This window comes from Hemitrygon akajei, chromosome 7, assembly GCF_048418815.1.
Source record: "Hemitrygon akajei chromosome 7, sHemAka1.3, whole genome shotgun sequence".
NCBI classification, from domain to species: domain Eukaryota; kingdom Metazoa; phylum Chordata; class Chondrichthyes; order Myliobatiformes; family Dasyatidae; genus Hemitrygon; species Hemitrygon akajei.
Window position 1 is genome coordinate 160,233,102 of NC_133130.1, and position 288,358 is coordinate 160,521,459.

At 41.1% G+C, this 288,358-nt stretch overlaps 5 protein-coding genes across 15 annotated transcripts; 1 reads left to right on the forward strand and 4 right to left on the reverse strand.

Annotated features, from left to right (window-relative positions):
- Positions 1-2,078: 2,078 nt before the first annotated feature.
- On the reverse strand, positions 2,079-68,989 carry ptpa (protein phosphatase 2 phosphatase activator). Of its 2 annotated transcripts, none has more exons than XM_073052348.1 (10): positions 68,908-68,989; positions 47,966-48,075; positions 46,566-46,652; positions 43,985-44,110; positions 41,743-41,860; positions 36,673-36,772; positions 35,504-35,628; positions 33,114-33,214; positions 13,133-13,240; positions 2,079-7,024 (listed from the first exon to the last, which is right to left on the reverse strand). In XM_073052348.1, the coding sequence occupies exons 1-10, from the start codon at positions 68,927-68,929 to the stop codon at positions 6,950-6,952; spliced, it is 972 nt and encodes a 323-aa protein (XP_072908449.1). In that variant the 5' UTR covers positions 68,930-68,989; the 3' UTR covers positions 2,079-6,949. The 2 variants fall into 2 exon arrangements, with proteins under 2 accessions (XP_072908449.1, XP_072908450.1); XM_073052349.1 differs by lacking the exon at positions 68,908-68,989 and adding an exon at positions 56,921-56,941.
- crata (carnitine O-acetyltransferase a) lies at positions 56,941-120,693 on the forward strand. Of its 4 annotated transcripts, none has more exons than XM_073052340.1 (15): positions 69,445-69,559; positions 79,465-79,637; positions 81,850-82,128; positions 82,792-82,910; positions 89,283-89,336; positions 90,515-90,677; positions 91,951-92,125; positions 93,366-93,544; positions 97,335-97,435; positions 99,905-100,024; positions 105,856-105,978; positions 110,518-110,653; positions 113,186-113,248; positions 113,681-113,818; positions 117,252-120,693. In XM_073052340.1, the coding sequence occupies exons 2-15, from the start codon at positions 79,614-79,616 to the stop codon at positions 117,465-117,467; spliced, it is 1,890 nt and encodes a 629-aa protein (XP_072908441.1). In that variant the 5' UTR covers positions 69,445-69,559; positions 79,465-79,613; the 3' UTR covers positions 117,468-120,693. The 4 variants fall into 4 exon arrangements, with proteins under 4 accessions (XP_072908443.1, XP_072908440.1, XP_072908441.1 ...); XM_073052341.1 differs by having other exon boundaries at positions 69,470-69,559; positions 79,535-79,637; XM_073052342.1 differs by lacking the exons at positions 69,445-69,559; positions 79,465-79,637 and adding an exon at positions 56,941-57,009.
- A 443-nt stretch (positions 120,694-121,136) lies between these two features.
- dolpp1 (dolichyldiphosphatase 1) lies at positions 121,137-152,184 on the reverse strand. Its single transcript, XM_073052350.1, has 8 exons — positions 152,080-152,184; positions 141,702-141,802; positions 140,415-140,499; positions 137,335-137,434; positions 134,621-134,719; positions 132,508-132,636; positions 130,341-130,430; positions 121,137-128,060 (listed from the first exon to the last, which is right to left on the reverse strand). Exons 1-8 carry the CDS (start codon positions 152,162-152,164, stop codon positions 128,024-128,026), a joined length of 726 nt encoding a protein of 241 aa, XP_072908451.1. The 5' UTR covers positions 152,165-152,184; the 3' UTR covers positions 121,137-128,023.
- Positions 152,185-153,636: 1,452 nt separating this feature from the next.
- miga2 (mitoguardin 2) lies at positions 153,637-208,544 on the reverse strand. Of its 4 annotated transcripts, none has more exons than XM_073052343.1 (18): positions 208,521-208,544; positions 197,083-197,186; positions 193,934-194,059; positions 191,294-191,332; positions 185,104-185,293; positions 183,713-183,801; positions 183,132-183,249; positions 181,720-181,853; positions 176,834-176,948; positions 176,596-176,702; positions 171,861-171,973; positions 170,983-171,055; positions 169,264-169,350; positions 167,508-167,606; positions 162,196-162,330; positions 161,155-161,208; positions 160,885-161,001; positions 153,637-159,644 (listed from the first exon to the last, which is right to left on the reverse strand). In XM_073052343.1, the coding sequence occupies exons 3-18, from the start codon at positions 194,027-194,029 to the stop codon at positions 159,438-159,440; spliced, it is 1,773 nt and encodes a 590-aa protein (XP_072908444.1). In that variant the 5' UTR covers positions 194,030-194,059; positions 197,083-197,186; positions 208,521-208,544; the 3' UTR covers positions 153,637-159,437. The 4 variants fall into 4 exon arrangements, with proteins under 4 accessions (XP_072908444.1, XP_072908445.1, XP_072908447.1 ...); XM_073052344.1 differs by having other exon boundaries at positions 208,525-208,536; XM_073052346.1 differs by lacking the exon at positions 191,294-191,332 and having other exon boundaries at positions 185,104-185,272.
- Positions 208,545-238,751: 30,207 nt separating this feature from the next.
- gfi1b (growth factor independent 1B transcription repressor) lies at positions 238,752-282,110 on the reverse strand. Of its 4 annotated transcripts, none has more exons than XM_073050235.1 (7): positions 282,004-282,110; positions 262,807-262,934; positions 249,862-250,023; positions 247,367-247,632; positions 245,510-245,647; positions 244,208-244,373; positions 238,752-238,947 (listed from the first exon to the last, which is right to left on the reverse strand). In XM_073050235.1, exons 1-7 carry the CDS (start codon positions 282,063-282,065, stop codon positions 238,766-238,768), a joined length of 1,104 nt encoding a protein of 367 aa, XP_072906336.1. In that variant the 5' UTR covers positions 282,066-282,110; the 3' UTR covers positions 238,752-238,765. The 4 variants fall into 4 exon arrangements, with proteins under 4 accessions (XP_072906336.1, XP_072906334.1, XP_072906337.1 ...); XM_073050233.1 differs by having other exon boundaries at positions 245,510-245,650; XM_073050236.1 differs by lacking the exon at positions 282,004-282,110 and adding an exon at positions 278,236-278,306 and having other exon boundaries at positions 245,510-245,650.
- Between the last annotated feature and the right edge of the window lie 6,248 nt (positions 282,111-288,358).

Here is a 288,358-nt window from a genome sequence, read left to right on the forward strand (position 1 = left end):
TACCCTGGCTACCTTATAAATATCAAGAGCACTGTCTCATCATTTCTAATCATTAAGCATGCTTCTTCCTTCCTCTGAACTAAATATTCCACTTCTCTTGCTTCCTTCATCCTACCATCCTTTCCATGCCTCAAAGGGACAAACATCTTGCCACTTCTGGTGGCTGCAATCCTTGTCTGGATTAAATCTGATCCAATAGAACCTGGAACTTGCTCCCTTTTTGGTGGATTTTTCCTGCCATTGGGGTAGAGGGGACATCCACTGGAATGGTGATGGAGGTATCTGGCTTATTGTTTGAAAAGTATGATTCTGTGAATGTGACTAAGTTTGTCAGACTATGCAAATCTATTCTGATTTCGACATATTCCTAGATGATAGCAAGAATTACTTTTCAAGATTGACTAAAGCTTGGTCTGCAATTGTGCCAGTGTTGATGCTGGGTGGCTGAATCCGCTTTGATCTTAGTTTAGTAATTAGTAATTGGATAAGAACTTCAGAGGGCAATTTAATATCAACCACGTTGGTTTATGTCAGGAGTTGTGCCCGACAACTGCAGATTTCCTCTAAAAGGGCATTAAGGCATCGGGGGTTTTGTAAAAAGTCCCCCACATATTTTTATGTGCTCATTACTGACACTATAGCATATTGGATCAAACATGAGCAAGAAGTGTCATCACCAGAAGTGGTGAATTTGTGGAATGTAGATGCAGAAGTCTGAATCTGCTTGAATCCATTCTACCATATTTCTAAGATATGGGAAGTAAATAAGAGAATAGGGCATGAAGGTATGGCGAGTGGTTAAGAGTTTGGAATTATACTGTGTGGGATGCTGAAGGATATGGGGTATGCTCCAGGAGGGTGGAATATTAAAGAGTTTGGAGATGATTAGAAGAGTAGGATTAGGTTTGGTTGCTCAATGGATTGACTCTGTGAAGGAACATTTTAAGAATCTATCCTACAAAACTAGATTGAGTGCTAGGGTTGTAAATATCACTCCAAACAGTATTTTTTTTTGTGATCTCCAGTAATATTTCAGTTGATTAGTCTGACACCAGCCAAGGATGATGCCGCACTGCATCTTCATCCAGTGGGAGTTGGGTGATCCTGTTAAAGATGAAGAGAATGTTGCAACAGAGTGTACTCCTGGCTGGGGAGAATGAAATCAGTCAGACTCTCTGCTCCAAACCACTAATCAGCCTCCACATATCTCACACGCTGACGAGTGGGGATGTATTGGGTGACAGCTGAGTCAGTTGCCTTAGCAGAGATGGGGAACACAGGAAATGATGTATTTTTTTCCTTTATAACTTGGTATTGAGATTCTGATGTCAGCAATGAGGCTGAGAATGGTGCTGGGACGTTGTATCAGTGTACTTTTGCTTATTCTGTCATGGGTTTTGAGTGACACTGGCAACGATGGCATTTATTGCCCATTCCAATTTCTCTTGGGGAAGCTTTTGGGTAAACCTTTGTTTTGGAATTACCATATTGTAGAGTCGCCAAATTTTATCTCAGACTATGAAGTATTTCCAAGTTAAAATGATGTATGTTTGAAAAGTAATTTGCAGGCATTTGAATTTCTGTGTGCCTACTGCCCTTGATTAGTGGCAAAGAACATGAATTTCTCAGATGGTAAGTGGGGTGCTAGTCATAAGGTCTACTTTCTCCCATTTTGGAAGTTCCAGCACTTGGTTAGGAAGGAATGTATTTAAGTAATAAAAACAAAAAATGTTGTAAAGTATTTCTGTTTTTTATTCTCATTTGTAGTAAGTGAACTGTCAACCAGGACTTTCCAAGTCAGCCTATTTTCATAGGTGTTGCAAGTTGTGTGTATCCAATTGTACAAGTAGTGTGTGGTATTTCAGTGTTTATGTGAGGGTTTTTCAGTGTCGGGGCAGAACATAATGGTACCCAATGGGAATGAGTAAACTGGAGTTATAATAAAGGTATGCAGAGTAGCAATGTTACAAGGGGATTTATTAGTATGTATTAGTTGGATTGTAAGATATATCAAGTGTTGCAGTGTGTGTGAGAAACTTGTGTGTACAGTGAGTGGTGTATATCAGACAATTCACAACTTACTTTAAAAAGCTTTGAATTTAATTATCATTACAAGATAGTTAATACTTTGTGGACTGACTGCTGTTCCAAGGACATAGTACCAATTTTCATGTCAATAAACTATCTAATAATATCAGAATTTCTTGTCAATAAACTGTCTAATAATATCATAATTTAGTGTCAATAAACTATCTAATAATATCATAATTGAATCCAATCCTGCATTTATTTAAAACACTGATTTCAGTTAGAACACCTGGATACTGAAATGTAAGAGAGGCCGGTTTAATTTTAACTATGGCCAACCCAACCCTTATTAGATCTGTGGGGCAGATACTCACTGCTTTAAATTTTAACTGAGTCATTTAATGGATTTTTATATGAAATTGCTACTAAACTCTGATATTAATAAGCTACAAGTGTCTCAACTGAAAACCCTCACACACCACAGATGCTGTTTATCCTTTGAAATCTTTTGGTTGTGAACCTGTGGTGGGTTCTGTGATCCAGCACTCTCTAGTGGTACGTCATGTAAATGACATCTGCATTAAGTTCCTCTAATGACTATGGTAAAATGCTATTTTTAGAAACTTTACAAAGCCAGTATTGAAAACCAAATATCAACTTTACTGCATAATATTTTGTAGCAATATTGTCATTGTAAAAGAAGTCACCATAATTGGAATCACAAACAAGGGAAAATCTTCAGATGCTGGAAATCCAAGCAATACACAAAACGCTGGAGGAACTTAGCAGGCCAGGCAGCATCTATGGAAAAAAAATGTACAATCAACGTTTTGGACCGAGACCCTTCATCAGAACACGAGGACTCCTGATGAAGGATCTTGACCAAAAACATTGACTGTTTACTCTTTTCCAAAAATGCTGCCTGGCCTGCTGAGTTCCTCCAGCATTTTGTGTGTGTAACCAGAATTGGAGCATTCAGTTCAAGCAAATTTTGCAGCATTCAACAAGACCTGGATACTCGGCATCTAAACCAGGCTTAATAAAAGCTGCTTATACTAAGGGTTACCTGAAAAATACAATAGAAATTTGTTGGGCAAAGTATCAAATGATACAGAAGCAAGAAGTAAGATATATATGCTGTAATATAATTGAATGCACCCACAAGTGAATAACAATGTCCCTATATTCTATATACTTTCATTCTTCTGAAGGCACTGGATTACACCCAGTATTGGTTTCACAGGCTCCAGTTGCCCATACTAATAACCTTTCTTCGGGAAGGAGCCAAAAATATCACAGTAGATTCTATGACTATCTACACCAGATGTAACTACTGGCATAATGGATGGGGATAGGTTGGAAATGCTGGTTATAGTAGGATCTCTCCTAATTTCCACACTTCCTCTCTCATTTCTTTCCCAGGCCTCCAAGAAAACCAGTGTATTACCACCTGCTTTCCTAGGTAGAGATCCACAGTTGCAAGAAAATGTTTATGAACCCTTTGCAATTACCTGGTTTTCTGTATCAATTACTCATAAAATGTGGTCTGACAGTCGTATAAGTAACAATAATAGACAAACACTATCTGCCTAAACTAATAACACAAACAATTGTACTTTTCATGTCTTTATTGAATGCATTGTTTAATCATTCACAGTCCAGACTGGAAGAAGTATGTGAACCCTTTTATTTAATAACTGGTAGAACTTCCTTTAGCAGCAAGAATCTCCACCAACTTGCACAACAGCAAGGGGGAATCTTAGACCATTGCTCCTTTTTTAAAAAAAACTGTTTCAGTTCATCAATATTTCTGGGATACCTTGCATGAACAGCCTTCTTCTGACTTGGCCATTCCAAAACACAGTTTCTTCTTTTTAAACCATACTGTTCAATTTTACATTTTGGATCACTGTCATGTTGCATCATCCAACTTCTATTAAGCTTCAGGTGAAGGACCGCTACTCTGACACTCTTTTGCAAAATGTCGATACAATTTTGAATTAATTGTTCTCTTAACGATTGCAAGCTGTCCACAGGTCCTGAGGCAGCAAAGTAGCCCCAAACCATGATGCTCCTTCCACCATGCTTCACAGTTGGGATGAGGTTTTGGTGTTGTGCAATGTCTTTTTCCATCCAAACATAGCAACGTGCATTTCTGCTAAAAGTTCAACACTTGTCTCTTCTGGCCAGAGAACATATTCCCAGGAGCATTGTGGAACATCCAGGTGGTCTTCTGCAAACTTGAGACGTGCAGCAATTTTGTTTTTGAGAACAGTGGTTTCCTCTGTTGTGTCCTTCCATGAACATCATTCTTGTTCAGTGTTTTTCTTATAGTGGACACATGAACAGATGCTCTTGTGAACTTTGCAGAATGCCCACTCCTATGGAGAGTAGCAACAGTACTGACTTTCCTCCATTTGTAAACAATTTCTCTTACTGTGGATTGATGAACACTCGGGTCTTTAGAAATGCTTTTGTAGCCTTTCCAGTTTCATGCATCTCTACATTTCTTCTTATCTGAAAGTTGATTTGATGGAGGCATAGAGCACATAAACAGATCTTTCAGAAGAGCAGGTTCTGTCAGTAACCTGACTTTGTGTGTCTTTTTTTAATATATAGACCAGGACACCTCTACAACCCACACCTCTAATCTCATATCATTGATTGGAACACCTGACTCCAAAGAGCTTTAGGAGAAGGCGTTACCACAGAGGTTCACATACTTTTTTTGAACCTAGACTGATTGTTTAAATGGTGTATTCAGTATTGATGAGAAGTACAACTGTGTGCATTATTAGTCCAGGCAGATTGCATTTGTTTATTATTGTTACTGATAATGTGGTCTGATCATCTGAGTAATTAATGCAGAAAACAAGGTAAATGCAAAGGGTTCACAACCAAGTAAGATCCCTTCAAAAGAGATATAATAGTCAGATAATCCATATCAGACCATAAGACAAAGGGGCAGAAGTTGGCCATTCAGCCCATCGAGTCTGCTCTGCCATTTTATGAGCTGATTCATTCTCCCATTTAGTCTCATGCCCTGGCTACTCAGATACCTATCAATCTCTGCCTTAAATACACCCAATGACTTGACCTCCACTGCCGCCCATGGCAACAAATTCCACAGATTCACTACCCTTTGACTAAAAAAATTTCTTCGTATCTCTGTTCTGAATGGGCGCTCTTCAATCCTTAAGTCATGCCCTCTCATACTAGACTCCCCCACCATGGGAAACAACTTTGCAACATCCACTCTGTCCATGCCTTTCAACATTCGAAATGTTTCTATGAGGTCCCCCCTCATTCTTCTAAACTCCAAGGAGTGCAGTCCAAGAGCGGTCAAACGTTCCTCATATGTTAACCTTCTCATTCCCGAAATCATTCTAGTGAATCTTCTCTGAATCCTCTCCAACGTCAGCACATCCTTTCTTAAATAAGGAGCCCAAAACTGCACACAATACTCCAAGTGAGGTCTTACCAGTGCCTTATAGAGCCTCAACATCACATAGTAGAATTTGAACCAACCCTGTCCCAGCTTATCTACTAATGAAGCTCATGGTGTTTATATCAGGCTGATATCACTCTTAGGTGGATCTCTTGGTTAAGCCTCAGTCTTCCTGTTGGTCACTTGTAGAAACATGCACTTGGCTGCAGTCAATGACAGAATCATATACCACGTGTGATGATCTTTTGACCTAATGCGCATTTGAAAAGCAGTTAGCCCTACTCTTCATAGGGGTGGGGGGCACCTTAGTTAGGTATTGGGTCTAGTCATTTTTTTTCTACCTAGTGGGATCAAAGCTAGTTGTGCTGGTTGTTTGCCCTCAGCTTGACTGAGGTGAGCTATATGTATGAGCCAGGTTATGAACCCAGAAGACCCTCCTGCCCATAAGCCAATAAAACTAGCAAAGTTTTGTTAATGGCTAACTTTAATCATTGCATTGCCTAGAGTATAAAAACAAAATTCAACAAACCGTTGTCCCTTTAATATTTATTTTTTCATTATATGTAACATTGTCATTGGAGTGTATTTTACTGAGGGATTAAGTCTCAATGATGAAACACTCCAAGCGTTGCCCTCTGAATACTCGTAAATACACACAAACACACAAAAGGGCTGAGAATATCAACATCCTTTAAATACTGTATTGCCTAATACTTTTCTAATGAGATTTATATTTACTCTTTATATATGAATGGAAGGCTGTGGATATATTCAACCAAATTAGTCACTGTTAAATTTAGTTATTCTATTACCAGCAATTGTTTCCTTACTGACACTAGCCAAGAAAGTTTAGTGGGTGCTGAGGAACAGAGGAGGGTGGCAAGATGCTTCCTTTCTCAAATAACTCATTTACATTGAAAAAGAACCACTGGAGTAGACAGTGAACTATGTTACAAGCAGCATTAAGTATACTGCAGGATAGGGTGGAGGGCAAACTGAGAACTACCTTGGATCAAGTCAGTATCCTATGAGGCATGTAATTTTTGAGAAATAAAAAATCCACCCATTGCTTTTAAGTGGCATAAAATTCTTTTCCAATCAAAAGGCACATTTTTACATTTTTAATTCTATTCCATTTTTAAGCATTCCTGTAGTTGCTTCCCCCTCACTTTAGCACCACCAATACCAGACTGGCTTGAATTGTCACACTTGAGGTGCAGATTGATGATTGTGCTGGATGTAGAGAAGATTCAGATCAGCAAACTCTAGTGATCAACAGCTGAGCCACTTGATGTCCATTTGCACCCGTTAAAAATCCACACCACTTCACTCCATGTCTGAGCTTAACACAAAATCAAAGAAGTTGTACTAAAGGAAAAAAAGTCATGTTTTTTTTGGTGGAAGTTCTTTTTGTTGCAGCTGGTTCAAAAGTCCCAGACTGCCTCCGATTGCTCTTGCCTATTTTGCTTCGGTTCATGATCCCACTGCATTGATGGTCAGCAAGCTGCCAAATTTGAAGTGCTGGATGACCGGGAATTTTTCGAGGCACTAAAAAAGAAAGATGTATTAGAAGAACATAAGGAAAAACTCACTCACATTACTGGATAAGCTACAAGAGCTGTCTGTACTCCATCCCAACCACTTTCTTAGAACAATTTTTTTTAAAAAAACTTATACTCCCTCAGTCCCACTACCACCATTAGGGACTTTGCCTTCAGCTGAACAGAACCAATTCCAGAAATGATCTATTTTAAATTCTCCATATGCTTGACAATAGTAATAAAAACTTTAAATCCAAACATTGGTCACCTTTCCAATTATCATCATCTGTGGCTTATTGCTAATTTTCTTGCCCAATTATGGCATCTAAAATATCGATAATTTGTACTTTAAAACTGCTACACAAATGCAATAATCTGTTGTTGTTCCAGCTATCCTTTAACATCTTTACATCAACTTCTTTAAGCAGAATACTGTAGATGTTGGACAGTTAATAAACACAGAACAGTGGAAATATTTAGCAAGCCAGGCTACATCTGTGGGGATAGAAACAGTTACTATTTCAGTTCAATGATGTTTCATTGCTGCATCACCTTCAACTTCAATTCAATTCAAGTTTAATTATCATTCAACAATTCATGAATACAGCCAAATGAGACAGCGTTACTCCATGGTCAAGGTCGAAAACACAGAACCAACGGTCACACACAGCAAAGCACATATAAGGAAGATACAGCTACTCAATAAGAGTCCAAACTCAAGCCTTCCAACACTGCCGAAATCTGCAGATGGTCAAAACAGAGCTTGTCTTCTGCTGAGAACTCCAACAGTCCTTTCAGTATGCTGGAAGAGAAGTTGTCTTGTGTTGTTATCAGGTCAGAGGTGTTGGAAACTGCAAAGAGTAATCCAATGAATATGGATGCTAGCTTGGTGGAAGGCAAAGGTAAGGAATCCCTACCTTTGTTCTGAGTCAGAGATAAGTGGGTGAGAGCAAAAGTGTGAGAAATAGAACTGAATGCTCTAAGGACACCATCAACAATGATTGAGAGGAAAGCACGGTTGAGGAAAAAGACAATATCTAAAGGGGCAGTGTGAAAATTGGCATTATCAGAACTAATCCTATAGAATCCAACTAACTGGTAGAATGGAATGAAGGAAGCAGAATGGGAACAATATAATCAAGGCAAAGCAACTGTGGAGGCCCCCAGGGGCTTATACTAGATACTGGTTACTCTAACTATCCACCAAGACAAAAGGCAGAGGCGGACTATTTTAAAATGAGAACAGCATGGAAGCTGCTAACAGAGGTGATGAAACTTAAGAGAATAAGTAGAAGGACGGTTATTGTCATGCACCAGAAGGGAAAAGACCTGAGTAGGACAAATGCGTTATGTCCCAGAAGGAAACAAATAATGGCTTGGATCTGTACGGTGGCTATAGGTGAACCTTTGATTTGGAGTTAAATGATAAGTTTAGCTGAGCCATAGGGATGATGTTAAAAGGGGACTGGCCAGAGAGGAAGCAGGGGCCCCTCAGGCTGTTCAGGTGTGGGGTGGAGGTATTATTTTTGGCTGCAGAAGTCAGCAACAATGGATGATCTGATTTTTTTTACATGACGGTATGAAAATATTTTTTAAAAATCAATAAACATATTTTAATATGTTAAATCTCAGGGTGTGGCCATTACTGGCAAAGCCAACATTTTTCATTCTACCCTCTATTTATTTCATCTCACTACTCCATTCTTTTCTCCCTTGGGTATTTATTGGGATTTGTATACTTAATGTCTAGTCCTATAATCAATAATTCAAAGAGAGGGGGCACCAGCTAGCAGTCTTTGATAATGATGATCAGTTTATGATGGAGAGGTTCAGACAACGTTGAGCCAAACAAAATGAGCACAGTGAAAAAAAATATTTTTAAAAGAAGTCAAGGATGGAGTGGCAGTAACAATTCTCCCCTCTCTTTCTCTAACATGCTGAGAAGTAAATGGCTAGAGGCTGCTGAGATCCTTGGGTAAATAAGCTAGTTTAACTTTCAACTCACTTCACAAGTAAACTTGAGAGACTGATGTAACTGAGGGGGTGGGGTTTGAGGGTAAGAGATAGTGAGATAGCTAGAATGTTGTGAATGTCAAAGAGCAGTGGTCAATTAAGCCCTGCCTTCTAGGCTTTGTAGAAATAGATAGAAGCTGAAAGGTGACTAATGGAGAAAATTATTTTAAACTGGTGTCAGCTCAATCAGCTCAAAGCACTCAGAACTGCCCAAAGAAACAGAAATGATTAACAGAATTCAGCAAAATGCACTAGGAAAACATTGGCCTTTAATTTGAATTTTCTGGTCATTATGAATGTAATGAAAGAAGTGAAGTTTCCCAGAGCAGGTACAGCACAGCTCGATAGAAAATTCCCCGCATACTGTCTCCGTACAAAACAGAGGTTACATACAGAGTAAAGCTGCTTCTACATTTCCGTAGCAAATGCTCTCAGGGCAGGTACAGGACACAGCAAGTACAAAATAAAGATCCTTTGTACCATCCTTTGGGTGTGTGGGGTGTCCAGGGAGGGCAGCTCATTCGCCTCTGATCTTCATAGCCCAGTGAGATAGGGTCCTGTCTGTCCTAGCATGTGAAGTCAGCTCCAGTGGTCCGGGCAGATTAGATCTACAAAGAGATCCAACGGCCAGGCAGGCAGTTCTGCAACGCTCCGTGGAGAGTGAAGTGGAGCAAGGCACAGAAGACATTATGGTCATCCACTGCAACCAAGGAAGAGCCAAGTTTGTGATACTTCTTTGTACCACTGGACCTGGACTTCTGAGGTCAAGAGAGTGGAACTGCCCCAATGCAATGGCTTTTCCTCTTTAAAATCTCTCCTCCAAAAGTTTTCAGTCATCGTCAGACACGATGGACAACTATCAGCACCATCCTGTCAAATCCTCCAGGAGCAGAATTGCTGGAGTCTGGATGTAGAGTAATTTTGAGAGTATGTAATGATTACTTAGAGGCTTGTGGGTAAGTGGACCACCCAGGATCAGTCCCTAGTCTGTGTTGATTCAAATGGTCATTAGTAAGGTACTTTTGTTTCAAGCTCAGTATTTATTCTTTTATATATTTGTTCAGAGGATGCGAATATTGCTGCCAAGATCTTCATTTATTGTCCAGCCCTAATTAAACCTTGAGCATAATGACTTGATACGCCTGTTCAGGGATGTTAGGAATCAACCACGAGTGGATCAGAGTCCCACAAATGCCAGACCAGACTAGAATGGCAGAATTCATTCCCTTTAATGAACCAGATGTGTTTTTACAATCATTTTATTGAACTTAAATTTCCCACAGCCATGGTGGGATTGAGTTCAAGTCGCTAGATCTCTGGATACTAATTCAGTCACTAAAGCACTGATCAAGCAGCTCAGGAGGGTAGGCAAACTACTCCAAATCTGACCCATAGTTGACAATCCTGTTAAAAATTACTTAATAGACTATTTCAATACTGAATAGGTGTAAATTATTTCCAATGGTTGGAGAGTCAGCAACCTGACAGAACATGAGGGAAATGTTTATATCCAGCATCTGGTTATGATCTGGAGTGTGTTGCCTGATAAAGATTAATTTTTTAAAAAAGAGATTGAACATATACCTCGTGAGAAATGTAGAGGATTTCTGTAAAGAGCAGTGTAATTGGACAAACTGAGTTTCTGTTTCAACAGTCCAGCAGAGGCAAAACAAGCCAAATTACCGCCACCTAAATTGGAATTTGCTTTTTCTCTCACAAAGTTCATTGATCATTGCAAGAATTGCATCAGGCACTTGCACCAAAGCCCTTAGGCCAGGGAGTGGAAATAAAAAGCAGAAGTCACTCCCTCTGACACTTAGCTGAGATGCCTCTCACATTTGAACAGTCTGCCAGTACACAGTGTGCTCTGACAGGCACTGGAGGACGGTATCAGAGAGTTGGTGGTATCTGTATCCTGGCAAGAGGAAATGTCAGCCAAACAAAAGCTTCTGTAAATTCAAGCCGGTGGCATTACATTCCTGTTCTTTCTTTTGGAGAATTTTTTTTGCAGCAAATAGAGAAATTACCATTTATAAATACATATTGCACAAGAAAGTTGGCTTAGCTTGTGTGTCTGGTGTGGGACTTTTAATTCTCTGCCTTTGGCTCAAAGGTGAAAGCGCTATCACTGAGCCAGGGCTTAGTTACCATCAGTCTGTAAATTCTACAATATTTGGAGATCTTTAGTTTAGAAAAGCATCATCTGAGATTATATCTTGTTAGAGTTCTAAGAATATATTAGTGTTTGATAGAGAAGACAGAAAATTTATGCAGGCGTTAGACTAGGAGGCAGAACTATAACATAGTTACCAATCCAAAAAAAGAGTCCACAAATTACTTAGAATATGATTAGGATGCAGGAATTGATACTGCCATGGAACAGGATAGATATATTTAAGACAAAGTTAGAGAAACACATGATACAGAAAATATGTTAACACGGGGGAAGAGGCTCCTATAGCACAGTAGCACCACATAAGCAATGGGGCTGAATGACTCGTTTAAATCCAACACTTCTAGGTAAATTTATATAAAAAGCTTATGAATTTTTTTAAAAAAGAAAGCAATCCTTAAAGACTCTGGCAGCAATTTTTTTTAAAAAAAGGTTCAGGATAACAATTAATGATGGGAGAATGATTGAAGTAGTGCAGCATGTAAGAGTCCACATGGATCCCTTCTTGCCCTATAATTGGTATGCTCAGTAACAGGCTGTCTTTTGTCTACGGGTTTGCCTCAAGAAACATTTAGCGCAGTTTCCTCTGGCTAAGGGACTGTGTTTCAGGAAGGATGCCTGAGCTGTGCCAGCTCCCTCCAATACTTCCTCCTACACCAATAGCTTAAAGAGACAGTCCCGGTATGACAGAAGATCAGACCCACGCTCTTTGAAGCTTTTCTTTCTTTCCAACTCAGTACTGTAACCCTACCCTTTCACCTGATGCCTAGACCTGTCCTAACATCTATAGGCTGACTCTGATCCATTCTTCTGTGTTCTATCCCATTATATGCTGTCCACATGAGCTTGAAACTCTTTCTCAGCACCAAGCAAATCTGAAAGTCTTTACTTGATTACTCTGTCTTATCTTTTGTTTTCTTTGAAGGAGGTACTGGTTTCTCAACGTTCATGAACATTGCCTACTTACTCATCCTGTCCCTTCACTTCAATGGAGCGTGTCCACAGTCAATGGGGAAAGTCAACTGAGTCATTTCTTCAGAAAGAAAAGTACTGTACGTAGAGCATTTATAAGACATTAGACATTTGTGATGAACACTTTTCTTTTCCCCAGAACTAAAATGGTGTGCGCAAATGGAAATTGGATCAGAATATCAATCTGTATTTGTGATAAACTTCCATGACATGAACTAACAGCTTTACTGGTTTGCTCAAGGAGTACAATGTGACTCATGCTCCGAGTTGTGGTTCTTGACACCTCAGCTTTTAGTTTAACTTTCCCCCAAATGCCCCACATCTGCCAGATAACATTGCACATACTCCACTCAGTTTTAAATCAAAATTTTAAAGTCACAGGGGCCTGAAAACATCACAGAGCAGCAGAGAAGGTTACGCAAGTCAGCAGCAGATTTGCTACACTGCCCATAGACTCAATTTTAACAATATGTCCCATGATAACCCCCACACACCCTCCCTAAATATTTCATTTCAGGAATCTGTTCTCCAACTCATCACCATTCCCATGCAATTTGGAAACCATCCTTCTGCAAGAATGCTCCAACTTCTGAAATGGGGGAAAAGTTACAATAGAAAGATTTGCATTCATGTAACTGCTTTAATGTTAGGACTTTCCAAAGAGCATTACAATTAATGTAAAGTTCTTTTTAAAAGCCTGGTCGCTATGTAAAGAAAACAGGGTAATCGAGATTGAGTAAGAATCAATAGAACTCCTCTGCTTCCCTTCATCAGAGTGACCAATTTCAATTGGTTCAACTTGGGAAGGAACCAAAGATGAGTACCAACTATTTCAAGTGAAATGGTGCTGGAATTATCAATTGAATAGCTAACCTGTTCACACAGTAAACAGGCACAGCCACTCACCCATTGGGCACCTGCTGTACTGGTCAGGGTTAATGTCTAAGTTGTACTCACCTCTGCCTTGTACATTCGAATCAGTCCTTGGTTAACTTTAGACCATGCGGGGACAGCACTGATATTCCACAGCTGGTTAGAGTGCTCTGCAAATGGGCCAGTCTTCATCTGGAGGTTAAAAATACAGGACAATTGTGGCATTAGACTTACACAACTGCACAGAAAACTGGTCAATGGACTCATTTTACATTTTCTCCTCTGTATGGATTAATAAGACAGAACAGATTGGGATCCGTTTCACTGAACAAGCAAAGCTTTTTAACCCTTTAATAACATGTAGAGATTCAAATGGGGAGAAGAAATGTTCTCACATCTGAAAGATTGAACTACAAGTCACCATTAAGGCTTTCAAGAGAAGCTGCTCAAGAGGGTACTGAGACTGTGTTTACCATTTGAAATATTCAGTCAAAGAACATAAATTGGTATTGTTTTATTATTATGCAGTGGGAAAAGCTTGGTTCATACAGAGTACATCATTACACAGTGCATTGAGCTAGAATAAGGTAAAACAATATGAGGCCCTCCGTTGGTCACAATCGACCATGGGTATTGCATCCAACCTGTCTACATGACATGCAAGCAAGGTAGTACAGTAGGAAGAGCAAGGTGTTGCCCACATAACAGGCTCCTCTTCTCCACGCAGCTGATGATCCAAAGGAACAGTAGAGACCGATATAGTTTGGCACCAGGAGCGCCGCAGGAGTTGCCAGTCAGCATTACACTTAACGTTAGACTTTAGTGACTCCAGATCCTGATTTTTCCTCGGAGTTTACTACTGAAGCCTTTCTCTTGAGTGGGTATAGCTGCAAGGCACCAGAGGTTTGAGGTCAGAGTTTTCCTTCTCCTACATGAGCTGCCAACCACAGTTGACAAGCCCCATCTGCTCGAAGTGACGGGTTTTAAAGTGCCAGTAACCTGACTTTGCCCCTTCTCCTGTCAGTACAAATGGTAATGCTGGGCTTAGTAACTAAGACACACAAGAAGGCCAGGAGCTGGACTTGGTTCTCAGAGGCTATTTGAGATGCATGCCATTCGGAGCATGAAATAGGTAATAGGAGCTTATCCCCCCCTCCTCTTTTATGACAACTATAAGGAACTGGTAAAACAATAACAATGCAGAATAAAATGTAAAAGCTACTGAAAAAGTGCAGTGCAGGCAAACGATAAACTGCAAGTTCATAACAAGGTAGATCGCTAGGCTAGGAGTCTATATAGGGAATACAAGAGATTCTGCGGTGCTGGAAATCCAGAATAACACACAACGCTGGAAAAGCAGCAGCTGTCATTTTGGGCCAAGACCCTTCTTTGTGTTTGTCCGTAGATGGAAGGCTGATTCTTGCAATGTGCAGAGTCCACAACTTTGTAGTTTCTTGGTGTCATGTGAAGAGCGATGGCCTTATCAAGCTCTTATGCATTCAGACAGAATGCTTTCTATGGAGCAGTGATAAAAATTGGTGAGAGTTATAAAGGGGAACGTGCTGAATTTCTTTAGTCTCCTTAGGAAGTAGAGATGTTGGTGAGGTTTACATCAAAGCCATGACATCAGTGTGGTTGGACCAGGACAGGCTATTGATGATGTTCACATCTAGGAACTGAAAGCTCTTAGCTTGATGTACAGACAGGAACATGTGCACCACGCCCCTTTCTGAAGTCAATAAGCAGCCCTTTCGTTGACATTGAGAGAAAGGTTGTCATGACCTCATGTTGCTAAGCTATCTCCTTCACACAAAGTGGGATTATCTTCACACTTGTATATGAAGTCAGAGCAGAATCTGCCTATCCAGTCATGAGGGTACAGGAAATAGACCAGGAGGCTGAGGAGCACCAGTGTTTAGAATAATCCTGGCAGAGGGGTTCAGATGTGCTTCAGGACAAATTAGATCAACCCAGGAGCAAAAACACAATCAGTTTTGCTGAAAGTTAAATAGGAAGACAGCCAAGTTTTATAAAACAAACAAAGAGAAAATACACAGTTGCTGGAAATCCAAAGCAACACACACATCGTCCTGATGAAGGGTCTTGGCCCAAAAAGTCGACTGTTTACTCTTTTCCATAGATGCTGCCTGGCCTGCTGAGTTCCTCCGGCATTTTGTGTGTGTGTTGCTTTCAAGTTCTATAAAATATTGGTACATACCAGGTGGGCTGAATATCCCATTTCCTTGCCATCGATTCTACTAATGCTATGCTGTAACATTAATCAGAAATATCTATGGCAGTGCCCAGCTGTTTATAGGTTCTGATACCAGATACTAACCTCCTCAATCAGTATTTCCTCTGCCAGAAACTCAACATCAGTTAGTACATATTCAACAAGACCCAGTCTGAACACCAGAAGCACAGGGGTCTCAGCAATGTTCAATTTGGCACTTATTTTGTGTTATTTGCCGAAATTTCACCCCCCCCCCCCCACAACCCGAGCAAACATGTTGTTAACCACCCATCTGACCATCTATTGTCATGCCCAGGTGATTGCGAGAGACCAGGAATAGCCGGGTTCATTCACACAAAGCAACAGCTAAGTAAAGTTGCGAAAGCATGGTAAACAAATGATTTGGCACAGAACAGGAACTGAACCACATTCTGCCTTTTCCAAATGAGCCAGGGAAACTCAAGAACTTTAAAGAGTGTTAGACAAAATAAAACAGACGTGCACAGGTGCACAAGTTATGAAGAACAGTATGCTCACCTGCCCTCCCCCTCTCTTCTCTACTGTGATGTATACAAGTGCATCAACAAAGAGTTTGCAGCTGGGACAGATGGTAGGAGAGCATTTTTGATATACATTTTAAAAATTCTACCATATTTTCTGAACTCACAACAGAAGCATACAGAACTGAAGTTAGTCATTTAAGCTAGCTGTTGGAAAGTGCTATACAATTACGAATAAACTCTTATCGGGCTTCCAGCCAGGTACAAGTTTTGATTTTAACCCACATTTCGATGACAAACTCTGCCAACTTTATCAGGGATAAATCAGGATGCCATCCCTGATGAAGATGGCAGAGTGTGTCATCAAAATGTGGGTTAAAAATCCGACACCTGTACCCAGCTGGAAGCCCGAAAAGAATTTATTTGTCGCATATGCCAGGGAAGCACTAGATCCTTTATGCTGTACAGTTAGCCCCATTGCCCTGCACTTTAGCCAGCATGCAATTTCCACCCTGCTCCAAAGTCAAATATCATTAAATTCCCTTGTGAACATTACTTTTGAATTTCTTGCACCACCCCAGATAATGGATTCCAAATTACACCTTGTTGTATAAATTAATTTCTCCCAATTCTTTTGTCTGTTATGTTAAATCTGACATAAAATGGCTTTCAAAATTTTAAGCACAACTATACCATAAGATCATAAGAAACTGGAAAACAATGAGGCCATTCAGCCCATTGAATCTGCTCTGCCATTCCATCATAGCTGATTTATTTTTTATCTCAACCTCACTCTCTTGCCTTCTCCCTGATACCCTTACTAATTAAGAACCCAATCAACTCTATTTTAAATATGCCCAACAATTTGACCTCCACAGCTGTCTGTAGAAATGAATTCCACAGGTTCACCACCCTCTGACTAAAGAATTCTTCAGCTCAGTTCTGAAGGGACTTCTGAGGCTATGCCCTTTGGTTCTAGACTCCCCCACTACAGGAAACATCCTCTCCATGTCCACTCTCTCTAGGCCTTTCAATATTTAATAGGCTTCAATGAGATCCCTCCTCATTCTTCTGAACTCCAGCTAGTACAAGAACAGAGCCATCAGATGCTCCTCATATGTTAACCCTTTCATTCCCCAGGATCATCCTCTGAACCTCCTCTGGACCCTCTTCTAATGGCAGCACATCCTTTCTTAGATAAGAGACCCAAAACTGTAATATCTCCCTTAATTTTCGATATAACGAGAACACAGCCAGCTCTTCCACTCTCTCCATACAACTGAAGCCCCTCAAAAACAAATGAAACCAATCACCACACAAGAACCCACTTAATCATCTGTGAGTAATGATGCAAATCGCCCACCTTTCTCCTCTGGTGCCTCAAGCTCGCAGTTACTAAGACAACTATAGTCACCTGCAAGCTAAACCAGGTGCAAATTCCACCTCCAACACATACTTCAAGTTTAATAGATGGTTCCCTGGGAACTGAACAAACTATTAAACAAGGCAAGAAGCTCATGCATCAGAACAGGAAGTTAAGTCAGTGCAACACGGAGCACTCATCCAGATTGATGGCCAGGAACAAAAGGATCAAACAGTCTACTGAATTGGATGAATTATGGAATAAAGCGGCATTGCAAAATACCATTCAGCCCATCTCAGATGTGCTGTACAATCTGGTGAGGGGGTTTAGTCACATGAAGCAAATGGACAAGTTGTGTGTTTTTTTAAATTTTTGTCATTTGTGGAATATGGAGATCATCGAAAATGTCAGTACTTATCCCCGACTGCCCCCAGAGCCGAAGAACGAATCTGGAGTCACACATACTGCAGGTTTCCTTCCCTAAAAGACTTAAAGAACCAAGTGTTTTTTTAAAACAACTATTTGGTTTACTGAGATTAGCAATTAAAAAAATCTAGTTTTATTAATAACTTGAGTTTAAATTCCACAGTTGCCATAATTAGATTCAAACAGGTCTCTAGATCAAAAGTCCAGACCTGCCAAGCCAGCAACTTCAAACACTGTCCTATGTTCTTCTTGGAGTAATGAAAGTGGAGGGAAACCTATTGAAAGGCTTCAACAGAGTGCTTGAGGTGAAATAATTCCTTTTTAAATGTGGTTCAACAATCCCCGGTCATTGATTTTAAATAACTGGCAGAAGAACTATGGAGGCGATGGTGAATGTTACAATGAAGTGAAATGGAGCAGAAAGTTCTTAATGAAAAGATTTATTTAGGAATGTACTAACTAGGAGCATGGTGAAATCAGATTCATAGTAAATCTCAAAAGGTAATCGGACTTCATGAAGACAACTAAATTGTAAGGTTAAAGAAAAGAATCTGGTGTACAGGACCAAATCTGACAGCTCTTTTAAAGGCTAGCATGTTTGCAACAGGACACAGCAATGTAGTGATTAGCATAATCGCTTTATAGCACCAACAATCACCAATTAGGGTTTGATTACCGCTACTATCTGTAAGGAGTTCGTACGTTCTCTCTAAGACCACGTGGGTTTCCACTGCTCCGATTTCCTTCTACATTCCAAATATGTACATTTTGGACAAGTGAATTGTGGGCATGCTTTGTTGGCGCTGGAAACGTGGCACCAGAAACTTGTAGCCTGCCCCCAGCACAACCCTTGGACTGTGTTGGTCGTTAACACAAAATGATGCATTTCACTGTATTTCAATGCTTTGATATACATGTGACAAGTAAAGCTAATATTAAAATAAATCTCTTCAACCATACTGAAAGTTTTAATGGTTCCCTTATTTGTTTACCATGCCTTTAAATATTCTCAGAATTATTTAAGTACATTTAAAGGACCATTTAAAGGAACCATAAAGGACATTTTAAAGGAATGCTGAACACCTGCATAGAGACACACACAAAATGCTGGTGGAACGCAGCAGGCTAGGCAGCATCTATAGGAAGAAATACAGTCGACGTTTCGGGCCGAGACCCTTCGTCAGGACTAATTGAAAGAAAAGATAGTAAGAGATTTGAAAGTAGGAGGGGGGGGGAAATCTGAAATGATAGGAGAAGACCGGAGGGGGTGGGGTGAAGCCAAGAGCTGGAAAGGTGATTGGCAAAAGGGATACAAAGCTGGCGAGGGGAAAGGATCATGGGACGGGAGGCCTTGGGAGAAAGGGGGAGGGGAGCAGCACCAGAGGGAGATGGAGAACAGGCAAAGAGTGATGAGCAGAGAGGGAAAAAGGGGGGAGGGGGAAATAAATAAATAAGGGATGGGATAAGAAGGGAAGGAGGGGCATTAATGGAAGTTAGAGAAATCAATGTTCATGCCATCAGATTGGAGGCTACCCAGACGGAATATAAGGTGTTGTTCCTCCAACCTGAGTGTGGCTTCATCTTGACAGTAGAGGAGGCCATGGATAGACATATCAGAATGGGAATGGGATGTGAAATTAAAATGTGTGACCACTGGGAGATCCTGCTTTCTCTGGCAGACAGAGCATAGGTGTTCAGTGAAACAGTCTCCCAGTCTGCGTCGGGTCTCACCAATATATAAAAGGCCGCACCAAGAGCACCGGACGCAGTATACCACACCAGCTGACTCACAGGTGAAGTGTCGCCTCATCTGGAAGGACTGTCTGAGGCCCTGAATGGTGGTGAGGGAGTAAGTGTAAGGGCATGTGTAGCACTTGTATAGAGAATGTATACATGCATAGGGATATGTTTTTCCACCCTTTCCAGCCTATGGTATTCTCATTATTCAGAACTTTACTGGATTCAATAAATTGAAAACAATTTTATTTCATGTGTATTCAAAACAAAATTTCTCACAGTTTGTTGAATATTTCTAGACATTAGTTAAATAAATGAAGGAAAAAGGAATGGAAGGATATCCTGATTGGATTATAAAAAGGAAAGCAGTGGGAGGTGCAGTGGAACATGAATGCTGGCTGAGAATTGTTGGGCCTGTTTTGTATTGTAAATACAAAATTTCAAATTGTTGATTTTTTTGAGAGATCTAATCACGTTACCTCTTATTAGTTTCAGTATGAAATGAGAATCCCACGCCCCCCACCATATTCAAGTTTCTTCATAACTTCAATGTTTAAAAACTCCTCAAGTGAGTCAAAACTTCACCACCTTCATGTCTTCCTGCAACCTCTCAAAGCAGGTGTTCTCAAACTTTAGTCAATACTCCTAACAAACCCAATTAAGTCCTTGGACAAGTTCAACACAACATCCTTGTTTTTGTATTCTCTCCTTCTGGAAACAAAAGTTTCCAGCTTGCCTTTTTTTATGGTCTTATTTAGTGACAAAGAGAGGGATGCCATTACTTTCCTGACACATCCCTGTCACACCAGCGAGAAACACCTGCCAGTGCCGGGGAAGAATACTGTGAATAGGCTGAGTGCAAGCCTCATCTATCTTGATGTTTATAGACCCTAGCCAGTGATGTGTCAGGAAATAAGCTTCACCACAGAGGTAGCTCACAGACTTCAGTCTGCTCATCCTCACTAAAGGAGCAAAGAGACAAAACTCTATAGCACCTATCATAACCTCAAACCACAGTGCTTTCCTAGAAGCAGTTTGAGGGCATCAAGGTCCCTCAGGTGAACAATAAACACAAAAACTGTAATGATGTACAGAGACTGAAGCATAGAGATCTAATAGTGATGTGATACTTCATGTCTGCAGTCTAAGTCTTTGGTGTAACAATCTGCGGCAAAGACACTCAAAAGACTGCACTGAACTGTCAAACAGGACTTGATTATTAAGATTTTTGGCTTGACATTTGAACCTCCAAATCCTTTGATTCAAATGTGAGGATGTTGCCCACTGAGCCGTGGCTGATATTTGTCTGATTCAATGTTAACATCTATCTTACTCACTGAAGGCATCTACGTGGACCATGGCACACAGTTGCTAGTTTCAGATTTGAAGCAAGAGAAAGCACTGAGCCAGGGTTCTATTTATAACCTTATGAAAAATAGCAGGCTATTCAGTCTTTCACGCCTTTTCCACCAATGAGATCGTCACCAAGTTTCCCTCTCTCTCCTGCTGAAGGGTCTCAGCCCAAAGTGTCAGCTCTTTATTCCTCTCCATACATGCAGCCTGACCTGCAGAGTTCCTCCAGTATTTTGTGCAACTTGCTCTGGATTTCCAGCATCTGCAGAATCTCGTGTTTGTTATTTCTCTGTACCACTTTCTTGCAGTGACCTCACATCCATTGATTCTCTCAATATTTAATAGCTAAATATAGCAAAAATCCCAAAATCCCATACCACAGAGATCAAAAACACGGCAGCCAGTGAAAACTCAAACCATTTGGGTTTACTCCCCCACTCCCCACCCATTTCAATTCAAGAAAAGACATCAAAAATTAAGGAACTGCAACAGCTAAAAGCAAAAAAAAAATCAGCTTTTGCTTATGTATTTAAAGACTGTAGTCCATAATAAAATTCAGGGCAAAAATTCCACACACATTTCAGAGCTGGAGATCTTTAACACATTGTTGCAGTAGTACTTTTCTGGCTGCTTTTTGCATGAGAAAAACGGATCTCCTGACAAAGTGAGGGAAAGCTATTTTGGATTCACAGCAAAACACTGAAGCGGGAGGAGGTGGTCCGTGGGGAATCAGTCATAGCAGCCATCTTGGGAAGGAAATTACTCAGTGACTACTTTCATGCTTTACAGTCCCCCTGGGGACCTGACCCTTTTAAACTGTTTCTCTGGCAGCTAAGGGGCCTCAAGCTTCCTTCTTCCTGTGTAAGCTTCCTCTGCCAGTTTAACTGAAACCTGAGCTCACTCATCCCTCCTCCCACATACAAGCAAGCTGTAACACTTTGTGTGCCAAACCAGCTTTCTCAACTTTCAACACATTTCTCTTTCTGTCCCTTCCTCCTTCACACTCTCCACTGGCCTCCCCCAAGTAAACATCCTTAAAATATTGTTAGGATCCTGCACTCTCATCTACTTCCCACAGACATCTTTTGGTTAGACAGCACATTTTAAAATCCTTATATAGCACACTAAAAAAACCACATCTAGAGAACAATGTACAACATTAGTCTTCTTGTTTTAGGATATTTTTGCAAGTTCAGAGAACATTTACTAGAACATAGTCAATAGCATGTTCATTGACTCATATTCAATGGCTTGTTGTGGTTTGTATCCACTGGAGTTGAGATTCAGATCTAATATCACTGGGATACGTTGTGGAATTTGTTGTTTTGCGGCTGGACTACATTACAATACATAATTAAAAACTATAACTTGCAATATGAAATATACATAAAATTAAATTAAGTAGTGCAAGAGAGAGCAAAAAATACTGATGTAGTGTTCATGGGTTTATTGTCCATTCTGAGAGAGAAATGGAAGGGAGATTGAAAATCTGGCTGAGTGGTGCCACAACAACAACCTCTCACTTTATGTCAGCAAGACCAAGGAGCTGATTATAGACTTCAGGAGGGTGGAACCAGAGGTCCATGAACCAGTCCACATCAGAGGATCAGAGGTGGAGAGGGTCAGCAACTTTAAATTCCTCGCTGTTATCATTTCAGAGGATCTGTCCTGGGCCCAGCACACAAGTGCCATTACAAAGAAAGCACAGCAGTGCCTCTACTTCCTTAGAAGTTTGCGAAAGTTCGCCATGTCACCTAAAACTCTGACAAACTTCTATAGATGTGTTGGAGAGTATATTGACTGGTTGCATCACAGCCTGGTATGGAAACACCAATGCTCTTGAATGGAAAGTACTACAAAAAAGTAGTGCAGAAAAGCAGCATCTATCATCAAGGACCCCCACCAGCCAGGCCATGCTCCCTTTTCATTGCTGCCATCAGGAAGGTGGTACAGCAGCCTCAGAACCCACACTACCAAGTTCAAGAATAGTTACTACCCCTCAACCATCAGACTCTTGAACCAGAGGTGATAACTTCACTTGCCCCATTACTGAACTGTTCCCTCAACCTATGGACTCACTTTCAAGGACATTTCAGCTCATTTTCCTCAATATTTATTGCTTATTTATTTACTTTTCGTTTGTATTCGCACATTGGTTGTCTGTCCATCCTATTGGGTAGTCTTGCAATGGCTCTATTATGCTTCTTGGATTTACTGTGTATCTCCACAAGAAAATGAACCTCAGAATTGTCTGTAATGATGTATGCTATCTTCTAGAGACATCGCCTCTTAAAGGTGTCCTCGACACTAGGGAGGCCAGCGCCCATGATGGACATGGCTGAGTTTACAACTTCTCGCAGCTTTTTCCAAGCGCGTGCTGAAGATTGAGAGGCAACTTGATTGAAACACAAGAGCCTCTGGAGTTGCAACAGGGTGAATGTAGGGAGAAAGTTAGAATCAAGGATCATTGTCAAAAAATAAAGAGTGATTACTCAAGATGAAGCTAAATCTTTCTCAGAGTTGAGGGTCTTTGGTGCTTCCTTTTCAAAAGCTAGAAGATGCAATTTCTTTGGATATTTTTAAAGTAGAAGTAGATTCTTAATAAGTAACGGTGATTAAAGATTACTGTCAGTAGACAGGAATAGAGTTACGGTTACAATCAGATGAGTATCTTTACAGAGACTGGCATCCAAACAACACAAAATACACAGAATGCTAAAGAAGGTTAAAGAGCAACGAAATTCTGGGGAGACTCAGCAGGTCAGGCAGCATCTATGGAGAGGAATAAACAGTCAACACTTCAGGCTGAGACCCTTTATCAGGACTGGAAAAGAGAAAGAAGCCAGAATAATGTGGTACGGGGAGAGGACAAGAACATAAGAGGAATTAGTAGCAGTACTGGGCACTCGGCCTCTCACACGTGCTCCACTGTTCAGTAGGATCCTACACTAATCTTTTTTTTCTCAACACCACTTTACTGTACTACTCACTATGTTTGTTCTTGGGTAGAGAACTCCAAAGGTTCAGTGGCCCTTTGATGAAGACAGCTTTTCACATCTACATTCTGCAAGGCCAGTCTCTTATCACAAGATTGTGAATTCTGTTTCAGATACCACAGCCAGGAATCATCCTGCCAGATATCAAAAGAATTACATCTCATTCTAAAATTGAGGGTATAGGCCTAGCCTGCCTCATCTCTCTCAGATATCAATCACTACCCCTGGAATCAATCTGGTAAACCTTCATTATGTTCCCTCCATCACAAGTGAATCCTTCCTTGGGTATGGAGACTAAATCCATATATAGGCAAGTCCCCAGGTTAGGTACAGGTCCCATCGAGCAGAATGGTCCATGAACCAATATATCCCAAAATGCAAATGAACAATTTCAATGAGGGTAATTTAAAATGTACATTTATCTATCATCTTCCTCGATGCAGTTACAATGGTAGAAAATCAGGATATCCCACATCCAGTGGTTGACTTTGATGGCCTTAAAGAATCAATGGATGTTACACTGTTTGGTATTTTACATGTGTCAGTAGAAGAGATTTGCCTAGCAGGTTTCCAAAACAAATCTCTTAAGTAGCCTTCTGTTGTGAACCCAGATAGTGTGTATATAGAATGAGCTGCCAGATAAAGTGGTTGAGGCAGATACAGTAGTATCATTTAAGGAGCATTTGAATAAGTAGATGGAAAGGCAAGGCTAAGAGGGAGTATGGGCTGAATGCAGTAAATTCAGACTAGCTGGGTGGACAAACATGGTCAGCATGGCCTGTTTGGGCCAAAGGGTCTGAATCCATGCTGTATTGCTCTGTGATGACTCCATTCTTAAAGACAATGTACCAGATTACTGAGGGGTGTTACATGTAAACAGATTTTACTGAAGACCGATTGTCTTTTAATTTAACTAGATCTACATAATTCCACTACAAAATAATGCTACAAGACTGTTTTTCATGATTGCAATGGCCAGGTGCCAGAGCAGGTAATGCAACACACCTCCCTCCAACTGGAAAAAGATTACCTTGATAAAAAGAATTTACTCAGCTAAGCTGTCTTTTCCCAATGTTTTGACTCTGAAATAAATTTTACATCTAATGGTCTTAATTTTTGAGGAAGTTAAAGCAGCTCTTGGTCAAAACACAGAATGGAGAGTAAAGGGCCTGGTTGTCATTGTGTGAAGCTATAAATTACATCTGAGAACAGACTAGAAATGCAGTTTTGCCCTGAGAAGATAGTGATAATGGTACGGGGAGTCTACATATTTTCTATAAAGTTATTATTGATAGCAGCATCACTCTTTCGTTGTCTGTCCCAAGCTGTCCTCCACTGCCAGGGATACATTGCTTTGAGAGATCTGAGGCATACAGAGACAGGTACAAATGGAAGGCAAATGTTTTCTTTGGAGTCTAAAGGATTTTTTTAAAAAATGCCTAGACTTGGGACTCATTACCTCCTTTTGCAAATGGATCATTGACTTTCTGACCAACGGACTACAATCAGTAAGAATTGCAGCATCTTTGTCACCATCATCCTCAACACTGGTGTCCCCAAAGGCTGTATCCTCTACCCCCTATACACTTGTGACTGTGTGGTCAGATTCTGCTCTAACTCCATCTACAAGCTTGCAGATGACCACCACCACAGTGGGCCAAATCTCAAATAACGATAAATCAGAATACAGGAAGGAGACAGACAGCTTAGCAGCAGGGTGTCATGATAATAACCTTTACCTCAAGGACAGTGAGACAAAAGAGCTGGTCATTGACTTCAGGAAAGAGACTAATATACATGCTCCTGTTTACATCAAAGGTACTGAGTTTGAGATAGTTGAAAGCTTCAAGTTCCTGGGGAGTGAACATCACCAACAGCCTGTCCTGGTCTCCTGGTCAAACCACATTGACGCCTCAGCCAAGAAAGCTCATCAAAACCCCTGCTTCCTCAAGAGGCAAAAAAGAACCTGTTTGACCCTGACCAATTTTGATGCATGCACCATTGAAAGCATCCCATCTAGACACATCACGGCTCGTTCTGCCTCAGACCACAAGAAACTGCAGAGTTGTAGATACAACTCAGCACATTACAGAAACCAGACTCTCCCCTCCATGGAGAAGAGTCCACTTTTCTCACTGCCTTGATAAAACAACCAACATAATCAAAAACCCCACCCACACCGGATATTCTCTCTTCTCAAACCCCACCTTGCATTGGGCAGATGCAAAAGCTTCAAGTACCACCTGACTCAAGGACCAATGTTTTAAGACTATTTAAAGGTCCAATAATATAATAAGATGGATTCCTGACTTCACAATCTACCTCACTGTAGACTCATTATTATCTGTCTGTCTGCACTTTCTCTATAATTGTAACACTAACACTTTTTTCTGTATTCTGTTGTTTTCCCTTGTAGTACCTCAATTCACTGTTGTAATGAAGAGATATTTATGGATGGCACACGAAGTTTTTCACTGTACCATTTGACAATAATAAACCAATTTACCAATTTTACTTTTCTTGCCTTGAAAAATGCTTTATAAATCCTTGGGAGATTTTGCATAAAAACAGCTTTCTATAAACCAGGTCTTCTGTAACCTGGGGAGCCCCTGTACAATATTTCAGATGTGGTCTCATCAGAGTCCTATCCAATTTTAGTAAAGATTCTTTACTTTTGTATTCAAATCATCTTACAATAAAGACCAAGAATTAATTTACCTTGCTAATTATTTGCTGTGTCTACATATTAGTTTCCAAAGATTGGTGTACCACGATCCCAATGTCCTTCTGCTCCCCAGCATCATCTGATTTCTCGCCAGGTAAAAAATAAATATTTTCTATTTTTTTCTTCCCAAATGGATGACCTCACATTTTATCCACATCATATTCTATCTGCCATGTACATATCTAATGTTAACCTGCCCTCATCTTCTTGAAATCTCCCTGCAGCCTCCATAGAATTGACTATATCACCCAGCTTTATATGTTCAGCAAAGAGACAGACTTGAATTACACACAGTTCACTCATCCAAAGCATTAATATATGGTGTGAACATCTTGGGCTCCAACACTGATCCATTTGTCATCCCACTGAAACCTGAAAATGACTATTTGTTCCTACCCTATTCTGTTCATTAAGCAACATTTTAACCCATCTGCTTTAATTTTGCTTAATAATGTACGCGTCACACCTTATCATAAGTCTTCTGAAAGTCCAAATACATCAATAGCATTTTTCCTGAAGTCAGGCTAACTGATATGAATTCTGGATTTCTCTCGTTTTTCTTCCTAAATTAATGCGATTACATTTGCCATTTTTTGATCTGTGGCAACAGTTATAGAATTTATGGTCTCATGGAAGATGACAACCAGTGCATCTGCTATCTCCACAGCCATCTCCTTCAAAAACCCAAAGATACAGGTCATCAGAACCCAGTGATTTATCGATTTTCAGTCTCATTAACTTCACCAGTACTAACTTCTTCCAGCTTCTCATTCACTCTGGACCTATTCTCCACATTTTTTTTGTATCTTCTGTAAAAACAAACATAAAATACTTCCTTAATTTTCCTGCCGTTTCCTTAGTCCACTGTATACATTTTTCAGTTTGTACTAGACCCATACAAGCTTCTGCTATTTTTTTCTTTATACATATCTATAGAAGTTTTTACATTCTGTTTTTATGCTTCTTGCTAGATTGCTCTCCTTTTCTCCTCCTCTCTTAGCTAAGTTTCCCAATCCATAGCTTTATTACTCTTTTTGACACCAATAAGCCTTTTCTTTTGATCTATTACTATGTTTATCTTCTCATTAGCCCTTGTTGGATCCTTTTTCCCTGTTGGGTTTATGTGCCTTAAAGGGATATACTGTCTATTTGCTGTAAATTACGTATTAATTCTTTGCTTACTGTATATCTTTTTAATGTTACCACTGTAACCAATCTTGAAATTGGAGTCCACTATTACTTGTGTACTAAAAGGGTGCTCTTATGACTCTAGCAACAAATACGATGTTATACAAAAAGGGAAAATTCATGAAAAAAATTCAATTAAAAACAAATCACTAGTTGGTGTTAACCCTGAATCATGTGGAAAATTTTTATCTGCTCATTTCCTGACATCAGCCACCTGCAGAGGTTTCACTTGCTGCATCAGTACCACATTCACTGCTGGCAAACAAATCAGGCCTTGATGTTTTCATGGGAGCCACAGTAGAGCAACCTGAAAAGCTTTCGTAGAGGAGAGAGGGAAAAAAAGTGGAGGTGGTGGGGAGGACTGACCCAGTGAACACCTGGGTCTCAGGTAAGCCCAAGTGCCAGGTCATCAAAGCCCCACTCATCATAGCATCTTGCAGTGAGATGCATAATGTAAAGGTCCTGCCATCTTTGCCAGTAGTGTTTGTAAATTACAGTGGTGCATAAAAAATTAAGTTAGACAGGATTGGGAACAAAACAAAATACCTCAGTTAGCATTTTCTAATTTGCATCTCTCTTCTGACACTGGTTCCTTGTGTTTCACTGTGACCAACACAAGTGTTGGTAAATGCACAAATTGTGCATAAAACCATTGGATAGGCCCAGTACTGAGAAGTTAGACGTGCCAAGCTGTAATTGTACCCAGAAACGCACGGGACAATTCCCTGTCACAAATTGATTTGGAAGTTAATATTGGCATAAATCTAACATGCGCAAAACTAATTTTATATGCAAAATGGACAATTGATTCAGTTCCTAGGCCTATATTCTCACATTTACTCTGTCCAACTTGCATCATCTCACACCTGTACAAATGAGTGCTAGAAGGAATACTGCAGACCTCTATCATCGAGATGGAGAAAGCAAAATATGTCTTTGGCTTTCACCACAAAGCTGTTGGTAATTATTATGCAACTTCCTTAGCCAACCACCACAAGAAGTGCAAACTTAGAAAACAGTCTTCAAATTTATGTAAGGGTGGAGTTCTTTTCTCTAGGGGAAGACTAAGAGGTTGTATTGAAGCACTTTAAAATTGTAAAGGACCTTAAAATTGCAATGGGATCTGATTGGGTAGAGGTGAAGATCATGAATCTAATGAATCCACTTGTGGGGGAAACTACAGTTACTAAAATAAGATGGTCACTTATAAAGCTAGTACAGAATTCAGAAGAAAACACTCTCCTCGAAGTTGGTGAGAAAGTGGAACTTGAGTCTGTAAACCTTCACTGAGCTTCTCACAGCAAGTTCCGTGTTAAAGAAAAAAAAATGAAGCTGTTTATGGCAGCGTTGGGCCGTAAATGCTCACTTTAAAAAAGGATGTGAAAACTAAAACAAGAAAAGAGAATGTATCAGGAAAGGTCTGCTGCCTATTTAGTGGAATCCAGGAGTAATGTATTCTACAAGCATATAAATAGCAAAAATAGTGGATGGAGGCATAGTGCCTGTTAAGGGAACATGTAGTGATGTGCAAGGGTGTGTAAACATGTGAAATGAGTACTCAGCATCTGGCTTCACCAGGGAGGAGGGTTCTTCCTAAGTGAAAAATGAGAATGAAGACAGCCACAGCACTAGATTAAAAATGATACCATAGATGAATTAGGAAAGGTGTCTGAACTTAATGCAGTTAAGACACCAGGACTGGATAGGATGCATCCTAAGATTTTGAGGGAAGTTTGGGAGAAAATGGTGGGAACACTGACCACAATCATTAAGTGTGTTTTTGCTTACCGGCTGGTACGTGACAACTCAAGGGAGAAGGACATAGATGATGGTGAGATTAAATATTATCAACATAGTAGTATGGTGATATTAAGGAGAATGTGGTGTTGGGTGACTTAAAAGTCATTAAGGCGGAGAGGTCCCTGGGGCATAATGGGATCTAGCCCAGCATACTGGATCTAGCAAGTATTACAGCAATATTTAAAAGGCATTAAGACAGTGACATTTCCTGGTTCAGGCAGAGTACACAGACCACATGCAGGCTGCAGGATTTAGTTTAGTTTGGGGGGGGGGGGGGGTTGCTGAAGTACCTCTACCTATACTGTTTTCTATTCCATATTCCATGACTGGAATGTTATTTCCTCTGTTCAGAAAAAGGGAACAAAGATAAGCTCAGCCACCGCTGTTCTATCAGTTGAACCTTAGTCGTAGGAATGCATTTAGAAACTTTGACCCAAGACAGGATTAGTAGTCACCTGGAGGAAAATGGGTTAATTATAAGCAATCCAGCACAGGTTTGTTAAAGGCAAATTGTGCTTATTCAGTGTGATAGAATATTTAGGTGGCATAATGGACAGAGATGTTGAGGATAATACAACAAATGGGGATGTACATGGATCTCTAGAAAGCTTTTGATATGGTGCTATATCACAAGCTTATCAACAAAGTTGAACCACACCTAACTTCACATTCATGCTATCAATGTCTTTTCTATGCTGTAAGTAACGGAGAACAGAGGACTGTGGTGAATGGCTGTTTTGCTAGACTAGAGGAAGGTGAATAATGGTGTTCTCTGGGGATGATCTAGATTTTATTAACTGAGGCAGAGTATAAAAGCAGGGAAGTCGTGCTGAATCTCAACAAAAATGTTCCATGATGTCACCACAACATAGAAAGGTCATGAAAAGCATTAGAGAGGGCTCAGAAAAGATTTATTAAGGACAAGATTTACTTGGGACAAGGGTCTACTTTAGGATAGATTAGAGGCTGGGATTTTTCCTTTAAAGAGAAGGCTGAGGAGAAATCTGACAGAAGAATATCAAATGAGGAGGGATCTAATGTGACACCAACAGGTTCCATTGTAACTTACAAGGGGGAGTTCAATAGTGAAGAAAAACTTGCAAGGCTAGAAGCATGTGGGTGGAACTGGTGAGTTTCCCTGGTAGAAAGCCAGTGTAAATATACAAATGGGCCAAAAGACTTCCTTCTTGCTGTAATTTTTCTTTGATATTGTTGGCTCTCTGTTTATTTTCTGATCCTTAGGGTCCTTCTGGGAGTCAAAAATGGTGAGCAGTCTTAATTCTAATGATAGTTTATTTTAGAATACCAACAAACATACAAATACTAAGCAAACCAACTAAAGAGCTGAGAAATGATGCTGAGAGCTGAACGTGAAGACAAAAGAATAGAGCAAAAGATGGTGCATCTGAAAAATTAATCACTTTTACACACAAGAAATTCCTTAGATAAAGAAGTTAATAGGCTACATAATTAAAACAATTCTCATTTTTTATTGGCTAAGTATTAGCACATTACCCATGTGATGTAAAAGTGATAAACCATTAGTTTAGCTGCTATACCGCTTTCTGCCAGTGAGTGGGGATGAATCACCACATAATGTGAAAAATACATGAGTTTGTAAAAAATACAAATCTTATAAAAAGTATAATTTTTTCTTAAAAAAGGTTTCCAACATTATTCTAGAAACTGCAGAAACATTATGTACTACAAAATAGAAAAGGTGTGACCAAAGAACTACTATTCACTAATCAGTTATAAAACAGCAAGATCTAAAATTGCAAATAGGACACCCAACAAATCAGGATGAGAGATGCAAAGTCAGTTTGATGTTACAATCTCACAGCAACACAGTGTGACACTTTAAGTAACCACTCACAATGTGATAATTATTAACCATTTCATTTTAAGAGAACTGAACACAGCACAGGTTTCAATTTAAGCTTTATACTCAAGCTCATGTCCATCCACAAGTAAATAGCAATTCGTGTCCGGTGTGTTTTATTGTATCTCATCTAATTTTGGAGTGCTTTGAAGACAAGGGGCCTGCAGTGCATTATAGAATGTTTCTGTACCACTGGATATTGTGTCATGATCCAAGATGTTTGCTGTAATTGGCTCAGGCACTGATTGTGTTTATGGCAGAGGGGGAAGATGACATTACTGAGGCCTTGCTCATTTGCTGTACCTGTCTGGTTAAGCCTACCTGTTTGCTTGCGATACACTTTCATTACATTTTTGCAGCATCACTTCTGATCTCAGCAAAATCTCTGACCAAGGGTGAGCTGGATGTAGAGGATATGTAAGAGGAAACAAAAACCAGACATACATACACAATGCCTGATCTGGCAGAGTTGGTAAATTAGCCTCACGGATGTTGACATTGCTTTCAGTGTAACAATCTTCTAACTGATGTCAAGCATCTTCCTGAAGTATTGTTGGCAATATCTATCAGATTCAAGGTTTTGTCAGAAGCTCACCCTGGTCTTGCTTCCAGTTAGGAACATGAGGATGACAATTGCATTGTACATCTTCATCAGAATATTCCTCCACAGGTCACAATGAGCAAAAAAAACCATGTTAGAGCAATTGTCCAAAGGGACACTTGCAGGTTGAACCCTGTGCTGGATCCCACTGGCAATGTTAGCATTTTAAAAGGTAAGTGAACAGTAAAGTTTAAGGTGCATCCTTTCTATGGTATTTTGTAGTGGACCACAAGCAAAGTCCCGGGGCAGCAGCCCAACAAAGCATTTTAGTTGTGATATTAAATATTAGGCTCTGGATGATTAAACAAAAATTTCCATGTGAACTGAAAGCCATTCTCATGGTGTTGGCAGATAGTACAGTTATTGCCATACTGAAATCTGGAATGCATGATGTGGAAGACTGAAGAGCCATCAACTATTTTGTATTAAACATCACTTTTAGCTGGCAACTGTCATTAGTGAGGGAAGAATGACTACAGAAAATGGAAAACAGGATTGGGGAAATAACACAACCTTACTGATTTCAATTTAGAAGATAAATGGGCCTATTTCCAGACCAACAAAAAGAACAGTGCAATTATTGGATCGTGAAGCAGCTTTAAAATCTCTACAAATAGATCTGTGATTATGAACAACTAATCTGGTGTACAGATATAGGGATGAAGACTGAGGCAAATCACAAGATAACTCTCCTGCTCTTCTTCAAAGTTGCAGTTAGGTTCATTTGAGTAAAAGGTACGGGCCCTGGTTTAACATCCCATCTGGAAATCCACATCCCTCTCAGTATTGCACCAGAGTGTTAATTATGTATCAAATAATTTGGAAGCGTGATCACTATTGTAAAAAAAAGTGGCAACTAATTTTTGCACAACCGTCTTCCACAACAGCAATATGACAATTAAATACTGATTTATTTTAGTGAAGTGTTAAAGTTAAATATTGGCCAGAACTCTGAGGATCAATCCTCTATTCAAAGGTCAGCAGCTGATGAGCACTGCCTTCTTTCTTCTACTGCTATTGAGCTTTGAGGAGAAGTAGGGCCTTCCTGCTCAGTAGTGATTGTGTTATGGTCTGTTGTGGCTGAAGTATGTTAGGTTGCATGTATGAAATATCTTGACTAATACCACGCTTCAGAAGGCAAGTGTGCAGTTGCCTTCTATTTCTTTTAATGTGACTGTTGAGGTTGTGGTCAGAGAGAGACACTAGGCTCCCCTCTCGCTCTGAGACTTGGAACAAACTGATCACAAGGTTTTGACCTCACCTCATTAATAAACCTGACGCACTCCAAAAACATGTATTCCTTATGGTGTTCATTCACTACTTTCTCATCCACAAAACGGTGTGGTGCCAGAGTCGGGTGATCTGAAATATATATGAAAGCAATTCAAATGTAGTCCTGAAATAAAATTAAGAATGATTCCCCCCAGCCCAACTTTCAGTCTGTAATTTCACAAGACCCATATTTCTTTAATTATCCCATTACCGCCCTCTTTTTGCTTGTCCCATCATCCCTTGAGTCATTTAATCTATCCTGCATTTCACTCCATCACTAATCTGCCCCATTTCCCTCCCACTCCTCCCTCCATTTCCTTTCCAAAGACAAATTTGCTACATGCACAAACTTTTCCAATTCTAAAGAAAGTTCATAAGCCCCATACGTGAGTTCCTTCTCATATACATATACTGCCCGTCTTGCTGAGTATTAGTAGCATTTTCTATTTTAATTTACATGTTGAACATTCTTGGTATTCTCATTTTGTAGTAGGTCATTCAGAAGGTCAGTCAAGCCTTTGCGTCTGAGCTGCTGCTTTGTAAAGGGCTTCCCAATTAGACCTAATGTGTCATGATTTCCTGAAGCTGCTATACATTTTCCTATTCAAGTTTACTTCTCATATCATTAGAATTCATAGCATTAAGGGTCCAAATTCCTTACTTATAAAGTTATTTTTGAATCTGTTTTCACCCCCTCCGCTCAATGCCCCACAGACAGCATTCTCCCAACCCCTTTCAGGCAAAGCGTTTCACAACACAACAGCCTGCTGTACTAGAAAGGAAATTCTGCTTATTTCCCTTTCGGTTAACAACTTAATCACTTTACATCCAAGTTAATGATGTTGCTGTCAAATGGAATATATATTCTATAAACATAATTTTGAAGATCTGTTACTTTTCTCCTTTTCTTTCTTGACCCCTAAAAAAAATCCAACTTCTCTACTCTTTCTATATGTAATGGAAGGATGCATGCTTGCCCTCTGTTGTTGGACATGGAACAGAAGCCACATGTGCTAACATCAGTGATTAGGAGAGGTCAGTGGCAGCGCAAACCCAAAGAGAAAGGTCACATATGAGGGAACAAATTTCTTGCCCAAAGACTGTGCTCAAAAATTCCCTTTGCCCAAAATTAAGTTAGAGGTGGAAATTTATAATAGACTGTGTTAACGTGTGAACTGAGTTGTGTATTCATGGTTGCCTGCCAGTCTTGGCTCCTATCATTGTGCATGTGGAGAATCAGCCATTCAGCCCACTAAATCCATTCCGCTGTTCAGTTATATTACCCCTCTCTGCAGTGTAACTGCCCTGGTTTTGTAACTCCCAATGACAAAAATCTATCATTCTTCGCACTGAAATTTCCATTTCACCCAAACAATACCACAATAGCTTTTGTGAGTATGAATGCTGGATTTACATTATCTTGTGTGCGAAATAAAACCCCACTGACAGTAACATTTAACAGTATAGTACTGCCCCCTTTTTCCTGACTCACCCACCACAAGAACTCATTTCTACTCCAAACATTTTTAAATGATCTTGAAAACCTGAGTTGGACCATCCGTTATGCTTATATACTCAAAGAAATCAAAAATATGCAATTCTTCCTTGTAGTTAATCATTTTATCTCCAATATATACAGTACTGTGCAAAAGTCATTAGTAATATACATACACAGACATAGCTAGGAAGCCCAAGACTTTTGCACAGTACTGTAGTAATTTTATGTATTGCACTCTACCGCTACCATAAAAAAACTAATTTCATGACATATGTGAGAAATGATAAATCTGATTCTGATACAGGTCTTTAATGTGGACTGAGAGTGGGAAGGGGGCAGAGAGAGGGAAATCATTATTGGAAAAGGGGGAAGGGAGAGGGGAGGGAGTGAGAAGCACCAGAGAGACATTCTGTAATGATCAATAAAGCAATTGTTTGGAATCACAGCACTTTGTTTGATGTCTCAGGGCTGGATGTGTCTGCACCCACACCACCACCCCTCCCGCACCTGGCACTCCACACCCTCTTGTAGCACTCCACCCTCGCTATTCCCTACACCTTCACTCTCGCTCCATATTGACAAGTACAGTACTATGCAAAATCCTAGGCACCCTAGCTATTGATATGTGCCTAAGACTTTTGCACACGTTTGTACTAATGAATCTACTCTGTACTTTCACCAAGCATAATAGTGTTTTCTACTGATGCTGTGTTCAGAATTGAAAATACTCCAAATTATACAACTGGGTAAATACAGGATAATACAGTGATCTAACTTTGTTGAAAATTGGGGTGTGAATGCAGGTAGGGGTTAGGGAAACAGGGTAGAGAGGGAGAGTACTCAGCTGAAAGGGGGGAGAAAAACAGAAGATTATACTTTACCTATTAGTTGGGAACTGCCCCAGATAAAGGGAAGGAACTGGAAGTCATCAAGGCCCCAGACCCCCTGGCTACCTGCTGGCTCCATTCGATATGTTTTCTGCAACTTTCGCATGACCTGTAGATACCTGTGTTTTAAAGATGACACAACTTGGTTTGTTGGTTTTACTTTGGATATTTTGCAATTTTACCAGTGCTGTCTCTCACTCATACATAGCTAAACTCTTGCAATATTTCTCACTATTTTGCTTTTCTCCATTAGCTTAACCATTCAATGCATCTATGCCATCTGTCTCAAAAATTCCCTGTGGCAGCATGTTCCACTTACACTTTTCACTCTGGATAAAGACTCTTCTCCTGAATTCCAGATTAAAATTATTTGTAACTATCTTGCATTAAGGCCTCATGATTTTAGAAAACCCTTAAGGTGAAGTATTTCTTTTAGATTTCTCCTCTCAAAAATAGTTCATAAATTTAACCCTATTAGGTTATTCTTATTTTCCTCTCTAGAGAATAAAGACTGGCCTTATTCAAGCTTTACTAAAAGTTTAAGTCTTCAGTTCTTGAAACATCATCGCTGCAATTTTTCTAGAGATTTTATGCTACTTGCTGTATAGATTGGATTTGCTGGAGATGTAACCAAGACTTTATAGATAATTAACAAACTTCTCAGCATTTCAATTAGACTCTTCCAAAACAAACACCAGTGCCTTACTTTCTCAACAGCTTTTTTTGACCTGTAACATTGCATTCAATGATTGGTATCTCCAAATCACTTCATGTTCTTTCCCCACTTCAGCAGTTACTCTCCAAAGAAAATGTGGTCACCATAATCCACCTACCAAAATGCCCATGTCATTATAAACTATAGTTAATATACAGTATTCACCGATCAGATGATCTTTCTACCAATAAACCACATGGTTTCCCTCTTTCAACGACTTTGTCACCTTGCTTTGTATCTATACTTGGTCTAATTTTTCATTCCTGTGAAGCACCATGAAATGTCTTACAGTGTTAAAGATGTTATACAAATCCATGTTGTTGATGCACTCAGGGGAGTGAAGAAATTTTCCTCATCAGCCAGTACTGGATTCAAACCAAAAGCACCATGCATTTCCACTTGCACTTTAAAGACCAAACTGCATTCACAAATGCATAACTGAACTTACCTATCGAATACACAAAATACAATAGCAAGCTGATCATCCACTTTCAGAACTCCAATTTTACAAAGACAGCAGAGGAACGCAGCAAATGCAGCCTCGTGACCTGTGTCCAATGGAGAGACAGAACAAGTCAAAGACCATAGCCTCGTGATATTCGAGGTTAAAAGAGGAACAAAAAATATATAGGCAGGTACCATGGGTGGAATGTCATTTTTTTCTATCGATCGATCCCTTTAGAATTCCAAAAGGAATGTCAAAAGGAGCTGTCACACAATTGTTAAAAGCAAAGTTTGATGGGCTTATTCCCTGAATTCACAGAGTGAAGCCCAGATACTTCCCCAACTGGGAAGAATAAAATGGACAAGTTTCTTATAGTCTCCTAATAGCAGATGGTGATGCCTGGGAAATTTCAATAATTGAGGTAATCTTTCTACTAAACTGTCCACAAATATACTGAGCCTTTCTAATTAATGTCTATAAAATAAAAAAACAAATTTATACGTACACATCACTCTTTTAAGAGTGACAGAGCACTATAGCACAGAAGTGGGACCTTCAGCCCACCTGGTCCAGGCTAGCCCGGTGTTCTGCCTTGTCCTGCCTACCTGCACCTGCGCTCCATACCTCCTCATACATGTACCTTTGCAAACTTCTCTTAAATATTACAATTGAACTCACACCTACCACTTCTGCTGGCAGCTTGTTCTGCATTCGCATCACCCTCTGAGAAAAGAAGTTCCCATTAAATATTTCACCTTCAATCTAAACCTATGACCCCTAGTTCTATTCTCACCCAAATTGAGGGGGAAAACGCTTGCAAGCATTCACCTTATTCTCATAATTTACATGTTATAAAGAAGGAGCACAGCAAATAAAGAAATCTTAAATTTAAAAAAAACAAAGCTAAAGCTGCTTTTTATTACTGGAATCAATAGGTTCAATTTTAGTGCCTATTGGTTACACAAAACTCATGAATACTATTGGACCCTCTCCCTACTACACCCTGCTCCCCGGCCACCCAGGGAGAGTGGACGGTAGCAGCAACTAGATTTTAGTGGTGCTTCAGCCAGCAGTGGCCTGTCAGTACATGGCACAGATCAAATCTTTGAATTGATTTTGGTCCAGCTTACATTTTAGGTTACATTTCAAGAAACCAAGCTAAATAATCATTATTAGTTGAAATGGGATGAAAATACACAAGGAAAGATGAAAAAATTTAAGTATTTATTCACAGGATTATTAATAATGAGGGACTTTTGATAGTGGAAAGAAATATTCTACTGGCAGGAGGATTTGTAATCAGAAAATATAGATTGTCAAAAAGATGAAGATCTTTTTTGTTGTTATAAACTGGAATTCACTGTCTAAAAAGCCAATGAAAGCAGATACATAATTAACTTTCATTAGGGCTTGATATATATAAATGAAAAGAACAACTCTACAGCAGTGAAGGGCAAGACAACTTTCTAAAAAAAAACCCAGGCTAGATGAACAAATGTCTGTGTTTTGGAATTCTGTGAGAAAGTCAAAACTTTGACAGCACCTTCCAAAACTGGAATCTCTACCATCTTCACCACATATCCTCTACTACAGTATGAAACTGCTTTCCCAGGACGACGTCTGTTCAACGATGAGAAAAGTAAGAAATACTGACTTTGCTATGATTGCCCAACTTCCAAAAGAAGAGTTCAGAAATAAAGTAACCTCCAATCTTACACGGTATTTGTTGCTCTTTTAGTGTCCGCATGAATCCAGCTATCTCACTCATTGAACTCAGTACCTTACCCAGTGCACTTTCCTAAAGGCATTATCAACACCAGCTCTTTGCAATTTTTTAAATGACAAGGGTCACATTATCACATACATAGTAATGTGCTCTGGGAACTCATATCCAAAGAATTGTTTGAAATAAAAGCTAAGAATGTAAGAGAGCGCATTCGGCCCATATTAACTCATCCATTCAGAAAATTCCTCACAGTATCCAACTACTCTGAAGATATGACACAGGTTTCTTCTCTATCTTCCCACCTGATGATTGTGCACAAGCTTCACAGTGCCAATAGCCAAGTTGATGCAGCAGTTTCATCTTCGTTTGAAGCCCAAAAGACTGAGCTCATAATCCAGACTATTACACTGAGAGCACTAATGGGGGAATTCTATACCGTCAGAAAAGGCGAGATTAAAGCAAGGGGCCATCTGTCATTTCAGGTGGACATAAAGTGATCTCATGAGCAGTAATGGAAAATGAGCAGACATGTTTTCCCTGGTGTCTTGGACAGTTTACATCCATCAACAAATACTAAAACAGATTATCTAATCATTATCATTTGGTTTTGTGCAAAACTGTAGCTATTTTTCTTACATTACATTAGCAAATAGATTTACTTAGCTGGCTGAGAAATGTTTTCAGAAGACTTGTAGCTCTTCTATTTAATATTAAGAAGTGAATGGGTAACATTTGTAATTACTGAGCACTGTGAAGGGGGAATAAGAAGTGAAACACATTTCTAAATAGTTTTTATTTGTTAGCATCACCCAAGAAGTTGCTTAGAGCAGCAACTGCTCCTTTATGGCAACCAACATCCAGAGTTACAGCATTCCACTGCTGAAATGAGCACAAGGAAGAATTGTTGCCCCTTTCTAATGAAAGCATGGACAGTATGGGATTAGTTTTGCCAACACCAGCCATCCTCTGATACCTCCTTATCAGTGGTTAATCTGAGCATAGGCAACTGAGTGACAGCAAGTTGATCTAACATAGTGCCATCACAGTCATGTTCCACTATCAACTTGAACTGGATCAATGTACCCAAAAGCATGCTCCACAAGTTCCAAATGTTCTGCAATGTTCCAAATTCTGGTTGAATTTCCTCTTCTTCCTGACTAAATATTCAGGTTCTGTTTTATTTATCACATGTACTTCGAAACATACAGTGACATGCATCGTTTGCGATACCAACTAACACCCCAAGAGGTGTGCAGGGAGGGGGCAGTCAGTTTGCAATTGTCAGCCACACAATCCAGCGCCAACATAGAATGCCTACAATGTTTGGCAGAGCAGCACAGAACACAACAAGCAACAAAGCAACAACAGCAAAGCAAGCCCTGTTCCTCCTCCTCATCCTACACAGATAGTCCTCCAGCTATAGGACAGGCCTCCAGTCTCCAGGTTTTGGCCATTGGGCTTTGACTTCTGATTGACACCTGGACTAGCCAATGACAGAATTCTGAACTGGAATCACCTCTGGGGTCTTTCTGGCCTGTAACTCTCAGGAACTTTCTGGGTGACGAAGTTAAAAGTCAGTGAACACCCTACTGAGCTTTCTTCTGAAAATAATTTGTTTAACTTCTCCCCATCCCCACCATGGGAAGTCAGTATCAGAATCAGAATCAGAATCAGACTTTAATCGCCAAGTACCTATGCACATACAAGGAATTTACTTCCGGCAGATGTTGTCTCTCTGCTCATAACAATAATAATGATAAATATAAATGAAAATATAAATTGTACATAAAGGTAGTGCAATTTATTAATTTATTTTGTTAAGGCTAGCGTATTTTTGCTCAAACTGAGTGGACCTCAAACAAGTACCTTGCTAGGTCATTTTAGAGGGCAAAGAGTCAAACCCTTTGCTGTATAATGGGAGTCACAAACAGACTGGAATGCAGGTCCCTCCTTTAAGTTAATTAATGAATCACATGTCTTTAAGTCTAATTCCATACCATAAATGACGGGGCAACAAGGTAGCATGGTGAGTAGCGTGACACTATTATAGCTCAGGGTGTTCTGGAGTTCAATTCCGGTGCCGTTCTGTAAGGAGTCGCTGTATGTCCTCCTCCAGTTTCCTCCCACAGTCCAAAGGTGTACCGGCTAGGGTAATTGGTCATTATAAGTTGTCCTGTGATTACGTCAGGGTTAATTAGGATTGAAAAGCCAGAAGGGACTACTCCACACCATATTGGTAAAGAAATAAAACATACATATATAAAATATTAGCTCTTTCCTCCATATTATTAACTAAATTAAAAATTTCAACCAGCAAAGTGGGGATTTGAACTCTGTCCATGAATAAAGACTCCAGGATTATAGTAATCATTTTATACTTGCCACCAAAACAAGCTCTCCTGAGAATTATTGTCAGAAATAACCAAATGAGTATTAATATTTGCTATCAGTAAGCAGAGGAAAGCTTGCTCAAGGTAGGTAGATGGAGGATACACATGCAATTCCTTATTCCGTGACTGGAAAAAAATCGCTACAGATTGAAAAGCCAAACTGTAGGAATAACTAACCCTTTCCGCTCTTCACAAATGTACTAGACAACAAGTCAATTTACGCTTTCCACCAGAGAATGACTCTAAACATAGGAAACATTAAAAGGGTGCAAGGCAGGAATCAAGGAAGACACTATTCTTAAAAATCTGACTGAAATAGGTTATAAATTATGTTCATTAACGACAGCAGCCTTTTGCAACAGCACACCTTAAACTCCTGATCATTTTTTTGTGTGTGTGTGAAATTATAGCAATTTAATTTCTTAACAAACACTCCCATCTAGTGGTCAATCCTGGATAACACAAACCACAGCCAGGCGAAGGAATGTATGAGCCCTGCAGTCAAAGCATGGTTTTAAGAGTCATACAGAATCTAAAGTAATCACTGTTTCTTGCCAATTTACAAACAAGAACACACTAATTGAAGGAACTGTTATCAAAATTGGTTGATTTAAAATTAAATGCATTCATTATCAGCAAGGTTCTCCAAATAGCAATGTGAAATCTGTTTTAATGATGCTGGTTTAAGTCTAAATATTGGCCATATTTTAAAGATTGGTCACTTGATCTTTTACATTCAACCGAGAGCAGACAGGTCCCCAGTTTAACATCTTATCCAGAACTAGTAACTCTTAACAGCATTATACTTAATGTGTGTCACATAGGATGTACTTCACTCTCCAGACTGGAACAATGAGCCAACATTAATATGATGATAAACTTGCATGATTAAAGATACGAATAATGGAGTACTGAGGTATCCAGATCCTATACTAATGTATTTGTAGATATTGGTACCTGTTCCATAGTCTATTCTTGTTGGATTACCAACAGACTCCTTTAAATACACAGCAATCTCAGGGGTAGCAGCTTGCAGCTCATTGGGAATCACTGGGGAAACCAGGTTTTCAGCTTCCTGCAACAATAAATTAACTTAGTCAAGCACAGGAAACTCGAGAGTGGCCCTTGAACAGATTTCCCTACCCTAGATAGCAAAGGGCACCCACCAAGTTCATGTACAACATGGCATTGCAGCATCTCATCCCAGTTTGTGACCATTGATCTGTCTCCTTCTCTTCGATAACTAGAAGAGTACCGGAACCAAATGTCCTGGATCCATTTCTGACAACCCTTCATGCTGTATTTCCGAAGATCAGCCCAGACATCAACAGGCTACTTCATGTTACACGCTCTACCCTCTACACACCTGAAAATCCAGATGCCGGTATTATTCTTCTAGAACCAGAGGAGTGGAAACTACATGGATTTCTGAGGCTGATTCTCAGCACAAAATTGGAACCGAGTTGAAACTGTGTAACACAGAAGCCAAAAGACTGGTTGAAATCTGACGGATGGTTTTATACACTGAGATGGACATACATTATCAGAAACATATGCCAATGAATGATTACTGGAGTAGCAGTTCTGACAGAAATTAGAACAAAGAACAGTATAGCATAGGAACAGGCCCTTCAGCCCATGATATTGTGACAACCTAATTAAACTAAGCCCCTCTGCCTGCACATGGTCCAAATCCCTCTTCTCTGCATATTCATGTGCCTACCTAAGAGTCTCTTAAGTTCTCTATTGTACCTGCCTCGTTTACCAACCCTGGCACTGCATTCCGGGCGCCCACCACCCTGTGTAAAAAAGAATACACTGCATATCTCCTTTGAACTTTCCCCTCTCCCCTGAAATGCATGCCCTCTGGTACTCTTGAAAACAGATTAATGGCTTTCTATTCCATCTATGCCTCTCATAACTTTATAAACTTATATCAGGTCTCCCCTCTGCCTCCAGTGCTGCAGAGAAAGGTGCCTGTTTGTCTAACCTCTTGTCCCTATACTTTTTCTTAATACAGGCAGCATCCTGGTGAACCTCTCTGCACCCTATCCAAAGCCGCCACATCCTTCCTCTAATGGAATAACCAGAAATGAACGCAGTACTCCAGATGCAGCCTAACCAGAGTTTTTATAAAGATGCAACATAACTTCCTGACTAATAACACAAAGCCTTGACTAACAATGACAACAATGCCATATGCCCCCTTCATCACACTATCAACTTGTGTGGCTCCCTTCAGAGAGCTACAGATCTGGACCCCAGGGTCCCTCTGTGCTCAGTGGTGTTAAAGGTCCTGCCATTAACTGTACGCTTCCCCTTTATATATGACCTTCCAAAGTGCAACTCTTCACACTTGATCGGATTAAACTCGATCTGCCTTTCTCCGCTCATATCTGAAACTGATCTATGTCTGCCTGTATCCTTTGGCAATCTGCTATAAAGATCTAAGCAACTACAACTTAATGATATGAGTTTTTTAAAGCGTGCCTCATCACTTTTTTTTGGAAGTGAGCTTTTAGCCATGTTAATTTTAACATAGTTCTTGACCATGGCAGGATCCAACAATTTGTGAATTATCTTTCTTGGTTTCTATTTAAGCCCAATATGCAATTAAAGCACATGTTATTTTGTAAAGGTGTTCTTGACACCAACCAGAAATTTCTTCTCCTGTATTTAAACCCATAGCAAAAATGTTCATCCTCCTCCTGCTGCAACCTCAAATGTTCATTCATTATGTGCTGTGTCGTATGACGTGGGCAATCATGGCCATGATTATTTCTGGCTAATTTTTTCTACAGAAGTGGTTGCCATTGCCTTCTTCTGGACAGCAATCTTTACAAGATGGGTGACCCCAGCCATTATCAGTACTCTTCAGAGATTGCCTGCCTGGCGTCAGTGGTCGCATAACCAGGACTTGTGATATGCTCATACAACCATCTGCTACCTGCTCCTATGGCTTCAAGTGACCCTGATTGGGGGGGGGGGGGGGGGGTGCTAAACAGGTGCTACACCTTGTCCAAAGGTGACCTGCAGGCTAGCGGAGGGAAGGAGCACCTTACCCCTCCTTTGGTAGAGACATATCCCACCCTGCCACCCACAAATTAAGACACCTCTGCTTTTAAAATTAGCACACTTAAAAATGTATTGATGAGACACTTTTCACGTCAGTAAGTTGTTCTTTGAGTAAAGAACATACCTTCTCGAGCTTGCTGTACCAAGTGCGGTATGCCTTGTTACCAAATCGGGACGGCTGATCAACGGGAGGGGTCTCATCGATCCATCGGTCCAACGTGTTTAGGAGCACAATTAGCTTCTCCACCGGCTGCAGATAAAAGTACACGGGTTTCAGAAACCATTCCTACAACTGTCTGAACAGAGAGAGCGAGTGACTTGGCAGCATTCACTGTCCTAAAGTGTTTCATGGTCAATGAAGTACACTTTTTAGTGCAAGGACAATCGTAATGGAGGAAACATGACAGCTAAGCTACACACAGTAAGATCCCACAAATATCAATCTGATACTGACCAGATTATACGTTTTTAAGTGATACTGCCTCAGCGATAAAATACTTTTGAAAACAATGTGACAGATTCAAATGAATCACTTACAATCACAACATATACCTGCACACTCAAACCTCCAATTGATGCACCCAAATGGCGAGGCAACTCCTCAGTGCTACTCATCTTTACATCGGCTCCTCAGAGTTGGATTTGTAAAATTCTGGATAATTCTGAAAGCATGAACTGGACTGCACAGGCTATTGTAGTCTCCAGGTTGTACCCTGCTCTCAATAACTAGAAAGCAAATGGAGTGGGTGAAATCAGCTTGCTGACCTGTCAAGAGTTACATCTGAAGAAGATTGATGCCCATGAGCCACGTACCCAGTCACCACTGTGAAGGTTGTGGGAATTGTCCCACTACTGAGATTAAGCAGGTGATCCAGGCTGACACTGCGGGAGAGGGAACATTTTTTATGGTATGAAGTAATAAACTGACAGTCTGCCAACATTCTCAACAGGGTGTAAAAGAAAGACTGCATGAACTAATCTGAAAAATAGTAGGGAGTTTTTTTTTCTCCAATACCCTGTTCAATATTTATCTCTGGGAGAGATTGCTTGTCTCTTCGTGGTAGTTTTCTCTGTGCAAATGAACAGACAATTTTCCTATATATCAATGACTAAACTTCAGGAGGTATTTAATTGATAGGAGCTTTCCATGCACAAAATGACAGATGTCTTTCTCCTATATCACAGCAGTAACCACGTTATCAATACTTTATTGATAGGCACTTTCTTTATGCAAACTGGTAGAAAAACTGGTTTCCTATATTAAAATGACTGCACTTCAAAAGTACGTAGTTGATTGTAAACTATACTGAGATGTCCTGAGGTTATCAAAGATGATGAATAAATGCAAGCTTTTTCCCCCTCTCATATGTAATTTCTGGGTGGCGGGATGGAGATGTGTTTCTACCAAAGGAGATGCAAGGTGCTCATAACCTCCACTAGCCTGCTGGTCACCCTTGGGCAAGGTGTAGCACCTACGTAGCCCATTGATCAGGGTCACATGAAGCCATGGGAGCAGGTGGTGGATGGTCATAAAAGCAGCTGGTGCATATCACAAGTCCTGGTTATGCAACCACTGACACCAGGCAGACAATTTCTGAAGAGTATTGATAACGTCTGGGGTCACCCGTCTTGTAAAGAAAGACACTGCCCAGAAGGCGACACAGGAAAACCACTTCTGTAGAAAAATTTGCCAAGAACAATCACAGTAATCGAAAGACCATGATTGCCCATGTCAGATGGCACATAGCAAACGAACAAATTAGTATCAAAATATTAGGGTTCTCCTAGTTTTCCTTAAGTTATATTGCAAAACATTAACTGTTTCAATCTAATCTTTTTAATGTAATGTGGTGGAACACTAGCTGATGCCTGCCATCTCCTAAAGAGTGTACACTTAAGATTCAGCAGCACAAGGAATGATAGCAAACAGAATGGACGTGCCACTTCCACTTGTTATTCAGTCACAGGATGTGGACAGTGCTGGTTCTACTGAAATATGTAGTTCATGCCAAATATCCTGGAACAGAGGAGGCAGGTACAAGTCAATCACATCATCATATCTTTGGTCACATATCGGCCAAACTGGGCAGATTAAGACAGTCCAAGTGTGTCATGGTTACTAAGCTTTCCACTTAATTACTTGAATTCAAATTTTTCAGTAACTATGGGGAAATTTGAATTTGCTTTGCAAGATCAATGGTCCTAATTAGTTACTACAATACCATCATAACACATGCTAACTGTAGTTAGCAATATTGATGGAGGATCTGTGAGGGACCAGGGGTCTTGGCAGTCACTTGGAAATTTCCTCTGAATGATGAAAAGCCTCTTAAAACTTTGCACTTCAGCTCCATCTAATCAAAAGAAAACTTTTAATTGAAACAAGAAGAGCTGTCAAAAGACAGCCAGTGCAGATTCGACATCACCGACTTAAAGCTTTGGAACTCCATCTTTGGAACTTTTCATTTCTGTCTATCTTTAGCACACCAACAGTCCAACTCTTTATCAATATGTTATTTCATCTCGGTCTGAAACCTCATTTCATATTTTTGAGAAATGCCTTAAAAATGCTATACAAATAACTTGTATTTCACTCTTGAATTTCCCTCCACATTCTCCCAATGTAAAACATATATAAACATCTTATAACATCAATGAAGGAAGCTGCTTCAAAAGTAAAATAACTCAGCTCATGACTTTCCTACCTTGGAGGTTTTGTAGTCACATGTGAGCTTTTTCCCCTTCACACCTTCATTCAGTGTCAGAACAAACCCGACATAATCAGCATAAGCCTTAAGGGAGTGAGACAAGGTGATAAGGTTAATTGTAGAGTAAACCAAGCCTTTAAGCAATCTTACAATATAACTTGCACTTTTTAAAGTATATGAATTAAAACAAAAACCTCCCTCACTCTGATGGGATTTTCTGAACTTGCTTAAACAAGTGCAATTACAGCAGAACTCGAGAATCTCAAAGTGGCTCAGAGGTCCACACTACAATCCTTTCACCACCATTAAGGACCCATTTCTTCCTCCATTGCAGTACTGTGACCTTAGTGTGCAATACTTATGAAGCAACTTCCAAGGTTTCCTTACCACCGTATCCCAAATCTGCATCCTCTACTGTCAGCAGGGTAAAGACACCAAACACATGAAACCGTGCTCTAGAAGTGACAACTATATTGACTCCTTTTCCACCTTCATTAGATCAAGGGCTTAGATCTCCTGGTCTAACAGTGGCCACACCTAAAGTAGACATTTCAGATGTGTGATCATTAAGCACTTCATAACACAAAGGGAGCCTGGAATTTGGAAAATTCAAAGAAAAAGTTTGGATCAAAAAGATCTTTTAAAAACTAAGATTGCTATGCTTTGTGGATGACAGGATTAAAGGTTGCAGAACCAAGATGAATTTTTTAAAAATATATATGTAATCAGTCACGATCTAACTGACTGGTCACTGCTGTACGTTGCGGTAACAATGGGGAGATAGGAAACCTCTTTGTTAAAAACAGCACTCTTCATATCCTCAGCACAGGAAACAGAGTCATGACTGAACTAACAGATGACCTGAATGAGTGTACTATACAGCAGGAAACACCTTTCATTTTTGATATACCTCTCTATAAGTTGCAAATAAATGAATGTGAAATAATTCCACACATCATCATAAAATGATACGGCACAAAAAGTCACCTTTACTTCTCTCATGCCTGCACTGTCTCTATAAGAGTCAGCCAAGCAGCTATCCCTGATCCTTACGACCATTAGACCATCCCTCAAGGTCTTGTAGTCTAATCTGCTTCTTCCCAAAAGACTTACAACCTTTTATCAAAGTATTTATACAAAATCCTTTTGAAAGCTAATAAGTTGAGTCTATTTCAGCATCCGTTTAACCGATGTGCTCCAGATCACAAATAATATCAAAAGCCTTCACAATGTTGAGCACGATTATACACCTTGCTCTTAACATATTCTATTCCAAGGAACTTCAGTGAGAAGGGAGAAGGTTCAATTATTTTGAACTGCAATTAATCTGAAGCTCAACTCTAGTAGTAAGATCTGATCGAACAAGCGACTCACAACAGACCGCAGCAAGCCAGTACCTGAGAACGCCTCCACTTGCCCATGTCCGGGAACATGTTGATCTCTTTCTTTGGTACAATGAAGGTGTGTTTGGTGAACGAGATCTGCATCTCTTCTTCAGGAGATGAGCCTGTGTACACACACACAACAGCCTTCATAAAAACCCTGCTTTTATATAGCATTTTTTACAACTAAGGATGTCCTAAGTCAGTTCAAAGCTTCTGAAGTGTAGCCATACTAATGATATACAAGGATGTATGATTGAGTGACAAATGATCATTCATCGGAAAATGCCTGACCCTTTCTCTTTTTTAACCTTCCACTAATGAAAAGACAGTCCTGACACGGCGGTGCTTTCTCAGGCCTGCACTGCGAGTCTCAATTTGGATTATGTGATCCAGCCACTGAATGGGACTCAAGCTCAACGTTTCTTCTCAGAGGAAGAATCAAGCTGCCTGAGGAATTCAAGCTGCATCTGTGGAGGCAAAATGGAAGTTGGCATCTTGGGGATCAAGGCATGACTGGTTAAGCGTGAAAGTTAGGATGGGGAACAGTTTCTTCCCTCAGGCCCTTAGCTTCTGAGCTCCCTGGCACATGACAGTTGAAGTGTCACTGGTTAATCTATTCTGCACCTTACAACATTTAATTTATGCCCTTTAGTTTATTTATGTGCAATCCATCTGCAAATTTCATCCTTACTTTCACAAGTTATTTTGTGTTTCATGTACACTACAGTGCTTTACACCCTGGCTTGGAGAAACATCTCATTTGATGGTATATATGTACAGTATATACCGTAGATTCCGGATTTTAAGCCGCTACTTTTTTCCCACATTTTGAACAGCTTTGAACTCTGTGGCCTTTAATACGAAGCGGCTAATGCATTATTTTTTTCATGCCGCCAAAAACATTTTGCCTCATAACAGTAGACCAATAAAATTGATGAGTAGTTCACAGAGGTCCAATGAAATTGTACGATAAATCAAGCGCACTTTCACAATTAAATTATTGTAAATCAGTCATTTGTACTCACCCTCATCAACATGGAAAACACTCGAAGAAAAGCATTGTGCTGCCTTTATGGCAGTTATTTAGTTTATAATATTTTCGCTTAGTAATTCATTTGTTAGTTAAAGTTAGAAGTGTTTTAACTATATTGGTTTTCTGTGCTACATCGCGGGATGCTATGACGTCACACCCGGTTTCGCCGCGTCTTGTGGGAAAAATGCCGTTTGTGATAAACGGGACGACGGGGGGGAGCGGCGGAGCGAAAACGCTGCTTTTAAGTTAAAGGCGATCAATAACTTTTCCTGGTAGGCTGCAGTATATATATTTTTTACCAGTCGTTAGGAGATATTGGAATGTTGTTCAGTAAAAAAGTATACGCAACGTATATTTAAAAGTAGCCGCGTTACAGGCACGGTTCGAAAAAAAGCATTTGCAATATGTATTTGTTTATGTTACCATATGGATTTAATTAAAAGTTAAAAAATCCTCACGTGTAATATCTTTCTGTGTAAATATCTCATATTACAACGTGGGACACCTGCGGCCGAAAATCCGGTGCGGCCTGTACAAGTAAAAAATTGATTTTCTTTCTAAAATTAGAGCCAGCGGCTTTTAATCAGGTGCACTCTGTAGTCCGGAATCTACGGTAATTAAATGACAGTAAACTTGACTTGACTCACTCTGGTCAAGGAAAGCAGTTTTTTAAAGTAGAGTTTAGCATAGTCTGAAATATGTGAGTGGAGGTGTTATTTAGAGTCCAAGGAAACAAGGAGTGCTCCCCAAGAGAGGACTGATGGTAATTTGTTTGGCCGTGTGTGCTGCAGCAGCTGCAGTAACAGAGACAACTGGTCTTTCATTAAAATGTAACAGCACCATCCCATTCAGCGCTTTCACACAACACAAGCAGCTCTACAGAACAATACAGATGATGGATTACGTACCTGCAACAAGACACCAACAAGAGGAAGGGACAAGTAGAACTAATTGGATGGCTCTTTCAAGTGCATAATGGCCAAGTGGGCCATTTCAATGACAGAAAAATAAATTCTTTACTCAGGACACAAAGACAGATTGTTACAGCCCGGGATCCATTGCACCAATTCTGCAGGGAATGTCTGCATCCTGTATGGAAAGGATCTGTGGTAAACCGAGCTCAAATTTGAGGTAATCAATTTGAGTTTATAGATATACAAGCCGATTTCTTTCATCAGATAGTCATAGAAAACAACAATATAGAAATAAGGCCTTCAGCCCATCTAGTCCATGCCAAACTGTTATTCTGCTTAGTCCCATTGACCTGCACCTGGATCACAGACCTTCATATCCCTCCCATCCAGTCCTTAGCTAAATTTCTCTTAAATGTTGAAGTTGAACCCGCATTTGCTACCTCCGCTGGCAGCTTGATCCACACCCACACCACTCAGAGAAGTTTCACTTCAGGTCTCCTTTAAATATTTCACCTTTCACCCTTAACCGATGACCACTAGTTCTTGTCTCGCACAACCTTGGTGGAAAAAGTGCTGTTTGGATGAACCAGAAGTGGAGAGAGTGGGCAGTTTCAAGTTCCTGGGTGTCAAGATCTCTGTGGACCTAACCTGGTCCCAACATATTGATGCAGTTATAAAGAAGGCAAGACAGCAGCTATACTTCATTAGGAGTTTGAAGAGATTTGGTATGTCATCAAATATACTCAAAAACTTCTATAGATGTACCATGGAGAGCATTCTGACAGGCTGCATCACTCTCTGGTATGGAGGGGGGCTACTGCACAGGACGTCAAGAAGCTGCAGAGGGTTGTAAATTTATTCACCTCCATCTTGGGTACTAGCCTACAAAGTACCCAGGACATCTTTAGGGAGTGGTGACTCAGAAAGGCAGCGTCCATTATTAAGGACCTCCAGTACCCAGGGCATGCCCTTTTCTCACTGTTACAATAGACAATAGGTGCAGAAGTAGACCATTCGGCCCTTTGAGCCTGCACCGCCATTCTGAGATCATGGCTGATCATCTACTATCAATACCCGGTTCCTGCCTTGTCCCCATATCCCTCGATTCCCCTATCCATAAGATACCTATCTAGCTCCTTCTTGAAAGCATCCAGAGAATTGGCCTCCACTGCCTTCTGAGGCAGTGCATTCCACACCCCCACAACTCTCTGGGAGAAGAAGTTTTTCCTTAACTCTGTCTTAAATGACCTACCCCTTATTCTTAAACCATGCCCTCTGGTACTGGACTCTCCCAGCATCTGGAACATATTTCCTGCCTCTATCTTGTCCAATCCCTTAATAATCTTATATGTTGCAATCAGATCCCCTCTCAATCTCCTTAATTCCAGCGTGTACAAGCCCAGTCTCTCTAACCTCTCTGCGTAAGACAATCCAGACATCCCAGGAATTAACCTCGTGAATCTACGCTGCACTTCCTCTACAGCCAGGATGTCCTTCCTTAACCCTGGAGACCAAAACTGTACACAATACTCCAGGTGTGATCTCACCAGGGCCCTGTACAAATGCAAAAGGATTTCCTTGCTGTTGTACTCAATTCCCTTTGTAATTAAGGCCAACATTCCATTAGCCTTCTTCACTGCCTGCTGCACTTGCTCATTCACCTTCAGTGACTGATGAACAAGGACTCCGAGATCTCTTTGTATTTCTCCCTTACCTAACTCTACACCGTTCAGATAATAATCTGCCTTCCTGTTCTTACTCCCAAAGTGGATAACCTCACACTTATTCACATTAAACGTCATCTGCCAAGTATCTGCCCACTCACCCAGCCTATCCAAGTCACCCTGAATTCTCCTAACATCCTCATCACATGTCACACTGCCACCCAGCTTAGTATCATCAGCAAACTTGCTAATGTTATTCTCAATACCTTCTTCTAAATTGTTGATATAAATCGTAAACAGCTGTGGTCCCAATACCGAGTCCTGTGGCACCCCACTAGTCACCACCTGTCATTCCGAGAAACACCCATTCACCGCTACCCTTTGCTTTCTATCTGCCAACCAGTTTTCTATCCATGTCAATATCCTCCCCCCAATGCCATGAGCTCTGATTTTACCCACCAATCTCCTATGTGGGACCTTATCAAATGCCTTCTGAAAATCGAGGTACACTACATCCACTGGATCTCCCTTGTCTAACTTCCTGGTTACATCCTCGAAAAACTCCCAATAGATTAGTCAAGCATGATTTGCCCTTGGTAAATCCATGCTGGCTCAGCCCAATCCTATCACTGCTATCTAGATATGCCACAATTTCATCTTTAATAATGGACTCTAGCATCTTCCCCACTACTGATGTCAGGCTGACAGGATGATAGTTCTCTGTTTTCTCCCTCCCTCCTTTCTTAAAAAGTGGGATAACATTAGCCATTCTCCAATCCTCAGGAACTGATCCTGAATCTAAGAAACATTGGAAAATGATTACCAATGCATCCGCAATTTCCAGAGCCACCTCCTTTAGTACCCTAGGATGCAGACCATCTGGACCTGGGGATTTGTTAGCCTTCAGTCCCATCAGTCTACTCATCACCGTTTCCTTCCTAATGTCAATCTGTTTCATTTCCTCTGTTACCCTATGTCCTTGGCCCATCCATACATCTGGGAGATTGCTTGCGTCTTCCCTAGTGAAGACAGATCTAAAGTACTTATTAAATTCTTCTGCCATTTCTCTGTTTCCCATAACAATTTCACCCAATTCATTCTTCAAGGGCCCAACATTGTTCTTAACTATCTTCTTTCTCTTCACATACCTAAAAAAGCTTTTGCTATCCTCCTTTATATTCCAGGCTAGCTTGCGTTCGTACCTCATTTTTTCTCCCCGTATTGCCTTTTTAGTTAAGTTCTGTTGTTCCTTAAAAATTTCCCAATCATCTGTCTTCCCACTCACCTTAGCTCTGTCATACTTTTTTTAATGCTATGCAATCTCTGACTTCCTTTGTCAACCACTGTGACCCCTTTCCCCCCTTTGAATCCTTCCTTCTCTGGGGGATGAACTGATTTTGCACCTTGTGCATTATTCCCAAGAATACCTGCCATTGCTGTTCCACTGTCTTTTCTGCTAGGATATCCGTCCATTTAACTTTGGCCAGCTCCTCCCTCATGGCTCCATAGTCTCCTTTGTTCAACTTTGTTACCATCAGGTAGGAGATACGGAAGCCTGAAGGCACACACTCAGTGATTCAGGAACAGCTTCTTCCCCTCTGCCATCCAATTCCTAAATGGATATTGAACCCTCAGACACTACCTCACTTTTTAAAATATATAGTACTTCTGTTTTTTGCATGTTTTTTAATCTATTCAATACACATATACTGTAATTGATTTACTTACTTATTTTATTTTGTGTTTTTTTACTTCCATATTACATATTGTATTGAACTGCTGCTGCTAAGTTAACAAATTTCACCTCACATGCTGGTGATAATAAACCTGATTCTGACCCTATCTGTAACCCTCATAATTTTGAACCAAATCTCCCCTCATTCTCCTCTATCCTAACCTATTCAATCTTCCCCTATAACCCAGGTCCTCAAGTCCCAGCAATATCCTTGTAAGTTTCCTCTGTAGTCTTTCAAACGTATTTATATACAGGCTGAGTACCCCTTAACTGAAATGCCTGGGGCTGGAAGTGTTTCGGATTTTGGAATATATAATGAGATTGCTTGGGATTGTCATCATTTCTGACTCTGAACCTATGTGCTACCATATTTACGTAAGCAGTCTTTGTCTTGCACTTGTTCATCACTTGCAAGTACTTAACAGTAAGAACTGTTACGAACCATTATCATAATGTGTGCAGAGTAACAAAAGCAACAAAACAGCAACAGGAGAAAACCTGAATCAGCTGTTGAACAACAAACAATGGCAGACTTTCAGTCTCCACCTATGATGCCATGTACACTATCTGTATTTTACTTTCTTCAGGTTTTATGTAAGGTATAAAAACAGTTAGCATTTGTAGAATTGTTCCGGTGTTAGATCTTCACAAACTCATCAAAGTTTTGTGATCAGCGGATGCTTTATCTTTAAAATTTTTGAAACCTTTAAAAATTTAATGCAGTGTCTTTTATATTTCTGCAACAAGCCTGCTAAATATTCACAAATACCTTTCATTTTTAGTTTGTTGTGATACATTTGTTTTTGTTTCGTGATCAGTAAGCGGCACATGTTCACTCCGACAGTGTTTTTCTATTTTCTATTAACTCTTGTTCATTACATACGTGAGGTCACTTTACAGAACTGTATGTGATGTGGAGAGACTTGCACATTGCCAGGGAATCCTCCCAGGCATTGAGGAATTTTCCATTTGTGATGATGTCAGCACGCAGAAGGAGGAGAGGGAAAAAAATTGGATTTCGGAGGTTTCCAGACAAGGTGTACGTAACCTGTATTTCCTGTAGACAGGTGACCAGAACTGCACACGATACTCCAAAATAGGCCTCACCAATGTCTTATGCAGCTTCAACAAAACATCCCAAGTCCTGTACTCAAAATATTTTAATTTATGAAGGTCCCCATCTACCTGTGATGGCACTTTCAAGGAAGTGTGGATCTATAATTCCCAGATTCCTTTGTTCTACCACACTCCTTAGTGCTCCACTGCTCACTGCGTAAATATTTCTTTCAAAGACACAGAAGGAAAAAATTACAACCCAGCAAACCAGTTATTTCCTCCTCCCTTCTCTTCCACAGTCCCGTAAGATTTTCCCTTCCAAATCTCTTTCAGTATAGTTACCACTGAATCTATTTCCACTGATTGTTTGAGCAGTGTACTAAAATCATAATATGTACAAAATTATGATAATGTCCCTGATAATTTTTCTTACTAAATAGATGCTTTCTTCTTGGTCGCTTCTGCAGTGAAAACACACCCTTCATTTACCCTTTCAAAGCCCTTTCATAACTCTGAAATACATTTCAACATACAACATTGTGGGAATCAGTGGATGAAAATTTTAAACAGAATGTGAAATATGTACAGTATGCTTAGGGCAAGTAGATACCTTTGCATCTTGGTTCCCAAAAATTTCCAGCCCTGGAGCTTTCCCACCATGTCAGGGCCAGTTATAGACTAGTCAATAAAAATTAAAAACTATAAATCAATTCATTATCACACAAATACTGGATGGTAAAAGACAAATATATATATACCAGCATATATTGCATTATACTTATGGAGTATATACCATAAACAGTCGATGCTTCATTAGGATGAGAAAGGAACAGGGACGAAGCCTGAATAATTCTGACTTTTCTTACTCGGGCTTCCCCTGCCTTCCTTTCCAGTCCCAGTGAAAAGACTCAGCCCAAAGTGTCGACTGTTTATTCCTTTCCAAAGATGCTGCCTGGCCTGCAAGCTCCTCCAGCATTTTGTGTGTGTTGCTCTGGATTTTCAGCATCTGCAGAATCTCTTGTGTTTATATACAAGTTTATAAAATCTCTGATTTTATACAGATTTCTCACCAACCTCATACACAAGATACAACAACCACATCCACCCAACAGTTCAGGCATCCTGAAAATCAAAAATCTGCAAGGTTGAAAATCTGAAATAAAAAGAGACACTCAACAGGCAACATTTGTCAAGACAGTTTCTGAAAAGAAGGATATGATTCGCACCGTTCCATGAAAGGACTGACAAATATCATCTACAAAACCATGAGTAACACCTCTGGAGCAATGGCCAACATAGTTTGTATGTATCCTTTGGTAACCCATGTTGGATATTCACAGGAAATACACTGTCCTTAAAGAAAACCACAAGCTAACAAACGTCTACACACTTGTCAAAAATCCATTGGTCTTTAATGAAACACACAACAGACTCTGTATATTAATGACAACACCATCTTTCCATGGTAACATACGCAAAATGCTGGAGGAACTCAGCAGGTCAGGAAATGAATAAACAGCCGAAATTTCTAGCCAAGACCTTTTGTCAGGACTGGAAAAGAAGAGGAAAGAAGCCAGAAGGGGGGGGGGGGGGGGGGGGACCTTCCTTGGCAGAAAAAGCAAAGCAGATTCTTTGGTTGGTGAGAATACAGATAACTTTCATCTGGATGCTCTTGTACATGAGCCACAGCAAGTCAGCAAACTGGCAAAAAAAAAGTAAATCTCAAAAAAGGTGAGGGAGTATCCCACTTAAAAGGAAATACTGAAAATACTGAGGAATTTCGTCCCTTGGAAAGTGTTCAGTTTTCGTCATGCTCTGCCCCAGCCAGCAGTGACAGCTGAGTCACTGAACACATACTGTACGAGGCTAGTGTAACACACATAAACCACCAGGGAAACTCGGCTGGGTGCAGCCGCATCAATGGACGAAAATGAACATCCAGGTTTCAGGCCGAGACCCTTTGTAAGGTCTGGAAAGAAAGAGCAGAAGCCAGTGGGGGAAGAGGAGGAGCACGAGCTGGCGGGTGATACATGATGGGGAATGGAATAGAATGATGAGAGTAGCTGGGGGGAGGAGAATGATAGGTGGAAGAAGCAAATGGTTGAGGAAGAAGGAATCTAAAGGGAGAAGACAGTAGACTATGGAATAAAGCAAAGGAGGTGGGGAACCAGAGAAAGATGAAGGTGATCAGCAGGTCTTGTGAGGGCAGGAGAGGAGAAAGAGAAGGGGCACAGGGCCAGAGGGATAAGGAAAATGAGGTGGGGGAGGAGGTAAGGAAACCAATACTAGTGAATAGTGCAAGTTAGAGAAATCAATGTTGATGCTGCCAGGTTGGCCTGTGGAAAGCGGCCAGTGAAGGAATGGAGATTTGAGGCTTTGACTCGAGAGATTCTGGCAGTTTTGGCAGTTGGACTGTGCAATCAAGTCAATCAAGATTTGAATAGCTCAGCAGAAAGCCGTTGATTAGACAATCAAGATTTGAATAGCTCAGCAGAAAGCAGCTGATTGGGCAATCGAGGTCAGGTGACCAAGCAGTTTGAAAAGCTCAAACAAATAAAGGGTTACCTCAAGTGGAGCGGCCTGTAGAAAGCGGCCAGTGAAGCCTTTGAGGCTTCGACGAGAAGAGGCTGAGGATGAGCTTCACTCCAAGTGAGGTAAGGCCGGGTAAGTTCCTTTCAAAGGAGAAAGTTTCAAAAGTTGAGGCAAGTATTGGGTAGGTCATGGCAGCTGAGATCAGCCCTGTGGTTTGTTCATCCTGCAGCATGTGGGAAATCAGGGCTATTCCCAGTGTTCCTGACGACTATGTGTGCAGGAAGTGTGCATTGAGCGTCTGGAGCTGCGATTGGATTCATACTGGAGCATCCGCGATGCTGAGAAAGTCGTGAATAGCACGTTCAGTGAGTTGGCCACACCACAGGTAAAGGCTACACAGGCAGAAAGGGAAGGGATGGCCACTAGACAGCGTAGCAGTAGGCAGGTAGTGCAGGAGTCCCCTGAGGTCATCTCCCTCCTAAACAGATATACTGTTTTGGATACTGTTGGGGGAGATGTCTCGTCGGGAAGGCAGCAGCAGCCAACTTCATGGCACCAAGTGTGGCTCTGTGGCACAGGAGGGAAGGAAAAGGAGTGGGAGAGCTATAGTGATAGGGGATTCGATTGTAAGGGGAATAGATAGGCGTTTCTGCGGCCGCAAACGAGACTACAGGATGCTATGTTGCCTCCCTGGTGCAAGGGTCAAGGATGTCTCTGAGCGGCTGCAGGACATTCTGGAATGGGAGCATGAACAGCCAGTGGTCGTGGTGCACATAGATACCAACGATACAAGTAAAAAACGGGATGAGGTCCTACAAGGTGAATTTAGGGAGTTAGGAGATAAACTAAAAGGTAGGACCACAAAGGTAATAATCTCTGGATTACTACCAGTGCCATGTGCTAGTCAGAGTAGAAATAGGAGGATATTTCAGATGAATACGTGACTTGAAAAATGGTGCAAGGGGGAGGGATTCAAATTTCTGGGGTATTGGAACCAGTTCTGGGGGAGGTGGGACAGGTATAAACAGGACGGTCTGCACCCGGGCTGGACTGGAACCAATGTCCTAGGGGGAGCGTTTGCTACTGCTGTTCAGGAGGATTTAAACTAATGTGGCAGGGGGGTGGGAACAAGTGCAGAGAGACAGAGGGGTGTAAAATGAGGGTAGAAGCAAAAAGTAGTAAGGTGAAAAGTAAAAGTGGCAGGCAGGCAAATCCAGGGCAAAAAGCAAAAAGAGCCACTTTTCAACATAATTGTATAAGGGCTAAGAGTGTTGTAAAAACAAGCCTGAAGGCTTTGTGTGTCAATGCGAGGAGCATTCGTAACAAGGTGGATGAATTGAATGTGCAGATAGTTATTAATGAATATGATATAGTTGCGATCACAGAGACATGGCTCCAGGGTGACCACGGATGGGAGCTCAACATCCAGGGATATTCAATATTCAGGAGGGATAGACAGGAAAGAAAAGGAGGTGGGGTGGCATTGCTGGTTAGAGAGGAGATTAACACAATAGAAAGGAAGGACATTAGCCTGGAGGATGTGGAATCGATATGGGCAGAAAACGCTGGTGGGAGTTGTGTACAGGCCACCTAACAGTAGTAGTGAGGTTGGGGATGGCATTAAACAGGAAATTAGAAATGCGTGCAATAAAGGAACAGTAGTTATAATGGGTGACTTCAATCTACATATAGATTGGGTGAACCAAATTGGTAAGGGTGCTGAGGAAGAGGATTTCTTGGAATGTATGCGGGATGGTTTTCTGAACCAACATGTCGAGGAACCAACTAGAGAGCAGGCCATTCTAGATTGGGTATTGAGCAATGAGGAAGGGTTAGTTAGCAATCTTGTCGTGCGAGGCCCCTTGGGAAAGAGTGACCATAATATGGTGGAATTCTTCACTAAGATGGAGAGTGACATAGTTAATTCAGAAACAAAGGTTCTGAACTTAAAGAAGGGTAACTTTGAAGGTATGAGACGTGAATTAGCTAAGACAGACTGGCAAATGATACTTAAAGGGTTGACGGTGGATATGCAATGGCAAGCATTTAAAAATCGCATGGATGAACTACAACAATTGTTCATCCCAGTTTGGCAAAAGAGTAAACCAGGGAAGGTAGTGCACCCGTGGCTGACAAGGGAAATTAGGGATAGTATCAAGTCCAAAGAAGAAACATATAAATTAGCAAAAAAAAGCGGCACACCTGAGGACTGGGAGAAATTCAGAGACCAGCAGAGGAGGAAAAAGGGCTTAGTTGGGAAAGGGAAAAAGGATTATGAGAGAAAGCTGGCAGGGAACATAAAAACTGACTGTAAAAGCTTTTATAGATATGTGAAAAGAAAAAGATTGGTCAAGACAAATGTAGGTCCTTTACAATCAGAAACAGGTGAATTGATCATAGGGAACAAAGACATGGCAGACCAATTGAATAACTACTTTGGTTCTGTCTTCACTAAGGAGGACATAAATAATCTTCCGGAAATAGTAAGGGACCGAGGGTCCAGTGAGATGGAGGAACTGAGGGAAATGCATGTTAGTAGGGAAGTGGTGTTAGGTAAATCTAAGGGATTAAAGGCAGATAAAGCCCCAGGGCGAGATGGTCTGCATCCCAGAGTGCTTAAGGAAGTAGCCCAAGAAATAGTGGATGCATTAGTGATAATTTTTCAAAACTCCTTAGATTCTGGATTAGTTCCTGAGGATTGGAGGGTGGCTAATGTAACCCCACTTTTTCAAAAAGGAGGGAGAGAGAAACCGGGGAATTATAGACCGGTTAGTCTGACATCGGTGGTGGGGAAAATGCTAGAGTCGGTTATCAAAGATGTGATAACAGCACATTTGGAAAGAGGTGAAATCATCGGACAAAGTCAGCATGGATTTCTGAAAGGAAAATCATGTCTGACGAATCTTATAGAATTTTTTGAAGATGTAACTAGTAGAGTAGATAGGGGAGAGCCAGTGGATGTGGTATATTTAGATTTTCAAAAGGCTTTTGACAAGGTCCCACACAGGAGATTAGTGTGCAAACTTAAAGCACACGGTATTGGGGGTATGGTATTGATGTTGATAGAGAATTGGTTGGCAGACAGGAAGCAAAGAGTGGGAGTAAACGGGACCCTTTCAGAATGGTAGGCAGTGACTAGTGGGTACCGCAAGGCTCAGTGCTGGGACCTCAGTTGTTTACAATATATATTAATGATTTAGACGAGGGAATTAAATGCAGCATCTCCAAGTTTGCGGATGACACGAAGCTGGGCGGCGGTGTTAGCTGTGAGGAGGATGCTAAGAGGATGCAGGGTGACTTGGATAGGTTAGGTGAGTGGGCAAATTCATGGCAGATGCAATTTAATGTGGATAAACGTGAGGTTATCCACTTTGGTTGCAAGAACAGGAAAACAGATTATTATCTGAACAGTGGCCGATTAGGAAAAGGGGAGATGCAACGAGACCTGGGTGTCATTGTACACCAGTCATTGAAGGTGGGCATGCAGGTACAGCAGGCAGTGAAAAAGGCAAATGGTATGTTGGCATTCATAGCAAAAGGATTTGAGTACAGGAGCAGGGAGGTTCTACTGCAGTTGTACAAGGCCTTGGTGAGACCGCACCTAGAATATTGTGTGCAGTTTTGGTCCCCTAATCTGAGGAAAGACATTCTTGCCATAGAGGGAGTACAGAGAAGGTTCACCAGATTGATTCCTGGGATGGCAGGACTTTCATATGAAGAAAGACTGGATCGACTAGGCTTATACTCACTGGAATTTAGAAGATTGAGGGGGGATCTTATTGAAACGTATAAAATTCTAAAGGGATTGGACAGGCTAGATGCAGGAAGATTGTTTCTGATGTTGGGGAAGTCCAGAACGTGGGGTCACAGTTTAAGGATAAAGGGGAAGCCTTTTAGGACCGAGATGAGGAAAAACTTCTTCACACAGAGAGGTGAATCTGTGGAATTCTCTGCCACAGGAAACAGTTGAGGCCGGTTCATTGGCTATATTTAAGAGGAAGTTAGATATGGCCCTTGTGGCTAAAGGGATCGGGGGTATGGAGAGAAGGCAGGTATTTTCTATGCACCTATTTTCTATGTTTCTACTAAGACAGAATATGACATGTTGCTTCTCTAATCTACGTCTAGCTTCAAATGAGGCTGGAGAGGTGGCCATGGACAGATATGTTTGGTCATTTGTTCTAATATTTATTTCTGGCCATTTTCTGTGGGAATGAGAAACGGAATTAAAATGGCAGCCCATCAGGAGCTGCTGGTTGTTTCGGTGCCCTCTCTCACATTCGCGGCTGGGATAGATTTGCCAATGGTAAGTCAGCCATTGATTATGGAGAAAGGCAGAAATTTAGAGTTGAGGGCAAAACTGGGTTAGCTGCAACATTACAGAATGGTGGAGCAGTCTAGAGGGTCATATGGCCTACTGTTACTTTATTTATGTTCTTATCGAATTGTCAAATGAAATTTGACATGGGCGAGAAAGTAAATACTGTATTAGGACAAGTGACCAAACATTGTAAGGAACATTTTTCTTTTAAAAAAAAAAAATAAATAAAAATGAAAGAGAATGAAGTTATAGGTGGAACTCCAGAGCTCTGGACTGAACCATTTTAAGCAATGGCTGCCTATGGGATGACATGGGATGACAATGGTTGCCTATGGGATGACATGGGATGACAATGGTTGCCTATGGGATGACATGGGATGACAATGGTTGCCTATGGAATGACATGGCCAGCTATGGGGAAAAGGAATAAGATTAAATCTATGATAGCTAATAGTAATGGGCTGAATGGTCTCCTATATAGCAATAATTCTATAATTCAATTAAGAAATACTCGAGCCTCAAGACAAATAACGAAGATTCCTTAGACAGTTTTGTACTGAGGGAGATTGCAGACACAGAGTGGACAAAACCATGGAGGGATTTGAAAACAAAGGAACAGTATTTTAAAATTGAGGCTTTGTCAGACTGAGAGCCATGAAATGGCAGTGAAACAAAGTGAATAAGACTTGGTGTTATAAAACTATATGGAATATTGATTGGAGCTCCAGTTCAGGTTAAACTAATACTGCAGGATAGAGAGAAACAAGTCCTTGCTGATGAAAGGCAAGCTGAGGCGTAAAGCTAAGAAATACAATTTTGTGCAAAAAATGACCCGTACAGAAATAAGAATCATTCACGAGGCAGAGAGAAGCAGCATGTCAATTTAAATAAAAGTATGAACTATGGGAAGCCTATCACGTCCATGATTTCTTGCATTTTGTACTGTTAGGTTTCACAGTTTACACTCTGCATTATGCTAGCCTTCTCTTCGTGTGATCAACACACACAAAATGCTGGTGGAATGAAGCAGGTCAGGCACCATCTATAGGGAGAAGCGCTGTTGACGTTTCGGGCTGAGACCCTTCATCAGGACTAACTGAAAGGAAAGATTTGATTCAAATCTCTTACTATCTCTCCTTTCAGTTAGTCCTGGCAAAGGGTCTCGGCCTGAAATGCCAACAGCGCTTCTCCCTATAGATGCTGCCTGGCCTGCTGCATTCCACCAGCATTTTGTGTGTGTTGCTTGAATTTCCAGCATCTACAGATTTCCTCGTGTTTGTCCTCGTGTGATGCTTGCTTTTCTGGCCTCTGCTACATTAAGAGATTATTTTAAAAACAATTATCTTATTCTTTTATAGTAATACCAGCTTTCAGGCCAGCAAGATCCCAAGCACGCCAACATATCTGGTCGCAGACAACACAACTGCAGCATGCTATTATCACCTGAGGCTCAAAAAGAAGCTTTCTCCCTCTCCTGGTCCATGGTGTCAGGAATTGAGAGCACCAGGCCTCACTGCAATAGCTTCCACACATCAATACCAATAGAAATTAACCATTTCATATTGCTCAAAGATTTCTACCTTATTATGCCAATGTTTTTGAGGAGTTGAAGGTGTAAATAAGCTTTTTTTAAAAATAGTAACTTTAATGCTGTTGATTTTTGCCTAGGTGTTTTCAATAAAGCGATTTTTTTTTTTTTTTTTCTCTCTTTTTACTTTTAAAAAAATATATACAATTGACATCATGGCAAGGCTTCATCCAGCATCAATCTCTAACGACCCTTGAGAAAGTGGTGGCGAACTACCGTGATTTAGACAATGGAACAAAAGAAATAAACTTGCCCTTCAAGGTGGGGCATAACTTGGCGGGAACTCACAAGTGAGGCATGCAAATATATCTATTCTCTCGTCCATCTAGCTGGTGGAGGAAGGGGATTTTGGAAATGCCAAGTTGAAGGTCATGGGTTTCAGAATGCTGTCAAAGAAGCCTTGTCAAATATACACTGCAGACCTAGAGCACTAATGATGGGGGAGGTGATGTCTAAGATCATGAAGGAAGTGCTAATAATTGAACTGCCTAAGTGAGCCAAACTTGTTGGATTCCATGACCAGTGGTCAAGCTCTATCGTACATCTGACAAGACCTTGTACCAAATGGAAAGGCTTTGAGTGGTGCAATGTGAAGAGTGGTTCATTCTTTTCAAGATGAATCACCAGCAAGTACAACATTCATTGTTCTCCCCAAGTGAGTATTCATGAAAAGGTAGTAATGAGCCACCCTCTTAAGAACTGCACTGTTTCTGGAGAAGAACTCCCATTCTGGGACCTTAAGGTTGTCATAGGTGGGGGTGGTGCAGAGATAAGTGCCCACCACTTAATAAATGCTCCCAAAGGCATGCAGCTCCAATAGCCTCTGACAACCAAGTTCAGCTTCCGGCCTACACACATAAGAACATAAGAGATAGCAGCAGGAGTAGGCCAATCGGCCCCTCAAGCCTGCTCTGCCATTCAACAAGATCATGGCTGATCCAATCTTAACTCTAGTTTTCACCGAATCCCACAAGGCAACAGTGCCAACCAACAGGGCACCATGCCACCCATTTTATTTTATTATTCATCCCGCCCAAACCCATGTGATCACCCGGGGGAAAAAAAACCGAGTTGCCAATTGAGGAGAAAAAATCTGGAAAATTCCTCTCTGACCCATCCAGGCTATCGAAAACTGGTCCAGGAGATCACATGGCTGATCTAAACCTAGCCTCATGTCCACTTACCTGCTCGCTCACTGTATCCCCTAATGCCATTTTTATCCAGGAAAATGTCTTATCTCCGTTTTGAATTTATTGAGTGTAGTAGCTTCCACAGCTCTCTGGGGCAGTAAATTCCACAGCCCCACTACCCTGAGTGAAGAAATTTCTCTGCATCTCAGTCCTGGAACGGCATCCCCTTATTTTAAGATTATGCCCCCTAGTCCTAGTTTCACCCATCATTGGGAACATTCTCCCTGTATCCACCCGATCAAGCCCCTTCACAATCTTATATGTTTCAATAAGATCGCCTCTCATTCTTTGGAACTCCAATGAGTAGAGTCCCAAACTACTCAACCTCTCATCATACATCAACCCACCCATCCCCGGAATTAACCGAGCCACGCATTGGATCCCTCCTAAACCGAGCGGAACCACTTCTACTGATAGGAGAAGGGGCAAAGGTGAGTTACTGGTACCTTAAAACCACTGGTTTCAAGCAGATGGAACTTGTCAGCCGTGGTTAGCAGCTCATCTAGAAGGAAAACTCTGATCTCAAACCTCCGCTGTCTTGCGGCTATACCCACTCATGGGGAAGGCTTCGGGAGTGACTCCCGAGAGAAAAATCCATAGCTGAAGCCCCTAAGCCAAAGGGTGATGAATTTATGGAATTTGTTGCCACATGCAACTGTGGAGGCCAGGTCGTTGGGTGTATTTAAGGCAGAGATTGCTAGGTTCTTGATTGGAGACGGCATCAAGGGTTACGAAGAGAAGGCTGGGAACTGGGGTTGAAGAGGAGATAGAAAAAAAAGGATCAGCCATGATTGAATGGTGGAGCAGATTCAATGGGCCAGATGGCCTAATTCTGCTCCTATGTTTTACAGTCTAAGGCAGTCCTACATTGAGTTCAGTGTTAACTGGCAATTCCCGCAATGCTCCTGTTGCCAAACTGTATCGGCCTTTGTCATTCCTTTGGGTTCATCAGATGCGTGGAGAGGAGGAGCTTGCTACAAGGGCAACAGCGTGCTTTCGATATTGTACAGTCCGGACTTGCATATTTAGATAGCTAGGATGCAGCATCCGTGGTTGACCCTGATCAACAGAGGCTTCTGACTCCTGTTCTGCTGTATTGTGGGAGCTCCAGGGGTTCGAGTCAGTGAAGAAGGAGAGGTAATGAATGAGAATGCTGTTCAAATTGGTGAGGAACCCGACAGTGATAATGTGCACGGGCAGGGGGGGGAACAGTTGTATTGCAGTTGACCACAGAGATACACTGTAGACAAGATTATCTAGTCAGTGGGTGAATGGGAACAGTTAGAAGGTGAGAACATGAACAAAAGACTGTACGAGGTTGAAATGCCCAGCGGGTCAGGCAGAGCAGGACTTGTAACTCCCAAAGCAAACACAAGGGTGGAAAACAATACACCAGTTACTCAACAATGCAGAATTCAAGAGCGGTCCAGATGTCTGCAACTTGCCCAAAAGATTGAGGTGCTGTTCCTCACTGTTATAGGACTGATAGGTCAGAGTGGGAGTGACATGAAGAATCGGAGTGGCAAGCAAAGAAAAGCTCAGCATCACCCGAAGGGCAACAGGTTTCTCCAACGTCGAGGATACCACATTGTGAACACCTAAAGCATTACACTAGACTAGAAGGTGGACCCTGCCTGGCACCTTTGTGGCTTAAATGTTGCTTGCTACTTGCCGGGGCATTGCTGCATTGCAGTTCTTGATGGTTTACCTGCCAAGGAGTTGCAAATGGATCACTGTGCACCCTGCTTACAACTGAAAGGTTAAGGACGATGCAGCATGACATAATTCAAGCCTTGGGCACCGAGAACATGGGCTGGAATAATTGACCTCTAACAACCACAACATTCTTCGGATAGACACCTAGTCTCTAACCTTGTTATCCCTCCCAAAGAAGACTTTTAGTTTTAAATTTGTTTATTATCATCTTTGAACCTACCTGAGTTTACTTAAACAATTAAGTGAATACCAAGTATTTTAGTAAAGAATGTACAAGGGGGAATATTAGACTGGGTGTAGAGATTTACCAGGATGCCGTCTGGACCAGAGGGCATGTGTTATGAGGATAGACTGAGTGAGTTAGGGCTTTCCTCTTTGGAGCAGAGGAGGATGAGAAGTGACTTGATAGAGGTGTACAGGATGATAAGAGGCATAGATCGAGTGGCTAGTCGGAGGTTCTTTCCCAGGGTAGCAATGGCTAATTAGATTCAACTTTATTGTCATTGTGCTGAGTACAGATACAAAGCCAATGAAATGCAATTAGCATCTAACCGGAAGTGCAGAAGAATAGTGTTATTTACAAAACAACTGCAAATAAAAAGTGCTACAGCATACAAATAAAGAAGTACTAACACAGTACAATACAGGCGCAAAACTGCTTAGCGTTGTGATGTGAGGTTCAGCAGGGTCACAGCCTCAAGGAAGAAGCTCTTCCTGAGCCTGCTGGTGTGGGACCGGAGGCTCCTGTAGTGCCTACCGGATGGGAGGAGAGTAAAAAGAGGGCATATTTTAATAGAAGAGGGCATAATTTTAAGGTGACTGGAGAAAAGTATGGGGTGGGGGATGAGAAAGGTAATTTTTTTTTGCAGAGGATAGTGGGTGCATGGAATGGTAAATACATTAGGGACTCTTACATAAGCACATGGATGATAAGAAAATGGTGGAAAGGGGTAGATTGATCTTAGAGTAAGTTAAAAGGCTGGCACAACATTGTGGGCCGAAGGGCCTGTACTGTGCTGTAATGTTCGATGTTCTATGCTCTGTTATTAAGATGGAATACAAGATGGAAAAAACCTGGGAGGAAAAATTTTGTTACTGGCCCATACAGAACGTTGCTTGTTCCTCTGCCACAGAAGCTGATGAAAGGCTCATCTTGCACAACCAAAGTCTATCTTCAATACTTGGCAGACATTACTTAAATACTTATTAGCCAATACTAAGCCAGAATATAGCAGATGCTGTAACGGGGTGAGAAAGAACGTTTCAAGATGTACAGACTGATTTGCCGTCCTTTCCTGCAGCATACGAATGCCATAATACTCACACACAAATTGATCTGCCTGCAGCTTGTTCAAAGATGCAGTAGTATGTGTAATCTGCACAGCTCCAATCAAAGCAAAGATGTCCTAGTCATAAACTCTGCCACTATGCACGTACGAAAACACAAGACAACCATTCAGTATCAGGATATTAAATAATGTTCCCCAAAATGAGACAGTAATAATATACATACATGTGAAGGGCCTAGAAATTAAACTACGGTACTGCTTAAATCACTACCTTGTGCAAAGAGTGGAAAATTGAATAGGACGTGCAGGAGAATATTTATGAGGGCTTTTCCACAATGTATATTATTCCTAGTAGTCCTGCCTGGAAAAAAAGCCACATGCCTCCTGGACAGAGAGAAATGACAGCCATACAGGACTTTTCACGGAGCACTTTTACAGCTCATAATGAATTTTTGAAGAGCAGTGAATAATTTAATGTAGGAATTGCGGCAGCCAATCTCACACAACAAACTCCCACTTACAACAAAAATCATTTTTAAAAAAAACAAATAATGCAGTAATCCTCACATCACCTCTGATCTGAACCCAAAACAGAATTTACACCTTTCCATCCCTGTCTTTACTGCTTACAACTAAATTGTTCTTTCTTCCACCCCCCCCATGTCAACTAGAAATATTGACAGTTTATATCTTTCCACCGATACTACCTGAACTGCTGAATGTGCCCAACATTTCTGGTTTTGTTTTAAGATTTTCAACATCTGCAGCTTTTTATTTCTTTCATTTACTGTCTTGCAGTGAAATCAGAATTGGAGAAATGCAAAAGGCAGGACATCCAGGAGAACTCCCTTCTGCAAGGAATATTTTAAACTCCCATATTACCCAAGAAATCAAAGTAATTTAACAGCTTAGCTGAAATACAAGACTTCTGTAACACAGAACTCCTGCGCTGCTGCACAAAAATGATTGCACCGATTATGAGAATTAAGACCCCGGAATACGTCCCATGTCATCCTGGCTGAGTTAATGACAAATCCCACCATCTCAAATAGGAATTCAAATTTTAGTAGTTAAACAAATCTGTAGCATTTAAAAAAAAAATAACACTGATTCAGTAATAATAAACATTAAAGATTAGTCTGTCACAAAAACTTATCTGGTTCAGGGAAGAAATCCTGCCCTGTCCAGTTTCTATGTTACAGACCCAAATCTCAGGTGAGTGATACTTGTTACAAAAGCTTACTTTACAGCTCAATATTTACTGTGGACTTGGTAACATCTCCATTTTACAAAGTTACAAAAGAGTGAACTTAACTGAATACATATTCTGCTTTTGTAAATTGATCGACTTTTTACATTAAACCTTTTCGTTAGTGAAAGTACTATCCTGCCATTACTAGCACCAGGAAAACAGAGGCACACGTTTAAAATGGGAATATAAGATACGTTTAATACATACGTCCTTCTTCAATTATTTCCTACTCTATTACACCCCGCCCCATTTCACCTTTAGTCAGTACTTCAATTGTCCGCGTCCAAAGGCATTTAAGAGGTACAGAACCAAATACATAAAACAGATAAGCCACGATATCAATGAATTGACGTACTATGTGAAGCTTCAGAACCGGTATCGCTGTTCATTCATAGACCTAATCGGAACTTTTACTAAGCGTCTGGGATTCATTAATTGCCAAGTTTTTAAAAATGAATTAGAAATTAATAAGTAATAATTCAAACACTCAAGCTCTTTGTATCACACCAAGGCCAGCTATGGTTAGATTGAAAGACATCTACATTACATGCATATAGACAAATACTTATCAGCACATGGGTCAGAAGTAAGAAGGGAGATTGGTCAGTGAAGCCCCTTCCAGAATAAAGAATAAGGAAGGCAGCACCATTGCCCAGATACTGACCTGACTCACTGGAACCTGCCATATTTACACCCTGCAAACTCCTTCACAACGCCCAACCCGGAAGTGCAACACAACTCCTTACCCACCCTTCGATCTTCGACCTTTCTCACCTTGTCACCTCGGCCTCCTGCAAAAAATATGCAGCTGTACACAACTTAGTTGCATTTAAGAGTGAGGAAAACACGAATCACGGTCTAATATTGAAGTTTCTATCTGCGACAATTGTGGGAAGAGTAAATAAGTTAAAAATCAAAATACTGACCTTCCATTATTGTGAGGGGCACGCTCTCCTTTTAACTTGAGTTTTTTAAACCATTCTTTTAGGGACATAAATCATTTTAATCGTTTTATGAGCTCCATCAGTCCTCGCTTAACAAAAGTTGACTAGTATAAAAAAATGAACATATTTTCTAGTTGGCAAGCGCTTTTGCCCCGCACAAACATGGAGACCAAGAGTACCGTCCTATTGCTGATTGGATTAACTGATGCGTTTGTGTCACAGAGCTGCAGGGTGATAAGAGAAAGATAATGCCAATCAAGGTGTTCACCCCGCCTTCTGTTCTATTTAGGTTGTAGTACTGTATGTTTTGAAGCTTAACTTTTGGTCCAGCGGTGGGAAGGTAAAATGTTGGGGTTTTTAGGACGTGCTTTGGTAAGTTTGAACAATCATGTCGTATTTGTTTTAGTAGCCATGTATTTGTACCTCATTATTACGTTGTCATTTAACTGGGTTGCCTGGAACTTGAAGTCCCCGTGGAAATAAGTTGTGTTGGTCAGGGAATGGAGGTCATACTTTGTGTGAACTTGCTTATCTGACTCAGCCTACCTAAGAGTAGGAGGGCCTGTCGCGTTTGTTCCCTGCTGGAATAATATAGTGTCTTTCATGGTGAAACAGTCCGTAAAAACTGTCTAGATTTAACAAGGAAGAATGAACGAGGTTGTAGGAGTGAATGTATTGGGAGGGGGATGGGGGAATAGCAGTGATCATAAAATGATAATGACTGCATATCATAGATATGCGTTTCCTTAGTGAGTTTAAGTTTGGGTTTTTTTTTGTTAGGGTCATCTCTCATTTTTCTCCCCCCCATTCTGATTTCGTTTTTAGAGCTAAGGATTTGTTTAGGAGCAGAGGCCCTTCCTAGTTTATTTTCTCGTTCAGCAAAAAGCCACATTTCTGTCCTCGACTTCAGTTGGTTAATTCCAATCTAGACTTTGTCTTTGTGTGGACTTTGGACTAAAATAAGATAAAAGTAAACATCCCTTCAAATGTCTCTTGCCTCTCCGCCCTAATTTGGACGTGACCAAGTGTCTGGGGAGAGATCCAGGCAAACATTAATGCTGTGTGTAGGCAATTCAGCTCCTTAAGGATTGAAGTGACTTACTTCCACTCTGGCTTTGTAGGTTCTGATGTGGCTAATGATGCCAGTATGGGAGTTCCGGCAGTTGAGACAGAAAGAGTCTGAGGAGACGGCTGGATAGCTTGTGAGGTGTTGCACGCTTTCTGTTACTTACACAGGGCCCCAAATGTATGACCTTGAGATTTCCAGCACCATCCCTAGTGTCCCTGTGCTTTGAGCTATGGTGGGTCAGATGTCCCCAGTAGTCCATGGGAATGTTGCACTTTGAGGACTGTGAGCTCATGTTTCAGGCACAATTTTGTACTTTGAGCGGGTGGTGTGAGGGATGTTGAAATTAAAGATTCACATGTAAATTCTAAACCAAAGACTTTTAATCTCTGCTTCAGATTGACAAGTCTCTAGAACAGGTCTCTGCTTTGTTGTCACTCAGCCAAAAGATGGTGTTGTGCCTAATAAATCTTTATTTACATGCGAAACTGCAATGCTGCATGTTGTCTGTACACTAAACTTGACTCAGTTACAAAGGTTGCACAGTTCTGCCCTACCCCATGAAGGGTACTTAACATTTGGATACTTGCAATAAATATTTGCTTTTGAAAATGCAATCTCTGTTAGCATGAAGACGGAATTGTTTGGCTTAACAGCTGACTGGGTACAAGTAGAATTTTTGGAATGACATTCAGCTTCATGTGGGCTGCTATCGGCATCATCTTCAGGATCTGAAAGGCAACATATGAATTTAAGGTTCTCCTCTTGATGGCATGCCCTGAATTGGGAACACTGTATATTTAAAAAAATCGCCCCTAGTGCATCAATGAGTGTAGAATCCGGGGAGAGTTGATGGGAATATTGAGAGGATAAAATGGATTAGGATAGGATTGATGTAATTGAGTATGAAATGATTTGTTTTGAAGGACCTGTTTCCTTATAGCACTCTAGTTTTGTCAAATACACAGTGTACAGCAAGAGCCCACGGACTTCTGATTCTGAGGTTTGAGTCCTAGCAGCCAGGCCAAGCTGATATCTCTTCATTTCCATCTTTTGTTTGGTGTAAATACTTAGCATCAGTGGAAAGTGAAGCAGTTAAAGTTTTGGTTCAACGAGAACTGGAAATGCTTAAAAATGAACAGGGCCTTATGACACAGGGAAAAGGGGACGAGTTGAGAGAACAAGGTGAACGTCTGTGAAAGAATGGCCAAAATGGGCGGATTGATGGTGTTGATGCTGGTTGACAAAGGGGGCAGTGGTCCTGAAGGCCACTCTCCATTAGCAACAAGCCTTAATACCCTCTGTCACCCAGCACCAATGTCCTATCCCAGAGCTTCCCATAGTTGTCATTCCCCTCCCCCTTCTCTGCAACTTTTAAAAAGATGTCTGATTATCAACTGTTCCTGGTTCTAATGAAGAGGTATTGACCTAAAAATGAATGTGTGGCTAGGCACAGTTCAAATGGCATCTATAAATTTGCTGACGACACAGTTATTGTTGACAGAATTTCAAATGGTGATCAGGAGTGAGAGATGTCAGCCTGTTGGGTGCTATCACAACAACAACCTTGCACTCAGCATCAGTAAGGCTAAGGAATTGATTGTGGACTTCAGGAAGGGGAAGTTGAAGGAAAACACACCTTATCGAGGGATCAGAAGTAGAAAGGATGAGTAGTTTTAAGTTCCTGTGTGTCAACATCTCTGAGAATCTATCCTCAGCACAACATATTGATGCAATTGCAAGAAGGCATGGCAGCAGCTATTTATCATTAGGAATTTGAGGAGACCAGGTATGTCACCAAAGATGCTCGCAAATTTCTACAGATGTACTGCGGAGAACATTCTGACTGGTTGCTTCACTGTCTGGTATGGAAGGGCCTCTGCACAGGATTGGAAAAAGCTGCAGAAAGTTGTAAACTTGGTCAGCTCTGTTATGGTTACTAGCCTTCCCAGCATCCAGGGCATCTTCAAAAGGCGATGCCTCAAAAAGCTGGCATCTATCATTAAGGACCCCCATCGCCCAGCTCATGCCCTCTTCTCAATGCTTCCCTGAAGGAAGAGGCACAGGAGCCTGAAGGCACTCAACATTTCAGGAACAGCTTCTTCTCCTCCAGCATCAGATTTCTGAATGGACAATGAATCCATGAAAACTACCTCTATTTTTCCCCACTCTTTGCAGTTCTTATTTAATTTAATTTTTGTAAATAATTTACTTACTGTAATTTATAATTTTTTCTTTTTATGTATTGCACTGTACTGCTGCCACAAAACAATAAATTTCACGACATATGCCAGTGATATTAAACCTGATTCTGATTCTGAAACACTAACTGCTTCACTTTCCACGACAGTTGTTTCTACAATCTTCCGGTTTTTGCTCTTCAGTTACAAATCCCATTTCCAGAAAAGTTGAGATATTTTCCAAAATGCAATAAAAACAAAAATCTGTGATATGTTAATTCACGTGAACCTTTATTTAACTGACAGAAGTACAAAGTTACTGACCAACTTAATTGTATTTTGTAAATATACGCAAATTTAGAATTTGGTGGCTACAACACACTCAACAAAAGTTGGGACAGAGTTAAAATAAGATTGAAAAGTGCACAGAATATTCAAGTAACACTGGTTTGGAAGACTCCACATTAAGCAGGCTAATTGGTAGCAGGTGAGGTATCATGACTGGGTATAAAAGTACCGTCCATCAAAGGCTCAGTCTTTGCAAGCAAGGATGGGTCGTGGCTCACCCCTTTGTGCCAAAGTTCGTGAGAGAATTGTTAAGTCAGTTCAAAAGGAACATTTCCCAATGCAAGATTGCAGAGAATTTAGGTCTTTCAACATCTACAGTACATAATATTGTGAAAAGATTCAGAGACATCTCAGTGCGTAAAGGGCAAGGTCGGAAACCACTGTTGAATGCGCGTGATCTTCGAGCCCTCGGGCGGCACTGCCTAATAAACCGTCATGCTACTGTGACAATTATAGCCACCTGGGCTCGGGAGTACTTCGGAAAACCATTGTCACTTAACACAGTCCATCACTGCATCCAGAAATGCAACTTGAAACTGTATTACGCAAGGAGGAAACCATACATCAACTCTATGCAGAAACGCCGGCAAGTTCCGTGGGCCCGAGCTCATCTCAGATAGACCGAAAGACTGTGGAACCGTGTGCTGTGGTCAGATAAGTCCACATTTCAGCTAGTTTTCGGAAAAAATGGGCGCCGAGTTCTCCGTGCCAAAGATGAAAACCACCATCCTGATTGTTATCAGCGAAAGGTGCAAAAGCCAGCATCTGTGATGGTATGGGGGTATATCAGTGCCCACGGCATGGGTGAGTTGCTTGTGTGTGAAGGTACCATTGACTCTGAGGCGTATATTAGGATTTTAGAGAGACACATGTTGCCATCAAGGCGACGTCTCTTCCCGGGACGTCCATGCTTATTTCAGCAGGACAATGCCAGACCACATTCTGCACAGGCTACAACAGCGTGGCTTTGTAGACACAGAGTGCGTGTGCTTGACTGGCCTGCTGCCAGTCCAGATCTATCTCCAATTGAAAATGTATGGTACATCATGAAGAGGAGAATCAGACAACGGAGACCACGGACTGTTGAGCAGCTGAAGTCTTATATCAAGCAAGAATGGACAAAATTTCCAATTGCAAATCTACTACAATTAGTATCCTCAGTTCCAAAACAATTAAAAAATGTTATTAAAAGGTGATGTAACACAATGGTAAACATGCCTCTGTCCCAACTTTTGTTGAGTGTGTTGCAGCCATCAAATTCTAAATTTGTGTTTATTTACAAAATACAATTAAGTTGGTCAGTAAAACTATTGAAAATCTTTTTGTACTTTTGTCAGTTAAATAAAGGTTCACATGAATTAACATATCACAGATTTTTGTTTTTATTGCATTTTGGAAAATATCCCAACTTTTCTGGAAATGGGGTTTGTAATTTAGAACTGTAAGAACCCGAGTGCCTCAGAATAACTAGTAAAACATGATTCCCTTTTAAATATTCATGTCAACATGTGTGACAAGTTTAATCGTCAGCTTCTTTCGTTTGCTTGCTCTTAACTTGTAGGACCCATATCCTTGATATTCGAACTATTCAGTTTACAATTCAACAGTCATTGTAAAATAATGACTGAACAATTCTGTCCAACACATAATTATGCCAACTTAGTTATAGAGGGTTTCCGGATTAAGATGACACTACCGAAGATGTACAACAATTTACTGGTAAATCTTAAGACAAGAGATTCAACTGAAAAATGTTAGTTTTTGAATTAAATTGTGGTGAACTATCTTTACAGACAGTGAGGAGGCAAGCAGAGGTGAGATTGGTTTGGGGGATAAGCCGTGCTGGGGCATTGCGAGGTGCAACACGCTCAATCTGGGGTCGCAGATGGAGTTGGTATCGCTGTTGGAGATGGAGTGAGTGATTTGGAGAGGAGTCAAGGGGGAAGAGTTTCGATGTCTGTCCACCTAACCCGGGTGCAAGCGCCAAGTTGATTTGGTGAGATGGAGAACAGGCTCAAGTGTATCAGGGCTCCAGGATCCAGGTCCTAGAACGTGGTACTGCTCGGTGCTTGGACAATTTAAATGTCAGTCCAGATAGACTGGAGACCCAAATGTTGGGTACAGAGGCGATGGTTGGGCTGATATCACTCACTCTCCCATTAATGTTTATTCCTTACTCCATGGTGCTGAGGCTGTGAACTCATCTAGCTGCTGGTGTGATGAACAGGGGACTGAGGCTTCGGGCCTACTCCAGATGCTCCAGGAGTGGATCTGGGACTCGGTCCAGTTCAGGATGCTGTTGGCTTGCATCTATTGTTTGCATGATGTGTGCTTTTTTTCCCCCCTCTCTCTCCGTCTTTCTCTGCGCAGTGGTTTTTGGTCTTTTTATTGGGTTATTCAGGTCTCTTGCTTTGTGGCTACCTATAAGCAGACAAATCTCAAGGTACATAATTTAAACATTCTTTGATAATATGCTTTGAAAGGGCAGACTGTTGTATTAATAGTAGTTTGAATATTTCAAACTAGATTTAGCTCTTTGCATACTGGGGCATACATGAAAGGAAAGGGCAGCTAATTGTAGATTGACCATACTGACATTTCTCTTCAGCCAATTCTCCCCACCCCCACTCCCACATTTGTTATCTGAGCAACAGCTGCGTCCTCATTAGTGGCTATAGAGGTCGCTCTCACAAGCTGAGGTTTGTGTTTAGTAGGTTGGCTTACTAGGTGCAAGAATAGATTTTTCCTCTGTATTTCAAGTCAGGCTGGCAGTCCTAATCCTACCATTGCTTCCATTGCTCTTCCATTGTCAGGGAAATTCATCCATTGACAATGTTTCTGATCAGTGTTTGAAAATAATTTACTGATTGGCAAATGAAGACAAAAGGACAGACAAGCTCAGTCTAAAAATGTTCAGGTTGTTCTCTTCCTTCACTCCATTTGCCTAATTTGTTTCTAAATCATTACTCTTCCCAATCACATTGTGGAATGCAGAATGAACCCAGGGGATGTCTGGAAATGCATATGTAATGGAGGAAATTAAAATAAAATGGTTGAAGGGTTGATGTTATTAGTTTTATTAGTCAATCAAATCCCGAAGGCATGAATTAGTTCTATGCCATCTAGTGCCTCTGTAAGGTAAATGTTGATTTTGTTTGAAAATTGCCCTGGTTGTGTTCAATTCACACAAAAAAGGCAGGCCAAATTGATTAAAGTTAATTGTTGTGAGCCTGCCCTCCATCATCAGCCATGTGTCTAACAGGGCTGTCAGGTGGCAGTTACAGTCCAATAATTTGTTCACTAATTGCCCTTGAAGAACCCAAGCAGGGCAAATGCAATCCACAAAAACCTTGGTCCTGTTAACAAAAAAGCAGCACAAATGCGATCCAGTAACAACTGCCCAGTCAGCTTGTTCTCAATTGTCGTTGATGCAATGGAAGCTGTCATTGTTCACCAACAATCTATTTACTGGTGCATAGTTTGGGCCTGGTCTTGGTGTAAGCATGGGTGCAAAGAGGTATGTTGCGGGGATCCAGTGAGAGTGATTGCCCTTAACATCAAGGTGGCATGTGACCACTATGGCTTAACATGCACTGGTAAAATTGTAGACAATGGGTGTTAAAGTGTACATCCTCCATTGGTTGTAGTCATCCAATGTACAGAAGATGGGTTTAGTTGTCACAGGTTGGTCGTACCAGCCTCATGACTTTGCTGCAAGAACTCCGCAGGGAAACATCTCCAGCTGCTTCATCAATAAACTTCCTTTCATCATAAAGTCAGATGTGAGGATGTTGGTTGATGATTGCATAAATGTTAAGATCCATTTGTATCTCCTCAGTAGACAAAGCAGCTCGTGCCTGTGTTACGTAACCCCGTAACCAGGTAACTTACCAGCAAAGATAGCGGGATCAGCTGAGTCGGATGCTACTATTTTCAAACGTTTTATTCAAAAAGGGGCACAAGCGTATGGTTAATACAAAACATTCAGATCACATACATCGTCAAAACTCAATCTAAAACACCGGTGTAATAATAATCAATCAGAAATAAGCTCTACAGTTGTCTAGGGGTAATACTGAGTCCAATTGAAATATAAAGAGTCACTCAGAAGTTTGCAGGCTTTTCCCTTTTGGGAACCGCTGGGGTTTTCATGTTGTAGAGAGAGAGAGATGATTTAGAAAGGATTAACACTTGCCCGTTGTCTTTGCAGAGCAAATCCTTGGAATCAGGGAAGCAGGCTTCCCCGTTGTTAGTTAAAAGCAGTCTTTCGTTGGTTCTAGCCACAGATTCAACACTTGGAATCTAACGCACGTGGCTTCCTTCAAAATGGCTTCCCGCTCCCACGGGAATCGGTATCGTGCTTCCTTGGTGTCTCCTTGGTGCGTCTGAGGGTTCCCCCCCTCAGACCCTCCTTTATACTTCTTCACGGGATCGCAGGTGTCAATCAGGTTGCAGGTAATGCGATCTCTCTCTCTCAACCAGCCCACTTTGCCCGAGGGCTTTTCACGTGGTCTCCATGAGACAATAGTCAATGTCGCCTTTATTCTGCTTCTTGGGAGAACGTGGTCTTCCGCACGTCTCTCTCTCTCTCTCTCTCTCTCCCATTTTCCTGTGTCTATTCAGCACGTCTCTTTCTCTCTTGGGTCAGTTGACCCCCCCTCGACTAGGGCTCTTGCGATCCTCACAAAGGAGGGGGCCGAGGGCATAACACCTGCTTGTAGTCAGACCTAGGAAAGACTTGGGCATGCACTGGCAAGTGGCAAGTAACTTTTGCTCCACAATAGTGCCAGGCTTTAACCATCTCTAGTAAGAGAGACCCTAACGACCTCCTATTGGCACTCAGTCCCTTTAGCAGTGGCAAGTCCAGTCACATAAATAGAATGGCTTCAAGAGCAGATCAAAGGTTGCATATCATGCCCCAAATGACTTGCCTTCACGACATCCCGAGGTTTTTCCACCATCTACAAATCAAGAGCATGGTCAAAAGAACTCTCCACTTGGCAGGATGTGTGCAGTGCCAACTCTCAAGAAGCCTGACTCCATCAAGGGCTAAGCTGCCCTCTTGATTAGCATCCCAATATTCTAACCTTCCACTGGCAGTGCCATCAATAAAATATATTGCATTAACTTTCTCAGGCTTCTCCAACAGTACCTCACAAACCTGCAACTTCTACAACTAGGAAGAGCAAGGGCAGCAATGCCACAGGAACACCACCACCTGAAGGTTTCCCTTCCATTAGCACACCATCCCAGCTTGAAAATATAACACCAGCCATTATTCACTAGTAGCTCTAACTCCAGAAATACCCAACCCAACTACACTGTGGGGCTACCTTCACCAGAAGGAGCCCAGCAGTGTAAGAATGTATTTCATCACTGTCTTTTCAAATATAATCAGGGATGGGTAATAAATATTGCTCTTGTCAATGAGTTTCAGACACTTGAGTTTCAAAAAAATTGTACTAAATACTTCACAAATGTGTAGAGTATGTGTCACCTTTGTCTTAGTAGATAATATGGGTTCCTCTCTAGCTGAGACATAAATTGTGACAGTGAAAGAGAGATCCCTGAACTGGTACAGTGGTGGAGGTATAAGATTTCTGGTTAGCAAACCCATTGGCACTTGTATGCAAAATTGGTTGCATGTTACCTAGAACGACTCAAAAGCACTTGATTTGCTCTAATGTGCAATATAAATTTTTTTAGATCTTTGGAAGGAATCACTTGAACTGAGGGTTTAAAATTTTCTAAAACCAGTGAGAATCATGTATGAGTTTGCCACATTTTTCTTCTCTCACAACTCAAAATTATCAAGAGAATAGGAGACAAAAGAAAGTTTGTTTTCCTGATTTCCCCCCCCCCCCCTTCCCCTGAGAAGGAAGGCTCCTAACAAGAGTTAACTTTATTCACCATATACATTTACATTTGTTAGGAATTTGCTGTGGTGCATTGGTTCAGGGCATGACACGCAGCAAAAGACAAAGTTATAAAATTATAAAATATTTAAAAAATTATTTAAGAGAAAAAATAAAGTTGGGGCAGATCTGCAATCTGGTGCCTTCTCCAAGTGCTGTGCTTCATGTGGACAGTATAGCAATTAGAATTTGTTCCAGTAGTTTCCTGTCTTAAAGTAGCTCACATCAGTACCAATGACACCCGTGTGCCTGGATATTCTTCTTTTGTTCAGACAAGTTGAGGTCTTCTGCTTCACTGAGTGGTTAGCAGGCAAAGGTTTTGATATTGTTCCAAAACCCCATCACGTGAGATCGATAGCAATAAGGTACAGGAGTAAACTCAGTATCTGTAGAGAACAGATGAATTAACTTTTCCGGTGTAGACATTTTAATTAGAACTTCATTGCCTGATGAGGACGGTTTTTTGAGTTGGAGAATACCTGCTATAGTAATGGGCTTGGCTCACACTGAGGATATGAAGCTAAGGCATCGTTCTCCTCATTGATTGGAGTTCTTAACCCATATTTCCAAGAAGAGCCAAGCAGCCTACTTTTATACTGAGATTCTCTGATTTTTCACACCTTCATCTTTTTAAAAGTTTACAACTGGAATTTAAAGTTTGCAGTGGAAGTTTTTAGCCACATCTCCCATGAGTCTGGACTGTATTATTACTGGCATTAAAATATTTGGAACTCTTCTTTCGTTTCATTTTATTTTTGTTTTTGACAGATTTAGGACGAGGAAAGAGAAGGCTGTTAAGCGCAGCCTTTAATGCATGTGTGTGTCATTTCAACCCCAGATTAACTGCTCTGGAGTGGAAAGAAAGCAGGGCGGGATTAGAGGGGCAATGCTTTGACTTTTATGTTTATGTTCCTACGATGGATAGAAAGAATTCCCAAAAGGTACAGTATAATTTATTACAAATCAACATTTTCTGAGAACAAAGCAGCTGCCAGTGCTTGCCTACTAACACAAAACTATCATTTCATTTCCCTAACATGCTGCATATTAGCTTGCAGAGCAGGGTTAAAGATCTATGTTCTATATCTGGGAGATGCTTCAGATAAGTTAATCGGAGTTACAGTCCTATTCTAGAATATCCATTCAAGTTGCTGCTTATTAACCACAGATCTTTAATTTCCTCTCAGAGAATTCAATTTTGTAGAGAATCTCATATTCTCACTTGCTTACAAAGGTGATGAGGCAAGGTAAAAATTTTGGGGATGTTTACAATTGTTTTTAGTTTGTACAGATGTTTTCTTTTCTCTAGGTGGTTATTATGAGGTGCAATATTTATTCTGACATTCAGTGAAATGAAACCTGAGATCCTGTCTATGCTGTATGGCTTGAACACAGGAGCCATTTGTCAGCAGCTGTTGTCTCCACAATGTTCAATGTCATTGACTGATTTAAAATCAAATAAAAATTCAAATCCTTGCAGGTTCTGCATAAAGTAAGAGTTCACCAGGTTATAAAGTTTTCCAAAAGTAGTAATTTTTTAATACGCCTCCAAAATCTCTGAGCTTTTCAATTGTGTCTCACACATTCCCAGTTTTCAATGCTGCACCAATGGCTTCGGTTGTCAAGACCAGACACAATGAAATTGCTTCCTGTACTACAGTCTTTCTGTCTTGGTCTTTCCTTTGGTATACTCCTTAAAACCTACAGTTGCTCTGATCAGGATTGTAATCACCTGTCCCTGTCCTAATGTTTGTCATATTTATTCTGATAATTATCTTTCTATGTTAAAGCAACAATGTGATTGAGAGTTTTTTTTTATAACTTGCTACCTAATCATTATCAACACGAGTGAATCTGCAGATGCTGGAAATAAATAAAAAACACAAATTGCTGGCAGAACTCAGCAGGCCAGACAGCATCTATGGGAGGAGGTAATGACAACGTTTCGGGCTGAAATCCTTCATCAGGAGTGAAGTAACATGGGATGGTCGAGGGGGGATAAGAAGTTGGGGGAGGGATGAAGTAGAGAGCTGGGAAGTGATAGGCTGGAGGGAAATGGGCTAGGGAGAAGGTGGAGAATTATGGGAAATAAAAGAGAAAGAAAGGTAGGGCTGGGGGGAGAGATTATAGTGAGGGGGGGAAAGAGAGAGAAAGAGAACCAGACTAAAATAATAGATAGGGATGGGGGTAAGGGTGGGGGGCAGGGGTATCAACGGAGGTCAGTGAGTTGGATGTTCATGCTGGCAGGGAGGAGGCTACCTAGGCGGGAGATAAGGTATTGCTCCATCGACCTGCGTGTGGCCTCATCTTGATGGCAGTTGACTCGCAGGTGAAGTGGTGCCTCACCTGAAAGGACTGTCTGGGGCCTGGGATGGTGGTGAGGGAAGAAGTGTGGGGGCAGGTGTAGCACTTCTTCCGTTTGCAGGGATAACGGAAGAAGTGCTAAGGGATAAGGTTTGCACCACTTCACCTGCGAGTCAACTGGGGTGATATACTATATCCGGTGCTCCCGCTGTGGCCATTTATACATTGGGGAGACCCGCTGCAGACTGGGAGACCGTTTCGCCGAACCTCGGCGCTCAGTCCTCCAGCAGTGGCGGGATCTCCCTGTGGCCACACACTTCAATTCCACAGACCACTCCCACTCCGATATGTCTGTCCATGGCCTCCTCTACCGTCAAGATGAGGCCACACGCAGGTCGATGGAGCAATACCTTATCTCCCACCTAGGTAGCCTCCTACCTGCCGGCATGAACATACAACTCACTGACCTCCGTTGATACCCCTGCCCCCCACCCTTACCCCCATCCCTATCTATTATTTTAGTCTGGTTCTCTTTCCCTCTCTTTTCCCCCCTCACTATAATCTCTCCCCCTAGCCCTACCTTTCTTTCTCTTTTATTTCCCATAATTCTCCACCTTCCCCCAGCCCATTTCCCTCCAGCCTATCACTTCCCAGCTCTCTACTTTATCCCTCCCCCCACTTCTTATCCCCCCTCGACCATCCCATGTTACTTCACTCCTGATGAAGGGCTTCGGCCGGAAATGTCATCATTACCTCCTCCCATAGATGCTGTCTGGCCTGCTGAGTTCTGCCAGCATTTTGTGTTTTTTATTTTTTTTTACCTAATCATTATCTTGTTTTGTTGTCTAGATCAAACCTAGCGCACTGAGGTCTGGCTGCTTAGTGCGGCCCATTGCGCCAACAAAGTTGCCTGGGCGATACCTTGCCCACCAAAAGTCTTTACCACGTCTGCCTGTTCCTCCTCTCCAACAAACTCTGGAACGCTACTTGCTGACATTGGAGCCTATTGTCAGTCAAGAGGAGTTAGAACACACTAAAGAAATAGTGAAGGAATTTGCTGAAAAGGGTGGAGTAGGAGAGAGGCTTCAAGCAAGCTTGGAAAGAAGAGCAAGGAAGACAGAAAATTGGGTACGAACTAAGATTTAATTATTTTTTTACTCTGTGGAGATTAGAGGAGTGAGAGTGATTGAAAGCACACAAGAGCCTGAGAGGAATTGACAAAGTGAATATGGAGAGAATGTTTCATCTGTGGGAGAACGTAGGCCCATGGATCACATTTAAAACAGAATTTGAAGGAGTTGACCGTTTAACACAGAAAGGTGACATTTTCTCAGTGGATTTAATCTTTGTGAGTCTCAGCCTCTGCGGATGGTGGAAGCAGAGACTTTGTATGCTTTTAAAGCGGAAGATAGATTCTGGGTAAGAAAGGTGCAAGGCTGCTGCTCGTGGACTGAAATACAGAGATGACTTTTGAGTAAATAAATGGTAAATTTGTAAATTTATGTGCTAAGTGCACGGAACCTCATTTTGCATGTTTTTTTAAATGTTTCTTGATTCTCTCTCCCCCTTTAAGTGTTTCATCAGTTTGGGGACTAATTCTGCCTTAATGCAGTGGAACTCTCAGAGCCTGAGTATCTATTTTGGGGGTTGGGATGGTGGTAATAAGGCTACAGATATGGGCAAAGAGGAGGTTAACTCTCCATTGCTGGAAAGCCTTACTCCACTTGCAGTCTAGATAGATATTTGAACCATGCCCCTTCCAGTCTACTTTCTCATTTCTTTTCTGTTCAGCTTTCTGAGTGGTGGCTGAGGACCGCTTACCTGGAATACAGACTTCCTGTGGTAATTCATTCCAGTCCCGGCGTGGTATTGCCAAAACAGGATTATCACGATCGTCAAGGACAGCTCAGGTAATGGTGTGGCAGTGGACTCGTAGTAGGATTCAAGTCAGGTTTACGTCTGCTCGTGGCTTACGTGGGAGGAAAATCACTCTCTTCTTGAGCACTTTTCTGCTTTTTCTTTGGAAAGTGTTGAAGAGTGGGTTGTTTAACCTATTGTGCTCCCCCTCAATAGTTTGAAGGGTATTGACTTCCTGTTCTTTGGTTATCACCCTCCTTTTCCAAGTGCATTGCTACTTCCCTTTTGATTATTATAATTGAATGAGCTTTCTAGATCCTAACAACCTGTGAAGTCTGTTTCCTTGCCTTTGTTCCTTCCACCAGTTTGCTTAGATCTACAATAGCAGATGATAGTTGATTATATTAGAAGCTGTAAATGTTTCCTGTTCTCATTGGCCACCATGATCTCGTTGCAGCGTGAATGAACACCGGAGGGGAGTACTGGTAGACATGAAGCAGTCTCTTTATTTGACAAAAATCTCCAATAAGCTGACAGCCTATAGAGTCATGAGAAAAAGAGAGACCCTTTTGGAGCAAGAAGCCTGCTCAATCCAGCAATACACGACATTTTACATGCTAAAGATCAAAGAAAATTCAGGACAATTCGAACAAATCCATATTTACAATGCTTCCTTTGAACTACTTATAACAGTTTCAAATGCCTGGATTTTCCCATCATCACACCCAAAATACAACAGTAATTAACACTGTTGTATCCATGCAATGGGATATTGATTGGATTTATGCATATGTGGACAATTAGTTACGTACCTGTTTCCTGGTCTGTCTGGTCTGAATTTCTGAGCTGCATTTTCAATTTAATCTTCTATGCATATTCAGATCTGAAGGCTAGTGGCTGAAGTCAGTTAAAGTTAATTGCTACACGTGCTAACCACAAAAATTGCTCTAACAATCTAAATTTTTATTGCCCAAGTCCTGATGTCTGTCTTTAATTTGTAAAATGTTACTGTCTTCACTGGAGCTCTCGGATAGCTCCGTGCCTATAGCTGAGTTTGGTGACACAAAGCAGGTTTGATTCCTGATATGATTTGAGTTAACAGTCTCTATTGGAGTAAGGGTAGGATCCTGCATTTAGCTTTAGCTAGACAAATCAATCACAACTCATCAATTGAACAATCTGTATAGTAAGTCTGCCTGTGGACAGGACATTGGTCAGAATTCTGTCTGGGAGAAAGAAGTTTAGGGAGGGTATTCCAGAACTGAAGGTATAACCATTAATGGTGGAGTCATAGCAGTTTGGGAATAATATGCAAGAAGCACCATCACCTTGGAAGGTTGTACCATTAGGGGAAGTCATAAAGAACCCACAGAGAGATTTGAGTAGAAGAGTGTGAATTTTTAAAACTCTGCTATGGCCAGAACAAGAGCTAATGCAGGTCAGAGGGAGTGTAGGGGATTTGCTATAAACTAGGATGAGGACAGAAGTTGTTGGAATTAAAGTGCATGTCAGATAAAAGATGAGTGACAGTAACACCCAGGCTCACAAAAACCATTTAGCACGTCAGTGTGTTCAGGAGCAGGATTGATCACGATCCCCAAGGGTATGGGATTTCCTGTATATGATGAGAACATTGTCTTTCTTGCTTCATTGATTTGCCAGTTTTCCTGTAAAACTATAGAAGTTGTGGGGATGTGGCTGGGAGTCTCCATGCCCAACCCTGCTTTTTAAAAGGGGTGGCTGTTATCTCACAGAAGTATGGGGATTTCAGGTATGCTCTGAGGCTGTGTTGTAATCTGGAGATATGCACAACTTCCACAGCTCTCAGCCCTTTCCCTGAATCTATTATTGACTATGGACAGCTCATTGGCATAGTCACAGTGATTGAAAGGCCAGGGAACATGACACACTACCTTGAACCTTGCAATGGAATGTGGATAGTATCAGTTAGGAGTAAGGGAAAGGATTAGAAATTGGGCTTAAACTCCAGCAAAGTGGTAATTGGACTGCCAGCTTCTACTTCAGGCCCCTCTACGAGAGATGGTTATTGTTTTTTCTCTCACCTCACCACTACTTAGATTACTCTTTGTGGACACAGTCCATTAATTGTGTTTTTATATATTATATAGCGATGTTAAGGCTCCTTCTTGCATAGAAACAAGTTCTTTGGTCTAAATGATCTACAAAACCATCTATATTCTGCATTAACAACACACACAAAATGCTGGTGGAACGCAGCAGGCCAGGCAGCATCTATAGGGAGAAGCACTGTCGACGTTTTGGGCCGAGACCCTTCGTCAGGACTAACTGAAAGGAAAGATAGTAAGAGATTTGAAAGTAGTGGGGGGAGGGGGAAATGTGAAATGATAGGAGAAGACCGGAGGAGGTGAGATGAAGCTAAGAGCTGGAAAGGTGATTGGTGAAAGTGATACAGAGCTGGAGAAGGGAAAGGATCATGGGACGGGAGGCCTCAGGAGAAAGAAGTGGGGGGGAGCACCAGAGGGAGATGGAGAACAGGCAGAGTGATGGGCAGAGAGAGAGAGAGAAAAAAAAACAACAACTAAATATTGTCAGGGATGGGTAAGAAGGGGAGGAGGGGCATTAACGGAAGTTAGAGAAGTCAGTGTTCATGCCATCAGGTTGGAGGCTACCCAGCCGTGTTCCTCCAACCTGAGTGTGGCTTCATCTTGACAGTAGAGGAGGCCATGGATAGACATATCAGAATGGGAATGGGACGTGGAATTAAAATGTGTGGCCACTGGGAGATCCTGCTTTTTCTGGCGGACTGAGCATAGGTGTTCAGCAAAACGGTCTCCCAGTCTGCGTCGGGTCTCACCAATATATAAAAGGCCACACCGGGAGCACCGGATGCAGTATACCACACCAGCCGACTCACAGGTGAAGTGTCACCTCACCTGGAAGGACTGTCTGGGGCCCTGAATGGTGGTGAGGGAGGAAGTGTAAGGGCAGGTGTAGCACTTGTTCCGCTTACAAGGATAAGTGCCAGGAGGGAGATCGGTGGGAAGGGATGGGAGGGACGAGTGGACAAGGGAGTCGCGTAGGGAGCAATCCCTGCAGAAAGCAGAAAGGGGGGAGGGAAGGATGTGCTTGGTAGTGGGATCCAGTTGGAGGTGGCGGAAGTTACAGAGAATTATACGTTGGACCTGGAGGCTGGTGGGGTGGTAGGTGAGGACAAGGGGAACCCTATCCCGAGTGGGGTGGCAGGTGGATGGGGTGAGGGCAGATGTGCAGGAAATGGGAGAGATATTCTGTATTATCCTTCTTTGACCCATCTTCATTTCTCTGTTTACCTTATTTTCCCTGTCAAATTAGTTTAAAACCTTCCCCAACAGTCCGAGCAAACCTCTCTGCAGGAATATAGGTCCCAATGTGATTAAAGAGCAACCCATCCTGCTTGTACAGGTATCTCCTTCCCAGAAGCATCCCAGTGAGCCAAAGAATCTAAAGCTGTTCCTCCTACATCATCTCTTTAGTCATGCATTCATTTAACCTCTCTTCATCCTGTACATTCACTCTCCTGTGGCACTGGAGATAGTACAGATACACGAGGAAATCTGCAGATGCTGGAAATTCAACCAACACACACAAAATGCTGGTGGAACACAGCAGGTCAGGCAGCATCTATAGGGAGAAGCGCTGTCGACATTTCGGGTGAGTCCTGACTAAGGGTCTCGGCCCGAAGCGTCAACTGTACTTCCTATAGATGCTGAGTTCCACTAGCATTTTGGGTGAGATAGTACAGGTATTGCTTTGGAGGTCCTGCTCGTTAATCTGACTTGGCAAAACCTCATCCTCTCTTCACCTCTGGTGCTTCTTTCCATGTACCCCACTCCTATGATGACGAAATCAGGAACCCACTAAAAGTCTCCAGCACATCTGCCCTAGATATGAGACCCAAAATGGTTGGTGACAGTTCTGACTGTAAAACAAAAATACCTCAACATTATTAGGCTCGTGTTATAACGCAGCTGGAGGTAACAGAATTTCATCAGAACAATATGCACCAACATGCAGCACATTAATATTGAGACCTGTTCTGGAGTAGGATACGCATGTAGTTTTAATTATTAATATATGTAGTTATAATTAATTGTCTCTTCAAAACAGACTTGGATGGATTAGAAGGGACTAAAAATGTTTGACCAGGATAATCTGGGGCTTCAAATAACGGGATTGATAACTACAGTTTTTATGTTTGATTGTATTTGATAACTGAACACCTGCCTTGTGCAGAGAGTTCCAGCGACTCACAGCTTTACTGATTTTGTTACGTACCCGTAGCGGTGTAAATGAACCAGCAGCAATAGACCACGCCTGGAGTCTGGTTTTGATGTTAAAACCACTATCTTTATTGCTATCTACTTAATATAGCAACTTAAACAAGAATAATCAAAAATTAACTATGTTATGAGTATACATATGTGTAAATATAACTCCCAAACTACTGAGCTTGGGTTGGGGGGGGGGGGGGTAACCAGGTTTAAAATCTTCAGATGGTAAAGCATGAAAGTTCAGTTCATCCACAGATTAAATGATGTGAGAGAGATAGTTGTAATCCAAGGTGAATGTCGAGAGAAGGCATTTACGTCGTATTCCACAGGTTCCATGGTGGTGAAACAGGATAACAATTGCCTTAGGTTTTATCCGTCTTTGTTCCAAATCCACTTACGAATTATCACCAATAGTAGCTTATCACAGGGGTACAATCTTCAAAGGGATCTACCACCCGGGCAAGGGTTAACACATAGGTAGATTCCACAAGGTTGCCCCAATCACACAACGTGATAGCCACTTATCAATGTGCTGGGTCGATGCTCAACCCACCCTTGGGGGGACTCGAAAGTTCCAACCAGTGACCCCTTACTCACTGGCTTCCTTTCATTGTCTGACTCCAACTGCGACTGACTGTGTGTGAGTGAGTGTCCTTGTTTAAATCAAAACAAGCTGCCGAGTCAAATAGTTCTGCCACTCTCTCTCTCTCTCCCCCCCACCCTCTCTCTCCCCCCCCACCCTCTCTCTCCCCCCCACCCTCTCTCTCCCCCCCACCCTCTCTCTCCCCCCCCACCCTCTCTCTCCCCCCCCACCCTCTCTCTCCCCCCCACCCTCTCTCTCCCCCCCTCCCTCTCTCTCCCCCCCCTCCCTCTCTCTCCCCCCCCTCCCTCTCTCTCCCCCCCTCCCTCTCTCTCCCCCCCACCCTCTCTCTCCCCCCTAGTAAGAATCAAACAGGAGCTGAGAAAGCCAGCGGCTGACGTCACTCAGGCACTCTCTTTTAAGAATGACAGTCCACGGCAAGATACACCTAGGGGTTCATCATAATTCAAGCTCCCCAAGTCTGTCCAAAACAGCCAACATTGTGCTATGAACATGCCTTTAGTTCTGGATTCTCCAGCTAGGGCAACCAATCTTACATCATCCAAATCGATCCTCTCAGATCACATTTCAATGAGTAATCCTGGCCAATATTTTTATTTACTAATAAATGCTTACCCTTCAACCAAAATAGTAAGAGTACCTGGTCATTATTGTATTGTTGGTTATAGTACCTGGTTCAGCACAAATTTCCTGCATTACAACAGTGAAAAGAATTCAAAAGGACCACATGGTTCTGGCAAATGGGAGAAAATCTACAGATGCTGGAAATCCAAAGCAACACATGCAAGATGCTGGAGGAACTCAGCAGGTCAGGCAGCATCTATGGAAAACAGTAAACAGTCGACGTTTCAGACTGAGACCCTTCATCAAGACTGGGGGAAAAGATGAGAAGGTGGTAGGTGATAGATGAAACCAGGTGAGGGGGAGGGTTAAAGTAAAGAGCTGGGGAGTTGACTGGTAAAAGAGATAAAGGGCTGGAGATGGGGGAATCTGATAGTTGAGTTCAGAACTCTATGGAAGAAAGGGAAGGGGGAGGAGCGGCAGATGGATCATCTCACTCTGGTGCTCCTTCCCCCCTTTCCTTTCTTCCATGGTCTTCTGAACTTTCCTATCAGATTCCCCCTTTTCCAGCTCTTTGTCTTCCACCAATCAACTTCCCAGCTTTTTACTTCACCCCTCCCCCCTTCCAGTTTCACCTATCACCTTCCTCCCCTCCCCCATCTTCTTACTCTGACTTTGCGTCTTTTCCCCCGGTCTTGACGAAGGGTCTCAGTCTGAAATGCTGACCGTTTACTCTTTTCCATAGATGCTGCCTGGGCTGCTGAGTTCCCCCAGTATCTTGTGCCCGTTGCATTGGTTATGGAATGCTTCGAGATATCCTGAGAGCATGAAATGAAAATCCGTTTGTATGTGATGGCGTGGTCTCAGTTCAAACATTAGTAAATAAAACTGCCCAGGGAAAGCAGTGGCTGTACCTGTCTAATGTGTTCTGTCACCATTTGCAATTGTTCAGTCCCAATCTTCTCTTCCAGATTTGCTGCCAAATTGATTGCTGGTGTGCTGGACTTTAAATCCATGATTGACAAGTAAGTTCAAATTGTGACTTCACTGAGGAATATAAGGAAACCGGTAAAAAAAGAAAATACAGATTCTTAATACATTTTCTTTTTACTTAATAAAATATTCCAGGCACTTTACCATAAATTAGAGTAAAACTTGATATTGAGTTGCAAGTGGAGTTATGGAGAGGGCTGGCAGGTCAGACTGGTAGCATTTATTTGAAGGAGACGAGCAAGCTGGAGAAGTGTAGAGAGTGGTAATTCCAAGCACATTTCCCTGTCTGATGTGACAAGTAAAGCTAATCTTTAAAACCTGGACCTGCTAGCCAGTGGTGTAGGTGTAGTGGTATCAGCACCAGGCTTGGAGGCAAATGGTCCCGGGTTCGAATCTGTTCAGCTCTTAATCTGCTCTCCATCTGTGCTGGGTCAAGCTAGCTTCACGGACTCGTAAAACAAAAAAAAACAGACAAGAAAAGATGCGCCACAAGGCATAGCGAGGAATAGTAATAATAATAACCTGGACCAGTGAAGATACGGAATCAGTAGTAGAAATAGTGCCGGTATCTTGGCCTCTGTGAGGTTGCAGGCATTGCAAAGTTAGAAAGGGTCAGACTTTAAAACCGACACTCATTGGCCACTTTATTAGGTACAGGAGTGGAACCTGGTGTGGGCTTTGGCCACAGTAGCCCATCCTCTTCAAGGTTCGACGTGATGTGTGCTCAGAATTGCTCTTCTGCACACCACAGTTGTAACACATAGTTACTGTTGCCTTCCTATCAGCATGTACCAGTCTAACCTCTGTCATTAACGAAGCATTTTTGCCCACAGAACTGCCACTCACTGGATGTTTTTTGTTTATCTCTCAATTCTCTGCAAACTCTAGAAACTGCTATGCATGACAGTCCCAGAGGACCAGCAGTTTCTGAGATACTCGACCACCCCTTCTGACACCAACAATCATTCCATGATCAAAGTCACTTAGATCACATTTCTTCCGCATTCTGATGTTTGGTCCGAACAACTGAACCTCTTGACCATGTCTGCATGCTTTTATGCATTGTCTGATTAGATATTTACATTAACGAGTAGGTGTACCTAATAAAGTGGCCACTGAATGTCTGGAAAATTTTGCACGTTTGTAGTTTTTGTCAGATCATTCTGCCTTGTAATGAATAAACACTTTGCTCTCTTGTTCCTTTGATCAGTGAGACCCTTCCTGTGGAGAGTCTAGGCGGGAGCCCCCTCTGCATGAACCAGTATTACCAGATTCTGTCATCCTGCAGGATCCCAGGTTCTAAAAGTGATTCGTTTGTCAACTATGCCCAAAGTAAAAAACCAACCCATGTAACAATTGTGCACAACTTCCAGGTAGGTTGGCTTGCATTTGCTTGAGTGTGCTAAAGAGTTTTAAAGTTCTCTTTGCCCATGTTTCTGCCCTGAAGTAACATTTATTTCTTTTCTGTCTCACGTTGCAATTCAAGGTCTGTCTAATTCACCTTGTATCGTGGGGCCACCAAGACGCAATAATTAGCTGAAAACAAACCACAGGAACGAATCTATTTTTTTAATATAAATCACTGACCCAGAAATAAGAGGGAAAAGCCCCACAACACGCGATGCTGGTCAAATCCAGCTACATTTTTTTAAAACAATTGTCATGAGAGTTTAATACCCCATAATTCTGCCATCAATCATTAGCAAACTGATGGAAAGTCATACCATCAGTGCTACCAATAACTCACCACTAATAATTGGTGCTTCATTTGAGAGTCGTCATGACCACTTATTTGCAGACCTCTCTATGACCTCGATTCAGATGGTAAAACCATCCAAATTCCAGAGACCAGGGGTATCACAACTTAATCTGACCCAATGTGACATCAAAGAACCTGGGTAAAACTGACCACTGGGATAACTTCACTGATTGGAGTCAGTCTTGTATAAAAGATGATGGTATAAAACTAGAAAATGCTGCAAAAACTCAGGTCAGGCAAAAAAACTTGGAAAGAAACAATTAAAGATTTCAGGTCAATGACCCTTTATCAGAACTTCATCTGAATGTTTCCAGCATTTTCTATTTTTTAACATCCAATTTCTTTGATTTGTTCTGCAGTGTTCTTTGATTTTTCGGATAAGAAAGTGGTTGTGTTTGTTGGAGATCCTTGCTACAGGAGTTCTTGGGGGCAGCAGTGAGATTCTGCCATCCTACTTCATAAATCACCTGACCTCCTTGTTGGGTCAGCAGTTAAGGAGTTAATCACTGATGATTGTGCAATGGTTAATTCTGTACTCAAATAATCAGCAAACAACACGTGCTTGTTTGCAGCAAGTTATGAAGGACCCAGTTGGCTCAAATGGACTCTAGCAGATTTAGTAGTGGACCCGATAATACCTTCAACTACTTTTTCCTAACCCTCCACCACCACCGCCACCAACAAATTCCACATGTATGCATTTCTAGCGAGAAGAAGGTGAGGTCACTTTGTGGTAATCGGGTAGAGATTAAAACTTATTTTGTCTCCAGGCTGGGACACTGAGACTAAATCAGACTCACTTTGTCACTGCACTGAATGCTGGCGGGTTTTGCTGTGTGAGCTTCAGTCCACACTTTCAGTTCATGATTTCCATTTGTATTTTGCAGTTCTTTGAGCTCTTTGTATATAACAGCGATGGTAGCCCCTTAACTGTGGACCAGCTTTACATGCAATTGGAGAAGATCTGGCATTCCTCACTGCAGACCAACAAAGAGCCAATTGGGATCCTTACAACTGGCCATCGAAACAGCTGGGCAAATGCATACAACACGCTAATCAAAGGTTGCTCCTCAGAAAATAATTGCTTCATTTCCATTATTATCTCAGTGACTATAATTCAAAAGTTTATTATTGAATGCAAAGACCCTTGGAGCATTGAAATTGTTGAAGGAACTGTACTTACACAAAAGTTTCTTTTTTTTTTTTGCATGATATAGCTCTGATAATGATCCATATCCATTCTTCTCACAAAGAATTAGAAACAGGTTTAATATCACTGTCTATGTCGTGAAGTCCACACATACGAGGGGTGATTGATACGTTCGTGGCCTAAAGTGGAAGAAGTCAATTTCAGAAAACCTAGCACATTTATTTTTCAACATAGTCCCCTCCTACATTTACACACTTAGTCCAGCGGTCGCGGAGCATACGGATCCCTTCTTTGTAGAAGTGGTCCACAGCAGGGATGATTGATAAGTTTGTGGCCTAAGGTAGAAGGAGATGATGCACGTGCAGTTCAACTCTTTGAGTGAAAATGCAGAAAGTTTGAAGTTAATAATTCATCTCCTTCTACCTTAGGCCACGAACTTATCAATCTCCCCTCATATTCATACACTTGGGAATTATTCAAAAGAGGCCAGGAAAGGTTTGCACGGGACACCGGCTAGCTATAGCACGTCTGTCAGAATCTTGGCTAAGCTGATCTATAGGCATGTTAGGAATGTGATGCAATACTAGGGTGATAAAGGCAGTGCTGCTGAATACTCAGGAAGCCTAAGGCAGAAGCTCTGCACTCACGCAAAACCTTGGACCTTACACCTTCACTCCTTCCAGTGTACTGGTTCACAATGCCAAGGCTCCTTTGACACCACCTCTGAAACCTGCAGTTTTTACTCTTTCGAAAGCCAATGGGAGTAGGTAAATGGGAACCTATTTCTCCCTTCACCCCAAGTTCTCCTCCAAATCAGATGCCAATCCATATCACCATCCCATTTTGCTAAGCTCAGAATCTTGGAAGTCCATATCTGACACCAATTGGACTGCAAACCATTTTCCATGGGGAAGTTAGGAATGAGTTGGTGGCATTGCCCAAACCCAGTGTAAGAATTTGAATCAACAGGGAGTTCTCCTAGTCTCCTTGTTCTTACTGAGTTATGCACTTGAACCCAGTGATTGTTTGCCATTATATAACGGAATATATTAGATCATTACTTGTGTGAGCTAGTTTTAACTTCCTATAACGCTGCTCTGCAGAACTTTTAAAATGTGCTTACTATTTCTTCTTTCCCCTGGGCCCCTCCAGATAAGGTTAACAAGGAGTCTGTGAAGTGTATCCAGAGGAGCATCTTCACCCTCTGTCTGGATGCTCCAGTACCAAAGGTGTCAGACGAACTCTACATGAGTCACATTGCGGCACAGATGTTGCACGGTGGAGGAAGTCGGTGGAACAGTGGCAACAGGTGGTTTGACAAAACCCTGCAGGTAGGTGAGGGGTTGCAGTCAGCTGCTGGGCAGCAACTGGGTCAGGCTCTGATCAAGCATAATTAACATAGGTGTTTCTTTTTGAAGTCTATGTGTATGGTTGTATTTGTACGTATATCCAGGGGGTGTGTAGGAATATTGATCTGGGACTAATCGGGGATGTTACTGTGTGCTCTGACAGCTGCAGTTGTTTTAAAGATCTTTGAAATGTTCTTTGCCTACACTTTGAAGGGACTATTATTGTTTTCTGAACTCCAATTCCTTCGCAAGCACCAGCCTTAGGGGTTGGTTGAAGCGGGGTGGAAGGGTTGTGAGATAGGAAGTGGGAGGAGAGACAGAATGATTACATCATGTGAGCTCAAAGCTCGACAAGGTAACAGATAGCAGCCCAAAGGGCCTCTTTCCTCCTATTCTTCTCCCTGCATCCCATCTACACGCAGACTTCTCTCTGTTTCCATTATCTGAACCCCCGGAGTGAACCGTTTCCCACTGAAACTGGATCCTTAACCTGCTGACCAATGGAGCCTGGTCAGTAAGGAAAGGCAGTGACACCTCTGCCACGATTATTCTAAACACTGGTGCTCCACACTGTTGTGTCCTCAGCTCCCCACTCACTCATGACTGCATGACCAGGTTTTGCTCCAACTCCATCTACAGGTTTGCAGACGACAGCTCTGTAGCGGGTCGTATCTCAAATAATGATGAGTCGGAGTAAAGGAAGGAAATAGAGGGTTTATGGTGTCGAGACTACAACCTTTCCCTCAATGCCAGCAAAACAAAAAGAGCTGGTCATTGACTTCAAAAAGAGGTACATTGTACTTGCTCCTGTCTACATGAATGGTGTTGAGGTTGAGAGCTTCAAGTTACTAGGAATGAACATCACCAATAGCCTGTCCTGATTCAACCATGTAGTCAGCAAAGCCTAAGATGTTCACCAATGCCTCTACTTCCTCACAAGACTAAAGAGATTTGTCATATCCCCATCAGCCCCTAAGCTTTTATTGATGCACTATAGAAAGCATCCTATTTGGGTGCATCGCAGCTTGGTACAACAACTGCTCAGTATGTGACTCAAAGTGTAGAGTTGTAGACACAGTTCAGCACATTACAAAAACCAGCATCTCCTCCATGGACTCTGTATGTATTTTTCCCTGCCTTGTATCAAAAACCCACCTATTCCAGACATTCTCACTTCTCTGTTCTTCCACTGGACAGAAAACACAAAAACTTTAAAGTGCATACCACCAGGCTCAAGGGCAGCTTCTATCCTGCTGTTATAAAAATCTTAAATGGTTCCCTAGTACAATAAGATCAATGTACAAGCAAATTTGTTGTCAAAGTACATATATGTTACATGCACTACCTTGAGATTTTTTTTTGTGGACATTTACAGGAAAAAATACAATAACATTTATGAGAAACAGGCAAAGATAGATAAACAACAAATGTGCAAATTTAAAAAAAAATGCTGAGAACATGAGCTGTAAGAAGTTCTTGAAAGTGAGTCTGTAGTTCAGAATAGTGTGACTGAAGTTATACATGCTGGTTCAGGGGCCTGGTAAACTTGGTGAAGGATTAGTGTAAATTAATAGCATGTTTGATGGTTAGCATGGACTCAGTGGCTGAAGGTCCTGTTTCCATGTTGTATCATTCTGTGATTGTACAAGTGGTGGCGTGGGGCTTAAGGCTTCTGTACCTCTTGCCCAAAGCTAGCAGGGAGAAGATGCAGTGGCCTGGATGGTGGGGGTCTTTCTTTCTTTATCAATCTTTTTTTTATCGAGTTTTGAGTAGATAAACATAACAATGATAATGATACAAAGAGATAGGGATTACATTATTAACGGTTAAAGGATACAGAAACAGACTCCGAATAACATGTGTAATCTAAGCCTCCCAATCTCTTAGTAACTAAACATGAAAAAGATTCAAAGAAAAAGTTTTTTACAAGAGAAAAAAAGTCCCCCCCAAACTTTAAAAAAAAATCAAAATAAAAACAAAACAAAAGCTGGGCTGTCTTGTTTCATCGGTTAAAATCGTTATTTGTCATTAACTCTGCTCCTCTATACACGAACAAAAAGTTATTGAGAAGGATTCGGAAAAGGTCAGCTTGCATCATATGAAAATGTTGATTAAATGGCCTCCCAAGTTTCTTCAAATTTAACTGAAGGGTTGATAGTGCCACTCCTAATTTTTTCCAAGTTTAAATATGTTATAGTTTGGGAAAACCATTGAAATGTAGTGGGGGATTAGAATCTTTCCATTTAAATAAAATGGATCTTCTGGCTATTAATGTAACAAATGCAATCAAACGGCAAGCTGAAGGGGATAAATGACTGGAGTCCATCACTGGTAATCCAAAAATTGCAGTAATAGGATGAGGTTGTAAATCAATACGCAAAACTGCTGAAATAATATCAAAAATATCTTTCCACTATTTTTCCAAAAGAGGGCAAGACCAGAACATATGTGTCAAGAAAGCTACCTCAGACTTGCATCATATAAGCAGTGTTCAGGAGAGAAATATAAACTAAAGAAAATGTAATTAGGACAAATTCTATTTTAGTACAAAGTGATCAAAGTATATTGTTGATATACTACAGTGTGATTGGGGTTGTGCTGGTTGCTTCGAGAACTGAATGGTTGAAGGGAAGTAGCTTCCCTTGTTCTAGAGCTTGGTGGTATGGGACTTCAAGCTTCTGTACGTCTCACCGGATGGTAGCTACATGGCCCAGGTGGTGAGATCTTTGATAGATTTGCTCTCTTGATACAGTCACTCATGCAGATAACACCAATGATGAGGACAGATGTGTCTGGCTCAGTCCACTACTCCCCGCAACTTCTTGCATCCCTGCACATTTGAACTGCCGTGCCAGTCCTTGATGCAACCAGTCAGTATGCTTTCAACAGTACATCTGTCGTAGTTTATTACAGTGTTCGATGATATACCAAACCTCTATGTCTTCTAAGAAAGTAAAGACATTGGTGTGCTTTCCTTGTGATGCAATGATCTGCTAGGTCCAAAACGGGTCATCTGATATGTTAATACCCAGGAATTTAAAAACGACTGATTTTTCTCCACCATCTTTTTTTTCCCTCCCTCTCTTCTGCCCCCCATCCCCTCCCCCCCCCCAGTGTGGATTGGTGTCCATTCACCCTCTTTCCCCTTCCTGAAGTCACCAATCAGTCTTTAGCTTTACTGATGTTCAGCAAGAGTTTAATGTTATAGCTCCTCTCAACTACAGTAGGTGTCCTATCCCACTTCTGTACACTTGACTCGTCTCCAGCTGTGATTCATCCAACAATTGTGCTATTGTTGGCAAATTTGTATATGGCATTGCAGCTGTGCTTAGCCACACAGTCACGTGTGTAAAGAGAGTAGAGTGCAGGACTAAGCACCAGCCTCGAGCTGCACCTGTTTCGGGAGTCATTTAGGAGAAGATGTTGTCATTGATCCTCACCAATTGAGCTCTGCCGGCGAGGAAGTTGAGTATCCACTGCAGAGGGAGATGCATAGTGCCATCATATCACTTGTGGCAAGTGGCTTCACACAGGGGACATTCTAACTGAAACTGATCTTGTTTTCAGTGAAATTCAGCCAGCACACAGTTTCCAGTAGGGATCACTAGATGATGATCGAGGCAGAATCTCGGCTAAATTTTCTGTTCCTTTCTCATATTTAAAATCCTCAGTGTTTAAAATCCTGAGATACTGATGGTACTTTCATCATCTCTGTCACTGATGCATAAAGACAGCTCACTAACGACATTGCCTTTTCGTATGTTTTCCACAGTTCATTATCGGAGAGGACGGATCTTGTGGTTTGGTCTATGAGCATTCGTCATCAGAAGGACCTCCCATTGTTGCTCTGTTGGACCATGTCTTTGAATATTGGTAAGTCTTGGTTTATTTAGGAAGTAGATTGGGGGTGGGTTGTCGAGGCAGTGTTGTTTGAAAAGCCACATAATGAGAAAACTGGTCGGAACACATACTTTCTCCAATATTTGGGTGGGCAATGTGATGGGTGGATGTCTGACCTCCTCTAGCCGACTCTAAATACCTGTTCTGATCATTTAACCTCCTGCTAGGGCTTGATCAGTGCAGGGCAGGTGGCAGTCACTAATATTATAAAACCTTGCTGTACTAAAGAAGACCATTCTTTGAAAGAGCTCTCTGGTTTACAGTTAAACTCTGATGATCTGCAATCCCATTGTCCAGAAATTCCAGTGGTTTGGCATCTGCCTTACAGGCTCGGTGTCTTGCACTCACCAAACATTTTTTATTTCAAATATATATTTTTAATTGACTGTAAACACATCTAAGGTCATGTCTGTCCCAATGATCTTTTTACCATCAATTTAACGCATTCTGTGCCAAGCCTATTCGTGTTGTCTCCTTGGTGAGTACAGCCGTGATATGTCTGAGTGTCTGTTACACAGGGCTCACTCCTTGGTATCCAGTGGCAGCACAGTCCTTGACTGGTCTTTCCCAAGAAGCCTTTGAGTTGTCTGCGGCAAGCTTCAGTGCATCCCTGAGCTGATGTCAGCAGATTTCACTTGTGGACATCTCCTTGTGCTGGAAGTTCAACAGATTCAGGCTCTCTTGCCTTTAAACTGCCTTCGTCCCATTTCCCAAACTTCCAGATTTCACAGTGTAGCTTGTATACCACTGGGTAGTCACTTAAAGTGAATTAAATGTGTTGGATTATAAATGGGAATAATATCTAATAATCTGCATGTCTACCATCCAATAGTCCCAAGGGTGCTAGTTTATCAGGGTTTTACTATAGTGCTGTATCCCAGATATACAATATATGTATCAACAATGTTTCCCATTTGTAGATCAATCTGTTAAAACCTTTAAGTCTCCTATAGGGCAGTACAGCCAACAGGATGTCTTTTGAAATGTAATTGCTGTTGTAATAAGGTTAATGCCGCAACTAATTTGCATGAGGCCAGGTCCTACTAACAGTGGGAAACATGAAATCCACTATTTTTGAAATTGTACTTTAGTCAGCACTTATCTGCTGCAGCTTTGTGACTTAATTAAGAAAAGTGTTTGAGATGCAACTAGTTCTCTTACCTGCTGACTGACTCCATCTTTGAAGAGGCAGAAAAGAAAGGAACTCAGTAGAACAAATATATGATTTTTCTCCAAGTGGGAGGGGACGGGGGGACATGAATATTGCACAACCACGAATATTTCCAGTAGGGAATTCAGCTTTATTTACCTGGCAAGTAGTTATAATGTGATACAAAAATTATTACAACAAATAACAGATGTATTTAAATGATGGCTGGAGATGTTTGTAGAAAATAAGCAAGTGTAGCGGTGTGCTACACGCAGCGCTGCAACAACGACACGGAGTCGGTGAGCTGCAGTTACAAAAGAGGTTTATTCAAACTTCGCAGCCTCGCTTTAAAGCCTTCCTGATCGCACCCTACCCGGGCGGGAATGCTGTAGGAGGCGCGTATTCACAGTCCCGTCCCGCGCGCGGGCTTTTCCCCTTGCTGGTGAAGCAGGCTTGGCGCCCTCTTTGGGACCGGCCTCAATGCCGGCGCGCGCCACTTTGTGAGCCGGTTCGAGTGCGCTGGGAAGTGGGTCGCCACACAAGTTTATTTGTAGAGCACTTTTCAAACACAACAGTTCAAGTGCTTTACATAGAACGAGATAAAAATCAAACATCAAATTTCAGACAATATTCGAGGGAATAAAATACCACAAAAAATAGATGTGATAAATAGAAGTTACAGTACAGGAGATTCTAATTAAAAGCTATAGCAAAGAGAAAAGTTTTGAGCCTCAATTTAAAAGAGCTTAAAGTTGGGGCAGACTTCAGATCCTCTGGCAGATTATTCCAGATATGTGGAGCATAGTAACTAAAACCTGCTTCACCATGTTTAGTTTTGACCCTGGGGGCAGAAAGCAGACCCGTCCCAGACAACCTGAGAGCTCGGGAAGATTCATAATGCAGCAGGATATCGAAGTGTATTTTGCCCCTCGACCATTCAGTGCTTTATAAACTAGCAGTAATACTTTAAAGTCAGTCCTCTGATGGACAGGAAGCCAGTGTAATGATCTGAGAACTAGGGTGATGTGTTCTACTTTCTTAGTCTTAGTGAAGACCAGCAGCAGTGTTCTGAATGAGCTGCAGCTGTCTGAGGGATCTTTTTCAGAGACCTGTGAAAACGTCATTACAGTAGTCAAGCCGACTAAAAATAAATGCATGGATGAGATTTTCTAGATCTTGCTGAGGCACAAGAAATAAGGTGATGTAACATTGGACCAAATGGCATGTTTTCTCTGTAAATTCTACAGGAGTGCTACATAGACGAGTGTTCAGTGCATTTTTTTAAATTCCAGCAACACCTTGGAGATGGTTCGTTCTCCTATGATTCCATTGGCCATGCCTCGGAAGCTGCGTTTCAATATCACGCCTGACATAAAGAGGGACATCGAGAAAGCAAAGCAGAACCTCAACATGTGAGAGCTTCTTTTAAAATTCTTAGTGGGGTTGTGGATGCCACTGGTTAAGTTAGTATTTATTTCTCCATCCTCCTAAACGTGCTTAACATGACAGCAGGTTGCTTTTTTACATTGGTGCAGTTCTGTGTAGTGAAGGTGTTCCCTGACTGCTGTGAGGAAGGGACTCCCAGGATGTTAACCCAGTAATAATGTATGTCTGAGTGAGGATGGTAGGCACTTTGGACAGAATCCTGGGGAGCCACCCACTGTCACTTGGAAAGAGTTGATTATTCTTTGTGGGAGGTGGTTACACTCATAGTACCACCAGATACACTGCCCCATTTTCCTTTCGTCTTGCCCCCAAAGCAGCTGGTTGGGTTTGAGAAGGGGGTGGTAATGCTGCCATTGGCTTGGGATACCCAGATCATGGGTGGAAGTTGGGGGGGGGGGGGTGGTAAAGAGAGGAGAAAAGTCAGAATTCCTTTCTTCTACAACCCCTTGTGAATATGTGCACAAATTCAGTAAGAGCAGGATTGGGTTCTTCTGCAGTAATGAAAAGGAATGGGATAAACAAATGGCTTTTCAATGTCATTCTGTTGTTCTATAATAAGATTCCTGAACTTTTACATCAATTCCACTTTCCCATTCTGTAGAGTCCCATAGATGCCCAACCTTCCAATTTTCTTCAAGATGTTGTTTCACTTTTATTCTTCTATTAAAGAGCTGTCCCACAAAGACTACGACAGTTTCTTATTCTAAGTTGTGTGTAGACTCAATTCTCCTCCATCTTCTCTTCACCCAGCGATCAATCAGCTGAATTTCTGTTGTAACCTTCTCCTTGGGTAAGACCAAAAACACTATTCTTGTGGTGTAGACCCACAAAACTCCTACATAAATGCCGAAAATTCTTCCAATCCCTTTGCAATAAAGGCACATACATTGTACGTTTCTTAATAATTGCTGTACTGTAGCGACCCACTTCCCAGCACACTTGAACCGGCTCACAAAGTGGCACGCGCCAGCATTAAGGCCGGTCCCAAAGAGGGTGCCAAGCCTGCTTCACCAGGAGAAGGTGGGAACAGGAAGGCTTTAAAGCGAGGCCGCGAAGTTTGAATAAACCTCTTTGCAACTGCAGCTCACCGACTACGTGTCTTTATTTCAGCACTGCGTGTAGCACACCACTACAATTGGTGACCCCGACGGCCCAAACAGTATTTGGACCGGAGATGAATGACGCCGCATCTGTTAATGCAGTTTTGTTAAAACTGCCAAGCTTCTGGACGCTGCAACCTCACCTCACCTCACCTCACCAGCAAGCAGAAGCCCAATTCCACATTCGGCAGATAACCTCAGATACCACACATTACTACTACGTGGTGAGCTCCCTCGACCAGGAGACAGCCGCCCAGGTTGAGGGGTTCATACAGTCGCCCCCCCCCGGAGGACGGCAAATACACAGAATTCAAAGCCTTGCTCATAAGGACTTTCGGACTCTCACGGCACGAGCGAGCTGCCCAGTTACTGCACCTGGATGGTTTGGGGGACAGACCTCCATCGGCTTTGTTGAACGAGATGCTGTCCCTGGCCGGAGGTCACAAGCCCTGCCTCGTGTTTGAGCAGGTATTCCTGGAGCAGCTGCCCGAGGACATACGCCTGCTGCTGTCCAATGCGGATTTCAGTGACCCCCGGAAGGTGGCGGCGGCCCGGGCGGACGTGTTGTGGAAAGCCAAGGAGAGTGGGGCGTCCGTCGCACAGATCGCCAGGCCACGCTCCCAGCAGCAGACCAGACCAGGCCCGGCCACAGAGCCCACTAACCCCAGAGGCAGGGGTGAGGAGACCAACGAACAATGGTGCTTCTACCAGCAGCGGTGGGGCACAGAAGCCTGCCGCTGTAGTCCGCCTTGCAAGTTCCCGTGAAATGCCAGGGCCAGCCGTCGCTGATGGCTACGGCGGCTGGCCATCGGGATAGCCTCCTGTATGTGTGGGACAAGCAATCGGGACGCCGCTATTTGGTCGACACCAGAGCCGAGATCAGCGTCATACCTCCGACGAGTTACGACACCCGCAACAGAGAACCAGGTCCCACCCTGAGGGCCGCGAACAGCAGCACAGTAAGGACCTATGGCACCCGTATGGTGCGGCTACAATTCGGCCCCATTCGGTTCACGTGGGACTTCACGCTGGCCACCGTAGCCCAACCGCTCCTGGGAGCGGATTTTTTGCAAGCTCACAGCCTACTGGTCGACCTGCCGAGGCAGAGACTGGTCCACGCCGAGACCTTTCAAATAGTCTCCCTGGGAGAAGCCCAGTTGCCGGTCCCACACCTAGACTCTATCACCCTGTCCGACAACGACTTCACCAGAGTCCTGGCGGATTTCCCATCGGTTCTGGCACCGCAGTTCACGGCAGCCATGCCCCGACACGGTGTACAGCACCACATCCTGACACAAGGACCACTCCTCCACGCTCGTGCTCGAAGGCTTCCCCCAGACAAGCTCTGGCTGGCGAAGGAGGAGTTCAAGAGGATGGAGGAATTGGGGATCATATGGCGGTCCGACAGCCCATGGGCCTCCCCCCTGCACATGGTGCCCAAAGCAACAGGGGGCTGGAGACCATGCAGAGACTACCGCAGGCTGAACGAGGCTACAACACCGGACCGCTACCCTGTGCTGCACATTCAGGTCTTTGCAGCAAACCTGCACGGCGCACGGATCTTCTCCAAGGTAGACCTCGTCCGGGGATACCATCAAATCCCGATGCATCTGGACGACGTCCCCAAAACAGTACTCATCACCCCGTTCGGCCTTTTCGAGTTCCTCCGCATGCCGTTCGGCCTAAAGAATGCCGCACAGACGTTTCAGCTGTTAATGGACGCGGTGGGACGCGACCTGGACTTCGATTTCATCTATTTGGACGACATCCTCATAGCCAGCAGTAGTCATCAGGAGCATCTGTCCCACCTCTGTCAACTCTACGCCCGACTGAGTGAATACAGCCTAACAATCAACCCGGCCAAATGCCAGTTCGGGCTCGACACCATCAACTTCCTGGGCCACAGGATTACTACAGACGGGCAACCCTTCTGCCCGCCAAGGTAGACGCAGTCCGCCATTTTCCCCGACCCAACACAATCAAAGGCCTTCAGGAATTCGTGGGTATGGTGAATTTCTACCACCGCTTCCTCCCTTCAGCTGCCCGAATCATGCGCCCCGTTAGCCCTGATGTTGGGTAAGGGCAAGGACATTACCTGGGACGAGGAGTCCGCCGCCGCTTTCATTAAAACCAAAGAAGCCTTGGCAAACACCGCGATGCTAGTGCACCCCAGAACGGATGTCCCTACCGCCCTCACAGTGGACGCATCCAACATGGCAGTCGGTGGAGTGCTGGAACAACTCATCGCGGGTCACTGGCAACCCCTGGCGTTTTTCAGCAAACACCTGCGACCACCCGAGCTCAAATACAGTGCTTTCGACCGGGAACTGTTGGCGCTATACCTGGCAATCCGGCATTTCAGGAACTTCTTAGAAGGTAGGCCCTTCACCGCATTCACGGACCACAAACCTCTTACCTTTGCGTTCACGAAAGCATCCGACCCCTGGTCGTCCCGCCAGCAGCGACATCTGTCCTACATCTCCGAATACACGACGGATGTCTGGCATGTCTCGGGAAAGGACAATCTCGTGGCGGATGCTCTCTCCAGACCTAACATCCAAGGCCTGTCCCAGGGGTTAGACTATGAAGCGCTGGCGGAGGCGCAGCAGGCAGACGAGGAGATCCCTAGTTACAGAACTGCAGTCTCCGGTTTGCAGCTCCAGGACCTCCCCGTAGGCTCAGGTGAGAGGACCCTACTCTGTGATGTCACCACTGGCCAACCCCGCCCAGTTGTCCCAGCAACCTGGCAGCGGCGCATTTTCAACTCCATTCACAACTTAGCGCACCCCTCTATCAGGACAACAGTCCGGATGGTAGCCAACAGGTCCGTTTGGCACGGACTCCGCAAGCAGGTCAGTGAATGGGCCAGAACGTGCATGCACTGCCAAACAGCCAAGGTGCAGCGGCACACCAAAGCTCTGCTGCAGCAGTTCCACCCCACCCACCGGTGTTTCGACCACATTCATGTGGATATCGTGGGCCCCCTGCCAGTGTCACAAGGAGCACGGCACCTCCTATCGTGGACCGGTTCACAGGATGGCCAGAGGCGGTCCCGCTCACCGACACCACCTCCAAATCTTGCGCCGAAGCAGTGATTGCAACCTGGGTATCTCGCTTTGGTGTACCGGCCCACATTACCTCTGACAGAGGTGCCCAGTTCACCTCCAGCCTGTGGTCAGCTATGGCCAGCCTTTTGGGGACACGGCTTCACCACACAATTGCCTACCACCCACGGTCAAACGGACTAGTGGTGCGTTTCCACGGTCACCTGAAGTCGGCTCTCATGGCCCGCCTCAAAGGGCCTAACTGGGTGGATGAGGTTCCCTGGGTCCTGCTCGGAATCCACACGGCGCCCAAAGAGGATCTGCACACCTCGTCGGCCGAGTTGGTGTACGGCGCACCCCTGATCGTCCCAGGAGAGTTCATACCAGCCCCAAGGGGGCAAGAGGAAGAACCCACAGCAGTCCTGGGCAGACTACGCGAGAAGCTCGGTAACCTGGCCCCCATACCCACTTCACAGCATGGGCAGAACCCAACCTGCGTACCCAAAGACCTGCAAAACTGTAAGTTCGTTTTTGTATGACGGGGCGGACATCGGGCACTGCTACAGTGGCCCTATGAGGGGCCGTTTACGGTGATCAGAAACAACGGGTCCACATTCGTGCTGGACATTGGGGGAAAAGAGGAGGTTTTCACAGTGGACCGACTCAAACCAGCCCATGTGGACTTGGCGCAGCCGGTCGAGGTTCAGGCACCGCGGCGCAGAGGCAGACCTCCCAAACAGGGTCCGACCCAGACTGAGGACATTGGGGGGTTTATCACCGGTTCTTGGGGGGGGGGGGGTTATGTGGCGACCCACTTCCCAGCGCACCCGAACCGGCTCACAAAGTGGCGCACGCTGGCATTGAGGCCGGTCCCAAAGAGGGTGCCAAGCCTGCTTCACCAGCAAGGGGAAAAGCCCGCGCGCGGGACGGGACTGTGAATACATTCCTGCCCGGGGAGGATGGGAACAGGAAGGCTTTAAAGCAAGGCCACGAAGTTTGAATAAAGCTCTTTGCAACTGCAGCTCACCGACTACGTGTCGTTATTTCAGCGCTTCATGTAGCACACCACTACAGTACCTTTTGTTTTTTTTTGCAATCCATTTGCAAAGGGCCCAGATCCAGATCCCTCTGAATACAAATGATTACCTGTTTCCCACAACATTAAAATATTTGCCAGTCTTCAGATCAAGTTGAACGATGTCACATTTTCCCACATTTTATTCCATGATACTTTCTACTCGTTCATTTACTCTGTTGGTATTTCTTTGTACGTACTTTCTGTTCTCTTGAGAGTTTTATTTTTTTCTCACCTTGCTCCTCATTATCAGCAAACTTGGAAGGATTAAATTTGGTCCTATGATCTAAATCGGTGTAAATTGTAAATAGCTAAGTTGCATGCACCTTGCTGCACTCCATTAGTCACCTCTCACCACACTAAAATGACCTCGCAATATATTCTCCATTAACCAATATTAAACATTTGGATAGCCTATCCAGTAATGACTGGGTTTGCACATTAAGTTCTGCCACTGCTGGGAGAGCCATCACACATAATTGAATTCTGATACAATGAACATAATGGCAGAGGTTAGAGAAAATGCCAGTGTCATTGAAGGCGATTTGAGACTAATGGTTGTTTTCCTTTCTTACTAGGATGGTGCGTGATATGGATATAAAATGCTTTGTGTTCCAGCATTTTGGGAAAGAATTTGTGAAGTCCCAGAAGATGAGCCCAGATGCGTTAATCCAGGTTGCTTTGCAGCTGGCTTATTACAGGTGTGAGTAACATCGTCTCAGATCCACCGTACTCAATATTCCCTGTGAATCGAAAAGTAGAATTTTACACCATAGAAAAGAAACTCTTTACTCCATCATTGATGTGCTCACTCATTGAAAAACCTATTTTTTTTCCTCCTTTAATACATATCAATTTCCCTTTAAAGGGTATTGTTGAATTTGCTTCCACTATCCTTTCCGAAGCATTGTAACAGATCATTGCAACATGCTGAACTTTTACAAAAAAATGTACTTTTATTTTCTTTTGCTACTTCTATCTCTTATCTTCTATTAAGACAGCTATCAAAATGTCTTATGAATTTTGGAAATCTCTTTAAACTCCCCTTTAAGTTTTGCAGTTGTGTGGAGAATGAACCAATTTTCCGCAGTCCACGTTAACTGAGCTCTAACATTACCATTCAAGTTGATCTTCTCCACGCCCTTACTAAGCCCTAACAACTCTCCTGGTGTGATGCATAGAGATGGATGAATATCTTTTGCTTATTTTTTATGCTCGAAACTATAAGGCCCACAATTCTGTATGCTACTTAAAATATTATTATAAAAACCTAGTAATGTTTTGTATCCCCTTCTGAGCACGTACTTTACCTCAGCCCTAGAATGTTGAGTAGCAGCTGATCCTGGCTGATCCCATATTAATGGTATCGCTGACTGTGTCCCGGAATAAAGTGAAGTTGGTCTCCGTTTTGTACCCACAAACTCCCATTTCCACCTTGCATGTTTCGTCCGGCACTGCCTCGGTGTTTTGTGCGGCACAAACATTCTGTAGGGCATCATAGCAGTATTCTTCTCTGCCTCGTAGAACATTTTTGTTCACTCGAACATAGTACCATTCAGTCCACCATGTCTCTTCTGCTGTTCAGAGTCAAAGTCGAGTTCATTGTCTTGGCACAAGTACAGACATGTATGCTCAGGTGCAATGAAAATTTGCAGCAGCAGTATCAGGCGTGTAGCATTAGGTACACAACACTGAAAGGGCATTTTGTTTAAGCAATGGTTTTTAAATACTTTTTAAAGATTGAAACCACTTCTAAGGTCAGAATTGGCAACTCTACACAGGAACTTATGAAAGGGATTTAACTAGATACAAAGCTGGTGTTCCTGCACTTCCCTCAAACATAAAAGTGTATTTTTTTTTAAAGTGTATTCACCACAACTGTAAAATCTTCTTTTAAATAGTTGAGCAGATACAAGACCTCTGAGTAGATTGCTCATTTTAATTACTGGGGACTTGCAGCTGCTGAACGAACAGTCCAATAAACCACTCCACATGCAGCCAACTTCCTTGGAAGAAATCCCTCAATGGGTTCAGGATCTTTGCAATCAGTTATAGATCTGCATGAACATGAAATTCTTAACATTCATTGTCATCCCTAGTAAGTAGAGCATTTATTGCCCATGTCGTTATGCTTGGAATGTGGCAGTAAGCATCGTTTTTGAACTGCTGTAGAGCCTTCTGCTGAAGGTACCTCTGCAATGATTTTGAACGGGAAGTTAAAGGATTTAGCAATGACGATGAATAGTGGCATATTTCCAAGTCAGGATCGTGTGCAACCCGGAGTGAAGCCAGAAGGCAGTGCTGTTGCCTTATGCCTTTTGCTTCATCCTTGGTGGTGGACATAGGTTTGGGATTTTCTGTTTGACTTTGTCGACAGATTATATGCTCTGCAGCTTCGGTGGAAAGTATGCCAATAAAATCGACTGCTTTGTCCTTGATGGTATTTAGCTCCCTGTGGACTACATCCAGGGAAGTGTAGAGTATTCCATTACGTTCCTGACTCATGCCGTGTAGAAGGTGGAGAGGCTTGGGTGGCAGGAGTCAAGTCATTGAGATGATGGTTTCCGGACTCTGAGCTGCTGTTTTTATGTGGCTGGTACAGTTAATAGTGACACCACACCAGGACGATGGCAGTTGGGCATTCAGTGATGGTAATACCAAAAGTACAGTAGGTGGTTAGATTCTTGTTGGACATGATCCATTGACTGGCACTTCCATGTACAAGTCTGTGCCAAAATGACGTCCATGTCTTGGTGCATGGAGGCGTGGATTGTATCATCACTGAGGAGTTGCTCATGGAACGGAAACAGCAAAATGGTAATGGGCCAAAGCATATTTGTTTTTTGTGGAGAAGACAACTAGTTGGTATATAAATATGCAGGGAAAGGAGTGAGGTAGACCATTTGCAGATATAAGGTTGTTGCGTTCCCCAGTAACCGGGTAATTTACCAGCAAAGATAGATGGGTCCACTGAAGCCTGATGCTACTATTTTCAAACGTTTTTATTTATAAAGGGGCACAAACGTATGGTTAATACAAAACATTCAGATCATATACGTCGTCACAACTCAATCTAAAGCACAGGTATAGTAATAATCAATCAGAAATAAGCTCTATCGTTGTCTAGGGGTAATGTAGATACATATTGTTTACTGGATATCTAAAAGTCTTTTGCGGTCACTGCAGTTCCACCAGCTGCCGTCGTTGTGGTGTCGCGTTGGTGCACTTTTGTTAGAAAGAGAGAGAGAGGGGGGGATGAAAGAGTTACCCGACCGGTTTTCCAACCTGGTGGAGTTCGGTTTGTCGGAGCCTCGTTGGGGGAATGAACGCTCATCGGTGGCCTCCCCTGTAGCTAAACCGTTCTTCCGTTGTGGGGTCGCCAATCCCAGGCAAGGAAAAGACGCACACGAACCCCACCCCCGGCTGTCGCTATCAAAACGCTGTCACAGGATCTCTAGCGTGTCTTCTGGTGCGTCTGAAGGGGTCGTCCCCCCCAGACCCTCCTTTGTACTTCCTCACGGGATCGCCGGTGTCAATCTCTCTCTCAACCAGCCCACGTTGCCCGAGGGCTTTACACGTGGTCTTCATGAGACAATAGTCAGAGTCACTTTATTCTGCTTCCCGGGGAAACGTGGTCTTCCGCACGTCTCTCCCCCTCTTGGGTCATTTGACCCCCCCCCCCCCCCCTTGACTAGGGCTCTTGCGATTCTCACAGAGGAGGGGGCTGGGGTCATAACAAGGTGTTAGTGTAATTGGGGATCATTAGCTTAATTAATTCAGCACAACATCATAGGCCGAAGGGCTTATTCCTGTGCTATAATGTTCTAACACATCCCCTTATTGTGAAAACAAGGCGACTGATGAAGCAGATAAAAGATGGGCATTGGTGCTACCCTGAGGAATTCCTGCGACAACATGATGAAGTCCAATATCTGTAATCATCATCCCTTTTTTTTTTACTAAGCTTGTTTTGTCTTTTGCCTACTAATTTCATTTTTACCAAGGCTCTTCAGTGCCATTTGGTCAATTGCTGCCTTGGTGTCAGAGGTGATCACTCACTTTCAACTCTTGACATTCAACTTCAACCAAGTTTTGTGGAGCTGGGTAGTTATGGCTAAACCAGACTGGACACTTGACTTCTAACTGATAGTTCTGTCAAAGACACTTTCATCACATGTAGACTTGGTGATTATTAGCTGGACTCAATCTGTCCCGCTTTTTATGACCAGGACATACTTGGGCAATTTTCCAAATATCAAAAACCACTGATACTTATCCAAAGGAAACATGCTTTCTGGGTAGAATTGTCCAAAATTAACTATTAAGATCAATCCCTTCTCTACCTTGTAGTCATAGAACACTACAGCACTGAAAGAGGCCCTTCAGTCCATCTAGGCTATGCTGAGCTGTTAATCCGCCCAGTCTCATTGACCTGCACCTGGATCATTGTCATCTATACCCTTCCAGTCCACGTACCTATGCAAATTTCTCGTGTTGAAATTGAACCTACATCCACCAATTCCACTGGCAGCTCATTATACACTCTTATCACCCTGTGAGTGAAGAAATTCCCCCTCAGGTTCTCCTTAAACATTTCACCTTTCACCCTTAATCCATGACCTCTAGTTCTAGTCTCACCCAATCTCAGTGGGGGGTGAGGGGAACCTGCTTGCATTTATCCAATCTGTGCCCCTCATAATTTTGTATACTCTATCAAATCTTGATTTTTAAAAGGTAAGGTTGAAAAGTTCAGGGTGTTGGGGCCCAAGGCGAGGTATGGGCTGGTTCAGATCGTTGCTCCACAGCGTTTACTCAACTCTGCGCTAAGCTATGGGACTCTCTTGTGGACTTCAGTTCAGAAACACTATTTGCTTGCGGTTACTGTTTGCATTTTTTTCTCCATTGCATGTTGGGTGTTTGACAGTCTTTTTAGGGGTTATTTTCTTTTTTTATGGACATGATGTTTGTTTTCTTTATTCCCTGCAATTGGGTGTTAGACAGTCTTTTTTCATATATATGGGGTTTGTTTTTGGGTTTCTTTGTTTCGTGGCTGCCTGTTAAGAGATAAATCTCAAGGTTGTATAATGTGTTCATACTTTTGATAAAATGTACTTTGAACTTCAATCTCCCCTCATTCTCACACACACTCTTGGGAATAAAGTCCTAACTTACTCAACCAAGTAGTTTGATCACAAAACTGTCCACCTTCGTCAATGTGGTCTGCTTCTGTCTCTCGGCAGGATATACGGCATGCAGTGTGCAACCTATGAAAGTGCATCCCTGCGGAAGTTTCACCTTGGGCGCACTGACACAATTCGCTCAGCCTCAGTCGAATCCTCAGCCTTTGTACATGCCATGGATGACCCACAGGAACAGGTACTCGTATCTCTGAAATGCCACATTCCTAGTACAAACAAAACCACTTGAAGCAGAGAAGCTTGACGTAATTTGAAAGCTTTATTTTCTCACATCATCTCCAATTCACGGATTCAAACATTATTAGCAATAAGTATTCAGTATAAAGTGTGATGATACTAAAAGGGTTTGATAAAGAAAAGGTTGTGTCCATTATATACCAGATGTTGGACTGCTCAATTGTTCTAGCATTTCATTACTTGATGCCATGAGTATGTGACACTTTACAAAAGCACCAGAGATGGGGAGAAGTTGTAAGAGTGATGGAGTCACTTAAACAGAAAATGTGAAAAGGGTGTTAGATAAATAAAGTGAGGGGTGAAGAGATACAGAGTTGTGATGAAAGCCCAGGAAAAGTGAAAATTGATCATTTGCAGAACTAGCAAAATGACACGATGGGCCTCATGGCCACCTTTGTTTTGTCCGATTATATATTTTTAAAAGTCTGTTTAAATTGATTGTTGGGGAAAAGAGACTTTTTCAAATGCATGCATTTTATGTATAACATTTGCTGCTCCCTATCCCACTCCCAATTTCTCTTGCCTTTGACTTGCATTGGCTTCTGACCCTGCAAATTAGCAATACAGCAGCCAATTAGCACACAGCAATACACATTGGCTTTAGGGGAATAGAATCAATTAGCAGCAGGTTGAAAAGAATGCCTTTGTTTTTCTTCAAAGTAATGATTGCGTGGTCATTGGCATTCAGTCAGGAGAGCAAACTAGTGTCAGTTTAAGTTGGTGTTGACTTCATTAATGTACATTGCCTCGGAATTACACTGGCACGGTTGTCTTGGGCAATGTTGACCATGTGCTGATTGGGGTAAAACTGAACTGCAGTGACATGAGAATACATCCAATAGACGAATGAGATGGACACACAAGTTCTGCTAAGGTCAAATAGAGTTTAAAAAGAGTACCAGCAGGAATTGATTGGCTATCTCTTCTGTTGTGAATCTGATGATCCTTTTAGTTATTTATGGGAGATATTTTTGGAAGTGTTGTGTTTTTTATTACCCTTCAACCATCAGGGTCCTGAACCAGCATGAAGAACTTCAATCATCTCAACACTGAACTGAATCCACAACCTGTGGACTCTACAATCCGTGCTCTCAGTATTAATTATTTTTTTAAAATATATTTACAGATTGTTCATCTTTTGTAGATTGATTGTGTCAGTCTTTCTGTAGTTTTCCATAGATTCTATTGCATCTCTCCGTTCTAATGTGAATGCCTGCAACAAAATTAACTTTGAACTTTTTAAAACTAATTATCCCTGAACTGATATAATTAAATTGATCAAACTGGAGGGTGTTTAGATTAGACTGGGTAAGGGCAGTAGATTTTTTCCCTGAAGGTCATTGGTCAGATATATGGGATTTTTGCAGCAATTTGGAGGCTTTATTGGGACTATTACAAATTCGGATATCAGTCTTGAATTCCAGATTTTAGTTATTTGAATTAAGTTTCCCCAGCTGCCAGGGTAGGATTCAAATTCTTGATACTATTTCAGTGATACAGGTAGATGCTAGTTCAATAACAGAACTATGCTATCAAACTACCTGAGAGGTGTATTGTTAATTTCTGAACACTTACTAGCCCAGCTACATTTTCTTTCCTCCCTGAAAAAGCTAAGTTCTGTTATCCAATTCTTAGGCCCACGTACTGTAGCAATTCACTCGGGTTTGCATGACGGTTCTTCACGCTAGTGCAGCATGGACCTGGGTTCACTCCTGCCACTGGTACTGTCTGATCAAGAGTTTGTATTTTCTCTGTAAACCATGGGGTTTTCCTGAGTGCTCTGGTCTCCCCTCACAGCCTGAAGATATAACGGGTAAATTGGCTACTCTAAATGTGTAGGTTAATATTAAAAAGAATCAATGGGAAATTGATTGTCTTACTGTATGTGAGAGAGAATAAGTTGCAGGGGGATGAGAGAACATGACAAATAGGAGCAGACTTAGAAACTCAAGGTGCAAATGGGCTCCTTCTGTGTTGTGATATGTACAATAGGTTGAGCATCTTAGTTGGATCCAATCCCATCATGTTTGCTCTTTCCTAACCTGGATCAAACTATACCAATGTATTAACCCAGCACCCTCCAAACTTCAACTCTCAGTCTGACAACATATCATTTAGAATTACATACTTTTCAAACCCTCCATATTCTTGCTGCTTCCCTAGCACTGGGGAGTTTAGTATTGATAGATGTCTGGGTTCTAAATTCTCAGACTTAATTCCTAAACAGTTTCCATCCAGCTTTCTCTCCTTTAAAACTCTTGACTGATTTTTTTTTAAACTCAGTAACTGTTTCATAAAAACCTATTGTTTTCAACCCAGGTCACCAAACCATGAGCAAGTCCTCAGTCTAAGAAAATGTGACCTGTTGTTCCCTTCCTTATCAATTGCTGACTTGGCTGCTGTCTGCTTTAGGTTCTGTGTTAAAACTTTTGATTTATAGTGCAACTTCAAGTTGTTTTGATTCTTTATTTAGGATCACAATAAAGTGGCCTTGATGAGAAAAGCTGTCACAGCACACAGAACTTACACAGACCTGGTAAGGAAATTATTGATCTGTGCTCAACATTTCTCTTGTTTCCAGGTGTACCTTTCCTCCTCTAATAATCGTTAATTGTAAACCAAAATGACTGAACACCCATCCTTTGTTCATGAAGCACTTCCAAATCAATCCTGTCATTACGCAGAGCATTATTATTGTCTGAAGGGTGGGGAATGATATAAATCAATCAGAGTTAATTGGGAAGGACCATTAACTAGTTTGCCATCTTACAAATCAGATAAATCACATAGTTATTAGCAATGCTATGTTATGGTTGTCAATACTCAGTGGTGGTGGGGGGGGGGCGGTGGTGATGACATAGGAGTGAAGCTCATGAGAAGTGGAATTTCTACAAGAGATTTTATACCTACAGATAGGTGTGGTACAAAGTACCATTGTGTATATAATAGGTGGTTATTTTATTTTCAGGCAATAAGAGGTCAAGCAATCGATAGACATCTATTGGGCCTTAAACTTCAGGCCATAGAAGATCTGGTTCGACTCCCAGAGATCTTCATGGACACATCCTATGCTGTTGCCTTTCATTTCAATTTATCAACCAGCCAGGTGAGGCATTCTGTTTTCTTCTTGTTCAATAAGTAACAAAATAGTACATGAATCTGCAGAGAATTCAGCGTCACTCTGATATAGACATGTCTCACTGGAAAAAGAAAAGATCAAACTTCTGTTTCTGTTGCAATCTTGGGATGCCCCAGAATGTTTTCCAAGCACTTAAGCAATTTGTGAAATATAAACAAATACAGACAGCTGAGTTCCAGTAAATCCTTTTAGTATTAGAGATGTAGGAATACACTTAAGAGGGAAATCAAGGCGACAAAAAGAAGAAATAACACAACTTGAGAAGATACAATAAAGGAAATTCCTGTGATATTTTACAAGTACCGGTATATTTAGAGCAAAAGGCAATAGAGGATACAGTGCCTATAGAAAGTTCTCTCCCACCATCCCAGAAGTTCTCATGTTTTATTGTTTTACAACATTGAATCACAGTGGATTTAATTTGGATACTGATCAACTGAAAAGACTTGTGTCAAAGTGAAAAAAGATCTCTACAAAGTGAGTTCTAATTTCTGGAGGAGTTACAAGCTTCAGATCTGAGATTCTCAGACTGCAGGTACAATAACTGTTGCCCAGGTGCTTCACCAGTCACAATTTTATGGGAGGGTGCAAAGAATGCACTGTAGAACAAAAACTCACATGGAAGTCTTGGCCAGAGCTTGCCAGATGCATGTGGGAGACTCGTAAGTCAGCTGGTTCTATGGTCTGACAAAACCAAAATTGAGATTTTTGATAATCAGACTGAACACCGTACATAATCAAAAACACCATCCCTGCTGTGAAGTATGGTGGTGGCTACATCATACTATGGGGTTGCTTCACTGCAGCAGGCCCTGGAACGGAAGGCTTGTGAAGGTAGAGGGTAAAATGAATGCAGCAAAATACAGGGAAATCCTGGAGGAAAAGCTGATGCAGTCTGCAAGAGAATTGCAACTTGGGAGACCTGTTTTCCAGCAAGACAATGACTCCAAGTATAAAGCCAAAGCTACACAGGAATGGCTTAAAAACTACAAAGTTAATGTCCTGGAGTGGCTTAGTCAGAATCCCGATCTGAATCCAATTGAGAATTTGTGGCTAGACACAAAGGGCTGTTCACTCATGATCCCCATGCAGTCTGACAGAGCTGGAGCAGTTTTATCAAGAATGGGGAAAACTGCAGTATCCAGCTGATATAGAGACCTATCCACACTGACTCAAGGCTGTAATTGCTGATAAAGGTGCATCTGCTAAATACTGACTTGAAGGGGGTAATTATGCAATCAATTATTTTGTTTAATAATTAATAAACTTAGACCAATTTGTAGAAATGTTTTCACTTTGACACAAGTTTTCTGTTGATTACTGTCAAAAAAGCCAAGTTAAATCCACTGTGATTCAATGCTTTAAAACAATAAAACATCAAAACTTCCAAAAGAATACTTTTATAGGCACTATGTGTAGAGCCTTTTAAATGGGTGACATATTAAATTAATATTTCACATATGTATTATGGTCATGGAGGCTTGGGAATCAAGGGAAATGTGATTTTTTAGAACAAATCCCACTTGAGTAAGTGCTGTTAGTCTTACTGTAAGGTAAAGTGGATAAATCCCTCGGGCCTGATGAAGAATTTCCTATGACAAATTGCCGTGAATCTGGCAGAGATATTCTTTAGTGTTTGGTGAGATACCAATGGACTGCAGGATGGGTGATGTAAAGCCTTTTATTCAAGACCTACAAGGACAAAGTCAGGGAACTACAGGCCAGTGACCCTATCATCAGGTAGTTAGGTAGTGGAGGGGATTCAGTGAGACAGAATCTATCAGCATTTGCAAAGGTAGGCACTGATGAGAGATAGTCACCCTTTTTCTATGGGAATTCCTGCCTCACTAATTTGAGTTTTTGAGGAGATAGTTAAGATTGAGAGCAGGGCAGAAGATGTTGTCTATGTGGAATTTAGCAAACCTTTTCACAAGGTACTGCATAGTAGATCACATGGGCTACAGGGTGAGGTAGTCAATGGAATACAAAATTGGTTTGATGGCAGGAGACAAAGGATGGTAGTGGAGTGTTGTTCAGATTGAAGACCCGTAACCAGTGGTGTGCTACAATCTGTGTTAACAATTTGGATGACAATTGGAGAATTAACACAGGATCTAGATCATCTGGGGAAGTGGGCCAAGGATGGCAAATGGGATTTTAACTTGGACAAGTGTGAGGTGTTACATTTTGGTCAGTTAAATCAGGGCAGAGCTTGCACAGTGATGGTACAACCCTGGTGAGACAGAAGGGTACAGATACACAATTCCTGTAAGTGGAACCGGTGGACAGGGTGAAGGTGTTTGGCATAGTTTGCCTCATTTGGTTAGTGCATCGAGTACAAAAGGTAAGAAAGACACCTTGTTGCAACTGTACAAGCCATTGGTGAGGATGTTATTAAACTAAAAAGGGTGCAGCAAGATTCATGAGGATGTTACAGGGCAGCATGGTAGAATAGCAGTTAGCACAAGGCTTTACCATGTCAGCTGTAAAGATCGATAAAGGTTCCATTCCCACCAATAACTGTAAGGAGTTTGCATGTTCTGAGTTCCATGAGTTTGTGTTTCATTTCCTCCCACATTCCAAAAAGACGTACAGGTTAGGTAAGTTGTAAGCATGCTATGTTGGTGACACACATGACAAAATTAATCTTAATCTTATACTGGGATTAAAAGTTTATGAATAGGCTTGAACATTTTCTCTCTGGAGTGTAAGAGGTTAAGGGGTAGCCTTTGAGGCATATGAATTTAAGAGGGTCATGAGTAAAGTGTACACCCGCAGTCTTTTTCCCCAGGGTAGAGGTCTCTAAAACCAGAGACTGTAGATTTAAGAGAAGGGAAAGATTTGAAAGGGACCCAAGGAGAAACTTTATCCAGAGGGGAATGGGCCAAGAGATGCTGTAGAGGCAGGTATAATACTATTTAAAGGACATTTAGACAGGTCATGAATAAAAAAAACATTGAAAGGACATGGGACTTGCTCAGATTGACATTTTAGAAGGTATGGATGAGTTGCGTTGAAAGGCCTGCTCCCATCAATAATTTCATGGCTGTTGTGGGATTGAAAGCTGTCTGGAGCTCCTGGTGATGACTACGTTAAACATTTAAACTCAGCAGAGTATCTGACCAAACATAAACCACAGGTTATTATCCCCAGGATGTCCTTGATTTGATGTCTTTAAAAAAAAATAATAATAATAATCCTGAACCAATAGGTGGGAGTCTTCAGCCCAGAGATGCGGAGAAAACAGAATGAAAGGGAGAAATATCAGTAAGGTACATGGTGGTCAGAACAGATGTTTGAGGTAGTGAAGGGATCCTGACAACCTACACATAAAACTCCCTTCCATGGGCCTGTACTTTGAGGATGCCAGCTGAAGTGTCTATTAATGTATCCTCTGTAGGTTCCTGCAAAGGCAGATTGCCTGATGTGCTTTGGGCCTGTGGTGCCAGATGGTTATGGTGTATGCTACAATCCTATGGACAATCACATCAACTTCGCAGTATCTGCTTTCAACAGCTGTGCAGAGACTAATGCAGCAAAGCTCGCCCACTACTTGGAGCAGGCACTGGTTGATGCAAGGGATCTGCTCATGCGGACACACAGCTCAAAACTCTGAAGCAGTAGGGTATTGAAGTTGAATGGACTTGAGTTGCCCTCGGCCATATAATCATTAATTGGCATCCAGGCATAAGATTACTATTTGACCATGATGTAAGAGTTGGTATTTGCCAAATGTTGTCAGGTACCCTTCCATGGGTACTTATTGACCAGAATTATTTTCTAATTGCCTAAATATTTCTAGGGAAATGCTATTAATATTGCTTAGGCTTGTACAATCAATGGAAGTTGCTTATTTTCTTTTCAAACTAACTCCCTTTACAAGTGGCTACGATGGTGCATTTTCTTCAGTTTCCCTGTTCTAGTGCCTTTCCCCCGGAAGCATGCAGTTAGACCATTCAGCCCATTGAATCTGCTCAACCATTTGATTATGGCTGATTCATTTTCCTTCTCAAACCCTTTTTCTACCTTTCCCCCATAACCTTTCATACCCTTACTAATCAATAGCCTATCAACCTCCAGTTTAAACATACCCAAATACTTGGCCTCCCCAGCCACGTGGCACTGAGCTACAGATTCGCCACCACCTCCTCGTTACGCAATGTACTCTCCTTGCGTACTGATACCTTATTTTCATCAATTTGCAAACTGGTGATCAGTAATGGGAGTTCAAGTAGCTCCTTCTCATCTCAGAGCCTTCCCCATCTCATCTAGATGCTTGTCTCACAATTTAGAATCAGTCATCTGTTCCTATATCTGATAGCCATTCTCTAGCAATAAGCCTGACATTTCTGATCTGATCCAGCTACTTTTGCCAGTTGTAAGTACCTGATTAAGTTATTCAACATAATTAAATTGCTGGAATGCAGAACAGTATATCTTTGTGTACAAATATAGAGTATTCAAAATGAGTCAGGACTTGTTGATGCTGCAAATCACCTAGGTAATCAGTTATCCAGAATATATACTGTATTTCATGCTTTGAAAGATGATTTGTAAAATTATCTAATATTTTAAATATTGGCATTGAATTGTTGCAGTCATGCAGGAGGCCTCCTTCAGTGCTACTGTAATGATATTAGTACATCATTAGTTTGCTACCTATCCTTACTGTACAATTAATGTTGCAACTCCAGATAGCTAGTTAAGGGGTGGAAGAGATGTGGAAATCACAAACACTATCTTGCCCAAAGTGCTTGCATCCTGTATTTTTACAGCAGCAAGAAATGAGCTGCAAAACTAACTGTAATGGCTAAGTTTGATTGTCTTGCAGAATGCAAAAATCAATGTACATTCTAACCTTGCACAAAGGCATTTATCCCTTGATCTCTGCTGGTTCAATATACATATCAAAGTAGGTCCAATGACAACTTACAAAAGTAATGGGCTATTTTTTTTAAAGGGGAAAATCTGCAAGAGTATGGGTAATGGAAAGTGGGTGGGGAGAAAGTAGCTTGATGAATTTTAGCTACTATAAAGCACAATTTCTTTAGTTTTTTTAAATGGGGTTTGTTTTGTAGCTGCTTGTAAGGAGACATACAACGTTGTAAATAGTATACATACTTCAATAATAAATGTATTTTAAACTTTTTGTACTTAGTTACTAAGCTAATGGTTGAATTTAAGCAATTGCTTTTCATATTAGGAAAATGATACTAGACAATGGGTTAGAAGTTATTTATCCTATAAATATGCATGCTGAAGTAGGGCTGCCAAGAGCACCCATGCCTGTTTAATGCTGACAATGTATTTAATTCACTTGCCTGATAAAGCCATTTTTACTAAAAAAAAACACATACCCGTTCATGCACTAAATTATAGTAGTTAAATGGGATGGAGGGTTGCTTTCCTATGAAATTGCAGTTTCTAATCAAAGGCTTCATGCTTAGATAAATCTAGGTAGGGACAAAGTGCCTTATTGTCTCTTAAGTAGAGAGCAGAAGTTAATTTACACAATTACCCAAAGGACCTATGTAAAAATAAAGTAACATTGCTAGGTGGCCAAGAAGAAAAAAGTTGCAAGGTTCTAAATATAGAAAAATTACAATTACACAAATTGCTTTTGCTTTTGGTATATTTTAAAAAGGTGTAGTTTGAGGTGGCTACTAGATACTTCATGTATCCTTTAAGTTTGGTCATCTCTAAACTTCAAGCAATATTTACAGAATTGTCCTACTTCTGCCCTCAGTCAAAAGCTGCCACTTTAAAGCAAAACTATTTGACATCAGTCTTTCACAAGTCAGTGATTAAAACTAGAAATCTTGCTGTGAAGGTGTTGAGTTTCAATTATGATGCCTACTATTAATTTCTGTCACCCAGCACTTCAGTAAAGAAATAATTAGAACACCACAGGTCAGGTAGTATCTGGAAACAGATAAATTAACTTTCAACAGAACCAGCTTTTGAAATAGCAAGTTTCTCTCCACACTTAGTCTGATCTATCATTAACAACATGATAGATGTTATCTGCTATTAAAATACCACATACAAGTACAGTTGACTGTTCATTGACAAAGCACTATTGGTGCTCCATTTAGTTTTATTGCTTTTGTGAAAATATTAAGCTGTGGTCAGCTCTATTACTCCAATTAAAGATTTGAGCAAGATTAAAACTGGTGTTCAGTGCCACCTGCCCGCATCTCCCTCTCTTGCTACTTCCGTTGGACAGGTTTCCACGTTGCCAGATTTGGGAGCAGTTGTTGCCTTGTGACCAGCAAGCTCCCAGACAGGCTTAGGGGAACTCAGCTGTGGACATGTTCCATGTGTTTTTCTTTATTTTATTTTACTATTTGTGCGATTTGATCAAGATGCCAAGGCCAATGGATGAACCAGTGTTCAGCTTGCTACCCTACGAGGTTTACTTACTTCAGCACTGAACTGACTGCGGCTGTGGCTTGCAATCATCAGCACTCAACTCAGTGCTGAACATGGGTGCCTAAGGCCTGCAGCCCCCGGTTGCTAACTGGCTCCATGGCTGTAGACTCGAGGGACTCTGTGATCAATACTCTATGTTACTTGTTTACTTCTGTTTGCACACAATGTGTCTTCTCCCCCCTCCCCCCCAAACACACACACTGGCTCTTTGTCTTTTTAATCTATTCTACTGTTTGTTTTGTGGCTGCTTGCAAGACAAATCTCTTGTATACAGTATACTTTGATAATAAACATACCTTGAAGCTATTGGCCCCTAATACTTTTGTTGTTAATTTCATAATTATGTCATTGCTAATATACTTAAACTGTTTAGCCATTCAGTGTGAATATAATAAAATCTTTAAAAGGTGCTTTGTACGAGTAGTAGTCTTACCTATTGTGGTCGTCCTTCACAAGGATCAGTACCTTATCTCACCTGAATTGTATTTTAGGCTCCTGGCCTAATGTTGCAGTCAAGTGAGGTAGAATCCTGGTTTGTGTGTAAGCTTCACAAATAGAAAGAAACCGTAATGTGACCAAGAACTACAGTCTTCAAGCCTATTCCAGGACTGGAATGCAAATAGGCCCTTAGTTTACGCTACAACAACCTTCCATTCCATTCACCCAGAGGTGGTGGGAAAGGGGACAGTCCATCTTCTGTTAGTTTTTCTTTACAAATAGTTTACCTTGACTGTAAGGACGTATTGGAAACAAACCAGGACTCTATATCCAACTTACCAGTTTGTGTCTCCCACTCACTAGAATTCCTTACCTATTATCACTAAAGCAGGCAAAGACCACAGCGAAGAAAACATTATGACAGGCAAGCATTGTATTTGCCATAAAATACAATTGGAACATTGATGCACATTTCCTTTAAAGTTGATGCCTTACAGAGACTTGTTCAACCAGCTTAAGATAGTTTCAAACCAAAGTCTAAATTAGATAGCAGCTTACTTTTACCCCAGAGGCACAGGAGATTAATTATTATTTTTTAAGAGTCCAATTCCATTCTGGTTAAAATAAGTTTCAAGCAGATTGATTTGCTTTAAATATTCAGTTTGGATACTTGACCCATATTACCAGTCTCAATTTACCAATTTCACTTCATGCTGATGGTACATAGTGTCACTCATGAAGAGGAAGTGGGGGGTGGGGGGGGGGGGGGGGGGGGAATAAAAAGAAAACTTTGCAGAATTGTGATTAATGGAGAAAGCTGCTGCATTGCTAGGAAAATAAAACTACACAATCCAATGTGTACTTTGATCCAAAATGCCCCTGACATTTGTTTCTCATAACAAAACTTCTGGCTCTGATAAAACTTTTTTGTAAAGAGTTAAATTGGAAATAAACGCAATGTCTGGCCACTCAGAATGAGCAGAGGTTTTGATTGCATCAAGCTCAGGTGAATTCAATTGCAGGTCTCAAACATCAATGGAGGTGGAGGACTCACTAGCTCTTGCTAAAAGCCAGCATTTACATGATGGCACAAATGGTCTTCAGTACCATGTTTTTAAGAGATGTTAAAAAGCTAGACCCTTCTGATTATAGCATTGTTAGCTTAAATCACTGATCACGGTAGGGTGCAACATCAACTCAAAGCCTCTACCACTCTTGCTGAAGATAAACTAGAGTTCAGGTATACAAAAAAAATTACAGCACCGATAAAGTATTTCACATTGTTAACTATTTAGTCCCAAAACATTATGAAATGGCCAAAATAAATGGAAAAACATAGACAGAATGATAAACATTCATCTCCCCGAACAGAAAGCTGGAAATGGAATAAGACATACTAGTTTTAAGTAGGAATCAGTTGTGAATAAAGTAATATTCTAAGTTTTTGCAATATGTTCCAAGCAATAATGATTTTAAAACCTAAAAACCAGTTACAGTCACCATATAAAACATTAAGCTGCATTTATTTGTTGCAAATCTACCTATCCCTGCTGGGAGAAGAGAGAAATCAATGAGAAAAATCTTGCCTACCCAATACAGTGACCTGATTTTTCACAAAAACTTACTTGACTAAGATGCACATACCTTTGTAAAGAGTCCATTCATTTACACAGAGGATACTCCATAATATTAAATATTAGTGATTACTTGATGAAAAGTACCTGCACATTCTATATTGAAGTGGAAATTGTCATTGTTCTATAAATGGAGTCAAGGCCTGTTGAGCACGATCCCAATAGGTTGGCAATAGCTTCTGGAAAGGAGTAATCTAGTTTGATTCTACCACCTGGCTCTGGGTATCCAGAAGGAGCAATTCTTAGTGAGCCTAAGCTCCAAATTTCAATTTATGCTGTATTCCAAATGAATATTTTGTTCATATTTGACCTCGGGTCATACAAATCCAAACCATCATGATAAATTCAGCATGGAATGTTAATAGTCTATTAAAAAGGAGACTATGCAACCAGATAGCCATCAACCTTTCACCTGTGGCCTCTTTTCCAATCCCCATCCCCACATTAGAAATTGACTTAAGTTTACAAACAGCAATACAGAGCATAAAAAGGTACAGTGCACCATATAAGGCAATCACATTGTGAACACCACACTAACAGAATACAAGAAGCCAAACTACAAAAACGTGCTACATCTAGAGGAAGCACTTTTCAAAATAGCCCTTCATTGTGTACCTGAATAGCAATTACTTTACATTTTTTAATTTGATAAAAAAATGGAACATTTACATAGCAGACATGTTCCTCACTAGACAGTGAGAGCTGGTTAGTTATCCAACCAGAAGGATCACAGATTTTAAAAAAATCTACTATATCCAAGAAAAATTAACAAATTCTCTTATGTATAGATCTGATCGAATTCACTTTAACCACCGCCCCAGCCTACTGTGTGCACTTCTGAAGCACTGATCTGTGAGCTGTCAAACATAGACTCCCACCTTAGTATTCATAAATTCCACTCTTACAGTGTCTTGGATATTATTTGCTCTGAGCTAAACTTGGAAACATTAAACAATCTGCCTCTCAAATTAGGTTTATTCTATAAGATACTTTAAAAATGAACAAAAACTGGGCTTTGATCACACTGAGGTAAAACACATTATAATACTGCTTCTACTCCTATTAAAACACCAAGGATATTTTAAGTGATATGAGACTCTAGGCTGGGGCAACATCCTGCCAGTCAAACCAGCAGCAAATTTTACTGCAAGATTTAAAAAAAACCTAGAATATATCAAGGTTTCAGTATTTTCCCCTAAATCATTTAAACAATGTATACTTTACATTCAGAAGCTACTGAGAATATGCAAGATCTAAAGGATGAAATGGCAGGTTTAGCATCAAACTGAAAGACTAAATTATCAGAGCATTTGTGCCATGTCTGTGGTTCTAGATTACTTTAGAAATGCAACTCAGTAAGTTAGAAATAATTTATCAAGAGTACTAATGATTTAAGAGGGATAAGAAAAAACCCCACCAGGAATAATTAACTTGGCGCTACTTAGCAGTATCAGGTTAAAGTGATTGTCATGACCTTAGTAATTACTTAGTGATTATTTCCATCACTGTTTTTATCCTGCTTGAAGTAATGATCAGCACACTCAAGAACACTAGCATGTTTAAAACTATCAGTATTGCCTTATTTTAACTCACAATTTTGTTGCAGATGATATGCTGAAATTCATTAGGAACCACTGCAAAGTCACAAAAAGGATCAAGGGTCATGAACAAAAAACAGAAATCAGTTATACAAGCACCAACTCAGGAGCATAACATTTTAACAAGTAAACAATGCTTAAAAACTTATCAACACACAAAAGAAATATTAATCACACACCACTATAGCACCTACACAAGAAAGGTGTTTTTCCAAGTTTAAAAATATTAAGCTAACTGGAATAAGTACAATTTCCCTATTCTGGAAATTCACTGACATGTACAAAGTCTTGACAACAGACTGAATTAATATAATATGAAAATGAGCAAAGGTGAAAGAATAAATGAACACAAGATATAAAAAGATAGGCCAAAAATTAAATGCATTACTTCAAAAAAAAATGCAGCCATCATTTGTCAGTCTCCACTGTTCTTTTTTCACATATTTTCAAATGCAGATCATTCAATCTATTAAAACTATGTTGCCTATCAGACCAATCCCATCACCCCCATTCCACCACTTAATTCCCTCCTCTCACATAGCTCCACCATGATTCTCACACCACTAACAAACACTAGAGATGATCTACAGCAACAATTAACTGATCAATCTTTGGGATATGAGAGGAAAGCAGAGTATCTGCAAAAACTTAGAGTCACAGTGAGAGCATGCAAACTCCACACAGACAGCAGCAGAGACCAATTCATTCCACTTGGCTTTTTCCTTTCCAGAGTAATAGTTCTACAGATTCTAGGTAATATATCCAATTATTAATTCTTTGCACTCACTGCTAGGTTATCTAGCTGCGGGTAACACACAGCCAAGCTTGATACTCACCCTCATGCACAAACTGGTTATGGGACACTGATCAGAAACAAATGCTTCAATCAACCTACTACCCATCTCCTTGACTTCATCTCCACCTTAAATATCTAGATTAGAAAGCAGAATAGCTATTAAATCTTTAAGCCAGTTAGCTACATTTAGTTGTATTTGCAGAAGTAAAGGCTGTACTTCCCATCCTGAGCAACTTAAAATTCTCCTAGTGAGCAAGTTGGTGTGACATTTTACACTTATTTCTTTGATTTTAGTATACTCATATTTTATACTTAAGCTTACTTATTAGCAAGCAAAACAGCACCAATTGAAATACATATCACAATCAAATGAGGGAAATACATCACATTAAAATGAGAAATAACCCAAATAAAAGAAAAATAAAGAATATTATTGCATACCTTGCTACCTTTACGCAAAAATCAACTATTCCTTCACACCCCTCCAAGTTTATTTTTTTTAAATAAACTCACCCATGTAGTGAATATGGTATCTGGCAAACGACAAGTTCAAGCTCAACCCTTTAACGGGCAACTGACTGGCAGTCCACAAATGTTTAGAGAGAATGGGTAGTCATGACTATTCTGCTTGAACTGTGCAAAAATAAAACTCCCTCCTTCCTACATACAACTTGTTTCTATGTAATTTCAAACACCTTAATTTTCAAACATTTATTTAAAATGAGAAATACATTACAAGAAATCTTTTAAATCAAAATATCAATTGTTTCATAATTGTATTCTGAAATACTAAAAATAAACACGATCCTAGCTATATACTAGCTAATACAGGTGACAATAACCTGCTTTGGAATTCTGTCTATAAACAGGTTGAGAATAAATCTTTCACTACCAATGGCCTGTACATCAAACAATTGCCCTGTGACTTTACTCACATAGTCATTCACTGTACATGGATCCAATGTTAATTCCTATCTCTAAACAGCATTAGGTTAATCTTGATGACCAACCAGCTCAGAGAAACATAGCAAACCAAGCTGCACTGTTCCAAGGTAGATATTTCCATAGAAAGGTATTACCAGCTGCCCACACATTTCCCTGTTACTTATGCACTGTACCCCAAATCAAAAACTAAATCAAAGTACTGATTTTCCCATTAGGTTACTAACAAGCAAACAGGTAACAGGGCTAAATAAATTCCTCATCACCATGAGCATACTGGATTAGGATCTGTACCACAATTGCAAAATGGTGGATTTCAGGTGAATGTCAAGTACTCAAGAGAGCAAAATTTGACAACTCACATTGTCTGAAAGTTACTCTATGGCCTCAGAAATAAAACGTTCAAGAGTAGCTGAATGCTACATTTACATTTTAGCAGGCACATTTCCCAATTCAATTGACAGTATTTCACTGGGTTTAATGTTTGTACCATTTATGGGTAGCAGTGGTCAATATGATCCATGCCTTCATTGCAGGAACACGCAGGAATCTAGAATGTACCACAATGCCAGAAAATTCTATCCTAGCACATCTTATATTAAAAAAAAAACAGGAAGAGCTGTGTTTGTGTAGTATATTTCATGCCCCTTGCAAGTCTACCATAAGCACGTTAAGGCATAGCGTCACTGTTGCAAAGAAATGTGCTTGGTATGATTCAACAAAATGCAATAATAGCTAAATAATTTTGCTTTTGAACATATTGAATAAAGGGGGAAACATTGGCCATAATGTTGTGGAATACTCCAGTGGTTCTTCTCAAAATAGTACTGTAGAATCTTTTACATCTACTCAAGAAATCAAATGGGGCTCTGATTTAAACTCTATCCAAAACACATCGCTCTCTAAAGTACAGCAATTCCTATTTGTGTTCTGGCCTTGAGTGCCAACTGAAACCAGTACCTTTGGTGATTGGAAGGGAAATGTGTACCAGCTGATACAAAATAACAAACACTGGCTGTGAAGTAAAAACAGACATGATGCACTGTTACATTGGTAAAGGCGTGGCTATGTGGTTTTAGTTTGGAACACAATCCATGGATTCTACTCAATTGACAAAAATCAACAATGTCTGTGGAGCAGGGAATTAATGCTTTTAATCTACAGACTTATCAATGTAGGACAAACATGTGAAAGATGCAAACTACTGTCTTTGCAAATGAGATGAAACACTGATTTCAGAATAAAAGGTAGCTCCCACCTCGATACTAAAATAAATTGTACACCTTGCCATGGCAGCAGCAAAGTTAGGGTGCAATTTGAGGTCAGTTTTTGCACAAATGAATATATCCACACGATGCAAAAAGTCTCCAAAGATCATCAAACACACAATTCAGAAAGGAACGAGTCTCTTATATCCTTCTTCACTACAAAGTTTCAGTTCCTTTAATATTAAACCTGGCCCCAGATAAAGTGCCTATTTCTGAAATGCACAGTATTTACCAAGATTAAGATTTGAATAATAAATCATCAAATCAAAAGGCCTGGACCAGTGATTCTGACAGCATTAAGAGTTGGGAGAAAAGGGCATAACATGTTAAATATCCTGTTTCTGTGTGGCTAGGCGATGTTAATGTCAGAATGTACATAATTAGTCCCTTAACGTAATGCAGGGAAAAATGCCAAATTCTGCTTAGTCAAAGAGTTCTTAAAAGCCACATTGTTCATCACAGGTAATTGTAACCAATGAAAAAGAAACATTAGTTTTTCTCATTCATATCACTAGTGTCTTTACAAAAAACTAATTAATTTTCCTAAAGTGCAACTTGATCCCTTATAATATTTCTGGCTGCTACAGAAGTCTAGTATGTCAGACACCTGATTGACAATTTACAAACTACATCTTTCTTTTCTTCCAATATGTTTTTAAACCAGTGTCATAAAAATATCACTTCTCCACAATATTTCATACTCCTATATTGTGAAGTATACTCCTTCCCCTGCTGCCTTTCTCTAAAATAAAAATGACATTCCTGAATCAGATGCAATAATATCACATTTCACTGGCCCTGTGTGCACGTGCTTCATTTAAACTGGTTCAGCCCAGTACCCACGTGACTCTAACATGCAGTAGAAAGCTAACAGCAAGCTATATCAACACCGACTGCAATCACAGAGGGTGTCTGGACTGTTGACACAGATCTCAGCTTGCCTTTGACTGTCTTCCAAAAGAATAATGAAATTTCAAATGACATGTTTTTGTTGCTGTTGATTTTCCTCTCATTCGAGGTTCGCACCACAGTCCTGCCCCCAAGTGAAAGATGCTGACTTTGCATCACTGCATCTTGGTGCCCAGTTTCCGTTGTCTGTTTCTGAGGGGAGACAGAAAAAATGAAATTTTTTTTTAACGTATTTGTTAACACTTTAATGAATTCCCTACTGTAGTCCTCAGTTTTAAAATGCTATAGTTGGAGGCATAAACAATACACAGAAAACTATTTCCTCACTAATCCACCACTACCACACAGGATAGAATGGGAATGGATATACTAAAAAAAAAACAGTAACTCACACTTACATAGTACCTTTTATATTATGATGCATTCTGCAGGAACATTTGGCAAACAATTTTCATATCTGGCTAGTACAAATTTTGGAATAGGTGACCAAAGGTTTGATCAAGGTCTTAAAACTTTGAAAGGCTTAAAAGAGTGAAGAGAATTGAAGGAAGAAAGAGGTTTAGAAAGGAAATTCCAGCGTTTAAAGTGCATGCAACTAAAGCAGAGCAACCCATGGTCAGCCACTGAAAACAATCAATTGTTTCAGTCTTCCTGACCCCAAGGAACATGATCCAGGCTGCATAATTGGCAATGGTAGGGACAGTTTTTTGTTTATCATGTATTGCATTGTACTGCTGTTGCAAAGTAAACAAAGCTCACCACATATGCTGGTGATATTAAACCTGATTCTTGAAGAAAGGTGGCCAGTAAAGTCACCTTTACCACCTTATAAGACCAGAAGGATCTATAATGCCTTAACATTTACCTGCAGGCCTTCTAAGTGACAGCTTTCCCTGTCATGACAGAATAAGGAATCAGCATTTGGCAAGAAGGGAGATTTACTGAGGAGGCTGTAAATTTGAAATATTCTGAGGAACAGGATCATAACTGGATGCTCTGTCATGGGTAATGGAATTTTAAGTACTGAGAGAATTAAGAACCATGGGAAAGGTGGAAAAGGGTTGTTCCAAAAGATCAGCGTGGTCTTATTTTAATGGTTTAAAAAGGACCAATACAGTTTATATCTCTTTTTTTTCCATTAAGAAGCTTATGAAGTTTTTATGTAGAAAACAGTATCAACTGAGGGCGAGGATACGACAAAACTACATGGATATTACAAAGTGAACTTTCTGTGACAGCAGATAACACTGTGTGAAGCAGAGCATTTTTTATCCAGTTTATCAAAATGCTGCTCAATGTTAGTTTGTTCACAACATACAATTCTGATACTTTTAACATCATCAACTATCCACGTATTCCCTGTATAGTGTCGTTCAGCTGTTGTTTGGAAGCAACATCCTCTTTAGCTGTGAATTAGCCCACTGTTGGGATAAGTAACTCATACCAATCAGACACAGAAAGCAACTGATCACTGGATCCATCTGGAAAGGTAATTAATTCTGTCAAAGAGATATAGAGGAAGCATTGCAGGGATTCTTCCCAAATTGCTTCAAAAAACATTCAAATTAATGTCCTCCTGAGTGTAATAACACTGGATGGCAAAACAGAAGGCTTCTGATGCTGTGATACTGGCTAGATCAAAGTAATACTAATTTGCATGCACCGAAGTCCTGAAAAATTGCCTCATTCTACTCACAGTTAGGCTTTTACGCAATTAAAGAACTTGCTATCGACTCTTCCATAATGTCAAGACAAATCAGAGCTTTAGAACAAATTGAGTACATTCAAAGTATAATCTCTTTTGAAATCTAGGAAACAATCACTAATTTCATTTAAAGCAAACCCACACAAGCCATGTGAAGAACAAGACAATTATTGATATTTCTTGATTGATAAATACCTAGCAAATATTGGAGAGCTATCTCTCCTGCTTTTTGACTCTTTACATCTATCTGAGACCACAGAGGCCTCTATTTAATATTTCATCTAAAATAAATGGCATCTCTCAGTGATGCATTTTCTCTATAATTCCCAAATACTCCACTGTAAGTATCAACCTAGATTATGTGTGCCATCCTTTAGGTTCGGACTTACAATTCATCACCTTCTATCCACTAGTCAAGAACATTAACACGATAGTGTTCTTCCACTAAGTGACAGTGGGTAGACTCCTTAATTTAGCCAAACAGGAACACTAGCAATCCTTTTCACTCAGTTGCTCCTTAAAAAGCAGAATAATATTCCTATATTTCAGACACCCAGATGACTAAGTGTCCTGTGAAAAATGTTGACCGGCATTCATATATAAATATTCCTCTTCTTCTTGTGGTTAATCTCTTGCAATTAAGAGTGGAGAACTTTTATATAATGCTTATATTATTGCCATACAGTAAAACTTGAGAAGATACTTAATACAAAAGCAAGATTTATTCAGAACAGCATGAATGCAAGTATTCAAATTTATCACCTTACCTTGCTTCTGACCTTGTGACTGTGTACTCAAACCAGAGAATATTTGGAATCAGGCTTGTGTCCCGTATCAGGAAAAATTCCGAGATTGGCCTAAATTATGAGGAAAAGTAACAGTACAATAAGAATCACTGACATTTGGTGACAGGTCAAATTGCAACAAAGAATCCAGTGAGGCATAACTTATAATGAACAGCATGACATCCAAATTCACTAGTCACAACAAGTATACTGTTTCTTCCAGCATGCCAGAGTACACATTTCTCCAAAGGGAGATGAACGTGGCTTCAAATATACTGGTCTTTGCCCTGGATCTTGACACCTTACCTTCACTTTAAGTCATCTTCAAATTCATTTCAAAGAAAGTCAATTTCATGTTACTTTTCAGTAAGTTATGATGGTCTAAACCAGGGATTCCCAACCTGGGATCCACAGACCCCTTGGTTAATGGTAGGGGTCCACAACATAAAAAAGGTTGGGAAACTCTGGTCTAAATCAACGTGATCAGCTTTCCACGCATCATATCCCAACTAGATGCTTTTTTGTTTTCTAGATATACAGGGAGGCCAAAGTACAGGTTCACAGCTTGTTTGCAGACTTGTATGCAGGCCTGTTCCCACAGGTCTGGTCCTCTTGATTAGAAGCACCCCACACTTGGAAAATCTCTTCCTTTGCTTTTGGCCAGATATTAAAATGAGGAAACAAGTCACTTAAACTAGTGCTCACTTCCCCCTCAGCACTGCTGAAAAGAGGAGTCGTAAGCAGTGCCTCAGAAATATCAAACCATTTCTTGCTGCTGGCCAAAAGGCACACATTCCAGTGGTCTAGTCAACAATGTCTCGATTGCTTGTTGTAAATGCTGTCTGCCATTTGGCCCAAGGGCTGTTCAGTGTCAGGAGGTAGACTTTGCCCATATTGGAAACAAAATGTTAACATATTGGAAAACAATTGTTATGAATAGCATTTGCCATTCTTCTGGCAAAAAAAGCCCCCCCCCCCCCCCCCCCAAGTACAAGCAATAATTGAACTATCTTTCACCAGGCTTTCAGAAATTCAGCCCACATTAAAAACTTTATAATGAATTGCTCACCTAAATCATTAACCCATCTTTTCCTCTCAGGGACTATTAACCAGCAGGCGAGGAACAAGACAGTAGAGTTGAGAAATTGTTCTAACCCTGCCCTTTTTAAAATATTTATTTTGAGATATGTTACGAATGTGCCACAACTCTGAGGGGCAGAAGGGTACAAAGTAGCCCCCTCCTTTTTGAGAATCGCAATATCGCTATTAATTCAGGTCTGGGACCCAGGAAATGAGAGAGAGACACGCAGAATCCACAAGGGTTTGGAATGTGTCCTGGCCCCCAGAAAGGCGGAACCATTGATAACGACTATTGTCTCTTGGAGACGGAATTGTGTATTGAGTACTGTACTATTCATTGAAGCCCTCAGTGGGCTGGTTGAGGGATTGCATCATCCCAACCCGACTGACATCTGAGACCCTGTGAGTAAGGATAAAAGAGGGTCTAGGGAACAACCCCTTTAGACTCACCAGGAGAAACGCTAGAAATCCCGTGACAGCGTTTAATAGTGACAGCCGGTGGGGGCCCGCGTGCGTCCTTTTCCATTTGCCTAGGAATTGGCGGGCCTTACCACGGAAGAACGGCTTAGCTAAGGAAGAGGCCACCAACGAAATTTCGAAGGATCGACATCATAAAAAGGAAAAGCTGGCAAGTTCTAAATTCTCTCTCTCTCTCTCTCCAACAATTGAAAACCCAGCAGTCCCCAAAGGCAGAAGCCTGCCTGAACTGAATGACTTTTATATTTCCATCGGACAATACATTATCCCCTAGACAACGATAGAGCTTATTTCTTATTATTATTATAGCCGCAATTTTAGATCGTATTGACGACGTATATTATCTGTATGTTTGCATTGATATTATTTTTGTGTATTTTTACCAATAAATACTGTTAAAAATAGTACCATCAGACTTCAATGGACCTCTCTATCTTTGCTGGTAAGTGACCCAGTTACGGGGTTCGTAACAGATACAATTCCATGATCCAAATGTGTCTGCTCTAATCCTAGAAGACAGACTATGTAATCCAGTTTTAAATTAACAACTTTGTATTATCCTCAAGTGAATGCTAAAGTTTAGGACACTTACCACGAAGCTATCCTAGGGAATAGTGGCGTTAGTACCTCTTGTGTAAAGATAAACCAGGCTGCTCCCATTGCCCCACCTGCTATAACTCCATATATCACTTGGCTCCAGGAATGGTACATCAAATAGACTCTGTAAGACCAAACACAGAATCCCTTTGAAAACAAAAATTAGCTGTAGAATCTTACTATAGATTGAATGACCTACAATGCAATATCTGCACCAACTATTCAGCTCTGTTTGGATAGTTGGCATGTTTGCAGATGACACCAAACTTGGTAGCATAATAGACAGGATTATCCAAGTTTATAGTGGAATCTAGAGCAACAGGCAAAGTGTGCAAAATAAATGGCAAATGTAATCTAAATCTGACAAGTGCAAAGTGTTACAATTTGATATATTAAACTAAAGCAGGACTTACACAGACCGAGACAGGACAGGATAGGACAAAGTCAGCGTGGTTTCCTTAAGGGAAAATTCTTGCCTGACTAACCTGTTAGAATTCTTTGGGGAGATAACATGTAGCATAGATAAAGGGGATGCAGTGGGTGTTGTACATTTGGACTTTCAGAAGGCCTTTGACAAGATGCCTCACGAGGCTACTTACTAAGTTAAGAGCCCATGATATTACGGAAAGTTACTAGCATGGTTAGTTATCAATGGTTTAGATGATGGAATAGATAGCTTTGCTGGCAAGTTTGCAGATGATACAAAGATTGGTGATGGGGCAGGTAGTGCTGAGGAAACAGGTAGGCTACAAAAGGACTTTGACAGATTAGGAGAATGGGCAGGTGAGAAGCAGATGAAATAGAATGTTGGAAAATGCATGGTCATGCACTTTGGTAGTGGAATAAATGTGCAGATTATTTTCTTAACGGGGAGAAAATCCAAAAATTTGAGATGCAGATCATCCTTAAGGTTAACTTGTAGGTTGAGTTGGTGGTAAGGAAGACAAATGCAATGTTCACATTCATTTCAAGAGGTCTAGAATATAAGAGCAGGCCTCACCTTGAGTATTGTGAACAGTTTTGGGCTCTTTATGTAAGAAAAGATGTGCTGGCGTTGGAGAGGGGTCAGAGGAGGTTCACAAGGATGATTCTGGGAATGAAAGGGCCATCATACAAGGAATGTTTGATCGCTCTGGATCTGTACTCACTAGAATTTAGTAAGGGCGGGGGCAAATTTCATTGAAACCTTTCCAACGTAGAAAGGCCTGGACAGAGTAGATATGGAAAGGATATTTCCTATGGTTGGGGGGGGGGGGGGGGCTCAGGATATAGGGGAGTCCACTTAAAACAGAGATGCAGAGAAATTTCTTTAGGCCGAGGGTAGTGAATTTCTGGAACTTAATACCACAGGCAGCTGTGGAGGCCAGGTCATTGGGTGTATTTAAGGCAGAGCTGGATAGTTTCTTGATTGGATACGGCATCAAAAGTTACGGAGGAGAAGGCTGAGGAGGGGAGAAAAAGGATCAGCCATGATTAAATGGTTGTGCAGACGCGATGAGCCAGTTGGCCTAATTCTGTTCCTATGTCTTATGGCCTAAATTGTAGTGCCCCAGAGAATGTCAAAGAACAGAGTCCTAGGGGTATAAATAGAGTTCCTGGAAGCAGAGACAAGGTAGTGAAGAAGCTGTTTGGGCATGCTTGTCTTCAGCTTCACACTTGCTGCAGAAATTTATGCAATGTCAGAAATTACTGATAAAAATATGCATTTGCACTCATGCATACTTGTTACCACCAGGATTATACAAGCTTTATGAAAATCTGACTTGTGCAAAGTATTGAATATGATGCTTTTATCTATCATATTTTGTTAAAGATTAAACATTTTTATACAAAGGACAATGATACCCTTAGTGTTGGGTATTCCTCAATAGAAGAAAGAAATTCTGCTGTTCCCAGGTAGTTACCTCATCAGATCACTGAAAAATTAAAATATTAGTGTGTCCAAGGTTGTTTACTTAGCAATCAGACTATGGCCTGAACAAAACACTTTCACACTTTAATTATACAATAATAGCAAACATCACACCATAGAATACATGCATAACTACTGTTTTCATAAAGAAAAACAACACCTCAATCAATCTATTGGAAGACAAGATATTACCTACCTACTATAGGAGACGAGGAAGGCCACAGTCAGCAAACAAATGGATAAAATGTGCCTCCACAACAGGTCTAAACATCTAGCATTGTTTGTTTGGTGCATTCTAGAGAAAGGATCAAATATGACTCTTTTTAAATGCATTGAAATTTTCACCTCATGACTCAATAATATAGTTTCTGCAGCTGCAAAATTCTAAAGTACCCAAAAGACCCTGCAGAGGTATTATCAAAAAAAAAATGCTTAAAAGCAAAGTAAGGATCTGTTAGGACATATCAAAATTAGGTTAAAGTGGTAGATTTTAAGCAGGAAGCTTGAATGAACAGTTGAGAGGCAGAGCAATTAAGTGAGGAAATCTACGCTTTGAGACCAAATAGTTGAAAAGTACAATATCAATGTTAAAGCAGTGAAAATTAAGATAGTGAAGGAGGAATGGAGGATTTGAGTATCATCTTATATAACCGCTTGAGACTGAAGCCATCTTTTTCCACATTTCAGTCCTGAGGTCATTGATCAGGCTACTGAGAATCTTGCAGATTTTACCACAGATTGGGGGGGGGAGACAGGAAGTATTTAATCTCTTCCTACATAACTCAGAATAAAGCATCACATTGAAATTTGGCCTGCCCCAGGGAACCAAATAGAAAATAATTAGGGCCTCAATGCTGCAGTGTTGGCCTGGGAGCTGATCCTAAAATTGGTTTGCTTATCCTTCCAGCAGTATTGGTGAATTTTACATTGATGCAATTGATGGTACTTTTCCATTGCCTTGACTTGCTGTTACATTCAATATGGAGAAAGAGCTTTCAGGGCAGTACTCAAGTCCACATATCAGGAGCATACAGTAGCCCACACAAGTGACAGAAAGAAACACATGATTTTGCATCATACCTACCCAACTGTCTCAGGGCAAAAGGTACCTGATATCTGTAACAAGGTTAGGGTTAAATCGAGGATTGCTGGGGCAGCACAGCTCAAAGGGGCTTGAAGGGCCTACTCCACACAGCATCTCTATATAAAATAAAGAGTCTGACCTCAACAAAACCAAGACATCCTTGATCCTCAGGGACTGCTGAAGAAGCAGCAGCTTGACAAGTGGGTACCAATTGGAGATGGAGCTTTATGTATTCACAAGGTGCCCTCCTACCACATGAATATCCTTGTCAATTTGTGCAACCATGGTTCAGGTCTCCCACAAATTGATGGCTAAGTCAAGAAATCTGATGGCTGAAGGGAAGGAACTGTCCCTGAAATATTGAGTGAGAGTCTTCACACTCCAGTACCATCTCCTTGATAGTAGCAATGAGGGCATGTCCTGGTTGATGGGGATTTTTAATGATGGATGCCACCCTTTGAAGGTGTCCTCGATGCTGGGGAGCCAGTGGCCATGCTGGAGCTGGTCGAGTTTACAACTTTCTGTGGTTTTTTTCTGATCCTGTGCAGTGGCCCCTCCATTTCAGACAGAGTTGCAAACAGAACGATCCCCATGGCATCACAAGACCACCAGACAGAGCAGCATAATTAAACCACTCAGACGTCGACTCTGCTCCGCCATTCCATCATGGCTGATTTATTATCCTTCTCAACCCCATTCTCCTGCATTCTCCACATAACTTTTAACACTGACTAACTAAGAATCTATCAACCTCTGCTTTAAATATACTCAATTACTTGACCTCCACAGCCATCCATGGCAATGAATTCCACAGATTCACCACCCTCTGGCTGAAGAACTTCCTTTCCATGTTCTAAATAGACATCCCTCTAATCTGAGGCTGTGCCCTCTAGTCCTAAACTAATCTACTATAGGAAATAATCTCTCTACATCCACTGTCTAGGCCTTTCATAGTTGATAGGTTTCAATCAGATCCCCCTCATTCTTCTAAACTCCAGCGAGTATCGGCCCAGAGCCAAACACACCTCATGTGTTAACCCTTCAATTCCCAGAATCAGTCTTGTGAACCTCCTCTGGACCCTCTCTCCAATGCCAGCACATCTTTTCTTAAACAAGGAGCTCAAAATTGCTCACTATACTCCAAGTATGCTCTGACCAATACCTTATAAAGGCTCAGCATCACATCCTTGCTCTTATATTCTAGTCCACTTGAAATGAATGCTAACATTGCATTTGACTTGCTTCCCACTGACTCAACCTGCAAGAAACCTTCAGGGAATTCTGCACACGGTCTCTCAAGTCTCTTCTTTAATCTTCTCCATTTAGAAAATAGTCTACACTTTCATTCCTTCACCAAAGTGCCTACACTATATTCCACCTGCCACTTCTTTGCCCACTCTCCCAATTTGTCCAAGTCATTCTGCAGACTTCCTACTTCCTTAACACCACCTGCTCCTCCATCTTTGTATCATCTGCAAAGATATGCACAAAGCCATCGATTCCATCGTCCAAGTCACTGACCTACAACATAAAAAGAAGTGGTCCCAATACCGACCGCTGCAGAACATCACTGGTCATCAGTAGCCAACCGGAATAGGTCCCCTTTATTCCAACTCTTAGCCTTATGCCAATCATCCAATCTTCTATCCATGCTAGTATTTTTCGTGAAATATCATGGGCCCTTGTCTTGTTAAGCAGCCTCATGTACAGTACCTTGTCAAAGGCCTTCAGATCCCCCTCATTCTTCTAAACTCCAGCGAGTACAGACCCAGACAGTGAAGGACATGCATATCAAACTAGGAAATCTATCAAAGAGATATACACACCTTAAATAAAGGAATAGGAGTGAGTAGATGGAAAAGAACCATATGAACTGGGAATGACTGGAGGGCATTCCATATTCTGTAAACAAGTTATCATGACCACCTGTAAAAGTAATTAAGAGACATTTGCAACATGAAGTAACAATCTTTCTCACAATCATGGGTATTAACATATGGTTATTACAGTTAGTATAGGTTCAACCCTTCATTAGGGGGATTTATATTATGACGTCAAATGAACTTCTAACAAAACCATGATAATCAGAGGGTGCAGAATTAATGGAGATATAGTATCTTTTTTAGTCTTCAGTACTTTTTAAAATAAATATTTGAATAGCTTTTAAAAATGAGAAGATGCTATAAATTATTAAGTCCAACAGCATAGGAGGAGTGAGAAATATTTAATAATTCAGATCAATGACCTTTCATTGCTAATTCTACTTCCCACTTCACAAATATTGCTCAAGAATTTCAGCATTTTCTGCTATTTCAGATTGCTGTTTTACACTTGAGAAGTCTGTGCAAATTTATCAACCCTAATGTTATAGGAGCCTTTGCAAAGTGGCATTCTGAGTATCATCTGCCTCTGAACACACAATACACCTAGTGCCACTTCATTTTTGTTTTAAAAGGTGAGCAGCTGTATTACAATAATTGGATTTATATTATTAAATTCCAATTCAAAGAAAACTTCATCATAAGTAGTGAACTGCTGGCAACATTACTAATTCAGTCTACCAGGAATAAAAGTTCCTTCATGTCACAAAACAATTAAATGCTCGGATTGCTTTTATTTAGACATTATAGTAAGTACTACAATAGTAGTACTGGATGTATGGGGAGTCCAGGGAGGGAAAACACCTCTGGTGAAGGGACTTGTTATGTCCAGTCCTCACCTTTGGTCCCCATTGAAAATTCAGCTCTCACCTGTGGCTCCAAGTAGCTGTTTGCATGTGACAGCAGCCACACCCCAGTACACTGCTTCAACAGGCACACTAAACCAGCTGAGTGTAGCTGATGGGTCTTATAGCCCGGTAAAATAGGGACATGCCTGTCCTAGTATGTGAAGTCAGCTATGTGAGCAGATGAGATCTACAGTGAAATCCAATGGCCAGGAACACTGCAACACTCCATGGAGAGTGAAGGGCACGACAAGGCACAGAAGTGTCACAGCCATCCATTGCAAACAAAGAAGACCCGTTTGTGACCACTGATCCCAGACTTCTGAGGTCGAGAGAGTGGAACTGCCTCCGTGCAATGGCTTTTCCACTTTAAAAACTCACCCACACAGGTTTCCTAGCAGACAACCACGACAAAGTGCAGAAACTTCATACAAGCAAAATGACAAAGACACCAACTAAATGATAAAACTATCCTTCAGAATCAATCCTAAAAAATATTCTTCACCCACAAATTCTTTGTCCTTTGCTGACGGAACTGCTCAGTACTGATGACTAGGTTTTTTTTGGAACGTGTTGTGTTATAGAGCATTTTAAAAGCCATTCTTTTGAGCTACTTCTTGTTTAGTGCCATTCTCTTCTGCTCAGCCTGCCATTAACAAACTCTAATGGTTCAACCAATAAGGAACTCATCATAAAGAACATGGCTACAATCTACCTACTGTTTAGGAGCATGCTATCAACTCTCCCACCCCCACCCCCGGAAGTTAACTAACAACAATGAACACATTCAGTGAGGTACATCATCTTGACAGGTCAAAAAAAAGTCAAAACTATTTTTCAAATAAGAATAGATTGCAATAGCTTGTAGGAATTACTAAATCAGATGAAAGGCAATGGAATCAACAAGTCATGCCAAAGTTTGTCAAGTAACAAGTTACAAATCCAAATCCATGACCATCAAGCTCAGTAAATACCGTAGATGTCGGATTATAAGCCGCTACTTTTTTCCCACATTTTGAACAGCTTTGAACACTGCGGCCTTTACTACGGTGCGGCTAATGCATGATTTTTTTTCATGCCGCCAAAAACATTTTGCCTCGTGACCAATAAAATTGATGAGTAGTTCACAGAGGTCCAATGAAATTGTACGATAAATCAAGCGCACTTTCACAATTAAATTATTGTAAATCAGTCATTTGTACTCACCCTCATCAACATGGAAAACACTCGAAGAAAAGCATTGTGCTGCCTTTATGGCAGTTATTTAGTTTATAATATTTTCGCTTAGTAATTCATTTGTTAGTATTTTCTAGTTAAAGTTAGAAGTACTACATCCCGGGATACTATGACGTCACATCCGGTTTCGCCGCGTCTTGTGGGAAATACCGGTTTGCGATAAACGGGAAGGTGGGGGTATTAGACCCGCGCGAGAACGCTGCTTTTAAGTTAAAGGCGATCAATAACTTTTCCTGGTAGGCTGCAGTATATATTTTTTTACCAGTCGTTAGGAGATATTGGAATGTATACGCAACGTAATTTGTGTGTTACCGATACGTATGTATATTTAAAAGTAGCCGTGTTACAGGCACGGTTCGAAAAAAAGCATTTGCAATATGTATTTGTTTATGTTACCATACGGATTTAATTAAAAGTTAAAAAATCCTCACGTGTAATATCTTTCTGTGTAAATATCTCATATTACAACGTGGGACACCTGCGGCCTAAAATCCGGTGCGGCTTGTACAAGTACAAAATTGATTTTCTTTCTAAAATTAGATCCAGCGGCTTTTAATCAGGTGCGCTCTGTAGTGCGAAATCTACGGTACTTTTAACTAATGTATACACACGAGAAAGTCTGCAGATGCTGGAATTCCAAAGCAACACACACAAAATGCTAAAGCAGCTGAAGAAGGGTCTCAGCCCAAAACGTCGACAGTTTATTCATTTCCATTGATGCTGTCTGTCTGGCTGAGTTCCTCCAGCATTTTATGTGTGTTGTTTTAACTAATTCATATTCAGTCCTTAGACTTCAGTACCATAAATGCTATTTTGTAAGTCTGTCCAGTACATTTTCAGTACCATTACAAAGAACAGCAATCTCATTTTTGAAGAAAGATCTCAAAAGGAGCATTATTTCACTCCTAAATAAGTGAAAAACATAATGTCCTGAATGGGTCTCACCTTCACAAGGTCTGGGCTCTTTGATAACATTCTTAATTACCCAGTTGAAGCCTTCATTTAGTACCAAACCACAGAGGAATGAAATCTGAAACAAAACAACAGATTTCAGATTTTTGACATTTTCAATTCACACTTCAAGCCATTCCATCATCCAAATCAGGAAGGTATTTCCTGAGCTTTAATAGCTTGATTGCAGAGGACTTGTACTCTTTCACTTTTTACCATTACTCCTGACCCTAAAGAAGACACTTCCAAATCACTTCAACACCTGTAGATAGAATTGGAGCAATCCAACAATCAACTTAACAATGCAACTTGTGAAATGTTCAGAGATTACTACAAAGTAAAATTATTAGAAACTATTATTATACATCATACATTATCCTTTGAGATGCAGGACAATAATTTGAGTCAAGCAAGGCAACTGAGAAGGTAACAGAATGGGCAAGCAGTAATATTCCATCAGCTTCTATTTTATCCCAGGGCAATGGGAAGGCAATCATGTTTTCATTTGTTTTCTCAATATCTGCTTCATCTAATTCAACTCCAAATCTTGATCACATCCTTAATCTCATGCTTGTGCAGTATTAAAAATTGCATAGTTGAGAATGCAGAGTGGGCAGTAAAACACAACTTTGTATATTGGTAATTGGTTATAGTTGGTATAGTGTTAATTGCACAGGACATTGCACATTCATTGTTGCTTTGTGTTTGCAAATTTTCTACTTGAAGTTTTCAGTTTGCTTGGAGAGACCAACAACTGTTTTTAAGGAACGAATGATAAGAATATCCAGCTTGCTCGGAAAGAGAAGAACAACGTGTTCTAGTGGGTTAAGAGCACAGCGTTAAACACACCGACCACACTAGAGAACAGTGCATCTTCCATTTTTTTTGCAACCATCATATATTCCATCTACTTTACTTCCGCTCCAACACCACCCACCAATGAAATGAGATTCTTCAAAAACAACTCATCAATTTGCTCCTGGGAACTGACAGTGTACGGAACAAAGTGGAATACATGTACACAATCTCTATAATTCTAAGATACAAAGAGCATAGATTAATAAGTGAATTGATGATACATGAAATGAACAAATCAAATTGCAATAATATATTTTATGAATTATCAAATATTCATCACTAAGGGATATTAAAATAGTACTTATAATATTAAGCACTATATTAAAAAGGCAAACAAAAGTTGCTTTCGGTAATCAGTCCCGAAATAACAAACATTCCTAGTTATTAACATGGAAATATTTTTTAAAAATTTCTAATACTTACAGAATGTAGCTCCCTTTTAAACACGATGAGTGTGAGGAAACCAATAAGGATAAATACTGGCACGAGACTTAAATATGCAAGCACCTTTCCTGCAAGGTCATCTGAAGAGCCAAAAATATTAGTGTACTTTTAGGATTTTGCAGCACAATGATAAAAAAAAATGCAAATGTTTAGTACTTAAACTCTTCTCAGTGTTGCTCAGTTGAAAATTTTCTGGGCTGCACTACAACTCTATTTCTCACTTTCTCCCTTTCTCTTTTACTAGAAGCTTAGAACTCTACATTCACATAATGTTTAAAGCACTGTACCAATCAACTGGTAGCCAGACTTTCGGCTGTAATGTTTTTAATTCTGGAATTCTCTCCCTCAACCGCTCTCTCCCTTATCCTGTAAAACACTCCTTAAAACTTGTGTTTATACTTGCTTTTAATGTGATTCAATAAAAAAGTAATACTTCTATAATCATTTTACTACATTAAAAAGCTGTAAATAAATTCAAATTGTTATACAGTACTTCCACTTTCGTTACCATTTTGTTTTGAGTCGGATATAGTTGGTTCAAGCACCAATCCAATATAAACCATCTGTGCTTACAGTACAAGCACAGTACACTCAGAAGAACATTTCTCATTCAAATTGTTAAATCAATAGAAAAATAACAGCTTATTAGAGCTAATAAACTTGCAGTCACCATTTAATAACCTATTGTAGATGCATCTGACTACAGCATAATTTCTGTACTACTGGACCAGACCACACAATTATTTTTACTCCATCACCACATGCACATTGAGCCAAAAGGGGTTCCTGCTTTGCATCACTTATTGATTTTTGAGGACAATTTTAAATCTGTTTCAACCAGCCTCATAGGCTATGTATTTAATAGAGATTACTGTAGGAAATTATCAAGAGCCAGAGGAGAGGAGCTCCATTTTATACACTGCTTTTGAAATGGTGTTAGTAGTTAATTCATCATGAATCTACTATGTCGATAGAAAAATAAGAAAAATCAAAAATGTGGAACATGACAAGTAGAACATTTTTAAAGTTGAACTGCCTCCTTCTGCATGACATAATTGAGAGAATACATGTTCCAGACAAACAATTAACCTTGATCCTGATAACTTGTGGTGGGGATACAAAATGGGCAAGGCTGTATTATTCACTCCCAATTGTGGATAGTGTAGAATCAGTGTATACATGGCAGTTTTCTATAACAGAAAAGAACAAAGTAGAAAAATAATGAAAGGAAAATAATTATTTTTTTGAATTTGCAAAACACATCTTTAGCATTTCAGGTTCTTCATTTGTAATGCTTCACTGAGTTTTAAATACACACTCTTGATTCTTCAAATTAATGTTTCTCATACTAAATGAAACCTCCTAGTTCATTACTCTGGGGCAAATTATCAAATTCCTTGCTGAAATCCATATACACATCTACTGCTCTACCTTCATCAATGTGTTTAGCCACATCCTCAAAGAATTCAATCAGGCTCGTAAGGCACAACCTGCCTTTGACAAAGCCATGCTGACTATTCCTAATCATTTTATGCCTCTCCAAATGTTCATAAATCCTGCCTCTCATGATCTTTTCCATCAACTTACCAACTAAGACTCAATGGTCTATAATTTCCTGAGCTATCTCTACTCCCTTTCTTGAATAAGGGAACAACATCTGCAACCCTCCAATTCTCCAGAACCTCTCCCGTCCCCATTGATGATGCAAAGATCATTGCCAGAGGCTCAGCAATCTCTTCCCTCACCTCCCACAGTAGCCTGGGATACATCTCTTCTGGAGCCAGAGACTTATCCAACCTGGTGCTTTCCAAAAGCTCCAGCACATCCCCTTTCTTAATGTCTATATGCTCAAGCTTTCTTTAATCCTGATCGCCATGGCCTTCTCATGGTCCCTTCTGGCTCTCCTAATTTCATTCTTAAGCTCCTTCCTGCTAACCTTATAATCTTCTAGATTTCTATCATTACCTAGTTTTTTTAACTTTTCGTAAGCTTTTGTTTTCTTCTTGACTAGATTTTCAACAGCCTTTGTAACCATGGTTCCTGTACCCTACCATCCTTTCCCCGTCTCATTGGAACACACCTATTCAGAATGCCACTCAAATATCCCCTGAACATTTGCCACATTTCTGCCATACATTTCCCTGATAACATCTGTTCCCAATTAATGCTTCCAAGTTCCTACCTGATAGCTTCATATTTCCCCTTATTCCAATTAAACGCTTTCCTAACTTGTCTGTTCCTATCCCTCTCCAATGCCATGCTAAAGGAGATAGAATTGTGATCACCATCTCCAAAATGCTCTCCCTCTGAGAGACCTGACACCTGACCAGGTTAATTTCCCAATACCAGATCAAGTACAGCCTCTCCTCTTGTAGGTAGATGGGAATAAGTTGTCTTCTCAATCATATAATCAAAATTTTGGATGTTGTGCCTCCTTCTGATCAAGTTTATATTAAGCCTCAAACTTGGGGAAATTAAAGTGGAGTCACAAATGGATTCCAGAAAGCAGTTTTCCTTCATTGCAATAGAAGTAATCGTTAAATTTGGACTGCTGTCTATCTGCTGCTGGAACAGGGGCAGATTTAGAACATACTAAAACTACAGACATGAGAGAGACTGCAGATGCTGGAAATCTGGAGTAACACAAAATACTGGAGGAATTCAGCAGGTCAGATAGCATCTATGGAAGGAAACAGACAGTTGACATTTCAGGTCAAGACCTCAGAATTGGAAAGAAAGAGGGAATATAGTAAATATAAAAAGGTTGGGGTCAACAAGGTTGAGGGTGGATAAAGTTGTGAAATTAGGTAATCAATTTGCAACCTTTCACGTTGATTCTAGTAACATACAGGTTCATGTTTGCAATTTCTCACATGACCATTCTCAATGTTATGGTAATATACATTTTTATAATATAGGGATATATATATTATTACACTTTAATATATGAAAAGTACACTTTAATATATAAACATGAAGGGCTCAAAGATGTACTAATATCTGGTCTTAAAGCTACCACTGAAGAGTAGGAACTTCTTAAAGATGCTCTTAAGTGCTGTTAGATAGGAAGTTACAAACTCTTAATTCTGTAATCATAAAGAAATGGCAAAACATGTCTAACATGTGTCTTTTACAAAGCACATACTATAATGGACTTTAAAGGAGCATGTTTACAGTAACACAGGAAAATGTGTTCATGCTGAGCTGTCCTTTCCATGAGAATGATACCTGGGCAAGTTGGAGTTTCAGTCACCGCTGGTTACATGACAGGTTGATGCAAGGAAGCTTATACCAACTGCATACTGCATACTAGTCTGGGAAGTGAAAGAGGCCTGTAAAAACAACACTCTTGCAAGTGGGCAAAATTTTAGGTGAAATAACTTAGAAAAAATATATATTGTCGATGGCGTTCAAATTAATAAAGGAGGTCCAACACAGATTTATTAGAGACAATTTTTGCTAGACTTCCCCAACTATTTTTTTGTAAGTTTACAGAGGAAATTGAAGACTTAAATAGACATAATCTAAACTGACTTTCAGAAGACATTCGATAAAGTTCCACATAAAAGGTTGGGTAGCAAAACTGAGAATGAAAGGGTCGGTGACAACATATATTAGGAAATAGGTTTGATCAAAACGGTGAAGCATGTTAGTAATGGTTAGTTTTCTGTCTGATTGACAATAGTGATCATCCATAAGGATCTGTACAAAGACCAGTGCTGTTTTGACATTAGAAACAATTACAAATGACCATACAGGATGACATTCCAAAATGCACAAATTTAAAGATGGGGGTGACCAGTACAGAGGATAGTAATAGATCACAAGATGACACGACAAACTGGCAGAACATAAAAAAATGAATGGTAGATTAAATTTAATACACAAGCGTGAAGTGACACATTTTGGCATAGAGCCCAAGCAACTATACCATGCAATTCTAAAAGATGTGGAGAAACAGAGGGAATATGAAATAAAGATGTAAATGTTTTAAAGCAACAGGATAAGTGTAGGATGCAAGATATATAGGATCCCTGACTTCAAAAACAAATGCTTTAAGTATAAAAGCAGGGTAGGCATGTCCAACATTTATAAAACACTGATTAGGCCATAACCAGATACCATGTTCAATTCTGATTAACAGATTTCAAGAAAGATTGAAAAGTTTGGAGAGGATACCAAAAAATAAGTACAGCATTTCAAGTCACACAAGATTTTAGGCAATTGGGTAGACTAGAATATTGGGGCATTCTCCTTGAAGCGAAGGAGGTCAATAGTTAACAGAGGCAGAGAACGTCACGGTGAGTTTAAGTGGAGTAAACAAACTGAAGCCAGGTAGTCAGTAGGGCATATTCACCCCCTCCCTCCCTTGTGTAGCTGTGTTCTTCCAAGTCTATTGAAATTGACAAGACCCCTTGCCAGCAAGTCTCATCAATTTCAAAGAACAGGGAGATAGCAAAGTTAAAAAATACCCATTGCCATCAGCCAAGCACATCAGATCAATTCTGTTCAGCCTTTACTGCTGTTTAACAATACACTGGCAACTGGAAGCTCTTAGAGTTATGAAACTCAACACTTTATTGTGCACACAGAATATCTAAAAACTAGGCAAGTTAAGGAGGGAGTGGGGTAAAAAGGGAAACTATTAAATCTCTTAGGAGATGAAAATGCTAACAAAGCCTTTATCCTGAACTAAGTGTGCTCACCTTTCTCAATAAGGTTAGTACTATTAGCTTCTTTTATAGTGATCATAAGCATTCTGCATTACTTTATTTACAATGCTCTCAACAGTGGTGCTCTTACTCAAACAGTGTTTCTATATAGATTCCTTCAGGTGTTGTAGCCAGGGGGAGGGAGGGTGGTAATGGAGACAAGCTCCCACTATCTATTAATGCTCTTAATAGCATACACCTCAAATAGCCTCTGACAATCAAGTCCAGCTCCTGGCCTTCATGTGTGGCTTAGCTAAGCCCAGCAGAATAAGGGGCAAAGACAAGTTACTGGCACCTTAAAACCAGTCGCTTTGGCCAGAGCCGTGGTTGGCAGCTCATCTAGAAAGAAAACTCTGATCAGAACTACCGCTGCCTTGTGGCTACATCCACTCATGGGGAAGGCTTCAGGAGTAAACCCTGAGGGAAAAATCCAGAGTTGGATTTCCTAAGCCATCCAGTTCAATGCTGACTGGCAACTCCTGCGATGCTGCTGGTACCAAACTGTACTGGCCTCTGCTGTTCAATTGGGTTCATCAGTTGCATGAAGAGGGGGAGCATGCTACTTGGGCAACAGCTTGCTCTCCGTATCGTACTGACCAGGTTTGTGTATTTAGACAGCTAGGACACAATATCCATGTTCAACTCTGACCGGTGGAAGCCTCAAATTTCAGAACATACTGTATATTATTCCTCGTTTATTATAGGCAAGAATGACATAAGAGGGACTCACCCATAAAGTAATCCTTTAACTGAATAATTTACATTACCACAGGAAGTTCATACAGCATCAGTGTTTTATAAAATGTTCAAGCACTCTGTGGGTGAACTATGTAACAATCCCAAAGCAGTATGGCAGAAGGATCTTGGAAGCGATATTGAAGATAATGAGTGGTCAAATATTTTATCAAATGTGGGCAGACATATTAGGGAAGTGAGAGGGAAATTTAGGGATTGTTGATAATAATTTATGCTGGAAATGTAAAAATGAGGTGGGCACATATTTTCACATGATTTGGAAGTGTTCCATGGTTCGTCCATTTTGGTGTAAAGTACTTGATTTGTTGGGGAATTGGTTGGGTCCTACACTACCCTTGTGCCCACAGCTTTGTCTCCTGGTGATAGGACAATGATATCTAGTGTAAACAATGACAAATTTACTATTTTAAAGGTGGGTCTCATCACAGCTGCAAGAATTATATTGCAAAACTGGAAAAAACCCAGATGTCCCACTGTGAGGGAATGGACTGAGGAAATGGTTAAGGTTTCATCATATGAACACATGTTGGGAAAAATTAACAGTGAGGGAAAAGTGCAAGACGCGTGGGATCAATTTTGGTTGTATGTTAATTTAAACTTAAATTAGAAGTTTTTTCTGTTTTTAAGTTTTATATGTTTTCCTGTCATGGGATGGCTGTGTAAATATGCTGTACTGTATCTGCTCTATGATATGCTGTGCTGCTTTGTAAAATAATAAATAATAATAAAAATTTGAATTACAAAAAATAAATCTTTCTAAAGTGGTGATCAGCAAACAAAAAGTTTGGGAACCACTGGGTTAATTAACTAGTAAGTGTGATACAACAATTGACAGCTAGGACCATGCATATAATCCTTTGCTTAAGACCACTCACCCAAAAAAAAAGTCAAAGGCCAAGGAAATAGCTACCCATTTGTTGTCAGATAAGACAGAAGAAATGAAAATGAACATAATCAGAATGAAACATAATGAAATAAAATATTAACTGGAAGCTGGAATTTTACCAATTAGGCAAGTTGTCAAGAAATCAATTAAGTTTTTCTATTAGCCAATCCCCCAATTTTTCAATCCTTGTTTTAAACTGTGCCAGAGATTAAAATTTGCAAGAAAAACTGAAGAGACCAGACTTTTATTTATTCTAAAAAACAGAACATGGATAACTGAGCCAGAGATAGGCCTTTAAGATAATGAATCCAGAATTATACAACAACTTTTGACCTGCGTATCGAGAGGCTGGATGGTACCAAAATTAGAAGGCATTATTAACACATCCATCAAAAAAATTCAATAGGGAATCTGAAGGATGTATGAAACTACCAGCAAAAACAATTGATTCAAAATATTAACTTTCTCCTGTCACAAATATTATCTGATCTGCTCTGCAGTTTTTGTCTTTATTTCAGGTTTTGAGCATCTGCAGTTTACTTTTTGGTTTTAAATAACAAAGAGCTGACAAATAGGATGGATAATACCAATTTCCTCTCAAAAATAAGAAAAAAATGAATTCAAAGCCATTAAATAAACTGCACAGGTCTTAAATTGACCATGAACTTTGGTACACTGTTAATTCTCACTGCTACCAATATGGAGAAGGTATAGGAGCCTGAAGGCACACACTCAACAATTCAAGAACAGCTACTTCCCCACTCCTCCATAAGAAGCACAACCTTGTCATGGCTTGGAGGCCTGCATGCCTCAAAGACCCGGAGAGCTGGTGTTGGCTGGAGTCAAGGCTTTGTCTCTTGGAAGGGTCACCCATGACAACAAGGTCAGACTAAGAGTGGTCCATTTGTTCTCCAGTTTCAGAGCTTCAGCTCAGGAATTACAACACTGAACAGTAAACCAATACTGTTACAGAAACAGCAATGAAAGATACTTCTCTGAATGCAGTTGTATTTCTGACTCTCCACCCAGAACCTGCATGACTGACAGTAGAGAAAACATATGCCAGTGATATTAAATTTGATTCTAATTCAATATAAAGACAAAACTTGGCATGGCAGCATATTAGTTACTGTACTTGGAGCCTGAGAAATTACCTTAAAAAATGGAGTCAATAAACTCAAGTATTTTGAATGCTGTTAGCAACCACACTGGTCAAAAAGCAAATATGCTGCCTGCTCTGATGAATATTTACAGCATTTTTTAAAATACAAAAACAGCAGATGAATGTGTACAGATGGAAATTTTAATCACCAAAGGAGAAATTCAATACATGAGAAGTATTATAAATTGCAGAATGTCAGATGCTTTTGGAACATATTGTACAAGCAACATGTTAGGTATCAGCTGGGAAGGCTGAGTAAACAACAGAAGTGACCTGCTCCAACAAAGCAGTTTATAGCAAATGCCATTTTGACAACAGCACTAAATTTACATTATATAGCAGAATATCAGTACAATGGAATACAAAAGAAATTGGCACATTGAGAAACTGAACATGAAATTATCCACAATAAATAAATGGACTTATAAAGTACTTTGAGATAACAAAAAAAGTTAAAATGTGACCTCGATAGGATGTGAAACTGGGCTGCAAAGTGACATAATTCAGGGTTAATGGCAGGATTGTCAGCATTGTGGAGCAACAGGGGGATTGCAGTCCACATCCAGATTCCTCAAAGTCGCCATGCAAGTTGATAGGTGGTTAAAAACGCACGTATGTTGGTCTTCATTAATAAGAGAATTGAATTCAAGAACCACAAGGTAATATTGCAGGTCTATAAAGACCTGGGTAGATTACACCTGGAAATATTGTGTTCTGTTCTATTTGCCTCAATACAAGAAGGATGTGGAAGCTTTAAAGTATACAGAGGAGGTTTGTTGTTACCAGGATGCTGCCTGGACTAGAGAGCATGTTTTATGAAGAAAAGTTGAGCAGGTCAGAGCTTTTCTCCTTGGGCAAAGGAGGGTGAGGTGACGTGATAGAGCCATACAAAATAAGAAGAGGCATAGAGCGGACATCCAGCATATTTTTTCCCAGTGCAGAAAAGGCCAACACAAGTGGGCATAATTTTAAGGTGACTGGAGGAAAGTATAGGTGGGATTTCAGAGATAGTTTTTTTTTTAAAAGTACATACTGTGGTGGATGCATGGAAGGTACTGCCAGGAGTGGTGATAGAGGTAGATACATTAAGGTCATTTACAAGACTCTTACATAGGTACATAGATGAAAGAAAAAATAGAGAGCTATGTGGAAAGAAGTGCTAGAATGATCTTGGAGTAGGTTAACAGGTCAGCACAATGTGTGCACAAGGGCCTATACTTTGCTGTACTGTTTCATGTTCTAACATTAATCAATGCTTTTTGTTTTAAAAAGTTACTGAGTAATATTTATTCTGGTTTAAGTAATTTCAAGGAGCACTTGGGATCTTCACAGAGTGAAAACTGGTTATCACTTAATATCTCAATGGAAAAACAGTAGCTCAGACAGTACAGCACTCTTTGAATATGCATTATGTTGGAGTGGAGTTCAACTGACAACTTAAAGATACATTGATGAGATAAAGATGCATAGTCCTGAAATCTAGACTGGCTGCAGAGTGATAATGTGTTTAAGTGCAGATAAGTTTACTCAGTATGCATTAAAGTCATGGTGTTCTTTTTTTTTGTATTCTTCCTTTACGGACCCCATCTATACTAGGCAAAGTTAAAGTTGAATTGTGAAGCAAACCAAGTCCCGATTGCTGTTCTGTAATTAATTTTTATTTGTTCATTCCTCCTCCCTTTCCACACTGCAGCAGTAAATGAAAACTCAAACTGGAAAAATCAGAAATAACAGGCTGACTTCCTCCCATTCCTTGGTGCTACAGACTGATGCATCAAACCCCCACACTACTTCAAATGCTCAAGCCCAATTAGAATACAATCCTAACACATCTCATCTTCCTGATTCCTTTCAGAAAAATGTAGTAAGGCCATTCTTTTCAAGTCCATGTTGGACAAGAATCCAATCAGTACTCCAGCCTGCAACAACCGTTTACCTTTGTTCAATGACAGTATACTTATCCCTCGATAGATGGTGAATTTTTCTGTTGAAGGTACCACATTTTAAACACGTTAAACCAAGACTTTGCTTGCTTTGATCATTCCCCAATGACCAATCATAAATCTTGAGCAACGTGGCTAAAGCAGATCACTTACTATCCACTCTGTCAATTTACCTTGTGTAAATTAGCTGTGTAACTTCCTACAATAGTAACTATACTTCCAAAATACTTTGATAAAACACTTTTTAGAACAAGAAAGCAGTTGTGTAAATAGACGCTTTTCTTAAAATTATCCTTACCTCACCCTGTTTTGAACAAAGAATAAACTACTTATTCTGTAAAATGCTAATTTTGCTAATCTGCTACTCACTTTTCTTAAACTTCCTTTTAAAAACAATGGATTTTGATGAAATAATAAACAGCCTTAAAGATAATAATAATAGTAGTAGTAGTAACAGTCTTCTAAACCTCTAGTGGTGCAGTCAATATAATCCCTTCACATTAGTCATTGCTATAAATATTTTCACCATAATAGCTCTTTACAACCTCGATTGTTGTGCTGCGCACGCGCAAGCGTACCCGTGCCGATCTGCGCGTGCACGGCAGCGACTGCGCGAGTCTTGACTATGCATGCACGATATGGTCTTAATGAGAATAAAATTTAGCCAAATTGGCACGTGAATTTGCAAATGCGTAGCTTGAGGCGGGCGCCGAGAAACCAACAACACCTAATTTTGAGGTTACGACCAGCGAAGGTACTTATTCCACAATCCGGCAAGGCCTGCAAATAAGGCTGAGACTTCTTCAACCAAAGCCCTCGCCGTATGTTCCATATTCGCAAAAATTTCTGAAGACAGCTGAGAATCATTCTTCCAGAAACCCTGCAGGACAATAATTACCTGGTGGATATTCGACGTACGTCAAGGACAGCGGCTGCCACCGCTCTTTCTCCACAGCAACCGAGCACTTTCCAACCGCCGCCATCTTCACCGCATCACGGCGACCTGCCGACAACCAATCACACATTCCGTGATGAAGGCAGCGCAACCCAATGTCAACCAATCAGAGGTCGGTCACTATGGGGAATCGAACCAATCACAGGACAAGTTTGGTATTTTTCTACCAAGCTTACCATGGGAATGGAGCTGGTACCAGACAAATGGGAATCTTTTGAACCTCGTTGCTTTCGCTACGGAACCAAGGTCTGATGTTCGATAGCTGCATTTTGCAATGATTCCTACGAGCACAGAGCCCAAGCTCCAAGTCATCGTTACTCAATTGTTGACCCATGCGTGAAAATATACTTCCACGAAATACATACGCCTAAGGAGTTTTAAGATCAAGACCTAAAACCCAACAAAAAGCTTGTTGCATAATAAGTAGCAATAAACTCTGCTTTGTTATATGTTTCTATGCCATGGAATAGACATGACATACATCTCAGACACTGGAAAGTTATCACCATGCCATCTTTGCAGTCTTAAAAACCCAGTTAACCAAAGTCAATGTCCTCTCCCTTGCCAACATGTTCAGTAAAGGCCCTAATTACTGATTTGATGAGCAGGCCATGTGGTTCTATTTGTCAAAGATGGATTCCAGAAACAAACACTCTACTCCAAGATCCATAATGATTCAAGAACTTCCTCATTAAGTTGCCTTGAAAATGTGTAATTCCATAGTTTTATACAAATCCTAAGCCCATGGCTTGTCAAAATTCAAAAAGGAACATTGAAAACCATATTGAGAACCATGTACTTTGGGTGAAAGTAAGTGGAAACCTGCAAAAGTGAAGTAGGGAATACATTACACACTTAATTTAAAAATGGGAGTTTTATTTGGACCATAGGATTGGTCCACTATTCATTGTGTCCATTGTGGTTGATATAGCAATCATAGCTGTGTCATTCTTAATACCCTTATGAATCATAAGACATAGGTGCAGAATTAGACCATTTGGCCCATCAAGTCTGCATAGCTGATTTATTATCCCTCAACACAATTTTCCTGCCTTCTTCCCATAATCTTTGATGCCTTTCTTAATCAAGAACCTATCAATTTCCACTTTAAATATACTCAATGACTTAGCCGCAGATTTTCCACCCTCTGACAAAAAAAAATATTCATCCTCATTTCTGTTCTAAAGCGACATCCTTGCATTTTGCTTTATCTCCAATAAAAGAAATGATTCCACTTTTACAGATGTTCATGTTGATTTTATCCAGGTCAGAAAATTGACAAAAATCACACATATTGTAATGATTTACATCAAAAGCATTCAAGATTGATAAAAATAAACAATTAGTAAAAGTGGAGAGGAAGAGGAAACTGGTTCAGCTGTTTGTAGGAATGAATGTGCATCTGTACTTCAGAATTTTAATTTTAATGATAGTGTGGCAGTTCACATGGGTGGCCATGTTGGGTGTTCTGAGCCCAGTGATGACCTCTACTCAGTTCACTTTGGTTTTCACTTTTTTTAATGAATTGAATGGTACAGGGCAGAAGTGATGATTTAAAAAATAAAAAAAATACAATTTCAATTCACAAGGCAAAGACTTTACACCAAAAGCAGTAATAAAAGAAATAGGCACACATTTATAATTAAAGAATAACTATTTTGGACTTGTCCTTCATTCTTTTCACAGTTCCTAAATATCTCAAATTTCTGAATTTTTCAGAAAACTCAATAGCAGCCCTAAGACTGAACTTGAAATCACCTGCAAGAATTGATCCACACTCCCTGCCATAAGAGACTTCTGTAAGAGTAAATGTGGGAAAGCCTCAAGTACACAAGACTATAATTGGAAAAGGAAATGATACTTATGCAGCATTATAGACCAGAACTCATTACCCACACCAAAAAGCATGTGGTGATCAACCAAACTAAAACCAACAGTTACAAACTTTAAAACTCTTGCAGTTTGATCTGTATATTATTTGCCTTCACTACTTTCTTCAACTTGCCTAGCATCAATTCCTCTTATTCCGAATGAATTTGGTCATTAATGAACATTAGTTACATTTTGGTAATGACTTTTCCAAAATTACTGTCCTGTTTGGAATTAAATGAAGGTGAGGACAGTAGGGATGTCTGTGATAGTCAGATCAGACTGTTATGGTTCAGTTTTTGAATTTGGAATTTTCAATTACTGGTTCCATTTTCACATATTTGCTGTTAGTAAATAAAGGATTGGCATTGGTAGGTCTACTAGGGGTAGGGTAATAGGTCTGTGTTCAAAAGCAAGCATCAACCTTTCTCCAGTGAATTTATATAATTAGGATTTGTCCCATCTACAATGACAGCAGCAGCTTTAGAGTATGTAGATCTGTTTTTGTTACATTCTCAGCATTTTACACTCTTTTCCCAATATGTAACATTCTTTAAAAGGAACTTAAACCATTAGGAGATGGTGAAGTAAAATGATTATGTGCACAGAATGAGAACAGTAGTGAGATCTAATGCACCTACAACATCCAGTTGTCATATATTGACTTCATCAATTTCTTTTACAGGTACAAAACAATTTCCCATATTTAATTCTCTAACCTGAGCTATTACACCAACTGAGGAAAGATGGATCGTTTGCTCCAGTCCAATTCCTGTACTATTTGAAAGGCAGCGTATTAATCTAGCTGGAGGATGACATTTCACTGAATTTTATTCTATTGCTCCCTTTTTTTGCTTTATTTCCCCACCATTCAAAAACTGTAATACTCTTATTACTTTGTTCCAAACAGGCAGGATACATACAATTTCTGTTGCCTTCTACAAGGTAAAGTTATAAAAATCCCATTACAAAATCTAACATTACCTGTTACAAGCATCCACAGACTGGTTACTAATGCATAATCATCATATACTAATTACAAAGCAAAGCACAACAAACCAAGGCCTGGTACAATTGGTACACAGTTCAACAGAATGAGTAACAAAAAAGAGCAAAACAGAATACACTTTCAGCATAGATTGGACAAGCAATGTTAATTAAGGAGTTGTAGGTCAATGAGTTAAAAAAACATTTCAATAATACATTTTCTTGTCAGATTATGATACAAACTCAGTTTCTGAATCCAAATTACATTAATTTACAAAATACAGTACATCATATTCAAATTCAACACAAAATCCAATTATGTCTGCTATTTTCATTTAAACTGAAAAAAGATTGATAGCAGTGGATTAAGGTATAAATGCCCCCTCCACAATTTTGTAAGTTCACTTTGTGCAGCTAAACAGAAGGGTTTAAAAACTGCACGTTTTAAAAATTTTATTAAACTAACTTTCCTTGAAGTATTCACATTCACATGCTCAAAGGCCATTCTAGGAATGCTCCAGCGTGCACACTTCATGGATGATATGAAAATAGATATAGCAAACCCTGGGAAAAGGCCTCAGAATCTCAGCAGCTTACTGATGGTGTCAGACTGAAGTAGGACAACATCAAAAATACAATGTTAAAAATTCTATCACCAAATCAGTTCAATGCAAGTTACAGGATGTAATGATCATGTTTTACAGGCTACTGATCAGACCACAGACTCATCCACTTCAGACTGCAGAAACACAAAGTAGAAATTCACAAGACTTAGGGAAGGTGTGCAATAAAAAGTTGAGGCTAAAAGGCTAATTATTGAGGAAAGATTTAAATGAATCATACCTTTCATTCTACAAAACCCCTAAAATCTCAAGGGTATACAAGATAGTAAATGATACTGAAAAGGATAATTCTGCAAATTAGTTTAAATAAACTAAAAAATAGTAACTTCAGACTGATATATGATAATTCTACATGCAAAGAGTAGATAACCAGTAGGAAAGGTCATCCTAGGAAAGGGAGGCAAAAGTTTTTGAATGATCCATAAAATAGTTTATATCATAGGATACATTTAAAAGGCTGAACACAGGTCAAATGGTTCTCTTGCACAATTACCATCATATCTCAAATATGTTATTGCTGCGGAAAAAGGAAGGAACTTCAAGATTGTGAGCTTCACTGTTGGTATGGTCCTCCTTTCCAACAGTATTTCGCAAGAAAGCAACAATGCTGTTTACCAATTATGGTACCAACCCAGCAGTAGGAGGTATCTGCCAAAGTCAAAGGTGGTTGGGGTGTAGGTCAGAAATGGGTATGTTGCCAAAACAAATACTCCATGCAACAGTAATGGGCAGTCATCTAAATCTTCATTATCTCACCCCAGAGCAAAAATTTGTGGCTGATTTATCTAAATGAAGAACTGAGAGTAGATAGATACCAACTAAATGATGCATTGTTAAACAGGCTCCCATCAGCCATCTTAGGTGAAGAATTCCACAGCATTATATTAAAAAAATGGAGAGTTATCTCTTGTGCCCTGTCCAAAACTTATTCCCTCAATAACACACAAAAAAAAATCCATTCTCAGTAACTGCTGTACTTCATTATACAATTTGTGTTGAGCTGAAAGGGTACAGTTGACTAATATTTCCTATATTCTGACAGTAACTATACAAAGAATATTTTGTAGCACATGAAGCCTTTGTAAAGTCCTCAATTCATAAAAAGTGCTGCATAGATACAGGTTAGTCCTCTTTAAAGTGGATATGACTCAATAAATTCAACAATTATGCTAACTTCTGGAGAAAGGTGGTGAGGGGTCAGGATAGAGAATATCAAAATTCATTTTAGGTCACAATAACATTAAAAGTATGGTAAGAAATCCAATCTGTACATTGATTAAATTACCTATTCTTTCCAGACATTTTTATGGGCATGAACATATTAAGATAAGCAGAACAGTTCAAGTTTGGCGAGCACAAGGTGAGCATTCTAATCAGACGAAAATGTAAGGTGATAAAGCTCCCAGTGATGCATTTCAACCCAATGATAAACTTAAACTGTAGGATAAAACTTCCTACTGTACAAATGACTTGCAGCATTTCCAAACCTAGCTCCTTGAAAGTCCTCAAGACAGAAACTGATAGTTTAGCTTAAAAGACACTTAAGCATTAGGGATCTACACAGTCTCAGATTGCTCACAAAGCTCCTATGCCAACCATTTAGCTAAAGAAAAAATTCTTTACAGAGTGATTTGGGATTTTGACTCAGGAGCTAGTAGATTAAGGACATGTGTCCCATAGGTCTTATCAATCTTTTCTTAACATGACAGCCTTTTATTCAAAATTGGCGAGATACATGATTCCATTAGCCATTGTAAACTAAATGAATATTCTTTTCAATCACTGCACTGTCAACTGTTTTTCTTTTAAAAAAGCCACCCAATAGTCACCTTCTCTAACTCTCCTGAACACATGGTAAAAACACACTGTACCCAAGACATCTGAGAAAGCACCACAACAGAAAGACACAGGAAATGCAACATTAATGTTAGAAAAAAGGAATTCTGATTGAGTTCTCCCACAAATCAGCAGATTATCTCAAAACCAGATTATAACAGGGAGCCCAATCTAAGCTCCAGATGGACAAGCTCCAGCAAACTGCAAATTGAAAACTTTTACCTCCATTCCCACCACGAAATACTCCACACCTTCCAACACCAAATGGTGGCCTTTTCAGAGTGGTACAGGGAGCTAATTATTTCAAAAGTCAGAAAGGGATACTAAAGCAAATAGAATCGTTCCATTTTAGTTAACACCGCAACTGAAATTTTTTTAAAAACTACTACTGGTTGGTATCATCTAATGATCACAAGAAATAAATATCAGGTATCAATACACTAGGTCTCTTTATTTGGTAGGGGTGGAAATAATACAATTACTAAGTCTCAGTTGAAACAATCCTGAAGCATATTAGAGATTCAATTTCTTACCTCCTTCCCCCCCACACCCACCCACCACCACTTCTGCATTTCAATGTGCTAGAAGGTAAAGGATTAACTGGATTTGATAAAAAGGAAAATAAGTTTACAGCTGTGTCAAATATGTATAACTTCAGCTCCTGAACTGAAACTTTGTTTCATTTAGTCTTTTTAAACCATATTTTGTAGCCAGAGAGAGAAATAAAAGGAATCTACCTCAGCTTCTAATATTTGGCACACTGTCTCCCATATGGTGTATTAATTTTCTTCATTATTAATGTCCGAATAACTAGATCATGTTCATTCCCAAGTGAAGAGACCTAATATGTTGATACTTAATATCATATGAAACACGGATGATGACAACCTGACAAAGTTTAATTTTAGTTGATTGACTGTGTTTGATAAGATTTAGAATAATTCTATTTGTCACAAGCAGGATCACTCCTTTGAATCCCTTATGCCTTTTAGAACAATTATCAAGTACCTGGTTAGGCACTAAAGAAACTTTTTTTTTAATGTGGAAAGGCATTTCACTATGAAATACAGCATCAAACACAGGCTGTTTATATTGTGGAACATTCATTTCCTGTTTTAAAACTATCTTATCCTGTTAAAATACAGAAGTGAATAAAGGCTACAATCCATTGGTCCTTCCTCTGTGACATCATTTAGGACAGAACTGGAGGATATTCGGTTGGCACAGGTCAACTAACAATATCAAGTATAGAATTATATTTTTACTATTCATTAGCATGAATAAGCAAATTATTTTCTTAAAACATTGATAAAACATTATTAATCTGCAGGTTCAGCTGCTATTTTCTTTTTTTATCATTTTCATTCAGGTGAATGTTTTATTTAAAAGTGCTTTAAATTTCATGGATAGTTTTGTCAAGAATGAGTGCCTCTGCACTGTGTCAGTAGTAGTGCGGGGAAATGAGTGAACAGGGAAGACTGGATAAAGTTTCTTCCTTTTTAGCCCAGGAGTACGAAGGCCAATTGTAGTGCACTCTTTACTGCCCTGATATCCAGTGATCACAACCACATTTTCTGGTCTGAATAGCTCAGTGATAGACCAGCCAATGTATTACCCACTACACTAATGCAACTCTTTAAGGACAGATCTATGTCCCTGTATTTCAAAAGTATTGTTAGAGAGAAGCATATTCCTGGTTCTATGATTTGTCGGCTATCTATTAAAGAAATGCCTTTTTATTCCGGAATATATTATATTACTGAAGAATAACATCCTTTTCCTTCTTTCCCCAACTAATACCATGTCAAAATAGGGATATCCAATAGAATGAGCCAACCTCAATGTATGTAGAGTATTCTGATAGTCTCTTGCAAGTCTCTTCAACATGGAGTTATCTAGGAATCAGATACAATCCACTGATTCTCAGTTGTTTGATTAATCTCTTTCCAACACTGATTTTTTAAAAATATCCTATGTGGCTGGAGTTCACACAAGATTGCCCTCTTCCAAAGGTCCATTTTCATTTGGTATTGTCCCATTCACTTTCATTATTGCATCAGTTCCCAGGTAACCAAGGAGAATCTCACTGCGACGCTGCGATAACTGAACAATGTCATCAGCCAGCAAATTTATAGTTGTGTATCGCATTTTGTCCAAATCAAACATGTCCTTCAAATACTGGAGAATTTGTTGCTACAAAACAAAGTGACAAGTTATAAAAATTATTCACAAAAATATTTTACAGTATGCACAATCTCCACCCTTTCTATACTGATAGAAATATTTCTACTTTAAATATTTTGAAATTAAAAATACAATTATTGCACAAACGTTGTAGTATTATAGAGCTCCTATGGTGGCAATAATAAGGAATAACAGAAGCATTACAATGTACGTATATTTGTCTAGATTTGGACATCAAAATTCACATGGAATTCACCAACATTTTGAAATAATAAATTTCAAAAAGGGAACTGATTGTCCATTTCAAAACATGCTACAATGTCTATAATCACAAGAGGTTCTATAGATGCTAGGAATTCCAGAGCAACACGTACAATATGCTGGAGGAATTCAGCAGGGCAGGCAGCATCTATGGAAATGAATTTACGTTTTGGGCCAAGACCCTTCATCAGGACTGGAATCCAGTACTTCTTCAGGATCCTGGCAATCCTTCCAGAAATCGAATACGACACACAGCTGAAACCCACATCAAGAAGCAGAGGAGGTGTATCCGTTGAGGTTACTCAGAGAAATCGGCAGTAGCAGAAAACTGCATTTGTAATGGCCATAGAATTGACATTGATGGCACAAAACTACTGTACCATGCCAATAGCTTTTGGGACCGCCTGGTGAAAAAAGCCATCAAAATAAAAATAGAGGAAAAGAATTTTAACAAAGACGAAGGTCTCGCTCTAAGTAAAAACTGAAATTCAATTGTAAACAAAGTGGGACCGCAGAAACCTGATTGGATGAGGACCAACAGGGGTATAAATACCACCAGACTCGACATACCCAGTCATCATCCCTGATGCAGATGACAGGGATGTCATTGATATGTTGGTTAAAATCGATACCTATACCTAGCTGGAAGCCTGAGAAGAGTTTATTTGTCATATACGCTGGGAAAGCACTACATCCTTTTTTATAGTTTTATTACTATGTACTGCAATGTATTCCTACTGCAAAACATCAAATTTCAACCTGATTCTGAAATACTTCTGGTTATTCAAAACAACAGATCATTATTACATTCTCAAGGGCAATTGGGATGGACAATAAATGCTGTCTTTATCTATGACGTTCTCACCCCCAGGACACCTGAAATACTGATTGTAAAGATTCTGATTTCCCTTCTTTCCAAGTTGTTCTGGGAATGAATTACAATCACCCACAATACAATGAAGAAAAGGATTTTAAAAGGAAACCTCACCTTAAAGATAGTGCAAACTTCACAAAGGTGCTGCTTTGGTCCTAGAAAACCCCAGGCTAGTACAGGACTGACATGTTCAGAAATGGAATAAAAGTGGGAAATGAAGCCATCAGGGACCTATAATCACAAGAAAGAAATTATCCTCTTCTTATCAAAACAAGGATATTGTCCATTTTCAATCTTTGACCAAATTTCATTCCTTTCCGGCTCAAATACCATCATTAGTCTTTATACTCATTTTTTACCCATCACACTCACTCATATACTGACCTGTAATAATCGCCTTTTTGCTTTCAACACGGACCAACAAGCTGTAGCAAGAGCCTGCACAGAGAAAATGAAAGTCAAATCAATGTATATTTTAAGGGAAAAATATACACAAGACCAAAATAGCATTTTCAGATTTAAGCAGAAGATGGGTGTAAATTATCTGTCCTATTTGTATCTGGCCTAAACCTTTAAATCTTAATATATTATTGTAGAAATTTACAATAGATAATAAACATACAATATCAATTTCAAACTCACTGAAGTTTTGCACCTCCAAGAAGACCACAACCTTGTCATGGTTTGGAGGCTTGTGTACCTCAATGAGCTCAATGTTGGCTGGAGTCAGGGCTTAATGCTTTCGCTCTGAGTAGGGTAACCCATGCCAAACAGGTCAAAGGGTAGAGGACAGACTAAGAATGGTCCACCAGTCCTCCAGGTTCAGGGGCTCAGCTCAGGGCCAACAACCCTGATTGGTAAAACAAAATTGTTATGGAAACAGCAATGAAGAATCTTTCTGCATATTCCTCAGTCTCCACCTGGGACTTGCGTGACTGATGGTAGTGAAAACAGAGAGGAAACTACTGACATGACAAAGGAAGCCCTGGACACCGGCAGAGATGGAGGACCCTCATTTCATTGCTGCCCTAAATGCCAGCGACATAACAGCCAGTAAGCTAAGCTGAAGTATTACAGAATTCCCACAGACGAAGGTTGTAGGTGGGGTTGAAATAAATGCAGGTGCAATCATAGAGGGAAAAGCTTAAACAGTTTCCTTCTAAGTGTCAACATAGAAATTATGACCCTCTCATTTCAAAAAGGTAACTAATTATCTTTGTGCAATCTGACTCAATAATTCCCAGATCATCAAAGCCACCTCATCTGAAAATTAAAATTGGTAATGATGGAGATGGATGTTAAACATGACCTAAGCATCTGTAGCAACTTCTTTCAGAACAATACAAATGGTTTTAAATCATTTGTATACAACACAAGAGTTTGTGAATCCTTGCTCTGGTCAGCAATGTAGACTGGATAAATTACCGTCTCCTTAAAACTATCTGAGAGCCATCGGTTCCGTAAAACAGCAACCACAGATGAAGGTGGGTTTTCCAGGTCTTCAAAGGCATCCATCAGAATAAAATCCAACACAATGTCAAAGAAATTCATGCACACAACCTGTGGATAAAGACTTTCCCAATTAGTGAAACTTTCTTTGCACAAATATACACAGAAAATACCTTACAGATCAGTCAAAGCCTGCAAACAGAGAAATAGAGTTAACACTTCAGTCCAATTAATTCATCAGAACTTGTGCTTTCCACGTTTTCAGGGCATCCCAAGAGCTGCTTAATGGAAACAGTCAGCTAAAGTGCACATCACAAGATCCTATAAAGTACAATGCGACCAAGCAATCATTTATTTGAAGGGATTTAACTGATGGATGAATACTAACTAAGATACAAGGGAAAATGTCCACCCCTCCACCACCCCCAAGTATAACGGCATAAAGATCATTTACATCCACTTGAGAGGACAGGTGCAATTTCATTTTAATAAGCAGATCCTGTGACTCAATATCTGCCTGTCATTCAGCTTTCCCAAATTAGCCTTGCAAGTTGATCCCCTGGCAAATTCCATACCACGAGGTGATTATCAGATCATGTGACCAGTCCTAAAATGCAAACCATGCAGTGTGCTTTCACTTGCTGATGAATGACATGGAAACCCTTGGTTATGTTTCTCAACGGTGTCCTTCTTGGTGGGGAATGACCTCAAACCTGTACCAATCCCATAAGAATGGGTAGCTGAGAAACATAAATACATTTGCACATCCTCCCTCTACCCTCCCAGTCATGATGCATGGTTTTAAGCTGAATTTAAAACAAGTCAGCCCAGCTTGTTTTTGATCAACTGTCCTTTGTTCACTGATATTTTGGGCAAATAATCTCACACACACACTTCAATTGATCAAAAAGAAACCCACCTCCTACCCCTACAGGCTGAACAAAAGACCAAGTCCTTTCCATGGTCTCAGTCAGAGACTTTACAAACTTCAATGATCTGGTTGCATTGAAAAGTCTTGGTGAATTACTTAAATGCAGGGATCACCTACTCAAATAAAACAATGGGAAATTCTAGTTCCAGGATGGAACTGTTTTCACCGACAACAAGGTGGTCAAAGTATGGCTGGCTCAATTACTGGCAAGCTATTTTGCTGATACGACCAGCATCTGAACGAAAATGATAGTTGATACCAGCAGCTTGGATAATTGTGCCCCAGCGTCTCACCTGAAAGAAAAGGCTCCCTGATACTGCACATCAGACTGGATTTCTGCTTCAGGTCCAGAAACTATGACCACGGATTCACAAATAATGTCACTACTACTTGGCATGACAATCAGTAAAGTACAGCACAGCAGCCCTGCCTCACAGTTCCAGGGATCAAGGTCCAATCCCAACCTCAGGTGCTGTTAGCTTCCTCTTGTATCCCAAAAGTTGTGTTGGGAGTTTAATAAATTACACTTAGTGCAGGTTAATAGCTAAAATCAAAAGGGAATTAATGGGCTTAAGCAGGGGGAGAATAAACTCCAGAGGTAGAATGAAAGACAGAGGAAGTGGGCCTAACAGGATAACCCCTCTCGAAATCAATGGGGTGAATGTCCTCTTTTTGTAGATGTAAAAGGAAGGAATAAATCAAAGGCTTCCATAAAATGCCTCAGTTATTATTTCATTTTCTCAGTTATTTTTAATCAGGGGGAATTAGCATCAGAATTCACATGTATGTAATACAGGCAGCACCCACAGTACGGGAGGGAGGGACGGGTTGCACTATTAGAAAACAGTTCATAATCACGATTTTCTGTAACATGAAGTCACATTGTTTGCACATGTCAAAAAAGTTCTAGCTGGAAAAAAATTAATTTGTAACATGAACATGGAACAGTACAGTATAAGCCCTTCAGCATATGTTGTGCCAACCTTTTATGGTTCGATCCAAATTAGGAGACCTTTTAACTCCAAGATCAATCTAATACTTCCCTCCTACACAGTTCTCCATCTTTTTTCTTTCTTCCATGTGCCTATCTAAGAGTCTCTCAAATATCCCTAATGCATCTGCCTCTACCACCACCCCCACCAGTAGTGCAAACCAGGCACTTTAACACTTTGTGTAAAACCCTATTCTGACATTCCCCCACCCCCCATATTTTCCTCCAATCATCTTAAAAGTATGTCCTCTCATATTAGCCATTGCCACTTTGGGAAGAAGGTGCTGGCTGTCCACTCTACTTTTGTCTCTCATCATTTCATACACCTCCATCAAGTTGCCCCTCATCCTCCTCACTCCAAAGAGAAAAGCCCTGGCTCACTTAACTTTTCTTCATAGGGCAAGTTCTTTGCTTATTTATTTACATTTGCCTCTCACACAATTTCCCTGAGAGCAAGCTTTATTTCACATCTCAGATACTTTTGTAATGAATTGTGATTTCCACAAAGGCAAATTTCCATTACCCCAATGCCTGCATCTTTATCATAGGAAGAAAAAAACTTCACAGACTAATCCAAATTAAAAGACCGGGAAGACCAAATTAGAAGACCAGGACTCTACTGCAATAATAAAGTGAGAAAAACATTGAAATAATTTTACTGGCAAATGGACTAAGGTAAACACAAATGTAGTAAACCAGTTCTACCACTATGGCTGAAATGAAGAGGCAAAATTGAGGTGTTTTTTCATCTAAAATCTTTACATAAAATTACTTGATATTTTTAGTTCATTGCATTTTAATACAAAGAGGCCAAGGAAGAAACTGCAGTTACTAAATCTATAATAGAAAAGGCTGCAGGTACTTAGCAGGTCAGACAGCACTTGTGGAGAAAGAAACTGTTAATGTTTCTGTTTGGCTTGAGAAGTGAGAAAACCAGAATGCCTAATTTGTAAAGAGGGGGTTCAATGGTGACCACAAGGGGAGTCTTGCGATTGGGCAGAGACAAAAGTTGTCCACATGACACAGAATGTGCCCGGTAAAAGGGAAATGATGATCTGTCTGGAGAACAGTAAACTGACAGAGATGAATGAAAGCAAAAAAAAAATATTACTGGAACTATGAGAGACAGAAAATAGAAACTGCTTGGATATCGGAAGTACAAGAGACTCCTGGAAATATTCAGTACATTTGCTAGCATAGTGGAGAGAGAAAAAAAAAGTTAATGTTACAGATGGATGTCTTACTCAGAACTGACCAATTCTGATCCAAACAAGCAAGGTTGTTTATCCGAAATTGTTTAATTCTATTATTGAATTAAATGTGGCCATACAAAAGATGAGGTTTATTGATTTATGCTTTACTGGAACAACATAGGGGGCCAAAAACACAAGTCAAAGTGGGAGTAGGGCAGAGAACTAAAAGCATAGGTGGCTGGGTTCTCGGTTACACCTCCATGGAGTGAATGAGTATGCTCCACAAAGTGATCACTCACTCTCTGTTTGTTTCTCCAGTGTAGAGCGAACCACATTGTGAGCACCAAATGTAACACAAGGTAGGGCAGGTGAATTGCTCTCTCTGGAAGAATAGTTTGGGTCCCCGGATGATAACTAGGGACAAGGCAGAAGGTCAGTGCTGCAGCTCCTTCTGTTGCATGGAAACTTGTAAGAGATGGGGAACAGAGATTAATGAATAACCGTAAAGTCATGGTGGGAATAGTCTCTGCTGAATGTTGAAAAAGGAGATGACAAAAAGAGGTGTTTGATTATGACGCCTTCTTGAAGATGGTGGAAATTATGGAAACTGATGCATTGAATGTGGAGGCTGATGGGGTGGAAGTTGAGTTAAAGGGGAAGTCCATCTTTGTTCTGGCTGGTGAGAACAGAAGCACAGGACTCAGAAAAGGTGCTTGAGAACTCTGTGAACAAAGGTCTGGGGAAAGCCATGGTTAAGGAAAAAGTAAGACATTTCCAAATTACTGATGTGAAAAGTTTCATTAATCAAACAAATACAAGAGAGCAAGGAAAATTCAGAAAGTGGAACAGAATCAGAGGTGAAGTCAAGATAGTTGTAGGAGTTTATAAGCTCGCAATTTGTGTTGGTGACTAACCTGCACCCCAAGACATCTTAGAGGCAAAGAAGGTGAAAAAGAGAGTCAAATATGGACTAGGAACAGTAAAAACAACATCTAAGTGCAGGAAACAGCATCAGTACAGTCAATGTAATGGAGGTGAGGTGGGGGGGGGGCTAATTATGACAGAAACAAGTACATATCCCATAAAAAGAAACACATGGTAAACATGGAGAAAGTGACTGGAGATATAGACACTGTTCAACATAAATCTATCTAATAATGAGCAATTTCTACCCAAGCAAATGATGGTGGTAATGGAGGAATACTAGCTGGGCTTATATTCAAGGAATTGATGGAGAGTCCTAATGTCATCCCTTTGTGGGATGGAAGTGTGGGAGAAAGAATAAACTTGGATGGTGAATGCATCAAATGGGACCTGAAAACCGTCAAAGCAGCTGACAGCATTAGAGGTGTCACAAGTGGGAAGGGACTGGACAAGGGACAAACAATAAAGACAAGGTAGAAAAAAAAAATCAGTTATATGGGACAAGAGGAGGCTGAAACAACGGGCTTCACAGACTAGGACCTTGTGGAAGGAGAAATGAAATATGTAGAATTGGGAATTAGAAACTGGAGACCACGGAGGGAAGACTCCCATGCAAATAAGTTTAGAGCCTGTCTGGGAGACAGCGTTTTCTATTCATACAGAAGTTGCCAGTTCTGATGCAAGATTATCCACCTATAACATCAATTTGGTTTTTTTTTCCTTTTTTCCACAGATGCTAGCTGACTTGCTGAGTATTTACAACATTCTGGTGTATTTCAGATTTCCAATGCCTGCTCTGACTGCAGTTCATAGTTCCAGCATTGCACTTAACTTTTCTTCCTCTATTTACACTCCAGACAGACCAGCTATAATTGCAATCATTTATCACCCTTTTTAGACAGCAGCATCAATGTGTGTGACCTGGACAGTCTTTGTCTTCACCATATCACATTCCACCCCCCCCCCAGCATTTTTTCTCCCATTTTTCCACTTACAATGAAAGGTTGTTGAGCTGAAACGTTAATTCTGTTCCTCCCTCCACAGATGCGACATGACCTGATGAATAAATTAAGCATTTACTGTTTTTGTTTCATCCTGATGTGGATGTCGCATCTCAATGGAATGCCAATGGCGAGTGACATGTGTCATCAAAGCCAACAAAGCAAATTAAAAATATTATGACAATAAGATTATAGCTCTGTTCTAAATGCTCCCCCAAGCAACTGCTAAAATTAATCATGATAGCTACCCCTCGTCCTTTTAGTTCTCGCTCCGTTGTAGTCCAGGTTTCTTCTCTTCCTGCGTAGAGCAACATTTCTTTGTAGGTCTCAAGGAATCTATTTACATTCTGTAAGAAGTGAAGACAGACAAGGAACAATGTGATTATCTCTTACATTACACTGATGGGAGTTTTACATCATTCCTGCCATAATCACCTCTTTTTTTTCCAGCAGTCTAACCATGCCGCCATTCACTTTCACCCAACATTATCCTAAGTAGATTAGAGTTACTCAGGATGGGGTGGTGGGGAAGGGTTTCATCCTACATTGGGATATACTCAAAGAAATAGAGGAACATTTGCTGGAATTTGCTCTCCTACTATTTACCACTTGCAATTTTTCAATTTTATCCCTTGATAAAACTTGAAAATGTGGCTGATGAAATTACAGCTCCAGCAATTTAGTTATTCTTTCCCCCATTTCTTCAGTTGCTCTGCTGAAGAGGTTATGTTGGGAGTTGATAAAGTACCAAAAGGATGAGGACTGGCATAAGATTGATTACAGAAGGATTTAGATGAAGGTTATTAGCAAAAGGATCAGAGGGTGTTTATTTTTAGATAAAAACACAGCAATTTATCATTGGGTCTAACAAGGTGGTGGAAGACAATTCAACGATAATCTTGTAGGAGCAAAAACAGGGGAATGGATTTAACTCAAAACAAACAAGAGAAAGTCCACAGATGCTGGAAATCAAAGTAATATACACAAATGCTAGAGGAACTCAGCAGGCCAGGCAGCATCTATGGAAGAGATCCTGATGAAGGGTCTTGTTCCATTAAAATCAGGTGCCTTGTAGATCTCACCCTACTTCACAAGAGAGTGGATCATAAGAGAAAGGGAAGGAGGCAGGGCACCAGGGGAAGGTGATACGTAGGTGAGAAGGGGTAAGAGGCCAGAATGGGGAATAGAAGAAGGGGGGAGGAGTAGGGAAATTATTTTTAACCGGAAGGAGAAATTGATATTCATGCCATCAGGTTGGAGGTTCCCCAGACAGAATACAAGGTGTTGCTGTGACTAATTTTGTTATTATTTAGAGCAGGGTGGTTCCAATGACTCCTGTGAGCATTTGAGAATCTTACTTTCAGAAGCTTGTTCATACTCTCCAATGTAAGCAGGGGTGTCCCCATCATCCTCTCACCCCTCCCCAATCTGCCATGGCACCACTAATTGAGACATTTTGTCCGTCCTCCCAGTACAACATACCCTGCTGTACTCCACTAGATTGATAGTCCATTTTTCAAGTCATGAGAGTTAGACAATGGGATCATGTTTGACTTGTTTATTTTATTTAGAGATACAGTGCAGAATAGGCCCTTCCAGATGAATGAGCCACACTGTGCAACAACCCATCTACTTCACTCTAGCCTAATCACAGGACAATTTAGAATGGCCATTTAACCTACTATGTCTTTGGACTATGGGAGGAAACTGGAGCACATGGAGGAAACCCATATTGTTACAGGGAGAATGTACCAACTCCTTACAGTTGGCACTGGAATTGAATGCTGAACTCCAATGTCTCCAACTCCAGCATCGAGCTACAGTGGCGCTCTACAGTACATTCAAACAGTACATACAGTACAGTGGCACCCTTCTACCATCCATCTATAAGCACAGAGTACAGGATGAATTACAAGTAGTTGGTGGGGAAGGGATGGGGGTTGGGGAAGGTGCAAATGGAGGGGGAAGGGCAAAGAGAGGAAGGAGAAGTGATATTTGTTCAACCTTTCCTGCAGATGACATCAGTCCTGTGATCATTTGCTTTCCAATTTCACTGAAGTATAGTCTGTTTTCCTCCTCTTGCAGTAGTATCTGTGAACATAGTGAATTTTTAATATTAGTTTAAACTGGGTATTCTCCATTACACTGCCAATACTACCATAAAACACAATGAGAAAAGAGCAGTGATACCTATAGCAAAGAAAAGGGTGAAAACAAAGCTCTTCACAATTCACGTTTCCCTAGAGTGAAACGTTAAACAGGGAAAATACACATTCAGCAAAAATAACTTCTTATTCAGGTTCTCCTCATTGTCTTCAATATTATGAAGCATTTTCCATGCAAACTTGTCTTCCTAATTTGAAGGCACTGATCCAAAGAAGGCAAAAGCTTCACCTGCAAACCTCTGGTACATCATATGAGCTTTGCTTTGAATGGTAGCTGACCAGAAGACACAACAGCCAACAAAGAAGAAAACACTTTGACGTGCATATATTCTTAAATTTCAGGCATTCAATAAAATGCTGTCAGCAATGATGTCAATTGTAATTGCTCTGTTTTTGCAGTAAAATTCAAGATTGTTTAATATCATTTCCAGTACGTAAGTGTAAAGCAGAACAAAATAGTTGTTACTCCGGATCCATTGCAGCATATAGATAAGATAAAGAACACAATAAATTACAATAAATATAGACATCTGATAGCTTGTATACATAGATTACATACTTATGTACATGAAGTCTCACTAGGTACAGGAGTGTCTGTGCATAAGGTGACTCTGAGAGGAAATGATATAGTGGTGGGGTGCAGGTGTTCATCAACCTTACTGCTTAGGAAAAGTAACTGTTTTTGAACCTGATGGTCCTGGTGTGGATGTTACGTAGCCTCCTCTCTGATGGGAGTGGGACAAACAGTCCATAAGCAGGGTGGGGGATCCTCAGCAGGCCAGGCAGCATCTATGGAAAATGAAGGATCTCGGACATTGGTGTTTACCCTTTTCCACAGATGCTGCCTGGCCTGCTGAGTTCCTCCAACATTTTGCATGCGTTGCTTGGATTTCCAGCAACTACAAATTTTCTCTTGTTTGCAATTGTCCACCCCAGTGCAGTTTCCATACCATGTTAGGATGCTCTCCACTTACCATGTTAGGATGCAGCATGTTAGGATGCTCTCCACTGCTCATAAGTATTGATGTACATTGTCCAGGTCTCTTCAGCCTCCTCAGAAAGTAGAGGCATTAGTGAGCTTTCTTGATTGTGTAGGATGTGTTCTAGGACCATGAGAGGTTGTGCAAGATGTACCCTCCCAAAGAAATGTGGTAACGTTTGGGCAAGAAGATCGTTGATCCATCTGGCCTCATGTTCTAAACCTTTCAGGAGTCCATTATGTGACTCAGCAAGTATTAACCTCTAAGACCCCTTCCACAAAAGGAAACTCACCAACTTCTTTTGTGACTCTCTAATTTCTGCAACTAGAAGCATCTGCTCTATCTCTACCTTAAAATATGTGAAATCTTTCATTATGTCATGTCTTAATTTTCTATTTTCCGCACTGCACAAGAAGAAAATATGCTCTTGGCCCCCAGCCAAGCAAAAACATTAACAGCCTAAGCCCTTTACTATCCCACAGTTATTAAAAGGAAGTGAATTTTATTACAGGTTTTGTGGACTTGCAAATTACTACTGTACTTCAAGATTCATTCAAGAGCCTTGTCAGTAAGATTACCTCAAAAGCCTGACGCACACAATGTAGTTTTGCCAGGAAGTCCTCATCACTGTAGCACTCCAGGATCTCAGTTCTGAAACACAAAATTGCCCATCAGCTTCTCTGACTGTAACAGGCTAGAAGAAATTAAATCTTAGACTGGTGCCATTATGGACTGTGGTCACAAATCACCTTTGGGTCTATCTTGCTATAGTAGACTATATTTAAAAAATGCATTTAATTTAGTGAATGAAATGCACTCTGATTTTGTGAAATATTGCAAGCTACTTTACAATCTGTGCATAGAAGTGTTTACAAATAGCACTTCTACCTAATTTTAAGAATCACTTGTATAGGATTCTTCCATTAGATGTATCCAAACAAAGCTTTTGAGTATTCCAAACACCATAGGTGACTAACTGCCTTACTAAACCCATAATTTTGAGATATACAGCAGGAGAGCGAAGGTTGCTGACTGCAAAACAGTGTAATGAAGGAATCAGGAACTGACAAACAACCTGAGATTTAGTTTCATAAGAGTTTTTGGAGGATATCAGGGCTGGAGGAGTCTACAAAAATTGTGGGGGCTAAGGAGAGGGAGTTGCAAAGCTATGAAGGATTTAGTAAACAAAAGGTGGGTTTCCTGTGCTAGCTGGGATCTGGGAGCAGTCAGACAAGATTCTTACTAGTTACCACTGCTTACAATGTCATCTGCTGGGACAACAAATGTAATTATATGCAGCAGAGCTTCACCTGTCCAATCCCATTAGTTAAACAACCTGCCACCCTGACAGAACACCAAATGGCTGCTGACATCACCCCCACACTTACTGCTCTCCAGCAACTATTTACAGAGAAAAGTTTTGAGAACCTAAGACAATCAAAAATGTATCATGTACCTGAATGACCGGCAAGAGACCCTCTCGTCTTGAACAACCCTCATGGCTTCCTCGTATAAAGCAGACGGTCTGGACAAGTGGAATCTCTCCTCATCAAATGAAGAATCAAATAGCTGCAGATATAAAAAGCTTGAATGACATTTAAATCTCTTTTTTTTTGCACGGTAGCTTAAATGTTGCAATAGGATACAAATCTGAGTCAGCTTTTCTTTTCCTCAGCTTGTCCTTCTATGTCCAGAGTTATCTGATAGAGTCTGCAGTTTTGTAATTTGAATCTGACTTGGATGTTCCTGCCAGACTCAATATGCAAACAGAGGTCTGGTCCTTCTCCAACCTTCTTACAAATGCAGGATTTATTTTACGCAGTTTTCTTCTTTTCTCATTGCAAGGCCCCAGTCAACTCCCTCAATGGTCAAATTGGTAACTAGTCATCCCCCCCCAAGTCTTAGGTTCAGTCTGTGGACAAAATACTAAATGCAGAGCAACAATTAACAATTCAATCTCCCTCATGTCCAACGTGCACTCTTCATGAACTGGAGCTCATCCAGAGCCTATAAATCTAACTTGCATTTGTTTATACATTCATCACCCACTGCCTTCCAGAAATCTACATTGACATCCAGTTCAGCAGCAGCCAAATTTCTTCATCGATCAATGTGCATTTGGTCCTGGATGACAGGGAATCAGCCAATTGCACACAGAACATTTAGTCACCAACACAAGCTGTGATGAAACAGAAGGAGCTGACACAGGAATAATAAAATGTGTTCTTCAGGTAAAGAAAAATATTAATTCCATCAAATATTAAACTCAGTAACAGAGTTCAATAGCTGAAACCGGTGATATTCTTGAGAAAGTTTTGAGGGCCAGGATATCATGTTTTATTTCACAGAAGACCATATGGCAGGTACTACTGATGCACTCAATTCTACCAAACAATAAGCAGCGCCTGAAAGTTACCTGGAGCAATTTTCAAGCCAGTGTGCAATTTGAGCATGTCAACTAGTGACCAGCAACGAACTACACAGGTGAGGAAACCAAGTGACACCTTCTGCCAAAAAACTGTCTACAAATGTGATCTATCCAGTGTCACATAGATCAAAAGAACAAATATAGCTTCTACTCACAGTACTTACATGTTACTTTGCTTGAATATTACAAAACTCTGAGTTTTGGAAAGCAATTAGAAAGATAAGATTTGATAATCATTTTCAAAATTACAGAGAGCTTCATAAGTAGGGAAAAACTGACTCCACTTGTCATATAATTGAGATAATTGGCAAAAATAAAGTTAAACAAATGATTGTGAATGCACTGCCTGAAAGGGCAGAAGAAACCGTTTCAACTACTAACTTTCAATATGTAACTAAAGGTACAATTGTAATGGAAAATAAATTGGAAGGCTACTAGTAAAGAATAGAAGAGAAGGATTAATTGGAGATCTCTTTCAAAAACCTGGTCACCCCTGCAGATTTAACCCAGTCTTCATTTAGTTTCTCTAATGTAAAGCAGCTCATCAAATGCAGTACACTGGATTGGATGATAGTACAAGTAAATCTCTACTTCACCTGGAAGGATTATTTGAATCACTGGATGGTGGGAAGGAAAGAGGGAAAAAAGGCCAAACGTTACATCTAAAGAGTCCTGACAACAGGTCTCGGCCCAAAATGTCAACTGTTTATTGTTTTCCATAGGTGCTGCTGAGTTCCTCCAGCATTTTGTGTGCATTACTTTGGCTGTCCAGAATCTGCAGATTTTCTTGTGTTTGTGAAGCACTACATTTCCCCGAGAAGGGGAGGTATTCGTGAAGATGAGACTAACAGGGTGCTGCAAAAGGAATGGTCCCTTCCAAATGCCAGAAAGGAGGCTGGTGGTGGCATCTTAATAAATGTGCTGTAAATTGTGAATTATGGCGCATTGCAAGTGGCGGAACGCAAGGACCAAGAACACTATCCTTGCTTTAAGAAGAGAGGGGATGAGAGCAGAGTGAGAAATAGATAAGATTGACTTAAAGGTTCTAATAAATATGACAGAGAGAATATACATGTTATAAAATGGGAGATAACTCAGAAATATCTTTGAGGTAAATCTCATCAACTGGGCGGATACAATGTAGGAATGGTGAAGATGGAATGATGTCCTTACAGGAGGCAGGGCTAGATGAAGTCTAGCTGACGTAGATGTGGGAGTTTGGGGGGCTTGTAATGTATTTTGATTATGATAACTGAAATTTCTACCATCATCTGATAGAAATGATGATCAGAAACTCATCTAAACTAGCTATATAAACAGTGCATGAATAGGTCAAAAGGTTAATATTCTCTTATCTTCCTAAAACTTCTCCATGATGACATCACTTATAAAATGCACTGCAATTCTACAGCACCTATTAAGTCCACAAGCTCCAACATAAAAAAACATACACAACATAATGCAAACATCTGCAAGAAACCCCTTGTAACACACAAACCTGATATAGAAATATCACCACACCTTCATGCTTCCAAATCAGACTCTTAGTTAAATGAAATGATGATGAGGTGTCACCTTCTATAAGGAAATAGAGATGGATAATAAAGGCTAGGCTGCCTGGACACTCAATCACATGAATGGCTCAGGAGATATTAGAGCAAAGAAAAATGATCAGAATGTAAACTTTAGGGTATTAAAGGAGATGGTAGGAAAGAGCTTGGGGAGGATTTAAAAAGGAAATTAGAGTCTAGAGTTTAGGGCAGAAACAGCTGAAGAAAATACTGGTGGGACTAAGTGGCTAGAGTATTGGCAGAAGTATAGATTAGAGCAGGGTTTCTCAACACACGATTCTAGCGCTTGAAGTGGTGGGCAGTGACCGAGCAGCCCGTTAGCAATCTCATTAGAGGTCTCTCAGTCCAGTATGGCAGTGCACAGTAGGGCCGTTTATTTAGTTGAGTCCATTCTCAGTTTTTGTCACGAGATAGGTGAGTCCGAAGATAATTGGTGAGCACTGTATTGCACGGAGGGGAGAACGGTAAGCTAAAGAGGAGCGCAAAGTGCATTTTCCGAGCATTGAATGGACTTGCCCAAATTGGGCTGTGACGTCAGCCTCTCCCTCCCGAATTACTTCCCCCAACTTCCCCTTACGTACCACTGACTGACTTATGAGAGCTAACAAACTCCACTGGTGTAGCAGAAAACTGGAAGGAAATTTTCATTCTAAAGAAGGAACTTTTTACGCACCACGATTCAGCTGCAGGCCTGCCGCTTTATTGGTGCAAATGTTGCAAAAGATGGATTGTGTAAGTTAGAAGTGAATTGTATTGTGAAATCTTCATATTTTTTGCAGTTTTCTCACCTAGTTATTTATTATGCTGTTCTTTTATATATTTTATTAACTCCTGTGCTTTACAGACATGTCTGACAGTCCAATGTCTGGCAGTACAATCTTCTGAGTCTTTCACTGCACTAGTGCAGCAACAGACACAAAAAAAAGTCTTTACAATGAAAGCTACTTATCAATGGGTTTTACATGGACTGGTGATCCAAGTTGTCCTGTTCCATTGTGCCTAGTCTGTGGCAAATAACTTACAGATGCAGCAATGGCTCCAGCAAAATTGAAAAGACACTAAACTACAAATCACAGCCATATGACACATAAAAGTGCTGATTATTTTAAACATCTATTGGAATCTCAAACAGAGTAAAACTTTTGTTAATAAAATCACAGTCAGTAAAGAGATTCACGAAACAAGTTACTTAGTAACAGAATTTATTACCGGGAAAAGAAAAAGACACACAATTGGTGAGAAATCTAATAATGCCAGCATGTAAAATTATAGTGGGTAAAATGCTAGGACAAGATGCAGTACAAGAAAATGAAAAGGTTTCACTTTCAAACAGTTCAGTAAGTCAACGAATTAATGACATGTCACATAATGCTGAAGAAGTGTGGTGTGATAAACTGAAAAACAACAGTTTCTCTATCCAGGTTGATGAGTCAACAGATTGCACCAATAAATGTCATGTTGTAGCATTTGTAAAATTCATAAATGATGGTAAAATTCAAGAAAACTTTTTCTGTTGCAAAGAACTGCCCAAAACAAGCAATGGGCAAGATATATTTAATGTTTTGTCTTCATATCTGAAAAAAGGTCTGTCTTGGAGGAACTGTGTTGGCAACTGTGCTGCTTCAGCTTATGGTTTTTTAGTAACTTTACGACTCAACATTGTCAATAAATTTTCATAATGTAAATAGCATTAATTAAAATCAATTTACAACCTTTATTTAAATTAAATCTACTGAGCCTACCTTCAGAAAAATTAAATCCAATTTTGGCTTAAGCCAGTTATTTAACAGAAATTTATTATGTTTGCCTTGAGTTTTAAAAATTTATGAAAGGGAAAGAGAGAAATAATTTCAAGAAAAGTAAGCTAAGCTTAACTACCTGTTTTTTTTCCAAGAAAGGTTGGCTAAAAATTCATTCTCTACTCAAAAGAGCATTGACAATTATTTCTGGATTATTAGATCTACAACTTACTGATTATACTAATATAAGCTGTAGATATAATAATTTTTTCCCTGGGGTTCCCTGAGACCTGAAAATTATTTAAAGACCACGGGGGAATTAATATGCAAAGATAATCAGCAGCCTTTCCGGACACGGAGTCAGCTCTCAATGTTGAAAACTGAGATGGAACAAGGAACAAAGACTTGACAACAATATGATTTTACAGTGGATATAACTATGATTAAACTCACCTCTGCTGCTGAAACAAACGAGTCCTCTGAAGTCACAGTGATATCATCATCCAGATCATATCTCATGGATTCCTCTCCATAGGGAAGTGCTAGTGCACCAACACACTCTAGGCAAACACAAAATCGGAAAGGTTTCCACTACCCTGTACCAAGTAACTCTAATTAAAAGTCCATTGTAATTACACAGTCTGCTTGGCAACAAAAAGCATCTTTCCTTATCTTTCAAATAGTAACTTACCAAAATCAGCCAGCAGATTGTTTGAAGGTACAGTCTCCCCAAACTGTTCTTGCAGTCGGTAGGCTTGATGAAGTAGCGCTTCCAGCTTCTGTGAAAACTCCTTTCTTTTGGATTCCTGTTTAATTATGTGAATTTGAGTATTTTCACCTGATGTTTATTTCATATTTTTCCTCTCCCAACTCAATCTTACCAATTTTCTGCCACTTCCCACTACCCCCAACCACCCAAGCCAAAATAATATCGTGGGATACATATCAGTAAGTAGCACATTTCAGCACAAGATGCTCACCTCAGTTGCGACCAGTTAAATCAACAGAGGCAAAGTATGCAGCTGGTTCAGGGAGATCCTTTATTTTCGTTCAGTTAACACTGTGGTGTTGCATGACGCTAAAGTACACAGACAAAAGGTCTCAGCTAATCTTGGCTTGGTCTGAGGAAAGCCTCAGAATCTCATTGTTAAGGAGGAGAAAAATCAGTCAGAATAAAAGAATGCTCTTCCTGGCCTTTCACTATGCTATGACACTTTAAAGTGTGTACTCAGATAGTTTGATATTTGTTCTTAGTCAAATCTATCAGGAGCATTGTCCTGTTTAAAACCAAAGATACAAAACATTGTCACAATTCAAAGTTCAAAGTAAATTTATTATCAAAGAACATATATATATCATCATATACAATCCTGAGATTCATTTTCTTACCAGCAATCACAGTAAATACAAGTAACACAACAGAATCAATGAAATAGCACACCCAGCAGGATGGGCAACAACCAATGCGCAAAAAAACAAACTGTACAAATATAAAAACAAAGAGAATAATAATAGTAATAATAAATAAGCAATAAATATAGAGAACATAAGATGAAGAGTTCTTGAAAGTGAGTCCATAGATCATGGGAACAGTTCAGTGATGGGGTGAGTGAATTTGAGTGAAGTTATCCTTTGTGATTCAAGAGCCTGATGGCTGAGGGGCAATAACTGTTCCTAAACCTGGTAGAGTGGGTTGTGAGGCTCCTGTATGTACCTTCTTTCTGATGACAGCAGCGAGAAGAGAGCATGAACTAAATGGTGGGGTTCCCCGATGATGGGTGCTGCTTTCCTAAAACAATGCTCCATGCAGAGGTGCTCAGTGGTGGGGAGGGCTTTAGCTGTGATGGACTGGGCTGTATCCACTACTTTTTGCAGGTTTTTCTATACAAGGGCATTGAAGCTTGTCAAAGTGTTAGATGACACACCAAATATTTGCAAATATCTAAGATGTGGAGGTGCTGCTTTGCTCTCTTTGTAATGGCACCTACATGCAGGGCCCAGGACAGATCCTCTGAAATGAAAATGCCAAGGAACGTAAAGTTGCTGACCCTCTCCACCTCTGATCTTCCAATGAGGACTGGCTCATGGACCTCCAGTTTCCTGCTGCTAAAGTCAGTAATCAGCTCCTTGGTCTTGCCGACATAGAGCAAGAGAAAATTGTTGTGACACCACTGAGCCAATTTTTAATCTCCTTCCTATATAATTATTTGTAACCACCTATGACTCAGCCATCAATAACAGTAGTGTCGGTGGCAAACTTACATATGACAATGGAGATCGTGGAGATTTTGTTGCAATCCAAACTGAATGAGGTCTGCAGTGAGGATATCAAGGATCCAGTTGCACAAGAAGGTTTTGAGGCCTCGGACTTGAAGCTTATTGATTTAGTTTTGAGTAGATGATAGTATTGAATGCTGAGCTGTTGTGAATGAAGAGCACCCTGATGTATACATCTTCACTGTCCAGATGTTCCAGGGTTGAGTGAAGAGCCAATGAAATGGCATCTGCTGTTGACTTGCTGTGATAGTAGGCATATTGAGGTGGATCCAAGTCGTTTCTCAGACAGGAGTTGAAATGTTAAGTGCCACTGGATGTTAGTCATTGAGGCAGGTTACTACATTCTTCTTTAGGCACCAGTATAAATGAAGCCTGCTCGAAGCACTTGGGTACCTCAGGCTGCCAAAGCGAGAAGGTAAGGATATCAGTGACCACACCAGCCAGTTGATCAGCACAGGTCTTTAGTACCTGGCCAGTACTTCGATTGATTTTTAATTCCAGATTTAGTTAACACCTTAAATTTAAATTCTCCACTTGTCATGTTGCAAGTTGAATTTGAATTTGGGCGCCACGATATCGACACTATTACAGCTCAGAGCATTCCAGAGCTCAGAGTTCAGTTCCAGCACTGTTCTGTGAGGAGTCTCTGAACATCCTTCCCGTGGAATGTGAAGGTTTTCCCCAGGTGCCCCAAAGACTTATTAGGTAGATTAATTTGTCATTGTAAATTGTCCCTTGATTAGGTCAGGATTAATTGTGGTTGTGGGGTTACTGGGGGTGGTATGGCTCGAAGAGCCAGAAGGGCCTTTTCTGTGCTGTATTGCTAAATAAAATAACTGCTTAGTTCACCTACAGGGTTAGCATGTCAAATTGGTAATCTTATTGCTGAAAAGTGATAGATTTATAAAAACATAACAAGATGAGCTTTGTCACATGTACATCATAATATACAGTGAAATATGTTGTTAATGTCATTACTTGTGATGTACCGAAAGCAGCCCACAAATGTCTCCATGCTTTCACAACATAGCATGCCCACAACTCACAAACTAAATGTGTATCTTTGCAACGCGGGAAGAAACTGGAGCACCAAGTTGAAACCCACACAGTCACGGAAAGAACATACAACCACCTTATAGACAGCGGCTTGATTCAAACCCTGATCTGTGATTGCAGGCGCTGTAAAGCAATTGTGCCGACCATCGACCCTGCTACACTACTGTGCAGCTCTGCTATGTTCTTGTGCTGCATTTCCCTCCACAGATGCTGCCAGGTCTGCCTAGCAATTACAGTTTTAGGATAACTATCAGAGATGGTTGTTTTCTCATTTGCCTCAGTCCACGATTGGTAAATAAACTGCTGGCCTCTGCATCAGCTTCAAACCGAGCTGAACGTCCTGAATATTTTGTGCAAAGGCTCGGCAACTACAGTCACTATGCATCTCTGATGGAGAGACTGAATGATTACAGAAGATAAATCAAATAGGTTGCTTTGCCTTGGGTTGTGTCCAGGATATTAATGTTAAGGTATTCACTGACGGTGATGCCACTGTATTCCAAGCACAGGTAGTGTTGGATTACACTGTATAATTATTATTTTCTTTGTCGTGAATGTTAAACTAGGCTATATAATTCTTGTTTTCTTTTCAGTTTGGCTTTCCTATATTTGTTTGTATTTTTATATATTTATATGCAATGTAATTGTTCAGTGTGTTTTCTAGTGGTTGCAGTTGCTTTCATAAAAACTTGGTGCTAGTTGCGATTATCACATTATTTGAATAGGGGCTATCTGATTGATTAACTCTTATCTATAAATCTGAATGGAATGGCTATTATCTATGGAAGTTCAATGGAATTAGCAAACTGGTATAAGAGGCCAGAGATTGTGGGCTCTTTTTTTTGTTCTCTTTCCCGTCATCACCTTCTCTCTGTTCTTGCTACCCTCAAATCCCAGTTCCCTTATTCACTTTGCTCTTAATAAACAACTATTAGCAACAAGTTTTATGGCTCATTCTTATCTTTAGAAAGAACCTCAAATCAAAAACATCAGTATCCAACAGCGGTTAGTCTCCCTCTTGCCGGAGATCATTACCAACTGCCACTTTTGTGGCATGTATGTACTTGCCACTTTTTACACCTTGCCCAAAATTAGTCTAGGTCTTACTAGTTGTAATTGTGAATGGAAATGAACATTGTGCATTATCAGTGAACATTCCCATTTATGCTTCCATGCAGTGCACAAAAAGCCTTCAACCCATCAAATCTATGCTGTCACCCAACAATCCTATTCCTTCATGACTTATTCTCTACATATTCTGACGAACAACCACCCACCATGAGACATTCCCTTTGTTCTATCTACGCCCCACACCTTCACAAAACCATTTTTTCTTCTCTTTCCCACACCTGACAAAGGGTTTTTGGGTCTAAGGTGTGTGTGTGTGTGTGTGTGTGTGTGTGTGTGTGTGTGTGTGTGTGTGTGTGTGTGTGTGTGTGTGTGTGTGTGTGTGTGTGTGTGTGTGTGTGTGTGTGTGTGTGTGTGTGTGTGTGTGTGTGTGTGTGTGTGTGTGTGTGTGTGTGTGTGTGTGTGTGTGTGTGTGTGTGTGTGTGTGTGTTTATATGTTTCTATAATCACCTGTTTGTAAATGTTTAGTTGATTTTTAGACATTGGTATTATAGTCTATTCTGTATTTTTTTTGTAGCTTCTATGTCTACAGCCTGTGTCACATCATAAGTCGAACCGTTTCATAGGCAGTTCTCATCAAGGAATTTCCTTATCTGTCTAGTTTTATGTAGCTTTGAATACAAGATGACCAGGTTCTTTGTTCTTTGTCTTTGCTTCCTTTAATTCTTACTTACAGTAGAGCAAGTTGTTTAATGTTATTTCTTTGATATGAACACCTAATATATGGCTGTAACCACAAGGTTAATGCCTTATTCATGACTTCCAAAGAACCTTTGGATAGATCATCTCCAGATTCAATGGTGAGAGGAAACCAGAAGACCTAAAGAAAATCCATGCAGTCATGGGGAGAATGTGTAAACGACATGCTAAAAGCACTGGATGTCAGAACTGTACCAGGGTTACTGGTATTATCAGATTTCAGCACTACCTGTAATGCCACTATGCAGCTTATCTTATGATACAATGGTGAAATAAATGAAGATAGTTTTTTGCCTACTACAAAGGCAACTAGGAATGGCCAGCAACATTCAAATTCTGTGAACAATTAAATGAGATGTAATAAAGCAGTTCTCGGCTAGTACTTTATACAAGCACATTTCCACTAGCATAGAGTACCTCACAGCCATCCCCCGTTCCACCGCTTGCTCCCAGGTTCATTAGACAATTCTTTTCTGATTCAGAGCTACTCTTCTGCCGCCGAGTGAGGGCCAGTTCCCACTTCTGCAATGCTTCTTCAAACAGCGCCATCCCTAATCAGTAAATAGAATCCCATATTAAAGAAAATACAACAAACATTTGACTCAACCAGTGTTTTATGCTCCACCTGAACCTCCTCCTACCATACTTCAGGTTTCCAATTCCAGCATCTACTATGGTTTTCTCTCTGACACACATTGTCTAAGCCAAGTTTAAAATAAATCATGAACTTCACCTCAATTAATTATGTGGTAATATATAAAGCCCATCTGTTGAATTCCAAATTGGACTTACTGACTTTCATATTTTTGGCTTCTATTTTTTACAAAATGAAACACTTGGGCACTCTAGAATGATAAATCAGCATCAGCATTGCAGGGAAATCTCCTTCTCTCAATTCATTCCTGAGAGTAATCTGTTCAGTAGGTCCCCAAGTAAACACACTGAAGAGCAGCATAATCTTTTTTCTTCCCCCAATCTCATAGCAATGGTTTAAAGAAAAGAAGCACTCAAAGATTCAAAACAGGTAATCCAGTTAATCAAAGTCAAGTCAAAATAATGATCTACCACCATTTCCTCCAAATGTTCTTTTTAAACTCTGAAAGATTGCTTAATCAGCTCATTAATCCTTACAAACTCATTGGTCTAATTAAGCTGGAAAGTGTGTGTAATTCTGGGCACAGAATGAGATTATACAAAGACACTGGAATGGAATAAAGGGCTTCAATCACGCATCTGATAGTTGACTCTGTTCATGCTGCAAATCCATCAAAGGGGAGATTTAATACAATAAATATGAAGATTAGGAATTATTTATGTGCAGGAAGATTGTTCCAGATGTTACATTAAAACCAATAAAAGACAAAAGGGAACAGACAATTCTGGAGTGCATTGCCTATAGAATGGTGGCACACAATCTTCCTGAAGTGTATTGGGTGCATAACTAAAAAAAAGATAAAAAGGAATTTGATGTGGGGAGTGGGAATAACTGGACAGTTCTTTTAAAGAGCTGGCAGATATACACTGGGCAGCATGATTTATTTACATTAACTGCTGACCAGAAAGAAGCATCCACCCACAGATGATAATTCTAACATAACTCATCCACTGACTATGTTCAGCAAATAGAGGTTTTATTGCACTCTACTGGGTCAATACTGAATCCTTCAAATATCCTTCAATATAAAAACAAATACTATACCATTAAGTTATAGTTACTGCATACTTTGGTTCTGTAATCAAGTACAGCCTTTCTGTTCTACCTGTTAGCATATCTGTGCACTGATTCAAGAGCACAAAGTTAATATTTGATTGTAATGAACGCTTCCTACCCATGACATAGAGATTCTCTACATTGGAATCCTCTGTTGTCTCATTCTCTTCCTTAACTATTCCTGTTTCCCATGCTTCAGTTGGCAGGCCCGGACTTGGTGAGTTTGCTGGTCGTACCTTTCAGAAATTATGGTAAAAGAAACAAAATTTACACTTAACTCCTTTCAACAGCTCAAAATATAATGAAGTATTCTATAGCCAAATAAATACTTCCAAAACGTATCCTTGCTGCTAGGGAATTAGCAGCCATTTTATACACAGCAACATATAGAGAGCAGATTAAGTCAAAATTACATAAGGATCATTGTATCAGGAATAATTCTGCTTCAGCTCAAAGTAGATAGATAGGCAAAAGCTATATAAAATGCATTTCATATATCACAAATCAGGCAAAAATAAGACGACTGAATATTTCTTACAAGGTACAAAGTTTACACAATTTTACAAAGCAGGGGGCAAGCTATTTGATCCATTCTGTCAGCTGTCTCAGTAAAATACTTCCAACTGAGCTCCAATTCATTTCCACAGTAAATTTTACATCTAGTTAAGTTAATAGAAAAAAGGTTTGAAAATTCCTTACTGATGTCAGACTGTGGGAAGAGCTGGAACGCCTGCCAAGCACACTGGAGGAGACCGCGCTGAGGGTGTCATTACTCTTACTTCCTGTTGCTGCAGAAAAGAGTGACATCATAACATTTTCAGTCTGACAGCAGACTGAATGTTACTCACCATTCACACTAAATGGTAAGAAGGAAATACATCTTGCTCCTTCACTTCACTGGTAAACTATATAGAAATACACAACCCAATGGATGCAGTAGTGAACTAAAGTACAAGTATCACTAGTGGGAGGCAGATTTTCACTATAATGTGCAGGAGTATTAGTCATTTTTGATTTAATCTAACCCCCCAGTGATTTTATCAGCAAAGGAATCAGTGAGGAATGTTGCAGAATTTTGTTTCCTTTCACATATTTCAAGACAGGTCACAAAAAGCCAAGCTCATGAACACCTCCCACACACAAATAAGCTTCTACATGTATTAGTTAGTTCAAAAGAGAACCACTCTTCAAATAAAAACTGATCATATGTAACTTCCTATAATGATCAGACACCATTGTCTCTTAAGAACACAGGTTGCTATTTTCATAAGAGGCCACTCAAGAGATTTGCTTTGGAAACTGACAAGGTGAGCAATAGTTGATACTCCGTCAAGCAATATAGCATCCACTGACACTTTAAGTCCATTGAAACCAGCCATTGGAAGTGGGACATCTCATACTGTACCACTGTAACTAGGCAACAAATAAATGAACATGTTAACTGGCCCTCATTGAAGCACCTACTGCTAGACCAGAAAATGCAGTCTATGGCCATCTTCTACATTAACACATTGTTATAGACATGTCCCTGCAACTCAACACGTTGAAGCCATGTCTCTTTTGTCAGTTATTATTCTGGCTGCTTGTCTATTTAGGAAGTCATTCCTCAATACAAGAGGTATATTTTGGGTGTCTGGGCTTTTGCACTCAGAACCCTTGGACCAGCCACCAGTATTTGAACATTCAAAGCCATTCCATCAGCTGGAGTGGGCTATGCATTTTAAATATGTATTTCTGCAAAGTTATCTGCCACTATCAAAATGTTAAAGTGGGTCATTATAATCAATGAAACTCTTCTTAAATTGCTTATTGTTACTTTTGTGCTTGAAATATAAAACCTTCAGATTTGCAGCTCTTGAATGTTATTTAGTCACTTTTGCAATGAAGTGCATGTCAGCATTTGAGTATGAATGAGATCATATCTTTACAGTTGCATATTGTGACAATATTTACCTTCTGGGTTCAATCATAAGAATCAAGGTCACTTGGCTCATCTCCTGTATCGTTAGTATCCATTCCCACAAAAGAAGTTAGCTCCCTCTGGAACAAAGTGAATTTAAAAAAAAACACGAATGAAATCACTTTCTTACCTCTTCGTAGGGGTGCAAATTTGCCCAAAGCAGGGAGCTGAGACTCCTTGCACTTCTCTGCAGCTTGTTTTTTCCTCCGCCGTCTCCTCTTCAACTGGTGCGCAGTCAGGGCCAAGGCCACTGTACCCAAAGCAGTTGCAAAAAGAACCTTCTTCAGCCCTGGAGATAACTTCAGTTGTGAGAAGATGGACTTCAGATGGCATCAAAAAGAAAAATTTTAAAACTCATCATTGCACATTATGCAGTAACAAAAGAAAAGTCAGAGAAATAATCATTTGACTCAACCTCGTTCCACCCTTCATTTCTTTTCATTGTCATACACTCCAGCTTTTCTCAATATGAATTACAAAAGTAACATATATAAAGCATTACCCCTCCACCCTGTTACAAGGCAGCCAATCTGCTGTTGCATATAGCCCAAGTAAGCAGTACATATTATTCTAAAGCAAGAGTTCCTGAGCATCCTGCTAGGATATCAGTGAATTATGCATCACATTTACTCAATCTTGGTGGAAGGCTGAGGATGAATTAGCATGAGTTTTGCGACTGGCAACCCATCTAACTTGAGAAACAGCACAAATGCCACAAAAACAGAGCAAGCACCACTTCTGATGAACTGCAATCTGCAAACATAACAGATATCAAGTGCTTTCTGACTCCCTACTAATTAAATAGGGAAGTGTACTAACTGGCAAGTTTCTTATCCAGTAAGGTCGCAGGTGTTACACCTCCGTCTGCACGGAGTGATTTCAATCCCGTTGGCAATGCATACATTCAATATCCTCGATGAATTTTAACTTCAGAGAGACATTGGTAAAGGTCAACCAGGTATACACAGCGACCCTCACCAGGTGAAAACTGGACCAGGCAAAACTGTAACAATCTTAAGAATTTTGCTGATTCTCACTAAATAAGCTTTGAATGATTTCTCAAGCAAAATAATCAGATTTTTACAAGTGTGAAACCTAGTATCCGAGTTTCTTCAGAAGAGACAAGGAGGGGAAAAGCCAGGGAACTCAAGGTTACATGATGCAGAATTTCAAGCTATTTTTGTGAAATATAATTACCACATTGTTTTAAATTACAGATGAATAATCCCTCTACTCCCAGTCCAATACTGAATCCCAAACTATAAGTGTTTTCAAATTATATTTAATTTAGTATCTGCCCAAAAAAAAAATCACAAAGTTTGTTTTGTCACGCAAGTTTATGTGGAGAAACATGCATTGGTATTACAGTATATACTTCGGCAAAACATTGTGAACTGAACACAAGTGAACTTTTTGCCCTAAAAGTCACCCTTTTGGTTCATTTGTTTCCGTGCTACATTTTTACACTCTCATCTTGAAAGCACAATTTCTCAGGAATGGAACAAATGCCTTGTGTAAATACAGTGTGTTAACAGGACACCTGATCTAGTTCTAGAGTTGACCATAAGCAGGGGGCAGTGTGTGGCAATAAGGAACAGGAATACGAGGGACTGCCCCACAAGATCATTTAAGAAAGGAAATCAGGAGGGCTAAAAGAAACCATGAGGTTGCTCTAGCAGACAAGGTGAAGGAAAGTCCATGAGGATAGCAAGAGACAAAAATCATTCCTCTTGAAGATCAGAGTGGTCACCTATGCATGGAGCCTAAAGAGCTGTGGAAGATCTTAAATGAATTTATTTTTTGCATCTGCATTTACTTAGGAGATGGACACAGAGTCCATAGAAATGAGGCAAAACAGCAGCAAGGTCATGGACAGCAAACAAATTACAGAGGAGAAGGTGTTTGTTGTCGAGGCAAATTAGGGCCTGATAGGGTGTTCCACATGAGGCTAGTGCAGAAGTTGCAAAGGGATGTTTAAAAGATACTCAGCAACAAGTGAGGTGCCGGAGGAATGGAGGATACCTAATGCTGTCCTGTTGTTAAGAACAGCTCTAAGAATAAGCTGGAAAATTGTAGGCCAGTGAGCCTCACTTCAGCAGTGGGCAAGTTATTGAAAGGTATTCTAAGGGACTGGATATATACAGTAAGTACTTGCATAGACAGGGACTGATTACAGACAGTCAACATGGGCTTTGTGCATGGTAGATTGTGCTTAACCAAGCTTATACAGTTTTTTTTTTTAGGAAGTTACCAGGAAAGTTGATGAAGACAAGGCAGTGGACGTTGTCTACATGGACTTCAGAAAGGCCATTGACAAGGTCTCGCATGGGAGGCTGGTTTAAAAGGTTCAGTTGTTTGGCATTCAGGATGAGGTAGTAAACTGGATTAGACATTGGCTTCACAGGAGAAGTCAGAGAGTGGTAGTGGATGATTGCCTCTCTTACTAGAGGCCTGTGACTAGTGGTGTGCCACAGGGTTCAGTGCTGGATCTGTTATTGTTTGTCACCTAGGTCACCAGCAAATTTGTGAATGACACCAAGAATGGGGCACAGTGGACAGCGAGGAAGACTATCAAAGCTTGCTGTAGGTGTCCACAGCATGAGTGATTCGTAAGTTCGTGGCCTAAGGTACAAGATGAGTTATACAGCTCTTTGAGTGATTATGCGGAAAGTTTGAAGTTAATAACTCCTCTCCTACTTTAGACCACAAATTTATCACCCCGATGAGTTATTAACCAATCAGTTATTAACTTCAAACTTTCTGCATAATCACTCAAGGAGTTGAACTGCATGTGCATGTAACAAGAGCTGTACAACTCATATCCTTCTATCTTAGGCCACAAACTTATCAATCACCCCAGCTGTGGACAATTTCTGGAGGTCCAAGATCCATATGCTCCACGACCGCTGGACTAAGTGTGTAAATGTAGGAGGGGACTTTGTTGAAAAATAAATGTACTAGGTTTTCTAAAATTGACTCCTTCTACCTTAGGCCACAAACTTGTCAATCACCCCTCGTATATACAATCTTGTAATTCTTCAGCATTTTAAGCCACTTTACATCTAACGTTCTTCAGAAATGCAGCTTTAGTAATTAATGACTGTTCAGTAAGCTTCTGCAAATGGCAATACGGTAATACTCATTTTCTTTACAAGCTCTTGTAATTTATAGTAATTTTTATGTCTCAGCACTGTACTGTACCCGCACAACAAATTTCACAACTTAAGAATAAGTGTTAATAAACCTGATTAGTGTAGAATGAAGAATGAATATTGCTCAACATACTAGGAGGAGTGACTTCAAGATTCTTTAATGTCATTTCCAGTACAAGTACAAAGGAGAACAAAACTATTGTAACTCTGGATCTGATGCAGCACCAAAAAACACAAACAAAAAGAACACAATAATTTTTTTTAAAAACACAACATATATAAATACATAAAATAATTTTTATACATAGATCGATTGTATGTCCATAAAGTGACACTAGGCACAGAAATGCCTCTGCATAAGGTGACTCTGACAGGAAATGATAAAGTAGTGGTGATGAGGTATGTGGAGGAGTGGATCAATGGGTGGAGGTGTTGATCAGTCTTATTGCCTGGGTAGAGTAACTGTTTTTGAGTCTGATGGTCCTGGCATGGATGTTACGTAGCCTCCTCTCTGATGGGAGTGGGACAAACAGTCCATAAGCAGGGTGGGTGGGATCCTTCCAGATGTTACTGGCCCTTTTGCGACACCTTTCTGCATATGATTCCTTGATGACGGGTAGGCTGGTGCCAGTGATGCATCGGGCAGTTTTGATTACCTGTTGTAGAGCCTTCCTGTCCGCTGCAGTGCAGTTTCTCTACCACACAATGATACAGCCTTATAACAATGCTCTCTACTGCGCATCCACAGGAGGACACGAGTTTAGATGTGCCTAGTCCAGCTCTCTTCAACCTCCTCAGAAAGCAGCTGTTGGATCTAGCTGCTTAATTGTAATTTTCTTTGCAGTTTAGCAATTGTCTGCTTGTATTTTATATAATTATATACAACTAACTGCCTAGTATGTTTCCTATTGGTCACAGTATGTATATATAGTTGTTCAGTCTATCTCCTTGTGGTTATATTAGTATAATTCTGAAAAGTTTGGAAGCTTCTCCTGGTGTTGCATTATTTGAATAATAGCATGCTCATTGGCTGACTCTTAACTACAACTTCAATGAAATTTATCTTATCTATTGGTATGAAAATAGCTGATCACAAGGCAAGGCCATCTTAGTCTCTTTGTTTCTTGGTCCCTCCCTTCACTATCACTTCTATCACTGTCCATTTCAATTTACCTTTGTTCTATCAATGCTTACTAAAACAACCATGAGATAACATGTTTTGTGCCTCTTTCTCGATTCTGAAAAAACCTTGGATTAAAAACATCAGAATCCAACAAGCTTTCCTGATTGTGCAGGATGTGTTCTGAGCCCATGAGAGGTTGTGTAAGATGTGCACTCCCAGGAGTTTGAAACTGCTCGGAGTTTCCACTGTTGTGCCACCAACGGAAAGCGGAGTACGAGTGGTTTGAGTTCTCCTGAAGTTGACATTGAGGAAGAGGCCTCGAGCTCTTTCACTTCCTCTCTGTAGACTGTCTCATTGTTGTCGGTGTTGAGCCAAACTACTGTCCTATCGGCAGCGAACTTGATAATGTGTTTGGCCATGTGAGCGGAGTGTTCAACAAAGGGCTCAGCACACAGCACTAGGGGGCACCTGTGTTGAGGCTGATAGAGAGGGAGGACCAGCTGCACAGCCTGGTTAGGAAGCCCCACATCCAGTTGCACAGTGGTGTACTTAGACCGAGGACTACGAATTTGTTCACCAAGGTCTGTGAAAAAATGGTGTTTTCGCCTAAATGAAATCCAGAAACTGCATTCTGACATAAGTGTCCTTGGTTTCTAGTTGTGTCAGGGCCAGGTGCATGACAAATGCTATGGAACTTCAAGAAGTGCCTTGTGATTATTTATGTCCAAGGGCAGTTAAGGATTCTGTTTAACATCTCTTGTAAAAGACCAGCAGCTTCGACAGTGCTGTATGCAGTAATTTGCAGCCGACAACAAAATCTATAATACAAGCAAATGCTCTTGGGTATATTTCAATATATACCTCCAGTGGGGTGTGTGGGGTATCCAGAGAAGGATAGCACCTTTGGTGAAGGGGCTTACTGTGTGTCCATTCGTTTGGCCCCTCCGGACACCCAGTTCTCACCTTTGGCTCAAGTAGCTGCTTACATGCAACAGCAACCACACACCGGTACACCGCTTTGTCAAGCAGGCTAAACCAGCTGAGGGTAGCCAGCAGCCTCATTCCCCAGTGAGATGGGGACAAGCCTGTCCTGGCATGCAAAGTCAACCAGGCAGATGAGATCTACAGAGAGATACAAAGGCAGTACTAAAAAGCTCCGTGGAGAGCAAAGGGCATGACAAGGCACATCATGGTCATCCACTGCCACCAAGGAAGACCCCAGTTTGTGATGCTTGTTCGTACCACTAGACCTGGACTTCTGAGGTCAAGAGAGTGGAACTGCCCCAGTGCAATGGCCTTTCCACCTTAAACACTCTCTCACACAGGTTTCTTGTCATTGTCGGACATGATAGACAACCAGCGCTCCAATCCCATACTGCATTACATGCATGAATCCTCTGAGGCACACATTTCAATCCATACCACTGTTTTATGTTCCATCTTCCTCTAATTTACTGTATTTACAAAAAGGTAAAGCTATACTCAAATTTCCACATGCAATAAACAGTCCAAAGTGGTTATATAGAGACTACTCAAGAATTTCCCACAGTCCATTTGACAGTTATCATTTTTTAACTACCCTGATGAATCTCTCAGCTGATGGGCAGCTAAAGATAAACAACAAATACTGATTTATTAACAGTGTCTAATAATGCACTGGGGAAAAGCTCTCCAGAAAAATAGCCAATTTGCAATGTGATCCTTTTTTGAAACAATTCTAAAATATGTGAGATTGAAAGAAATTCATTGAGAAAAAAATAAACAAGATATGAAGATTTCTATTATTACTTCTGATATTTAAAAGACAATGTACAAAACATTCAGTTTAAAAGTTTAAAGAGAAGAAATTACACATGCACAGTAATCAAGTAGGCAAGCCAAGTTGTTTTGATTAATTTGGTATTTTTGATTATATTTGAAACACTGAAATAGATTTGAAATGAGAGCACAAAGTAGCCAAAGAGACTCTGTACTATATAGATAGTAACTCTGCTAATTTGATAATAACTGTTAACATTCACATGAATCAGCAATTTAAGACTCACCAACCCATTGGAATTACAAGTCCCCATCATAAATTGGCACTGAAAACAAGGGAGAATTGTGTACAGAATGAAAAAAGAACTTCATTCCAAGATTGCGTCAGATGAGGCAGTGAGTTGTTGAACTAGAGTCTCACAAGTTCAAGTGTGGTTAAGTAATAAAGCCTTTTATACAAATGCCACTGCTTCTGGAATCTGGGTTTGAATCCAATTAGTGCTGGTAAGATGAAATCTGTTTTTCTGTATTTACTATGAGGGTCTTTTATGAGGTGATTTCAGACGGCCTAATCTCAATCAAGAATGATCACCTGTCATTATGGGAAAAACAAGTACCTGGGATGAAAGCACCCTTGTGGAACAGAGTTTGGGATCTTTACATAGTATAAAGTGCACTAAGGAAATCTTGCTGATAGAATGTAGGGTATGAAGATATAGAAAGCACTGTCAGAAATTGGAATTTGACCAAGTTCAATCTATCTCAAAAGGAAAAGTCTCCAAACTAATAGCACTAATTAGACAGCTTGTCAGAGAGCCAGCACAGGCACAACAGACTCCTTTTGGCTACCAGTACTAGAGATGGAAAGAATTCTGTATCCTACTACTACCACCGCCACATCTTTCTTTAATGCTGTGGTCAAGCAACCAGAGACCAACTATAAAAATATGCTGTAATATCTTTTTTTAAAACATAAAGAATGGACTAAAGTAAGGGAAAGGCTGCACATCTACTTTATTGTCATGACTGACTGGCACAAGATACTTACGGGGATTCAAGAAATTAACAAAATTGCAAAATCTGCACAATGACTGCACCAAACAAATAAGCTCCTGGAAGATTATTCTTCTCTGCAAAGTATACCAGACTCCTGGTTGATACTAGTAAGATAGTCTATTTAGATAATACTTTTCACAGTTCATTAGTGGGTGACAGAAATATGTTTTCAGGTTTTATTTATCTTCTGCTTGCAGCTTCTGGAGAGAGGAGAGAGAGCACCACAGTAGTAAACACTGTTCCTAGTAGCACTTGGCCACATAGATAAAGTAGTGAATCCACACAGAACCTCAGCCTAGGTGCTAGATAAGATACCTTATAAGCCTCCAACTAGTAGTTAACTCTATGTTAAGTTTAAATATATCCTTTTCAAAGTAAAGATTATGACATGTTCCCACTTACCAATTTCCAATACTAAAATCTGAAGAACCTCAAAGACAAGTGACAATAGTTAACTTCAGGTATTGCTGTCTAGATACAAGAGTATTATAAATATAACAGGTTTGTTTCAATTTGTCCTTTTATTTGTCAGTTAAATGCATAGCAAAATGCACATCAAAATTGACAAGCTTCGTTGCAAAACAATCCAAGATGACTAAGCTGACCACTGGAACCCAACACAATACTGCAAGGTATCACTGAAGCAAATAAGAAAGAGCCACTAAGGCTGATTAACTGTATGAAAGATAACTGCAGTGAAAGATTTCTCTCTTGGATATGATAAAGTGAACAGGACTAGAAGGAGCAAATGTAGAAGATTATCTTCAACAGTTAATTAATTTGCTATCAATGCAAAACTATGTAACAAACAGCCCAGAAAGAAGGGATGAATGTGTAATCAACATTAGCTGTACACATTTTCAACAGAATTAGCTGAAGCAATCTCAAGCATTTAACTAGATCCTAAATGGCACTATTTAACTAAAATAAAAAACACACAGGGTCATTAGTGTGTTAACTTTATAAACAAAGAGGAAATATGCTGAACTTGAGGTGTTTGGGGGATGTGATAAGTGGCACCATTGAGGTTAGATAATGAGAAATGGCTAATTCCAATAGGACATATAGTAGAATCTAATTACTATGTTACATGAAATGTTACAAAGTATTAGTTAATGTCAGTTTGAATTGCTATTTGTGACACATTTTACAATTTTTGATCCATTAAATTGCATCATTTAGCCTGTGCACCCACCCCCAGCTGAAATACATTCCTTAGAATTTTCACCAGAGACACTAGTCACTGAATGATCTGTTCCTGTTTTTAAACTCTTTCCAATCTCATTCTGTAATATATCCCTCCTTTCTTTCTCATATACTTACCTAATTAGCCTTATAATATTTACCTGAACTACTCTTCACAAAAAAGTTCTAGATATTCACTATCCTCCAGATAAAGGTTCCCCAATTTCTTTATTACATTTATTAGTTAGTGACTATGCTTTATTCCTGATGCTGGGTTGGGATACAATACTGAAATGGGTAGATCCAGGTTTGAACTGGTCTGTGATGATTTAACCCTTCTTGTGTCTCATACAGGTAGGACAGTGGACATGAAGCTACTGAAAATGGTCTGCAGTGAGTGAGGAGAACAATTTACCTGCACACTGATAAAATGAGGGTGGTAAGTTCAGAGTACCTGGCTGCAATGCCATATTTAGGAAACTTAATTAATAAAAATTGTGATTATAAATACAAACTTAAGTCAAAGATTAAACTTGGCGTACCTACTTCAAAGACAATATCCAATATATAATTCAAAGGTGGGAACAGGTGGCAGCACAAAATCAAGGTCCTTCATCTGCCTTCCCCCCCACCCCCACCAAAATGGAAGGCAAAAAATGGACTTGCTTATTTGGATGAAAACATACCTGTCCAAATGTGGAGTACAGGAAAACTGGAATCTCAGCCATAGTCATTGCCAGGGCTTGGATAATGGATGCCCCATCTGTTCTCCTCAACGACATTGCGCACAGAGGTTAATTGCTCCTGTATGTCTGCAAAGCAAGCATCTGGTTGCTGAGATTTTTGTCCAGTCAGTTACCAAGGGTCAGCAAACTGAGGCATTTGGGGTAGGGATGGGCCACTGTTAATAGCTTCTCATTGCGTCTCTAAATTCTGTACTACAAACCAAGAAGATGAAATGGGATAATGACAGAGCCACAGGCCCACTCTGCGGCTCCTTCCGATTTCAGTGGTTCAGAAACCTAATGACAGAGCTCCAGTCAGATCTGCCACTCTACCCAAATCACTTGCTATTTTGAAAATAAAACAAACATGATGAATTAAAAACACAAAAAAAACCTCAGTGTTTTTTTTTCTTCAGCTTACTGCCAAGGAAAATCCATGAGGTTTTTTATAAGGATTACAAGAGTGGGAGAGAGATGCCAACTTGCTCAGAACACTTCAATAGAATTAATCGCCTATCCTGTGTCTGAATCTGCATCAACCCTACAGCACACACACACACACCCCAACAATCTCAATACTCAATTCCACCTTATCAGACAAAGATAGGTGGCATTAAAGGAAGAGAATATTTTTGAAGATGAAAATGAGCCAATAGTCTAATAATGATTATGCATGCATTTGAAGTGCTTACACCCCAAAGAGGATCATTCAGCTCATCACATCGTTGTACCAGCAATCTAAATTTAATCTCTCTGCTCCAGAATCCTGACTCATTCCTGATACAAATACAATGCTCTTTTCCTTCTAAAGAGACAATGGTTTTGCTGCAATTATTCTCTATAGCCAAGCACTCCACAGCTTAACAACTCTCCTGAACACTCAGCTCACTTTTAAAGGTCCTGGAGGAACGTTGTTTCATTTTTACTGTGTACTGTACCAGCAGTTTATGGTTGAAATGACAATAAACTTGACTTGACAATGGTGATTTCGCTTTACTGATTCCAGAGATCTTCTTTTCCTCATTTATGCTACAAGCAAACCATAATTTTAATAATCTTGTAAATTACTCCTTTTCTTTGCTCTATATAAAACTGTTACCTCAGTACTTTACACCTAACATTAGACAAATGAATCTCTACTATTCACTCTCTGCAGCTTTGATGTAGGCTGCATTGTAGGATATACTATCCCCATATACACTTACATTCAAGATTAGATCTCATTTAATTTCAATATGATTAAAATTTTAGTTGCTTTCATTTATACATAGCTTGTACTTACAGCTAGAAATGATAAAGTCACTCATTATTGAAAGGTGTCGGATGTTGAATGAAAGCTTTATCAACAAGAATGTTTAACCCTGGATCAGTAGTATTCCAGTTAACAAGGATTGTATGTATCTGTAACCTCCAAGAGGACCACAACCTTGTTGTAGGGTTTGGAGGCTTGCGTACCTCAATGACCCAGAGAGCTAAGTCGGCTGGAGTCAGGGTTTTATGCTTTGGCTCTTGTTAGGATTACCCATGTCAAACAGGTCAAAGGGTAGAGGCTAGACTAACAGTGGTCCACCAGACCACCAGGTTCGGGGGTTCAGCTCAGCGCTAACAACCCTGACCGATCAACAAAAATTGTTCTGGAAACAGCAACGACGAATCCTTCTATATCTGTGTGCAACTCGAGTCCATGAACCACACCTGGGGCACAATAGAAAAGATGGCCAAGGACAGAGAGATAAGGAACTTCATTGCTGCCCTAAGTGCCAGCGGTGCGACAGCAATAAGTATCTGTAAACACCAACTAACAGATTACTTCGCAAAATAAATTGCAGCTCCTCTCACTCTCACAAGGTAATAAGGAAGCTTAAGTGAAAATGAAGAGCTTTAGTTTACTTAACAATTCACAGAGAGAGACAAGGATGAGGGATTTAATTAAGGGGAAAACTCAACCATTAGGAAAGCAAATGCAAGTGTTTATTACTCTATGCATTATCTACTGTGGCAAAGCTGAGCTAAATGAGTGTTGTAGATTTTGAAGTGGTTACACAGAAGACTGAGGGCAAAGAGCTACACAGCTCTCATGCAATGCCATTGAAGGATTTGGAAAAAATAAAGTATTTTTGAAAGATCAGGATTAAAAAGGTAGTCATGGACTAAATACAAAAAGACTTCATTAACTTTGATTAATTCCCACTGCATATGTAAGAACTGTTATTGCCTCATATAATCTTACCAATATTTCTAAGCCCAGTGATCTTACGCCTTGCCTGCCGGAGTCTTATATAGTGCCTATTAACAGAGATTTTAATATGTAGAATTATATTATTTTACAACACCTACTCCACCACTGAATCTACAATTTTTCAACTTTACACTCTTATCAGAGTTCACAAATGAACTGTTTTCCAAATTAAAGTGACATAAAAATGAACTTAGACTAACCCAGAAATGACTTAGTCTTTCAAGTTGTACAGTTCAAGTGCAAGAAAGGCAATTATCCAATTCATGTGTTGATAGAGCATCAACACAGTGTGCATCCCTTGCCCCTCTTCCTACATCCAAAGACAAGAACAAGCAATTCGTCATGGACTGAATACAGGACGAGTAAGGTGTGGAGCAAATCTTTAAAATACAGCTAATTAATTAGTAATAGATGCAAGCAGTACAAAATTGAAAACCAACACGCAGCTCTACCATATAGTGTAACATGAAGCAGTTTATTTAATCCAAGTCTACAGGGTATAACCAAGAAAGAGAGTTCCCAATATCAGTACCTCCAATTTTAAAGGAATTGTGACAAGATTCTTAATCTACAATTTTCCAATGCAGCATTAATGGCATATTTCTGAATTTTCCACTAAGGGAAAAAAATGCTTTATTTGTCATCTGAAAATGCTCAGTAGTCTGTCTTAAAGAGGCACAATTAATAAAGTGCCTCCTCTTTTGGAATCATCAGAAGAGAAGATCATTTGTTAATAGTCATGTGTCTGAATTGGTTAAAACTAGGTAACTAAAGTGAAGGTTTAGGGTTGGTTACTAACAAAATTTAAAGAAACAGGTTGCTGAAATAATGCAAAGAATCACCATAAGAAAGTGTCCTTATTATAAAGTACCTGAGGTAAAGCATGAGGCTCACTTCCCATGTTCACACCAGGCATCTTCAGCCTCAGAGTTGGAAAATTTACATCATGGTTTGATAGAGAATTAATAGTAGATCCTGTTTATAAAAATGCAAAAAGTTACCAAGGTGAAAAACTGTTACAATTTCTAGCTTTTATATTGATATCTAAGAAATGAATACAAGTAAGAGTGGGTTGATGCACGGAGTTGAGGAACTCTGGAAAATTGTTATATCTGTAGTGACAGTTGCCCTAAAAAGACAAAACTATAATCCTATCACATGCATCTTAAACAGAGTAAAAGGTAGTTTTAAATGCAACATGTAATCATGCAAGAAAGGGAAGTCCTACAAAAGGTAGTGGATTCGGCCCAGTACAAGGCCCTCCCATTGAGTACATCTACATGAAACACTGTTGTAGAAAAGCAGCATCTATCATCAAAGATCCCAGGTCATGGTTTTTTTTCTTGCTGCTGCCAGCAGGTAGAAGGTACAAGTGCCTCAGGACTCAAACCACCAGGTTCAAGAACAGTAACTACCCTTCAATCATCAGGCTCCTGAAAAAAAAGACAATAATTACACTCATCTATTGAGATGTTCCCACAACCAATGATCTCACTTTAAAGACTCTTTATCTTGTTATTTCATGGTCTCATTATTTATTGTTATTTTCTTTATAGTTGCATTTCAACATTTGTTGTCTTCTATGCTCTTGCTCTTTCATTGATCCTTTTCAGTTACTATTCTAAACGCAAAAATCTGCAGATGCTGGAAATCCAGCAACACACACAAAATACTAGAGGAACTCAGCAGGCCAGGCAGCATCTATGGAAAAGAGTACAGTTGACGTTTCGGGCCGAGACCCTTCTTCAGGATCTCCAGCATTTTGTGTGCATTGCACAGTTATTATTCTATACATTTGCTGAGTATGCCTGCAGGAAAAAAACTCAGGATTATATGTACTACTACTACGTCGACTCAGGCCTAGGGGGCCGGCGTCAGGCACAATCGTCAGGATTATATGTGGTGACATGTATGTACTCTGATAATAAATTTTACTTTGAACTTTTGATGGCAAGACAAAAGGAATAAATTCTAGGAGAAATGCTCAAATAATGTGTTATAAATGATGATTTAGGGAGGATATTCAAGAGCATTGAACGTCAATGGGAGAGATCCCTACTCGGTCTAACAGAAAATAAAAACAACATTAATTCTACCTCATGAGATTCAAAATTAACATGACAACATAAAAGAAAACAAATGTAAATATGAAAATCCAACAATAATTAAATAAAACAAACCAGCCCTAGTTATAAAATACTGTCGTCTAGTGTAGCTACACAGCTATAATTATAAAAGTAGCTCAAATAGCATGGTAAGCTGTGAGATGTAAATGTCAACTCCCTTCAATTCAATATCATTTGCCTTGCTGGGTGCACAGTGTCTGGCAGAGTACAAAGACCTGTGCTGATCAAAGTGTTCACCAATATCTTTAACCTCTCACATTGGCAGTCTGAGGTACCCACCTGCTTCAAGCAGGCTTCGGGTATACTGGTGCCTAAGAAATCGTGGTAACTGTGATGAAGTGCTTTGAGAGGTTGATCATGATACATATCAACTCCTACCTGAGAAGCAACTTTGATCCACTCAAATTTGCCTACCATCACAACAGGTCAAAAGCAGATGCCATTTCATTGGCTCTTCACTCAACCCTTCAATCAGGATGCTCTTCATTGATTACAGCTCAGCAGTCAATACTATAATCCCCTCAAAACTAATCAATAATCTTCAAGACTTAGACCTCAATACCTCCTTATGCAACTGCATCCTTGATTTCCTTACTTGCAGACCCCAGTCAGCTCGGATTGGGAACAACATCTCCTCCACAATCTCCATCAGTACAGATGTAGACAAGACTGTGTGCTTAGCCCTTTGCTCGACTCACTCTATATTTATAACGGTGAGTCTGAGCACAGCTCCAATGCCATATTTAAGTTTGCTGATGACACCACTATCATTGGCTGAATTATAAGTGATAACGAATTTTACATAGAAAAGAGACTGAAAATCTGGCTAAGTGGTGCCACAACAACAAAAAGACCAAGGACTGATTATTATAGGAGGGTTAAACCAGAGGTCCATGAGCCAGTCCTCATCAGAGGATCAGAGGTGGAGAGATTCCTTGGTGTTATCATTTCAGAGAACCTGTCCTGGACCCAGCACATAAGTACAATTTCAAAGAAAGCACGGCACAGCCTCCACTTTCTTAGAAGTTAGTGAAGATTTGGCATGTTACTTAAAACTTTGACAAACTTTTATAGATGTATGATGGAGAGTATATTGACTGATTGCATCAGGAAGAAGATACAGGAGCCTTAGCACCCACACTACCAGGTTCTGGAAGTTATCACCCCTCAACCATCAGGTTCTTGAACCAGACGGGATATCTTCACTCACTATATCACTGAACTGTTCCCACTACCTATGGACTCATTTTCAAGGACACTTCGTTGCAGGTTCACAATATTTGTTATTTATTTATTTATTATTTCTTCTGTATTTGCGCAGTTTATTGTCTTTTACACATTGGTTGTTAGTCCATCCTGTTGGGTACGATCTTTCATTGATTCTATTGTATTTCTTGTGACTACCCGCAAGAAAATCAATTCAGGGTTGTATATGGTGACATATGCGTACTTTGAACGAACTTTGATCTCACCTCAGATGTTTCCTTTCCAGTCTTCAAAGATACTGCAAGAAGGTGGTAAGGACACTTCGTTGGCCTCCCTCAGCTGCCATTCTGCTCCTGCACAAATTCTCTTTTACCCACTTCTTCAACTCTGCATCCAATCACCCATCAACAAAAAGCTCCACCTTGAACCTGTTGTCTATTTGACTGCAGCAAATCATCTTAGATATTTTCCACTTTATAAAGATGGTGCGTAAATACAAGATTATTTTATGCTGCAGGGAAATCTGGACAAACATTTGGTAAAGGGAGAGGAAACGTCCACATAAAAATCACCATATAGAGAAATAGAACAATTTCTGATGCTTTGTAGCTTTTCTTGTTTCCTTCCAGTGAGCTGCATCTGCCCTGCTAAAATTTGGAAATGGCACTGAAAGAACTTGCAAAAGGTCTACATAATTAAAAAGAATTGTCCATGAATTCCTAATATTTTGACTGTTGGAAGGATGGGGGAAGAAAGTAATTCTTTATATTAATCCATGGCAGTAGGGCATGGCATAGTCAGAATGGACAACTGCTTAGCTATCTTAACTGGGATTTGACAATAAAGAGGCAGCATGTGATGCTGGTGCCAGGAGATTTTCTTTCACACAACCCCTCCCAAAACACACACACACACACCTCTCTACACTTGATCCAAGAAACTGCAGAGAGCTGTGGACACAGCTTAGCACCCTCTGGTTCAAAAGCCTGATGGCTGGAGGGGTAATAACTGTTCCTGAACCTGGTGACTTGAGTCCTGAGGCTCTTGTACTTCTTTTCCAAGTAGAGTTTCCAAGATCTAAGTTTCTTTAAAAAAAATCTATAGATCTGTAAGTCTGAAAGTAGAGGAGTCAAGCAATTCAGTAAACATGATATGGGCATGAAGAGGCCCAACATCATCATTTTGTCAAAGCGAAGGACTATGAAGAACCAGACTACACTGCATTAAGTTACAAACATGAACAAACAATAGCTGCAAATGTGCTTCGTGCTGCAAAGGGACTCAAGGGATTTAGAGATTGTTATAAATAGCTCTAAAAACAAGTTTGATTAGTTCCCAGAGCCGTGTGATCTCCAAGTGCAGATCCAGTAACTGAACGTAATTCTGACTGATTTTTATACATGCAAACCATATTACTAAGATTTGTTGATGGTATGCAGCCTGTTATTGGGTGGCACAATAGCGTAGTGGTTAGCACAACGCTTTACAATACAAGTGACCTGGGTTTAATTCCTACCGCTGTCTGTAAGGAGTTTTCATGTTCTCCCCATGAACATGTACGCTTCCTCCAGGTGCTCTGGTTTCCGCCCACAGTCCAAAGATGTACAGGTTGGTAAGTTGATTGGTTGTTGTAAATTGTCCCGTGACCAGGCTAGGGCTAAATCAGCTAAAGGATGCCGCTTGAAGGGCCAGAAGGGCATATTTTGCACTGAATTGCAATCGAATCAAAAATCAATAATATGATTGCATTAACAATCTTGTAATCCATTTTGGTGGTGATTTTTATATGAACAAAATCTCCCTCCTTTTCCATGTTTATCCAAGTTTCCCTGGAGCATAAAATAACGCTTGTATTTGTGTAACATCTTTATAACATAGAAGATATCTCAGATGCTTTCCTGCAGTCAGATTAGGTACAAATAGACATAAGAGCATATGAAATAGGAGCAGGGGTAGGCCATTTGGCCCATCGAGCCTGCTCCACCATTCAATAAGATCATGGCTGATCTGACTATGGGCTCAGCTCCACCTACCTGCCTTTTCCCCATTACTCTTCATTCCCTTGCTATGCAAAAATCTATCTATGTCTTAAATATATTCAAGACTCATTAAAATATATTTAATGAGCTCACCTCTGCTGCTTCCCAGTGCACAGAACTTCAGATTCAGGTTCACTACTCTTTGGGAAAAGCAGTTTCTCCTCATCTCTATCTTAAATCTATTCCCCCAAATCTTTAGACTATGCTCCCTAGTTCTAGTCTCACCCACCAGTGGAAACTTATTTGTCTCTATCTTATCTATCCCTTTCATAATCTATCCCTGTCAATGTTTGGAAGAGTTTGATGAAAGGACTCCTCGTCAGGGGCCTCCAGTGCCACAGTGGCCAGGCTGTCAAGCTGATGTAAGTAGGCCTGTGTGTCCAGGTGGTCTTGGGACAGCTGGATGGCAGCTTCTGTTAATGGGTGACTGGATGATTCATTGAATTTAGTGTAGGAGCAGAATTAAATAGTGTAATATAAATGAAAGATTTTGTTTTTATAACAGTAACTAAACTTCAGAGTTACTAATTGATCGTAATCCCTTTGGGCAATCTAGAGCTCATGGAGAGCATTTTACTTACCAGTGTGCTGTAGCAGATTACATCTCAGGTAGAGTCGAAAATAACAAAACACCTGTACAAACAACCCAGCTCCTGCTGGGATTTTGACACTAACTGACATGAACAGCAATTTAAGTACAGGCAAAACACTGCAACCATGTGATGAACAGCATTCATGATGCTGAACCAAATGTGCTCCTCACTTCAAATATGCTTGCAATATCATTAATTATCTATTTTCTTTAATCTGTTATCTGAGGAAATATACTCAAAACAGCCAGAAACTAGGAACTTCCAAGTGACCAATTAAATTACATGATAACTACAAAAAGAACATGTCACACAAAAGGGATGCATTTTAGGGAAAACTAAATAGGGACACAAAGGAAAAAGGAATGGGGGAATAATTACTGCTCATTCTGACTTTAAACAGACTACTGTCGTCATTTGGTGACATAAAAATAGAAAATTCTTTAAAACATTTGAAAGATCAGACAGCATCTGAGGAAAGAAGAACAGAGTTAATGTTCCAGGTTGAAGATTCTTCATCAGGATTGCGGAAACCAAGAAAACAGGTTAGTTTTAAGTTGTGGAATGGGTGGGGCTGTGAGGAATGGATGGCTAAAGGGAATATTTATTATAAGCTGAGGCCAAGGTTGCCAAGGTGATCCTAATGTTTAGGCGTTCATCTGCTTGACAGATTTATCGAATAATTGGAATGGTACTCTTACAGAAGCCTGAAACCAAAATGAGAATGCTGAAATCCAGTAGTTTTTGCAGAAGGAGAAAAACTAAGCAAAAAATAAAACAAAACAGAAACTTAAACCACTCAAGTGCACAAGACTAAACAGGCAGACAGAAATCCTGTTGTAAAACTGGAGCAGTTTCCTCAGGGCTGACATTCCTAGAAGTGCCTGTTCGTTATGTAAAGTGCATTTGAACGCCAAAGGTCATGAAAAGTTACCTTATACGTGCATTTTTTGTTTCTCAAAGAGTAACTGCATAGCAACTGAAAAACTCACACAGTGGCAGATACAACCACCTTTCTAACAAGGGGTGCTAAAGTTGACCATGTTTCATATTTGAGCTGCAAGTAAAATCAACAAACTTGGTACAGCAAAGGAGTTAAGCCTGTCTTGCATATGATAAAATTATTTGTACACATTAAGAACCACACCTCTCATTATAACGAGGAAGAAGAGTCCTTTTAAAATTGGTCCAATTATCTTTTAGGTGTTTTAAGTACAATTTCAGTACTATAAAATCTTGTTTACCAAGTATTTTGGCATCCAAAATTCTTATTCTAGGAATATTAAGCAACTTCATTTCTTTTTCAAAAACATACATTTGAATCTGGTTTCCAGTGCTCAAACTCTCACATAGTTTCACTTTCATCATATACGCAACAGAAGTAAGCATGCCAGAAAACAGACATAAATGATCTATATATGAAGTCTATTAAGCCTGAATCACCTCAGCCTTTGGCCAACTCATGAAAGTTCTGTTGAATCTAAAGAAATTCCATTAGACACAGAGGGATCTGAGAATACAGATACACAATTCCCTAAAAGTGGCGTCACAGGTAGATAGGGTAATAAAGAGAGCTTTTGGCACATTGGCCTTTATAAATCAAAGTACTGAGTATAAGAGTTGAATGTTATGGTGAGGTTGTATAAGACATTGGTGAGGCCAAATTTGGAGTATTGTATGCAGTTTTGGTCACCTAATTACAGGAAGGATATTAATAAGGTTGAAAGAGTGCAGAGGTTTACAAGGATGTTCCCGGGTCCTTGAGAAACTGAGTTACAGAGAAAGGTTTGAATAGGTTAGGACTTTATTATACTTGATGAACAAGTATAAGAGAAATACTGCTTAAATTCAGAGTTGGGAATGATGGCAATGCCATAAAGTCACTGACTGTCCACCTGGGTGGCTGAGGTAGTGATAGTTTGCCTTTCTGATGGTTCAATGTACACACTATTTCATGCACAAAATCATTAAAATTAGCAACACACACAGAATGCTGGAGGAACTCAGCAGGTCAGGCAGCATCTGTGGAAAAGATGTGAACAGTCGATGTTTCAGGCCAAGACCCTTCTTATATAAAACTACCTTCAGGATATATGTATAAGCTGCATATATAATGTAAATAGATTTTGTGTTTAGACTTGGGTCCCATCCCCAAGGCATTTCATTAAATACAGGCAAATATTCCAAACTGCAAAATACTTCTGGCCCTAAGCATTTCGGATAAGGGGTGCTTAACCTGTAATGCCATTTACTATAGCTTCAAATAACAGAACTTCACTGTTATCAAGAAGGGCAAAGTGATGACATGTAGGTCAGCAATTTACTTCAAGGTTAATTCACACAATATTAATATGTAAGGTCCATGAATATTTTTGTGCATTACTCATGCAAACAGTATAATCATGCAAGTGGCATTCCCTATTTCCCGTAGATGTTAGATGGTCGATGGTACACTGTCCCTGACATATTTTCCAGGTGCTACAAGGCAAGTATGTGGTAGATCACTAACTTGCAACGTCACTGAGAGGTTATGACTTCAAATCTATGGTGACCACTTTATTAAAGACATTACATAATACCAAACACACTAGTGAGGTGAGACAAGAAGACATCAGAATGTCTCAATCACACAAAAAAAATTGGACTGCCTTTTTTATCTCCATTTGGAACTTGCATAACTGACAGTGGTACTAAGAAGAAGCTACTGGCATGATGAAGGAAGCCCTGAACATTGTCAGGGATGGAAGACCTTCACTGCTGCCTTAAACACCAGCGACATAATGGGCAGTAAGTAAGTTGAGGCAGGATCTAAGCTCCAAACATCAATTTGCAACTCTTCCTTTCACAGATGCAACTTGACTTGAGTTCTTCCAGCATTGTTTGTTCCAGATTCTCACATCTGTAGACTCTATCGGATTCAGTCAAAAAATTGATTATTACCTCTCTACTACTGATAAATTAGCTGCCAAATCTTCTATATTACAAAAATGGCTGTACGTGAAACTGACTTCATTGACTGCAAGATGCTCTTGGATAACTCAAGATCATGAAGGGCTCCTTTTTAATTGCAACTTCCCCACTGAATTTAAATCAGGATTGAATAAGAGTCTTGGCCCAAAACATCAACTGCCCCTTTCTCTCCATAGATGCTATTTGACCTACTGAGGTCCTCCAGCATTTTGTATGTGCTGCTGAAGATTTTTAGCATCTGCAGAATCTCATTTCTAATTATCTGTCAATCTTGTTCTCAACCATAATAACTGCATTTGATCCCACCACCTCTTCTGGCAGCACATTCCCCCTCAAATCCCCTTTAAAAGTTCTCCTGCTTACTTCAAACCTATGCCCACTTGTTTTGATATCCCTCCTGAGGGAAAAAGGTGAGCACAAAAATTCTAGTTTTGATTAATTACCTTTATTTGTCATATGTATACAGAAGTGTACCGTGAAATGCGTAGCTTCCCTCAGATCAAATCAGCGAGGTTTGTGCCGGGGGCAGCCTAGAATTGTCGTCAACATGGCATGCCCATGACGCTAACCCTAATCTTTTTGATTCTGGGAGGAAGCTCATTCTGTCACAAGGAGAACTTACAGACAGCAGTGAGAATTGAACCCCATTCGGTGATTGCGGATGCTGTTTGGCAATCGCGCTACATTACAGTGCCACCACGCTATCAGTCATCTTTGAAGCATCAGCAAGTCTAAGCTGATGCCACAGAGGTAATCTGATAGAGTACAGACTGTAGGAGATTCCAACATAATACTTTGAAAAGGAGAATTATTTCCAATATCCTGGACAATATTCCTCTCTTAAACAACACACCAAATAAAAATCAGTTAATATCACATTGCTGTATCTGAGAGTTTGCTTCTGAGGTAGTTGCTTGTGATCGACGACAGCTTCCTTCCACTTCTTGTGGATTCTGAGGCAGATGATGAGGTCACTATACGAAATGCAGACTTCCCCACAAATTTTGTGTGTGGGTAATTTGTGAGATTGTGTAACTCCTTCCATTGCTTAGTGCAGTGAAGTCCTGCATTTCAGAGGAGGAACCCAGGGTACTCAATGCCACCTGAATATTCCCTCCCTACTGTGAACAGACAAGGGTCAGAAATCCCAAGGATTAAGCAGTAATGCTATATTTCATAGAGACCGAATCTCAGGATAACCTCTACCTATGACATCTTGGAAATGGACTCCACTACATGCAAGCAGGCTGTACCTTTTCTTATGCTTCAACAGTGACGATGGTTCAAGAAATGTGCTTTGTTGGCCACAAGATCACAAAAAAACCACTTCAGATGTACGTCTATTTTTAAAAGTTAAACCTTAGGACAAGACGGTATAGATTTACCAAAAATCAGAAACTACAGTTATCCGAAGAGACCTGAGATATTAAAGTTCAAAGTAAAATTTATTACCAAAGCACATATATGTCACCACACACAACCCTAAGACTCATTATCCTGTGGGCATACTCAGCAACTCTATAGAACAATAACAGTAAACAGGATCAATGAAAGAGCAAGAGCATAGAAAACAACAAACTGAGCAAATGCAAATATAAATAAACTGCAATAAATAACGAGAGCATGAAATAACAAGATAAAGACTCCTTTAAGTGAGATTATTGGTTGTGGGAACATCTCAAAAGATGAGTGTAATAATCCACCACTCATTATTAATAATGGTGTGGCATCCATCTTGGGTTGGGGACTGGCCCCTCCAGTGTTTGCTCAGTGAAAGACAAGCTGGATTGGGTTCGTTTGCAGCTGCACTAGCGCGTGACAATCTTGTGGGTTTGTTCTTGCCAACAACATATCTTGTACCATCAATTTACAGGACACAATGTTCAGGGAATTGGGCTGAACTATGTTTACTGTCATATTATATGTGTCTTGTGCTGTGTATGACTGTCGGTACTGTATTTTACACCTTGGCATCGGAGGAACGCTGTTTCGTTTCGCTGTATTGATGGGTATTCATGCATGGTAGAATAACAATTAAACTTGAAACACATTTCAGAAGATGTGCAGCTCAGGTGGTTGATGGTTGGGTTAAGTTGTTCCCAAATCTTGGCAATTTACTTGCAAACGTTTGGTCACCATGAGAGAAGACATTGTAGGTGCGCTGTTGATTATGCCATGTCCTCTGAACACTCGGCCTTTATAGACTTCTCATTCAGCTGATTGGACATCATTTCGAAAACTCATTTGTGATGTGGGGAGGAAATCTCATCGCTGATTGGCTGCGTGGCGAACTGCAAAATATATAAAGGTCAAGCATCCAGAGGACACAGCACAATCAACAGCACACTGATGATGTCTCCTTGCATAGTGACGAAATGTATGAAACATAATATCCGAGCTGAGAATAATCATAATAACAAAAAGGCATACAAAATAGGAAAGTGTTCCATTCACTGATGCTAGTAGTCCTAAGACAGGGTTGATAATGTGGATCAGTTTATGTTCTATCAAATGTAGCTGATATCTAAGAAATGCAATCCTGTTCCATAATGAGTCAAATTGATCTAAATTTATAAAAACTTTTTTTTTTAACTAAACCGAAATAGGTAATTCAGATTTACTGGCCCATACCCTGGTTTATGTTTAAAGTGAACAACGTCCCAGCACATTTCACTAAAACAAATTGCGTTAATTTTACCTTCACTAACTTCTCCATTAACAATGTGTTTCATGTTCTCAGAACCAAAATATGAATGTTAATGGATTTTTTTTAAATGAGAAGACAGGAAACTGCAGATACTGCAAGCCTGCAATAAAATCCAAGTATGCGAGAAATACTCAGAAGGTCAGGCGGCATCTATGGAGAAAGAGTCATTGAAAAGTTCTGATCTACTGAACATCTCTAATATTTACTGTTTTTATTTCTGCATTTTAAATGGTTGATCTCAACAATGGCAGAAGTAAAGATACAATGGACGACGGGCAAAGTGTGGGACAGGGCAGCAGAACACTTAAGGCATACCAAGCAATAGACAGCACAATAAGAGACCCATCCTCCGCATAACTCCCTTCCAAGCTACCAATCAACGTCCAAGAACAAATCATTATTTTACCACGACCACCTTCCACCCTAATTGAACATAAACCTCATATCAAAGTCCATCACAATATCAAGATTTAATTGTTTATTCATGTCTCATCTGTTAATATTTAAATAGTCGAGCTGTGCTCCAACCTCATTTCTGTGTCTGTGGAACAGCAGAATCTATCCCAAATAGGGAAAATTATAACATAATTTTAAATGGTGATTAATTTTATTGACATTATAAATTATTTCCACTGCTAATCTACTAACAACATCTATTGTTTCTCACTCACCTACCCTGAATGCTCCCCTCTTTTCGTGGCCGTAGAGGACAATTTCTAGATCGAACCACCTCGCCGGAAGTCCCCGAGACTGACAGCCCGACTCTCCAATGCACTGGCCGAAAGGCTATACGACGCAGGGAATTGAACCAATAAAAATGTTGCAGAGGCGGAAACTACCTTTCAGCGCTATCGGACCCAATTCGTTGAGCGTCACTACTTTTAAGGCGGGTCACGGGTGGCCATTGGTGAGAATGAAATTGATTGGCAGGTGATGAAAAAAATCTTTCGGAAGACATTGAGAGGTGGAGGTGGCACTTGCGAAATTTTTGAGAAATATTTCAAAGATTCAAAATCCTAAAGAATTTGCAATGTAATCTTTACATTTAAACATCAAAGAATATATAAATGTGAACCAAATAATATATTTATAAAGAAGGAAGAACAGGGAGAACAAGGTATAGGATAAGGCACGCTGAATAAATTGTCCTAAGGCCCTGAGTGTATAGTATTCAAAACAAAACTTGACACTGCAGGGTGTGTATACTGTAGTTATGCATTTGCTAAAACACCTTGGAAGCGGCGTCAATGGCCTTTGAGGAACATCCGTGCAACTGGATTCCGGGAAGCAATACTGATAGACGCAATGAAATACAGTAGATAGATAGATAGATACTTTATTCATCCCCATGGGGAAATTCAACATTTTTTCCAATGTCCCATACACTTGTTGTAGCAAAACTAATTACATACAATACTTAACTCAGTAAAAATATGATATTCATATAAATCACTCTCTCAAAAAGCATTAATAATAGCTTTTAAAAAGTTCTTAAGTAGTTTACTTAAATACATTAAATACCATCAACCCCGGCACTTTAACATATCTTACTCCTGGCGGTTGAATTGTAAAGCCGAATGGCATTGGGGAGTATTGACCTCTTCATCCTGTCTGAGGAGCATTGCATCGATAGCAACCTGTCGCTGAAACTGCTTCTCTGTCTCTGGATGGTGCTATGTAGAGGATGTTCAGGGTTTTCCATAATTGACCGTAGCCTACTCAGCGCCCTTCGCTCAGCTACCGATGTTATACTCTCCAGTACTTTGCCCACGACAGAGCCCGCCTTCCTTACCAGCTTATTAAGACGTGAGGCGTCCCTCTTCTTAATGCTGCCTCCCCAACACGCCACCACAAAGAAGAGGGCGCTCTCCACAACTGACCTATAGAACATCTTCAGCATCTCACTACAGACATTGAATGACGCCAACCTTCTAAGGAAGTACAGTCGACTCTGTGCCTTCCTGCACAAGGCATCTGTGTTGGCAGTCCAGTCTAGCTTCTCGAAACTAGTATGTACCCGAACTGATCGAAACTTGTTGATCTTCCTGTGCAAGGTGCTGTCCGAAAGCAAATGCTGCTGACGGTGCCTTTCAAGAGACTGGAGGATGCACTAATGTTTGATGCAGCCACAGCAAAATTCTTATGAGAAGCACTACAATATAAAGTTCTGCTGCTGAGGTGCATATATTGAATTGCTTAGTACAATGGATAAAGATAGTGACATGCCCAGATATATTACTGCATATTTTATAAACAAAGTATTGTCTGGGGAAAAAGTTGGCACTGAAAACCAGTATAGCGAAAGTTGAGTCCGCTGTGTTGTCAAGGAGCGTTGCTCTCAGCTAGGCCTTTCAGTATCATCTGTCCTTGGAACATTTTACCCAGAGAGCATTTTGACCACAAGTCATTCAAGGAGTGATCTACTCAAAATGTTGTCAGAGCCTTGAAGGACAAGAAGATGGTGGATGCTGTTGTGCAGTTCCCTGAGCAGACTGTTCCATCATGTCGGTCCATGGCCTCCTCTTGTGCTACAATGAGGCCACCCTCAGGGCGGAGGAGCAACACCTTATAGACCGTCTGGGTAGCTCCAACCTGATGGCATGAATATAGATTTCTCAAACCTCCAGTAATGCACCTCCCCCCCCCCACTTCGCCATTCCCCATTCCCATTTCCCTCTCTCACCCTACCTCCTTACCTGCCCATTACCTTACTCTAGTGCTCGTCCCTCTTCTCTTTCTTCCATGGCCTTCTGCCCTCTCCTATTAGATTCCTGCTTCTCCAGCCCTGTATCTCTTCCACCAATCGATTTCTCCCTCCGGTAAACAAATTACTCCCCCCCCCCCACCCCCGCCACCACCACCACCAATTCCCCACTCTGACGTTTTACCTCTGCATCTACCTATCACTTCCCTCTGGGTCCCCTCCTCCTTTCCTTTCTCCTGTGGTCCACGCTCTATCAGATTCCTTCTTCTCCAGCCCATGACCTTCACCACCCACTTGACTTCACCTATCACCCTCCAGCGAGCCTCCTTCCCCTCCCCTCACCTTTTTATTCTGGCATCTTCCCATTTCCTTCTCTGTCCTGAGGAAGGGTCTTGGCCCAAAGCATCAACTACTTATTCATTTCCATAGATGCTGCCTGACCTGCTGAGCTCCTCCAGCATTTTGTTTGTGTTGCTTTGGATTTCCAGCATCTGCAGACACCCCTCATGTCTATAAACCTTTTATTTGAATACCTCTTCACCAGAACTTTCAAACAAGCAAATAATGAGAAGGGCCCTCTCAATCTACGATGGCTTTCTCCGACTTTGGTTTTCCTTACCACTTCATTTCGATGTCAGTTTTGATATGCAGTGTTGTGTTTCAGTTCTATGAATTAAGCTATGATGTATTGTTACGTACCCCGTAACTGGGTCACTTACCAGCAAAGATAGAGAGATCCTTGAAGTCTGATGGTACCATTTTTAACAGTATTTATTGATAAAAATACACAAAAATAATATCAATGCAAACATACAGATAATATACGTCGTCAATACTAAATCTAAAAGCGCGGGTATAATAATAATCAATAAGAAATAGCTCTATCGTTGTCTAGGGGATAATGTATTGTCTGATGGAAATATAAAAGTCACTCCAGTTCATTCAGGCTGTAGCTTTTGGTTGGAGAGAGAGAGACGGATTTTTAGAACTTGCTAGTTTTTCCTTTTTATGATGTCGATCCTTCGAAATGTTGTTGGGGCTGGTTTCTCCTTTTAGCTAAAGCCGTTCTTCCGTGGTGAGGCACACCAATTCCGAGGCAAATGGAAAAGGACGCACGTGGGCTCTCCACCAGCTGTCGCTATTACGCTGTCACGGGATTTCTAGCGTTTCTCCTGGTGCGACTCAAGGGGTTGTTCCCCAGACCCTCTTTTATCCTTACTCAAGGGGTCTCAGATGTCAATCAGGTTGGGATGATGCAATCCCTCAACCAGCCCACGATTGGTCATTCCCTGAGGGCTTCGATGAATAGCACAGTACTCAATACACAATTCTGTCTCCAAGAGACAATGGCCGTTTCCCGTGGCTTTCTATCGCTGAGGGGCCAGGACAATCCAAACCCCTTGTGGATTCTGCGTGTCTCTCTCTCATTTCCTGGGTCTCCTGACCTGAATTAATAGCGATCTTGCGATTCTCAAAAAGGAGGGAGCTACTTTGTACCCTTCGGCCCCTCAGAGTTGGGGCACAGGCGTAACACCCCCTTTCTTCAATGAGTTTTTACCATCAGTAAAAACGAAGTAATACAGAGTCTTACTGGATTTTAGAATCTAACACAATACAAAAGTTTTTTTTTCTATAGAGTAATACAGTTATACATTCAATTCAGCATCTAAACAGTTACCGATTACATTGTCGCTTCCTTTAATATCTTAACTTCTTGTACCTTACTAAAGTCTTGTAGCATCAGACTCCAATTTAATAACCACCTATTTTTTTTTATTTTCTTTCCTTCAGCAAACAAAAACTAAAGAGTTGTGATCTTAGCTTACGTGTATACTACAAAAGTTCATGCAAATACTAATCTTTATGTTACTTTCATTGTCTTTATTATTCACATGCTTTGTCGAAATCCCTTAAAACCAGCTTCTGCTATTTAAAAATGGCGTCCCATTAACCCTCGCCTCTTTTCCGGTTAATTCCCACGTGGTGAGCTGGTGCACCCTGGCGAAATAAGCTTTCACCCGCTCCTTTCATAGGAGTTATTTTATCAACAATGTGTTCCAAACTTAGACCATTTTCCGAATTTCCACACAATTCTTTAATTTTACGCAAGTTGCTAGTTTTCTCTTCAGGACCCTTCAGGCGATTAGTTCTCAATGCCAGCGATCCCTCTTTGTTCAAACAGCATTTCGAATTCTGCGGTTTCACACCACACTCTGGAATATCAATAGCGTGTGGGGCCCCTTTACCTTCCAACTCAACCTGTAATTGATTCACAGGCACCGCGGTACCAAGCCATTGTCTCGGTAGCCTGGTTGCTGTGTCTGACATCAATCCAGACTTTAAATTTTCTTCATTCGATTTGGAAACTACACTTTTCCCTTTTCCTTCAATAATAATATTCACCTCACCACCTGTTATCTCCTCACTAACTTTTAACACACCTTCGAGCACAAACACCTGGGAACTCTCACTTCCCACTATTACCAAGGTTAACCCTTTCTTCACTGAACCAAGTCCATCTGACCCACAAGGACTGCATTCCTTTTCAACTGAATCAAATACCTCAGACTTTTTCTGAGCTCCATTACTAGGTTCAGTACCACGTGCATCCACATCTTGGACACACTCAAACGGGACATGTGCCTCTTCCAGGCTTTTAACACCCGTACCCTGTTCAAATTCTAAATTCCCCTGATCCTCCCAACTACTCTCTGGGCAACTCCCTTCCGGAGTAAACTCAACCCCGCGGGCTGAAACAACCTCATCTGCCAACCCAGCAGACTTCTTCAAGGTAAGGGCACCCTTTTCATCTAGGACTGCCCTCATTTCATTATCAGGAACACCTTTAGAATTGTCAACTTCTTCAAACAGTTCTGCCAAACCAGACAGATCATCCATGTCCAACCCTGGACCTTTTAACAGCTTTATCTGTTTCTCATCTTTATTTCGTGCCTCTATAAATTTTCTCCTCGCTAAGGGTAGATCTACCTCCTCTCCCTTACTCTCTTTCACTTTACTACTCTTCGTTTTACCACCCTCTAAACCCTCGTGGTACAGGGTCGGTAAAAACGTCTCGGCCAAATCGATACTGGCCAGATTTAAACTGCTCTCGTTCTCAGCTGCCTTTCTCGACATGTTGCGAGTGATCGCGCATGCGGGATAGATCTTGGAATCTAGGGGCAGGACCTCCACCGGCTGTCTCATCAGCTTCATTGCTGACCAAACCTTACCACCGGCTAAATCATTACCCAGAAGGACGTCCGCTTCAGTTCTCGGGAATTCTGATCGCACCCCCATTTCAACTGGTCCAGATACCAGTTCACAATTCATAACGATCCTATGCAAGGGCACCGTTTCTGTCCCTTTTCCTATTCCTTTCACAGCTAACATTCCCGTCTTGCGACCAAAATCCAGTACCTTACTGCTAATCAATGACAGTTCAGCTCTCGTGTCTCTCCAGATCCGCACGGGAACTGGTGGGTCTCCCTCCCTCACAGACACGGTTCCATTTGACATACAAGTCTCAGACCCTTCTCGTACTCTGTCTACCCGGGGCTCTCTTCTCGATTTACTGATCACCACGGCACATCCAATAGGGACGGCTGCTTTCCCTTTTCCTGTCTCCTTCCTCGGAGCAAAGCACCTAGATGCAATATGTCCCCCCTTTCCACAATTAAAACAGGTCAAGCCAGAAAATCTCTTGCCATCTTGCCTCTCCTCCTCAATCTTACCACTAGCTCCCGACGGGACCTCTGCCTCAGCCGGCGGGCTTTCTCTATCGTTCCCACGGTCTCTCTGGTAACTTTTATTCGAGGAAAACTTTGTCTTGTGGGTTAGGGCATATTCATCTGCAAACCTAGGAGATGGACTTATTCATCTTCTCATTCAAATACATCTGGATATCCTCCGAAACACAACCTTTAAATTCCTCAATCAGAATTAACTCCCTGAGATTCCAAAAATCCTCTTCCACTGTTTCTGCTGTACACCAACGATCCAAGAGCACACCCTTCTCATAGGCAAACTTGGTATACGTCTGATTCCACCCTTTCTTTAAATTTCTGAACTTTTGTCTATACGCTTCAGGTACCAATTCGTAAGTCCAGAGAATGGCCTCCTTTACTTTGTCATAATTCTCCGCCTCTTCCTCCTCTATGGACAACGCTGCATATGCCCGTTGTGCCTTCCCATTTAATACACTTTGTAACAGCGCCACCCACTGCTCTTTGGGCCACTTCTGATTCACTGCCACCTTTTCAAAAAGCAAGAAATAACTATCAACATCCAGCTCCTCGAACGGAGGTACTACCCTCAACTCCCGACTAACATTAAACCTCTCCTCTCGGTCTGACCCTTGAGCTCTTCACTCTTGCCTTAACTTCTCCATATCCAAGTCATGTTGCCTCTGTTTCTCTGCCTCCCTCTCCTTCTCAGCTCTTTCCTTTTCTTTCTCAGCTCTCTCCCTCTCTTTTTCAGCTGCTTCCAGCTGTTTTAACTGCATTTCATGCTCCCTTTGTTTCTCAGCTCTGTCCTGCTCTAACTCCTTTAGCTGGATCTCATGCTCCCTTTGCTTGTCGGCCCTTTCTTTCTCTTTCTCAGCTCTTTCCTTTTCCTTTTCAGCTGCTTCCAGCTGCTTTAATTTAATTGCATGTTCCAACCTTAATTTCTCCAACTCTAATTGAGCCGTCCCACTAGCTGGTACCTTTTCAGGGATATTTTCCAATACCTCAGCTGCAAACACATTCTTCCCAATATAATACTGAGTTATGGCCCTCCGCACCTCCCGCTTTTTCATCGACAACCTCACCTCTGCGAGGTTTAGTCCCTTTGCAATATTTATCAAGTCCGATTTGGTGGCCGCCTCTAGCGCCTCCAGAGTCGGGTTTTCTATAAATTCACCCACGTCCATCTTTGCTGGTTTCCCGTCTGGCTACCCTCATAACCAGATCCAAGTTTGGACTTACAAGCCCGATTCACTGGCCTCCCAATTTGGTATCAAATCCTGAGACGAGAACCCCAATTGTTACGTACCCCGTAACTGGGTCACTTACCAGCAAAGATAGAGAGGTCCGTTGAAGTCTGATGGTACTATTTTTAACAGTATTTATTGATAAAAATACACAAAAATAATATCAATGCAAACATACAGATAATATACGTCGTCAATACTAAATCTAAAAGCGTGGGTATAATAATAATCAATAAGAAATAGCTCTATCGTTGTCTAGGGGATAATGTATTGTCCGATGGAAATATAAAAGTCACTCCAGTTCATTCAGGCTGCAGCTTTTGGTTGGAGAGAGAGAGACGGATTTTTAGAACTTGCCAGTTTTTCCTTTTTATGATGTCGATCCTTCGAAATGTCGTTGGGGCTGGTTTCTCCTTTTAGCTAAAGCCGTTCTTCCGTGGTGAGGCCCACCAATTCCGAGGCAAATGGAAAAGGACGCACGTGGGCTCTCCACCGGCTGTCGCTATTACGCTGTCACGGGATTTCTAGTGTTTCTCCTGGTGCGTCTCAAGGGGTTGTTCCCCAGACCCTCTTTTATCCTTACTCACGGGGTCTCAGATGTCAATCAGGTTGGGAGGATGCCATCCCTCAACCAGCCCACGTTGCTCATTCCCTGAGGGCTTCGATGAATAGCACAGTACTCAATACACAATTCCGTCTCCAAGAGACAATGGCCGTTTCCCATGGCTTTGTATCGCTGAGGGGCCAGGACATTCCAAACCCTTGTGGATTCTGCGTGTCTCTCTCTCATTTCCTGGATCTCCTGACTTGAATTAATAGCGATCTTGCGATTCTCAAAAAGGAGGGGGCTACTTTGTACCCTTCGGCCCCTCAGAGTTGGGGCACAGGCGTAACAGTATCAAGATTTAGCGTAATATATAGTAATGACAAAGCTCTTGTCTTCATACCTCATTACACAGCATAGGTGGGTATAGTAACTTGAGGCACATGTTAGCTACAATCAGTTTGAATTTGGAACAAGCTCAAGTACTGTATTTGAATACATTCTTATTTTCTGTAAACACAGGAGATCATGCAGATGCTGGGAATCCAGAGCAACACATAGAAAATGCTGGAGGAGCACAGCAGGCTAGGCAGCATCTATGGAAATGAATATACAACCAACATTTCGTGCTGGGACCTGAAGAAGGGTCTTGGTCCAAAGCATAAACTGTTCATTAATTTCCATGGATAGAAAGTTCCTACAGCATTTTGTGTGCATTTCTCCTTTTCTATGCTTTACAGCATTGTTTTGCAGGTGACTATATTGTCACAAGGAGTGCTTTATTGGTTTTAAAGCATTCCGCATTGTTTTCTTGGTTTTTTTTCCTTTCAAGTCCCTCTACAAATTATGGCGGCATTCCATTCCTGTGAATTGCTTGTAATCTGGACAGTTGGCAAGTTGGAAATGCAGCCGCATGTGGAGCCCCCCACAGTGCAGAAGTGCTTGAAAAGCCCCAGAGCAGCTGATCTCCTAGAGACTCATTCGTGTGCACGGCCGCACGTAAGTCAGGATTCATAAGCAGACGAGGACCTGTCTTGCTTCACAGTAACTTCATCCAGTCCTAATCTTCACTAGCTCAGTATTGCTAAATGTGTCGAAGGCAGTCTAGGCCCTAAAGTATGGATTTTCTTCTTAGCTTCTTAACTGGACTCTTAACGCCTTTGGACTGTCCATCATTTTGACAAGCTTTAGATATTGGGATCATCAGAGGACGGAATAAAGTCAGGATGGCACTAAACAACGACTCTTTTGCTTTCATCTTTGGAAACAGCTCTATTCTTATCTTCGATGTCTCTTTTTTTTTCCTTTTCAAGGTTCTTTTGAAGACCCCGACCTGGAGTTACACTCTGACTTTGGTTCCGTGTGGGAATGGGACCTGCTCTCAGGGCCTCACGACCGGCCACTTTTTGATACCCCACAGACGCGGCCTGGGAGACCAGTGCGCCTTCAGGGTGCCGGATTTTCGTGGCTCTGGAGATGGGCTGATTCAAGGCCGGTGCCTCTGACTGAGGTGTCACAGGAAAACACTGCTTATTCCCTTTGTAAATGCTGCCTGTCGTGCTGAGCTGCCCTGGTGTTTCATGTGTGTTGCTCAAGATTTCCCACACCTACAGAACCGCTTGAGTTTACGAATTTCAGTATTTTTATTTCTGGAGCAACTTCATCTCTGCCCAGGAGAGGGAACCATTGTACCATCATTGATATTGAAATGATATTTTTTAAATCAGATTCATTCTTCTACTTTTCGGTTGCCCCCAAAGTTCTTTACAACCAATGAAATAGTATCCATAGTGGTGATATGAGAATTGCACAGCAAATTTATACACAGTAAGATCCCTCATGGCTGTGTAAACTTCTGCTTTAGAAGAAAGAGACTAGCAAACTGAGGCACAGCTGGTGCACGTTGCTTTTCTCTTCTCTCTTACTGATGTTGTGGATCCCTACATACCCAATAGAGCTATCAAAAGTAAAAGACTAACCCTCTGTGGGATTGGGCTGTACAATATTTGTATTCCTGTGCTTTATATTTTTGTAAAATCTCCTATATACATGCCATTGTTCAGTGAATTGTTTGGTGTTTACAGTTGCCTCTCTATTTTTCTGTAAACTTCTTGGGTTCAGTGGCAGGTGTCACATTACTTCAATCTAGTTATTTAATTGGTTAACTGTTTTATCTGTTAGCATTTTAATGGTATCAGTGATCTGATGTAACAAGTCTAGACCACCTTTGCTCACTCTCTTTTTCTCTTTAGGGTCTTTCCTTGCCTGCTCTCTCTCCCTCTCTTTTCCCCTCTCCTGCTTTTTCCTTGCCTGCTCTCTCTTTCTTCCTTTGTCATCTTTCTTTCCTCCTTCACTTACCTTGCATTTTCGTTTCTGTTCTTTGGTCTTGTGACACTTAACAATACAAATGCAGCAAGTTTTGCGCCTCGTTCTTAACTTCTGAGGGATCTTTGGATCACAAAAGCATCAGGATCCAATGCCTTCCTAAAAATATCTCAGGATCACTCCAATGCATTTTCCTTGAATGATTTTTTAAAGTCTATTGTGAACTCAGAAATGTAGCGGCCAATGGTTGGAACTTCTTCAAATAATATTAGCTGAAATATAAACATGAGCTTGGACATCTGGATAAACTCCACAGTTCCCTATGGAGGGCAGTCAGGGTCAAGGTTTAATATACTGCCATGGATAGGGGAATGGTTGACAGACACGAGGCAGCAAGTGGGAATAAAAGGGGGCTTTTTCTGGTTGGCCGTCAGTGACGAGTGGTTCCTCGGGGTCAGTATTGGGACCGCTACTTTTGACATTGTTTGTAAATGATTTAGATAATGGAATTGATGGCTTTGTGGCAAAGTTTGCGAATGATATGAAGAGAGGTGGAGGGGTAGGTAGTGCTGAAGAAGCAATGTGATTGCAGCAGGACTTACACAAATTGGAAGAATGGGCAAATAAGCGGCAGATGGAATACAGTGCTAGGAATTGTATGATAATGCATTTTGGTAAAAGAAACAATAGTGCGGACTGTTATCTAAATGGGGAGAAGGTTCAAACATCAGAGGTGCAGAGGGACTTAAGAGTCCTCATGCAAGACTCCCAGAAGGTTCATTCACAGGGAGAGTCTGTGGTAAGTGCGATGTTGGCATTTATTTCAAGAGGAATAGAATATGAAAACAACAAGATAATGCTGAAGCTTTACAAGACAGTAGTCAGGCTGCAATTGGAGTATTGTCAACAGTTTTGGGCCCCTTATCTCAGAAAGGATGTGTTGTCATTGGACAGAGTCCAGAGGAGGTTCACAGGGATGATTCCAGGAATGAAGGGGTTAACATATAAGGAGCGTTAGGCAGCTTTGCAGGAATTTGGGTGTTTGGCAGCTTTGTACTCACTGGAATTTAGAAGAATGTGGCAGGATCTCATTGAAACCTTCAGAATTTTGAAAGGACTAGATAAGGTGGATGTGGAGAGGATGTTTCCTATGGTCAAGGTATCCAGAATTAGAGGGCACAGCCTCAAAATTGAGGGGCGACCTTTTAGAACAGAAGTAAGGAGGGATATTTTAGCCGGAGAGTGGTGAACTTGTGGAATGCTTTGCCACAGACTTCGGTGGAGCCGAGTCCGTGGGTGTATTTAAAGCAGAAGTTGATAGCTTCCCGATTGGTGAGGGCTTCAAGGGACATGGTGAGAGGGCAGGTGTGTGGGGTTGAATGGGATCCACTCAATGGGATCAGACATGATGGAACGGCAGAGAGGACTCGATGGGCTAAATGGCCTGATTCTGCTCCTGTGTCTTATGGCCTTATCTTCAATAGACTGGCACTCGCTGGGTTAGACTGTGTGCTCAGGATCATGGAAAAAGATCATTCCACTCAGACTCAGTGGTGAGAGTTATCAGCTGGAAGTTAGTTTGTTGTTGCCCTGTGAAAGGCTATTCAGAAAGAGAAAATGCCTAATACTAGGCAAAACTCAACCAGACAGAATTCTTTTTAAAATAAATGATGATTCTTAAAATATATTTATTTCCAGTTAAACACAAGAGCAGTTAGGGATTTTTCAAGATTGCTGCACCATCCCTGATTACAGGCATTATACAAAATACAGTGTTATCTCTGCCATGGGGAGTAAGGAAGTGAGGGCGGGGCTGTCATTTATAGGCATTTACAGTGCCTATGTTTCTTCTTTTCTAGCAGAGTATGGAGATCGATTGATAATGCCTCATAATTCTGCCGCCTGGATTGATTGATAGCTGGTGCTCTGCACGCCTTTCAGGAAAGAAGAAGAGTGGGTGCAAGTTATTTGGGAGTCCAGGAAGTGTTTTAGGCTGCACTTTACATTTCCTAAGGCCAGCCTCAGCTATGTAATCCCCAAATTTGTCATGCTTGTACCCATTGTCAGGATGTTATAGCGTGTTCCAGAATAAGCTGGGAAGAGGAGGGTGAGGTGCAGTTTGTTGATTATAGTGTGATGGATAGCGCATTAACCACAGGGTTTTTATCAGCCCATTGCAGTGAGACCAAACCCCCATGACTGAGCAGGTTCGCAGAAGGAAGAATATAGCCTCAAGAAATCAGAATGTCAGATTAGAGCCAACAACTGAATAGGAATTATCCAGGAAAAGAGCGCAAACTTCAGTTCACTGCTCCTTTTTGTTTCTAAACAAATAAACATGCAAGAAATTGAAGCGGGAGTTTACACAACTCTTGCTCATTCCACCATTCAATAAACTGATCTTCCACCAGATTCCTGCGTGAACTTCATATCCCATAAACCTCTTTAAAATGCTATCAATCTTTATCTTTACTATACCCAGCACTTGATCCACCAAAGTCATCTTGGGGAGACAAGTTCTAAGATTCACCCCTTCTGGGTTGAAGAAATTTCTTTGCACCCAAATTTTCAAATTTGAAAATTTGAAAAAGACTGTGGCCCCCTGATTCTGAACATCCCAACGAGGGAAATATCTTTATATTTACCCTCTCAAGCCTTTTTAAAAGCTCAACTCAATTACCTTTTTGCTCTCAACTTAAAGAAATGTAGACCAAGCCTCCTTAATCTCTCTTCACGGGAGTCAGTCTGGTAGAATTTTGCTGCATTTCTTCCAAGCCTTCTATCTTAGTCAAGATAACTACAAATGTTTGTACTTGAGGCTGTTTTACTCTTGTACCCAAATCCTCTTGCAAAAAAGGCCAAGATGTTATTTGCCTTCCTAATTGCTTTCTGTAGCTATGCTTTAACTTGCAGTGACTTGATTGAAATAACATCCAGTTTACTCTGAACACCAACCCTTTTTAAATTTTAAATAATATTCTGGTTTTCGATTTTTTTTTCTAACAACATGGTTGACTTGACAATTTTTCCACATTATTTTCCATTTGCCATGATTTGGCGCACTTGCAGACACAAACGCCTCTCTGCCTTCTCATGAACCACGCCCATCCTCCCATCCAGCTTTGTCCCACCTGCAAATTTCAGTTTATCACACTTCTCTCTCCTCATCCAATCACTGATGGAGCTTCTGAGGAGCTGGAACCCCAGTTCCAATTCCCGTGCCATCTCACCAGTAACAACCTCCCAGAATGAAGATGGCCCAGCTATTCCTACCTCCTGTTTTCTGTCTGTTAACCAATCCTCGACCTCTCGGTAGTGGTTCACACAACTCTTTACAGTACAGGCACTCCAGGTTCAATTCCCACCAATGCCTGTAAGGAGTTTGTACGTTCTGCTCATGACCACATGGGTTTCCTCCCACAGTCCAAAGACAGATTGGATGGTAGATTAATTGGTCATTGTAAATTGTTCCCTGATTAAATTTGGATTAAATTGGGGATGCTGGGTGGCGTGGCTCAAAGGGCTATTCCACACAGTATCTCAATAAATAAATAAATTACTCCCAATCCCATTCAGTAACCCTGTAACTTCCTAAAGGTCAAATCCAGTTTTTTTTCAAATCCATTCTCCTGGTTAAAAATATTGTCAAACACAATTTTCCTTTTATAAACCCATGTTGACTGGTGAATTTTATTAATATTTTCAAAGCGCCCTGTTGCCACTTCCTTAATAATAGCTTCTGCCATTCGCCTTTCTACTGGTATCAAGTTCCAATCAGATGTTGATGATCAGAAAGACCAGAATACAGCAAGCAATTCGCTGCAATAAGATCGAAGTTGTGTGTAAAAAACGGCTTACTCCAATCAAATAGGACCTTGGTGACGTATACTGCAATGAGATGTACATTTTAAATTTCATTACCTAAGTAAGGATGAGCTTGCCTCAAAAGAAGTGCAGCAAATTCTCATTGTACCAGATTTTCCCATGATGAGAGATTGAATGAATTAGATCTACATGAGACAAAATGAAGTGTCCTCGCTGGAACATAACATTTCAAAGTTCAAAGTAAATTTACTATCAAAGTACATATATGTCACAACATACAGCGCCGAGATTCATTTTCTTGCAGGCATACTCAATAAATCCATAATAGGATAATAATAGAATCAATGAAAGACTGCACCAACTTGGGTGCTCATCCAGTGTGCAAAAGACAACAAAATGTGTAAATACAAAAAGAAAGAAATATTATAAATAAATAAATGAGCAATGAATATTGAGAACAAGAGATGAAGAGTCCTTGAAAAGGAGTCCATAGGTTATGGGACTATTTCAATAATGGAGCAAATGAAGTTGAGCGAAGTTATCTCCTCTAGTTCAAGAGCCTGATGGTTGAGGGATAATAATTTCCCTGAACCTGGTGGTGTGAGTCCTGAGGCTCCTGTACCTTCTTCCTGATTACAGCAGCGAGAAGAGAGCGTGACTGGGGTGGTGGGGTTCCCTGATGATGGATGCTGCTTTCCTGCGACAACACTCCATGAAGATGTGCTCAACGGTGGGGAGGACTTTACCTGTGATGGACTGGACCGTATCCACTACTTTTTGTAGGATTTTCCATTCAAAGGTATTGGTGCTTCCATACCAGGCTGTGATGCAACCAGTCAATATACTCTCCACCACACCTCTACAGAGGTTTGCCTAAGTTTTTGATGTCATGCTGAATCTGTGCAGACTCCTAAGGAAGTAGAGGTGCTGCCATGCTTTCTTTGTAATTGTACTTATGTTCTGGGTCCAGGACAGATCCTCTGAAACGATAACAGTGAGGAATTTAAAGTTGCTGACCCTCTCCACCTCTGATCCTCCGATGAGGACTGGCTCATGGACCTCTGGTTTCCTCCTCCTGAAGTCAATCACTGATGGGGTAGATGCTGGGATGATCTTTACTTAGAACATGGAAGTCATAATCAAAGGTTGGACATTTAGCACAAATTTCTTCAGTAAATCTATACTCTGGAGCACTGTGATTGGTCAGTCTTTGAGAATATTCAAGTCGGACATCAGCTGGGTTTTGAAACAAAGGAAACCGGGAGATGTGAAGGAAACTGGCAACAGGGCAGAGCGTTTGCTATTATCTTGCTGAGTCTCAGAGCTGACTTGAACGTCTGAACAATCTATTCCTGAGCCTTGCTCTCATGCCTTCAGTATAGGATACTGAATGTGAGGCTTAAAATAAAAGGGATGAGGAAGAACACATTCAGCCTCTCCATTCTACATTGCCACCTAATTCAATCTTGTCTAATCTTAACCTCACTTACCCAAGCGTGATTAGTCTTGACTGTGTCCTCCAGCAGTCAGTCGGGCACCCCAGACTTCCACTACACTTGAGTTGAAAAATGGCCACCTGTTTTCCGATCTAAACAGACCGCCTCTCATTTTGAGAACATTCTGGATTCTGCTTTGAGAGGAAATAATTCTCCCCCAACATCTTTGGTATTTTGATTCCTTCATCCCTTCAGCTTTCCAAAATTCAAGCCAAGTCAATGCAACTGATCCTGACAATTAAAGTCCAATGAATTTGTATTGGATCTATTGCTGAGGAATTTCTGTGCTGTGGTTCCCAGAGAACAATCTCCGAATTATTAATTAAAAATTGACCCAATCAGAGTGCGGCTAAACTCAGAACCCCCTAGCTTTCACTAGGTACAGGGCCCCTGAGTTGCAGGGGAACCTCGGAGAGAATGTGGCTGAAGGCAGGGGAAGATGCTGGAGCTGCCAGATAATTTTATCAAACACTGCCTCACTGCCAACTGCCAGTTCAGTTGTCACAGGTCCGGGAGGATAAGTCTCTTTTGCTGAAAAGATAGAGACGTACTGACATTCAAAACCAAAAGCATGCTTGTTTAGGTTCAAGCAACACTTCAATCCGTTGATTTTGAACCATTTCTCAATTTGAGTGATTCCTAGCTTGACAAAACTGTTCCATATGAGGGAGAGTATCAATATTTAGGGACAGGTACCAGTTTGGCAGCAAAACCAATTTTCTGCAAATTAATTAAAAGGAGAAGGAAAAAAAAACATTGGCCTACAGTTTCTGGGTTTTTTTTTAGAATAAAGGGGAGGGATCTCATCAAAATGCAAAAGATTCTTTGAACTGACTAGGTCAATGATTAGAAAGTGCTTCCCAACCCCCACCCCTCGCCTCACCAGAGATTCGAGAATGAGTACTCATTGCCTCAGAATAAGAGTTGCCGATCAAGAATGAGATGAGAAGAAATTTCTTTACGATAGAAACTCTGCAGTTGCCCCCCCTCCCCATGCTTCCTTCTAGCATCAACCCATTCACCCACCAAACCCACCTCATCACCCTCCAGGTTGTGAAACTTTGAAATTCTTTCCTTCAGTGAGTCATGGTTGCTCAGACAGTGAGCACATTCACGACTGAGACCAATTGATTTTGGATATTGGGGAAATTAAGGGCTATGGTGGAAGAACAGGAATATGGTATGGCGGTAGACCAGCCATTATTGTATAAATGGAAATGCATACTCAAGGGATAATGCACACAATGGCCACTTTATTAAGTACATCTGTACACCTGCTCATTAATGCAAATATCTAATCATCAAACCATGTGGCAAACGCATGCAGTAAAAGCATGCAGACATGGTCAAGATGTCTAGTTCTTGTTCATACCAAACATCAGAATGGGGAAGAAATGTGACCTAAGTGACTTTGACTGTGGAATGATTGTTGGTGCTAGATGGGGTGGTTTGAGTATCTCAGAAACTGCTGATCTCCTGGGATTTTCACGCACAGTTGTCTCTAGTCTTTACAGAGAATGATGCAAAAAGAGAAACCCAAAGAAACATCCAGTGAGCAGTAGTTCTGTGGGTGAAAACACCTTGTTAATGGAGAGGTCAGAGGAGAATGGCCAGACTGGTTCAAGCTGACAGGAAGGCAACAGTAACTATGCATTACAACTTTGGTGTGCAGAATATTTCTGAATGCACAACACGTTGGACCTTGAAGTGGGAATACCTAAAAAGTGGCCACTGAGTATATAACCTACCCTAATGTTTTTATGTTTTTCCCCTTCCTTCCTGAAAACCAACACAGTTTCAACATGTCCCGAGCACAAAGTTACAAAAGCCTCCAATCAACCATAGCTGAAACCTAACATGCTGGGCATGAAAAACCCCTAGGGTTAATTTTTTAAATGAAAGGGTACAATGAATTTTCCAGATTGTAACAGGATTTGGCAATATTGATCCGAGCAAATTGCTTGCTATAGTTAAAATCCCAAACCTGGGGATACAAATTGGGGAATTACAATTAAGATAGGAGGATAGGGAGAAGTTATTTTTATCCCCCCACAGTGGTATTTTTATATCCCCAACAATGAAGTAAAGCTATGGAAGAAATTGCCAAATAACTTCATTTAGGCAATTGGGTATGTCAATAGGTAATCAGCAGCATTTATTGGAGAGATAGGGGGTTGCGAAAATTCAATGTTGTGGTAAGTATGGTGTTTGGCAGCAAGATGCACCCTGGGTTTTTTAAAATGTGTTATACCCCAATATTTGTTCGATCACAGGCTTCTTACGTTTCCCACATTCCAGTCTCAAGGATGAATTTGACTAGTTATTTGACTACTAGATCATTGCGGTCAAACCTAGTTCTGTTACAGTAGACTGATAGAGGGTGGGTGGATCCAGGGATTACGCAGGTGGATAATGGATAACAGCCAGAAATAGAAGTCTGGTCATTCCTAGTCCTAGCAGAGAGATTTTTAAAAAAGTTTCCTGTAGATGGGAAATTAACCCCAATTTTGGTCAGCACCTTGAAGAATAAAGGGAAGAAAATGGGGAGAAAAACAAGTTAACAAAAATATCTTCAAACATGTTGTTTCAAAGAAATCTCGACCAGCCCAACTGAAGCAGTTCCTTGCTTTTCAAAGGAGCTCATTTAAAATGAAAAACAATCCTCTTGTCAGTCCAACTTTGATTAACAAATGAGCAAAATGCAAAGTTTTCCTGAGCGTCATCTTGGAGTCTGTTAAATGCTCTTTATCTTATTGCAAACTACAGAATCCATCCCTGCTACAAGGAGGTATCTGTGAGCAGGAACTACACTCACAACTCACCACGACTCAATCACTCATCATTCCTATCCCTGTTGAAACTCCTCACTCCTGTTCTCTGCTTCTGCGCTTTGTTCTGTCACTTCAATTCCCTCCCTGCTTCTGCCTCACATTTTGTCTGTAAGTGCATCAGCTATGACTCAGTGGAGAGCAAACGTGTGTTACTAAGGTGATTGGATTATATCCCTCTCCAGAGACCTAGCATAGCGTACCCGGTCAATTGGGAGATGAATCACCACTTCTAAGTGTCAGATGTTTTAGACCCTAAGACCATGAGATAAAGGAACAGAATTAGGCCATTTGGCCCATCAAGTCTACTCCACCATTTCATCATGGCTGATCCACTTTTCCTCTCAGCCCCGATCTCCTGCCTTCTCCCCGTATCAGAATCAGGTTTATTATCACCAGCATGTGTCATGAAATTTCTTAACCTTGTAGCAACAGTACAATGAAATACATGATAATATAGGAAAAAAACTAAATTACAGTAAGTAAATATATATATATATAGAATGGATTAAAATAGTGTAAAACAGAAATAATAAAAGTGTAGTGTTCACGGGTTCAATGTCCATTTAGGAATTGGATGGCAGAGGGGAAGCAGCTGTTCCTGAATCACTGAGTGTGTGCCATCAGGCTTCTGTACCTCCTTCCTGGTGGTAACAATGAGAAGAAGGCATGTCCTGGGTGACGGGGGTCCATTACCTTTCTGAGGCACCACTCCTTGAAGATGTCTTGGCTACTACGGAGGCTAGTATCCAAGATGGAGCTGACTAATTTCAAAGTAACCCTTCATGTCCTGACCAATCAAGAATCTATCAACTTCTGCCTTAAATATACATAAAGACTTGGCCTCCATAGCTGCCTTTGGCAATGAATTCCACAGCTTCACCACTCTCTGGCTAAAGAAATTCCTCCTCATCTCCATTCTAAGAGGACACACCTCTACTTTTGATATGTGAAACATCCTATATGAGCATAAATGTTCCCATTGTATTCTCTCCAAGAAGACCAAGGGACTTCGGCATCAGTTCCTAATATGTATCCCTCTACCAATACCATCTGCTTATTATCTTATTACTGCTTGCGCAGTTTATTAATGTAAATGTTCTTCACAAAGATTAAACTTTAAGAACAATTACTGATAGGCAACAAATTCCAATTTTACCATCATCTCCCACTCCTATAAATGAATTACTTAAAAAATGCTGTTTTAGTTGTCCCAAGTTTTCACAAGTCAGAAGAAGGGCATAAATACAGGAATCAATAGACAATAGACAGTAGGTGCAGGAGTAGGCCATTTAGCCCTTCTAGCCAGCACCGCCATTCACTGTGATCATGGCTGATCATACACAATCAGTACCCCATTCCTGCCCTCTCCCCATATCCCTTGACCCCGCTATCTATAAGAGTTCTATCTAATTCTCTCTTGAATGCATCCAGAGACTTGGCCTCCACTGCCTTCTGGGGCAGAGCATTCCACATATCCACCACTCTCTGGGTGAAAAAGTTTTTCTGCATCTCTGTTCTAAATGGCCTACCCCTTATTCTTAAACTGTGGCCTCTAGTTCTGGACTCACCCATTAGCGGGAACATGTTTCCTGCCTACAGTGTGTCCAATCCCTTAATAATCTTATATGTTTCAATCAGATCCCCTCTCATCCTTCTAAATTCCAGTGTATAGAAGCCCAGTCGCTCCAATCTTTCAACATATGACAGTCCCGCCATTCCGGGAATTAACCTTGTGAACCTACACTGCACTCCCTCAATAGCAATAATATCCTTCCTCAAATTTGGAGACCAAAACTGCGCACAATACTCCAGGTGGGGTCTCACCAGGGCGCTGTACAGCTGCAGAAGGACCTTTTTACTCCTATACTCAATTCCTCTTGTTATAAAGGCCAGCATGCCATTAGCTTTCTTCACTGCCTGCTGTACCTGCATGCTTGCTTTAATTGACTGATGTACAAGAACACCGAGATCTCGTTGTACTTCCCCTTTTCCTAACTTGACTCCATTTAGATAGTAATCTGCCTTCCTGTTCTTGCCACCAAAGTGGATAACCTCACATTTAACCACATTAAACTGCATTTGCCATACATTTGCCCACTCATCCAACCTGTCCGTCACCCTGCATTCTCATAACATCCTCCTGACATTTCACACTGCCACCCAGCTTTGTGTATTCAGCAAATTTGCTAATGTTACTTTTAATCCCTTCATCTAAATTATTAGATAGATAGATACTTGCATATTGTATATTGTATAATGTATATTGTAAACAGCCGCGGTCCCAGCACCGAACCTTGCAGTACCCCACTGGTCACAGTCTGCCATTCCGAAAGGGACCCGTTAATCGCTACTCTTTGTTTCCTACCAGCCAGCCAATTTTCAATCCATGTCAGTACTTTGCCCCCAATACCATGTGCCCTAATTTTGCCCACTAATCTCCTATGTGGAACTTTATCAAAAGCTTTCTGGAAGTCCAGGTACACTACATCCACTGGCTCTCCCTTGTCTATTTTCATAGTTACATCCTCAAAAACCTCCAGAAGATTAGTCAAGCATGATTTTCCCTTCATAGATCCATGCTGACTCGGACTAATCCTTCTACTGCTATCCAAATGTGTCGTAATTTCCTCTTTTATAATTGACTCCAGCATCTTTCCCACCACTGACGTCAGGCTAACCGGTCTATAATTCCCTGTTTTCTCTCTCCCTCCTTTCTTGAAAAGTGGGACAACATTAGCCACCCTCCAATCAGCAAGAACTGTTCCTGAATCTATAGAACATTGGAAAATGACTACCAATGTGTCCATGATTTCTAGAGCCACCTCTTTAAGTACCCTGGGATGCAGACCATCAGGTCCCGGGGACTTATCAGCCTTCAGACCCAACAGTCTATCCAACACCGTTTCTTGCCTAATATAAATTTCCTTCAGTTCATCCTTTACCCTAGTTCCTTTGGCCACTATTACATCTGGGAGATTGTTTGTGTCTTCCCTAGTGAAGACAGATCCAAAGTACCTGTTCAACTCATCTGCCATTTCCTTGTTCCCCATAATAAATTCACCCCCGTTTCTGTCTTCAATGGCCCAATTTTGGTCTTAACTATTTTGTTGCTATTCACATACCTAAAGAAGCTTTTACTATCCTCCTTTATATTCTTGGCTAGTTTACCTTCGTACCTCATTTTTTCTTGGCGTATTGCCTTTTTTGTTATCTTCTGTTGCTCTTTAAAAGTTTCCCAGTCCTCTGGTTTCCCACTCATCTTTGCTATGTTATACTTCTTCTCTTTTATTTTTATACTGCCCTTTACTTCCCTCGTCAGCCACGGCCACACCTTACTCCCCTTAGGATCTTTCTTCCTCTTTGGAATGAACCGATCCTGCACCTTCTGCATTATTCCCAGAAATACCTGCCATTTTTGTTCCACTGTCTTCCCTGCTAGGGTATTGTTCCATTGAACTTTGGCCAGCTCATCCTTCATAGCTCCATAGTTCCCTTTGTTCAACGGTAATACTGACACATCCGATTTTCCCTTCTCCTTCTCAAATTGTAGGTTAAAACATATATTATGGTCACTACCTCCTAATGGTTCCTTTACCTCCAGGTCCCTGATCAAATCCGGTTCATTGCACAACACTAAATCTAGAATTGCCTTCTCCCTGGTAGGCTCCAGTACAAGCTGTTCTAAGAATCCATCTCAGAGGCATTCCACAAACTCCCTTTCTTGGGGTCCAGTACCATTCTGACTCTCCCAGTCTACCTGCATGTTGAAATCCCCCATGACAACTGTATCATTACCTTTGTGACATGCCAATTTTAACTCTTCATTCAACTTACACCCTACATCCAGACTGCTGTTTGGGGCCTGTAGATAACTCCCATTAGGGTCTCGGAATGTTTCTAGGAATGAATCAAGGAATGTTTCTTCGTAGTGCTGTAATTTTGTGTGTACTGAAGGAATTTAATGTAAGTTCTGAACTCTAAGTTTGATCAGGTTCATTATGCCTTTCTCACACCTAGTTTGCCAAATTTGTTCTTAGTCTTGGCCCTTGGCTCAAGTGCCATGCTTACACAGAGACAGTGGATATACATAATGATATCAAATTCCTCCACGAGTATGGTTTGATGTCACTTGTGTGAAGGTCATTTGTACATCTATGGACCATGAACTGTAGAGACAAGTGGTGCCAAGGCGCATCTTGCCAATCAGCCCAGATCTGCACCTGCAGGAACGAAAGGAGGCTCTTGTCCATGGTATCGCGCCACAATGCTTGAGTCGCCATTTAGAGAGAGGACCTGATTGAGGGGTCTCGGTGCATGTAGAGTGGATGCTTTCTCTTGTGGAAGCATTGGAAGGAGGGTTAACTTTTTAAAAACAAGGCATTGCCCGTTTAATAAGAAAACTGTGGCAGTTAGTCTTCTTGGGTAGGTTCCGAGTCGTTGGAACCCCCCCCCCCCCCATTCCAAGGGCAGTGCACACAGAATCTTTGAGTATTTGGAAGACAGATAGTCAGATGCCTGCTTATGAAGGGGCTGAAAAGATCCAAGGGATATAGAGTTAAGCTTACAGTCAGACCAGTTATGATCTCCAGAGCAGGTTTGAGGGGCTGAGTGGCCTTTTCCAGCTCCTAATTCACCTGCTCACATATCCAATCTTTTCTCAGGTTAAGAGATTATGGCTAAAGAATTTTCCTTACTGGATTCTCCTATCTCCCGCCATCACCTCTTCCTCCACATGAACTGAAGTGGTCGCTCTTCCAAAAACCCCAATTCCCCATCTATGCAAAAAGACACAGTATTCAGTTGATCCTGTTTCCCCACCCCAAATGGCAGTGTCCCATCCATCACCCAGCAAATACACGGACCATGAACCCGTGAACACTACCTCACTTTTTGCTCTCTTTTTGCACTGTTTTGCCGAGACGCTTCTTCAGGACTGGAAAGGAAGGGGGAAGACACCAGAAGGAAAGGTGGGGGGGGGGCTGAGGAAGGGTAAGAGGACCAGCTATAAGGTGTTTGGTGAAGCCAGATGGGTGGGAAAGGTAAAGGGCTCGAGAAGAAGGAATCTGATAGGAGAAAAGAGAGGACCATGAGAGAACGGGAAGAAGGAGGAGTCTGTGGCAATGAATTCCACAGATTCAACACCCTTTGGCCAAAGAAATTCATTTTCATCTCAGTTCTAAAGCGACTTCCTTTTATTCTGAGGCTGTGCCCTCTGGTCCTAGACTTCCCCAGTTTTGGAAACATCCTCTCTGTGTCCACTCTATCTTGGCCTTATTATACCGATACAAGTATAATATCAACACATCTACAATAAGATTCTATGATTATTTATATTTGTGGGAGCTGTGCAAAAATTGGCTACCAGGTTTCCTACACACCATCAACAGCATTTCAAAAGAAGCTTCTGTAAAATGCTTTTGAATGTTCTGATTTTGTGAAAAACACTATATAAGTGAAAGCTGCTTACACTTTTTCTTTTATTTCTTTTTAACTTGTCACCCTTCTTTATTTCTCACTATTGCTTTCAAGACTTTTAATTTTCCTTTCTCACTCCTCTTATTTTGCCGTTCCCCCTTTCAATTGGTTCTTTTCTCCCTCCCTTGTTGACATACAGGGCTATAGGATTGCGTGCTGACTCTCTGTCAAATAAAGGTAAGGTAACTCTGCCAACAGGTGACGTGATGGTTACTTACATGGCCCCAAATCTGTACTTGCTGGTTTAATGAGTCATCTTCTTATGAAAATATCTGCACTGTGAGCCATTGTAAGTGGTGATTATCTGATTTATTGGATGGAATACGTTACATATGTTTAGCCAGTTATTGGAAATCAGGATTAACAATTTGTGCTTCATTTCCATACCATTGTCCAAAATCAACGTTGGTGTAGCATATCCTGAGCCGACTTCCTGACATATAAAACCTGCCAGTCAGCTTTTTTTTATTCCTGTCTCTGAATTCTGATTTGCATATCAAACTGTCCAGGCGCCTCTCTTTCCAGCTGAAACAAAATTAAGATCTTAAACTTATATGAAACTTTCTCAAAGTTTTGCTGAAGTGCTCTATTACCAATTAAATATTCCTGAAGCGCAATCATTTGTTGTCAAACGGAAAAAAGGTTGTTAATTTCCATACAGCAAGGTCTCTCAAACATCGGTGAGCTGATGACTTACTTAGTTTATTTTTAGTTTAGAGTTGAGCAATAGCTATTGGCCAATACAATCTTTTACTTTTCAAAGGTCTGCTATAAGTTAAAGCCTGCTCCATTATGCATGTTAAGTTGGACAGTTTGTTCTCAGGAGTTGACCTCTGCTCTCAGTTGTGTTCATCTGATACCAGAAGCAATAATTAGTCACACTTATAGCTCTAATCACCAGATGGCACCAATTGGAGAATTTACAATCTGGAAGAATATCAACAAAAATTAACACAGTGGATTCCAGTTAATTGGGCCATCGGTTAAACAGGGCAGCCGGTTATTTGGGACAGCTCTCAAAGAACAAAACCGAATCAAGAAAATTGTCAGGATTTCCTTTGTTTATTTGGGACACTATTGGGACAGGAGACAGCTGCTGAACAGGTTCCAATGAGTGTCAGTCACACATACTTGCACCATGCTTAGAACGAACAGTTTTCAGATAGCATCAGTTGAGTGTACTCGAGTTCAAAAAACGGTGATTTTTGTGACTGGTAGTCGGTGAAAAATAAGCAGAAAGGCAATTCCAAACTGTTTTGGTACTGTGGTTTCAAACTTTTAGGCTTGGAGATGCCAGAAACAGCCAGGAGTGAAAATGAGACAATTTCACTACATCAACAAGTTAGGTACTATGTAGAATTTGAAGGCACTGACAATCACCTTGAATGTGATAATGAAAATGAAGATTTGAAGGATGCAACTGTCAAAAGAATGGTATGAATGCAGTCCATTTTCTGCTCTAAGTTCCTGCGCTGATTTTGTTCAATGCGTACACTGGATAAGTTCCTCTATCGACAACTATTTGGAACTAATACACAGTTTTATTGTACTTTAATACTATTGGTAGGGTTCTAATGTATTCTTCATTTCATTTAAATACACCATTTCTTTTTTTAATACCTTTTCAACTATTTTCTTAAAACTTTTAAACTATTTCCTTAAAACTAATTGGGGCAGCCACATAATTGGGCCAAAATGTATCGGTCCTGATATGTGTATGGTTTCAATCCTAGGTAGTAAAAGGCAAAATACATTTGAGATAACAAAGAGGGAGATGTAGTTTTGTGGTCCAAATCAGGACACCACCCATTCCTAGGAAGTTAATAAAAATAAATAAATGGATTGAGAAACAAAGATATCTTGGAATTCAAATGTATAAACCATTAAAATGAACGCCACCATTTGATAAAGTATTTAAGGTCAGTTTTTAGAGGAACAGTTATTAAATTAAAGATATTAAATTCATACAAAATAGTCTAGAGGGAGTACAGCTCTGCTCATCATGTTACAAAAGTTGCACAGAAGCACTGGATGGATTTGACGTGTTGAATCTCTTAGAAAAGATTGAAAAGGCTTTGCCTTATTTCATTTGAAGAGAGACTTAGAGAGGAACCTCATGCAATCCTGATGAAGGGTCTCGGCCTGAACTGCCGCATGCTTGTTCCCTTCCATGGACGCTGCCTGTCTTGCCCTGTCCCTCCGGCATTTTGTGTGAGGTGTTCAAGATTCCCGGCGTTTCCAGAATCTCTTTAGATGGGAATGTGTTTGATGTCAGAAGGAGTTAAATGGTGTGGGTAAATCTGAAACAAGGGGTTATAACTACAAGTCATTAATCAATCTAATTAGGACTTTTATATGGAATAAAGGGAATGTCAATCTTATTGCCAAATTATTAAAAATTATTGCCCTTAAGGGAAAGATGTGATATATTTGGAGAAACACAAAGGGAGGTGAAAAGTTCTAATTGAAGTAGAATTAAGTTTCCTATGGACTCTAAGTACAGGTTGGGTGCTGTTTATTTAATAATTTTCAAAGGAAAGGGAGGCTAAGGCCAAATAATCAGTGCAGTGACCCTTTTGCTAGGATCAAACTTGGTGCAGATTACCGTCATACCCGGATCGTTCTGTACGCTTCAGTATGACACTGCAACAGGAGGGGCATCCAGTAGCACAGTTGCAACATTCCATCTTGGATCCAGGGGCCACAAGAGTATTCTGCAACCCTTCGGAGTCAGAAAGTCTTATACTTACACACAAAGTCCTGGTGAAGGGTCTCAGCCTGAAACTTCGACTCCGTGGATGCTGCTTGAGTTTTATGTGTCCAGCATCTGCAGAATCTCTTGTGCTTATATTTACACCTTCTTTTCTCAAATTGAGAGTGGATTGCTTCTTATTGCAGAGTGGACTCAATGGGCCAAATGGCCTAACTCTCCTCCTATGTCCCACTATGCCTGTCAGCATCATTTGAATCCCAAAGCCTCTTATGGTTTATAAAATATTTTTGAAATGCAATCGCTGGTGTAACAGAGAAATTGTAGCAAACAATTTATGCCAAGCAAAGTTTCCCTCCCACAAACTGAAACCTGATAATACCCAGATCATGTAGTCGAATCAATGATGCTGGTTGCAAGAGTGTCTGCTACCATAACACTCTAGGCAAAACCTCTTCCACCTGCCTAGGAGGAACTCCTTAAAGATGTATTACAAAGAGTGCACTTTGTACTCATCTCTCTACTGGGATTCTTGAACCCACAACTCCTAATTTTGAGGCAAAATGCTACTCCTTCAGAATTGGCAACACCAATTCTGACCGATCTGGAGAAAAATGTTGAGTGTGTATTAACCCATTAAGGGGACTGTACTGTGTCCAAAGGAAAGGTGATAATAGTTCTCGATGTCTAGTCAAATCTCATTAGAAACTACGAGTTCACAGCTGCTGGTGCCTCCATACAATGGTGCAAGTCTTGCAGCTGTTTGCATGTTTAGCAGAACTCTCAAAACCTGTTCAACCTTCCATCAGCTGTTCCAAAACTGATTTAGGTCTTTTTCTTTAAACTACCTGATTTGGCTTGGGTTGAAATCTGATGCTGGTTCTGTACTGAAATCTTGAGTTATTCACAACAATCAACGCCCTCGCCACAAGAGCAAATTTGCATGTCAAATAAGGGACCTAGTTCGATGTTCTCTGATATTCCACTCGCCGTCGCCCTCCCCACAGCCGCAAAGCTGGCTCCGGGGGGAGGCGGGTGGGAGATGAGAGTGGGGAGGAGCTCTCCGTGCGTGCAATTCTGCAGTTAAAAAGTTGCAGTCAAATATTACCCAGAGCTGCGGGCAACATCCCGTCACATGGCAATCTCCAGATTGAGGAGAGACAAGGTGGCAGGATATTTAACTCTTTCACTACCACCTGTTATTTTGAGCCAGGTCTGTCCATGCAGAGCACTCTTCTACTGCCTACTACATTCATTGAAATACACATCTGTATCAGCTCACTCTTTCCACCTGTCCTGCTGCACACATCTGTATCTGTACCTTCAGGTGGCTCCTGGGACCACACCTGTTTTTGAAACAATGGCCCCTCAAACAGCTCTACCACAGACATGCACTTCCACGCAGATCAGGAGTGGGAATGCTCTTTCACTTTTCTTCTCTCTAGAACCGGGAGCTCAGTCACAGCAACGGAATCACAGGCCACGCCTGAGGCTCCTTTTTGCCTTTCCACTCCGTCCTAGCTGTGAATGAACAGAGTGATGATAGCCACAGGACCCGGCCTCTCGTGGCAATGGGTCGTGAAGTTCAGCCTCCTGCAAGGGAAAGGCAACCCGTTTCATAGGTCAGAGGTTACAGTTCAGCATTATCCGAAACCCTCAGGAAATTAGCCTTGAAATAAAAGATGAAGCGGGGGGAAGAAACAACTAACACAAAACTGTTGAATTTGTATGGATTTTATTCTGAATAAACATAACTGATAGCAGTAAGAGAAGAAAAAGAACAGTGATGAAAATCCTTCTTCACGCACGATGGTGCAATCAACTTACTCAATCGTAGTGTTGAGCAACGCACACAAAATGCTGGAGGAACTCAGCAAGTCAGGCAGCATCTGTGGAGGGAAATAAACAGTTGACGTCTTGGGCCAAGACCCTTCTTCAGGGACTGTTTATTTCCCTCCATAGATGCTGCCTGACTTGCTGAGTTCCTCCAGCATTTTGCGTGTGTTGCTCAAGATTTCCAGAATCTGTAGAATCTCTTGTGTTTATGAACACATCGCTGGTCCACCAGTTGTCCCTGCTCCGCACAACCATTAACTCACTATAAAATCATGACCAATATTTTGAGAGGCTTTAAAAAGACTGAAATTATACAGTTAATGCAAACCCACCACTCCCTCCCTTATCCATAAATATGTATGCCCACATCCAAATTAGAAAGGAAATCAACTTAGTAGACGTTCGGTTGGTTGATTCTTATTCTCAGAGATAGCTTTTCCATAAATGGTTGCAAAGAAAAAGTATTTCAGGATGTATATTATATACATTTCTCTGACATTAAATGTACCTTTGAATGCTCAATTAACAAAATCATAATGTCGTCCTTTATTTTTTTTTTCCCTGGGAGTTCTTCCATTAGGGTCCTGGAGAAACTGTTTATCTTCCGGAGAATCTTGGGCAAACCTGACTTGTTGGCGATGCCTGCACCACGCAGGCTGTGGGATGAAAGCAGTTTGCTTGCAGGGTGACGGATCCATTGATTCCTAATGGAAACTCATTCCGGAAACGGAGCACCACACACAGCGGCAGCAACACTGCATGCTTTACACGTGCAAGCGGGCACGAGCTGTTACCCTCCTTCTCAGCAAGAACAAAACTAGGGGCACAGGAAACTGGAGAGCTACTAATAAATCCAGGAGATAGTTTCTTTACCTGGATGTCATTAAAAATATGAGACTTGTAATTATATTAACATTTAAAATAAACAAAGATACAATCAAGAGGAAACTAGATTTGGAAATAAAATAAATACCTAGAAGTTGAGATGGCAAGTTGGGATGGATTATAAGTGCTAACGAGCATTTTATCATAGTCTTTATCGCACCTTTATTGTTTTTAAAATTTATTTATTTATTGAGATCCAGCACAGAATAGACCCTCTGACCCTTCGAGCCAAGGCACCCAAAATTCCCCCAGTTTAACCCCAGCCTAATCATGGGACAATTCACAATGACCAATTAACCTACCAAACTGGTACACCTTTGGTCTGTGGGAGGAAACCCACGCCGACACAGGTAGAACTCCACACCTGTCACAAACTCCTTACGGACAGCGATGAGAATTGAACCCAGGTTGCCTGTACTGTAACACAACAACTAAACGCATTTAAAATGGGCCTTTCAAATCATAAAACTTCTCCAGAAGCTTCACAGGGATATTATCAGATCGAAATTGGCTCCAGCCACTCAACATCAATCAAAAACAGAACATTAGGCTAGGAGGGGTTTAAAAAGAGGAAGAGTTAGAGAAATGAAGGAGAGAGATAGATTTCCAGGGCTTGGAGTCTGGGTACCTGAAACCACAGCAGAACAAAGGACAAGTGGCTTGGATTATAAACATGTAAAGACTTCAGATATTTTGTAAGCCTGAAGAAGATATAGGTTGGCAGGAATGGAATGAGTTTTTGGAGCAATTTGAAGTTAATGGCAATCTGTGTGGGTCATTAAGGGAACAGGATTTAAGACCATAAGATACAGGAGCACTTGGAGCCCACTGAGTCTGCTCCGCCAATTCATCATGGCTGAACCATTTTCCCTCTCAACCCCAGTCTCCTGCCTTCTCCCTGTATCCCTTCATGCCATCAAGAATCTATCAACCTCTGCTTCAATGTCCTGGTTTCACTGAGGCCACCTCTCATTCTCCTGAATTCCGGTGGCTACAGGCCCAGAGCCATCAAACGCTCTTCATACAACAATGATACCTGTAAGGCTTTAGAGCAACATTATTTCAGAATTGAAAACAACTGACAGGAAAATTGAGGAAAAACACCACGTGGATTAAACATTCTTTCTGGTTTAATGGTCCACAGTTTTATTGACCCGTCGAATGTCCCCCAGTTAGTAATTCTTTTCTTTAGTGCCGTGGTGGACGGAGGACGGGGATCACGTTCATTCTGGCTACTGACTGTCACTTATCGCCCTGTTCCCTCACAAGTCCCTCCCCCCACCCCCCCCCCACACCCTGCACTTCAATTGCAGCTTTTAACACTTCAGACCATGCTGAGTCTCACAGTGACGGCGGAGATCCACCTTGCGCTGGAATCCTTTGGCACACAGCTCACAGCCGAAGGGTTTGAAGCCGCTGTGCTTGCGGCTGTGAGTGATGAGGTTGGAGCTCTGACTGAAGGATTTCCCACACACCTGACACTTGTGAGGCTTCTCGCCTGAGGAATACAATGAGGGAAATGGCAAAGTTAGCAGTGAGTAGGAACTCGCATTCCGAAGGCAATGCTCACACCACAGCCAATTAAACTGACAACAACACACAAAATGCTGGTGGAACACAGCAGGCCAGGCAGCATCTATAGGGAGAAGCGCTGTCCACGTTTCGGGCCGAGACCCTTCGTCAGGACTAACCGAAAGGAAAGATAGTAAGAGATTTGAAAGTAGTGGGGGGAGGGGGAAATGCGAAATGATAGGAGAAGACCGGAGAGGGTGGGATGAAGCTAAGAGCTGGAAAGGTGATTGGCGAAAGTGATACAGGGCTGGAGAAGGGAAAGGATCATGGGACGGGAGGCCTGAGGAGAAAGAAATGGGGGGGGGGGGAAGCACCAGAGGGAGATAGAGAACAGGCAAACAACTAAATATGTCAGGGATGGGGTAAGAAGGGGAGGAGGGGCATTAACGGAAGTTAGTGAAGTCAATGTTCATGCCATCAGGTTGGAGGCTACCCAGCCGGTATGTAAGGTGTTGTTCCTCCAACCTGAGTTTGGATTCATTTTGACAATAGAGGAGGCCACGGATAGACATATCAGAATGGGAATGAGACGTGGAATTAAAATGTGTGGCCACTGGGAGATCCTGCTTTTTCTGGCGGACCGAGCATAGGTGTTCCGCGAAACGGTCTCCCAGTCTGCGTCGGGTCTCACCAATATATAAAAGGCCGCACTGGGAGCACCGGACGCAGTATACCACACCAGCCGACTCACAGGTGAAGTGTCGCCTCACCTGGAAGGACTGTCTGGGGCCCTGAATGGTGGTGAGGGAGGAAGTGTAAGGGCAGGTGTAGCACTTGTTCCGTTTACAAGGATAAGTGCCAGGAGGGAGATCGGTGGGAAGGGATGGGGGGGGGGGGGACGAGTGGACAAGGGAGTCGCGTAGGGAGCGATCCCTGCAGAAAGCAGAGGGGGGGGGGGAGAGAAAGATGCTCTTGGTAGTGGGATCCCGTTGGAGGTGGCGGAAGTTACGGAGAATTATACGTTGGACCTGGAGGCTGGTGGGGTCGTAGGTAAGGACAAGGGGAACCCTATCCTGAGTGGGGTGGCGGGTGGATGGGGTGAGGGCAGATGTGCGGGAAATGGGAGAGATGCATTTGAGAGCAGAGTTGATGGTGGAGGAAGGGAAGCCCCTTTGTTTAAAAAAGGAAGACATCTCCTTCGTCCTGGAAAGAAAAGCCTCATCCTGAGAGCAGATGCGGCGGAGACAGAGGAATTGTGAGAAGGGGATAGCATTTTTGCAAGAGACAGGGTGGGAAGAGGAACAGTCCAGGTAGCTGTGAGAGTCTGTAGGCTTATAGTAGATATCAGTAGATAGGCTGTCTCCAGAGATAGAGACAGAAAGATCAAGAAAGGGGAGGGAGGTGTCGGAAATGGACCAGGTAAATTTGAGGGCAGGGTGAAAGTTGGAGGCAAAGTTAATGAAGTCGACGAGCTCAGCACGCGTGCAAGAGGCAGCACCAATGCAGTCGTCGATGTAGCGAAGGAAAAGAGGAGGATGGATACCGGTATAGACTTGGAACATGGACTGTTGCACAAAGCCAACAAAAAGGCAGGCATAACTGGGACCCATACGGGTGCCCATGGCTGCACCCTTGGTTTGGAGGAAGTGGGAGGAGCCAAAGGAGAAATTATTGAGAGTAAGAACTAATTCCGCTAGACAGAGGAGAGTGGTGGTAGAGGGGAATTGGTTAGGTCTGGAATCCAAAAAAAAGCGAAGAGTTTCGAGACCATCTCGGTGGGGGATGGAGGTATATAGGGACTGGACGTCCATGGTGAAAATAAGACGGTGGGGGCCAGTGAACTTAAAATCATTGAAAAAATTCAAAGCATGAGAAGTGTCACGAACATAGGTGGGAAGAGATTGAACAAGGGGGGATAAGACAGTGTCAAGGTATGCAGAAATGAGTTCAGTGGGGCAGGAGCAAGCTGAGACAATAGGTCTACCTGGACTGGCAGGTTTGTGGATCTTGGGTAGGAGGTAGAAACGGGAAGTGTGGGCTGTGGGAACTATGAGGTTGGTGGCAGTGGATGGGAGATCCCCAGAGCTGATAAGGTTGGTGATGGTATAGGAGACAATGGCCTGGTGCTCCTTAGTGGGGTCATGATCAAGGGGTAAATAAGAGGAGGTATCAGAGAGTTGTCACTGTGCCTCGGCCAGGTAGAGGTCAGTACACCAGACAACAACAGCTCCCCCCTCATCAGCAGGTTTTATAATGAGGTTGGGATTGGTGCGGAGGGAGCGGAGAGCAGAGCGTTCGGAAGGAGTGAGGTTGGAATTGGAACAGGGTGTGGTGAAGTCAAGATGGTTGATGTCCCATCGGCAATTAGCAATAAAGAGATCCAGAGCAGGTAGAAGACCAGAGCGGGGTGTCCATGAAGAGGAGGAGGGTTGAAGATGGGAGGAGGGGTCATTGGTGGGTTTAGGAGAGTTCCATGAAGAGGAGGAGGGTTGAAGACGGGAGGAGGGTTGAAGATGGGAGAAGGGGTCATTGGTGGGTGTAGGAGAGTAGGTGAGCCAATTAAACTGCTTCATCTCACAAATTATTATTAAGAATGACGGATGCTCATGGCTAACTTTCGCAAATAAAAATATGATTAAAGGGAAGAGAATGCTGAAAACACTCAGTAGGTCAGACAGCATCCATGGGGACAGAAACCATGGCCATTGCAATATGATAATGACCATAAGACACAGGAGCAGAATTAGGCCATTCAGCCCATCAAGTCTTCACTGCCACTCCATCATGGCAGATTTATTCCAGATCAGTCATTTTGTTATATTGGTTTAGGAATGAAATATTGGCGGATGCTAAAAGAGAGAGCATTCCTATGTTTAGAGTCATAGAGCAATACAACACAGGTACATACCCCTTGGCCCCATGAGTCCATTCTAACCACAGTGCCCACCCAGCTAGTCCCAATTTCCTTTGTTTGACCCATATGCCCCTAGACCAAACCCTACATGTGCTGATCCAAGTGCTTCTTAAATTATGCTATTGTACCTGCTTCAACTACTTCTTCTGGCAGCCTGCTCTATACACTCACCACCCTTCAGGCCTCTTTTAAATCTTTCTGCTCTCACTGTAAATCGATGCACCTAGTTTTGGATTCCTCTATCTTGGGGAAAAAGACTATTACTGTCCACCACATCTATGCCTCTCCTAATTTTAAATGTTTCTCAAGGTTCCCTAGGGAAAAAGACTGAGCCTGTCCAACTTCTCTCTGTAACTCAGGCCCTCTAGTCCAGCCAACATCCTTGTAAGTACTATCTGAACCTTTTTCCAGTTTCACCACATCTTTTCTACAATGGGTGACAGAAACAGCACACAGCTCTCCTGGTGTGGCTTCATCAGTGCCTTCTACAACTGCAACATAATGCCCCAGTTCCTATAGTCAGTGCCCTAACAGATGAAGACCAACATGCTAAATGGCTTTTTCACCACCCGTGTCTAGACCACTTTCAATGAACGATGCACTTGTGCTCCTAAGTTCCTCTGTCCCATTACACTCCCTAGTGCCCAAACATTCACGGTACAAATGCTACACTGGTGAGACTTTCCAAAATGAATCGTCTCCCAATTAACTTGAGATCTATTTGCCATTCTTTGGCCCACTTTCCCTAACTGATCAAGATCCCCTTGTAATCTACGATAACTTTCTTCACCATTAACAATATTTCCTAATAGCATGTCATCTGCAAACTTACTGACCAAGCCTTGCGCATTTACACCCAAATCATTTATATAAGTAATGAATAACAAGGGTCCCAACAGCGGCATTCGGGCACACCACTAATCACTGGCCTCCATTCTGAGAAAGAACCTTCAGCCCTCTGCTTCATGCTGTACCTCAGAGCAATGTTATTTCTTTGAAATAACATCATCAAATCTCACTAAATCGACCCAAGAGAGCCAACAAGGAATACTTTTCTAAAGGTAGCAAGCAAAACAAGACTTGTTTTTATTTATCATTTTCCAATGTCATCTCAAAGTATTCTTTATATTCAATGAGTGCTTTCAAAGCCAGTCAGTCAACGTTGCCCCAGTACTACACTGAAATATCAATGTTGATGTTAAATTTAAATCTCTGGTGGGGAAGTTGAACCTACAGTTTTTTTACTGCCATAAACAGTAGTATAAGCAAATCATTTAGCATTAATAATATTACAGCCACAGAAGATAACCAGATTTTCAAAGGATTTTGAGCATTGTATGTTGTTATGATGAAGTAATATTGTCCCCAAATTCCTTAAATCACATTTGCTCTCAGCTGTAGCCCAGTGATAACATTTTCTCACACTCTGGATCAGAAGGTTGTGGTTTCAAATCATTTTTTCTCTCCCTCTCTCAGGGGTTCATAAGTCTTTGGAACTCTCTTCTTCAATGCAAAGCAGAGTCCGTGAATGTTTTTAAGGCAGAGGTAGGTAGCTATTTAATATGTAAAGAGTGAAAGGTTACCATAGATAGATAGGAATGCAGAGTTGAGATTATTGTCAGATCAACCATCATCTTACTAAAAAGTGGAGCAGATTTGAGGAGCTGCAGGTGGTTCATCTACTAGTCCAGCAACGTGAAGGGTAAACATTGGTTTAGCACTATAACTGTGCCAACTTTAAGATGAGACTTGAAATAAAGGCTATGTCTGGACCCTCGGGTGGATGTATAAGGAATTTGAATATGGAGTTTGCCTTTCTCCCTGCGGAAATCCATTTCCAGTCCCTTCTGCTGAACATACCACCCAGCAGCAGTTCCCCATTGTATCCTGCTTCCAAAGTTCTGTTCTCAACATGTCGAACTGTAAAAGTGTCACACTAACTGCTACGTTAACGTGGCCAGTCCAGAAGTTTCCAGAAAATTGAACGTCCAGTCCGTTGATGCTGGGATTTAATGTGGTAACATCCCTAAATTCGAAAAGGAAATGGCATACTTTCTCTTGTCAAAGAATGAAGACTGCCAGGAGTTGAGTGATGCAAACATTACTTGCCACTGATCAACTCAAGCCTGACTATCGTCTATGTCTCATGCAGGTGTGGACGACAGTAAGTACTCCATTACCTCTGTAAATAAATGCGTGTAAGGTGCTTTTCCATACCTGGTGATTGTACCAGGTTCCACCATCCATGCATGAATTTAGATGTATACCTCTGTACCTGTGTGGATGTAGGTGTGTGCTACCTGAGGGGGTAAATATACACGTTTCACTCTACCTGTGTGAATATAAGTGTGCTTCTTCATGTCTGACTTCTGGTGGAATCGCTTTCCACAATACTGACAGGGATACGGCCGGGTGTCAGAGTGAATTAGCAGATGGGTGGAGAGGGTGGACGATCTCTTGAAGGTCTTCCCACACATTTTACATTCGAAGATCCGTTCCTATAAAACAGAGAAAGTAAGAAACTGAAGGCTAAAATTGCACTGCCGGCCAACATACAGGAGCATCAATTCATCAGGCAGCTTTGAGAGGGAAGGCCACATTTTGGCGTAGAAATTCATAACTCACCGAAATGGTGAGTTAAACCATTTGCCAGCACAGAATGGACATAGTATTACAAAGAGCTTCTCGTGGAAATGTCTATCTGGTCTCATTTCCCTTATTGGGGCACAGTTAATAAAAATGTATGCAGCTGTACATGGGGATAAGGAGCCGAGAAATGCCAAGATTTATTTTGAAAATTGCATGACTCATGGAGATTGTTCACATTTCAGCATCTTCTATTGAAACTGAATTACTTGTTACTCAAAGCAAAATTACATTACAGGATCCAATTTCTAAGCCTATGGTTTTCCTAATTTTTGACACCTCTCCCAAATACTCCTGTCACTGGGATGTAGGTCACTTTCCGACTGCCACTAGATAGATAGATAGATAGATAGATAGATACTTTATTCATCCCCATGGGGAAATTCAACTTTTTTCCAATGTCCCATACACTTGTTGTAGCAAAACTAATTACATACAATACTTAACTCAGTAAAAAATATGATATGCATCTAAATCACTATCTCAAAAAGCATTAATAATAGCTTTTAAAAAGTTCTTAAGTCCTGGCGGTAGAATTGTAAAGCCTAATGGCATTGGGGAGTATTGACCTCTTCATCCTGTCTGAGGAGCATTGCATCGATAGTAACCTGTGTTACTAGTGGATAGTAATCCACTAAGATGCAGGCACGCCCTTGGAGACAGACCCTCACTAGGTCCTGTCCTGCCTTGGAAGCACTGGTCCCCTCCTCTCTCTTGATGTGGACTCTCCCTCCCAGGGGAGGTCATCCCCTCCCTTTAAGGGGCTGCTGAAGCTCACGGCGTTTCTTTCCTCAGTTTGAAGACTATAACTGAGGTATAATTCGCTTCTTCTTGTGAAAGCTCTCCCACCAAAGTATGGGGACTCCTTCCCTCTCAAAGATGCTGACATGAACATGGACCTCTCCCCCCTCCTCTCCATTTCCATGGGTTCTTGACATTAAAAGAGTCAGATTTTCCCCAGCACCAAGACCGAAGCGGATTGGAATACCTGCGAGTGGATGTTCAGGTGCTGCTCCAGGCTGACGGCGTGACCAAATGTTTTCCCACACAGGTCGCAGGCAAAGGGCCGCATTCCACTGTGAGACCTCCTGACATGGACTTCCAGGCCATGAGGGGTGGAGAAGACCTGCTGGCAGAAGATGATTATCAATGCTTGGATCATGTGACGGCTTTCCAATTGACATAAGGACCTCCCTATTTTTCTCTCAGAATCTATGTCACAGATTGCACAGTTCTCACTCACCTTGACTCTGAACTGATTCCACAACCTGTGGACTTAACTTTCAAGGACTCAGCAACCTATGTTCTTGGCTTCATTGATTTGTTTGTATTTGCATATTGGTTGTTTTTCAGTCTTTGTTTGTGTGTAGCTTTTCATTGATTCTATTGTAATTCTTGATCTACCGTGAATGCCCACAAGAATATGAATCTCGGTGTAGTATTTGATTCACTGTTCTTATTCCCATGGCCTTTTTAATTTTAATTCTTATTCGCAGACCTAGCCTTATCCAAATCCCACTCTCTCCCTTACTCCAATTTGGATTCTTATTTAAATCTCAATTGCCAATTGAATTTCCTTTCATGGTGAGGATTACTCAGAAGATCCAGTTCCCCATGGCATTCTAAATTCCCAACATAAACTCTGCAGTGGAGGGCTTCCAATTCAAGAATTTATCTAGACTCTCACATATGAAACAATTGGGGATGTGCTCGAAATCGAACCTTTCGTGACCTTCAGGGATCGCGAGTGATTTATAATCAATAACGTACACTCAGTTTGCACTTTTGGTACACCAGTACACCTGCTCGTTAATGCAAATATCTAATCAGACAATCATGTGGCAACACTCAATGCATAAAACCATGCAGGCGTGGTCAAGAGGAACAGTTGTTCAGAGCAAATATCAGAATAGGGAAGAAATGTGATCTAAGTTCATTCCGTGGTCAAAGACAGACACACAGACGGACATACTTTATTGGGATCAATAAAGTATGTCTGTCTGTCTGTCTTTGACCACGGAATGATTGTTGGTGCCAGATGGGGAGGTTTGAGTATCTCAGAAACTACTGATCTAATGGGATTTTCACGCACCAACAGTCTCTAGAGTTTAAGGAGAACGGTGCAAAAAACAAACAACATCCATTGAGTGAAAACAGATTTTTAATGAGGTCCAAGGAGAATGGCCAGACTGGTTCAAGCTGACAAGAAAATGACAGTCACTCAAATATCCACAAGTTACAACAGTGGTGTGCAGGAGAGCATCTCTGAACACACAACACATCGAACCTTGAAGTGGATGGGCTCCAGCAGCAGAAGACCACACAAGGTTCCACTCCTGTACCAAATAAAGTGGCCACTGAGAATATTTACCCAGAGTGTATTCACTGTGGTTGTAGAGGAAATATGAAAGCCAATTTGCACAGAACAAGATCCCACAAACAGCAATATGATTATGGCTAATTGGGTGGACTGATATCTTAACGAGAGTTTGCAAAATCATACATGTTCTGGAAGGAGTCCCAGTGGAAGTTTTACTTGTGGGACAAGGTCAGAAAACAATCAGTGTTTAGTTGTTGATTTAGGGATAGTCATTGGTTTCCTCTTTCTCTGCAAAATGATCGCATAAGATCTTTTGCACTCACTTTAAAAGGTAGACAAAGTTTTGACAACAAAATTGCACTTCGCTATTGGTACGACATTGCAACATCAACATAGCTTTCATGCTGAAGTGTCTGGAGTGAGACTTGAACCCACAGCCTTATGAAAACAAGAAAGAATGCAAACTATCCTTGCAGCCCCATCCCACTGTAAAACCCAGCTTCACTGAGTGCCAGTAGCAATTACCTTATTACACTTCACACAGTGGTACGACTTTGATTCCGAGGAGTAATGTGTGCTGTAATCAATAGGCTGATCAATCTCCAGCGGACTTGAAACAGTGGACCTGTACAAACCACTTGCATCCACTAAGAGGGTGGACTGCAAGCTGGGGGAGAGATGGCAGAAGTCATATACATTCTGGAACGGGCCCCAGGGGAAGCTTGGCTTGTAGGCGGAGGTCAACAAACAATCTTTATTGCCGGAAGATCTTGAGAGATGGGAACCTGATCCTGCAACAGAAAGGATGTCAAATGCAATTTTTTAATATTTTGTATTTCCATCACTCTCCCCGCTACTTCACCGAAAACTCCGCTCCCCATCTTCCCCCAGGGGAACAGACGGAATGAAATCTCCATAAACGCGTCCAGTCAAAAGGCCCTGCCCACATCAAGATCCATTGAACAGAGGTAATTCATTTCAGAAGTCATGAATGAAAACCAGTCCACCAAAATCACACTCTCATTTGTTTCCTTTAGGATAACTTACTGCATTTATTCTAGTGTGACCCCCTTCCACTAAAACTGAAACTCTGTTGGTGTTACCCTCATTTGCACCAAGTCTCACATACCGAACTGACTCATGGTTGCTGTCCCAAATGAACTCCAAAAGATTAGTATGAACTCTAGCACACCCTTGATTTTCATCATTGTGCTTTTGCCAATCGTAACTTTAGCAGCTAAACCATTTAGGTCTAAATTTCATTTCACTCCCACCCCAATTAACTCTAACTCTAACTCACTCTAACTCTGACTGATTCTAACTCTCATTCTCCATCTCTCTTCCCTCCTTTATGAAGTTCCCTGAAACATTCTCTCAAATATGATTTTTTTTATGTTTATGGCTGAGCAGCAGTGAACCATCTGATTGGCCTGTCAGTTCTCTTTGGGAACGAGTTGACTTGATCAGCATTTCTGATCTGGCTATCACTCACGATTGCACTTAATTTTAAAAAAACTATCCTTAATATGTAAGTCCTTGTAAGCTTTGCTGTTGATCTTTGCTTGACGAAGATCCTGTGATATATCTGTATGTACAAATTCACACTTGTAAATCATATTCTCTTTATCTGTACATCACACTAACTTATTATAATGATGGGCCAATACAAAATGATCAACACTGAATGTACAGAATACTCCACCAGCTCTTTGGTAGTGCTGGGCTGGCAGCCTTTCCAAACTAGTGGATGTTATTCCATTAATACCCAATGGACTTTTATTCACCAGTTTCTAAGATATTACACTGTAGTGTAACAAATTTTACAGTCAAAGTTTTAAATCAGCACGGGATCTAGAACTCCCAGTATATATATGAAAGCAGTCATTGAAAGAGAGCACCAGTGTGCTTCAAGAGTTGCGTGTATAGGACCCTGTTGAGTCTGAGGGAATTTCAGGAAACAATATCTAGCAAGTGGAATAGCAAATTATTGGAGTTTTACTGTATTTGTAGATTTGAGAAGAATGCCAGTAGTTCCCTGTCTGGACACGCTGTAAATGAACAGTTTAAAAGGTGACAGCCATTTCATTCCGTTCATGACTTCAGGGCCCAAAAGCACAAATTTGCAACATTTTCCATTACCTTTATTTATTACAACTCTTGGAGATACCAACAGTTACTGGGCACAAAGATATACAACTGCAGGAGGAGCCAACCTTCTCCTGATTGACTGTTGTGACCACAGTCGATGGCAGTTATGTTATCTAACAAATCTTCAGGAATACCGCTAACTACAGTTGACAACACTCCACTGACGGTCTGCCTCCACAGCTGGAGATGTGACTTAAACAGAGACGCTGACTGGCCATTCAGGTGGACTTTAAAGATCCCATGGCATTATTTGGGGAAAAAATGCTAAGTCCTCTCCAGTGTCCTAGCTGCCAAAATCATAATAGCATGATTTGATCAAATATCACTGTCAATGGGAGCTTGCTGTATACGAACCAGCTGCTATGTTTTCTACAATGACCAGAATGGATAACTTCACTCGCCTCCACACTGAACTGTCTCCACAACCAACAGACTCACTTTCAAAGACTCTAAAACTCAGTATTACTTATTTACTTTTTAAAAAATTATTTGCTCAAATTAGCATGTTGGTTGTCAATTTGTTATTTATAGTTTTTCATAAACTATATTGTATTTGTTTTCCTGTAAATACCTGCAAGAAAATGAATCTCAAGGTAGGACATAATGACATACATACTTTGACAATAAATTTACTTTGAACTTTGAACTCTGAATGACCACTCTTTAAAATAATTGATGTTTATAATTGCCTTGACATTCTTAGATTATGAAAGGTGCTGTAACATACAAGTTATTTTTCTTTCTGTACATTTGTTTGTAAGTGCGTATAATGAAAATCAGGTTGGCATATGAACATTTCTTTAATCCTGCTAAGATGTTTGAAATGGGATGAACTGAAGTTCCTGTTGCAAGAGTGCAAAAGATCGCGGTACCTGGAGTGAAATTATACGTAGGGGCTTCAGACAAGCTCAGTGAGGCTCTCTCGTAGTCTCTGCCATTCTCCCAGGCAATGTCTTCCTGCTCACATTTGCTGTTCTGAGTTTTCGCCCCAGTAGAGGGGCCCGTGTGCTCTATGGGAGACCATATGGGCGACCCTACAGAAAAGCAGTGAAAGTTAATCACTCGTCTGAAGTCTTACAAAGAAGAATAAAATATTCACATTGGTATTAACTCCAACAGCTTTTATTATTTCTCACCTCTATTTCTTATCTCAGCACTCTTTGTAAGGAAACTGGTGCAATTTTGATTCAGGCGACATCCTTTCCTCACCTGAAACCTGCCTCGTTTTTGAACTCAGTCCAAAAACATAAGTGGTGCAAGAATTACTCCTGCCATTCAGCAAGTGAACAGAACGGATTTGAACAAAATTGATTTGAATCTGGTGTCTTGGTTTGACTTCTCAATACTGTGTTTAGAAATCCATTGGGTTTTCAATTTTGCGCAAGAAAATATCAAAGGCTCTTGTTGCAGAGTTATATGTTGGGTAAGGAAGAAGAGGCAGCTTAAACTGAGGCAGGATTACCTAAAACACATCATAGATGAGGGAATTTCTTTAAAACAGGGGTTCCCAGCCTATTTAATGCCATATACCCCTACTATCAACTGAGAGGTCAGTGGACTCCTGGTTGGGAACCCCTGCTTTAAAGCATGATAGGAAAACAGAATCATTGCACCTAACTGGTAGATGACATAAAACCTGCCAAACATCAACACAAGAGAATCTTTGGAAATCCAGAGTAACACAAGCAAGATGCTGGAGGAACTCAGCAGGTCAGGCAGCATCTAAGGAAAGGAATAAATGGTCGAAGTTTTGGGCTGAGGCCCTTCATCGGCCCTGGTGGAGGTCACAAAACGTCAACCGTTATTCGTTTCCATAGATGCTGCCTGACCTGCTGAGTCCCTCCAGCATTTGCCGATGTAGTGATGGATTGCAAAACGGTGTAAGCAGGCTGGTGGAACATTGAACCTAAAAGCACAGTACAAGCACTTCGACCCACAAAGTTGTACTGACCTTTTATCCCACTCTGAGATCAATCAAACCCCTTCCTCCCAAATAGCCCTCCATTTTCCTATTGTCTATGCGCCTATCAAAGATTTTCTTAAATGGCCCCTAAATGGGCAGGCACCTGGCTGATTAAGTATGAGGTAGTGGATTTTGACGGTAAGAATGAGGACAGGCTAAGGGGTGCAGAAGCAAAGGGAAATGGGAATATATGTACATAAATCATTGAAAGTTGCTGGACTGATGGGGAAAAAAGTTAATAGAGCATGTGCAATTCTGGGCTTTATCAATAGTAGATAAGAGTAGTGCTATAATAATAGTCCAGGTAACAGAAGTTCTACTTGACGTCTTCATCATCTCTCTGGAACAGTCCACTGTCTCCTCAGGCAGCCATCGTCCCAGTATCCAAGAGGGCGACAGTAAACAGGCTCAGAAACTACCGTCCAGTGGCACTGACCTCAACAACATTGAAGTGCTCTGAGCGGCTGGTTATGGATCACATTAAATCCCTTTCTTTCTGCTACATTGGATGCTTTCCAGTTTGCTTATCACTCAAATTGGTCCACTGATGATGACATAGCCTCTGCACTCCACCCTACCCTGTCCCACCTGGAAAATGGTGCCTCATTACGCCAGGATGCTGTTAACTGACTTCAGCTGGGTGTTTAATATAATCATCCCTCAGAAGCTGGAGGGCCAACCGGGCCTCAACATCCCTCTCTGTAACTGGATCCTGGACCCCTTGACAGAAAGGCCACAGTCAGTCCGCGTTGGCAGGAACATCTCTAGCTCTATGGCACTGAGGAGCGGTGCCCCCCAGGACTGCGTGCTCAACCCACTGTTGACAGACAACTGCACTGCTAGATCCAGTTCAAACTGAATCACCCAGTTCGCTGGTGACACACCAGTGGTTGGCCTCATCAACAGCGATGACAAGATGGCTTTCAGTGAGGAGGTAGAGCACGACAACTTGAGTCTCAACATGGACAAGACCAAAGAGATGACTGTGGACTTTAGGAAGGTGCTGGCTGTCCACTCCTCACTGCACGTACACGACTCATCCGTGGAGAGAGTTAGGAGTACCAAGTTCTTCGGAGAGCACATAGGGACAGTCTCACCTAGTCCTTCGACACAACCTCTTTGGTCAAGAAAGCACAGCAATGTCTCCACTCCCTGAGGAGACTAAGGCAAGTGAGACTCTGCCACCCCATTCCAACCAATTTTTACAGGAGCATCATCAAGAGTGTCCTGATGAGCTGCATCACCGGCCTGGAACGGGAATTGCAAGTCCCTACAAAGTATTGTGAGAACTGCTGAGAGGATTACTGGGGTCTCTCTTCCACCCTTTAGAGATATCTGTCAGGAGCACTAGGCCCTTAGCATTGTCAAGGATCGCCCCCATCTGTCCAACAATCTCTCTGACCCCTGTCATCAGGCAGGAGGTACCATAGCATTAGGACAAGAATTGTTCAGATGGGAAACAGCTTCCTCCCCCAGGCCATAGGACTATTGAACTCCCCACCCCCACCCAGGTCTCATCACACATGATATGCCAGTAGTGTTATACTGTTTACGAGGGGTGATTGATAAGTTTGTGGCCTAAGGTAGAAGGAGTCAATTTTAGAAAACCTAGCACATTTATTTTTCAAAATAGTCCCCTCCTACATTTACACACTTAGTTCAATGGTCGTAGAAAACATAGAAAACATAGAAAATAGGTGCAGGAGTAGGCCATTTGGCCCTTCGAGCCTGCACCGCCATTCAGTATGATCATGGCTGATCATCCAACTCAGAACCCTGTACCTGCTTTCTCTCCATACCCCCTGATCCCTTTAGCCACAAGGGCCATATCTAACTTCCTCTTAAATACAGCCAATGAACCAGCCTCAACTGTTTCCTGTGGCAGAGAATTCCACAGATTCACCATCTCTGTGTGAAGAAGTTTTTCCTCATCTTGGTCCTAAAAGGCTTCTCCTTTATCCTTAAACTGTGACCCCTCGTTCTGGACTTCCCCAACTTCGGAAACAATCTTCCTGCATCTAGCCTGTCCAATCCCTTTAGAATTTTATACGTTTCAATAAGATCCCCCCTCAATCTTCTAAATTCCAGCGAGTATAAGCCTAGTCGATCCAGTCTTTCTTCATATGAAAGTCCTGCCATCCCAGGAATCAATCTAGTGAACCTTCTCTGTACTCGTTCTATGGCAAGAATGTTTTTCCTCAGATTAGGGGACCAAAACTGCACACAATATTCTAGGTGCAGTCTCACAAAGGTCTTGTACAACTGCAGTAGAACCTCCCTGCTCCAGTACTCAAATCCTTTTGCTATGAATGCCAACATACCATTTGCCTTTTTCACCGCCTGCTGTACCTGCATGCCCACCTTCAATGACTGGTGTACAATGACACCCAGGTCTCGTTGCATCTCCCCTTTTCCTAATCGGCCACCGTTCAGATAATAATCTGTTTTCCTGTTCTTGCAACCAAAGTGGATAACCTCACATTTATCCACATTAAATTGCATCTGCCATGAACTTGCCCACTCACCTAACCTATCCAAGTCACCCTGCATCCTCTTAGCATCCTCCTCACAGCTAACACCGCCGCCCAGCTTCGTGTCATCTGCAAACTTGGAGATGCTGCATTTAATTCCCTCGTCTAAATCATTAATATATATTGTAAACAACTGGGGTCCCAGCACTGAGCCTTGCGGTACCCCACTAGTCACTGCCTGCCATTCTGAAAAGGTCCCGTTTACTCCCACTCTTTGCTTCCTGTCTGCCAACCAATTCTCTATCCACATCAATACCATACCCCCAATACCATGTGCTTTAAGTTTGCACACTAATCTCCTGTGTGGGACCTTGTCAAAAGCCTTTTGAAAATCTAAATATACCACATCCACTGGCTCACCCCTATCCACTCTACTAGTTACATCTTCAAAAAATTCTATAAGATTTGTCAGACATGATTTTCCTTTCACAAATCCATGCTGACTTTGTCCGATGATTTCACCTCTTTCCAAATGTGCTGTTATCACATCTTTGATAACTGACTCTAGCATTTTCCCCACTACCGATGTCAGATTAACCGGTCTATAATTCCCCGGTTTCTCTCTCCTTCTTTACCCGTTTTCTCTCTCCCTCATTCCCCGGTTTCTCTCTCCCTCTCCCACGAAGGGTGATTGATAAGTTCGTGGCCTAAGGTAGAAGAAGTCAATTTTAGAAAACTTAGCACATTTATTTTTCAACATAGTCCCCTCCTACATGTACACACTTAGTCCAGCGGTCATGGAGCATACGGATCCCTTCTTTGTAGAAGTGGTCCACAGCAGGGGTGATTGATAAGTATGTGGCCTAAGGTAGAAGAAGATGAATTATTAACTTCAAACTTTCTGCATTATCACTCACAGAGTTGAACTGCATGTGCATGTAATGACAGCGTCTTGGACCTCCAGGTGGTCCACAGCAGGGGTGATTGATAAGTTCGTGGCCCAAGGTTGAAGGAGATGAGTTATACAGCTCGCATTTCACGCACGTGCAGTTCAACTCTGAGTGAAAATGCAGAAAGCTTGAATGTAATAACTCATCTCCTTCTACCTTTGGGCCACGAACTTATCAATCACCCCTGCTGTGGACCACTTGTACAAAGAAGGGATCCGTATGCTCCACGACCGCTGGACTAAGTGTGTAAATGTAGGAAAAATAAATGTGCTAGGTTTTCTAAAATGGACTCCTTCTACCTTAGGCCACAAACTTATCAATCACCCTTCATACTTCTTAACTGTGTCGCAAATGGACCTCAGTATTTGTGAATGTGATCGTGGTCATATTACTTTATGTGCTGTATGTGTGAGTTGTACGTACTGTGTTGTGCACCTTGGTTTGGAGGTTTCATTTGGCAGCATACATGCGTACAGTTGAATTACAATAAAGTTAAACTTGACATAGAGTATCAAAATGGATAATATGCTGAACCTTTATAAATATAGGCTTGGCCTCAGTTATGAATAGCACCATAGGACCCAAGTGTAAAGTCATAAAACTTTGCATTTTTGATTTCAGGAAGTGATACTTGAAATTTTCAATGTGGCCACTTTCTTAGATACACCTGCACACCTGCTCGTTAATGCAAATATATAATTAGCAAATCAAGTGGCAGCAACTCAGTGCATAAAAGCATACGGACATGGTCAAGAGATTCAGACCTAACATCAGAATGGGGAAGAAATGTGACCTTTACTTTACTTTACTTTATTGTCACCAAACAATTGATACTAGAGTGTACAATCATCACAGCGATATTTGATTCTGTGCTTCACGCTCCCTGAAGTACAAATCGAAGTAAATATAATAAAAATTTAAATTATAAATCATAATTAGAAAATAGAAAGGGGAAAGTAAGGTAGTGCAAGTCAGGTCTGGATATTTGGAAGGTACGGCCCAGATCCAGGTCAGGATCCGTTCAGCAGTCTTATCACAGTTGGAAAGAAGCTGTTCCCAAATCTGGCCGTACAAATCTTCAAGCTCCTGAACCTTCTCGCGGAGGGAAGAGGGACAAAAAGTGTGTTGACTGGGTGGCTTTAGGTTGACCTAAGTGACTTTGAAGGTGGAATGGTTGTTGGTGCCAGATTGGATGGTTTGATTACCTCAGAACAATACACAAAATGCTGGAGGAACTCAGCAGGCCAGGCAGCCTCTATGGAAAAGAGTACAGTCGATGTTTCAGGCTGAGATCCTTCATCAGAACTGGAGAAAAAAAGACAAGGAGTCAGAAAAAGAAGGCTTCTCATCTTTTTTTTCTCCAGTTCTGATGAAGGGTCTCAGTACAAAACGTCAACTGTATTCTTTTCCAAAGATGCTGCCTGGCCTGCTGAGTTCCTCCAGCAATTTGTGTGTGTTGCTTGGACCTCCAGCGTCTGCAGATTCTCTCTTGTTGTTGCTTATCTCAGTGCTGATTTCCTGGAATTTTCACGCACAACAGAGTTTACAGAGAAAGGTGCAAAAAAACAGAAAAACTTCTAGTGAGTGGCAGTTCAGTGGGCAAAAACATCTTGTTAATAAGAGAAATCTCAGCCAGGCTGATTCAAGCTGAAAGGAAGACGACAGTAACTCAAATAACTATGTGTTACAGCAGTGTCGTGCAGCAGAGTATCTTTGAACACACAACATGTTGAACCTTGAAGTGGATGGGCTACAGCAGCAGAAGACCATGAACATACACTCAGTGGCCACTTTATTAGGTACAGGAGGTATCTAATAAAGTGGGCGCTAAATGTAGAATGTCAAAACAGGCATAATATGCTGAACCTTTACAAATATTGGCTTGGCCTCAGTTGTGAATGGTACTAAAGCCCAAGTGTCAAGTTCTAAAACTTTGAATTTTTGATTCTAGGAAGGTGATGCCTGAAAATTATCTCTACAATTGCATAAAGTTTCCTCCCCTCTTTGTGCTCCTGCTTCCCTCCGATGCTGGTGGTTCTGAAATTCCTTTAGATGCTTCCGTCTCTGAGCATCCCCAGCATCCCAACCCACCAAATGCCAGCAGACAGGCATGTTGATCACGACCGTCAGGGTCAAAACTCCATTCCCGGTCCCTTTCCATGATGTCTGGCGGGGGGGGGGGGGGGTACTCCAAGTGTAGCGAAGAGCTGGCACAACCTCTTCTTGAGGGAGGGGTTTAACTTGGTCTCTAGACTTGAAGCTGCTGGACACAGGGAACAGGGGCTTCAATTGGGAGATCATGGAGTGGACTAGCTAAGGTAAATGAGCCCCTTGCTCTACATCTTGAGAGGTCAGTCGGGAGGAAAGGGAAGGCTTTTCCTACTGATATTCCATTCAGTGCTGAGCACCTGTCTCAGGTGGACCTTCTCCTGAGTATCCTGTGTCAGTGTAGACAGTGTCTCATGGCGGGTGTAACTCCTTAATGGCTGCTGTGGTGTAGACGCCTCATGGAGACCATTGAGAAGTGTGATAGTTAACATGATGAGTACCCAGCTGACTGGGCATGAGGGTTTCACATCTGAGCCCGCTGGTCTTCGCACAACATCCAAGAGAAATGCTGCACAACAATCACAGTCATTTTTACCTCTCATTACATTAGACCTGCCAAAACTAATGACGTGATTCCATACTACAAAAAACAATTTATATCATAGCAAACATCCCAATTGTATCAACCCTACTTTCCAAAAACAAGGTAACGGGGACAAAGCCTGTCCTCACCATTTAACCCCTTAATCCCATTTAGATGTGTGTCACCTCCTCTCCAAAACAAATATATCCATGCTGAGGTGTGGCACCCGAAATTGAATCTAGTTGGATTCTGACCAACTTTCTTGCCATTGTATTCATGATTCCCTCTGGAAAAGATTCTGAATAAATTTGCACAGATTGATGCGAAAGACAAGAGGATTTAATAATAAAGCTGAAAAAAGTAGTAAACGTATGACATTTTTTATGATCTCAAAATATCACAAAATAGATTAGAATCAGAATTCTGATGATCTTAAATCAGGTTTATTTTCACTGACTTTTAGGATGTGAAATTTGTTGCTTTACAGCAGCAGCACAACGCAAATACATAAAAACTACTATAAATTACAAAATAAATAAACATCGCAAAAAATAACAGCAACTAAGGGGTTCATGGGTTCATAGGCACAAGAAATTCTGCAGATGCTGGAAATCCAAAGCAAGACACACACAAAATGCTGGAGGAACTCAGCAGGTCAGGCAGCGTCTGTGGAAATGAACAAACAGTTGATGTTTCGGGCCAAGTTGGGATTATGTTTCTGTCCTGAGGGAGGGTCTCAGCCTGAAACACTGACTGTTTGTTCATTTCTACGGATGCTGCCTGACCCGCTGAGTTCCGTCAGCATTTTGTGCATGTTGTCATGGGTTCGTAGACCGTTCAGGAATCTAATGGTGGAGGGGAAGAAGCCTTTCCTAAATCATTCAGCATGGATCTTTGGGCTCTCGTAGCTTCTCCCCACTGGAATCAGTAATATAATAATGTTGATACTGTGTAAGAGATAAAGTTGATGAGGACACAGGAGACTGTCTGCCTTGAACAGTGCCTTGCAATTCATCAGATGAAACATATGGGCTTCATTGGGGTTAGGGTCAGAGATGGTACAACGTTCTCAAAGCACGGCACTGGGAAATCTCTGTAATTAACTTGAATCCACAAACCAAAGGTGAAATAAGTAACTCATGCATCATCATCCCTGAGGCCCGATGTGGTCATTCCATCAGAAACATCAAAGCAGGTGGTCACGGCAGAACTGACAGTTCCTTGGGAAGACCGGATTGAGGAGGTGTTTGAACATAATAAAGCCAAGTACCAGGAGCCAGTAGAGCAGTGGAGTGGAGGGCACGATGCCAGTCTATAGAGGTGGAGTGTAGAGGTTTTGCTGGCTGCTCACTGCGCAGAACCTTGGCATTACAGGGGTTGCAAAGAAATGAGCCACCAGGACCATCACAGAGTTCGCTGAGCAAGCCTCCAGATGGCTATGGATCTCGAGGTGTGACTGTGGACCAATGCTGCTGGGACACAAGCCAGGGCCTGATCAACACTAGCTGGGTCACTTGGGCGAAAGTGTCTGATGTTGAAAGCCCCGAAATACCCGAGGACCCCAGGTCACATCAAGATGATGTGTCCCAGCATATCCCAGGATGCATCTCAACATCATGAGTTCAAGGTCATGGAAAGGAAGCACCACTGCGGGAACAGAATACGCATGAGCACAGTTCAGTGACGTAAACTAGATTGAATTTTATGACCTCCAACTCCAACCATCCCACCCCTTCCACAAACCCACCATTGCTGGCTTATCCAAGGCCAATCAGAAACTGAACAACTTTCTTCACTCCTTGGCAGGGAAAGTCAGGCAGCCTTTATGCCCATGCCCAGCAGGGTTATTGCCAATAATTCTATATTGTTTCATGAACATTTGTTTTAAAAACATCTTTTGTAATCTATTAAAATAAATTATTGATACGGCCACAGCTGGAGTATTGAATGCACTTCCAATTGCCAAATTATAGGAAGGACATGATTGTTCTGAAGAACATGCAGAGGATATTGCCTGAGATATGTTTCAGCCAAGAGAGATGAGAGAAGCTGGGTTTATCTCTCCTGGAGCAGGCATGATTGAGGTAGATCGAATTATAAGGTGCTTAAATAGGGTCGGGAATGAGAAACTCTTCCCCCTTACCAGTTTCTGTGAGGCTATTGTTTTAAGCTAAGACTTGGGAGATTTAGAGTAGATTTCAGAAAGAATATTTTCACTCAAAGTGTGGTTAAAATCTGGAACATACTGGAGACAGGTTACATATTATCTCAGAACATTTACAAGTATTTAAAGAAGCACTTGAAGCCCCATGGCAAAGTACATTATGGGCTAAGTGCAATGGACAGGCACTTGGTGGCCAGCACAGACAAGCTGGGCTGAAGAATCGATCTCCATGCTGCATGACTCTAAGAATTTGGCATTGGCTTATTATTGCCGTATATTCAGTGCAAAGCTTGTCTGTCCATACAGATCAATTTGTTACACAATACATTGAGGGAGTGCAAGGTAAAACAATAACAGAATGCAGAATGAAGTGTATTGGGGGTATGGTATTGATGTGGATGGAGAATTGGTTGGCAGACAGGAAGCAAAGAGTGGGAGTAAACAGGACCTTTTCAGAATGGCAGGCAGTGACTAGTGGGGTACCGCAAGGCTCAGTACTGGGACCCCAGTTGTTTACAATATATATTAATGATTTAGACGAGGGAATTAAATGCAGCATCTCCAAGTTTGCGGCGGTGTTAGCTGTGAGGAGGATGCTAAGAGAATGCAGGGTGACTTGGATAGGTTAGGTGAGTGGGCAAATTCATGGCAGATGCAATTTAATGTGGATAAATGTGAGATTATCCACTTCGGTTGCAAGAACAGGAAAACAGATTATTATCTGAACAGTGGCCGATTAGGAAAAGGGGAGATGCAACGAGACCTGGGTGTCATTGTACACCAGTCATTGAAGGTGGGCATGCAGGTACAGCAGGCAGTGAAAAAGGCAAATGGTATGTTGGCATTCATAGCAAAAGGATTTGAGTACAGGAGCAGGGTGGTTCTACTGCAGTTGTACAAGGCCTTGGTGAGACCGCACCTAGAGTATTGTGTACAGTTTTGGTCCCCTAATCTGAGGAAAGACATTCTTGCCATAGAGGGAGTACAAAGAAGGTTAACCAGACTGATTCCTGGGATGGCAGGACTTTCATATGAAGAAAGACTGGATCGATTAGGCTTATACTCGCTGGAATTTAGAAGATTGAGGGGGGATCTTATTGAAACATATAAAATTCTAAAGGGATTGGACAGGCTAGATGCAGGAAGATTGTTTCCGATGTTGGGGAAGTCCAGAACGAGGGGTCACAGTTTAAGGATAAAGGGGAAGCCTTTTAGGACCGAGATGAGGAAAAACTTCTTTACACAGAGAGTGGTGAATCTGTGGAATTCTCTGCCACAGGAAACAGTTGAGGCCGGTTCATTAGCTATATTTAAGAGGAAGTTAGATATGGCTCTTGTGGCTCAAGGGATCAGGGGGTATGGAGCAAAAGCAGGTACAGGGTTCTGAGTTGGATGATCAGCCATGATCATACTGAATGGCGGTGCAGGCTCAAAGGGCCGAATGGCCTACTCCTGCACCTATTTTCTATGTTTCTATGTAACAGCTACTGAGAAAGTGCATTGAAGGTAGACAATAAGGTACAGAATTATAACAAGGTAGATTGTGAAATCAAGAGTCTATCTTATCGTACTAGGGAACCATTCAAGTAGTCTTTAAACAATAGGGTGGAAGCTGTCTTTGAACCTAACGGTACGTGATTTTAGCTTCTGTGCCTTCTGTCCGATGGGAGAGGGGAGAAGAGGGATTGTCCAAGATGGGTGGGATCTTTGATTACGTTAGGTGCTTTACTGAGGCAGTAAGAAGTATGAACCAATTCCTTGGAGGGGAGGCTAGTTTCCATGATGTGCTAATATGTGTCTACATCTCTCTACAGTTACGTGCAGTCACAAACAGAGCTTGTCCTATGTATTGTATATTAGTTCAGTATTTAAAATTCCTGGAGACTTCAGAGCCTTCCAGGAGGGCAGGAAAACCTTCAATACATTCTTCTCTGCAACTGAGTTGTAAGTAGAACCTAACCTAAAATGCAGAACATGGTGTTTTATCTCGTTCCTGGGTGAGCCAGCGATCACTTGCCTTTGAGACAGTTCTCTTGGCTTGTTTATATAACAGAACGGAACCTCCTTCACCAGCAAAATTATGCAAATTTCTTTTCCAACTCATTACCACCCGTTGCAGTTGGGATTACAGTTTGCAATCTCTTCCCTCATGAAAGCTTTGCCACAGATACTGGTCATGAAGAGATAATGATCTGTGTTTACTATTTGCAGCGCTAGTGCAACTGTCTACTTAAACCCTCTCCTTTCGAAGAGATTAATAATAATCAGGACGGGGTTTACATGTAAACACTTGATTCTTGGCTGGCTGAGATATTTTTTTGGCGGTTTATTCTTCCCTTTCACCTATATCTGCAATAATGTTTAGTTAGAGCCAGCTCCAAATCTCTTGACTTCTAAATCTTTCTTCAGCACACTCCCCAGACAGAACTGCTAACAGGAGCCCCTACTCTTCTGGCAAGTCTTGCTATAGGAGCTCCTTTAACCTCCCCTCCCACACTCTCCTGTTATAGGTCACCTGAGGTGTCAATTCCTGCTTTGGAATTGAAAAGGTTAGCCAACTCTTCATTGCCCAATTACGTTATTTTGGACTGCCAACCTTCGTACATTTCCCTTTTTGCAGACCGGTAGACAGAAGTGTCCCAATAAAATGAAAAGCACACATTTCTGTATTAACAAGTTATTTCTCCCCAGCGCCCATTTTGAATTGGCCAGATTTCTCCAATTTCTTATTTCTGCAGGTAAGGGTACCAGAATAAATGGGACACAACCTTAAATCAGATCCTCAGGAGCTTTATGTGTAATGGCCACTTGGCTCAGCTCTAAATGCTTCTCGTCAAGAGGTAAAAATCATGGCCCAGGTCACTGTTTAATAAATTAATGAATTTAAGACCTGTGTAACCATGAATTACACAGTTATTTATTACTTTAGTACTACAAGAAAGAAGAAATGAACAAAACAGAGAGAAAGGAGAGATAGAATTTAAGAACATTTATTCAAAAGTAGGTCTTGGACTTGCTTGTATCACTTGCTCATCTGTGCCAACTTTTTTGCTTCCCTTTTTGACATCTCAGATTTAAAGATTAATTTTCAGGAAGAGTGTTTCACATTCCTGTCATCCTTTGAATGTTCCCGAGATTCTGAACTTAATATCATGGTTCAGATTTTAAGATACTGTTCCTTAATTTAATTTCCCACAAGCAGAGGTTTACTCTTAATTCCATTTAAAATCCTAAACTTCTTAGTCTATGGTGGGGTCAAGTTGTTCTCCAGTCTTAGCAATCCATACTGAGGCACAATCAGTATGGTGACAAAATGTTTGCAAATGGATTGCCGAGATTGGAGAACAGCTCAACCCAAGCACCAACCACCTGAGCTACACATTTTCCAAGTTATTCTCAATCTATTCTTGTGTGTTCCCAAAAATACAAATCTTGTTTATCTGGCGCTCATAATTTAATCATGGTAAATATCTAAAGAACTTCACATGTTTTCCATGTAATATCATAAGTTCCTTAAAGGAAGGATTAAGAATTCAAGGCTAGAAACAGTATTCATGTTACAATCAGTTCATAAAACCCACCTCCCTCTTTCCCTGTATCACGTATCTCACATTTCCCTGTCCTACAGGAAACTTACCAATAGGAGGTGCCAACTCTAGCTCCAGTTTGCTAGACACTTTATCATCAGTGTATCGGGGCTGGTTACATGAGTTAGTCTTTCTGATTTTCACCAGGAATGATTTTGGCATTGTGAACTGTAGAGCACTGGAGGGGAGAGAAAAATGATGGAAGAAATTTTAAAAATCACAAGTTGAAGTTGCCAGAAAGGAAGAAGGGCATATCCAAATTTGTCTATCCCAAGTGCCCATACACCACAGAATGTAGTAACTGCTAAAATAATTGTGGTTCCCCCTACCTCTCCCCAGTCATAATCCAATGAAGTCATTTGATCAGAAATGCAATGACATTAACATGAACGGTTCCAAGCATTTGGGTCTTCAGTTACGGAGCAAGAACAGAGAAGCTTGGGATGGTATCCTTAGAGCAGAACTGGTTAAGGGCAGACTAAATTCCAACTTTGACAGAAAGTAAATAATTCCTTTTCTAATATCAGAAACATAATGGAGGATATGATTTAACATAATTAGCAAAGTAACCTGAAGTAAAATGAGGTTATTTTTGAGCAGCAAGTGTCATAATTCAAAATTCGCAACATTAAAGTGTTGCAAATCCATAGGTTCAATCATAACTTTTGAAGAAATTATACAAACATACGAAAAAGGAGAAAAGAGACAAGGCCCAAGATCTAGTCCCATGCATCCTAGGATTTGAAAGAATTGACTATGAAGCAAGCAGAATCCATACAAGTAAAATTACAAGGCATGGATGTGTGTGTGTGTGTGTGTGTGTGTGTGTGTGTGTGTGTGTGTGTGTGTGTGTGTGTGTGTGTGTGTGTGTGTGTGTGTGTGTGTGTGTGTGTGTGTGTGTGTGTGTGTGTGTGTGTGTGTGTGTGTATAATGAATGAACCTCGTGCATGGATCCACCAACATGTGACCATGAACATCCATGTGAAAGTGAAAGTTTCACCTTCAGGCATCGAGGTCCCTTCATCTCTGGGTCAAGGCCTCATTCTGTTAAGCCAGCGTGGGAGCTGGTGTGAACTGGCTGTCCTATGTAAAGAATAATTACATACTTACAAGTGCCACTCCACAATGTGAAGTTCAAGACCTGGAACTCCAGGACCCTCCTGGACAATACTGAGTATCGCTCTGCTGTCAGCATTTAGGAACTCAGAAACTTTCACAATGACATTGCCACACTTCAGTTCATGTGGGTCATTGACATCCAAACCCCAGTACAGGAAGCTCTATACTGTAGTAGATGAGGCTTCTACTCTGATCTTAACACTTGGCATAATTTACTTATTATTATTTAATTATTTATGGTTTTATATTGCTATATTTCTACACTATTCTTGGTTGGTGAGACTGTAACGAAACCCAATTTCCCTCGGGATCAATAAAGTATGTCTATCTGTCTTAACCTTATCAGCATCTAAGAGGGAGACAAACCGACCTTCCTGGGCAAAACTCTAGCAAAGTGAAATTGGCAAGAAACAAGAAGGGAAAGCTAACTTCAACAGGGCTCTTCTGACAAAATGATCTTGTCAAGCAGAAAGATGACAACACTCTTGGTCCAAGCGCTAGAACTTCTTTGATTACCTCATTGTCCAGGTTAGAGACCACAAAAATGTTTGCATTTTTGCACCTGACCTACTGTGACAGGTACTGATGACTGGATGATCATCCCTTAAGCTACTCCATTATCTCCATCAACTTGTTCTTAAAACACCAATGTCAACAGAAATGTGATTAGAAGAAAATAAATGCTGAATCTCTCAAGGACCCCACACAGATAGTTCCTCTTACACAGCCACTCTTAGACAACTTGTTGACTCCTGCCTATAGGAGCTGCACTACTGTGCACTTGGTATGGACTGCTCTGAAGTCCACTGGAATCAGTACCTGTGAAGAGTCTCTTGGTGACTCCTCCAAGGAGAATAAAGATTGATTGATGGGATCCACAGACTAATTAAGTGTAAGTACAAGGCATTTCTGGATTGGAAACTTCTTCATATTTCAAGGGAAGACAAAACAGCTCCACAGACCCCTGAAGGCACAGGTTCAACCCACATCCATGACCTAAAGAACAAATGGTAGATGGAAAGTATACAGGAGATACAGCAATTTGCTGGCAGTAGATATGCCAGTGGGGACTTCATCACTGCAAGTGTCCGCTATTGCCCAAGTATCTGAAGCCTTATCCCACTGAGAGCCAAGAACAGAGGTGAATTTATCAAGGGTAGAGAGGCAGTGAACACCCGCAGGAAGGACAGTTGGTATACCACCTCAACCAGGACTTTTCCTCGATCCCAACCCATCGCAGTCTGCACAGTCCAGCCCTGTGACCAATCATGACTGACGGGAAGTCAAAAAGGTTGTATGCCAACTAAGGACAACACGGACTGGGGGGGGGGGGGGGGTGAGGGGGAAGGAATGGTTTCCCTTATGAAATTTCTAAAATGTTTTTTGAAGAGATTCAGTCATGAATCCACATCTGGGGAGAGGGAGATATGCCAGTGCACTTCAGAGATGCTGTAATCCTGCTCACTTCCAAGAAAAACGATGAATCTGACAATGTTAATCATTGACGTCTCCGTTCCATCTGCCATAGAGTGAGTCATTGGCAAGGCCCATCTCAACCACTCCTCCCAGTGACTGAAGAGCTGCACTGCAAATCCTTGTGTGATTTCCATCCATCTGCATGCATAGCAGGTTTGTTCTTCACCATGTGACAACCCCAAGAGAAGTGAAGATAGCAGCACTAAATACAAGCAATACACACACACAAAATGCTGGAGGAATTCAGCAGGCCAGGCAGCATCTATGACAAAGAGTAAACAGTCAACGTCTTGGGCCGAGACTCTTCATCAGGACTCGGGCTCTAATCCTAACCTCACCATGAAACCTGCGACCCAAGATCCACAAGCCTGCCTTGTCCTGATGAAGGGTCTGGGCCCAAAACATCAACTGTTTACTTTCCCCCTGCCCCTCCTACTTTCAAATCTCTTACTATATTTTATTGCAGTTAGTCCTGACGAAGGGTCTCAGCCCGAAACGTCGACATTGCTTCTCCCTACAGATGCTGCCTGGCCTGCTGTGTTCCACCAGCATTTTATGTGTTATCTGCAGATTTTCTCATTTGTGATAGCACAAAATACATAATGTGTTTTTTATGCCCTCACTAAAACTTGATATTCTGAAAAATAAGAGAAACTATGATTACCCTCATTCAGCTGTCTGTAGAAATTTATTTCTATTTTATCCTTGCTTCATGATGGAATTAAACAGTCTAAAATATAGGTAACTCATTGAAAAACAGAGTCTACAAAGGCTGTGTCAAGGCCAAACATTTTTTCCAATGTCTTTCACTGTAATGCTGCATCTCATCTCTAGCAAGCTTTCTGCTGGTGTAGAGCAAAGCTTCAGCACTTATGGGAAGCTCTTCAACCAATGCATCACAACTCCAGAACTAAGGTCACCACTTCCTCAGTCTTCTAACTGAAGGACACAGTTGACTATTGCCCATGCCCACATCCAAGACATTGCTGACTCATTTGCTGAAGCATACCAGAGGATGGGCTTTATATTCTCAAGGTGAAAATCCTCTACCAACCTACCAGTACTGTACAGGTCCAACTTCCAACAATAATGATTCATAGTGAGGTCTGGAAAACATGAAGCATTTCCCCTGACTCAGGTCCCACCTCTCTGTGAGGGTTGAAACTGATAAGTGCAGTAAAGTGGATTAGATTTATAAGCCACATGTACAAAGTACATTGAAACATGAAGTGAAATACTGTATGTTGTTTGCATTAACAGCAGTCTGAGGGCAGCCCACAAGCGTTACCATGCTTCCAGCGCCATCATAGCATGCCCACGATGTTCAGCAGAACAACACGCAGTCAATATACAACAATACGGACAGAACAACAGCTAAACTTCAGAACTAAGGTCACTCTTCCTCAGCAAAATAAATCCCCCCTGTCAAGAATCACCGGCCCTCATCCTTGGTGCCTGCTGACCACAGTACTTGTCCTTGGGCAACGCAGGTCTTCGTCTTCAGCACCTACTAACCTGACTTCTGATCACTAGAGTCTGATATCTAGGCATGCCTTTGGCCTCTGGACCTGCCAACTGACCTTAGGCCTCTAGATCTACTGACCGACCTCATGCCTCTGGACCTGCTGACTGATGTTGGACCTCTGGACTTGCCCCTCACTGACCTCTGACCCCAGGATTCACCGACCTTAGGGGTCACCAACCACCATCCTCAGAATCCGCCAGCTTTGGTCCTTAACCATAAGGTTCACTGGTCTTTGTCCTCAGCACCTGCCTAACACTGCTTTGGCCATTTGAAGACCAAGTCCTCAAATCCGACTCATAATCCATGGTCTGTTGAGCAGCTGTGATACCTGTCCTCCTCTTTGCTTCTGTAGCTGCATCATCGGCAGCAGGGACCCTCAGGGGAATGGCTCAATTTCAGTGTGTCCTCCAACACGTCTCAACTCCAACACTGAGCACAAGTGGCTTTGATTTTACTCTATTGGAAAGGTTACGCCACTTGCAACTTGACATCGGACTCCTGAAATAAACATTTGATTCCAAGTTCTCTTGCAAGGAGAGATAACCAGCTAGACAGAGAAAAAGAGTCAAAGAGGATGGGCTTTATATACGGTCCTCACAGCATTCTTGGAATAAAATGCATAATTCCTACTGATTTCTATGAATCCCTGGACATTAAGAGCATTTGGGAAGGACTGAAGTCCATGTGTCAGGAAAGAAGATGGAGCACACCACCTTGCAAATCGCCCATCATGTCTGAAACCTCCTATCCCATCAATATAGGAGACTGTGTTTCCCACAGTGGCCTCATCAGTCACCCTAGACCACACAGAGCTGTACTAGAAGCAGGGCATTTTGATTTTGAGGGTCTGCCAAGAAAGGTGATGATTGTCACTCTCTACAATTCCTTTTGATTTAGAATAGTTTCCATAATTTGGAAGGTAGCAAATGTCATCTCACCATTTAAGAAAGGTGGGGTGAGAATTATAGAGTAGTTAACTGGACCTCCATTAGTAGGAAAACATTAGTAATTGATATTAGAGAATTAGTTAAATGATATCTAGTAATAATTGGACTGGGTAGAATCAAAGGAAAGGAAATTATACTTGACAAATCTTTTGGAAATTTTTGAGCTTATAACCAAAGCATGCATATTGATGAAAGACCTTGATAAGGTGCCACACAGAAAGTTATCAAACAAAATTAGAACACGTAGGACTGGGGCTAATGTAATAGTATGGTTTAAGGAGAGATTAACAGACTGAAAATCAAGAGTAGGAATAAACAGGTCATTTTCAAATCAGATTGTGATTGGTCAGGTGCTACAATGTTGGGATCCCATCTTTCAAAATCTTTTGGCTGAGAGGATAAGCATCTGAGTTTTCTGATAGTATACAAACATGTGGGTGACAGCGTGAGTGCTAAGCAGGGTGCAGAGAAACATCAAAGAAATGTAGATAGGCTAAGTAAATAGGTAAGGACATAGAATATAAAACATGTGGAAAATGTGAAATTGGTAGGGAGGAAAAACATCTTTTTATTAAGTTGTGGGAGATAAAAAGCTGCTGGCATTCAGAGGGACATGGATGGACTTAAGTTAATATATATCTACAACAAGCAAACAGTAATTTGGATTTTATGGCAAAAGAATTTGAATATAGTTGCAAAAATATCTTACTGCAATTATACAGGGTTCATGAGGTCATAGTATGCACATGTCTGATCTCCCTACCAGAGAATGGTATACTTGTAAGAGAGTGAGTTCAACATTGGCTCATTTACCTGAAAGTCATAGGAGAAGAAATTAAGCAAAGGGAATTTACGTTTTTCCTTGAATAAATGAGCTAAACACATAGGAACATACAAAATTCTTATAGGACCTGACAGGATAGATGTGCCTGGAACCAGGAACCTGCTGTTCAGGAATGAGATGGGGTTGAACATCTTCACCCAGAGAGTGATGGTCCCTCAAAATCCTCCATCAAATGGATTTGTGGAGACTTAGTCATTGAATATATTCAAGACAGACTGATAGATCTTAGGATATCAGGGGATATCATGTTAACAGAGGAAAATGTTACTGAGGTAAAAGTTCAGGCATGTTTTTATGGAAAAGCAGTGTGAAGGGAAGGGGAATAGTCTATCCCTGCTTTGGTTACTTAATTTTTTAATATACAGTATGAAAAACTCTTTCAAGGAGGCAGCAGACAATGAAAGGGAAACAAATGTGCTATATCATTCTCTGAGTCACCTATATATTCCCCCCCCCCCCCCCAGCCAAACTCGAAGCATCAGGAGAAGTAAGCGGGGTGAGGTGGTGGACGTAATTAAAAATGTTGGCAAAAATAAATGATACCTAAATGTTATTTCACTGTTGTGCTTTCTTTCCCTCTAATTTCTTCACTTCTTCTCACACCTCCCCAAAACCTGGCAGAAACCTATTGACAGAAAGGGAAGGTTGGAAGATTGGCTGAGGTTTTTCTGTGAATTTCTGACATTTCAATGTATTTCAGGCACATCTGTGGTTTCTTGACTCAGATATGTGTTAGAGGCTGGGGTGTTCGTACTAACAGAAATAACCAGCTAAACCATAGACACAATGGAATTCGCACAGAACAATTCTGTTATATTCAAAAGCCTTAACTGTTTCCCAAATATGCAATGGTCCCTGATGTAAAAACTCACTATGGAATATTCCCAAAGGAAAAAGAGGAAACCGGAGCACTAGAGGAAATCCATGTGGTCACAGGGAGAATGTGTGACCACAGACCACAGGGACTGCCTGTGTGGAGTTAACATGTTCTCCTTGTGACCACATACAGTAGGTGTTTTCTGTGTAATTTGGTTTCCCCCGTATCTCAAAGACACACGGGTTGGTAGGTTAATTGCCCATTGCAAATTGCCCCTCCTAATCTGTAAGTGAGTGTTAAAACCTCGGGGTGGGGGGGGCGGATTAATGGGAACACAGGGAAAATAAAATGGTTATACTGTAGATGCAGAAAATCCAGAGCAACACACACAAAACACTGGAGGAATTAACAGGTCAGGTAGCATCTCTGGAAAGGAATAAACAGTCCACATTTTGGCTAAGACCTTTCAGCAGAGATTGGATAATTGAAAAATGTGATATAAGATCTGCATAGAGTTGATGGGCCAAAAGGTCTCTTTCAGTACAGAGTACTGTAACTTCATGACTCTCCAACTTAGGGAACTTATAAGAAACTAAGTCAGGATTATTAGAATGGAAATTATATTTTTAAAAGCCCCAACAGGTTGACGTAATGCGTGATTGGACCAGTGTGTGTGTGACAGGGCAGGGACCCAAGGTAGAGCAGGAGTCACTGACAGGGTCAATCTTTGTCTCTCGTCGGTCCATTCCTCCTTCAGACTAAGATCATAAGAGTCCTTTTGTAGAATTGTACCGTGTGGAAGGAAGGTTAGGCTGCCATGATTAAGTTACAGAACGAAAGAAAAAAGTAGGTTTTGGAAGCTCCCACCTTGACATCGGGATGCTCAAAAGCACTTAAGCAGCAAACGAATCAGCTCTGAAGGGTGGTCAATATTGCAATGCAGAGGGGACAATCCGTTTTTAATTTGCTCACAAGGTCCCACTGCTTGCAGTGGTGTTGGTAGAAGTGTATGTACTGGTCAGCGTCACCGCCCGGAGCCCCTCGGCCGCTCTCTGAACTAACACCGAGGGGCTTTCACGCGCAAAACGCGCAAATGCCAGGGCGTAGACGCAAAATTACGAAAAGGCGGCAGGACCTTTACCCAGCCCTTCATTTGAAACAGCACGCAAAGCAGTATCAAAATCAATCTGATTTAAATACGGCAGTAAAATTCAAGTAATACATCTGGAGTGAGGTTTTGAGCGCGCGTCCAGCTGGCGCAGGAGATAAGAAAGTGACCACCCCCTGCCACAGTTGCTTCACCTCCAATTTCAGTCGCAGTCGGCCTCTGAAATAGTATTTTATTTTCCCGCATAGTTGCCCCACTGAGGGTGTGTGTGTGTGTGTGGGGGGGGGGGGGAAGAGTCAATATTCTTAATTGTTTTAATGCTACCTGGTGGATAGCGTCCATGTTCTAATTTAAATCATCCGCCGTGGCCTTAGAGTCTTCTGTCATTCACAGCTTTAAGTGAGTAGTAACTCACTGGGCACCGAAGAACTGAATTGAGAGGCGGGAAGGAAAAGAAAACTTTATTCCCTTTATACATCCTTAATATCTGTTCTTTGGGAATAAAATACGGCACTGATTTCTGGTGCCCTGATACCCGGAATCCTCCCAAACACTTTGGCTGGTGGTGGTAATTCTCCACCCGCTTCATACTTAGCACTGAGGCGAAGCACAGCTCCGTTCTCATAATTAATTTTGCCGACGGCCTGTCGTTGGCCAAATCAAAGGTGGAGATGAATCAGCATACAGGAGGGAGATTGAAAATCTGGTTCAACGGCGTCACACCAACCACATCCTCAGCAAGACCAAAGAGCTGGTCATTGACTTCAGGAGGGGGAAACCGGAGGTCCATGGGCCAGTCTACGTCCAGGGGATCAGGGGTGGAGGGTGTCAGCAACTTCACATTCATCGGCGTTATCATTTCAAAGTATTTGTCTTGCGCCCAGCACAGATGCGCATTGACGAAGAAAGCATGGCCACGCTCGCACCGAAGACTCGGCATGACACCGAGAACGCTGACAAACTTCTACAGCCGTGTGTGTGCTGGGGAGTATATTGTCTGGCTGCAGCACGGCCTAGTATGGACCCACCAATGCCCTTGAACGGAAAATCCCACAAAAAGGTAATGGGCACGGCCCAGTCCATGACGGGTGAAGCTCTCGCTGCCACCGAGCACATCTGCTCGGAGTGCTGGAGCAGGAACGCAGCATCCGTCGTCAAGGCCCCTCGTTCCCCGGTACAGGACCCGCACTCTCCTTGAACCACTCGCCCCATCACTAAACTGCTCCCACAACCTATGGACTCGCTTTTACGGACTCTTCATCTCATGTCCTCCATATTTATTGCTTGTTATTACATTTTTCTTCTGCTTTTGTGTTGCACATGTTGTTGTCTTTTGCATATTGGTTGCTTGTCCGTCCAGCTGGGCGCGGCCTTTCACTGTTACTATCACGTTTCTTGGATTTACTGAGTATGCCCGCAAGAAAACAAATGTGGGGTTATAGATGATGACATATATGTACTTCTGATAATAAATTTACTTTGAACTTATCTCCCTCATTACTAATCGTCAGGGGAGTTTAAACAGCCCAAAGACTCAGATCCCAAAAAGATCCCTGAATATATATCTACTAGGTTTGAGCGTAATCACCAAGTATTTTTACAATTAAAATCACGCATTGTAACTTATAAATTAAAATCTAGCACAATATTCTCAGCAAAGCAGAAGATTGTGTCATTTACGCAAATTAATTCACCTTATTCCGACTATCGCTGTCGCTCCTAAAACGATTGACTGTATTGTGGGACCGTGTCCTTCAATCAACTGCTCTTTAGCGCCAAGTATATTCACCTCGAGCGTGGGGACCGGGCAGACATTTGGACGGGGGGGGGGGGGGGCAAATGGATTCCCTAGGGAACTGAGAAAGGGGAAAGCGTGGAATTGAGAGGACTGGGGTCCAATGTTCTGCGGGGGAAACTGATATTTAAAGCGATTGTGGAGAATTTGAGATTTGGGAAAGTCTAGGTTTCGGAGTTGCGGGGCGTGTCGAGAAAGGGATTGGAACAAAACTTGAGAAAGACTGCGGCGGGGATAGACGGATGGGAGGGGGCTGCTAAATAGAACCAGGAGTGGTTAGGAATAAGGGGGAGACTGAGATCGTGGTCTGATTCATCAAGTAGGGACAACCAAGGACCAGGATAAATTGTCTATTCAGGTCCGGTTACTTAATTCCGATTCACAAAATGCCACAAGCACAATGCACTGAACAAATACAAACGAAGAATGTTATATACCACATCGGTCCACCTTGCTTACTAACTTACATTTGTTTATAAGGATTTATTCGTTGCATCTCAAACACATAACATGCTGTTTCGCCTTTCCTTTAAGGGAGTTTATAACTTTTGTGAGCGAACTACCGTCCCGCTGAGTTTAAAACCACCAACACTCACCGAGTTTGCAGGCTGCAACGGGGGACGTGTCCCTGACTTGTGTTGATTGTTCCTGTGTGAATTGTAACCGGAGTCGGAGCTCCCGGATCTGCGGGACAGGTTGCACCTGAACTTGTACAAACTCTTCGCTCTCTCTCTCTCTCTCTGCTGCTGAATCTGCCCGTTAAATTCAGCGAGTTTCCCCCCTCCTGCTCTTTCTCGCTTTCTAACCCGCCCTGATTTTTCAATCTGATAATTATTTCTTCCCGCAAATCTTTTTTCTCTCTCTCTGGACGCCACGCAGTACCCAATAGAAAAAGAGTAAAGTTCAAAGCTGTTTTGACGGAGAGATCAAATGAGGAAAGAGATGGGGAGACAAGCATGAGTCGGTTCTCAGAGCTGTACAAAGACATTATTGATCTGAATATCTCTGTTCTTACTCTGAGAACTGATTCGTGGTTTTGCCCACATTCCTTTCATGAAGTCCTTGCCCTGAGATGTTGATCTTTTTTTTCTCTCACCACGGATGCTGTCTGACCTGATGGGTATTTTAACATCTTCTACAGATGCAGGCAAACAAGTATTATTATAAAAACATGAAACCCTCTCAAATATAAATAGGCGAAACAGTAATTGTAAACAAATACACACACATCAGAGACAGAAATATCCCCTTAAATTTTACCTTCATGCATCTATTTTTATCTCCTTCATTTCCTCATGCAATGCCCCCTTGATTCTCTGTTGTTTCTTTTCTAATTTGCTTTATTAACAGCATCACTCCAATCCGAGTCTCTTGAATTACACGTGAATTACAGGCACGTTGTTACTCTGTGTGTGTGTGTGTGTGTGTGTGTGTGTGTGTGTGTGTGTGTGTGTGTGTGTGTGTGTGTGTGTGTGTGTGTGTGTGTGTGTGTGTGTGTGTGTGTGTGTGTGTGTGTGTGTGAGAGAGAGAGAGAGAGAGAGAAATGCATGACTCACGTGAAGTTAGAGCTACAAAGCCAAAACTTAAAGCCAGAAAGAACTCAGTTGAAAAGAGAAAGGGGGGAGACAGAAGTAGAGAGAAATACACGTTTGTATGTTGTGAAATAAAAGTGATAAACACGCTCATACACTAAACGGTATATACTGTACTCGGTTAAGGCATAAACCGAACGATGGATGTTCACTATTCGAAATATTATTGAGAATGTCAATCCCTTTTTTCGTTTTAGAATATAAATACTCTGATGCATAACATTTATGATAGTCGTTCAGTTTTATGTACGTAGTGAAGCCTGGCATAACATTTCCCCACTGGTAAAGGTTCTGATTTGTGTATGAACAATTTACAGTTCATTACTGATACAATAAAAGGACACGTAATTAATGTGCAGAGAGGTAATCACTGAAAGCATAAGGCTTCAGAATTAATTTGATGTTCACATACTTTATTAGGGGAACCACGTGGTTGGGGGTACATTAGAATGTAGGCATGCAATATGCAGTACTTTTAGTGTCTTATTTATTAAATACATTTGCACACCTGCTCGTTAATGCAGATATCTAATCAGCCAATTATGTGGCAGCAACTCAATGCATAAAAGCATGCAAACATGGTCAAGAGGTTCAGTTGTTGTTCAGGCCAAGCATCAGAATGGGAAAGAAATGTGATCTAAATGACCTTGACTGCTGAATGATTGTTGGTGCCAGATGGGGAGGTTTGAGTAGCTCAGAAACTGCTGATCTCCTGGGATATTCACGCACAACAGTCCCTAGAGTTTACAGAGAATGGTGCAAAAAAAATCCAGTGAGTGGTAGTTCAGTGGATGAAAATGCTTTGTTAATGGGATAGGTCAGAGGAGAATGGCCAAACTGGTTCAAGCTGACAGGATGGTAGCAGTAACTCGATTAGCCACCCATTACAACAACAGTAGAGTGCAGAAGAGCATCTCTGAATGCATAGCACGTTGAACCTTGAAGTGGGGTACAGCAGCAGAAGAACACAGAAATACCCTCACTGTCCACTTCATTTGATACAGCAGGTATCTCATAAAGAGGCCACTGAGTGCATAGGTCAATTGTGTATCAAATACAAAACTAACTACCCACCAGGTGCCACTAGTGTCTTGAATTAAATTGTATTTATTCCATTTTTCCCATCAAAATCAGAAGTTTTTCAGCACAGAAAATGTCCATTCATCCCATTGAGTCTATGGTAGCTCTGTGCAAGAACAATTCAGCTAATCTCACTCTTCTGCCATCTCTCCTAGCAACAATTCTTTAGCCTTTCAAGTACTTAACCAGTTCGCTTTTGAATATTGTGATAACTTCACAACCTAACACTGCACATCCCAAGCAAAAGTGAGTCATACATTCAAATCCCGGATCGGCCTCCACCAGCCACCTGATAGACCACCAAGTGACAACCCCTCAGGAGAACTTCTCACTCGACTCGAGTGATCGCGCTACTTCTACAGCCCAACTTCAATCTTGTTAAGGTCACCATTAATCAAAACTTCACTTGATCAACCACTCAAGTACTATGGCTAAAAGAGTAGGTACCCTGTGGCAAGTGATCCACCTTCTGCCAACCAAAGCCTTTCCACCAGTTTCAAGGCATAATCCCAGATGTAATGGAATATTCTCCACTTGCTAAATGGGTGTAGTGTCTACAATACATACAGGAGGGAGATTGAAAATCAGGTTGAATGGAGCCACAACAACAATCTCTTGCTCAATGTCAGCAAAAACAATGAATTGATTATTGACTGCAGGAGGAAGAACCCAGAGGTGCATGAGCCAGCCCTTATAAGGGGATTGGAGGGTCAGCAACTTTAAATTCCTTGTTATATCAGAGGATCTGTCCTGGGACAAGCATATAAGTGCCATCACAAAGAAGGCATGACAGCACCTCTAGTTTCCTAGAAGTTTGTGCAGATTTGGCGTGTCATTTAAAACTTTGACAAACTTCTATAGATGCACAGTGGAGATTATCCTGGCTGGTTTCATCATGCCTTGGTATGGAAGCACTGATGCCCAGGAACAGAAAAGCCTAAAGAAATGGTGGAGACAGTCTAGTCCATCACAGGAAAAGTCCTCCCCACTATTGAGCAGATCTACAAAGTGCACTTCCACAAGAAAGCTTCATCCATCATCAAGGTCCCCCACTATCCAGGGCTGCTTGATTTTCAATGCTATTGGGAAGGAAGTTCAGGAGCTTTAGGTCCCACAGCACCTCAAGTCAAGTCACTTTTTATTGTCATTTCGACCATAACTGCTGGTACAGTACACAGTAAAAATGAGACAACGTTTTTCAGGACCATGGTGCTACATGAAACAATACAAAAACTACACTGAACTACGTAAAACAACACGAAAATCTACACTAGACTACAGACCTACCCAGGTCTGCATAAAGTGCACAAAACAGTGCAGGCATTATAATAAATAATAAACAAGACAATAGGCACAGTAAGTTGGTGTCAGTCCAGACTCTGGGTATTGAGGAGTCTGATGGCTTGGGGGAAGAAACTGTTACATAGTCTGGAAGTGAGAGCCCGAATGCTTCGGAGCCTTTTCCCAGACGGCAGGAGGGAGAAGAGTTTGTATGAGGGGTGCGTGGGGTCCTTCATAATGCTGTTTCCTTTGTGGCTGCAGTGTGTGGTGTAAATGTCTGTAATGGCGGGAAGAGAGACCCCGATGATCTTCTCAGCTGACCTCACTATCCGCTGCAGGGTCTTGCGATCCGAGATGGTGCAATTTCCGAACCAGGCAGTGATGCAGCTGCTCAGGATGCTCTCAATACAACCCCTGTAGAATGTGATGAGGATGGGGGGGTGGGGAGATGGACTTTCCTCAGCCTTCGCAGAAAGTACAGATGCTGCTGGGCTTTCTTTGCTATGGAGCTGGTGTTGAGGGACCAGGTGAGATTCTCTGCCAGGTGAACACCAAGAAATTTGGTGCTCTTAACAATGTCTACCAAGGAGCCATCGATATTCAGCGGAGAGTGGTCGCTCCGTGCCCACCTGGTTCAAGAATAGTTATTACCCTTAGACCATAAGACATAGGGGCAGAATTAGGCCTTTCAGCCCATTGAGTCTACTCTGCCATTCCATCATGGCTGATCCTAGATCCCACTCAACTCCATACACCTGCCTTCTTGCCATATCCTTTGATGTCTTTCTGATCAGAAATTGATTAACTTCCACCTTAAATACACCCATGGACTTGTCCTCCACCACAGTCTGTGGCAGAGCATTCCACAGATTTACTACTCTCTGGCTAAAAAAAAATCCTCCTTACCTCTGTTCTACAGGGTTACCCCTCAATTTTGAGGCTGTGCCCTCTAGTTCTGGACTTTTTGCCCATTCTTCCAGTTTGTCTAATTCCTGCTGCAATCACATTGCTTCCTCAACACTACCTACCCTTCAACCATCAAACTCCTGAACCAGTGTGGATACCTTCACTCACCTCAACTCCGAACTGATTCCGCAACCTGTGGACTCACTTTCAAGGACCTACAATTATTCTCAATATTACCTATCCATCAAATTATTTATTTACTTTTGTATTTGCACAGTTTGTATTCTTTTGCATATTAGTTGCTTGTCAGTTTTGATTCATTGATTCTATTGTGTGTCTTTGCTCTACTGTGAATGCCTGCAAGAATATGTTAACCAGGACTACAGTGGTTGAAGGAGGTGGCCTACCACATCTTCTCAAGAATAATTAGGAATGAATAATTCGGGATGGCCAGTCCTGTTTATTCTGACTCAACCCTTCCACCAATGGAGACTGTCTCTGCCTACTCTGCACAGATCTCTCATGGTTTTAAATATGTCTATCAGTTCCCCCCACACCCTTCTCTGTCAAGGAGAACAACCCAGCTTTTCTAGTCTATTCATATCATCTCTCATCCCTAGAATCATACAAGAAAAATTATCTCTTTGGTCTTTACATATTTCTTGAAGTGTGCTGGCTATAAGTAACTTATAATGAACCAGTGTTTTATAAATATTCAGTAGGATCCCTTGATCTTGTTCTCTACATCTCTATTTATATAAATCCAGAATGCCTATGAAGCCCTGTCTCGATTGGTCCAAACCCTTTTAATTATTTATGCATATATACCCTAGGATCTCTCTTTTCTAGCATGTAGAATTTATGCCCACTTGTTTATATTGCCACTACCTATAGAAATATAACACAGCATTCATCTGCAATAAAGTTTATCTTCCCTTTATCCACCTATTGCATTAGTCTGTCTATATCCAAAAAAATATCCTACTTACACTTTACCATGTTTCCAAGTTCTGTGCAGTTTTGGAAATCATACTCTGTACACAAGTCCAAATCATTAACATATATCAAGAAAAGAAAATGTCCTGCTACCCTCTGTAAGGAATATTATCAAAGGTTTCCCTCCAGTCTGGAAAATAGCACTAACGTCCAATGTCAAAGCATAATATGTATGTATTTTTAAAAAATTCTTCTTTTTAAATACCACACTTACATCTCCTAGATAAGAGAATTCTTATCTAAGCCGTGCAGAAAGAGCTTCGGGGTTGGTAAGACAGAAAACCGCCCAGTTTATGACACGGAGAAAACAGAGAGATCGACGGAATGAGGGAGAGAGATAGGGCAGAATGAAGAAAGGAAAACATGAAGGAAGGAAAATAACGAAGAAAGAGAACCAGAAGGGAGAAGATATGATTGCAAGTGGCAGTAAAAATAGAAGGCATTGAACACGCTCAACTGCACAGATATAATTTTACATGTAATCCTGTATTAATGCAAGCTCTGCATTGACAGATCCAGCACATCCACCGAGGTGTGAACTAACTGTTGTGTAATATAATATGAAAAAAATATTTTATATGTACACATGGAGCTAAACCATGGTTGTGAATCTGAATAATGTACCAAGAGGATAGATAGAGGCAAACAAAGAAACAAATTTATACATACAGGAACAAACATAGACTATGTTAAACAAACAGTTATATGTATATATGGGATATACAGTACACAGGTTATATATCCAAGGTTATGGTGGGAGATTGTAAGGGTTCGCTGCAGCAACTATCATGTCCGCAAAGCAATGACAGCCATGTAGCGAGTCCTCCAACTTTGCCACTTTTGATGAATGGAGGCCAGCCACTTTCCAACAGGAACGTCAAGTCCAGAAACAAAGTAACAGTGAGTCATAAGATTCTTCCTGGAAGACTCCATTGGCGGAAATATTCAAGCCTGAATTATCTTTCCCTGGCAGTGGTGTTCCGCTGGTTAAGACCAACTTCAGGCTTCAAACAAGCGATGACAAATGGAGAAACTGGGTTTGAAAAATAAGCCTCAATCCTTCCTAACTAATACACCCAATAATAGGGTGTGTGAGATAGTCTTCAGACTGTAATGTAGTGGCAGTAAATTTTTTAAAACTTCATTGATTGAGACTGTGAGAGATACACTAGAAACTTCCCCACTCTTCTTTAAACAGTCCCATCGCTTTTTATGAGGAATGGTAATCTAGATTATAAGACCATAAGACACAGGAGCGGAATTAGGCCATTTGGCCCATCGAGTTTGCTCTGCCATTCAATCAGGGGTGATCCTTTTATTCCTCCTCCTCCAGCCCAGTTCCTGGCCTTCTCCCCGTAACCTTTGATGCCATGTCCAATCAAGACCCTATCAATCTCTACCTTTAATACACCCAGCGTCCTGGCCTCCATAGCTGCACGTGGCAACAAATTCCACAAATTCACCACCCTTTGGCTAAAGCAATTTCTCTGCATCTCTGTTTTGAAAGAGCACCCCTCTATCCTGAGGCTGTGCCCTCTTGACCTATTTACTCTGTCTGTGTCTTTCAACATTCAAAAGGTTTCAATGAGATCCCCCCCCCCCCCCCCCATTCTTCTGAATTCCAGTGAGTACAGTCCCAGAGCCATCAAATGATCCTTGCATGATAACCCTTTCATTCCCGGAATCATCCTTGTGAACCTCCTCTGGACCTTCTCCAATGCCAGCACATCTTTTCTAAGATGAGGGGCCCAAAACTGTTCATAATACTCAAGGTGAGGCCTCACCAGTGCCTTATAAAGCCTCAGCATCACATCTCTGCTCTTGTATTCTAGACCTCTTGAAATGAATGCTAACATGGCATTTGCCTTCCTCACCACCAACTCAACCTGTAAGTTAACCTTCAGGGTGTTCTGCACAAGGACTCCCAAGTCCCTCTGCACCTCAGATTCCTGGAATTTTTTAGAAAATAATCCACACATTTATTTCTACAACTAAAGTGCATGACTACATTTTGGAGTGTGACTTGAAGTCACAAACCTTGGCTTCTGTTTTGGAGAAAATTACCTGTAAACCACCTCTGGCACAACCATTTTAAGGCTAAGCACATAGAAAAACACTCAATGGGTTCAACAGGTACACTTAATGTTAGAGAAATGTTTACAACATACGTCCTGAAATTCTTTGCAAAAAATAAAAAAAAGAATCTGGATTCTTCTTCCTGATGTGCTGTAGCTGGAGCAGCTTGGTGATAAGTCTTCTCTACTTGGCATTTAACAATCACATGGGTGACTCCTCAAGATGCTCCCTGAGCTTTTTAAATATCACCAGGTTCCACTCTTCCCTGTATTTTTAAAAATAATATTGGGAAGGCCACTCACAAAGATTAGAATCCATCAACGGAGGAATGCCGGACAACTTAATTAAAATTTGATCACCAAAGACACGAGCAAATTTCTATAGTGGAGAGCATTTGGACGGGTTGCATGGCTGACTAGTATGGAGACTTCAATGCACAAGATCACAAGAGACTGCAGAGGGTTCCATCAAAGGCACAAACCTCCCCTTCCATCAAGGACATCAGCAAGAGGTGATCCCTGAAGAAGCTGCCATCCATCATTAAAGACGTTCACCATCTGGGTCACTGGGAGGAGGTACAGGAACCTGAAGATCCACGCTCAATGCTTTACGAGTAGCTTCTTCCACTCTGCCATCAGATTTCTGAATGGTCCATGAACCCATGAACACCACCTCATTATTGCTCTTTCACACTGCTTACTTATTTGTTTGTTTATTTATTTATTTATTGATCGTGATTTTTATGTCTTGCACAGTACTGCTGCCCCAAAGTAACAAATTTCATTACACATAAGAGTGATGATAAACCTGATTGTGATACTGAAAAAGAAGCGAGCTTTCGGTGGGGCAGTATCTTAAAATACAGCTGGCAGTATATCGTCACCAGACTGAAATCCTGCCAGGTACAATCAAAAGTGTTTGGTTTTCCTCTGTTGATGGCTAACAATTCCCTTTGCTCTCCATTATATCCCTACCACTCTCCCAAAGGCAATCTTTCCTTTATTATTTTGATTTTATCAATTATACCTTTCTCTATTTGCCACTGATTTTCCAATAATCAATCATTCTTCTGATGTTCCTCCATAACCACTCTGATATCTCCTCCGTATGCAGGATAATTCCTCTGCTCTGACAACATCCCTCCAATTATCCCACTATTATCCGTTTGCCATTTCTCCCATTGTTTACAATTCTCCACACTTTCTCTCCTTTTTATTTGTTTTACCTCACCTTGTTTACTTCTGTTCCTCTCACATTTTATCTCATTCTTATTTCTTTCTTCTTCTTGTCTTTCTCTCTCATAGACTTTCCATGTCTCCAAATTCCTCTACTGCTCACTGCTCAGACCTCCCTTCCTGGTTTGATCATCTGTCTTTTCTCCCCCATTTTGTTTGCCTCACTTTTCAAAACATCCCATGGCTCCTTATCCTCACTTCCTCTGATAGTACACTTCCTAATCCCCTCTGGATTACCCTTTTCCTTGTCTTTTGTCTTCCTGACGGATTGATGCCTTTCTGTTATTAAAAGTCATCAGTGTTTCTCACTGTAGCAGTAGATTCTCTGCAATTCCGTCATCTTAACTCATTTGCATTGGAAATTACTTCAAATGTTTCCATCTGATTTGTATACAACTGTTGTGGTAACTGTTTATAGAACAGACTTCATGGAAATGATTATAACAATACCTGTGCCAGCAAGTGATCGGTTGCAAATCCGACTGTAAAATCTCTGCCCCACTGGAGTGCATCAATCGAACGTTTGGACCTTGTTCGGAGAGAGGATCTCAATTAACCTAATCTCACCCAGAGAAAAAAATTAAACTTATTACTGAAGTGGCAACAAGACATCTGGAAAGTAATATCAGGATTAGAAAGAGTCAACGTGAACTTTTGGATATTTGACAACCTTGTTGGTGTTTTTGATGTTACAAGCAACACAATGGATGAGGTGTAAACCCTTGGATGTAATGTAGTTGTTTTGTTGGAAGGTCTTTGATAGTGTCCCACACAGGAAATTATTAAACAAAATTACAATACATGAGATTGGGGTTCAACATTGATGAGGTTTCAAGTTTGGTCAACAGCCAAGAAACAGAGAGCAGGAATAGGCAGGTTATTTCAGGTTGGGTAGGTTCTAACTTGAGGGATGCAGATGCCCCAGACTAGTTGATAAACTAGATGTCAGGGCCCAGTGCAGTGTATCCAGGTATAAGGTTGAGAGGCAGTTGCAGTTGCGAAGGAGGCAGAAGGAGAACTTGGGGGAGGATGTAGATAGGTGAAGGGAACAGCCGAGGACGTAGAAGGTGGAAAGTAACATGGAAAAAGGTGGCGTCATCGACTTTGGCGGAAAAATCGAAGAAAGTGTGGTGTCAAGTGGCAACAGGTTTGGTGTTCAGAAGGCCATTGATGAAACGTGAAGACATGAAGTAACATTAAACCAATTATGAAGGCCAACGACAGGACTTGAATATAAGAGCAAATGAGTCCGACTGCTTTTAAATAAAAACAAAATAAAGAAAGGAGGTACTTGCAGCAGACAGAATATGCTGAACGTTTACATGATGAGTTGCTGGGCAGATTCTTAAGACTTTATAAGAAAGAGACGTTAAATACACGGCGTTCTTCCGGGCCTGATGGAAGAGATGTAGGAAGAATGAGACCCCTGACCAAACTGTGTAGAACCAGGGACCATCATCACAAAGTAATGAGTCCTCCCTGGTGTGCACGTATACTCAGTGGCCACTTTATTATGTACTTCCTGTACACCTGTCCCTTAATGTAACTATCAAATCAGCCAATCATGTGATAGCAACTCAATGCATACAGTAAAAGCATGCAGACGTGGTCAAGAGGTTAGTTGTTGTTCAGGCCAAATATCTGAATGGGGAAGAAATGTGATCTAAATTACATTCATAGTTGAATGATTGTTGGTGCCAGACGGGGTGGTTTGAGTATCTCAGAAACCACTGATCGCCTGGGATTTTAGCACACAATATTCTCTAGAATTTACAAAGAATGGTGCAAGAAACAAAACAAAATCCAGTCATCAGCAGTTCTGTGGATGAAAATGCCTTGTAAGTGAAAAAGTTCAGAGGAGAATGGCAAAACTGATTCATCCAGACAGGAAGGCAACCGGTACTCCAATAACCATATGTTACAATAGTGCAACTCACACAAAATGCTGGAGGAACTCATCTATGAAAATAAATAGTTGATGTTTGAACCGAGATCCTTCTTCAGGACTAGAAAGGAAGGGGGTAAGATGCCAGAATAAAAAAGTGGAGGGAGGGGAAGGAGACTTGCAAGAAGGAGATAGGTGAAGCCAGGTGGGTGGGAAAGGTAAAGGACTGGAAAAGAAGGAATCTGATAGGAGAGGAGAATGGACCATGGGGGAAAGGGAAGAAGGAGGGGCACCCGGAGAGGCGATAGTCAGGTTTTAAAAATTTTTTAGCGTGTCAGCCATTCTTGTCTGGCGCGTGGTGTCAGGATTGCTCTCCTTTCGGATTAACCGGGTCACGATGTGAACGTTCCTGACTCGGCCCTTGTTTTTTTTTTATGAGGCCGGGTGGCTAGCTCGACGCTCAACCCGGCACGGATGGAAAGCGTGCTCGGGGGTGGCCCGACTTGGATTTGAACTCGGGAACCTTCGCTCCGGAGTCCGGCGCTGATGTCACTGTGCCACCAGCCGACTGATAGGCAGGTGAGAAGAGGTAAGGGGCCAGAGTGGGGAATACAAAAAGAGGGAAGTTGGAGGGAAAAATATTACCAGAAGGAGAAATCGATATTCATACCATCAGGTTGGAAGCTACCTAGATGGAATATGAGGTGTTGCTCCTCCACCCTGAGTGTGGCTTCATCGTGGCAAAGGAGGAGGCCATGGACCGACATGTTAGAATGGAAATGGGGATAGGAATTAAAATGGTTAGCCACTGGGAAATTCCTTTTTTGGCAGGTGCTCAACAAAGTGGTCCCCCAATTTACATCGGGCCATGTCAGTGTAGAGGAGGCCCATCAGGAGCACCAGATACAATCGACGATCCAAACAGATTTGCAGGTGAGGTGTTGCCTCACCTGGAGGGATTGTTTGGGGCAAGGGGGGGGTGGGAAGGGGAAGTGCAGGTGTACCATTTCTGTTGCTTGCAGGGAGATGTGCCAGGAGGGAGATTAGTGGGAAGGGATGAGTGGATTGGGAACAGACGCAGCAGAGATGAAGGAATGAGCATTTTTACAGGGGGTGGAGTGGGAAGGGGTGTAGGCAAGAAGATTGGCATTCCAATCCAGAACTGAGTGAGTGCAAGATCTATGGAAGGGTTGCGTTTCCTATATCACAAGAACAATTACACTGTGAAAGAACTTCAGAAACTGAACAACACTATGGTTGGCAATGGAAGTTTCAATAATATATGAATGTCATTCCTTTCCATTTCAGAATGGTGTTGAACTCTTAACGATGCTGTGGAGAGTTGCCAAATAAATTGAATACTCAGAAGGTCCTGAGATCGCTCGAACACTTGAAAGTTACGTTCATACTCCTCAGGACAAACATGGCACCACCAGAAGCTCGCAAATATGCCCAATCGATCCATACCAGAGCTGGAGAAAACTCTGGGCAAGGGAGAGGCTGCTCGGGAATGGGGAGGGATAAAGGCACCCGTTCCCTCTCAGCTGTGTGGGTGCACGGCCATGCAGTGACTGAAATGCTCCCGTGCACATAGCCGTTGCTGCTGCGCAGCTGGAATTTTCCTAACATTGAAACGTTTAAAGTGCCGCGCAGACTTCAGGCCACGTGAAGATTTCCTGCTCAGAGCAACAGCTGGTCCGCGCAGCTGCGGAAAAAAAATAGAGGGGCTGTTGGATTCTGAGGGCAGAAATCAAATAGGCGGTGCTTCAGGTTTAGGGGTTGAGGGTGGAGATGCGGGAAAGATTGTATCTGCGCGTACGTGTATACGTTTTACAAGTGCTTGCTTGGTAGCATCGTAATTAGCACAATCTCTCTACAGCGCCGGCTGTAAGATCAGGTTTCGATTCCCGCCATTGCCTGTAAGGAGTTTGCTCGTCCTGCCTGTGACCGAGTTTGTTTCCTTTGGGTAATCCAGTTTCCTCCCACATTCCAAAGACATACAGTTACGGTTCGAGAGATGTGGCCGTACGCACTCGCAGTGCAATCCTCACTGATTTGATTCAATGCAAACAATGCATTTTACTATATATTTTGAAGCACATATGCCAAATAAAGCTAATCTATCTTTCTGTCTACAAGTACTTGCTAAGAGTCTGTCCTCTTCTTCATTCCATTGGACAAACACTTCTGTCTCTCAGGACGGTACGGTTGCTGACGTGCAATGACTAAACCACATTGGAATGATCCATGCACGGGGATCTTCCGCTGCTCAGACCTGCAGGGAAAGGAAGTCATTCTTGATTTCAGGAGGCTGCCTAAGAAATGGGGAATAAACTTTTCAGTGAATTTTCTCTCCTGAAATGTATACATTAGCACTTTTTAAAGTAAATGAAAATCGAGAAAGCTGACAGAAGGCTGCAGAGCTGAAACGTTGACAATTCCTTCTTCCACTGACGCTGCTTGACCTGCTGAGTTTTTGCAGCTTTTTCCGGTTTTATTAATGCTTTTTTTTTGAAACTGGTATGCCTGCAATACCAATTTCTACCATTGATTGGCGCTGTTGCACCATTCCTACTCTATATAATTAGTTAATAATTTCACAGATAAAGAATACACAGCATCAAGATCAAGAATTCAAGATGTAATTTCCATTACACATTAAAATAATTGTTACTCTGGATCCGGGAACACAAAAAATAGTTAAAGAGCAGAATACTTTTTTAAAACATTAAATACAAATATATAATTTACATACATAGATTGATTGGATGTCCATAAAGTGATGCTAGGCACAAGAGTGTCTTTACATAAGGTGACTCTGACAGGAGAAGATATAGTGGAGGAGAGGGTGGGTTAGTGAGTGGAGGTGTTAATCAGTCTTACTGCTTGGGGAAAGTAACTGTATTTGAGTCTGGTGGTCCTGGCATGGATGCTACATAGGCTCTTCCCTGATGGGAGTGGGACAAACAGTCCATGAGCAGTGTGGCTGGGATCCCTCATGATGTTGTTGGCCCTTTTTCGACACTTTTCTGTATATATATTTCTTATAAATCAAATATCTATGATAGAAATCATAGAAGATTTATGATTAAGCCTAAACAGTTCGGGGGTCATTTTTAACATGTCGTAAACCTACTGCACACAACAGATAAAAGTGCTCTTTATAATTTTCCTTCTCCTGCCCATAATTCTACACAAGGTACAGAGTGGCCATGGCACATAAGTAGTTGAAATATATTACATATTTAACATTGGCAATGGATAATTGGCTTAAAACAGAACAGGGTGCTGGAAATGCTTGATAAGTCAAATAAAGAAGCAGAGGATGGGCTTAGAGAAGGGCAGAGTCATTATGTCTGGAAATGTTGCTTGAATTTACAAAGTTCCGACAAAGAGCAATTCAACATTTCTGGTTACAGGGGATTTAAGTGGTTAGACAATAGAAGGAAGTGGTAATATTGATTAAATAAACAATTACAGCCTTAAAGAGGGGTGGTTTGCTGGAAAGATCTACAATTGGGGCAATATGCATTAAAACAGGGAACACAAATGGAGAAATTGCATTGATGGAATTGTACTAAAGGCCCCCTAAACATCAGGAATAAATGGAGAGCATATGTGTAGCCAATTTTTCAAGAAGTGCTTCTCTCTGGAATCTCTCCTTAAACTTCAGAGAGGAACGAGTAGATGTCCTGACCAGCTGCATTACCGTCTGGTACAGAATTGTAAAGCATCTGACCGCAAGTTCCAACAAGGGACTGTGAGTACTGATGAGAGGATCATCGGGAATTTTTCTTCCACCCATTACAGATATTTATCAGGAGCACTGCTACGCAGGGCCCTCAGCGTTGTCAGTGATCCCTCCCATCCGTCCAAAAATCTCTTTGACCCCCTACCATCAGGCAGGAAGTACCGTAGCATTAGGACAGGAACTGTTAGGAAGAGAAATAGCTTCTTCCCCCAGGCCATAAGACTACTGATCTCCCTGTCACCACCCAGGTATTATCAAGCATGAAGCACCAGTAGCGTTATATAGTTTATAATTGATTATTCGTGATAATATTACTTTATGTGTTATATGTTGAAGTTATATGCACTGTGTTGTGCACCTTGGCTCAGAGGAACATTGTCTCGTTTGGTGGTATAAATGTGTACGGTCAAATGTCAATAAACTGAAATTAGAACCATAGACCCATAGAACATTACAGCACAGAAACAGGCCTTTTGGCCCTTCTTGGCTGTGCCAAACCATTTTTCTGCCTAGTCCCACTGACATGCACCTGGCCTATATCCCTCCAAACCCCTCTCATCCATGTACCTGTCCAAGTTTTTCATAAATGTTAAAAGTGAGCCTGCATTTACCACTTCATCTGGCAGCTCATTCCACACTCCCACCATTCTCTGTGAGAAGAAGCCCCCCCCCCATGTTCCCTTTAAACTTTTCCCCTTCACCCTTAACCCATGTCCTCTGGTTTTTTTCTCCCCTAGCCTCAGTGGAAAAAGCCTGCTTGCACTCATTCTATCTATACCCATCATAATTTTATATACCTCTAACAAGTCTCCCCTCATTCTTCTACACTCCAGGGAATAAAGTCCTAACCTATTCAACCTTTCTCTGTAACTCAGTTTCTCAAGTCCCAGCAACATCCTTGTAAACCTTCTCTGCACTCTTTCAACCATATTAATATCCTTCCTGTAATTCGGTGACCAAATTGACCTTGAACTTTTTCTGTGATCTTAACAGAGTGAAGTCACCCCATCAGAATTTATTAAAAAATGACTAAAATAAACTTTTTTCAATATTTTTATTAGTTTCTGCATAGAGTAATACAGAGTACAAGAAGATATATATTATAAGTCAAAAGAAAAAAATAAAATAGTACCAAATGCATTGTATTAAAAATACAGCTACAATCACAA

What these genes read in the sequence shown, in the direction of transcription:
- gfi1b (XM_073050233.1), bottom strand. Translation starts at nt 282,065, where the DNA reads ATGCACTCCAGTGGGGCAGAGATTTTACAGTCGGATTTGCAACCGATC. An exon ending in AGAGTTGGCACCTCCTATTG is followed by an intron (nt 250,024 to 262,806) that starts GTAAGTTTCCTG and finishes GCTTTTCTGTAG; the next exon opens with GGTCGCCCATATGGTCTCCC. An exon ending in GCACACTTATATTCACACAG is followed by an intron (nt 238,948 to 244,207) that starts GTAGAGTGAAAC and finishes TGTATTCCTCAG; the next exon opens with GCGAGAAGCCTCACAAGTGT.
- dolpp1 (XM_073052350.1), bottom strand. Translation starts at nt 152,164, where the DNA reads ATGGCGGCGGTTGGAAAGTGCTCGGTTGCTGTGGAGAAAGAGCGGTGG. An exon ending in GTACGTCGAATATCCACCAG is followed by an intron (nt 141,803 to 152,079) that starts GTAATTATTGTC and finishes TTGGCTCTTCAG; the next exon opens with ATGACCTTGCAGGAAAGGTG. An exon ending in TTAAAAGGGAGCTACATTCT is followed by an intron (nt 140,500 to 141,701) that starts GTAAGTATTAGA and finishes GTTTTGTTTCAG; the next exon opens with ATTTCATTCCTCTGTGGTTT.
- ptpa (XM_073052348.1), bottom strand. Translation starts at nt 68,929, where the DNA reads ATGGCAGGTTCCAGTGAGTCAG. An exon ending in GTGACTACAAAACCTCCAAG is followed by an intron (nt 44,111 to 46,565) that starts GTAGGAAAGTCA and finishes TTTTATCTGCAG; the next exon opens with CCGGTGGAGAAGCTAATTGT. An exon ending in GGGCAGTTCCCAACTAATAG is followed by an intron (nt 33,215 to 35,503) that starts GTAAAGTATAAT and finishes TATATATTTCAG; the next exon opens with ATCACCCGACTCTGGCACCA.
- miga2 (XM_073052343.1), bottom strand. Translation starts at nt 194,029, where the DNA reads ATGTCGTTGAGGAGAACAGATGGGGCATCCATTATCCAAGCCCTGGCA. An exon ending in TGTACTCCACATTTGGACAG is followed by an intron (nt 191,333 to 193,933) that starts GTATGTTTTCAT and finishes CCTTGTTTTCAG; the next exon opens with TGCCAATTTATGATGGGGAC. An exon ending in AAGTTTGCACTATCTTTAAG is followed by an intron (nt 159,645 to 160,884) that starts GTGAGGTTTCCT and finishes TTTGTTTTGTAG; the next exon opens with CAACAAATTCTCCAGTATTT.
- crata (XM_073052339.1), top strand. Translation starts at nt 69,533, where the DNA reads ATGTTGGGGTTTTTAGGACGTGCTTTG. An exon ending in GATCGTCAAGGACAGCTCAG is followed by an intron (nt 82,911 to 89,282) that starts GTAATGGTGTGG and finishes CTTCTCTTCCAG; the next exon opens with ATTTGCTGCCAAATTGATTG. An exon ending in ATACAACACGCTAATCAAAG is followed by an intron (nt 92,126 to 93,365) that starts GTTGCTCCTCAG and finishes GGGCCCCTCCAG; the next exon opens with ATAAGGTTAACAAGGAGTCT.